Source organism: Amblyomma americanum, chromosome 10 (genome assembly GCF_052857255.1).
Source record: "Amblyomma americanum isolate KBUSLIRL-KWMA chromosome 10, ASM5285725v1, whole genome shotgun sequence".
Classification (NCBI taxonomy): domain Eukaryota; kingdom Metazoa; phylum Arthropoda; class Arachnida; order Ixodida; family Ixodidae; genus Amblyomma; species Amblyomma americanum.
The window spans coordinates 110060035-110270555 of record NC_135506.1 but is presented as its reverse complement, the minus strand read 5'-3'; the positions used below and the strand labels follow the sequence as shown (position 1 = coordinate 110270555).

General features: G+C 48.1%; 2 protein-coding genes across 2 annotated transcripts; both read left to right on the top strand.

Annotated features, from left to right (window-relative positions):
* The first annotated feature begins 7880 nt into the window (after nt 1–7880).
* Nucleotides 7881–138365, top strand: LOC144106766 (uncharacterized). The gene is made up of 20 exons (XM_077639613.1): nt 7881–7891; nt 32356–32373; nt 32562–32579; nt 32783–32800; nt 45736–45753; nt 45950–45967; nt 46166–46183; nt 46386–46403; nt 47079–47096; nt 47291–47308; nt 47618–47635; nt 48763–48780; nt 57607–57627; nt 57912–58131; nt 94895–95051; nt 95820–95938; nt 104437–104569; nt 114500–114700; nt 117894–118025; nt 138086–138365. The coding sequence occupies exons 14-20, from the start codon at nt 58028–58030 to the stop codon at nt 138284–138286; spliced, it is 1047 nt and encodes a 348-aa protein (XP_077495739.1). The 5' UTR covers nt 7881–7891; nt 32356–32373; nt 32562–32579; nt 32783–32800; nt 45736–45753; nt 45950–45967; nt 46166–46183; nt 46386–46403; nt 47079–47096; nt 47291–47308; nt 47618–47635; nt 48763–48780; nt 57607–57627; nt 57912–58027; the 3' UTR covers nt 138287–138365.
* A 19687-nt stretch (nt 138366–158052) lies between these two features.
* LOC144106325 (uncharacterized) lies at nt 158053–162116 on the top strand. Its single transcript, XM_077639102.1, has 2 exons — nt 158053–158246; nt 161268–162116. Exons 1-2 carry the CDS (start codon nt 158164–158166, stop codon nt 162049–162051), a joined length of 867 nt encoding a protein of 288 aa, XP_077495228.1. The 5' UTR covers nt 158053–158163; the 3' UTR covers nt 162052–162116.
* The last annotated feature ends 48405 nt before the right edge of the window (nt 162117–210521 follow it).

Sequence of the window (210521 nt, the reverse complement as noted above, 5' to 3'; positions counted from 1 at the left end):
TTTCTTACAATATCATAAGACACCAGATGCCTTTCCTTTAATTTTTTGCTCCCATTGTGACTTTATACACAAGCTTACGCGGCCGTGTAGGTCCGCAACAAAACCATTTTGTGGGTTATTGTTCTTTTGGATGACTCATGGATACCATCTTACTTCCATTTCAGCAACAACTACAACAAAAAGTAAGAACCGTAGTGAACTAACAGCTAATGTAAGTTTGCCAATTCTAAACGTGACTTGCCCTAGCTATCCGCGCCAAAGCCTTTCCTTAAGTTGTGGGCTCTGTCGGAAATTCATGAAAAGCTTGAGCTTCTGTTTTCTGTTCGCTGACACTCGATTAGTGATTTATGTCGCCCTAATATTCGTTTCAGCTATTACGACCACAAAACGTAAGAACTGCTAGGCATTTACCGTCACTATTGTTTCCCTTATTTATGAAAGTGATGTCGAGTTCAGCTTAGAGAACACACAAAAGTAACGTCCTACTCTCGCCTGTAAAAATATCTTTAATAGAAATGAGAATGGACCCTTGTTCTTTACTAGTTTACTACGGAGTATTAATTAATATTACCGTGATTCTTGTTGCAGCGACTACAACAACGAAAAGTAAGTACCGCTTTGCACTAAAGAGGGCAAGTACATCACTATTTCATGAATGCAGCCTCGACTGTCGTGGTGAAGGCAGCTGTAACAAACAACTAGTTTGTCTGGCTTAAAATCGTTTTGCAGAAAAGAAAAGAAAATTCAATCTTCCGCCTTTTGTGAAGAAACTTTGGGTACACTGACGAATGTTACCCACATTTCGTTTTCAGCAACTACAACAATAAGTAAGAACTGCTGGGCAGTAACCTAGACATTTTTCGCAATAAATGAGCATGGATGTGGGCTGGGCTACGGAGAACCGAAGAGGGGGTTGAGCAACGCAGTTCTCTGTCGTAAAATTGGCCGCAAAATAAAATTCAGCATCATGAGTCATTATTGAATATGCAGCTCTGATCTTCTTACCTGTGCAAATTTATTCCATTTTCAGAAACTACGACAACAACACGTAAGGATGGCTCAGCACTTACCACGAAAAATATTTCGCTATTTATGAATATCATCTAAGTGGCAAGGGCAACAGCACGAAAACTCATTTTATGTGTTCAAAACTCTGAAGGATCATTTATGTATAGAATGGTATGAAAGCCGTACGAAAATTCAGATATTTTTTTATTTCCAGAGATGCTAATGATTTATCTAAAGCATAAAAGACCGTATTTTTTCCTACAGTAATTTTTATTTGGCCAACAATACTAAAATCTGCCGGATACACTAAGAAATGGCGGAGCACTAGATTTAGTTGCGTTGAACCGGATACAGAGTGCCATAAAAGGCACGACGACCAGGGCGTGTCATAAGCGGAAAATCACCTTAGGCTTACGGCGAGCGTTGCTCATCAATGTCCGGTACGGGATACGAATTTTTTCGTCAGTAAGACAGCCGTGCCACCATGTTCTAGGTTAAATAAAACAGGTTAGTTATCTACGTTAGCGTGCTTTGAATTTCACGAACTATGAAACGTCAGCCCGCATTTTGTGCTGTAGGTAATCACAAGGAAAATAATGGCTGAGCTGACAAACAGCCAGTTTAACAATTGCCGTGAGCCGGTGAATGCTTTGCGCTGACGCTTCCTACGCTCCCTTTCCAGCGTGGTCCTCCTAGCAAAAACCTCGACCGAGATAGCATTTCCGTATGTTGAAAGTTCGCCCTGCACGCGTAGTCGCCGGAGCCGCTTTCGCTGCAGGGAAGTCTTCGTCCCCAGCCGTTTCTCGGTCTGGCTGCTTCGCATATCGGCTTCCCACTCGACGGCGAGCTCAACGGCATCCCGTCGACGGCGAGCCTCGCGAAGTCGAGAGCGACAAGCGTCCTTTTTATTTATTTTCCATTGACTCGAAGATTGGAAAAGCTCTGCTGGTACGGCCTCCCTTTCTTTGTCATTTGTTTATCTTTCTCTTGAGAAGTGTAATAAAATCGTGAGGAAAAGGCGAAGGCTGCTGCGACATCCGCGCGGGTTGGTTTTTCGGTTTGTTGTTTTGTAAAGAGAGAGAGGATAAGGTTTACATTAATATAAAGTAATTACGTCGGTCGTTGATCCAGGTCGGGGAAACCATTGGCAAATGCGGCCCTCCAGGCATGAACGATCAGCTGGCGCTGAAGGGGGAGCTCTGTGTGAGCTAGCTTCGCCTCCTACTGCTCATGGATGAGTTCCTGTAAACTGTACACTTTACGTTGCTGGTGGACTTTGAAACGATGCAAAGCACATCTGAAATCTCTCCGTAGGCGGGGCATTCTTTTGTTGGGTACTGCGTGCGGTGCCAAATCTTACTGTGTCGAGCTGGGTTTGGTAGCTTGCGGGCTAGCGTGTTTCGCCATTGAGTGGCTTTCTGACGAGTGAGGTCTTTGTGGGGGGCTGCGTATTTCCTGCAAATAAGTCGGAGGTAGTTTGTGATTTTGTAGAAGCAGAGCCAATAAGATCGGCTCTCGTGACCCATGGCCTTCGCGGCTCCAATGTCGAGACACGTGCGTCTTCACTGTGCGCGCTCAATTGACCTCCGAATCTTTGTTTCTCTCTGGCGAACAGCGTCTCTTCACTTTATCTCCTTCTTGTCTTCTTTATCCCTGGGTCACGCTTCTTGTTTTCTTGATTTTCTCCTCTTTCTCCTGGCTGACATTTTTTTTTACAACATCTTACAATATCTCCGACGGCAATAGCGCATCTCCATTTTCTGCCCTACTTCTTCCCTCTTTGCTCCCATCGCCGCCACTCACCTTTCTTTCCTGGCCGCTTCGATCGGTGACTTTGGACGGGCTTCATCCACGCGATGGCTGGGGGTGTTCTCTGTATAACTGCGGACGCTTGCAGCTTCTTAGCCCGGATGGTACCTTCACTGGTGCATACTCTGATGGGTGCACATGCGGGTACCTACCGCTCGATCTGCATCTCCGACCAACATCCTCCACCCACCTCTCACTCTCACCCTCTATCGGGATGCTCCACCTAACTACAATGTCCAGGAGCCTCCATTCATCAGGAAGGAAAAAGGAACTTGAAGTCGTTCACTGTACCAGTGAAATGTTGAAGCAATACATCTAATGAAGATTTTTCTTATGATCTCGTGTGTTTGTTCTCAGCAACGTATTCTCTAGCAGTTTGCTACTTCATCTGCCACTGATATTTCCACGTAACCTATTTTACGAGAACCCTTGGGCCTCACCGTTACTGCTCATGAAGACTTCTATATCTCAATGAATATTTTTACATGCTCACCGTACGCTTATTGCAATTCTTCGCTTCAAGCACACAGCGCGTAGTGCAATTCCTAAGCGTATTTTTTGTTTAATATTGTGCACTCTAGGATAACCTGTATTTCCTTTAACCTATCGGCCACTGCTTCTTGAATATCGCAAAAAGAACCACTGATTCTATTTCCTGACAATTTCATAAGGCACAAGATGCCTTTGCCTTAACTTTTTCTCCCGTTGTGATTTTATACACAAGCTTACGTGGCCGTGTAGATCCGCAACAAAACCTTTTTGTGTGTTATTGTTCTTTTGGATGACTCATGGATACCGTCTTACTTCCATTTCAGCAACAACTACAACAAAAAGTAAGAACCGTTGTGAACTAACAGCTACTGTGAGTTTGCCAATTCTAAATGTGACTTGCCCTAGCTATCCGCGCCAAAGCGTTAACTTCAGTTGTGGGCTCTGTCGGAAATTCATGAAAAGTTTGAGCTTCGGTTTTCTGTTCGCTGACACTCGATTAGTGATTTATGTCGCCCTAATATTCGTTTCAGCTATTACGACCACAAAGCGTAAGAACAGCTAGGCATTTACCGTCACTATTGTTTCCCTTATTTATGAAAGTGATGTCGAGTTCAGCTTAGAGAACACACAAAAGTAAAGTCCTACTCTCGCCTGTAAAGATATCTTTAAGAGAAATGAGAATGGAACCTCGTTCTTTACTAGTTTACTACGGAGTAGTAATCAATCCTACCGTGATTCGTGTTGTAGCGACTACAATTTCGAAAAGTAAGCACCGCTTTGCACTAAGGAGCGCATGTACATTGCTTTTTATTAGGCAAGCAGCCTCGACTGTCGTCGTGAAGGCAGCTGTAACAAACAACTAGTTTGTCTGGCTTAAAATAGTTTTGCAGAAAAGAAAAGAAAATTCAATCCCGTCTTTTGTGAAGAAAATTTGGGTACACTGACGAATGCTACCCACATTTCGTTTTCAGCAACTACAACAAAAAGTAAGAACTGCTGGGCAGGAACCTAGAAATTTTTCGCTATTAATGAGCATGGATGTGGGCTGGGCTACGGAGAACCGAAGAGGGGGTTGAGCAACGCAGTTGTCCGTCTTAAAATTGGCCGAAAAATAAAATGCAGCATCATGAGTCATTATTGAATATGCAGCTCTGATCTTCTTACCTGTGCAAATTTATTCCATTTTCAGAAACTACGACAACAACACGTAAGGATGGCTCAGCACTTACCACGAAAAATATTTGGCTATTTATGGATATCATCTAGGTGGCAAGGGCAACAGCACGAAAGCTCATTTTATGTGTTCAAAACTCTGAAGGATCATTTATGTATAGAATGGTATGAAAAACGTACCAAAATTCTGATATTTTTTTATTTCCAGAGATGCTAATGATTTATCTAAAGCATAAAAGACCGCATTTTTTCATACAGTAATTTTTATTTGGCCAACAAAACTAAAATCTGCCGGATACACTAAGAAATGGCGGAGCACTAGCTTTAGTTGCGTTGAACCGGATACAGAGTGCCATAAAAGGCACGACGACCAGGGCATGTCATAAGCGGAAAATCACCTTAGGCTTACGACGAGCGTGGCTCATCAATGTCCGGTACGGGATACGAATTTTTTCGTCAGTAAGACAGCCGTGCCACCATGTTCTAGGTTAAATAAAACAGGTTAGTTATCTACGTTAGCGTGCTTTGAATTTCACGAACTATGAAACGTCAGCCCGCATTTTGTGCTGTAGGTAATCACAAGGAAAATAATGGCTGAACTGACAAACAGCCAGTTTAACAATTGCCGTGAGCCGGTGAATGCTTTGCGCTGACGCTTCCTACGCTCCCTTTTCAGCGTGGTCCTCCTTGCAAGAACCTCATCCGAGATAGCATTTCCGTATGTTGAAAGTTCGCCCTGCACGCGTAGTCGCCGGAGCCGCTTTCGCTGCAGGGAAGTCTTCGTCCCCAGCCGTTTCTCGGTCTGGCTGCGTCGCAGATCGGCTTCCCACTCGACGGCGAGCTCAACGGCATCCCGTCGACGGCGAGCCTCGCGAAGTCGAGAGCGACAAGCGTCCTTTTTATTTATTTTCCATTGACTCGAAGATTGGAAAAGCTCTGCTGGTACGGCCTCCCTTTCTTTGTCATTTGTTTATCTTTCTCTTGAGAAGTGTAATAAAATCGTGAGGAAAAGGCGAAGGCTGCTGCGACATCCGCGCGCGTTGGTTTTTCGGTTTGCTGTTTTGTAAAGAGAGAGAGGATAAGGTTTACATTAATATAAAGTAATTACGTCGGTCGTTGATCCAGGTCGGGGAAACCATTGGCAAATGCGGCCCTCCAGGCATGAACGATCAGCTGGCGCTGAAGGGGGAGCTCTGTGTGAGCTAGCTCCGCCTCCAACTGCTCATGGATGAGTTCCTGTAAACTGTACACTTTACGTTGCTGGTGGACTTTGAAACGATGCAAAGCACATCTGAAATCTCTCCGTAGGCGGGGCATTCTTTTGTTGGGTACTGCGTGCTGTGCCAAATCTTACTGTGTCGAGCTGGGTTTGGTAGCTTGCGGGCTAGCGTGTTTCGCCATTGAGTGGCTTTCTGACGAGTGAGGTCTTTGTGGGGGGCTGCGTATTTCCTGCAAATAAGTCGGAGGTAGTTTGTGATTTTGTAGAAGCAGAGCCAATAAGATCGGCTCTCGTGACCCATGGCCTTCGCGGCTCCAATGTCGAGACACGTGCGTCTTCACTGTGCGCGCTCAATTGACCTCCGAATCTTTGTTTCTCTCTGGCGAACAGCGTCTCTTCACTTTATCTCCTTCTTGTCTTCTTTATCCCTGGGTCACGCTTCTTGTTTTCTTGATTTTCTCCTCTTTCTCCTGGCTGACATTTTTTTTTTACAACATCTTACAATATCTCCGACGGCAATAGCGCATCTCCATTTTCTGCTCTACTTCTTCCCTCTTTGCTCCCATCGCCGCCACTCACCTTTCTTTCCTGGCCGCTTCGATCGGTGACTTTGGACGGGCTTCATCCACGCGATGGCTGGGGGTGTTCTCTGTATAACTGCGGACGCTTGCAGCTTCTTAGCCCGGATGGTACCTTCACTGGTGCATACTCTGATGGGTGCACATGCGGGTACCTACCGCTCGATCTGCATCTCCGACCAACATCCTCCACCCACCTCTCACTCTCACCCTCTATCGGGATGCTCCACCTAACTACAATGTCCAGGAGCCTCCATTCATCAGGAAGGAAAAAGGAACTTGAAGTCGTTCACTGTACCAGTGAAATGTTGAAGCAATACATCTAATGAAGATTTTTCTTATGATCTCGTGTGTTTGTTCTCAGCAATGTATTCTCTAGCAGTTTGCTACTTCATCTGCCACTGATATTTCCACGTAACCTATTTTACGAGAACCCTTGGGCCTCACCGTTACTGCTCATGAAGACTTCTATATCTCAATGAATATTTTTACATGCTCACCGTACGCTTATTGCAATTCTTCGCTTCAAGCACACAGCGCGTAGTGCAATTCCTAAGCGTATTTTTTGTTTAATATTGTGCACTCTAGGATAACCTGTATTTCCTTTAACCTATCGGCCACTGCTTCTTGAATATCGCAAAAAGAACCACTGATTCTATTTCCTGACAATTTCATAAGGCACAAGATGCCTTTGCCTTAACTTTTTCTCCCGTTGTGATTTTATACACAAGCTTACGTGGCCGTGTAGATCCGCAACAAAACCTTTTTGTGTGTTATTGTTCTTTTGGATGACTCATGAATACCGTCTTACTTCCATTTCAGCAACAACTACAACAAAAAGTAAGAACCGTTGTGAACTAACAGCTACTGTGAGTTTGCCAATTCTAAATGTGACTTGCCCTAGCTATCCGCGCCAAAGCCTTACCTTCGCCGTGTAGGGGTTGTGACCAGTACAACGATTCGAAGATGCCGCTTCAAGCTTGGGTGCTTTGACAAACCGACTCGTCCTTCCGCTCCTTTCATCTACCGAACCCGGCAACCATATGAGAATGAACCCGTGTGTTTCAGTGAGGTCTGCTCCCCGTTTTTAACAGATGACATCTGTTCAAGAGACACGTACTTTGAAACACGTAAAAAAGTTTTTTTTTATGGCAGCAGAGAAGACAGTAAACGCAAGCCTGCATGGTATTAAACTATGCGCTTTTCTGATGTGTAGGCGAACCACGTGATTATTCCGACTTGTGAAAGGTCAGCCCGTTTACATGCTCACAGTACGTTTATTGCAATTCTTTACTTCAATCACACAGTGCATACTGCAATTCCTAAGTGTATTTTTTGTGTAATATTGAGCACTCTAGTATAACCTGGCTTTCCTTTAAGCAATAAGGCACAGCTTCTTGAATATCGCCAAAAGAACTATTGATTCAATTTTCCTACAATATCATAAGACACCAGATGCCTTTCCTTTAATTTTTTTCTCCCATTGTTACTTTATGCACAAGCTTACGTGGCCGTGTAGGTCCGCAACAAAACCTTTTTGTGTGTTATTTTTCTTTTGGATGAATCAATCTATACCATCTTACTTCCATTTCAGCAACAGCTACAACAAAAAGTAAGAAGCGCTCTGAACTAACTGCTGCTATGAGTTTGCTAATTTTAAACGTGACTTGCAATAGCTATCCGCGCCAAAGCCTTTCCTTCAGTTGTGGCTTGTGTCGGAAACTCATAAAATGCTTGAGTTTGTGTTTTGTGTTGGCTGACACTCGATTAGTTATTTATTCCACCTTAACATTCCTCTCAGCTACTACGACCACCAAACGTAAGCACTGCTATGCATTTACCGTCACTATTGTTTCCGTATTTATGTCTACTGTAGCTTAAAGACCACACGAAGTAAAGTCCTATTATCGCCTCTAAATATCTTTAAGAGGAATGAGAATGGAACCTCGTTCTTTACTACTTTACTATGGAGTACTAATCAATACTACCGTGATTCTTGTTGTAGCGACTACAACAACAAAAAGTAAGCACCGCTTTGCACTAACGAGCGCAAGTACATCGCTATATTGTGAAAGCAGCCTCGACGGTCGTGGTGAAGGCAGCTGTAACAAACAACTAGTTTGGCTTAAAATTGTTTTGCAAAAAAAAGGAAAATTCAATCTTTCGCCTTTCGTGAAGGAACTTTGGGTACACTGACGAATGCTACCGCCATTTTGTTTTCAGCAACTACAAGAAAAAGTAAGAACTGCTGGGAAGTAACCTACAAATTTTTCGCTATAAATGAGCATGGATGGGGGCTGGGCTACGGTGAACCGAAGAGGGGGTTAAACAACGCTGTTGTCCGTCGTAAAATTGGTCGCAATATAAAATGGAGCATCATGAGTCATTATTGAATATGCAGCTCTGATCTTCTTACCTGAGCAACATTATTCCATTTTCAGAAACTACGACAACAACACGTAAGGATGGATCAGCAGGAACCGCGGCAAATATTTCGCTACTTTCAGATATCATTTGGGTGGCAAAGTCAGCAGTACTACAGCTCATTTTATGTGTTCAAATCTATGAAGAATCATTTCTGTTTCGGAAACCGTACCAAAATTCTGATATTTTTTATTCCAAGAAATGCTAATGATTTATCAAATGTATAAAAAAGTCGTATTTGTTCATACAGTAATTTTTATTTGGCCAATAAAACTAAATTCTGCCGGCTAAACTAAGAAATGGCGGGGGAAAAGCTGTAATTGCGTTAAGCTGGACACAGAGTGCCATAAAAGGCACGACGAGCAGGACGTGTCATAAGCAGAAAATCACCTTAGTCTTACGGCGGGCGTGGCTCATCAAATTTCGATACTGAATTAGAAATTTTTCGTTAGTTAGACGGCCATGCCACCATATTCTGCGTTAAATAAAACAGGTTAGTTATCTACGTTCACGTACGTTAGATTTCACGATCTATGACCACGGAAAGATAGATACCGTTGTGCATTTACTTGTACTACTGCTTTATAATTGGTGAACGCGGTTTCAAAAGCAGTGCACTAATAATGGTGGGCCATAGGCATAATGAGGGCAAATATTGCCGTTAACAATGGTTCTACTCTTGCACTTGGGGAAATTACAACTTTTCCTAGCCTTGTCGTGACGTTCACTTTAAGGAACAGCCTTTGTTCAGTCAATCTGACGAACGGCACTGGCTATTGAAATTTAAATTGAATATGTGCGTCCAACATAATTCTTTGGCGTTTCAGATTTAATACACCATCCTTTCCGGCTAAGCTAGCGAGTAGGGTTTCGAATCTAAAGAACTAGCGTTGACAACGTAATCAACTGGAGTTTCTAACCTAATACACCAACAGCCCGCCGACTTTTCTAATTGCATTTCCATTGCAAGATAAGCAGCCTTTAGATGCACAATGTGTTTCAACTTACTATCATTTTGTTCCACTTATTTTGCATTATCCAGCGTTTTAATGCAATTATAAGCAATCAATAGACATTGGTAAAACGAAGCAGACAAAATACCGCAAGAAAAAATTTCATTTCACAGCGCGTGGCGACATGCAGGTTGCCGGGAGCCATGCTGGGGAAAGAGCTTGGGGCGGGTTCTCAGCCAGTGGCTAGGGCTGCGCGGGGAGGGGGTGTGTGTAGCAGCTCTTTGGAGGTTACTGACGCCGCGCGGGAAAGAGCTGAAAACAGGTGGTGCTAAGGCAGGGGAAGGGGCGACGTGTAGGGGTTTTCACCAGCACAACGATTCGAAGCTGCCGCCTCAAGCTTGAATGCTTGGACAAACCGACTCTTCCTTTCGCCCCTTTCATCTACCGAACCCGGCAACCATATGAGAGTGAACCCGTGTGTTTCAGTGAGGTCTGCTCCCCGTTTTTAACAGATGACATCTGTTCAAGAGAAGCGTACTTTCTAACCCGTAAAAAAGTTTTTTTTTATGGCAGCAGAGAAGGCAGTAAACGCTAGCCTGCATGCTATTAGACGATGCGGTCTTCTGACGTGTAGGCGAACCACGCGATTATTCCGACTTGTGAAAGGTCAGCCTACATTTTATGCTGTAGGTAAGCACAAGGAAAAAAATGGCTGAACTGAGCAACAGTCAGTTGAACAATTGTCGTGAGCCGGCGAATGCTTTTCCGTGACGCTTCCTACGTTCTTGCATCAGCGTGGTCCTCCAAGCAAGAATCTCGTCCGAGATCGCTTTTCCGTATGTTGAAAGTTCACCCTGCACGCGCACTCGCCGGAGCCGCTTTCGCTGCAGGGAAGTCTTCGTCCCCAGCCGTTTCTCGGTCTGGCTGCGTCGCAGATAGGCTTCCGACTCAACGGCGAGCTCAACGGCATCCCGTCGACGGCGAGCCTCGCGAAGTCGAGAGCGACAAGCGTCCATTTCATTTATTTTACACTGACTCGAAGATTAGAAAAGCTCTAATGGTCCGGCCTCCCTCTCTTTGTCATTTGCTTATCTTTGTCTTGAGAAGTGTAATGAAAGGGTGAGGAAAGGGCGAAGGCAGCTGAGACATCCACGCCCGTTTGTTCTTCGATTTCTTGTTTGGTAGAGAGAGAGAGATAGAGAGAGAGCCAACTTTATATTAATATAAAGTAACTACGTGGGTGGTTAACCCAGGTCCGCTGAACCGTTGGCAAATGCTGCCCTGCAGGCCTTTGCGATCAGCTGGCGCTGGAGGGAGAGCTCTGTGTGAGCTAGCTTTGCCTCCCACTCCTCATGGCTGAGTTCCTTTAAGCCGTATGCTTTACGTTGCTCGGGGGAGTTCCAAACCTTGTGGAGGATGTCTGAAATCTCTCCGCAGGCCGGGCATGTCTTTGTTGAGTAATGCGTGGACCAAATCATATTGTGTCGAGCTGGGTTTTTCAATGTGTGGGATTGCATGTTTCGCCATATAGTTAGCGGGTTCCTTACGATTGAGGTCTTTGTGTGGGGCTGCGTATTTTCTGCTGGTCTATGATTTTGTGTAACCAGAGCCAATAAGATCGGCACACGTGGCCCATGGCCTTCGTGGCTCCAGTGCCGAGACACGTGAGGCTTCGCTGTGCGTGCTTGGACTCCACACCTTTGTTTCTCTCTAGCCAACAGCGTCCCTTCACTTCTTCCCCTTCTTTTCTTATTCTTGATTCTTGGGTCACCCTTCTTGGTTTCAAGATTTTCTTTCTTCTCCTATCTGACATTATTGTTTAAATGACATCTTACAATATATGTGATGGCAATAGCGCGTCTGCATTTTCTCCTCTACCTCTTCCCTCCTTTCTGCCATCGCCGCAAGTCACCTATCTTTCCTGGCCGCTTCGATCGGTAACCTTGGGCGGGCTTCATCCACGCGACGGCTGGTGATGTGTTCTGTATATCGGCGGATGCCGTTGAAAAGGGAAATGACGGGCTTGCAGCTCTTGGCCCAGGAGGTTCCTTCACTGGAGCACACTCTGTTGTGTACATCCGGGCACCAAGTGCTAAATCTGCATCTCCGACCAATATCCTCCACCTATCACCCATACTTGTCCTCTATCCCGATACTCCGCCTACATCTGCTCTCCAGGAACCTTCACCCATCCGGAATGAAAAAGCGATGGCGAAAACGAATTCAAAGCCGGAACGGGAAGGCATTCATTGTACCAGCGAAATGTAGAATCAATACTTCTAAAAAAATTTGCTGCGTGATTTCGTATGATCGCCTGTGCATTTTCTCAGAAATTAATTCTGGAGCCGTTTATTACTTCATTTGTCATTGATATCTTCACGTAACCTGTTATTCCTGAACCCTTCGGTCATGATCATAATCATCGGATCATGAAGGCTTATATATTTCACTGAATATTTTTACATGCTCACAATACGTTTATTGCAATTCATTACTTCAAACACACTGCACTTACTTCAACTTCTTAAGAGTCTGTTTTCTTTCATATTGAGCACTCTAGGGTAACCTGACTTAGCTTGAAGCAATAGGGTACTGCTTGTTTAATATCGGAAAACGAATCGCTGATTAAAATTCCTGACAGTTTCATAAGGTACCAAAAGCCTTTCCCTTCATTTTTTTTCATCGTGCCTTTATACACAACCTTACATGGCCACGTACTACCTCGATGGAAAGAAACGCGAACAACCCGGCGCCAACACGCTCCGCTGTTTCATTGTCTTGTCACCGCGCTTTTACTTCTATGATATCAATTGAAAAGACCCTAGACTCGTTCATGATACACTCTAAGATGATTCTAACGTCTTTTTCGTACCGCCCAGGTTAAAGCGTGATGAAAATAAATTCCAACAGCGGGTTGTGTTGGTGTCGGGTTCGCGTTTCTTTCCATCGAGGCAGTACGTCCGCAACAAAGACCTTTTCGTGTGTTATTATTATTTTGGATTATTCATCAATAAATTCTTTCTCCCATTTCAGCAACAACTACAACAAAAAGTAAGAACAGCTGGGAACTAACTGCTAATGTTAAGTTGCCAATTATGAACGCGATTTGGCCTATGCGGGCCAAAGCCCTGACTTCAGTTGTGTGATCTGTAGGGAGTTATGAAAATCTTGCGGTCGTGTTATGTGTTGACAGACACTTGAGTAGTGATTTATGCAGCCCTAATATTCGTTCCAGCTACTACAACAAAACGTAAGAACTGCTATGCATTTACCGCAATTTTTATTTTCCTATTTATAATAGCGATGTGAACTATCACTCCGAAAATGCACGAAACTAAAGTCATAGCTTTTTTTTTAAATATCTTTTCAAGAAAGACGGTGACATCTCGTTATGTACCGTTTTATTCTGGAGTATTAATTAGTACTATAGTGATTTGCGTTATAGCGACCACGACAACGAAAATTAAGTACTACTATTAAAATGTGGAGGTCGCTCAGGAAGGCGACCGCGGCCACATTTATTGAGCGCTGATACTGTAGAAGCTTGGGAAACTTGGTGTGACATTGTTTTTTCAGCACCGCAGGCGACAATAGACGAGGCAAGTGCACAGACAAGGCGCTGAACTTACAACTGGTTTTTATTGTGGCGATTTCCACTAATGTACAGTGGCAACAAATCTCAAATGAAAAAGACAGATACACAAAATACAGATTGGCGATAATGACAATTCCTGAGCACAGGTATACAGTGGCACAAGACCAGCTGCGCACGTTTTTCTATTCTCATCAAGAAAACACAGTTATTTATCAGACAGAGCTATCGAGGCAACGCTTACGCATTCATCTTTGAATCTATGGATTTCATGGGCTTCAATGATTTCAGGAGCGATTTTTGTTTGATTATCTAACAGCACTCGGAACTGACTGAAAATAGGACAACATGGTGCTTTCTTGTTCTTTTTTCTTTCCTGTGTGCGGTCTCTGCCATGAATGCCAAGGTGACGGGATGCGGTGCCGCTCACGTTACTGTTGTGTTCCAGCAGCCGGTCGTTGACGCAACGACCAGTTTGTCCCGTGTAGTGCTTGCCACAAGGAAGAAAAAATAAAGTGTGTGGTTTTTCCTTATCTACCCCGCAATTCACATAATCTCAAAAGAGCGAGCGCTCGTGTCGATGTAAACGTTGTTTTTTCCCCGCCCGATAAGCCCTCCAAACTCTGCCACATTGTAAACAGCAGCAATTCAAGGATGGTAGGCTGCGATTAGAAACACCAAAAAGGCTCTGTCCCATGTACCAACAATGTTGTGTACAGGTTTCCGCTGTCATGTGGCAAGCACTACACGGGACAAACTGGTCGTTCCCTCAACGACCGGCTGCGGGAACACAACAGTAACGTGAACGGCACCGCATCCCGTCACCTTGGCATTCATTGCAGAGACTGCACAGAGGAAAGAAAAAAGAGCAAGAAAGCGCTGTGTTATCCTGTTTTCAGTCAGTGCCGGTTGCTGTCAGATAATAGAACAAAACTCACTCGTGAAATCATTGAAGCCCATGAAATCCATAGATTCAAAGAAAAATGCGTAGGCGTTGCCTCAATAGCTCTGTCTGATAAAGAACTACGTTTCCTTGATGAGAATAGAAAAACGTGCGCAGCTGGTCTTGTGACACTGTAGACCTGTGCTCAGGAATTGTCATTATCGGCAATCTGTATTTTGTGTATCTGCCTTTTTCATTTGAGATTGGTTGCCACTGTATTTAAGTAGTGGAAATCGCCTCCATAAAAACCATTTGTAAGTCCAGCGCCGTGTCTGTGCACTTGTGGCGTTCTTTGTCCCTTGCGCGGCTGAAAAAACAACAACATTTACTGAGAGCAGCCGGAGAGGAGGGCAGCAGCAGCGTCCGGCCCAGGCCAAGGTCCCGGGAGTTCTCACCAGCGCGTGCTGGGGACACTTCGTGCTTTTCGGCATCACGCGCACTGCCCGCACCGCGGGGCGCTACAGCCACCCCCCCTCCCACCCTCCCCCCTCTTCCCCTAGACGAGAGAGAGGAACCTCCAGGTGAATCTTCCTCTGAAGTGAGTTTGGACCGTCCAACCTCCTCGCGCTGGCGTTTCGCATGAGCTCCGAGGATTACGGCTACCACCCGCGGAATAGCCCTCGACCGGCTGCTGAAACCTTTACTAACGCCTTCAGGACCTCGTCCGGACCACGAGGACGACCGGTGTTTGCGTGCAAGTGCTCGTGTGCCTATTTTTCGGCGCATTTTGCGTCGACCACGTTTTTTCTGCCGCTAGGCCTAATAGGCCTAGCACGAGTACGGCCGCTTGGCGGTAACCACTCCCGACGACCTCGGCTCCCCGGAGGGAGCTGACACGCCTGCAACATGGAAGTCACCGTCGAGGGTGAACCGATCACAGAACATGATTTGAACGACGGACCATGGATTTCCATGGCACTCAAGAACCAGCAACGATTCCGCCGGCGCGGCGTCGACAAAGAAGACGGACGCTCGGCGCCGGGCCGAGCCGCCATCGGGACGCCCGGCGTTTGGGACGAGGCCGCCGCCATTACTGGCGCCCAAGGCTACGCGAAGAAAGGCAAGCCCCTTGACTCTACCCATAGGAAGCCTAGGCCTCCCCATAGAAGAAGAAGACCCCCGATCCCGAGGCTACCGGCAGAGCATTACAAAATTGTAATCAGACCGCAGTCTCCCCTTGACCTTCCCACCCATGGCGGAGCGCTACTGCTCGAAGCGTTTCGTCAAGCCGCCAAGATTACCGACGACAACACCCTTACCGAAGATATTCTTCAGAAACACCCAGTAAACCACACCTTCACGATAAGCACGCCCAACGAGAAACGTGCGAACGCTTACCTCAACCTGCAAGCGTTCGTCATGGGGGAAAAGCAGTACCCCATCAAAGCTTACGCGCCTTCCCCGGATCTCTCGGTAAAAGGCCTCATCCACAACGAGTATTGTGGCGAAACGGACGCGCAGCTTGTTCATAACTACAACACCTACAACCCCGACTGGACTATCCTATCAACAAGACGGTATGGGAGAACAAATCATATAATCGTTACGGTAGCCGGAACGGAGCTGCCCCGGCTACTCCGATACCCCGGCACAAGACATAAAGTGGTCCTCTTTCTCAACCGAGTAGAGGCCTGCTTCAACTGCCGCAAAACAGGGCACCGACAAGACGTCTGCCCACAAACAAAACGAACCCGCTGCGTCAGGTGCGGAGAAGAGCACCCCCACCACATGAGGGACAACCACCAACCTGCGTCCCCGTTTGCATCGTCTGCACGGGGGCGCACATAACCGGGAGCACCAGCTGCAAGTTCAAATTCGTCAAGCAGCAATCCACCCAGAAACCCGACCTGGCCAGGAACGCCGACCAAAACGCCGGGCAGAGCGACACCTTCGGACGCCAATCGAGGGACAGAACCCGACAAAAAGAGACGCTGACCCTAGGCGACGAGAGGGAGGAGTCCTTCCCGCCGCTGCCACGAAGTAAAAGCAAGCCTGCTACACGACGCAGCCAGTCGCAAGACCTTCGACAGGACCTACCATCGTCCAGCCGGAAGCGGGACCCCAAGAACCCCTGGACAAAGCCAGAAGAAAATGCTCTCAAGTGGCAGGAAGATCCGGAGAAGCAGGCACTTCGCAATCAGGTGAGGGAGCAAGCCATTTTAATAGAACGCATGCAGTCCCAGATCAGTGAGCTAGGCAGTAAACTCGCGAGCCTCACGCAAAACCAACGCCGCATTGAAAGCGCGACAACCGCTAATAACAGGTCTCAATCCCTCCCTCCTTCCGAAGGTGCGGGTATGGACATAGTACAACCGAATGCTCAAAAATGACAGGCCCCCAAAAAAACCAGCAAGTGGCCCAGAATCCCAAGAAGCGAATTGAAACAGACGCGGCGTCCCAACCGACGTCAACTTTCGCTGTTAAAGCCAAGCTAGCTCTCCAGCAGAATGAGAGCGTCAACAAACTGGAAGCCCGAGCAGATAGGTTAGACGCGACATGCACAGATATCGCCAAGAACCTACAACAGACCAGAGAAGAAATGATGGACGCCATCAAGGCATTACAAGCCCAAGTGAGCGCAATAGCGAGCGTCGTTACGCAGCTGACAGTGCCCCAACATGGCAGCTGTAATTAAGATATCATCATCTGGCAATGAAACTGTAGAGGTTTTCGAGGCAAAAAGTCCAATCTGCAGCTTTATATTCAAAACTTAGAAGTCAAACCGGACATTATTACGATCCAAGAACCGATGGAACCCGTTAGTTTACCAGGATACAAAACCATATCACAAAAAAGCATACCTCACAAAGCAGCAATGACAGCCACGCTTGTGGGTAACCAACTCACGGCCATTCAACATGAATTCGACGATTCTCAAGCAGACTACACGCTCACCGAAATTATTCCCGCCAGAAAGAGGCAGGGGAGCCTATACGTTCTTAACCTATACAGCTCCCCAAAAGATCAATCCAGAGAAATCCCGGCATTACTAGAGTCCACCACGAAATTAGCCAAGAATTGAAAGCTAGTGATTACGGCCGACTTCAACGCGCCACACGTAGAGTGGGGATACCAGAAGTCAAGCAAGAAAGGCAACATCCTCTGGAACAAAATCCAAGGATTAGGACTCTCGCTACTAAACGATCCTAGCACAGCGACCAGAACTGGCAACAGCGTTAGCCGACACACCACCCCGGACCTCACGCTAGCCAGGAATGTGCAGAACCCCGCCTGGCGAAACACAGGCACGGATCTAAACAGCGACCACTACATCCTGGCCATTACCCTTCGCACCGAGATTCGGAAGAAGGGCTGGAAGGTAACGAAATTTACAGACTGGGAAAAATTTCGGAAAGAACGGGATCAAACGGCCCCGACTGAAATCGAAGACATCCAAGATTGGGTTAAATCAATATGTAAGGATGTAGAGTCGCACACAAGCGAAATAACAACAGACGCCGCACAATCTAACCTCGATTCAAGATTGGCACACATGTGGGAGGCAAAAAATAGTCTTATGAAGAGGTGGAAGAGACAGCGACTCAACAAAAGGCTACGAAGTCGAATCGCCCAACTCGAAAGAGAAATTGAACAATATGCGATAGAACTTACTCGGCAACAATGGTATCAAACCTGTGACAGTCTGAACGGACAACTGGGTAGTAAGAGGGCGTGGCACCTGCTCCGCCACCTTCTCGACTCCACACAGTCCAAGTCGGCTGCGCAAGGACAGCTCGCTAAAGTCACCCATAACACCCCGGGGACGAACACTACTTCTTGGACCTCCTCAGGGACCAATACCTAAATACCGCATACGACGGAGAAACGAGCCCACAGTATTCGGGACAACCAAATCCGCAGCTGGACGAGCCGTTCAGTGATGCAGAAGTCTGGGCAGCGCTGGGCCAGCTTAGGACAACCTCAGCGGCAGGACCAGATCTGATTACGAATAAGGTCCTCCGTAACCTGGACCTGAAATCTGTCACTGCAGTCACAGATTACTTCAACGTATGCTGAGAGATAGGAATCATTCCCAGCAGCTGGAAACATGCCCGAGTGACATTTATTCCAAAACCCAACAAGAAACTCAACGTGGACAACCTAAGACCCATTTCCCTCACATCCTGTCTTGGGAAACTCATGGAGCACGTGGTTCTGAACAGACTACGGGACTACACCGAAGACCACAACCTCATGCCACACTCCATGGTGGGCTTCAGAAGAGGACTCTCCACCCAAGACGTCATGCTCCAACTATCACGTGACATACTTGACCCCTCCATTAAGAACACAAGAGCAATATTGAGCCTCGATCTCAAAAAGGCATTCGACAACGTGTCACACAATACCATTCTGAAACACCTAGCCGACCTCAACCCAGGCGAACGGGCGTACAATTATGTTAAAGCCTTCCTAGAAAATAGAACGGTGGAGATCACCGTTGGACCACTGAAATCCACCCCAATCAGGCTCGGAAACAGAGGGACACCACAAGGAGCAGTCTTGTCGCCCTTCCTCTTTAATCTGGCTTTAATCAAGCTTCCAGACAGGCTCAACGCAATTCAAAACATCCATCACACTCTGTACGCAGACGACATAACTATCTGGACGAACCGCGGCTCCGATGGACAAATTGAAGAAGCTCTCCAAGCAGCGGCTGAAACGGTTGAGTTGGAGGCAAGGAGAGCCGGCCTCGAGTGTTCCCAACCAAAATCAGAACTCCTAATCGTACGGCGGAGTAAGAAACCTGAAGACAGGATCCCCATCAACATTACGATCCAAGGCAAAAACATAGATGAAGTGGAGAACATACGGGTCTTAGGACTCCACATCTCCAACACCTCCCGCAACACTGTAGCACTGGGGAGACTCGAAAGCTCAGTGCACCGGGTGGCGCGCATGATCAGGCGCATCGCCAACAAGAGGCGAGGCATGAAGGAGCACGACCTATACAAACTCCTTCAAGCATTCGTCATCAGCAAAATTACATATGCCTTCCCATATCTCCATCTCAAGAAAGGAGAAGAACAAAAGATCGACACTCTAATACGGCATGCATACAAAATGGCGTTGGGCCTTCCTAAATTCACAGCCAACGAGATACTCCTCGCCCTGGGAGTACGCAATACCTTTTCTGAACTTAAGGAAGCCCACCTAACAACACAGACGGCTCGACTCTCCAGCACTGCAGCGGGCAGAATCATCCTGGACAGACTTGGCATCGAAGGGGAGCCTATGACGGACCATCCAGGCCCCGTTCCTAGCCATATCCGAAAAAAGATAAAAATATTACCTCTACCCAAGAACATGAAACCGCAAACCCAACAGGGTCGGCGGGAAGCAAGAGACAGAGCTCTGCATCGACGCTTGCAGAGTCTTCCAGACGTCATCTACGTCGATGCAGCCAACTACCAAGACAGCCCCCACAGATTCGCCATCTGTGGGGTATCTCATCCTCAGGACCCGGCCACTCCACTCATGGCCGCTACAGTATTTACTAAGAACGCGGAAACCGCGGAAGAAACTGCAATTGCAGCTGCTATCGCCTTTACGGACGCTACAACCATCGTTAGCGATTCCAAACATGCCATTGCGAACTTTGCCAAAGGCCGCATCTCACTCACTGCCAGAAATATCCTGGAAAATGTTAAAGACACATCCCCCCTCCGAGACATTGACCTGGTATGGGTCCCGGCGCACGCCGGAAACCCCGGAAACGAGGCCGCCAACGCACAAGCTCGAGTTAAAGCCGGCCGAGCAGTAGACGGTCCGAACCCGGAGGCAACCGGTGAAGCGCTAACCTCCTATCACGACCACACCACCCATTTTAGACTCGCACGTAGGCAGTTCCCGCCGCCGCACCCCTCCCTGTCAAGGGAGCAGCAGGTGGCGTGGAGAAGACTACAAACCGACTCTTTCCCCGACCCAAATGTGTACTCGCACATATTTATTACAACCTCCAGCCCTAACCGCCGCTTCTGCGGTGCAAAAGCTACTTTATACCACATAATCTGGGACTGTAAAGCACATCCCCCACCACCAGATCTCATGGCTGCTCCCTCACCTGACGCGTGGCTTTCAGTAAAGGTCAGCGACGACCGAGGCACTCAAGTCAAGGCTGTCGAATGGGCCTGTGCGGTACGAGACCTACATGGTCTGGACCTCCCTTACTGACCACGAATCTACACTTTCTTTCAATAAAGTTTTTACTCACTCACTCACTCCCCTGAAGTGCGAACTGTGTACAGTAGAAGAGAAAATGGTCTACAGATTCAACTTCCCCGCATGCGTCACATAGGTTTCTCGGTGTGAACCCACCCCTGCATAGATACAAATTCAAACTGGGAATCCTGTACCGCAACCGCGTCATTGATACCTCACAAAGCCTTGTTTTACATCAACAGACGTTATAGGCTAAGCGGTGATAATCAGTGGTATTTAGTAAGGAATCACGTAACCTGGCTGATATGTGTTGGAACCGCTGAAACCTGAAAGTCGCCAGGGGGCTGAAATTGGGAACAGGATGTGTCACTGACCCGTCAAGAGCCTGCCTTGCTAAGTAATCAGCTACCTCATTTGAATGAATACCTGCATGACCAGCGACACAGACAAAACGGACCTCCTTCAAAGTGCATGAACAAAAAATCGCAGGAAAACGGCTCAGAAAATCTTTTTGTGATGTCTCAAGAGAGACTAAAACTGACAAACTATCACCGAGAATAATAACGTGAGACACATGACATGGAAATTTGTGCAGGGTCAATCCAAGAGCTTGGAGAGAGCGCTTGCAAGGAACACTTCGTCCTTTTCGGTATCTGGCGCACTGCCAGCCGTGCGGGGTGGTACACACTAAAAGCCCCAAGTTCTTTGCTATACAATTAAAGCAGCCCTGACTGCCATGGCGAAGGCAGCTGCAACAAACGACCAGTCTGTCCGGCTTAGAATAGCCGAGCACAAAAAAAAATAGAGACCGTCTTCTGTTAAGGAACGTTTGGTTATTGACCTATGCTACCTTGATTTCGTCTTCAGCAACTACGACGACAAAAAGTAAGAACCTCTTCGCATTAACTGTTACAAATATTTCGGCACTTATATAAGTGATCTGCACTACTGTAGCGAACACAGCAGTAACAAAATATCTGCTGTCCGTCTTAAACCCTTGTAAGCGGCTAGCGCTGTGTTTCTTCAGGTGCATACAAACGGTGAAATTTTCCTCAAATAGGGCTTAGCAATTTAATGCCGTTCGTTTCAAGCCGTTTGGTCATTGTTTCTGTAGAAAATATGGATGCACAGTTGTGCCACTGACTCTGAAAAAGGACTTTAAATACGGTACGTATGTGTATCAGCCTTTTGGCGCATAAAAAAAACTTGCATTACAATTGAAAGCTGTTGCAAGAACCATTATGAGCAAGCTGACTCCTTTAAAAGGCCGAAAGCGGAAAAACTTTTATTTTTTCCTGGAAGAACTGGACTAGTCCAATAGCACACCCGCGCATGTAAAACCGTCCAAAACACCAAGAAGCCGGATTTGAAAAAAAGGTAGAAAAAGAAATCTGAATGGCTTCTTTTATAGTTTGGTAGTCATGAGCAATCAAAATTACGTTACTCGGTGCATCGTTTCCCGCCTACAGGCGCTTGAAGCAAGTGGGGCACTAGTGTCCTGTTGCCCCACTGAGGGTTAAAATTGGTGGGAAAATAAAAAGTATTAATGAGTTATTCGGTATGCTACTCTGACTGAATCTCTCACCTATGCAACCATGGCTCCGTTTTCAGCAGCTACAACAAAAAGTAAGGATGGCTAAGCAATAACAGCAAAAAAAATATTTCGCTTTTTATGAATGTTATCTATTCGCCCTGGCAAAGGCAACAGTAGAAAATTTATCTGTGTGTTTAGTTCCTAATGGACCATTTTTTTTAAACATCTATCAAAATGTTGATTTTTCATCTCAGAAAATTTTAACACGCTTGATCTGAAACATAAAGAATGCTATAATTTTCTTTAAAGATGAGATTCTTAATCTGGCCGGCACTACTGAAATGCAGTTTTGAGAGCTTTATTTCCCATTTAAAGTGCCTTAAAATCGATCGCGAGCGCCCAAAAAGGCTTGACGACGTTTGCCGTCGATGTTTGCCACGGCGTTAAAAATTTGTAAACAAAAAAGCCATGAAATTAGCCTTACTCTCTGTAAAATCAATATGGATTACTAATCTACGCTACCATAATTTGGATTTCAGAAACTACGACCACTAAAAGTAGGTACCGTTGTAAATGTGCCGTTACTACTATTTTGTTAACGAACGCGATTTCAAAAGCAGCACACTAACTTTGGAGCACGGCTAGCATAATGGTGGTAAGAATTGACGTTAACATCAGTCCTACATGGTCATTTCGGCAAATTACTACTTTTTCCAACCTTGGCCTAAACCGCCGCGGTGGCTTAGTGCTTATGGCGCTCGACTGCTGACCCAAAAGACGCAGGTTCGATCCCTGTCGGGCGGTCACATTTTGATGGGGGTGAAATGCTAGAGGCCCGTGTTCAGTGCGATGTCAGTGCATGTTAAAGAACCCCAGGTGGTCAAAATTTCCGCAGCCCTTCACTACGGCTTTTCTGAAAGCCTGAGTCTCTTTTGGACCAACCATAAACCAAATCAACCTTGCCCTAACGTCACGCCACGGCTTTTCTAGTTCTGACCGGATATTCGCATCCAACGGGATCCATTGGGGTTTCGGAGCTAATCAAATGGAGTTTATGACCTAATCTTCTCCAGTTCCGAGCCTAATCCACTGACAAGTCGCCAGCTTCTCAAATTGCAAGATAAGGAGCTTTTTGACGCACACTGTTTGCACTTACTGACAATAGTTATAGAGTCAGGACGTCGCGGTGGTGTTGCAGGAGGCTGGCAGGTGCAAGGCATTCACTGGAATTCTTTATTTAGCGCATAAATACTCCACAGGAAGGAAAGAACTTGACAGGACCGGTGCCTTTCTGCGCTAAAAAAGAATTACAGTAAAGCACCCGCTAGCCTGTAGAAACGTTCTCGCAAGGCATTTGACTGCAACACCTCGAGAACACGTATACACGATTGGTTTGTGGGGCTGCGTTCTGCATGAAGGGCGCCTTCAATTTCATTCTTGACTGTATGCAACTACAAGTACACCAAATGCATGTTAATCACCTGTTATTCCACTTGATGGAAGGTGGTCACAAAAGAATGACAGCAGAAGAACAATTTCCAGTATAAGCGACTGGATCTTGAAAAAATTAAATTTCTTCGTTAATTTATGTTCGCATTAAACGCTGCAACTATTAAAAACAAACATACCTGTTGTCACTGCCCACTGTTTCATGCCTATAAATGGCCTTTTCCTTTCGTCTTGTGTAGGCTATTAAAACCGTCTCGTGATGTTAGCAGCCACTTTCTTGAAATGTGACAGCGATTTGTTGTAATGGAGTCAAACCAAGCCGCGCAGTTATTCCGATTTGTCAAGGATTAGCTCGCATACTGAGCTGTAAGGAAGGACAAATAAACAACTGGTGGAGTTTTAACGTCGTTATACCGAGTAGACATGCTAAAGCATGTGTTTAGACTCATTGGTTCGTGGTTTTGCTTTGCTGGGTCGTCGGCGTGTTAAGCGACGATATCAGACTCAGCTTAATCTCTGATCGAGGTTAAGCTGATACGATCTGTTCGCGCCGAAGTTGATGAAGAAGATGATGTGCAATGCACAGCACGATGGGGCGTTTCAGTTTACCGCAAGACGTGATCGGCTGAGGCTGATTTCTTGGCTCTTTTTGGAGGACAGCGTTAGTAACACAGTGAGACGGGCCCAAAGCTTTTGTGATGTGGTTGCTTCTCGCATTAATATAGACAAATCTGTTGTGTCATGACATGGCGACTCGTGCTGCCTTCCTGAAGTTTACGAAAATGTCAAGTTTTCACGGACTCCGTGCACTTACCTAGGGATTCCCTTAGCTTAGTATCAGAATAATGCCCCGTACTGGAAGGCGGGATCCAGGGAACTACAAGAGCAGGCGAATAGATGGGGAAGTGGATATTTGCCGATATTTTCGCGGGCGCTCATTTGCGATGTGCTCTTATTTGCCAGATGGTTGTACACCCTGCAGGTTTTGTTTGGCAATCGAAACGAATGTAAGGAAAATTCGCCGACTGTTTGTTCGCGACTATTGTTTGGCAAATGACCTTTGAGAGAACAAGCCATGACAGCCTTTTCCGGCATTCAGCTGGTGGAGGCCCGGTGCTACCTGATCCCAATGTGAAACCCATTGGTGTCTAGGTTTTTGTTTCGCCTATACCAACGAGAGCTTTTTCTTCGAACATTCCTGCAGCTTCGCCTCTCAGCAGCTCCTCCAAACAATCATTTCAGATACTGTTTCGGACACTCTATCAGCGGGTATTTGAGGGAAGTCGTTTGACCTTGTAGATTTCTGAAAGCGCGATTTTCAGTGAAGTACCTCACCAATGTGAAAAGCCTATAGTTTTATAATTTATAGTTTATGGGTGTTTAACGTCCCAAAGCGACTCAGGCTTTGAGGGACGCCGTTCTGAAGGGCTCCGGGAATTTCGACCACCTGGGGTTTCTTAACGTGCACTAACATCGCAGCGTAGACGGGCCTCTAGAATTTAACCGCCATCCAAATTTGACCGCCGCGGCCGGGATCGAACTCCGGTCTTTTGGGTTAGCAGCCGAGCGCCATAACCACTCAGCCACCGCGGCGGCATACGAAAAGCAAACAGCTGAATTCAGATATAGTTGATATCATGTTTCCTGAACCAATGTATAGGTCCCTGTACAGCAAACGCCAAGGTATATATAAGGATATCCTAAAATGTGTTAAAAAAATAATGTCGCAGCGGGAGTTAAAACGATTTTCTTCAAACTGCATACCAATACGCTGCTTGTCAAAACATGACTACAAGAGAGAGGTGACTTTCTGGAAGGGGGTACTAATTGCCTGCTATATAGAAAACTGCAGTGTCGAACATGTATTTCTTGATTGCTGGGCCGCTGTATTTTTTTGGGACGTCCTGCAACGTACCCTTAAACAAGAACTCCCGCTCACGCCCCGAGGTATTGGGTTTCTCGCTGTTAACAAGGAGCTGGTTCCATATGATTTGCCGTTTCTTCTTGGCTTTAATGCGACCAGGCGGTTTAGAATGTCAGTCAGAAATTGTGATTCCGGTGTCTGCCCTGTGTGCGGTTTTTGTGTTCGGATATTATGTAAGCGGCGTGACATCCTCAGGAACTAAGGTTTCCGTGATGGATTCTTTGAAGCAATGCATGTTCTCGGTAAAATGAAAGTACATAAATTTTTATGCGGTACCAACCGACACGGCGTAAGTGGTGCTTCTGTACTTTTCGCAGCAGGCAATAAAAAAATGCGGCAGTGCCGTAGTGCTCACGTGCGGTGGCTATCGAAGCTGATGTCTTCGCGCCGTCGCGGGTTAGAATCGCACTCGCGGCAATATTTACTTTATTTGCAAAGAGGATTTATTTGCAAACAGGATGGCAGTGCGGCTACCGCCGCACTGCCATCCTCTTACGGCGAAGATGTGATTAGCATGCGAATAGCATTGTTAATTATGGTGTTAATGTGAAGGGACCAAGTAAGATCAGAAGAGATTTCGATGCCGAGATAACGATAGGAAGTGACGGATTCGAGCGCACTGTTATTTAGGTAATCGACGCTAGGACTGCAGGAATTTATAGATACACGTAAGGCTTTATATTTAGATCTATTAAGGTCAATTTTCCACAAGTCACACCAATTAGTACTAGCATTCATATCATGTTGCAAGGCACTAGTATCGTCCGAACTGTTAATTTCCCCAAAATCAACACAATCATCAGCAAATAGATGAATATTAGAACGTACACAGTCAGGTAGGTCATAAATGTATAATAGGAAAACAAAGAACCTAACACAGGGCCCTGGGTCACGCCAGAGCCAACGGAAAATAATGAGGAGTTGCGATTGTTAGCTGGTACAAACTGGGAACGGTTTAAAAGAAATTTTTCAAGCCCAAGTAGGATGTTAGGATCAAGGTTTAGTTTGGCTAGTTTGAAGAGGAGGAGTCGATGACAAACTTTTTCAAAAGCTTTCTTGAAATCAAGGAATACGCAGTCAGCTATTGAGCATTTATCAATGATAATGTGAAGATTTTGGGTGGATGATGCTAATTGCGTTTCACATGAAATTTTCGGAAACCGTGCTGGGCGCTGTTGAAGAAAGAGTTAGTTAAGTTAGCGATATTGGAGTACAGTATGTGCTCTAGTAATTTGCAGGGAACACTGGTTAGTGAAATTGGGCGGTAGTTGAAAGGAGAACCTTTGCTACCAGATTTGTGGACCGGAACCACCTTCCCGACTTTTCAGTCAGCAGGAAGAGTGCAGGAGTAGATAGGCTGCTTAAAAATCTTGCAAAGCATGAGTGATGAGTACGTTCAGCGCTTTTCAAAAATTTGCTCTTTATTAGATCAGTGCCGGGGCTAGATGATGTTTTAAGGTTGTCGACTAATTTCATGATGTCGGTACTGGCGCTGCTGTGCCTGTGGTGACTAATCAACTGTGGCACAAAATTGCCAAAGGGACGACGCCGCTGTCTGGGTTTTCGCTTCATTCCGCTAATGCGTAGCGAGTCTCGCCTTTGGCCGCCTGCACACCCAGGGTCATCATTCACTGTTCTTTATATACTGTCGTGTTCGTCGCTCTCTCATCGTGCTCGCATGACATCATTTTAGGTTGGGACTTTCCCTCTTACCATTAAGCTCCGATTGACTGCGCTCGTGCAGAGCTAGAACTTATCCCGTGCAGCGCTGCCTCACCTGATACATCTTCGTGGAGCAAACTGTCTGTGGCTGACGACATTGAGATTCCTCCGTGCTCATCTGTCCCCGTCCCTGTCTCCAGGTTCACTGCACTTGACGGCGCCGCCGTCTTTGCACCATCCGACATCTTCAACTCTCGTCCCGGTCTGCCTCTGCCATTCGCTGTGCTCACTCTCCAAGACGGCTGCAACATGACTGCTATCTTTTTCTGAACCCCTGCATATTTATCCGTGGCACAGGACAGCGCCCGTCCTGCGTATCGCGTTTCTTCTTCTCGTCCTTGTTCCGTGGAGCTGTGTCAATCTGTGTCGTAGAAAGTATGCACCAACTAGCCCCCACTATAATCCTCTTCGAATGCCTTGGCACTATTCAGCTAACCGACTCCTTGCTTAGAACCGACCGTTGCACCGACTCATGTTCTCTTCCTACGTACTCGCCGGGAAAACTAGGACTTGTTCACATCTGTTGACGCCCCGCCCAGGCAGAACAGCCGCGCCGCTGCTGTTTCTCGCTTTTCCACACACTTTCCGGTCACCACGTCACCGCTCTCGGCGTACACAGATATGGCTAAAAAAGAGCATAAATCGATTATGTATGGGTACCATAACCGTATGCATGCTTGCGTACGTAAACGCAGGCACATTCCCATTTTTAATTCATCGTGTGCAAAAAGACTCGCAAAAAAACGCCCAGCCTAGTGGCGCCAACTGCTTGTCAGGACGGGAACTATAGTACTGTCAACAAAACCGACGCTCCTCTTAAGCCTAGTGTGTGTTTGTGTCCTCCCTGTGTCCTTGTCTGCTAGCGCTGCGATTCCATGATGTTCGATGGCAGAATCGTAACTCTAAATAAAAAATTAAGCAAATTTGTCACTTAGACGTTTACTTCTAGGCGAGGTGAGACGAAGCGATGTACCGGTGTCCGATTTATGGCCAGTGAACGCGCTCAAAAGGCCGCAGCAACGACGAATTCTTTCCGAGGCGAGGGGTTGTGCGTCGAAGGGCGCCGCCATGTTTGTCGCGGCGGCGTACACGAAAAATTTGGCTCCAGCCCGATCGCCCTCGCCGCGCCGCTTCCCGCCTCGCTCGGCGTCAAAAGCGGCTGAATCCGCTTCGCTCGCTGGATTTTTCGACAAGTGTGAACGGGCCCTAAGCTTCATGTTTAACATGCAAGCGAACAGCTCGCGAATCCCGCCGCCGCGGCGCATACACACTCTCTCAAGCAGGCGGAGGAAGCTCCAGCGGCTGCAGCGGCGAGGTTCGGGCAAGTTGGAAATTTTCGCGGCGGCGACGCAGCAGCACCGGATCTCAACCAATTACGGCCCGGCGTTGCCACGTGACTAGTAGAGGCCTCGTGCAAGAAAGCGTGCGCATAGACAAGTGTTTGTGTTAGTACGCCGCACGTATGAAATTTTGTTTAAAAAGAAATTGTATACAGTCGTTTTGAATGCTTAGAACGCGGATTTTTATTTATTTAAATAAACTATGAAAATAAACGGTACAAAATAGTGCTTATATATTACACTTTTTGTGTTTGCAGGACACCGAAACCGGTTGCTAGCGCATATCTTTTGCCAGCAACATTGGTTTTCGCAGCGGTGTGAAACGCGCAGCGGCGACGTATGTGAAACGAAAGCTCGCGAAACGCTCCGCAGCGCCGCGCCGCTGTTCGCTCTATTCGTCGAATTGCTTGCATATGAACTGCCCTTGATGCATTCGGCGCCGGCAGCCGTCGGACCGCGCTGGAAGCCGCCGAACACGCCGGTGGTCAGGCGCCGCTGGAGTGTAGATGGTGGCGTTTTGCCGACGTGACGGCGCCGTGCCGTGTGCGCGCGCGTTACGTCGGAGTATAACCGCGCCTTAAGGACGGCTTGCTTCCTGTCCCGGCCAAACTTCATGCCGTCGCTGAGTTCCCCAAGCCGTCAACTCTGAAGGAAATTCGCAGCTTTCTCAATCGGTGCTCTTACTTCTGAAGTGTCGTCCGAAATTTTCCCCCTGTTATCACGAGACTGACGAACCTTCTTCGCGGCGCCAGCGACCTGTCCGGCTTGTCACCTGAGTGCGACGACGCGTTTATCACCTTACGCCGGCTGCTCACCGCACCTCTCATTTCACGACACGTCGACCCCACTGTTCCACCAAAATTCACACCGGTGCCTGTGGCGTTGGCCTCGGTGCTTTACTTACGCAACGTAAACCCGAATTTGACGAGTATGTCACAGCTTACGTGAGTCGGGCCCTGAAAAAAACCGGAATCCAGCTATTGCGTCAGTGAGAAAGAATGTTTGGCCATTTTTTGGCTGATCGGAAAGTTTCGCCCTTACGTTTACGACTGCCCTTCATTCCCACCTTTGTTGGCTGGCCTTCTTGAAAGACCCTACAGGCCACCTTGCTCGCTGGGCCCTACACATAAAATAATACGGTATCTGTGTCATGTATCGCTCCTGCCGTAAACAAAAAGACGTCGACACTTTGTCCCGCTCTCCAGTGCCGTGTTACGATGTCTGCCACTCGCAAGTCAGTAGCGCTTCGCTGTCGTTTACAATAGATAACATGGACAGCGAGAAACTAAAGGCCCCTGGATATCTTGTACGCTTTCTCTCTAATCCGTCGGCACCGTCACCAGGCTGCTCACTTCGCCATTCTAGATGGTCTCTGCACCGCCGCAACTACGTTTCTACCGGCCGGAAGTGGCTGCTTGTCATCCTTGCCCATTTGCGGTCGGCATTCTGCGCCCTGTTTCACCATGACCTGCAGTCTGCTCCTGCCGGCGTTTTCAAAGCGTACGCACGGCTCCGTGTCCGCTATTATTGCCGCCGTATGTGTACCTACGTCCGCAAGTACGTCAGGTCGTGCCCTCGTGCTCGCCTCGCATGCGGGAGGTGCAGTGTTCGATCCCCAGTGCCGCCGGGTACCCACCGGTGATACAATGGGTACAAGTTTCCCCCTGGCCTGGTGCTCGGCTGGTAAGGGGTGAAATACTTGGAAAGTGGCTCTTTGACCCCACCTCGAGTAATCGAAAAATACCTTGTTCCGTGGCGCTCTTTGGCCATAGATACCCTTGCGCCATAAAAAATCATAATCATCATCAGCTCGTGCACTGACTGTCGACGTCGCAAGCCCGGTGCTCGCCACTCAGTTGGCCTGTTGCAGCCTCTCACTTCCCCTTTTCGGCCTTTTGACCACGTTGGGATCGACCTCTACGGAACTCTTTCTTGCACTGTTGCTGGCAAACGCTCTGTTATTGTAGCCGTCGACCACCTCACGCGTTACGCCGAAACCGCATCAAACTGCTTGGTTGTGCCGGTGCTTCTTGCTTCTCTTCAAAGCGTTCTTCAAATGTTCTGCGCGGCAGTCAGGACTCGGTATTTTCTTTTACGTTCTGTCCTAGAGAGCGGTGAACCGAGGGTCAAGCTTTAAAGCCAGCAAGAAAGCCATTGACCTTAGTCCCTCTAGAACAACACAAGGTCACGTTTTGACCCGCGTGTGGCTCGCTACTAAAATGTTTCTCACTTTTAAAAGTTACATGCCAAAATTCCTAATCTTTGCATTAGATAAGACCAGTAGCCACCTGTTACAACTAAATAATTACGTTAGCTTAGGAAGGCAGGTCGATTGAGGGGCACAGTTTTAAAATATTTGGCGTGCAGATTTTGGGACCGTTTCAACCGTTTTTTCGACCATCCCGATTAACTTCACAATTTTTTGGTCAATATTATGCCACGTTGTAGTGTAAATTTTTGGTCAAAAGTCTTAAGGCCATAGCGTTCACCTGTAGCGATATGAATGTACCTAGAATATTCCGTGTAGCGGATTATTCAAAACACAACTCAAGCAGGAAGCTTCTCTAACGCAAGAAGAAACCTTCTGTTAGCATTTCAGTCATTTGGTCTTTAATAGCGCCGTAATGGCTCTGTTATGTGGCTGAAGGGAAAAACCTTTGGCAATACTGTATATGTGCAGGATCATACTGGGCAGTAACAAATAATATTATCGCACGCTTTAAAGCTACGGGGTGGTCCGCCGTTTTGCCCAACTCGCCCGTACTCCCAGAATTTGGAAAACAGTTGGAAGGCTGGTCCTCGTTAGGGCGTGATTCTTCTAACAGATTCCTAATATTGGACCGAATCAAAGGAAAAGATATACCGCCTTGCCAGAGAGCCTGTGCATTGACATTAATGTTAGGTCACTGAAAAGTTAACTCGTGCAATATTCTCTTCACGCCGCTTTCTTATTTTACTGCGTGAGTAGTGCAGTCCTCTTCCGGCGGAAAATACGCGGCCTCTGTGAGCCATCTACCCTCACCGTATCGGAGCGGGTCAGGGCAGCGTCAGTGCCTTCAGGTGCACGCCCGCGCCGGAGCACCCTCTGATGCTTGCACATCCGGGCACATGAACTACATCTCTCATGCAGGACCCTGCTCCCATTTCCCGTTCTTGCGCTCGATCCAGATGCTCCGCTCACTTCCCACCTACCCACGCATTTTTACCCTCCATTCACCCTCCCTCCCCCTCACCCCCTTCTAAACGGCGGAACGATAAAGCGACGGGAAATCCAACCCGAAGACAAAACTAGAATACGGTCATTGTAGAAGGGAAATGTACAACCATACCTGCTACCGCCGATTTGTCGCATCGCATCGTACGATCACCTGTGCATTTTTCAGTGGCGAATTCTGTAACCATTTTGTTACCTTCACCTGCCACTAATACTTTCTGGTAACCTCGGTTATTTCTTAACCCTTTGGGTCTCTCAGATAGTGTTCATGCCGGCATCGACATCTGAGTGGATATTTTGATATTCTTAGTATATAATTAATTTGCATTTTCATATTAACACATGTTTCATCTTGTGAAGCATAATTTTTCGTTTTTATTCGCGCACTCTGGGGTAACCTGACCTTGCTACAAACAATAGGGCATCGTTTCTTGAATACCGCAAAATGAATATTTGATTAAAATTTTTTCGATTCCCTTAAAACGTCAGAGGCTTCTTCGTAATTTTTTTTTCATGTCTCCATAAACGGTCTTATGGCGGCGAATTGGTACGCAACGACACTTTAATGTATGTTTTCTTACTCTGGATGACTGGTTAGTACTATCTAAACTCCAGCTTCAAAAACAAATACAAAGAAAAGCAAGAAACGCTTTGAACTAGCCACTGCTACTTAATCTGTCAATCATGAACGCGACCTGATCAATTGTGGCCAAAGCCATGTTGACCGTTGTAATCTCTATCAGATGTCTATGAAAAGCTTGATATGACTGTTGTTTTATTGTCGATTAGCGATATATACCACTGTAATTTTCATTTCAGCAATTACGACAACGACACGTAAGGGCCGCTATGTATTTACTGCCATTATTATTTTTCTATTTCTGAGAGTGATCCGTATAGCGGTGGAACAGACGCAGCTTAAGTCTTCTCCTGCGTTGGAAAAATGTCGCCAAATTCAGAAAGAGCATGAGACCTGGTTCTTTGATACTTTATTGTAATCGTTACTGCCATGATCCGCGTTGCAGCAACTACGACAACAAAAAGTAAGCATTACTACGCGGTAACTGGCGCAAGTGCTTCTCTATTTTATGAATGCAACCTGGACTACCACGGCATAGGCAGCTGTAACAAATGACGTGTTTGCCCGGCTTTGAAGGTTTCGGCAGAAAAAAAAAACAAATTCAAATTTGTTTTTCGGTACAGCATTTTCAATTACTCACTTATGCTACTTCATTTCTCTTTTCAGCCACTACGACTACCCCAAGTAATAATCGCTTTGCATTAATCGCTACTAATATTTCGCCGATTATGAATCTGGAATACAGTAGCGAAGTCAGAATTAACAGGCCTGCTTTCCATCTTCACCTTTTTTAAGACGCAAGCAGTGACTTTTCACATGAATACCAATTGTAAAATTGCTCTCAAAATGACCATAGGAGTTTATTCACGCCACTTTGAAGCAATTTCGATTAATGTTTCTGTAGAAGATAGGGTTCAGAGTTGCACTTGCTAAATCGAAAAAAGACCTCAATTTTGGTACGTATCAGTACCTCATTCTTTTGCACTCATGAAACAACTTGCACTAGAAATAAAAGTTGCTTCAAAAAGTATTATCAGAGAGCTCACTGACACAAAAGACCCGAAAGCTGAATATATTGCGATTTTTTTTCCCGCAAGGACAGGTGTCGAATTATACTCCCTCTCTTGTAAAAACATCTAAAATACCCAGGAGGCGCAATAGAGAAAGTTAAAAAATTTTTGCTAGTTATTTCATGCGAGATTTATTGCCTCAGGGCATCTATGATGGGCGAAGGTGTGATGAAAGATGTAGTAGACATTAAATTAATGGAAAAAGGCTAACTCATTTTATGAAGTCGAGTAGAGAGCGATGGTGTAGTCCCTGCGTCCAGGCAATCTATAAAGCAAGGTTCCTTGGTGAAAGACCCGCTACCTTCAGGTGCCGGATCCTTGTAGGCTTGAAAGCAGGGCAGTCCCACAGTAAGTGGTGAATGTCGGCTTCAATTTCCTCGCGTTTACATATCGGACACCCAGACGAGGAAAGAAATCTTGGTACTGAGGCCGCTTCCGAATGACGGCAGGTGTGAGGCCAACCCCGACCCGGATCGTTTTAAGCGCAACCTCCTCTGCACGGGTAAGATCGCGGGGGAGGGTTGAGAGCACGGAGGGATGAGAGCACGTGGGCGGCGCAGGAGGAGCTCCTTTCTCGATGAAAGGAGGGCAAAATTGTCCAAATGAAGGAGCCGCGGCAATGATGATCCTGGAGTCGCGAAGCGGGTCGCTAAATCTGTCTGGCTTTGATAGGTCAGCAGATCCAGTGGGACCCACTCAATACGTACTGGCTGCGGGATGCGTGCCGCGAGCCGGTGGATGTCCTGACATATCGTTGGACAGCGGCGAACACGTCGTAATAACCGGACTACTTGAAGGGCGTCAGTGCGGATGACAACGTGGGCCGCTGGGAGCATAGTAGTGGCGGCCACGGAGCAGAGCGCTTCTTGAACTGCAATCACCTCAGCACAAAAGGACGAAAGGGGTTCCGTAAGCTGGAACCTAGAGGTTTTATTCAGGGCAGGTCTGCATGGGCAGTAGATTGCTGTTGTTGCTTCGCAGGCTTGGATGCATGCGTCTACGTAGTCAAAAATGGATCCTTCAGGCAGACAAGCATCATGTTCTTCAAGTTTCTGGCGAAGCAACGATGCCGAGTTAGCAGATGTTGGTCAGCGATTATCTGTTGGCTTGTTGTCGCTGAGCTGTACCAAATTCCATGGAGGAAGAACTGGCATTGGCGGCTGAAGAATGTGGTGTGACATTGCATAAGTCCTCAGTGCATGCGTGGAGTGCTATAGACTGGCCTTAAGGCTGCGCGCAAAACGGCGCTGCGCACACCAGCTCATCAATGGTACGGAGCTGCGCATTCTCTATTAAAGCTATGTCCGGTGTAATGCATGGAAAGCATGTAATGGTCCTCATAGTGCCTCGGTTCACGGCTTCAAGGCGATCCCATTGGGCTCTTTTAAGATGTTGAAACTGGGCTTGATAAACAGTACGTGCCTGCAGAGCTGCCCTCACCAATTGCCGTGCAACGAACGAGCATGCGCCATCCGTTTTAGGAGCAATTCTTTTAATCAAACCCAAAGTCTGAATAGCTTGCCTTTTTTCCTGAGAAAGCCATGCAATCGCTGATCCTGATTTGGTGAATCGTTAAGCCAAGGATTTTTACACTCAGACTTTCCTGTAGTTGGGTGCCTGATAGACAAAGACGGATTGGACATGCAGGAAGTTTACGGCGTCCCCAGCGGTTGGCGACCGACGTGTATGTTGTTTTATGCACGGAAAGTTGAAGTCCGATGAATGATGCGTAATTAGAGGTATCATCCAAGGCAGACTGAAGGGCAGCCTCCTTGGCACGCAGATCTTGGTGAGTACTGAACTCTGTGATGTCATCAGCGTGCTGCAGAAATTTTATGTCACGGATGTCATGTAAGCGCCAAGCCAGCGGGATGAAAGGAATATTATTTTTAAATAACGTCGGCGACTATCCTGATCTCTGGAGCACGCCGCAGAGAGGAACAAATGATCCGACCGCTTCGCCGCTGAGGCGCATTGCAAATTTTCTGCTTTCTAAAAATGATTTGTCAAAACTACGCACTCTCAGAGGGAGATGAAGCATGTCAATGGAGTTCAGAATGGCTGCATGACTGATGTTGTCATATGCCTTTTCAACGTCCATTGCTAAAACGCTACGCACATTGCGACTGCGGGTAGATGACAAAACTGCAGATGCCAAGACAGCCAACCCGTCCGCTGTACCAATACATGGACGAAAGCCAATTTGTGTGGGACGATAAAAACCGTGCTGCTCTAGCCATCACGACAATCGTGTGGCTACCATTTTCGCCGCCAGGTTGCACAGCTTAGGAGTTTAGGAGGTCGTAAGTTTGCAAGGTCCGTTGAAAGTTATCCTGCTTTTGACATAGGAATCACGACAGTGGATTTCAAACTCTCGGGTACGAGGCCATCGAGCCATACTTTGTGGTGTCTAGTATTCGAGGGAGTGCAGCGCTACTCAGGTTCTTGTACACCTCGTACTGAATATGGTCCGGGCCGGGCGCTGCTTTGCGTTTCGCATCATCTATTGCAGCCAGTAACTCAGACATAGAGAACGGACACGCAATTCCATCTGCATCCACATCAGATGGCATTTGATATACATGCACTGGGATTCTTGCCATATTTAAACTAGCGGCTGAAGAAGGCACAGCATCATATTTTGGAAAAAAAAACTTTCGCGCTGCTTCTTTGGCGAAATAATGTGGCGACAAGTTAGCCGCGAAGCATGCGGTTGCTGCTGTGTCAGTGCAACGGCGATGTTCCATTGCACGGAACATTCGTCAGAAAGAGGCATTCAAGGATTTTGCAGAAAATTGTTCGTACCACGCATGCCACTGCCGTCGTGAGAAGTCGCGTTCATATTTGCGTGCCTTAGCTGTAACATAGTGAAATCGCGTACGTGGTTGTGACGAAGTAGGGTCTCGAGTAGCAGCCTGCAGCTCGGCTTGACGGCGTGGCGCCCACAAGTTAAGAAGGCCGTGGTCCGTCGCCGGTCGACCAACATCAGTCCAGGTAATAGTTGTAGCACTGTTGAACGCTGTTTGTATGTGCTCAACAAGCATTGGCGAATAATCTGGAGAGATTTTCCAGGCACGAGCGAAAACTATTCCGGTTGATCACAGAACAGTTGTAGCGTAAAGGTCGGAAATGTGAGGTGCGAAGACCGATGATAATAAGGTGCTGATAACTTCCCGAGCAGTCTGGCTCCATGTGCCAGGAGGGAGTACCCGGACACGACCACCACGTCAAGTCTGGAGCATATGAAGCACTGCGAGTCTGACACACTGGCCGCGTTGCTGTCCCAGTATGGTTGATCAGCACAAACTGGGAATCCGTGAAGGCGTCCCGCACACGCCTGCCACGAGGGCTCGAAGTGGGGTACCCCCAATTTTCGTGAGGGTCGTTAAAGTCGCCCCCGACAAAAATAGGACACCCGGGGTACTGCCGACGGACACTTAGTAACCAGCCAAGATTAATATGGGAAGAAGCGCCAACGGCTGGTCTAACGTAAAATGAAACGACCACAACAGTTCCCTTCTTCAATATCGCAGCCACTGCCACTACCTCTTGATATATGACGTGCACCAGTTTTCGAGAGCAAGGCCGCGGATCAAGTGTCGACTGCGTGACAGGTACTGCCACGAGAGACGCTGGCAGAGTTACCTCCGCCAGCGTGGCAGCGGAGGCACTAAGCCTAGCGTCAGTGCCCACCTCAGCTGCAATCATGCATGGTTTCCTGGAGGCCTCGGATGGTGAGAGGACGTCCGGAGCTTCTTCAGAAGCCGAGGATCCACTTCTCTTCAAATAGGGCGCGTATTTAAGTGGATGGTTCGGTTTTTCCGAAGTGCGGTGTGCAGCCGCCTTAGTAGGGACACACATGTTCTTTCCCCGAGTGGTTAAAATTCTGGTTCTGTAGTTCGGTAGCACTGAGCAATCAAAATTACGGCACATCGATGCATCGTTTCCCGCCTACCGGCACCTGAAAGATGGGACAGAAATGTCCTGCTGTGCCACTAAGCGTGAAAATCGGTAGAAAGATGAGAGGAATAACTGTGTTATTCTTCGGTATCATACTCTGACTCTGAACTTTTCACCTATGCAACATTTATTGCTTCTTCAGTAACTACGACAAGATGTAGGAATCGCTAAGCACTAACAGAAACAAATATTTCGGTATTTATGAAAGCTAGGTGTGTTTTCGTGGCGACAGCAACAATAGGAGAGCCATTTTTGTGTTTGACACGTAACAGACAGGAAATGGTAATGTATTTGATCTCAAACATAAAAATGGCATATTTTCTTCAATAGAAAAATCTTCATTTGGCAGACAAAGCTAAAATCTATAGGCGATATTAAGAATGGCGCTGGACAACTTCTACTCGCTTTAGACCAGACAGAGTGCCATAAAAGGCCTTGACGAGCTGAACTCTGCACTGGCCGAATATCACAACTGACTTAGGACGCGCAGACGCGTCAAAGTTCGCGACGGGGTCAAGAATTTGTAAACAGAAAAGCAATGAACCCATAATCCTCTTAAAACAGCCGGAATTACTGATCTCGACTACCACAATATAAAGTTCCGAAACTACGACCACTAAAAGTGGGCACCATTGTACAATGAGCGTAACTACTCTTCTGGTATTCATCAATGCGATTTCAAAAGCAGCGCATCAACATTGGAGCGCCACTGGTATAACGGTGGCAGAAAACTGGCGTTACCATCGGTCCTACATTGGCACTCGGTGCAATTTACAATTTTTTCTAGTTTTGGACTGACGTTCTCGACATGGTTTTTCTTGTTTCGAGCGAATATTCGGATCTAACGTGATGCACTGGGGTCTTCGAGCTAGTCTGCTGGCGTTTGCTTGCTAATAATATGCAATTTCTGGCATTATCTACTGAAGTTTTACACATGATTCACTGGCAGCCCGCCGGCTTTTGCAACATGGTCAAGCCACTGGCTGTCCATTCGAAAATAAGCAGCTTTTTGATGCACAATGTGTTTGCCCATACTGAAAGTACCCATTTTGTTCCGCTGTTCTTGAAGCAGCCAGCTTTTAATATAACTAAAGCAGCCATTAGACATGCACGCATTAAAGCAGCCAAAATATCCAAAGAAAACAGTTTATAACACACCATGGTGCACAGAGCCAGGATCCATGCTGGGGAAAGGGCGTGAGGTGGGTTCTCAGGCAGTGGCTCGGGCAGCGCTAGGGGGAGAGCTCTTTGGAGGTGGCTAAAGCTGCACATAAGAAGGGCTGTGTACAGGTGGTGGGAAGGGTGGTGACAGAACATGGAGAGAGATGGAGTGCTTCTGCAAAGTGCTTCTCCCTTCTGCCTCTTTCATCTGCGAGAGCAGGCAACGATTTGCGAATAAACCCCTGGGCTTCAATAACGTCAATTCCCGAGTTTCAAAATACTATAGAGTCTGCATAAGATTAGCGTACACTGAGACCACCGCGTCACTTTGCGAGATACGCGGAAGGCAGGAGACTGATTACGCCTGTTTGAAAAAAATTATAAGCGAACATTGTATCTGTGTCACCTTGCATGCACACAACTCGAGAGGCGTGGATCTTACTTTAAAACAAGACGAAAACACTAGATTGAGATTCCACTCATAGGATATTTTTTCACTGAAAGATAAGTTAGCAAAATTATTAGGAAAACATGAGAAATTCCTGCAGTAGTTTATGTCGTGTGGAAGTGTGCAAGACAAAGAAACAGTTCGAAAGTATTGCATATATACTGAGTGACCTGCTGCAGTGAAAGCGCGAGAGATTTTTATTGCCATCGTGCACAAGCGGTTGCTGAGCAACGTCTTCACAAATATATACAGATATCAGACCATATGAAATTTCACCCTGCTGACTGACAAGACGTATCAACCTTCGCTGCGTCCCACTCGTCAAAGACAAAAAAACAAAGTTTCTACCATTCGACTAGCATTGCTTTGCACGAAATGTGAAGCCAAACATTTCGCATTCTGAGTTCGTACACAGACGTAGTCTCTGTGCGAAAAAAAATTAAATGGCGTGAAATGAAAGCACCAGTTATTCTCAGAAACACATGCATTTCCTGACTATCTCAAGAAGAAACGTCGGTGATACAAATATGATGTTTCAGGCCAGACTGCTGAACTACGTCGGAGCTCTCATAACGCAACAGAGGTGTTTTGACATTTGTGTCGAACACGAATGGCGCAAGGTCAAGAATGCATGTTTTCTAATCGCGTAGCTGTGTGGCGAGTCCTCGCCTTGCCAGCCGCAGGCCAGACCCGCCAAGTCGAGGTTGAGGCATGGGAATGCATCGCTCAATGCCAAGGGGAGTGACCGGTAGACCAGCAAAGGGGAGGCTCGTTATCTTTTCTGTCATCATCGTCATCATCTTCATCATCAGCCTTACTACACCCACTGCAGGGCAAAGGCCTCTCCCATTTCTCTCCAATTAACTCTGTCCTTTTCCAGCTGCATCCACCCTTTGCCTGCAAACTTCTTAATCTCATGCGCCCACCTAACCTTCTGCTACCCCCTGCTACGCATACTTTCTCCTGGAATTCACTCCGCTACCCTTAAGGACCAGCGGTTGTCTTGCATTCGTATTGCAAGTCCTGCCCAAGCCCATTTCTTCCCCTTGATTTCGGCTAAGATGTCATAAAGCCGCGCTTGTTCCCTCACCCACTCTGCCCGCTTCCGATCTCTTAACGTCACGCCTATCATTTTTCTTTCCATGTCTCGCTGCGTTGTTCTTAACTTAAGCTGAACTCTTCTCGTTAGTCTCCACGCTTCTGCCCCGTAGGTGAGTACCGGTAAAATACAGCTGTTGTACACTTTTCTTTTGAGAGATATTGGTAAACTGCCACTCATGATCTGAGAGAACCTGCCATATGCGCTCCACCTCATTCTTATTCTTCTAGTTATCTCCCTCTCATGATCCGGACCTGCCGACACTACCTGCCTTAAGTAGACGTATTCCTATACCACTTCCAGGCTCTCGCTGCCAATTTTGAAATGCTGTTCCTTTGCTAGGCTTTTGAACATTACCTTGGTTTTCTGCATGTTAATTTTTACACCCAGCGTTCTGCTCTGTCTGTCTAACTCATTGATCATGATTTGCAGTTCACTTCCTGAGTAACTCAGCAAGGCAATGTCATCAGGAATTGCAGATTATTTAGGTATTCTCCATTTATTCTTATTCCCAACTGTTCCCAATTCATGCCTCGGAATACCTCCTGTAAACAGGCGGTGAACAGCATTGAGGAGATCGTGTCTCCTTGCCTGACGCCCTTCCTTATTGGAATTGGAATTTTATTGCTGTCTTTATGGAGGACTATAATAGCTGTGCAGCTGCTATATATATCTTCCAGTTATTTGGCATAAGGCTCTTTTACCCCCTGATTACGCAATGCCTGTATGACTGCTGAGGTTTCCACTCAGTCGAATGCTTTCTCGTAGTTAATGAAGGCTATATATTGAGGTTGGTTATATTCTGCGCATTTCTCTATCACCTGATTGATAGTGTGAATATGATCTATTGTGGAGTGTCCTTTACGAAAGCCTGCCTGATAATTTGGTTGATTAAAGTCTAAGATTGTCTTGACACTATTAGCGATCACCTTAGTAAATACTTTGTAGGCAACGGATAGTAAGCTAATCGGTCTGTAATTTTTCAAGTCCTTGGCGTCTCCCCTCTTATGAATTAAGGTAATGTTTGCATTCTTCCAAGCTTCTGGTACAGTCAAGGTCATAAGGCATTGCGTATACAGGGTGGCTAGTTTTTCTAGCATGATGTCCCCTCCATCCTTCAACAGATCGGCGGTTACCTGATACTCCCCAGCTGCTTTTCCCCTTTCTATTGCTCCTAAGGCTTTCTTTACTTCATCTTTTGTTACTGGCGGGATGACGCATTGCTGTGCACTACTGTCTTTCTCATTAACGCTCTGATTAGATTGGCTACTGTACAGGCCTGTATAGAACACTTCGGCTACGTTAACTATCTTATCCATATTGCTAATGACATTTATCTGCTTGTCTCTTCGCGCATACATCTGGTTTTTACCTATGCCTAGTTTCCTCTTCACCGCTTTTAGGCTACCTACGTTATTTAGAGCATGCTCAATTCTCTCCATATTAAACTTATGTCGGCTACTTTGCTCTTATTTATTAACTACGATAGCTCTGTCAGTTCTATTCTATCGGTAGGGTTAGACGCCCTCATGCTTTGGCGCTTCTTAATCGCTTCTTAATAGCTTTCCGGTATCCTGTCGAACTGTCCTACCGCCTACTTCTACCGCAAACCCCGCAATTTTGGCCGTTAGGTTATCCTTCATTGTATGAACATCAAGATCGTATTCCTCAGTTAAAGCCGAATATCTGTTTTGCAGCGCTATCCTAAACTCCAATTCTTTCCCTCTTGCGGCTAACTCATTAATGGACTTCCTATTCACTAGCTTCTTCCGTTCCCTCTTCAAGTCTAAGCTAATTCGAGACCTTCCCATTCTGGGGTCGCTACTACACACCTTTCCGAGGACGGCCACATCCTGAACGATGCCAGAATGAGCGCATAGTATGAAGTCGATTTCATTTTTAGTGTCACCATTGGTGCTCTTCCAGGTCCACTTCCTGTTTTCTGTAGTCGACTACAAATCAAGAATAGAGTTTGAATGCCACCAAAAGGAGGTCCTCCACCCAATTGCTTCGTCCAAAACACGGGTCTTTAACCTAAACCTCGTTTCAACTTCCCCCTTAACCCTTCTGCATCTCTAGATCGAACAAAGGCGCGTTATTCGGGGTAGGGCGGCAAAGGTGTTAAGGGGGAAGATGTAAACAATCCGGCGCACACCTCACCCATGGCGAAACTGAAAGAAAAACTGCCGACGTAGCATATGTTACACCATCTCCTTGTCACGCGGTATCACAGCGGTAAAGCCGGCTAGCGCGCCCAGGTGGGCCTCTGCTTTGCGAGTCACGTGGTTTGCCTGCGCTTCGGGGCCTCAAGATGAAACGCGCATCAAGATTGGCCTGGGGAGACATGTAGTAATAGAGCTTTCGCTCTAAGAGGGCTTGGCAGCAACATAGGATGGGAGGTGGGACTTGAATGACAGGGGCCGGGCAAAAGGAGTGAAAGGGGTTTAGGATTACTAGGAAAACGCGTCATGTGGAGTTCACAAGGCAACATGAGGCAAGGAAACGAAGACGCAAAAACCGTCAAAATATTCTCTTAGTGCGAAATGAAAAGCTAGAGGGAAGAACGAGCCTTACGGTCTGCGCCCGAATCTCTGAAGCGGAAAATAGGGAGCTTGGCCGTCTGTTCCGCCAGTACGGCTTCAAAAGTTCACGCTATGAGTGCTGCTGTATGCTGTGGTCTCTGTTGGGTGAAGCCGACGTACAAATGTGCAGAAATGTATAAACACTTACTTGCACGCATATTATTCATACAGAATGCGCGCTTTCAATGATACCAAAAAGAAGAAGGATAGCGCGCGTCCAACCGGCATATCTCGTTTAGAAGAATGCTGTACTTTTTTTTTTACAGAAGGGAGACAGGTCAGCCTGAACCGTGATCACGTGAACCACCCGTACGTGCGTAGGAGAGCTCATAATGGCGTGACGCGGTACTCAGGAAGGCACTAATTCTGACTGGCGGCTATTCGTTTCACGCGAAAAAGGCAAATGCAAACAAGAACGTGTGAAAATTCGATTGGTTACAGCTTACGCTGGTTTTATTCAATCAAAGCAGCGCCTAAAAGAAAAATCTCTATGGAAATAAGGAAATACGTAGAAGAAGGCCAGCAACACAACATCTGCGAGCACGTTAAAATGCGCAAAACTTGGGACACATAGGTTTCGTTAAAGGGGCTGTGAAGGGGGCTCTAATAAAGTTGCGGCATGCCTGGGATAATGAAGCACGCCGCTTTGCGAATAGTTTCCAGCAAGAATTTAAGTGTCCTTTGTAGAAGCTGAGTTATCTGTAGTTAACATTTGAATTTCAGCGTCTTCGCGCCTTTCCCTCTCCTCTCGTCACTTTTTGCACGCTGGAAAGTAGCCGCTCCTTCACCGACCCCTCTCTGCGAGTAGAGCTCCCTGACCCGCCGGAGCTAAACGGCTTATTTGCCGCGGCCACGGTAGCTGCCTGACGTCTGAACGAATCTAACCAATGGCCACCTCTAACCATGTCTACGCAGATGCGGGGGGCGGAGGAGGGTGCATGCATGAAAAAGCCGTCGGGAAGGGCTCGCCAACTTTGACGCTTGATTGTGGGTCGTCTGCTGCGTGTAAAAAGAGTATTATCTGGCTCTGGTTTTCATGGCAACGCAGTGCAGCGATTAAGTGAGTTAATGTGCTCTCCTCGGAAGGCGTTTCAGAGCCCCTTTAAGAGTGCTGCCCCATTGCGTTCTTTGGTGGCCTTGAGGTAGCACGCCCTGCTCGCGCCCCAAGGGGTGGCGGTTAGCTACTTAAGCCGTGTATAGTAATGACTCAATTCCTCTTGGTGGCGCCAGCACGTGTTTGTCATTCCGTGAATACGTGGAAGCTTTAGAATAATAATAATAATAATTGGTTTTAGGGCGAAAGGAAATGGCGCAGTATCTGTCTCATATATCGTTGGACACCTGAACCGCGCCGTAAGGGAAGGGATAAAGGAGGGAGTGAAAGAAGAAAGGAAGAGAGAGGTGCCGTAGTGGAGGGCTCCGGAATAATTTCGACCACCTGGGGATCTTTAACGTGCACTGACATCGCACAGCACACGGGCGCCTTAGCGTTTTTTCCTCCATAAAAACGCAGCCGCCACGGTCGGGTTCGAACCCGGGAAGCTTTAGAAAAAATTAAAATTTAGTGGTTATTTCGGCCCCTGCTGGTTGAATTTGTTTTATATATGTGCTTATGCCCAAATTAAATAATCATAATAGTGAAGAAACTTCTTATGGCTAATCATCAGCATAGAGCAATTAACCACAGCTGCACATGTCAAACTATTCATATAACACACGCTCACGCCGCCGTAGATGATCCTTTGTAGACATTGGTTTATAATGGAGCAACCTATTGTGAGGAAGCATTGCGTAACCGTGCTAAATACTGCCACTTTTTAGAAATGACGCAACCAATACTGGGGATACACTGTACAGTAAGAGCCATCGTCGGATGTGTCATAAATCGGCACTGCGAATATGGTGGAACAGCGCGCTATCACAGGCCAAGAAGTACATCGTTAGAAGTGTCACAGAGTGGCACTGGCAGTACTGAGAAAACAGTGGCAGCACTGGTCTTTTTATGGGGCTGGATATTGCCAACATATTTACAATATTGGACAGATGTCTTGTGCTGTTTTCAATACTGCCTTTTAAGTCAGCGAATGAATTGCCGTGAATCGTCGCTTTTCTCTTTCACTGCGTCAGCAGTATAGATAGTGCTCTTTCGGCAAAATATCCACGGTCCCTCCGTCTTAACAAAGCCTTCAACCTAAGCGCCCCTAGCCCACTGAAGCGGATCGGGCCAGCTTCCGGGCAACCTCCGGGCGCGTAGTACTCTCCACTGGAGTACGCTGTGAAATGTGCACATCCGGGCACCCACCCGTAAAACTGCACCTCCCACTCAGGCGCATCTATCACCTATTCTCTTCCTCCGCCCAAGTGCTCTACGCGGTTCCCTCGTGCACTTTCACTCTCCATCCACGTCCGCCCTCCTGAAGCCTGTACCCACGCAGAGCGAAACGAAAGAAGCGACGGCGAAATCCCATTCAAAGACGCTACTTGTGTCTTACATCACTTGACTGCCTGTGCAGTTTAATGTAAATAATTATTGAACCCTTTGTCACTTTTACATCTCGCCGATACCTTCACGTACAGCAAGGCGGAAATTTGGGCGAGTTGGTAAGTGTTCATTTTCGCTCTCAGCGCAACACGAACGGGACACAAGACGAAGGACTAGCACAAACAGGCGCTGTTTGTGCTAGTCCTTCGTCTTGTGTCCCGTTCGTGTTGCGCTGAGAGCGAAAATGAACCTTCACGTAACCTCTTTTTCCCCTCAACTCTTCGGTCTCAAAAATGAATGGATATTTTGACATTGTCATTAAGCGGTTAACTGCATTTTCACACTTAAAACGCATGGTTCACTCTTTTCGGCACATGTCTTGCTCTTAATTGCACGGTATACTTTGCTTCAAACAATTGGGAACTGGTGCTTGAATATCAGAAAACTAATGATTGGCTTAACTTCTTACATTTCCTATGATGTGAGAGGCCTTTCGTTTTTTTTCCCATGGCGTCTTCATACACTATTTTACGGAAAGATTAGGCCCGCCACGATGCGTTATTCTATGTTATGTTACTCTGTTGACTGACCAGAACTATCTTAACTCTGTTTTCATGAATAACTGAAAGAAATGTGAAAACTGCTGTGAACTACGTACCACTATTAGTTGGCATTTTCGATCGTGACCTGGCCAATTCTGGCCAAATCCATGTCATCCGTTCCGGGCTCTCGCAGTAGTTCATGGAAAGCTTGAGGCCTTATTGTGTGTTGTCTGACACTCGATTTTTTATATATGTCGCCCTAATTTTCATTTCAGCTACTACGACAACAAAACGTAAGTCACAGTGATGTATTTACCACTATTATTATAATCCTATGTATTAAAGCGATGTCGACTAGCGCGGCAAGAACAGACCCAACTTAGGTCCTACCCTCCGCTGTAAAATGGCGGTAATTGAAGAGCACGAGATCTCATTCTTTGCCATGTTACTGAAGCATAATAATCAATAATACTATGATTTGCGTTGTAGCAACTACGACAACCAAAAGTAAGTACCGCTGTGCAATAAACGGCGTAAGTATCTTTGCATTATATGAACGCAATCTGGAGTAGCGCGGCGAAGGCAGCTACTGCAAGTCACCTGTGTGTCCGGCTTAAAATCTCCTCGCGAAAATGACATTGACTCTTTGTGTTTTGTTAAGGCAGTTTGTATCATTTACCTATGCTATATTTATTTCGTTTTCAGCAACTACGACAACAAAAAGTAAAAAGTGCTACGCACTAACTCCGCAAATTTTTCCGTTTATGAATACGATCTAGACTTGACTAAGATAGCGATGCCTGGAGTAAGAAACTGCCTGCTATTCATCGTAAAATCTGCCGGATAATAAACTGAGGCATTATGAGTCATTCTTTGGCATGCCACTCTGAAGTTCTCACTTATGCCACTTTTATTGTGCTTTCAGCTACAACGACAACAAAAGGTAGGAATAGCTGTGCACTATCCTAAAAAAATATATCGCTATTTGTAAGGCAACAGGATGAAAGATAATTGTACGTGCTATCTCCCTAACAGTCCATTCTTTTCAGGAAAATATACGAAAGTCGCAATTTATTTCAGGAAGTCGTTATATGGTTATCTAAAGCTTAAGAAAATTTCCTTTTTTTTCTACTTAATTTGTCGACAAAACTAAAACCCGGCCGCAGAACTAAAAATCGGTGCTGGACGAGCCTTATTCACCTTAAACTATACAGAGATTACCATAAAAGGCACGATGAGCTGAAGTCGTCATAACCAAAAAAAAATAATCGCCGTAGGCCTATGGCGAGCATGGCGCGTCGTAGTCCGCTCAGGGGTTAATAGGCTTTCGTCAATAAAAGAGCTATGAAAACAGACTCTGCGTTAAATCAATATATTATCTAGGCTAACGTAATCTTGTACCTCAGAAACTACGACCACGAAACGTAGGCTCTGGTGTGCATTTCCCCTCACTACCATTTTGCCAATCTTGAACGAGATTTCAAGGTGCCAGAAAGGAAATAACAGACCTTTCAGCCTTTGTAAAGTTGATGGACAATTAACGCATATCGTGACACCCTACCCTTCTCTTTGTCAAAATGGGGATTACTGGTCTATGATACTACAATTTGTGTTTCAGAAACTACTACAACGAAGAGTAAGTACCATTGTGCACAAGCCGCTTCTACTAGTGTGAATGTCTTAAGCATAATCTGAAATCACGGTGTGAAGGCATCAAAAACAAAAGAACAATGACAGTTGTAAAATCTGTCGACAATTCAAGAAAAAGCACGAGACCCTTTCTTTGTTGCATTACTGTGGATTGTCTGAACTACGTGATTCCGCTTTCAGCAACTACCACAACGAAACGTAAGAAGTGCTATGCACGTAGCGCTACTGAAAGTGGGAGTTGGGCCTAGTAAGTTGCTTATCACGGTAGCAACGCACCAGACATTTTGTGGACAAAAGTTGTACGCAAAATGTTTAGCGCGTTCCTACTATGGTGGCACTACTATTGGTTTGCATTCTATGTTTGGGACCTCGACAAATGTAGCGAAGGCAGCCTTAAAAAAATACGCCCGTTGTAAATCTCGTCGGCAGTTAAAAAGGGCATGTGGACATTTTTTGATTTTCGTTAACATTGATCACTGATTCAAAATACTGCTATTTGCGTTTCAGCAACAACGACCACAAAAAGTAAGAGTCCCAATTGTTCTATCAGCTTGCAAGATTTGTTATTTTTAATCAAAATTTCCGATTGGGCGAGTTGGTGGGACATGATTCGAAATGACCAGCGCGGGAACGGACGAAGACAAGAGAAGAAAAAAGCAACGTCCAAAACAAAACAAAGGGAGGTCATTGATGCCTACTTTATTGCTAAGGCAGGGGACATTTGCTTAAGCACGCCCTCAATTTCACTGCACGAAAAAGATATGCGCTTCCTTGACCATGCCTAATAATTACTGTTTTTGCATGTTCGCCTGCTGCTTCCCGTCTACTCATGAAGTTTTCTTATGTTAGCCAGTGCGCATACTTCTTCTCAGGCTTTTGGCGCAGCTTAAAAGTTGTAATCGTCCAAATTGTGTTTTAGATGTGGACTGTTAGTTTTCTGTCAGTGTTTACCTCGTTGCCTTCCTAGCATTGACAAATTTCTGCTCCTTTTCAGGTTATATTCGTTTGTTTTTAGCCATTTTTTGTGGCATCCGTAGGATTGTATGAAGTTTTATGTTATTTTAAATTACTCACTCTGCTTTTGCTTTGCTTGCTTGGGCCCTTTTAGGCTCGGTCGTTGTTACTCTAAGTGTTCTTGACACCGCCCTTTGGCCACAATGTTGTTTGCACGCATTTTTATTTTTTCTTTGCAGTTTACAGTGCTTTTTTTGATTTGATCATTTCATAAAGTTTCCCGCACCCTTTTTCCATATTTAGTTTTTATTCTTCCGGTCCATGCATGTGTCGGCCGCCCTTTGATGACTGCTTTAGGCTGCAATCTTTGCCCTCTGACTGTCACGTGGTATTTTTTTGGCATCTGTTGTGCTGGAATTTGGCATATATTGTGCTGGGTGCTGGGTTTTCGTCTAAAATAAACAGTTGTTAATCAGCGCCCGTCCTGTCGCCAGTGTTTTTTCTTCTTTTGTCTTCGTTTATTTACGCGCTGGTCATTTCGAATTGGTTCTTTTTAAAGACGGTCTTACAATCTTGAAACAGGTCTAACAAAAGCTCTCTCCTCCTGTAAAATCTGGCGGCAGTTAAAGAAAAATACGGCACTGTTTCCGAGAGTTCGTCTATATCAATGATCTCTGCTACCATAATTTGTATTTCAGAAACTGCTACAACGAAAAGTAAGTAACTCTCTGTATAAATTCCTGATGCTCTTCGGCCACTCGCAAACACAGCCTCAAACACGATCTCTAAACAGCAACATCAGGATACCTGTCGTTCTTTGTAACTCTCCTCATTGATTCAAGGATAAGCGTGGTTTTTTTGCCAGTAACAAAATAAACCACGGCGCAAAACCCCACATCATCATAACCTTTAGAGCGCGTAGACTTTTAAAAATTAGGTACTATTAGTTCTATCTTATTAGTGAGACTACAACGACTATAAAAAGTCTGCATAATCTGCAAACTCCTGCAGGGATGGTAAAATTGGCATGAATCGAGGGTTATTTTACACATATTTTTATTTTTGTCCTTTCGATATCATATTTTTGGCGAAGTAGAGATGCAGGGTACAGGAAAAATATGTCAAAACAAATATCTCTTCAATGGCTTTATTTCCAGACCTTACCTTGTCATCCACTGGTCGCTATGAAATGCTCTGAAAAGAAACGACGCATTTGGTTGGTCTAACCCGATAGCTTTTGTTATAACTAGGCTGGTTATTGAAGGTCATGCGGATGCTTGCCGTCAGCCCCAGGGCGGCGATACTACGCCGGCCATGCACGATTCATTTGTGTACAGCAGTCGGAAAAACACTGCGTGACAATGCTTCCAAGTTTCTGAACACAGTTCCGCATAACATTCAAGGCGACAAAGTTGTAATAGGTGTTGAAACCAAGGTAAAAGGCGGTAGGCATGACAAGGCCTTGGCTCTTTTATACAGACAGCAGCACACACCTCTAGCGCACATACTACATAGACGGCATGAATTAAATATATCACGTGTTATCTACACACGCGAAAAAAGAGAATTTCTAGAAAGTAGTAATACATGCACTGGTTTTCACATAAAACAACAATCCATAAGCATCAATAACATAATTTTCATGTTAGACAATTTTTATACAAAGATAAGACCACATAATCTGAAAAGGAAAAGCCGAACTACCTAGAGCAGAATCGATGTAACTATACAGGATATTGATTTAAATATATTGTGAAGGAAGGCCAGGCAGAGACGGCAAGACGTCTGTGGAAGGCTAGACCACAGAGGTCAAAGCCGTAGCAAGGCCGGGGTGTGCGAGGCGGGGCTGCAAGCAGGAGGACTGCAGCTGATCGAGGCGTTGGCAGGTGGTAATGATTGAATCGACACTTGAAGGATTTTGAGCAATTAGGGTGTTAAAAGCCACAGAATTCATTCCTTTCAGAACATGGTGGACGCGGTCAGTTCCCGGCATGGTGGGACTAAAACGACGGCAAAGGGCAAGTACGTCCTCGATGTAAGACGCATATGATTCATCAGGACCTTGAAAGCGGGAAGCGAGCTTGGTCTTGGCGACCTCAGTCCGAACAGCCTGGTCGGCAAAGTACCGACGGAATTGCTGTTTGAAGGTAGACCAGTTAGTGGTATGGGGTTCGCGTTTGATGAACCAGTTTCTGGCGACCCCAATGAGGTAGAAAGAAACGTTGAGAAATTTTAAAGCGTCATCCCACCGGTTGTAGGCACTGCAGCGTTCATAGGTGTCGAGCCACTCATCCACGTCCTCGTCGCGACGACCAGCGAACATCGGTGGGTCGCGTTGTCGGAAGGGCGCGGTCGAAGGGGGCGTTGCAGGTGAGGCCGAGGTAGAGGGTCCGGCGGGGTCGGGGTTGTCTTTGGTTGGCATGACGATAGTGGGAGGTGCACAACGGCGACCGGACCGCAGCTCCAGCGAGAGGCAGGGTACAAGGCAGCAATGGGATCGAGTTTCACCTCCACCACTTGTTAAGGAAGGCCAGGCCGAGACGGCAAGACGTCTGTGGAAGGCTAGACCGAGACGGCAAGATGGCCGTGCCTGGTGTTTATTCCAAAATCGAACCCGGGCACGTGCCACCGGCGCGTGCCACAGGCGCAGCCACGGAAAAGCTCCCTGGAAGGCTCACAATATTTTAATAATTTTAACATCTTTGTTGACGTAGAAAATTCTCTGTGCAGTGAAGTTAGGTTGAAAAATTGGCTGTGGTTTATCTCTGGTTAAACCTGGAATGACGCGATAGCTACAGCTGGCCGAGTGGAACTCGCTCAGTCGAATTGCAATGTCAGCCTTTCGCCGCTCCGTTTCGCTGGGCGTTCCTTCTTCATCTTCGTCCCTGGACGGGGATTCACTATCTCCCCTGCCCCCTCTCCTCTCCTCCCCCACTCGGTTTCGCCGGCAGCTGCTCCGCAGCATGAGACAAACCACGTGACCTGCCACAGAGCTCAAGGGGTGCCACGCTGAAGGCTAGAAGTGCAAGCGTAGTGTAGCTCTCGCTAAAAAACAAGCAGTATGTGAAAAGTTGATTTGTTTCTCATAATAGGTCTGAGTCAGAGGAACAAGTGTTCCCGGATGCCATGTTACGGCAGGTCTGCCGGGTAGCGTGGCATACAGTCTTTTATGGTGGGTATGTGGTAGTAACCGAAAGTAACAAAATTTAATGTGCGGGCAGAATAGCATATTTAAAAAAAAGGGCTCTACGGGAAAATGAAATGAAAGTGAAAATTGGTTTTGGGGGCAAAGAAATGGCGCAGTGACTGTCTCACAAATCTCGGTGGACACCTTAACCTCGCCGTAAAGGAAGTGATAATGATAAAGGAGGGAGTGAAAGAAGAAAGGAAGAAAGAGGCGCCGTAGTGGAGGGCTTAGAATAATTTCGACCGTCTGGGGATCTTCAACGCGCACTGACATCGCACAGCACAAGGGCAAATTTTGCATATTCGACTACATCCAAGCATGGCCCCCGCGGACAGGTACGAACCTCAGAGCTCCGGCTCAGTGGCCGAGCGCGCTAACCTCAGAGTACCCGCGGCGGGTTGGGAAAATCTGGGTCTGGTATACCATAGCCTTCAGGGGCTCAAATGGCTTTTTATTTAGAGAACAAGCATCGTATTAAACTTCCCAGATGAGGTGGTTTCCGATACGAGAGTGCATTATACTTTATAAGAGCACCATACAATAACATTTTTAGCCAAATTGTTATTAAGCAGATTGTTTTAGAAAAAACGCTGTATAGCTTTGCTCAAATCCTTTACTAAGTTTAAAACATGCACATCTCAAGAAATGTTTTCATTAAACCAAACCAGAAGCCTGTGATTAGGAACAATCGCAAGTTAAGGATATCCAAGTCGAAACCAAGGAGAAGAAAGAGGCTTGTGCGGGGCATGTGATGCGAAAGCAAGATAACCGATGGTCCTTTAGAGTCGGGGCCTGGATTCCAAGAGAAGGGAAACATAGCAGGAGGCGGCAGAAAGTTAGGTGAGCGGATGAGATTAAGAAGTTCGCAGGGCTAATGTTGCCGCAACTTGCCCAACAAAGGGTTAAAACTGGACAGATATTGGAGAGTCTTTCCATGCAGTGGGTGTAGTCAGGCTGTCGATTATGGTGTTGATGATCAACTACATTGCATTGTTTAGTAATGTTTATACGTTTGAGCATTACATAACTACTTTTAAAACGTACGAGCTAAGTTAGTTTGCCATTACTTAGTCATATAACCTATTTAAATAACACTGACATTTATTTATAGTTTAGGCGAGGAGCGGTCAGCGAAAAATGTATTGGTGCCATCGGCGTACATGATCAGATCGGCTGAGCCAGGAATATTAAATATATCATTAATATGCACTTTGAATAACAGTGAATAACATGTCCTTGTGGTACATCTTGTTTTATGACTATGTTAGTAGAACAGCAGTGATTAACTCGCACAAACGGAAACCTGCTGCACATATAACTTCTTAGGTCCAAAGGTAGATGACAGCTCTGCATATCAAGCTAATTTATCTAATAAATTATCATGTTGGACCAAGTAAAATGCTTTCCGAAAGTCGAAGAATAAACGGAGGGTGCTTTTACGACGTTCAACACTATCAATCATTTTCACTTTCATCAATGCTTGTTTTGTAGACCTTCGCTTCACAAATCCATATTTAAAGCTAGTTATATTGTTGCATTTGTAGAAAGAAGTTTTCGAGTAGAATGTTTATTACATCCTCTGATACCTTAGGCAACACTGGCTATATTGAAATTGGGCGGTGATATGAGATTTAATTTTTATTTTCACCCTTGTACACTGGATACACACGAGCTATTTTTAAACCATATGGGAACGCTCCAGCTCTAAGTTCGAGGTTAATGGTGGAAGTCATGGCGTCACATATGGACGTCGATACATGCTTCAGGGAAGCTGCTTTTGTCATCATGACCTGCTGATGCCTTATCTTTAAAGTTTGTAATTAAATCCATGACTTAAGTTGTAGTCGCCGAACATTAGGTAACAAAGTTTGATAATGTGCTTATCAGGTTTGAGTGCGTTGCACACCAGACTGGGTCATTGCAATCTGCAGTGGCAGCGTTAACAAAACTCCCTCAATGCTGCTGCTATAGTTCAGAGCCAATCGTATATTTCTGATAGGTCAGGCTTCCTTTTCCTTTTCAACATATTATTTCATCATCATCGTCAGCATGACAGCGTCGCTGAAGAACAAAGGCCTCTCCCAAACTCTCCAATTAACCCGGTCCTGCGCCAGATGTGACCACCTTTTCCTGCAAACTGCTTTAGCTCAACCGCCGGCCCCTGCTATGCTTGCCTTCGCTTGGTATCCTAACGACCATCGGTTATCTTGCCTTCGCATTACATTCCCTGGCCAAGCCCATTTTTTTTTCTTGATTTCATGGTTATTTGCTTACTGCCACAGCTTCCACGGGGTCTTAACGTATTTGAGAAAAGTCCTTTGGCAGTTTTGATTTCTTTATTTTGTTTGTTGCCATATTTTTGTGTCCAGTAGAAAGACCAGGATTTTTATTTTCAATAAACGTGGCGTACTTTTTCGGTTGTTAATTTCTCATGCTGCGTTTTATTTACCTTTGGTCATCGAAACATTTTTTTTTTTAATTTTCCAGCTCCTCTCCTTCACGCGGAAAGCTACATCATGATACGCAAGAAGTTTTTAAATAAGGCTTCGAACGCAGATCTGTCATTCCATATTTAGTGTCACACGAGGCATCGTCTACCAGTGAACTGAATTTATCCAACAACTCATCATATATATCTTTTGTCTTACATATGGTGCGCCACTGGCTAGGCTTCTATAGTCTAATAGGAACAACACAAAAACAGGCAACTTGTCACTGATACCGTTTGTCAGAACACCAGACATGGTTTGGAAAAATTATCCATTTTGGCGCAAATATCTAGCAAAGTAGAAGTAGTTGGAGTTAATCTTCTGAGTAAAATTGTTTAGTTAGAACATCCATATGCGTTAATAACCATGTTTAGTTCCCGCGCTATATCATTATCAAAAATTTAGTTTACGTTGACATGACCTATAAAAACAAATGGAAGCTTGGTGTGAGTTAAGAATTCCATTACATTTTCTAAAAACTGTTAATAGTGTGAGCGACAGACTCACTGCTAGCGCCAGCACCTTCCATTAACAGCATCTCCTAAGGCCAAGCAGCCAAGCCTAATGCAGTGTGCGTCACGCAGCGAGTGCGGGGACCATTGCATGTGAGTAGAGTGAGCGAACATGTGCTCCTTGATCGAGCACGGAGCTTAATGTGTAGTGGGGCGCAATGCCTGATTAATGAGGTTACCATTACGTGGGCCTTGCTCAGCCTCCACCTAACTTCGGCCACGCCCTCACAATATACGCCGTAGTCACACAAAGTCCCTTCATTGTGGTTAGCACCAACAATCCCAGTGATAAATGTACTTGACAGCATCAGTGGCGGTTGCAAGTATGAAAGGCCCAGCGCAAGGCTCTTGGTTCTTGTGCATTAATGTTCCACTGAAGGTATTCATTAGCCAATATTGTGCAGAAAATACGTGCGCTCACGCCGAAATCGCTAAGTTCTCGTGGCTCACAACTGTACAAGAGCTGGAGAGCATGCCTGGTGACGAAAATTATTTCGCAAAATAGAATAGTATGCTTAGGAGACGGTGAGATTTGGAATAAAATACGAAAGAAAATTGTTCGGTGATCCCTACCGTAAGGCTTTCATATTCGAGACATTTGGAACAGGGTGACCCTGTCGGTTAGGGGCATAGCTGAAGAGCGGGACGTAAGTGCGCAGGCGCAGGAAATAACGCCCCACCGGTGGTGGTCCTGCGCATGCGCAGTGGCTACCCGCTATTCGCCTATGCCTCTAACCGATATAGTGACTCTATTCTAAAGGTTCCTATAGGTATGTTCCCGCCTAGAGTTACTATATAGGTACCTAGAGTTGCGCGTTTGTTTTCCCAGGGCCGCTTGCGCCTCTATTGGCCATACGCGATCACGTGGTTTAAAAGCATCCAACAGTTGCGTAGAAGCCAACTCCTTTGCGTCCTTTAGCCCCAGACCATTGCTAAGTGTAAAATCATGCACCCACTTTTTTGGTGCGTTGCGGCGTTTTTCCTTGTGTCCTAGAACGCATGTAAACTGAAAACGATGTTTTATTATCAATAACACGGAGCTTTTACACAAGTGCTCACAAATCATTGAACAGAAAACGTTCGTGATTTGTAAGGTTTAAAACCGATGACCCCGCACATTCACATGCCGGGTATTTTGTTCGTAACTCTTCGAGGTAGGCCTCGGTGCAGCATACGCAATATTAGCAAGCTGTGTCATTCTATGGAAGAGTAATTTACCTAAAATAAAGAAAATTCGGCAGCCAGGGTCAAGCAGATTGGGCCTGCACTCGCTCTAACCACTGCACCAAGTCCTCTTCCTGTATGCAAGAGTTGCGGCTTTCCCTCATAATTTAGATGTTTTCTGAGGCAAATCGGCAGACCTACGCGCAACTCAGGTACTTATACAGTGATTCGTTTCCGGCCGTTTGATCGCTCTGAGAACAACTCGCCTAATCGGCATGGTGGCGCCCTCCCCCGCTCAGATTCAGAGTTCGCACAGTCTGCCAGCTCTGAGCCATCGGATTGGAGTGACCCGAGCGACCAGTCGAAGACACCGATAGAGTAACAGCGTTCCGGTGTGTAGATTTTATCGTAGCACGCTCTCTCATCGCCGGAACGACTCATTGCAGTACGAGAAAGCTGAAAGGCGTCTTAGACACCGGAACTAAAATTAATGCCTGATTACCGTTCCCCTCATAGATTACAGTAGTATACGCACCTAATTTTAGTGGCATGTTTTTTTCTCTATAATGATGCAGAAGACTCTAATACGCATGAAGCACCACATGATATTCGCCTATAGCCGCTAAATAACTGATAATAAAATTTTTCTTTCAAACTATATCGGTTTCGGTTTCAACCGGCAAACATGACTGTGACGTCAGTGTGTGCATTTAGGTGATGTGAGGCAGGAAAAACTTCATTACAATTTTTGGTTCTGCATTAGTTGTCATTCCAGCTTTTGAAGCAGGCTGATTTTAGCATTGTAGTAAATAAAGACGACGATGTATCGGTTATATGATGTAACCTATAAGAACAGGCTAACGTCACTGTCATAGTTCGACTGTTCAAGCCTAAACCGACACAGTACAAGAAAGAAATTCGGTTGTAAATCGTTTATTCGTTGTGGGAGAATACCACGTGGTAATACATATATGATAATGCCTTATGCGTGATTACAAAGAAGAAAACACACACTTTCTGTCGTTATCTGCCGTGGTTCTAGACGCCATTTGCGCTGATCGACTCAGTGGGGCTACGCGACCGACATAAGAATTTAGCCTTGCGAGAGCTACGCGAATGCGAGAGAGTCTCGTGAGATGCGAAGAGGCTAATCGATGCGTAGGCACTGTGAATAGAGCACCCCGCATTGAGCAGTAGAGTTGTTATATTGTCGCCATTATCTTTGAACCATAAAACTAGCTGTCTAACGATGGGTGACACTCGTTGCTTCATATTTTGTTAACGCGCAGGAAAACTCGGGGCTACTCCTTCCAGTGCTAGTCTAGCAATAACTTAGTTCCCACAGCGTTTGGCTACCGACCCCAAGGACGCGGATTCAAATCCCCTGTCAAGGTTGCCACGCACATCGATGCACACCAATTGCAAAAATGTTCTTGTTCCGTGTGCTGTCCACGCACGCTAAAGAACCGCAAGTGGTGTGAGTTATCCCGGGGCCCTCCACTTCGGTGTCCCTCAGCGCCCTTAAGCAGCTTCCGGACGTTACACCTCACATACAATACCAGCACTGACCAAAACCTGAACGCTAACTTCCTTTAACCGACTACCGTTGGCTTTTTTCTGTCGTTATAATTTGCCTCCTGCTACGCATTTATCGCCCAAAAAGCCGGCGAATGCCTTTTTGCGCCTATCGGGGTAAAAGAAAATGCTAACGGGGTCTTGTAGTGTAACGACGCAAATTCTTTAGAATGTACCATATAAACGCACCAAGAACATGCATTCTGGCTGAAGCAAAGCAAACATTAACGCTTGGTGTTTGTTTGTAGGAATGGGAATACGACAAATTTATTTATTTATTTATGTCACAAATACTGCAGGCCCTAAGTGGGGCCTAACAGGAGGGGCGACAAAAAAATACCGCATTGTGAATATCAATTCATTGCGCGAAACATAAGTAAAATACACTGAGACATGTTAGATTCTTATAATAAAACATTCATAAATACGGAACACGTAAACATATATAAGGTTGTTTCTTGTACCTACACGCGGGTGCCACCCAGGGATTAATAAGAGCTAGTCCTTCAGGCAAAGATCTGGATAGAGCTTCCTAGGGTTTCTGCGTGAAGCCTGCTCGGGTCGACACAGCTCGAAATAAAACTAGCTGGCTGTATTTCCGCCTTCTATTTCCAGAAGCCCCTGTGATCACAACCCGTAAGTGTGTGCACCGGTTTCCTGTGCAATGACGCAATTTTTATATGTATCGCGGTGATCTTCTTTGGCGTGCAGATGCGAAAAGAGCTTTAGCCACTACTTGTGGCCACTTTTGCATACTTGAGGAATCTACCAGTGGTGAGAGAGGAAAGCTGTCAATAAAGCAGTCATCCTTAGATGTACACCTAACGGTATTTACAGAATGGAACTCACTCTAAGGTGCATTTCCGCAAAGTTGGTACTTGCCAGCGATAGGGGACCACGATGCTGTGCACTGTCCGCAGAGCGCCCGATACCACCATACACTTTGGTGTGCACGACGGCTAACTATACCAACGAAAAGACGTTGTTCCCGGATGACGGCCTGTGCGACTACACCCTGCTGGATGAGCTGCACGTGATGAAGCCAAAGGACCTGGGTGAGCCTCACCCGCCAAGTCTGCAGCGCATCACGCAAATGGCTGCCCTGCACAGGAAGACCGAGTACGGCGTCGGCTTCGAGGAGTGAGTGTGTTAGACTTCCACTATGAGTGTGACGCCAAACGTACGAGTTCCGTTTTAACGCGAGTGCGTTAATTACGCCCCGTTTACCAGGAAATCTGATGTCGACTTTTTCGGCGTCGGCATTGTGAGCGAAAAAATCACGGGCATAGCTCCGGCAGGTGGCCTACAGAGGCCACCTAGGTCACGTCAGCTTGCGACGTCATAACAACCCGCCCACCAGATAATGAGAATAGTTCCTACCCTGGCAGGTGGCTGTTAAATCAATGATTGGCCGCTCGGAAGAGCAACCTGGATCGCCCAGGGCCCACCGCTGGGAGCACCTGCCATCACAGGGCAGTGCGCATCGCTTAACCGCTGCACCACTGCTCCAGGAGGGCTGTGAAGACTCCCAGAGATCCATAATTGTGAAGACTCCCAGAGATCTATTGCTCCGGCAGGCCGACATGTCGACGGTGGGCGGTGCAACCACCGTCGACATGTCGGCCTGCCGGAGCAATGGGTCGTCGCGTCATGCCAGCAGCTGATTTCGTTCACTCAAGCCAGGATTGAGAGTAGCACAATCCTAGCGCGAGAATGCGCTAGTCACGTGATTCTCTTGTATTTCGTGGGCTTTTTTGGAGCTCGGAAAAAATATACACGTGAGGCTTTATTTATCGCAGGCAAATGGAATGGGTGTTTCTTAAGGTGCTCTCCAACTTTGCTAGTTGCACCGGCTGTCTTCGATATTTACGCCTTTTGAAAAATTATCTGAATTAATACTTAATATCAAAGCAAAAATTGCCTATGATCCACAAGCCGGTTGATAGGCGTATGTAAGTAGTGTCCCTGGCGTAACTCAAATATTTTATCTTTTAGCGTTTTCTAAAGTTAGCCTGGACACCCTGCATACTGTAATAAGGAATGTCTTGCAAAGCACTGCGTCGCGAACAACCAGCGGTACAGTCCAGGTACAGACCAGAGGCAGCGGTCAGTCCACAGCACGCACGAGGGACGGAACGTTCGGCGCTTTTCGTTGTCTTCTTCGTTAAGCGCCAGCCTCTGAAGATTCCGGAGCCGAAGGCCAGTATTACAATTTCGGCCGGGCGGAAAGGCGCCATCCTGGCGGCCCAGGGTGATGTGGCGACGGCGCGGTCGTAGTAAGGTTTGAGGCGGGCCGTGTGGACAATTTCGCGGTCTCGGCGACGATGATCAGGGGGGGGGGGATGGCGTAAGGGGTTCGATGAAGTAACTGACGGGGGATGTCTGCTTAAGAATATGGTAGGGTCCCTGGTACTTGCTAATAAGTTTTGATGAAAGGCCGGGACCTCAGGAGGGTACCCAGAGCCGGACCAAAGAGTGAGGAAGGTAAGCGGGAGGAAGTGCACGGCGATCACGGGTGCTTTTCTGCTGCTGCTGGGCGTGAGAAGTGAAGGATCGGGCCAGCTATCGGCATTCTTCGGCATAAGTTGCGGCTTGAGAAAGAGTCGTAAATTCGGAAGCATCAGGGCGGTAAGGTAGAATGGTGTCCATTGTGCAAGAAGGCTCACGGCCGTACAGTAGAAAGTACGGAAAGAATCCGGTGGTGGCTTAAGCAGCAGAATTATAAGCGTATGTGACAAAAGGGAGAACGCGGTCCCAGTTACAGTGATCGGAAGCAATATACATGGCCAGGATATCGCCGAGGGTGCGGTTAAAACGCTCAACCATGCCATTTGTCTGCGGATGGCAGGCGGAGGTGGTGCGATGAACGATTTTGCATTCCTGCGTAGCGTGTAAAGTGATCGATGGCGACGATGATCCAGACGTTGCCGGTTGATGCGCTGGGAAGAGGGCTGACAAGGTCAATGCCAACACGCTCGAAGGGCTGTGCTGCACAAAGCAGCGGCTGCATAGAAGCGGTGGGCATGCGGTGCAGGACTGAACAAACCGGAGGACATAACGGTACATCCCACGCCAGCAGTACCGATGTCGTAGACGGGTGAATGTATCCAAGAGGCCGGCATGGGCACACTGGGGATTATCGTGGTAGGAAGAGCAAATCAAAGAGCGCAGATGGGTCGGAATGACAAGAAGCCACTTGCGACCATCCGGAAGGTAGTTGCGGCTGTAAAGAAGCTCGTATCTGATGGCGAAATGGTGGGACTGACGACGGAGAGCGCGGGAAGGAGGTCGAGGCGGTTGGCCAGATAAGAGACCTAAGAGGCAAGTGATCCATGGGCCTTTGCGTTGCTCGGAAGCCATATCATCGGACTCAAACGTCAAAGAATGCAGGGCGGACATACAATGCGCTGCCTCAGATGGCACACGGGAACGTGATGGGGCGTCAGCATCGGCACGTTTACGGCCGGAACGATACACAATGCGAATGTCGTACTCTTGGAGTCGCAGAGCCCAGCGCGCCAGTCGACCAGAGGGATCTTTCAAAGAGGACAACCAGCAGAGGGCGTAGTGATCGGTGACAACGTGAAAAGGGTGCCCCTGCAAGTAGGGGCAAAATTTGACGACCGCACAAAGGATGGCTAAACACTCCTTCTCGGTGACAGAATAGTTGGCTTCAGCTTTTGTGAGTGTCCGGCTGGCGTAAGCGACAACATATTCGTCAAAGCCTTGCTTGCGCTGAACGAGTACTGCACCGAGGCCGACGCCGCTGGTATCGGTGTGGAGTTCCGTCGGAGAACGAGGGTCGAAGTGACGCAGAATTGGTGGAGTGCTCAGGAGGCGACGGAGTGTCGTAAAGGCTTCATCACAGGCTGGCGGCCAGACCGAAAGGTCGTGGCCGGAAAGGAGCTTGATAAGGGGTCGATGCTAGTGGCGAAATTGCGGAAAAAGCGGCAAAAGTAAGAGCAGAGGCTGAGGTTGCTGCGGAGGTCTCTTACAGGAATCGGCTTCGGAAATTCTGCCACTGCTCGCAACATGGCCGGTTGCGGAAGAACGCCACCCTTCGACACGATATGTCCGAGAATGGTGTAGCTGCTGAGCTTAAAAGCGGCACTTTTTTATATTGAGTTGGAGTCCAGCGTCGGACAGGCAGCGAAGAACAGTCTCAAGGCACTGGAGGTGAGAGGAAAAATCCGGGGAAAAGATTACTACGTCGTCTAGATAGCAAAGACATGTGTGCCATTTGAGCCCTCGGAGTAGGTTGTCCATCATGCGTTCGAAAGTGGCGGGCGCATTGCAGAAGCCGAAGGGCATGACATTAAATTTATAGAGCCCGTAGGATGTGACGAATGCAGTTTTTGGGCGATCGGCCTCTGCCATCTGCACCTGCCAGTAACCAGAGCGCAAGTCAAATGCAGAAAAGGACTCAGCGCCCTGCAGGCAGTCGAGGGCATCGTCGATACGAGGGAGAGGGTTAACGTCCTTGCGTGTAATCTTGTTCAGACGACGTTAGTCGACGCAGAACCTGATGGAACCGTCTTTTTTCTTGACCAGGACCACCGGGGATGACCACGGGCTGTGCGACGGCTGTATCACGTTGCGCTAGAGCATGTCGGTCACCTGCTCGTCAATGAGGCGGCGCTCAGCGGCTGGCACGCGCCACGGACGTTGGCGCAAAGGGGCATGGGTTCCAGTGTCAATACAGTGGGTAACGATAGTTGCGCGGCCTAAGAAAGGTTGCTGGTAGTCAAACGAAGCTTGAAAACGGTGCAAGACAGCGGCAGGCTGGTCTCGTTGGGAAGGCAGCAGGGCGGCGTCGACGGAACGGTGACTAAGATCGACAGAAGACTGATTGGTGATGGAAACGAGCCTAATGGCACTGACGTGAAGGCTGGCCGTGCTATCGACGAGGGGGAATGCATAGGCGGGATCGAGCAAGGCAACACCACCAAGCGATTGGCCACGGAGTAAAGTGGTAGGGCAGGAGAACGAGTTGTCCACATAAATAGCGCTTGAGCCACGAATAATTGTCAGCACGCCATGAGGCAGCAAAACAGACTTCTGTTCAGCGCATCGTAAAGAGGGCGAATAAGTGACAGTTTTGTCGGAGATAGCAGCACAAGAAAGAGGCACCAGCACTGAAGAGAAAGGCGGACCGTCTGTGTCCTCTGAAACGACCGCAGTAGCGGGAGGAGCACTGGGCACGTCCAATGGAGCGTCAGTGAAGGGTGATAATTCAAGCAGAAGACGGGCGCAGTCAATAACGGCGTGATGTGTGGAGAGGAGGTCCCAACCATGGATGGTGTCGTGAGAGGAGCGGGCGAAAACGATGAACTCTTTTGTGTAGGAAACGTTCTCGATGAGCAGGCGGGCGGTGCAGGCGGCTAACGGTCGAGTGTCCTGAGCGGTGGCGGTGCGGAGAAAAACGGCAGGAAGAGGCGTCGTCATTTTTCTGAGTCTATGACAGAGCGTGTGACTGAGAACGGAAACGGCTGCGCCAGTGTCAAAAAGTGCTTCGGCGGCGACTCCCTCAACGAAAACGGTAATATTGGCAGACACAGAAACAGGTCGTGAGTGAGTCGCTAGTGACGCAGTTCTTGCCTCCGGAACTGCGGTCGTTAGTTTTCCGCGTAGAGGGTGGGTTGGCGGCGGTGCATCGGAGAACGGGAACGGCGGCCAGGAGACGGCGAGCGGTGGGAGCGGGGATGGTAACTAGGAGAGGAAGAATCCGGAGGTGGCGCATGTGACGCAGGCGAGGACGACGGCGGAAGGTCGTACGACGACTCACGCGTATAATCGTAAGGTCGGTGGTCACGACTGCGACACAAATGAGCTACGTGGCCAGTGACGCCACAGGAGTAGCATACAGGGCGGTTGTCTTTTGTGCGCCAGAGATTGAGTGGCTGCGGCTGTGATCGGGGGCGGGCAACCGGACGGTAAGGTGGGGTTGCAGGTCGGTGGGGTTCTAACTGTCGGGTAGGTGGCCTGTAGACAGGGGCAGCAGATGAGGGCCGCGACCTCACTAAGGCATCGGCGTACGTCGGAGGAGCCGCGATCAGGGGTGGCTGAGGAGGGGGTGTAAGGATTTCTGTGACCTGTTCCTCGATGACACGCTGTAGGTTGGGAGTGAGCAACGGCGCAGGCGTAGACGGGCAGGTAGACAAACACAGCTGGCGTGCGACTTCCTCACGTACAAACTGCTGGATGCTCTTGAGGAGCGACTGTTGGTCTCGGTTCTGGCAGTCTTGATGCCACAGGTTGCTTAAAAGGGCTCTCGCACAGTTTCCGCCCTCGCCGTTAGATGACGTTCCACGTCACGCTCGCGGAATTACAGGACGTGCTACGTCCGCCGCTATGGACGAGGGTGGCGCTGGTGAACACTCTCAAGGTTCGCGTACACCAAGTAAACATAAATACCCACGAGAGCAACAGACTGGACAGCCGTCGCCGTAGTTCAGTTGGTAAGAGCACCGGACGCGATATTCGGAGGTGGTGGGTTCGGATCCCACCGGCGGCATGGTTGTTTTTTCTGCTGCTTTATAAGTAATTTTCTTTAAGCGATTTATTATAATGTTATCCCACCGAAAAGCACAACACATTAAAAATAAATAACGTTTCCCTATGCACCTTGGTTCCGGTGACTGTTGGCTCCCTTCATAAGTATATATATATATCGCGAGCCTCCCATGGACCATCTGCTTTCAATTGTGCATACCATCATCATCCCGCGGGTCCGCCTGTGGCAGGCGCCTCGGTTTCGCCATTAGAATAAACGCCACAGACGGCCATCTGGCCGTCTCGGCGTAGCCTTCTGCCACAAACGTCCTGCCGTCTCGGCCTGGGCTTCATTCATAATATATATATTAGAGAAGCCAACAGCCACAGAAACCAATGTTCATAGAGAATTATTTTTAATTGTGGTGTTGATAAATGGAAATTATTAATGAATATTTTATCACCTTAACATAGTTGATTAGAAAAGCAGCAGAAAAAACCACATCCCGCAAGTGGAACCGAACCCACGACCTCCGTTTTAAGCGTCTCGTGCTCTACCAACTGTACAACGGCAACGGCTCTCAGATATTTTGCTTTCGGGAAATTTAAATTTACGTCTGACCTACCCTTGAGAGTGTTCGCTAGCGCCACCCTCGTTCATAAGCGGAGGACGTAGTACGTCCTGTATTACCGCTGGTGTGACGTGGAATGTCAACGAACGGGGCGGGCGGCATCCATGTGAGAAGCCTCTTACACTTCCTAGAGCATCAAGGGGCTGCCAGAACCGAGGCCCTCGTTAAGATTATATATATTGCAACGGATATTCTTAGTGAAGATGAGGTGAACGAAGTGTCTCAGTGGTGCCCGTGTTCTGAGCTTGAGTGCGCTGTGCTCTGTGCGAGCCCTGTGCTCTCAACCTGTGCGCTGTGCCCGGGTCCTTCTTCCGGCGTCTTCGACAACCACGTAACATCTTTGGTGGAGGTGTTGATTTTAAGCTCAGCACACCACGCAGCTTCGGAGTGGTCGTCAGACCAAGTCAGCATCATGCCTCAACCCGGCAAGTCAAGGAGCCTGTCTACCGCTCTTTTCGTGGTCGTGGCTCCTCCTCGCGACCCCGGCACCTTTTCCGGCACTGATGGCACCACGGATGTAGAAGACTGGCTTAGCTTTTAAGGACGCATCAGCACCTGTAACAACTGGAACCCTACATTAATGCTCGCCAGTGTCATATTTTACCTAAAAGGCTTGGCACGAATCTGGTACGAAACACACGAGAACGACCTGACAATCTGGGACACCTTCAAGAAAAAGTTTAGGACGCTGTTAGGTAGGCCTGACGATCGGCAGCTCGCCGCCAAAAAACAGCTTGCGTCTCGAGCCCAGTCTTTGACAGAAAGCTATGTGGCCTACATCTATGACATCTTGGCTCTTTGCCACAAGGTTGACGCTGTCATGAGTAAGACAGACAAGGTGAGCCACGTGCTCAAAAACATTGCAGGCGAGGCTTTCAGTTTCATTCTTTGCAAAGACTGCACTACTGTTGACTCCATCATTAAAGAGTAGCGTCGCTTTGAACAAGTGAAAGGCCGCCGCATTCCACAGCCATTTTCACGCCTTCCTAACACGGCCGCGACATCTTCCTGTGAGGACCAGCGATCTCATTCCCGTGCGCCCTCGGACGCTCTTCCCGGCACTGATTGGGTTAAGTGGATCGTCCGACGTCAACTAGAGGCCTGAATGAAGTAAAAGGAACGCCGACCAAAAGGTTGTTGTTTAAAACGAAGACGTTTCGGCTTCCATATCCTTGATCAAGGCTTCCGTATGGAAGCCGAAACGTCTTCGTTTTAAACAACAACCTTTTGGTCGGCGTTCCTTTTACTTCATTCATGAATCTTCTTCCCGACCAGACGAGTTTTCGTCAGACTTCAGATTTAACTAGAGGCCCTTGCCACTGTAATATCCCCATCACACGTCCTTGATATGAAGCTGCCCATCGTGTCGCTAATTCAAGCCCTTCGTTAAGCAACAACTGGCCAACATAGATATTTCTCCGCAGGTGTGTTCCATTGGCCGCCCAGCCGTCCGCTAGCCTCCTTCCCTTGCTTTCCGCCCCACCTACTACTCCACTCCCCGTTACCGCAATCCGGTGGAATGGCGCACGACTGACGACAGACCCATCTGCTTTCACTGCTCCCGCGTTGGCCACATTTCTCGACATTGCCGCAGCCCATGTCTTTCGCCTGCCCGTGGTGGCTTCCCCAACTACCTACCTGACATTCAGCGCCGCTTCTCGCCGCGCTCCCAGCCAGACCAGACTGAGCCCTCCTTCCGCAATTCCCGCTCTCCGTCGCCCCAAGGCCGTCGCTCTCGCTCACCGCAGTCGCCCTGTCTTTCGGCGGCGGCCCCCTACGTCCATTCTACTATAGAAAATTGGCTGATGCAGCTCCCGGAGGTGACGTTGCATCAATGACCCCGACCAGAAATCCTCTACTGACCACCCGACCCAACTTACTGGACGTCAGAGTCGACGGTTTTCCTCTTCCCGCCCTCATTGACACCGATGCGCACGTATCTGAGATGAGTTCTGCCCCTCGCCGTCGCTTCCGCAAAGCGCTCACGCCTACAACGTCCCGTGCGTGCGTGGTGTATGGAGCCAAACCTGCTGTCGACGGACTGTGTACTGCTCACATCACTGTTGCCGGCAACAGTGTCCCGGTTCAGTTCACCGTTTTGTCCACCTGCGCCCACGACCTCATTCTCGGCATCAATTTGCTCTCCGACCATTCAGCTCTGATTGACTGCTCGCAGGGTGTCCTACAACTCGAGCTCCCCCAATTCGGCTCTGAGCACGTCGATCCCTCTCTCTGCTTGTTCAGTGCAGACGGTGCTCGCCTGCCCCCTCAAGCCGCCTCCTTCGATGCACTTACACCCTCTCCCCGTTGCCGATGGCGACTACCTAGCGGCGCCTAGTACCGATATCCTCCTGACTCGAAACGTTTTCCTACCCTACACCATCGCCTCCGCAAAGGCGAACGCACTGTCTGTCTCGGCCATTCCTCAACTTCAGCTTCTCTCTTCAAGTTCTCCCGTCCAGCATTTGCGTTGCTGCGATCTCTCCCCTCGCCCTGTGCCCAGTCGCTACATTCGACAGCACTCCTTCTCATGATCCCGTAGCTCATCCCCAGCCTACCTCTCTTTTTACGGACGCTTTCGCGACCATCATTCCCTCCGATCTGCGTCCCTCCCAAACTGCACAGCTTCGAGAACTTCTCGAATCTTTCTCGGACATTTTGGGTCTCAGTAATAGCTCGCCGGGCCAAGGTCTCGCTGTGAAGCACCGCATCGACACCAGGGATGCCTGTTATCCGTCGTCGACCATACCGAGTCTTCCACGATGAGCGCCAGGTCATTAACGCCGAGGTTACGAAGATGCTTGCTAAGAACATTATGGAACCCTCTTATAGCCCCTGGGCCTCGCCAGTTGTTCTTGTGAGAAAAATTGATGGCGCATGGCGTTTTTGCGTTTTACTATCGCCACCTGAACATTATAACCAAGAAGGACATGTACCTCCTCCCGCGCATCGACGACTCTTTTGATTGCCTTTGTAGTGCCAATTTCTTCTGTTTATAGATTTTTGTTCCGGCTATTGACAGATAGCAGTGGATGGCCAGGACCGTGAGAAGACCGCGTTTGTGACACTTTATGGGCTGTGTCAGTTTATATTTATGCCTTTTGGCTTATGTAACGCAACGGCCAGCTTCGAGCGTAAGATGGACGATCTTCTGCACAGATTCAAATGGTCCACGTGCTCTGGTACCTCAACGACCTCATTGACTACTTCCCCAGCTTCTCCTCTTACCTCGATGGCCTTTCTAAGATTCACTTTTCTGTCATACTGGCCTGCTGCTCTACTCCTTCAAATTACGTTTCGCGCGTCGTCAGATCACGATCTTGGGCCCGGTCGTCGATGCCACAGGTTTTCACCCTGATCCAGCTAAGATCCCAGCGATGAAAGACTTCCCGGTGCCACGCTCCTGCAAATACGTGCGGGGCTGTGCTACTTCCGTCGATTCGTACCAGGCTTTGCTGACATCACCCGCCCCCTCAGTGATCTGCTCAAAAAGTACATGATTTTCACCTGGGGATACCTGCAAGAAAACGCCTTTGCCAAGCTAATATCGAAGCTTACCACCTCGCCAGTCTTGGCACACTTCGATGTGGCCGCTCCCACTAAGTACGCACTGACTCCAGCTGTCATAGAATCGGCGCTGTCCTTTCTTAACGGCAATCTGGGTGTGAGGGCGTCATCACCTGCGCCAGCCGCTTCCTCACTACATCAGAGTACGATTACTCCATTACGGAATGCGAGTGCTTAGCCCTCGTGTGGGCTGTTGGAAAATTTCTTCCGTATTTATACGGCTGCCCTTTTATGGTTGTCACAGACCACCATGCATACTGCTGATTCGCCTCCCTGAAAGATCCTACTGGCCGGCTAGTTGGCTGAGCTTTACGCGTGCAAGACTACGACTACACAGGGGTCGATAAGTCCGGTCGGCTACTCAAAGATGCTGATTGCCTCTCCCTATATCCCGTGGACCCTTCTGACCATCCTGGCACTGCTTGCGCCGCCGACCAGTTCTCGCTCTCTAATATTGCTCACATTGGCGATGAGCATCAACGGCATCCCGAGCTGGGCTCTTTTATTGACCGCCTCAACTCCTCCCCACCTGACCCTGCTCTGCGCCGGTTTGTGCTGCATCATGACACTCTATACAGCAGAAGCCTCAACCCCGCCGGCCCCGACCACTTGCTAGTTGTGCCAAAGCACCTGCGCACCGATGTTCTCCACAAGCTAGATGACCTCCCACTGCTGGACAACTGGGTGTCTCGCGTACTTACGCCCGCGTGCGTCGTCGCTTCTTTTGGCCTCGCCTCTACCAGTCCGTACGCCGCTATGTTCGTGGCCGTGACCAGTACCAGCGCCGGAAACGTCCTGCCATTCGCTCAGCGGGCATGCTCCAACCTGTTGACGTGTCTCCTTACCTTTCTATCGTTTGTACTTGGATCTTTTGGGCCCGTTTCCTGAGTTCACCTCCGGGAACAAATGAGTTGCAGTAGCTACGGACTATGTCACTCGCTATGCAATCATAGTACTGCTACTCATGTTGATTTTATCCCGCACGACCTCATACTCCGTCATGCTGCACCTCGCACACCTCTCACCGACAGCAGCCGCTGCTTTCCGCCTAAAGTTGACATTCTTCGTTCCTGCTCGAATAAAAAAAAAACGACCACCGCCTATCATTTCCGAAAAAACTCTGCTCTGTGCGGGCCCTATGCTCTCAGCCTGTGCGCTCTGCCCGGTTCGTTGTTGCAGTGCCCTTGCCTTGAACCACGTATATATACACCACGTATATATATATATATATATATATATATATATATATATATATATATATATATATATATATATATATATATATATATATATATATATATATATATATATATACACTTATTAAGGGAGCCAACATTCAAGGAAACCAAGGTGCATAGGGGAATGTTTGATTTTTTAAATGTGTAGTGCTGATTAGTGGGATATCATTACTGAGATTAATCTATCGCCTAAAGAAAATTGCTTCTACTGCAGCAGAATAAAACAACCATGCCGCCGATGCGATCCGAACCCACGACCACCGAATACCGCGTCCGGTGCTCTACCAACTGAGCTACAGCAACGGCTGTCCAATCTGCTGCTCTCGTGGGTATTTATGTTTATCGGGTGTAAGCGAATCTTGAGAGTGTTCACCAGCGCCACTCCCCTCCATAGCGGCGGACGTAGCACGTCCTGTATTATCACGAGTGTGACGTGGAACGCCATCGTGGAACGTCATCTATTGGCGAGGGCGGAAACGGTGCGAGAGCCCTTTTATGCTACCTATGGCATCAAGACTGCCAGAACCGAGACCCTCGTTAAGCTATTAGCAGACAAGGTAAAGGAAATGAGGGGCTCGTTTGACAAACTTATGAAGAGAGCCAACATACACCGAAACCGAGGTGCATAGGTGAATGTTAATTTTTTTAAATGCGTAGTGCTGATCAGTTGGATAATAATACTGAGATTAATATATCGCTTAAAGAAAATTACTTATAGACCAGCAGAAAAAACAACCGGGCCGCCGGTGGGATCCGAACCCACGACCTCCCAATATCGCGTCCGGTGCTCTACCAACTGAGCTACGGCGACGGCTGTCCAATCTGCTGCTCTCGTGGGTATTTGTTTATTGGGTGTAAGCGAACCTTGAGAGTGTTCACCAGCGCCACCCTCGTCCATAGCGGCGGACGTAGCACGTCCTGTATTACTGCGAGTGTAACGTTGAATGCCATCGTGCAACGTCATCTAAAGGCGAGGGCGGAAACTGCCGGAGAGCCCTTTTATGCTACCTATGACATCAAGACTGCCAGAACCGAGACTCTCGTGAAGCTGTTAGCAGATAAGGTAAAGGAAAGAGGGGCTCATTTGTTTGACAAACTTATGAAGGGAGCCAACATTCACCGAAACCAAGGTGCATAGGGGAATGTTTAATTTTTTTTAAATGTGTAGTGCTGATCAATGGGATAATAATACTTAGATTAATCTATCGCTTAAAGAAAATTACTTATACACCAGCAGAAAAAAACATACTATGTATAACGTGGGTAGATTGCACACCAATCGGTGAGCAGATGAGCAGCCTGCCCTGCCCAGGTAAATATTGTCACGTATATAGGTGATGGCAGTTCAGCATGCAGGAAGACAGTGAAAAGTGTATTCAAACAAAACTCTCTATTTGGGACCGCAGCCGTGGCCATGTGGTTGGGCATCCGCCTCGCATGCGAGAAGGGCGGCGCTCGATCCCCAGTGCCGCCTGGTACCCACCGCTGATGCAACGCGTGCAAGCTTTCCGGTGCCTGGTGCTCGGCTTATTTAGGGTGAAATGCTTAGGAAATGGGTCTTTGACCACATTTTGAGAAAAATAAAATACCTTGTGTCATGGCAATCTTTGGCCATACATGCCCTTGCGCCATAAAAATCCACATTCTTCATCATCTTTATTTGGGCTGACTTGCGCACGCAAAGAACTGAATGATTCTGCGGCGGCATAGGAGTAAGCGTGGTCGGCGGTCGTCGAACAGAATGCCTGTCGCTCTCAGCAGCACTCAGTTTAGAGCTGATGGCGAACTTTCGAGATACGTGTGCAAAGTTGCCACAACATTCTGGAACAACGTGGAATTGGCTGCGCCTTGATGCGATCAGTCGAGGTAAATCTGGACGTGTCTTGAATCACAAACAAAGCGATAAAACGGCGTGCAGACAGCTTTGAGCATTGATCAAGAAAACGCTAGAAATATTCGCGGCATTACTCCCCTCTGAAGGAAGCATCATAAGGACATAAGGAAGTTTAATATGGAGGGAATCGAGCATGCTGTCATGAACACAGGTAGCCTCAAAGCGGTGAACAGCAAACTAGACATAGGGCAAAACCAGGTGTATGCGTTAAGAGAAGAATAGGGCAATGTCATTAGCAATATTGATAAGATAGTTAAAGTAGCCGAAGAGTTCTACACAAATCTATACGTTAATGATAGAGATAGTAGCGCACACGAATGCGTCATCCCGCCAGTAACGGAAGAGGAAATAAAGAAGCCTTAGGGTCAATGCAAAGAGGAAAAACAGCTGTTGAGGATCAGGTAACAGCAGATCTCCTGAAAGACGGAGGGGAGATTCTGCTAGAAAAACTGCCACCCTGTATACGCAATGCTTTATGACCTTGACCGTACCAGAAGCTTGGAAGCACGCCAACATTACCTTAATTCATAAGAAAGGAGACGCCAAGGACTTGAAAACTTACGATCAGCTTACTGTCCGTTGCCTACAAGATATTTACTAAGGTAATCGCTAATAGAGTCGGGGGAACATTAGACTTCAATGAACAAAATGATCAGGCAGGCTTTCGTAAAGGGTATACCACACTGCATCATATTCACACTAGCAATCAGATTTTAGAGAAATTCGCAGAATATAACCAACCCCTTGTATAGCTTTCATTGATTACGAGAAAGCATTTGACTCAATGGAAACCGCAGCAGTCATACAGACATTGCGGAGTCAGGGGGTAGATAAGCCTTATGTCATAATACTGGAAGATATATATATATATATATATATATATATATATATATATATATATATATATATATATATATATATATATATATATATATATATATATATATATATATATATATATAGAAACTGTAAAGCTACCGTAATCCTCCGTAAATAAAGTCAGCTATAAAATTCCAGTAATGAAGGGCGTCAGGCAAGGAGACACGATCTCGCGAATGCTCTTCATCGTCTGTTTACAGGAGGTATTCTAAGGCCTGAATTGGGAGCTAATGAAGAATACCCAAACAATCTGCGATTGGCTGATGACATTCCCTTGCTGAGCCAATCAGGAGATGAACTGCAACTCATGATCAATGAGTTACACATACAGAGCAGTACTGTGGGTCTAAAAATTAACATGCAGAAAACCAAAGTAATGTTCAGCAGTCTAGCAAGGTAGCAGCACTTCACAATCGGCTGCACGGTGCTGGAAGTCGTAAAGGAATACTTAGGGCAGGTAGTGACAGCTTATCCAGATCATGAAAGGGTAATAACTAGAAGGATAAGAATGGGGTGGAGTGCATATGGCAGGTTCTCTCCCAGCATGAATAGCAGGCTACCAATATCATTCAAGAGGAAAGTGTACAACAGCTGTATCTTACCGGTTCTCACCTACGGGGCAGAAACGTGGAGGCTAACGAAAAGGGTTCAGCTTAAGTTAAGGACAGCACAGTGAGCCATGGAAAGGAAAATGATAGGTGTATCGTTAAGAGAACAGAAGCGGCCAGAGAGGGCGAGAGAACAAACACGTGTTATTGACACCCTAGTCGAAATCAAGAGGAAGAAATGGGCTTTGGCAGGGCATTTACTGAGAAGGCAAGATAACGGCTGGTCCTTAAGGGTAACGGAGTTGATTCCAAGAGAAGGCAAGAGTAGCAGGGGGCGGCAGAAGGTAAGGTGGGCGTATGAGACTAGGAAGTTTGCAGGCATAGGGTGGGCGCAGCTGGCAAAGAATAGGGCTAGTTGGAGAGACATGGGAGTGGGTGCAGTGGGTGCAGTCAGGCTGATGATGATGATGATTGAACGTGCGCCTTTTATATATAAACTCGTCCGAACCAGATGTCGCTGCGCTTACGCTATGTATATTGTGACATTCCTTGTGTGCTACGAGGTACATTGTTCGACGGCGCGGCGTAGACGGAAACCCAGGTATTTCTTTGTGTGTGCTACGAGGATCCACGTTCGACGGCGCGGCGTAGACGAAGGGACCCGCCGCCGTGACAGCGGCATCATCAATTACCCAGCCATGCTCTTTGAGTGACGACCAGAACAACCGGACCCGCCGCCGCCGCCGCGGGGAAACAGGCTTTATCCTCCCCAATTTCCGTGCACATTCCAGAACAAGGGAGCTGTCAGCGGGCCAGAGCGCGCCGTACCACAGCCGACGCTATGCGCTACCGCGAAGACAACATTCTTTCCCTCCTTCCCCTTTCGACGTGGGCTATCGCCGGGAAGGCACCCACAGCTTCCCGCCGTGCCTCGTGAACAAAAGCGCATTCCCAGAAGGGCCGTGACGGACACCTGTCATGGCGGACAGGCAGTACTCGCCAAGAATGTGGAAAGACAGGCGCTAGTGAATTAGCTCCGAAGAGAGAGCCTGTGTATACTCTCACTTGAGAGAGAGTGGTGGCGTTTTTGTTGTTTATTTAGTTTGTATTGTTAACAGACTCTGGGTTCGAGGCTAAGCCCAACCCAAGGGGTGGTCCCCATCTCGCATGTTATTTTGGATTGGAGAATTGATGCTTTGGGCGGGCCACTGGAAATGACCGCCCTTAGTCCTTTGTTAATCAAGTGCTTAAAAGCACATGTAAACGGATGCAGTCTAGTCTGAGCTGGGGCTCCATGCTGAGCATGTAATGTGATGGTACTTAGGCACTAACCTGCCCGGTCGATGAGTAAAGTAGTGCAAAGTTTGTTCTTTTGTAAATTCAGTTCTGCTTTTCCAGTTTAACTCTCTGTATATGTATGTTGTAAAATTATGCTCTGCTGTCATCATCTACAAGCTCGCCTCCTGTTCATCTTCCAAGCCGAACGACACTAGAAGAAGGGTTTGTGAACCATCCTCGAAGAAACGGACGACTATTGAAATTCTACTGCATACACGCTCAGGACGACATCGTTCGCCAAGAGGGCCTTCAGCGCCGAAGCCCGTCGGCGTGCAGCTTCTGCCAGCAACCGCTCGAGCCCAACTCCGGAGCCACTCCATCGCCCCCATGAAGTCGTCGGCACGTAAGCTCGGACGCCCCAGCCTCTGATGTATAATCTTAATCATGTGTAATTATTGAATATACCTGTTTTTTTAAACTGAGCCATACGGTGTCTCTTTGCCTCTCCGTCCCGTGTGGACCTGCGCATTATGGGGGTCATCACAATATCCTGGTCTTGCAGGACTATAGGCCACCATCGATTTTTTTTCACTCAGTCCGCGGTGGTGTTTGAGCGTTCAGATCCAGACTTGGCCTTCTGGCTTGTATTCCACGTTGCGTCTTCGTAAGTTGTAGCGTCTAGCGTCAGTCCACTGTTGATGTTTGAACCGTAGTCGGTCATGTCACCGGTGTTCTGCGAGCTGAAGGTAGGCGGCGATATTGACGTTATCTTCTTTGGTAACGCTGAGTAGCATGGAATCTAGCGTGGTCGTGGCATCCCCGCCATGGACGATCTTAAAAGGCGTCATCTGAGTGGTCTCCTGCACTGCGGTATTGTGTGCAAAGACAATGAGAGGCAGGATGACGTCCGAAGTCTTCTGTTTGGCATCGACATAGATGAAGAGCATGTCGGCGATGGGTTTCTTCAGGCGCTGCGTCAGCCCATTGGTCTGTCGATGATATGCAGTTGTCCTCCTGTGGCTGGTTTCGCTGTAACGCAGGATGGCTTGCGTCAGTACCGCCGTGAATGCTGTTCTGTCCATGATGAGCACTTCGGGGGCGCCGTGTCGCAGAACAATGCCCTCCACGAAAAATTTGGCAACTTCTGCACCAGTTCTGTTCTGTAGGGCTGTTGCCTCACCGCGGCAGGTCGGGTAGTCGGCCGCTATGATGATACACTTATTTTCGGACACTGACTTCAGGAACGCGCCAAGCAGGTCCATGTCGATCGGCTGGAAGAGCGCTGAGGGAGGTTCAATGTGGGTCCGGAATCCTGCTGGTCACGTAGAAGGGCTCTTTCGTCGTTGACAATCTCGGCAGGTTTTCACATAATGTGGTTCATCGGCAGACAATCAGGGCAAGTAAGACTTGTCTTCGACGCGGCACAGGGTGCGAGGAATCTCTACATGTCCAGCTGTCGGCTCGTTGTGTGAAGCCTTTAGAACTTTGCCGCGGACATTTGCAGGTACAATAAGGAGGTAGGCTGTTTTGTTTGCTGCGAAGTTCTTCTCGAGGACATCATTTCGTACGCAGAACGAAGACAATCCTCGCTTGAGCGAGGCGATAGGTGAAGAAACCTTGCAGGCGTTTTAAGTTGGGGTGCGAGCGTTGCGGCTGGGCAAACGAGCTGGAGCTGATCGGTCCCAGGAAGGCGTCCTCATCGTCGTCCGGCGACAGTTCATCTACGGGGGCGGTGACAAGTAGTCAGTGTCAGAGTGCTTGCGTACGGACTTATATGCGACGGTGACGTCAAACTCCTGGAGGCGCAGACTTCATCGAGCGAGGCGGCCGGAAGTGTTCTTCAAACTTGCAATCAAGCACTGCACGGGGGGATTGCTGACCACCTTAAATGGTCGTCCGTACAGGCACGGGCTGAATTTGTACGTACCCCAGATGACTGCAAGACACTCCTTTCTCAGTCGTCGAATAGTTAGCCTTAGCCTTGAGACAGGGAACGGCTAGCGTATGCGATTACTTTCTGCAGTCAATCGGTTGGCTTCACAAGGGCGGCGCCTATGCTCTCGCTGCTTGAGTCGATATGAACTTCAGTCTCGGTGTTTTCATCAAACTGCGCTTGGATCGGTGCGGACTGTAAACGACGTTGAAGTTCCTTGAAGGCTTCTGCGTACGGCGATTCCCATTTAAATGGCACGTGTGCACTTGTCAGTTCGGGCACAGGTTCTGTGCCCAGCTTTCCTATCGGCCGGCATTGGAAACACTGCGGTAAGAGCTGTTATTTACGGATATGGGCGTGCTCCCGTCTTGCTAACGAGGTGGCCTATAGAAACAGCAGCTCTTCATACGCAAAACTGCTCTTCTCTGCGTTCAGCTTTAGGCCGGACGACTTGATTGCTTCTAATACCGTTCGAAGCCTTTTTAGATTGTTTGCAAAGTTTGAGGCGAAGATAACGACGTCATCTAAATATACCACACAAATTTGCCACTTGAGGCCTGCCAGAACCGTACATATTACTCGCTGAAACGTCGCTGGTGCGGAACACAGGCCGAATGGCATCACCTTGAACTCAAAAAGGCCCCCAGGAGGGAAGAATGAGGTCTTCTCGCGGTCTCTTTCATCGACTTCAATTTGCCAGTAGTCGCTCTTGAAGTCCATCGATGAGAAATCCTTGGCGTTGCAGAGCCGGTCCTGTGTCGTCGATGCGGGGGATGGGGTAGACGTCCTTCTTCGTTATGTTGTTTAAGCGCCGGCTATCAACGCAGAATCTAAGTGCGCCGTCTATATTCCTCACTAGAACAACCGGTGCCACACAGCGGCTCTTTGGTGGTTGGATGACTTCGTCTTGAAGCATTTTTTCCACTTGGTCCCGGATGGCTTTTCGTACTCGCGACGACACACGGTAGTCGTATTGGCGGAGAGGTCGGTCGGGCTGGACGGTTATAATGCGATGCTGGACAATCGGCGTTTTTTGAACCATCGAGGATGACGAGAAACACTCGCTGTAGCTTCGAAGCAGATTGCGGATCTGGTCTCGTCTTTTCCGAGGCAGACCAGGGTTGATGTCGAAAACTGCTTGGGGTCTTCCTTAGGTGAACATTCTACAACTCTATCGGAGCGGGCACAGGCGTCATGAACGTCAAGTAGTTCGTCCGAGAAACGAATAGTCTTTCCTTTGCGAATGTGTAGATGTCGATTCCTCGCTCTAGAAACAACTCCGTGTTCCCCTCGTTGAGAACTTCCAGGTGCTTGGCATCCGTGGCACCTACGGTGGTCATGACGCTTGATAGTGGAGGGACGCTCACTTGTTAGTCCAGGACTCTCAGGGAAAGATGCTGCTCCATGGCTGTCATCAAATAGATGGCTTCGTCCGTCGAAAGTGTGATGAGCTTGGAACGCAGGCCGATGATCGCTTCATGCTTATTAAGGAAATCTATGCCCAGTATCGCGTCGCAGGAACATTGCTGTAGCACTACGAAGGTCGCAGTATAGGTATGTTCCTTGACGGTCACTCACGTTGTGCTTCGTCCCGATGGCGTAACTAGGTGGCCTCTGGCGGTGCAAATTTGTGGGTCGTCCCAGCCGGCCGTGACGCTCGGAAATTGCGCGGCGAATGTTACATTCATCACCAAATAATCGGCGCCCGTGCCGACTAGAGCGGTAGCTTTCCACCGTCGATATCCACTTCTAAGTCAGATGTCCTGGCTCATGCGTTGCACGTCGTCCTCGGCATCGGATGACAACTTTGGCCAGTGTGTAGATCGTGGGCAGTTCGCTTCGTCAGGGTTTTTCTGGTTGGCGTAGTCATTCTGAAGCCCGATCGCGTCGTGGTCGAGCTCGTATTTGTGTGCAGCGTCGGCGCAGCGGTGTAGCGCCTTAATTCTACTTGGTCGGTGGATGATCTTCATCGATTCTCTGGTGAACAACCTCACCTTCAAAGGTTGCTGTCTTTAGTTTCCCTTGCGAGGGCTGGGTTACCTTCCGCGAACAGCCGATGCACAGCTGCACCCGGCGACGCAAAACATGGTGCTGACAGTGATGGTGAGCAGGGCAGACGGCTCGATGACACCTAGTCTTCTCGACGCACGTACTCATCAATCTCTCGGGGTCGTTGCTCGTGGTGGGGTCGTGGGGCACCAATTGAATATCCACATGGGCCCATTCTTCTGTAGGGGCAGTGCCGAAGAACATGGCCGGCCTCACCGCAATGGAAGCACAGTGGTTGGTTGTCAGTAGCCCTCCAGGTGTCGCATTTCCTGGGACTTGAGCATTGCTGGTAGGCCAGGCGGGCTGGGGCAGGTTGACGGCGTTCTGGAGCAAGTGACTCATGTCGGAGGGGACGTAGGGGTTGTCGTTGGGGCTGAGGAGTGCGTACTGCAGCGGCGTAGTTCATGGCCTGTGGTTGTGCGGCCGTCAGATTCGGGGTGCCAAGTGCCTGTTGCACTTCTTGCCGCATCGGATGCATGAGATTCGCTGCTTGCGTCTGTGGGGAGAGTGGCAGCAGTCGTCGGAGCTCCTCGCCGATGATTTCGTTGATAACTTCCCGCAAGTTGTCGCTGGTGGTGATCATCGTGTCCTGACGAGCTCCACAGGCGTAATTAGGGCGGTTGTACTGACGAGTCCGGACATTCAGACTCTTCTAATGGTGCAGGCTTCTAATGGTGCAGGCGTACGGGCTCATTAGGAAGCCGCATCTTGGATTTTCAAGAGTCATTCAGATCTTTCTTTTCTGACGACACTGATGAATGCCTTCAAAAGTTCTCTCTTGAATATCCCCGAAGTCGTTAGAAATGACTCGTGGTTCTCATACCACGTGAATGCTGAGCCCCCGTGAGGGAAAAAGACGCGACCTCTTTTAGTCGCATCATCCCAGCTATTGAACGATGCCACGCACTCAAATTGGTCTGAACATGCTTGAGGGTCCTCGCCTGAGGAGACATTGAATTTTAGCGGCATCTGCGGCTGCTGCAGGGCGATCGTTCTTTACGCCTGCAACGAGGCCATGGTTTACGTTGCGGCGTGTTTTCGTTGTCAGGTGCCGTCCGGCAGGGTCCCGAGCTCAGGTTGCGCTCATTGGAGACGTCGGCTGGCTCAACGAGCTGGTGACACGTCCTCCGGGATGAAGCGCAGAGGGCTGGCGTCACGGCTTGCAGGGGGTGTCCGGAACATGGACGGCACCCAGAAGCTCTATCAGGTGGCACGTAGTGGTCACGGCAGTTCTGTGAGCAGGAAGACAGAGAAAAGGGCTTTCAAACTAAACTCATTACTTTGGGTGACTTGCGACCGCAAAGCACTGAATGACTCGGCGGCGGCATAGCAACAAGCATCCTCGGTGGTAGTCGAACAGAATACTGCCATTCTCAGCAGTACTCAATTTAAACTTGGTAGCGAACGTGCGATATACGAGTGCAAAGTTATCACATTCTGGAACAACGTAGAATCTGCTCCGCCTTGGTGCGATCAATCGAGATAAATTTGGGCGCGTCTTACATCACAACCAAAGTGAGCGTGCCGGAGGGTTTGAACTTATATATATATATATATATATATATATATATATATATATATATATATATATATATATATATATATATATATATATATATATATATATATATATATATATATATATATATATATATATATATATATATACCTGGGCAGGTGAGCCGTCTGCAATAAAGCCGGTTTCAGATAGACATACACATTCATTCATTCATATTTTATTCATACATCGGAGTGTACAGGAGGCCAAGGTAACAGCCGTTCTACGACGGCTTGATGACTAAACATGATGACATGATGACAAGATGACTAAATGCGGGGAATGTCGACTATAAGTTTGGCATGGTTTGTTTTATGGGGTTTAACATCCCAAAGCGACTCGGGCTTTGAGGACCGCTGTAGTGAAGGGCTCCGGAAATTTCGACCACCATGGGTTCTTTGACGTGCACTGACATCGTACTGTGCACGGGCCGCTAAAATTTCGCCTCCATCGAAATTCGACCGCCGCGGCCAGGACCGACTGTAAGTGCCAGCGAACTAAACTAATTTAATCGGATGAATCAAACAATACAGCGAGCTTCTCGATATTACCTTCTTTCGACAAATTGATCGCTGCGATCAGAGTTTAAAAGTATTTAGACAGTGCGCCGAGCATGGTGGCACCTGCCACCACCTCGTTTGATACGGGGTGCTCCAAACATACATGCTTCGTTACGAACCCATACATACATACATACATACATACATACATACATACACACATACATACATACATACATACATACATACATACATACATACATACATACATACATACATACTGTAAAGAGGAAGATGATCGGCAGCTGCAGCAGAAGAGCTGACAAGCGCCGCGAGACTAGTGTCAGCTGTTGAAGCTGAGACCTGTCTTTGCCTGCGCTATACGGCTTTCGTACATGATCTTCACCTACGAATAAAGCCCATTTCAACTTGGGAAAGATTGCGGAATTATGCTGAAGCTGTACACCCGTACCCTAGCTACCATCATGCCATCCGGGACCAACCAGCCCTCCAGCTCTTCCGGCGCCCGTTGTCTGCCATGATGCGCCCCGCCAGCGCGACCCTACCGCCTTCCGCGGCGCGGACGACTTCGACGTGGAGGACTGGCTGGCCTCCTACGAACTGTTGAGCGCTCATATCCAGTGGAACGACAGCATGAAGTCACGAATGTTATATTCTACTTGGCTGGTGTAGGCAGCCTCTGGTACAAGAACCACGAATCTGACTTCATGACCTGGTGTGCCTTCAAAATTAACTTCGACATTTCCGGCCGCCCGGTCATGCGCAAACTTTGGCCAACCAGCGTCGTCGCGTTCGCGCCCAGCGGAGTGGTGACACCTTCACCAGCTATATCGAAGATGTCCTGTACCTCTGCAAGCGCGTCAATGTGTCCATGACAGAGGCCGAAAAAAATCAAGCATGTGCTGAAAGGCATCGAGGGCGATGTTTTTATAATATGCCTGTGGCAAAGAACCCCACCTCCGTAACCGATATCTTCAACCTCTGCGAAAGCTACGATGAGCTCCGCGACAGCGCGTTTTCACTCGGCAACCCTCTGCGCAGCCGGACATACTAGCCTCGACGAGATGACAGAGGACAGCTCCGCTCCAGATGAACCAGTTTAAAGGAGATATTCCGGGAAGCGTTGCTTCTTCCCGCTGTCCCGAGCCCGTCTAACTTGGCAACGGCACTCCAGCACGAGATCCGGGAGCAAGTGTCCGAGGCACTGTCATCGATTTGCTCCCAGCCGCCCGTTGCGCCACTTACCTACGCAGAAGCCGTCAGACAAACTCGCCAAGAACCTCCTGCTTCGTTTCGCCTTTTACCACTGTCGACACTGATTCCTCCTGCTCGATCATATGCCCAGCCGCCACCTCAACGTTTTCATCAATGGCGTGCAACAGATAACCTGTCTATTTCTTATGCCTGCGGAATGACCGGCCACTGCCTCCGCCGATTCCTGCCCCCTGCTGCCCGCGCCGACCATCAAGCCTACGCCTATCCCCAGCGTTTTCACCGTAATTCGCCTTTCCAGAACGTCGACTCCTCAGATCCAGCACCTCGGTTCGCCGCTGTTACCCATCTGCGCGTTGCCTCTCGCTTTGTTCGATGCGCCGTCGTCCCACTTCGCCATCTGAAAACTAGAGACCGCACTTACGGAGGCAACACCTTCGTGTTCTTCGACAAGTTTGAGGCCTCAGCTTTCTCCCTTCAATATGATCAAGGTTTCTGTGGAAGGCACCGATGCTTTAACCCTCGTTTGCACCGGCGTTGCTATATCTGTGCCGCCAACTGCGCAAAGCGACGATTGGGCTACCTGGGTATTATCTTCGCGCCGCTTATTCGCAGCTTATCACGCCTTTGGGCCAATGTACGGCCCGGGTTCCTATTCCGGGCGTTTTGTACATCACTGAATTCATCGTCTATTCATCGCCTTCTCGCGACGTCACTTTCACTATCATTATCAGCCTGACTACACCAACTGCAGGGCAAAGGCCTCTCCCATGTTTCTCCAAAAAACCCAGTCCTTTGCCAGCTCCGCCAACCCTATGCATTCGAACGTCTTAATCTCATCGACCCAACTAGCCTTCTGCCGCCATCTGTGGCGCTTGCCTTCTCTTGGAATCCACTCCGTCACCCTTAAGCACCAGCGGTTATCTTTCATGCGCATTACACGCCCTGCCCAAACCCACTTCTTCCTCTTTATTTCGACTAGGATATCATTAACACGCGTTTGTTCCCTCACCCACTCTGCCCGCTTCCGGTCTTTTAACATTACACCTATCATTTTCATTTCCATGGCTCGTTGCGTTGTTCTTAACTTAACCTGAACCCTTTTCGCTAGCCTCCACGTTTCTGCTCCGTAGGTGAGTACCGATAAGATACTGCGGTTGTACACTTTTCTCATGAGAGATATTAGTAAACTGCCATTCATGGCCTGAGAGAACCTGCCATATGCGCTCCATCCCATCCCTATCCTTCTAGTTATTTCCCTCTCATGATCCGGATCAGCTGTCACTACCTGCCCTAAGAAGATTCTTTACCGCTTCCAGTACCTCGCTGCCAATTGTGAAGAGCTGTTCCCTTGCTAGACTGTTGAACATATTCTTTTCTACATATTAATTTTAGATCCACCGTTCTGCTCTGCCTGTCTAACTTATTGATCATGATTTGCCGTTTACCTGCTGTGTGCCTCAGCAAGGCAATGTCGTCAGCAATATATATTTAGGTATTCTCCATTACCCTTATCCCCAACATTTCCCAATTCAGGCCTCGGAATGCCTCCTGTAAACAGGTGGTGAACTGCATTGGCGAGATCATGTCTCCTTGCCTTATTGGAATATTATATCTGACTTTATGGAGAACTATGGCAGCTGTGCAGTTGCTATATATATCTTCCAGTATTTTGACATAAGGCTCTTCTAGACGCTGATTCCGCAATATATGTTCGACTGCTCAGGTTTCCAGTGAGTCAAATGCTTTCTCGCAATCAGTGAAGGCTATATATAGGGGTTCGTTATATTCTGCACTTTTCTATATCACCTGATTGATGGTGTGAATATGGAGTATTGTGGAATATCCCTTACGAAAGACTGATCATTTAGTTGATTAAAGTCTAGGGTTGCTCTGACTCTATTAGCGATTACCTTAGTAAATACTTTGTATGCGACGGACAGTAAGCTGATCGGTCTGTAGTTTTTCAAGTCCTTGGCGTCTCTTTTCTGATAAATTAAGATAATGTTTGCGTTCTTCCAAGCTTTCGGTACGGTCAACGTCATAAGGCACTCTGTTTACAGGGTGGCTATTTTTTCTAGCCCAATCTCTCCGGCGTTCTTCAAAAGATCTACTGTTACCTGATCCTCACCAGCTGATTTTTCCTTTTGCATTGCTACTAAGGCTTTCTTTGCTTACTTTTTCGTTATTGCGTGATGACGCATTGCTGTGCGTTACTGTCTCTCTCATTAACGTTCGGATTACATTCGCTAGTGTATAGATTTGTGTAGAACCCTTCGGCTATTTTAACTATCTTATCCATATTGCTAACGACATTGCCCTCCTTGTCTCTTTACGCATACATCTGGTTTTTAGTTATGCCTAGTTTCCTCTGCACCGCTTTTAGGCTACCTCCATGCTTAAGCGAATGCTCGGTTCTCTCCATTCTAAACTGCTTATATCGGCTTTTCTTGCGCTTTTTTGTTGATTTCGATAGCTTTGCTAGTTGTATTCTGTCTGTAGGGTTAGATGCCCTCCTGCTTTGACGTTTCTTAATTAGATCTTTCGTCTCCTGCGATAGCTTGCCGGTATCCTGTCGAACCGTCCTACCGCCTACTTCCACTGCGCAATCCGTAAGGATAGCTGTCAAATTATCGTTATTGTATGAACATTTAGATGGTATTCCTCATGTAAAGCTTAATATCTGTTCTGCAGCGATATCCTGAATTCGTCTGTTTTCCTACTTGCCGCTAATTCGTTAATGGACTTCCTCTTCACAATGTTCGTCCGTTACCTCTTCAAGTCTAAGCTAATTCGAGACCTTACCATTCTGTGGTCACTACAACGCACCTTTCCAATGACGTCCACATCCGGAACGATGCCATGTTGAGCGCATGGTATGAATTATTTCATTTTTCATTTCATCATTAGGGCTCCTCAAGGTCCACTTCCTGTTCTCTCGTTTGCGTCTATCTGCGAACTTTACTAATAGCTCTCACATGCTATTCCTAGAACCTTTCCTATATTCGCCTACAGCCTTGTCGCCAGCCTGGTTCACGCCCACCTTCGCATTGAAGTCGCCCATAAGTACAGTGTACTGTGATTTTACTTTGTTCACTGCCGATTCCACGTCCTCATAGAAGCTTTCAACGGTCTGGTCATCATGGCTGGATGCAGGCGCGTAGGTCTGCACCACTTTCAGCTTGTACATCCTACTGAGCCTAATGACGATAGCTGCCACCCTCTCGTTAATACTATAGAGCTTTTCTATGTTGCCAGCTGAATCCTGATTAATGAGGAATCCAATACCTAGGTCTCGTCTATCCGTTCATCCGCGATAGCGCAGTAGGTGCCCCCGGCCTTTTAGTTCTCAGTGCCAGCCAGGCATACGTGGCCTGGGCGTCCCTCCTGGAAGGGTTAACATCCAACATTACGGGGTACAAAGACACATGCATGGCCTCAATTGTCAGCCTTTTCAGGCTGCTGTTCTAAACGAAATGGGTGCTCTCCAGAGCGCAGCGGGATATACGGAGCTGTATACGCCTCCCCAGTCCTCCTAACTTCACTAAGCCCGATGACATCCCATTTAAATCCCTCTAGTTCCTCGGCCAGCACTAATAGGCTAGCCTCACCAGATAAAGTTCTAGCCTTAAAGGTTGCCAGGTTCAGATTTCAAAGGCGGCTTGTGGGGAGCCAGAAATTCTGAGCACCCTCCGCTGCGTCATACGTCTGACCGCCGACTTGGTCAGTTTCTCCGCAGCCGCCGGGGACTGACGGCCCAGGGTTAATTGGTTTCTTCACAGAAGGTTGTGGCCAACTACTACACCAAGGAGGCCAAATCCTATTTTGGTGAGGGAGTGCGGTGTCAGTTCTGGTCACCGAGATCAGGCTACGCCCCAGGCCTGGTTATGCAATTCCATCGACACGCGGACTTTTCTTTTTTTTCTCAAACCCGGTGGTCGAATTGCGTGGCACCGGTGTTCGAACCCCGGTCCTCTTGCACGCGAGGAAGACGCTCTAATTCTAGGCCATCGCTGCATCGCTCGATGTTACCTTAGGATGGGTAGTCTCCCAACATCAAGCCGTAATCGACTGCGCTCGTGTCAAAGTCCAACTTGTGTTCCTCGGCGACGGCTCTGTGGGCGCTACCATAGCAGCGTGCAGCAAACTGACTGTGGATGATGACGCCATGATCCCGCCGGGGTCTGCTGTGCTCGTCTCTGTTAACTGCGCCTCTGCTACCAACCGCTCTGTCATCTTCATCCCGTCCGACACCTTTGCTTCACTCAACCGTCTACCTCTGCCGTTCGCTGTGCTCACCGTCGCAGCTGGCTGCAGAGAATTGTCCATTATGAATACATTCCTGTGCCCCTTTTCTTCGCGGCGAATACCTGGGATGCTTCAGCCCTTCGCCTCTGTCGTCGTCTGCAACACTTACGAGGATGACTCCAGCCCTCTCCCGATGGCATCACTTACTCCTTGCCCTCTTTCTACTGATCCTGCTCCTGTGGACGTCTTCTCTCACTCCGTCGTCACCACTGTTGCGCAGCCGGAGAAGACATAGCTCTTGACTCTGCCATATAAGTTCCATTCCTCATTTGACTTTTCCCACCACTGTTTGGGCCGCACAACGACTGTCACTCATCGAATCGACACCGGAACCCATTCGTCGTTGCGCGAAATACCATCAACACAAATGCCAGTGGCGCTGGTATCAGTGTTCCTCTTGAGCAACGCAAACTCGGGTTTGTCGAGTATGTTGTTGCCTACGCGAGCCACACCCTGGCGAAACCTGAGCTGAACTGTTCAGTTACTGAAAAGGAGTGCTTGGCCAAGATATGGGCTGTCGGCAAATTTCGGCCTTACATCTACGGCCGACCTTTCGCGGTCATTACGCACCCCGATTCCCTTTGTTGGTCGTCTCGCTCACCTCCATGGCCACTGAATATGCTTCCACTTCGCCATCGACTGCGCCGCCGTGTCACTGCACGATATGGCCACCGAGCAGTGTAAGTATCCCTGGAGTATTTCTCTTCTCAGCTACGTTTCGAACATTTCATTTGTTTCGGTCACGCGCGCAGTCCGCCATCAGGCTGCCTACTTTGCAATTCGCGATGGACTCCTGTAGCACCGAAAATACCGCTCTGACGGCCGCAAATGGTTACTTGCGATGCCCGAACATTTCCGCTCGGAAATATGCACTTCATTTCACAGTGACCCCCAAGCCGGTCACGCTGGTGCCTTCAAGACCTATATTCGGCTTCACCTCCGATATTACTGGCATGGTATGTGCACCTATGTTCGCGAGTTCGTCCGCTCCTGCCCGTATTGTCAACGTCGCAAGCCGGGTCACCATCCGACCAGCCTAATGCAGCCTTTGCCTTGCCTATCCAAGCCTTCCGACCACGTTGGCATTGACCTGCACGGCCCGGTTCCATACACTGCTTCCAGAAACGGTTGGGTCATCGTCGCTGTAGACCACTTGACCCGGTGCGCCGAAACTGCCGCCCCCCTTGATGCTACGGCGCAGGCTGTTGCAGCCTTCCTCTTGCACCACTTCATCCTTCGTCACTGCGCCTCGCGTGAACTGCTGAGCGACTGTGAGCGAGTGTGTATGTCGTTTCGTCCGTTCACCGGCAGTGCAATCTTAATCATCCAACCACTACGGCCTGACTTAACGTTTTAATCGGACATCAGGTGACATGTTAATATACGTGGCTACGGATCATTCTAACTGGGACGCAGCACTCCCATTCGTCACCTACGCCTACAATACTGCTACGCTGAGCACCATTGGATTCTCGCCATTTTTCTTTCGGTACGGCCGCGAACCATCCTCCCACTTGACACCATTCTTCCTTACCGTTCTGATTCGTCGGAGTCTACAGCCGTCTCTGAAGTCTCCAAATATGCTGAAGAGTGCCGGCAGCTCGCCCAGTCGCTCACGACCGACGACCAGGGGCACAAGAAATACTGCTTCGACAACTCGCATAGCACCGGCAGTTTTTTCCGCAATCTCCTGTTTGGCAGTGTGTCCCTTCTGCCTCACCCGGTCTCTAAAAAGTTGCTTCCGAAGTACCACGGAACCTGCCGCATCCTAAAGCGCACTTATCCGGTTAATTACATCGTCGAGCACATTACACCCTCGTCCGATCTCCGTCGCCGTGGGCGCGAGACTGTCCACACGTCTCGTTTGAAGCCGCACTACGACCCCTGCGTCCCGCTGTCCCCCTATATCGCCAGGATGGCTCTTTCCCCCGGGGCCAGTTGTAAAGAGGAAGATCATCGGCAGCTGCAGCGGAGGAGCTGGCACGCGCCGCGAGACTGGAGCGCCAACTTTTACAAATATACATACGTACATACATACATACGTACATACATACATGCGCGCACACACACACACACACACACACACACACACACACACACACACACACACACACACACACACACACACACACACACACACACACACACACACACACACACACACACACACACACACACACACACACACACACACACACACACACACACACACACACACACACACACACACACACACACACACACACACACACACACACACACACACACACACATACGTGTGCCAGGCCAATTAAAATGCTTGTCAGCGCCTTGTCACGGCGCGGAGCAGCGAAGCCAGCGAGAATAACCACGTGTGCGCAAGTTCACTCACACGATTGCCGTCTGCCAGGCTCTTCCGACTATCGCGACACAACCCCTGCCGTGTTCTCCTCTCCCCCGGCTGATGACAGCGTCGTCATGAGGAATAAAAAGAGCAGCGAACCGTATGGTGAGCAAACCTTTGATAAAGTTTTAGGCTTGTCGCCAGCTTTTACTCGGCCGAAAAATTGACTACGAATGCATCATTGGTGACAACGTAGTTTTGGTTGTGTGTAAATTGCGGTCGCCCCGTCGAGTTTTTTTCACTAGCTGTCTAGAAGCAAGAATGCCCCCATGCATCCAGGAAGAAACGCGGCTGTGTATTGCTTCGCTGGCCACATCGGAAGAATCTAAACTGAAATGGTTATGGAAGTTGGTGCGGACAAGGCAACCGTTAATACGGACTATTCAGGCCTTCCGTGATGAAGGCCGCTTTGGAGACGCATTCAGATGTTTAAAGCACAAGGCGACACCAGAACAAGGTATGGCCATTGTTGCTGTAGCTGCTGCGGATCCCTTCATGACTGCGGGACAAGTAAAATACATTGTTGGCCAACCCGAGATAGCAGAGGCACGTGAGATAGATTACATTTTTCCCACCATTTATCCCATGATTGCGCATACACCGGAAAACTATGAACAGAACAAGTAAAGCGGGAGAGGTGCTGCGTTTTACGAAAACAAAGAAGCAAGACACCTCGTTGACTGTTGATTCGGTTCGTTCCAGCGCACATGCGTGCATGTGAGCAATCGTGCGTAATCAGTAAGGCAGTAAATGTCCATCCGATTGACCCGCCGCGGTGGCTTAGTGGTTAAGGCGCGCCGCACTGGGCCGGAGTACCCGTGTTCGAACACTACCCCGGCGGCCACGTTTCTATTGAGGCGAAACGCAAAAGGCGCCCGTGTGCTGTGCGATATCAGGGCACGTTAAAGATCCTCAGGTGGTCAAAATTATTCCGGAGGCCTCCAATACGCCCCCCCCCCCCTTGTTCCATTCTTCATTCACTTCTTCCTTTATCCCTCCCCTTGAGGCGCGGTTCAGGTGTCCATCGAGATACGTGAGACAGTTACTGTGCCATTTCCTTTCCTGAAACTCAATTTTCATACTTCAATTTATCCGACTGAAGAACCCCAGCCATGCGTCGGAGTCATGAATGATATAGAGCTCATACAGATCGAGGTGCGGGTCGGCTTTTAGCAATTCCCACTCCCCCTTGACCGCTTACTAGAGTTCGTCAGAAGTCGCGTGGTTGCAAGCCCATTATTGACAGGTTTTTCTTCATTATTCCCCACACATTCTCATTTATGCTGAGGTCGGCTCCTTGCGGCAGCCATGGCAGTGTCATGACGCCGGCTTGCTCTAGGTGAGCCTTCACAGATCGGGAAGTGTGGATAGGGGAAAGGTCTTGCTGAACATAAAATAAACCGTCCTTGAAAGAGCCATCAAGCAAGTCAGGAGGGAGCTTGTTCTCAGTAATATTAATGTATGCGTCTGAGCAGAAACAATCGGGAATCCGATAGATGGGCCCGAGTCCCTCCTTGATGACGACTCCCCAGACATTGACACTACGGCGACGGCTGTACTTTGCGGCCTTGGTGTATCAAAGATCATATCAGTAAAAGTGGAAACAGCCGGTTTTATTTGCACGTTATCAGTTAAATTTCAAGGAATAATTTAAGGGCTACACAGGGGAACAAAAGCTGCTGAGCATATTTGTTGCGAAGACAGTAAGTGTTTTTAGCGCATTTGTAGGTAAATTAAACTGAGCGGAAAGTTCTTCATTGGCACCTTCTAGAATCGCGCGCAAATCGTGCCCGGCATATCTCGAGTGAGCTGGACGGTAGACGCTTTGCTTTTGGTCCCACTAGGTGCATAACGTCGACTCGTCGGTGAGTGCTACTTGACTCCAGTCGTCCACTGTCCACTGCCGATGCTCGTGAGCAAACTGAAGCATTTCGGCCTTGCTGGCGGCCGAAAGCACTGGTTTTTGGGCCGCACATCTGTTTATGAGGACTGTTTCACGTACCAGCTTTGGCACAAGCTCGTTAATTGTTCCCAAGCCGACAATGTACTTTACCTGGCCCGCAGTCATGACGGTTACGCAGGAACTACAGTAATTATGGCCATAACTTGTTCTCGTGTTGCCTTGTGCTTTGAACATCTGGCTGCGTTCCAAATGCGGCTTTCGTCACGGAAGACCTGGATAATCGTATTAATCGTTGCCTTTCTCACACCAACTTCGATAGCTATCTCCGTTTGAAATTTTTCCGCTGTCACCAGTGCCACAATACGCAGCCGCGTTTCTTCCTGCGTGGGGGCATTCTTCTTGCTTCTAGGAAGATAATTTTATGGTTTATGGGGGTTTAACGTCCCGAAGCGACTCAGACTATGAGGTACGCCCTAGTGAAGACTCCTAAATTTCGACAACCTGGGATTCTTTAACGTGCACTGACATCGCACAGTACACAGGCCTCTAGAATTTCGCGTTCATAGAAATTATGCCGCCGCGGCCGGGATCGAACCCGCGCCTTTCGGGCCAGCAGCCGAGCGCCGTAACTACTGAGCCACCGTGGAGGGTACTAGAAAGATAGTGAAAAAAAATGGCCAGGCTTAGCTTGGTTAAGCCAAGAATGCGTTGCATATTGCGCGGTCTTTTTTTTTTTTGAGGTCGAGGTATTGCTTGGCGGCACTCCATTTTCTAGACCCGCTGAAGCTTTCGCTTTGCGATCTGTCGAACTGCTTTACCCTTGGGCGGCATCTGGCTGTAAGACCAAGGTAGATGTATACTGGTAGCGAAGGCTCCATAGACGCCCATTGGTCCAAAAAATGGCGGCTCATGGGCACTCCAGCGCCCCTGGATTTTGGGGGGCAAACTACGCAAACGTGACGTAGAATGACGTCACGCATACGTATGCTTTTGGCGCGAATTATAAAGCGGTCTTTCTGTAGAAACCGCGTTTTCGAGCCCGTATCTCTCGAAGGTTGCTGCCTTTCAGCGCGCCCCAACCTTTGCCAGTCAAATGTGCTCGAGTTCCTGCTAGTTATGGCCTTGTTAATGTGCAATTGGGAACGCAATGAAAGTGACTGGTAAAGGAGGGGCAGCATAGAAAGGCAGCAACACTTCCAGACACTGGCGAAGCATGCATGATTCGTAGTGCAAATACTGGTGCTAGTACTTTTGAGAGCTTTTGAGTACAGCAAGGTATGATGCACAAAACACTGACTCAAGTGCACAGTTCGCAATAGAGTGTACGGCAAGTATGGTTTTCATAGTTTCATATTCATTGTTTATTGCAGCAACCAAACAAATACAGTCACAAAGCACACCCTTGGCACACAAACAAAAAAACATGTCACAGGCAGCACAAGCAGTATTGTTTAAGTTGGCTAGTCATCTCAATAGTCACAGTGCAGATAGGAAAAAGCCCTGAAGTGCCACGAACGTTGTCAGGAAATTGAAAAGTATAGAAAACAATGCTACGACAGCTTCAATTGAAGCAAACATAACATGACATAAGTAGGCGCATCAACACAGACCATAGAGCACACTGGGATTTTTCTTCACATTTAATTTCTCCAGCTGAAAGAATATAGCAGGTGCGTTTACATCTGCAAGGCAATGTTAAAGCCAGCTTTAGCACCCTCAAACGTGCTCAACGTATGAGCAAATACCATACATTGAGCCGGCGTACCATCTCCAGAGTACTTCTACTCGTTAGCCGGATCAATTTGAAGTAATTTTACGTCAAGAAAAGTACACATGTAGTACAGCGTACAGTGAAGTGCAAGGACATTCGCGGGGCAAGGACATTCGCACACCTCAGCACTGAAAGTGTGTGCCCTGCAGTGTAGTACATAAATATCCCCGAAAACATGAAGCCAAGTACGCACGAACGGGTTACAGCTATGAAACACGAGCGAACAGCCCGGCGAAACCATATCGAAGCTATCGCGCATACCTAGAGCAGACGACACACCTGTGAAAGTCCAGCGGGAATCGGTGTAGCGTGACACCAATGGTACTATCCACGCTGTCGCAGTGTACCACGGAGCATCGTTTCTTCACATGCCGCAAGCTCATATTGAAATAAAGCGCTAAGCGCTTCAAAAGAAGAGCGCGAAGCGTGCAAAGACGGAAAAAGGCTTCGCACTGGCCGCACGCCGAAGGAAACGACAAAACCGAGAAAACTGCCGCAGCGGTGCAGCGGGGTGCAAATCTTACCGAACGGTGACAAAGAAGCGACGTGCAAGGACGACGAAAACTTCGCAAAAGGAGCATTTTGAGACCGGCGAGCTAAATTTATACGCTTTACCAGGCGCGCCATCGCAGACAGCTGGCGATAAGAAATCGCTTCGTGAGCTCCCGCCACTGTGGCCGGGTTAGCCGGGTATCGAAACAAGGCCTGCAAAGACGCGCTGTAATGCACCGCACACTCATGAATAGGGGGCAGGTCAAGAGTGTTGCAAAAATACAAAATTTGCCAGGTTTTAATAAAATGACTTACCTCTTTCATAAAACAAGGTGCTAATATATTTTTTCTTTTCTATTGGCAGATTACATTCCAATTTTGTAGTTTTATCATTTATTTATATGAGTGTTTTGCCCCCCCCCCATCCTCTGGTTGTGCTGCAGTCGCGCTAAACCACTTTTCGGCCCAGCCTTCGCCACCACTATAAATCCGCCTTGGTAAGACTGTCCCGACGATGGAGCGCAGCTCTCTTATGCATATGCCGTGACGTCAATCATAGCGCAGCGCCCCTAGCGGGAGGAGCGGGAGTCAGGTGGTGGCTGCTGCCGCGCGCGACCGCGCCAGTTGGGGCCCAGCTTTTCCTCCTTGACGTCACGCGCCGGCGCAGCGCCCCTAGCGGGGAGGAGTGGGAGTCAGGTGGTGGCTGCGGCCGCGCGCGACCGCGCGAGTTGGGGCCCAGCTTTTCCTCCGTGACGTCACGCGCCGGCGCAGCGCCCCTAGCAGGAGGAGCGGGAGTCAGGTGGTGGCTGCGGCCGCGCGCGACCGCGCGAGTTGGGGCCCAGCTTTTCCTCCGGCTGTCGTGACGTCACGTCACGTGGTTGGTGGCTGCCCGGCCGCGCCCAAGGGCTGAACTGAGTGATTTCAATATGTAACGCATAAAAGCACTCGACTGGGCGACCGAAATTTTTACACAACCGTAGCTACGTTCTCACCAATGATGCCTTCGTAGCGAATTTTTCGGCCGATTAAAAGCTGGCGAAAAGTTTTATGCATGCATATGCATAAAACATTCACATGCAGTTTTATGCATTCGCTGCTCTTTTTATTCCCCACGACAGCGCTGTCATCAGCCGGGGGAGAGAACAACACTGCCGTTGTTGTGTCGCGGACCTAGAAGTATAACAGGCTGCTCGGAAGGCTGCACCGATGCCTAGTGCTCTGAAGCAGCAGCTAATGAAGCGCTTTGAATCCCGCTGGAGGTCTTAAGTGCCGCAAATATTTTTTCTTGCTTTCTCAGTGGCCGGTCATCGACAGACTGCACCCAGAGAGCTTTTAGTTCGCACAAGCGTTCTAATTGTAACTAATTAATAAAATACCTCCCTACGACTTCACTTGTGCGGCCCTGCGCCGGACATGAGCAAGCACACACCTATGTATTAACGCGATAGCGGTAACGGCCCCGTTACGCACAAAATCCGGAGTGGGTGTTGTGAGCGAAAAATCACGAGCATGACTCTGGCAGGTGGTGCCCAGAGAGAAGCCTAGGAGGCAGGTGGGCTATCTCGGTCACGTGACGTTGCGGCGTCATGACAACCCTCAATTTATTGGTCTCTCTGGAAGAGCAACCTGGGCCGCAGAAGGCCCACCGCTGGTAGCACCTGCCATATAGCAGTGTAGCGGCGCATCGCTTAACCGCTGCGCCAGGAGGGGTATGAGCTGTCCTAGAGACACATGAATGAAAAGTAGAGAATGACGTCTGTTTTCCAGTGGGGTCATGATTGGAGTATGGTCATTAACAAAGACAACACTGTTTCTATGTCCGTCACAAAGAAAAAAAATTCCGCTTAAGTTCACTTATGGTTCTGATAACACTGCGCTACTAGCTGTTACAGAATACCGATATCTGGGCATCCTTATCTCATCCGACCTGAACTGGACAACGCACGTTCAGCATGTAGCAAATAAGGCAATGAGCAAGCTGTTTTTCCTCAAACGTGCCTTGAAAAACACGCCTCCCGAAATAAAGCTTCTGCCATACACTACACTTATACGCCCGGTTTTAGAATATGCTAACATTACATGGTTCCCTTATACAGGCACTAGCGTAGCCGCACTGGAAAGTGTGCAGCTAAATGCTGGCGATTTATCTATAGCCAGTACAGACGCACATATTCACCTACTGAACTTTTGCATCGCCCAGGACTTCAGCCTTTATCTATCCGATCGAAACTGCACCACTTGAAATTCCTATACTTCTGCACAATTCATTTAAGCTTAACTCTGAAGACTTCGTCAATATAAGCCGCTCCAGGATCACACCGCCGCAAACATCCTCTAACACTTGAAGAATTTTTTTGTTGCAATAACACATTGTATTTTTTTCTTTTTTCCGCGAGCAGTGCGCAAATGGAATGCCCTTGACGCTTCGATTGTAATGCAGCCAACAGTCCTCCAAGTTTTGGAGCTTGCCGAGCTGAGTATATTGCCACAAAACTGACTTAATATTGTTAAAATGTTGGTGATATATACTTTGTTCTGTATAACTGATTACCTCAAATTTGTTCTTGTCTTGCTTTAACTAGACCCATCCTTTTCATTGTACAACTGCTTACTGTTCTATAACTGTTTTATCTGGAAGTTGTGTATTTTTTGAAGTGCGCCCACCCCTGTAAAAACCCCGGGGGGGTTGACAGTATATCGAAATAAAAAATATATTGAAAGTACTCATTACGCTACCGCGTCATACCCTTACAGCGGAGATAAGAGCCCCCCCCCCCCCCCCCCATTTTTTTAACACTCTAAATAAAGACATGGCGCTGGCTCCTAATACTAGCAGCAGACACCACAAAATATTTATGCTATCTTGGAGGGAAGCACCACTCTACGCGCTGCAACTTTCAAGGGCATGGGCATTGCCGTTTAACCTTGAGCCAGGGTTCACATGTTTGATGTCACACCAAGTGACTAGCCAGAGCGGAAGCCGAGCTGCGCCACTGCCGTGCCGACCCCCTGGTTAGCGCGCCGAACCGCCACCGTATGACGCAGCAATGACATCACACATTATTGGCTATAAATACCGCCGTCTCTGTTTACCGTCGTCTACAAGATTTAGCCGTGTTGAACCTCGGCCAATTTTCTATTAGTGGCAACTTGAGAAATACAGCATATATTTTAACGTCTTTTAGTCGCGCTTACATTTTACATGATCAAGTGCGTCTGACAAATTTTTTTTCCCATTCGTTTAGCAACACAGGACCATTGGATGAGGTCTTGAATGATCCTAGTACAAAGGGGTATTTTCATAATTTATTCAACAAGAGGATATTCCATTTTGCCTACATAAATATCAATTTCTTCTACTTTAAAAGAGCCGACATCTACAATCGCCTCAAAGTGCTCAAGGTAAGGATCTCCACTACTGTTTAGAAGCTCGTTTGAAAACTCAGATCACTTGGCTGACGATTGGCTGGCTCACTAACGTCCTAAGGCCAAATTTTAGGTCAGCCAACGATTTGCTGACGTGGGGTTAGGTATTAGCCGAAGATTTTTCATGCAATGATCAAAGACGCTGCAAATCTCGAACAAGCAAAATTTACGAATAGCTTTTATTGCACAGCACTTGCGAGGCTACAGCGACAAGGTAGAGAATATTATGTAATCTCAGGAACAAAAATGAACCTGGGCTTCCTTGGAAGGGCCTGCACGAAAAGTGTCGGCTTAAGAGCGAAAGCTCTACTACTCAAAAGTACAACTCAGAGTTTCGCCTGGCTTCGCGCCTTTGACCTTTAAGACCGACCAACGTCAAACCAGGCACATAACCCCAAAAATAACGTATGGCCATGTGCCTTGCTGCGCATAACCATGATTTGCCTGTCCGTCATAGCTAATAACCAGGAACCCCGTGACCGATGACTACTGGTCACTTGACTTTTGACCTTCACCTTTGATCTTAAGATCTGAGCTTAAATTTTAGAGCAGAGTTTCGCAACGCCTTATGTGGCATCATGCGATTACATTGCAATGACGTTACACCTTTCTTCGCTGTAAATACTGCCGGCGTTGCTTTCGCTCGTCTACTAGGTTAAGCTGGGTTCAACCTCAGCCAATTGTTTCCATTTTCTGAAAACATTAGTACACAGTCTCGCCGCTTGGGGGGGTGATTCTTTTCAGCGCATCGCACATCTATTCGAAGACAAGAAGACCCCTGAGCGACCGGTGTACACCATATTGGCCGGTATATTGAGACGCAGCAGTGACATGCATCCTGCAGCCGTGGCGTCCAGCTTTAAGTATGACTGGCTTATCGTATTTTTTTTCATCTCTCACATTTTCCGTGCCTTGCATCACGCGTAGTCTCAATTAATAAATGGTGTTGTGTGCTCATCACCGCACTAGCAGAACGGTACACGTTAGAATGGTAAAACTCAAGGATTTTCTTCGATACAGACGAACCAATCAAGCGGCTTCTTACGTCTGCTGACGGTCGGCCACAGGAGACTATTATATGATGATGTCATTATTTACCCCTGTAACTTAAGAAATTATTATTTGGCTCTCAACTTTGTTTTCCTCCCGCTTGCTTCGTATATCATGGGACAGGTCTGCGTTCATGCAGAGTATTCTTGCCAGCGCCTCTCAAAACCGACAGAATTTGTAGTGTGGAACAATCATTCACCCCAGGCCGACAAAAGCCGCATAAAAGGCGTTAATAATGCCAAACCTTTTAAGGCTAATGCGAAGATATTTATCCATAACGGAATAAATTTTAACCTTCCCAGATGCTGCGAGGAAGTCAGCCCAAAAAACAGTCAAGGGACAGAAGAGAGGACACACAAGACGTTCACGAGCGCTCTTTCGTCCCTCGTTTGTTTGTAAGAGCGTTATCTCTCACTACTTGCATTTTTCAAGGACGCGTCTGTCGGCAATGAAGGTCAAATTGACCGAAACAGTTACTATGCGACGACACTGCATCACACAGCAACAATGGGCGCGTAGCGCCTCAATAGGCACCTCCATTTTTTATTCGTTAGAGCAGGCGTTACAAGGAAGACATTTTTAAAAATAGGCACATTGGGGTAAAAATATCGTTTTTTTAGCATAGTGATACCAGTGTTGGCGAACACCAGAAATCCGGTGAATCTTTCAAAGTAGTAAGGTGGTTAAAATATTTTAACAATTTTCTTTTTAACTATTAGAGTTAAACACCTAGTTGCAATTACAGACTTGTAGCCGATCGTTAGCAATAGCCATATTATTTTTTATAATTTAGAAAAGGCGATTACCCTTGGCGTTGTGGCTCAACCAAATTTGGCTTTTATGACTAGTTACGTGCACTGGAAAGGTTGCTTTGCGCGCATGCTTTTTGAAGCGCATGCATTTTGTCACGATGTAGCCAAATTTTGTCGGGCCACAGCACCGATGATAATGGCGTTTTCGAAATTCTAAAAACTGATATGACGTTTACAAAAGACTGGATAAAAATTTCCAATTGCAAATAAGTGCCCAACTCTAATGGTTATAGAGTTAATTATCAGAAATTAGTTAACCAGCTTACTTGTTAAGGCATTTCACTACCTGTCTGGTGGTGTCCGCCAACACTGGTAATACTTCGCCGCAAAAGCAGTATTTTTACCCCGAAAATGCTATTTTTGAAAATTACTGCCTTGCCTGTAACACCCCGTATATATACGTACACACGATGTTTCACGTAACTTGAACCAATGATTTCAAAAAAGCACTACACCGCAGCCCGCTGAAACCAACGCTACATTGCCATCCTGTGGCGCTCCTCAGAATATTCTTCATATTCAGCTTATGTAGTTAAGTAAGGAGAATAATGCGAATTTTCATGTATTAATTTCAGGGCCAATCGCGTTACGTTAGGTTGTGGAACAGGTTTAGAAACAACCGATCTAGTTTATTGTAGCATCATATCTCCTACGGGGTCTTTTTTTCCGGCATCTAAAGAAAGCCAGCGAAATATGAAAAAAAAAAATACCACGTCACTGCGCTCGTGCGCTACCATATTGCAGCGCTCTCAACGGCGTTTCGAGCAAACGAAGCGTGCTCGCTGACCGTGGCGAAGTGAACGGCTGCCGCTCTTAGCAGCGGCTTGACAGTGCGTTAGCACTTTCCGCAGCGGCGCCTGGAAACGTCGCGCCGCAGTATCTGGTAAGCGACAGACAGGCCACTGACAGCCGGTTGAAGCGAAGTTCTATTCCCAGGTAGCAATGAAAAGCTGCGATGATTCATTGCTATAATTCACCGGAACCGCCGGACTCTCGCAGAGACCTCAGTGCCCTCGAGTTAATTATGTGTTCGAACAATCCGCCATCGACAGCAGTGCAGTTCTGACACCTCGTTATCACACTTGCGGACGCAGCCTTCAGCATGCTTCGAGGAATCTGACGACAAACTGAGTTATCTTCATCTTCAGCGCTTCAGACGTTGTCGTCTTTGTGTCGTACGCCCGGTCCTTGATGTATCCTAATAAAACAAATATCCATAGGTCTGGGGATCGAGCAGGACACGGTTGGAAAAGAAGCGAAAAAGCCACGCTCTGGCTTGACTGCAGCTGTGCGGAGGAGCTCCGTCGTGTTGGTACCACAAGTCAGGCAGTCGTGCTAGGGGCAGGCTGCAGGATGGTTTGTCCACTGCTCCTTCGAAGATCCCAGAAACATGTCGCATCCTGTAAGCGATCCATCAAAAAATACAGGCCGATTAGGGTTCCATCACAAATCCCACGCCACACATTAAAACACCACTGGTAGTGGTTGTGGGACCAAATCAGCCAACGGGGATTTGCTTGACTCCAATAGTGCGCGTTGTGAAGGTTTACCTGCGCATTGCTCGATAAATTTGCCTCGACAGACCAAGTGGCATAATTCACAAGATGCGCGTTTTGCAGGTTTCGTGCGTTCTCCGCCGCCTTTCTTCCGATTAGAGGCGCCTCATTGTCGTTGCACGTCGCGGCCTTTCTTCTCCCAATTACAGCTGCCTCGCACATTCTGCACCACGCGGCAAGAAGTCATGTTTTGTCCACCAGACCACAAGCGCTTGGACTAGGCCAAGGACAAGAATGTTTAAAGGCGGATGACAAAACTTGCCAGGCTACATCAAAATTTGCCGAGTGGCTTCTTCACAACCTGATCAAAGGCGTTTCCCGATAAGGCAGCCGTATTATTTAGGCGCTCTTGTGGGTAAGCAAGTGTGTGACGCTCTCGTCGCAGCATTTTGTTCAGTTTATTATTTGTTTTATCTTAATGCCACGAAGACAATATTACCTCTCTCCTATCTCTACTTCTTTGCGTCAGCTCACTACGAACATCACGGCGCCAAACCTATCTTCTGTGCATCAGTAAGAAAAGGAGCCACGGCTGCGTGACGCGAACTAAAGATGGCTTCTTCGCCAGTAATAGTTCATTTTCCTCTCTTTTCGTATCGCTTTTGAAGAAACCACAACTGGGGGAAAAGGCTCTTTTTATTGCCGTCACGCAGCCACGTCAGTAAAATTCGTCGCTCGTTTTTCTATGCGACCATATCCTATAGATTACTTTTTTTGCTTCTTTCGATGACAGCAGCAGCAGGGATGAAAGCTTGTCGCTCGTGTTCACTAGCCGACGTCATCCAGCGTGCTTTACTTCAAACGTGGTTTTACAACTAGCGCAGACTCATTCCTTAATGAGAGATCGATTGCCTTGCCCGACGACTATCGAGTGAGACAGCAAGCAAGCGTCTCTTACCAACTGGAGCAGACGGTTCCGCAGAAAAGAGTAAAGGGTTCGATCCCGACCGAGGTGGCCGCGTTTAAATGGAGGTGAAACGCAAAGGCACCCGTGTGCTGTACGATGTCAGTGTACGTTAAAGATCCCTAGATGGTCGAATTTATTCCGGAGCCCTCCACTACGCACCTCTATTTCTTTCCTCCTTCACTCCAACCTTCCTTTCTCCTCTTACTGTGAGGTTCGAGTGTCCATCGAGACATGGGAGATATTACTGCGCCATTTCATTTCCTCGAAATCAAATTCTCAATTTTTTTTCTATGTTGCTCCGGCTCCTGTTTCTTAGTTTACCTTGGCAGGGACAATGGGATTGAAAATGAGCAGTTATCAGTGGCTGATTTTGTGAGGTCTCTTTGTGGATGAGTCGCTTTTGACGATTTTTCTTAATGTTCTGAAAAGAAAAATAAATTGTTAGCTTAAATTTGTGCCCGAATGAAGCGATCTTAGTCACTACGAATTAGGAAGACGTCGTCGCATCGCAACGTCAGTTTACGTGTAGTCAACACCATTCAAAAGGAAACGCAAACAACTGAATTATTTTGTTGCAACACAAGCCATTTAGGGAAGCAGTTATAAAAATATGACCATTTAGTTTCAGGCGTGTCCTCAGCTTTTTATTCGAGAGCAGTGAGGCGACAGATTGCTTGGAAGAGAAATTTGACATTATTACGTGGAGTTTTTCACATACGGTGCAGCAAGCGCAGCAAAAAGAAAAACGCACTTTAGAAAATTAAAAAAAAGTAAATGTTGACTACGCAAAATTATATTTGGTAGGTCATATATGCTCCGCGCTGCTTGTATAGGAGATAAACTTGGGGCCTTGTGAACAGCTAGTCTTTACGCCCAAAACAACAAGGTGTAATTCTATGGAATTCGGTGACCCTAATTTAGTCCATATTATCACTATCAAAACAAACAAATTACTGCTGTATTTTTTAAGTGCAGCCGTTGATTGGGCAACACAGCAGTCCATCATAACTTTTCCGTTATCGTGTAGTCGGAGCGAGTGGATCATGCATAAAATACGCCCAAAACTGCAACAACACTACTGCCACGAGTGAAACAAGTAGGCGTTGTCTATTTCCGGATCAGTAGCATTATTACAGCCGCCACGCGATTGCGCAGAAACCGTAACAGACGCATAGCGCACTGCACGCAACTGACGCGTGGGACTCAACATGCCGCTGCGAGCGGGAAACGACGGAGCGGGGTAGTAGAAAGGGTGTCTCCACCCTGAAAATGAAGGCGAGCGGGTATCCAGGCGCCCTAGTAGCGCACGAGTGCAGTCACGTTGTATTTTTTCATATCTCACGGACTTTCTTTAAGCTGCAAAAAAGGACCCCGTGGGAGATACGACGCTGCAATAAACTAGATCGGTTCTTTCTAAGCCTTCTCTACAGCATAACGTAACGCTCTTGGCACAAAGATGAATATTTGTAAAGTTGCATAAGTCTGCTTTGTTAAAGCGGCTGCGAAACACCGCTTGAACGGATACCGGTTACGCTTCCGATGGATTCTTTATGTCACACTGATGCTAACTCAAAAAGAATTACGAGAATCGATGCATAGGAACGGGAGTTATTCAATGAAGAAATTTCAAAATACAAGCAAACAAAATGCTGCCCTCAACTTGATTTTCGCGCAGCTTCCCATTCCCATTACACTCTCCCAATGACGACACCCAGGGCGACCTATCAAAACAGCCTATCTTAGCACGTGGCGGAAGTTTGCACTCCATGGTTGCCCGTTCTCTTTAACTCGTTCATTTCAAGGCTGGCAGCGCCGTTTGCATGGTTACAACAGCCATGTGAACGCCCAGCTGACCCAGCGATGCTTCACCGTCACGTCGACGGCGCAGAAGGGAACACTGATCAGTGACGTTCCCTTACTTACGGATCCGAACTCGAGCGCGAGATACTGCGCCGGTGTGACAGCCTGCGCACGATATCAGACATATTTAGCATACCGCGTACCGCTACTGCTTACCGCCAACCATCGCCCGTCGCTCCTAGCGCGCTGGTTGGCCACGGCGAGCAAGAAGCGCGCGCTGTTGACGGGAACGTGGCGCCATCTGGCGCCACCGCCCGGTGATTCTCCACAAACTGACGATGCGCACTGCCTGCTAAACGTGAAACGAACGCATCCTTCTTGGGACCGAAACGAACGCTTATAAAGTACAATGGTTTGATCGGATCGATTACGCGAAGCCGCTCTCAGTTACATAGAGAGTAGCCATAAGTGTTTAGTGCTAGGTCGTAAGATGTTTACAGAGAGGCGCAAAGTCCTTCGATGCAAGAAGTAGCCAGTGCATCTGGTGGCGTGTTTTTTTTTTTACTTGATTTACAGTGCATTTATATAGGGCAAACAAACTGGTTTTGTTAATGTAATATAAAACACAAAAACTTGACAAAACGCATCTCTAGTTATTCACCCAATTCGCAGTATATTTTCTCTTTGTCCAATCATTAAGCTCGCGCAAAGTGATGTCATATCCGCTGCTAAAAACTGCCATTGTATGGTGACACCGTCAGCGCCACGAATTTGTTTTTGCGAGCTTATTAAAATATTTAAAACCACAGTATACGCGGTACGACCGATGCTAATAGCATCACTATAACTCATTCTGTGCAACCAACAGGCAAAAGAATGCACTGAAAATGTGTTTCGGGGCCCCTTTAACTAAGGGGAATATAAAAAGTGTTCTGAAGAGCGCCAGAGGATGGCAAACAATGTGTCGTTGGTTTCAGCGGGCTGCGGTTTACTGCTTTTTTTTCAGATCCTTGGTTCCAGTTGCGTAAAACACTGTATACATGTTACGTATGTACTCATGTGCCAGTGCATTGGCCGTCGAAGTGGGACCCCCCCCCCCCCTCCCCCCACTCCCGGGACCACCATTTGCATGAAATCTGGGGGCCACCCGTTAGACGCAGACTGTTCCAAGTGGTGTCATATGACTTAGCATGTTCCTGAGGATAAAATTAATAATTGAGATGAAGCCCAACACATGTGCAGAATTCGCAATTACTTTTACGGCCTCACATCGTGCATTCCCACGACCCACGACCTTCAGACGGCCATTACGGCCGAACCGTTTGTCCCAAGGTTTTCCGGATGGTGTAAAACGACTCGACGTGTTGTGATGCACACGTTTAAAGCATTCATTAACTGATATAACGAGGAATTATACCGGATATAAGGAAGGCTGCTGTAAATCGCGATAGTAGTGCAATATCCATGAGCTATATGGCGTTGCTGGCCTCTTCGAGGGTTATCTGATTGGTGGCTAAAATTGAGACAAGAGTAAAATTTCACAAGTCATGGCTAGCTGGCTTGAACCACCGCCCGATTTAAAGGGTTCAGCCTTCATCCATCCATCCATTCGTCCGTCCGTCCGTCCGTCCGTCCGTCCGTCCGTCCGTCCGTCCGTCCGTCCGTCCGTCCATCCATCCATCCATCCATCCATCCATCCATCCATCCATCCATCCATCCATCCATCCATACATACATACATACATACATACATACATACATACATCCAAGGTATATTTCGGGGCAGGAGACGTCCGCGGATGTTTGGCTTAGGTATTCTCCGTGTTTGCTGAGCACGCCGAAGTAAACACTCGAAGCTCCCGTCGCTAACGCTCTAAGTAGAACACAGAGGCAGTGTTAGCGGACAATTTTTTGAGCTTGCTTCTTCACAACCTGCAATACCTATTTGCCAAGCACTTGCTCTTTTCAGAAAAAATGGGTATCACTTTTTGACAAAACGTAATTTTACATAATTTTTTTCTCTGCCTCATTTCACGACTGCATCTATTTCAGTACGCCGGGCTTCGAATATGCCAATTACTGCGCCTCTCCTTTCCTCATAAACACTTACCGTAGTAATTTAGGTGTTTCGAATCGAAAAAGTAACGTTGCTGCAAGGCAATATTCGCCCCAAACGCGATAAGAGCCATAAGGTCATAGATAATGAGTAGCAACTACGTGGCTAATGACCAGTGGTCACATGACCTTTCACCTTGACCTTAAGAGCCGAGATTCACATTGCCTGATGTGACGTCATGCGATAACGTAGCAATGACATCACGCCATTCTTACTGTAGCGAGAGCTACACTGGGCTACCAGTCGAGCATTTCGCGGTGGCTGCGAGAGGCCAGTTGTTCGCATGCGCCGTTACCATGGCAACCGGAGAAGGAGGAGCAGGTGCGGCTTGCGCTTCGTCCTCGCCGCCGCCGCGCGCCCGCTCCACCATCGGAACTAAGTTAGTCGCGCGCTTCGTCGCCGCCTCGCCGCACGCAGTTCTATCAAGCCGAACCGCGCATCGCATGCGCAGCGTTGCCTATAAAAGGCGGATATGTAATGGGCGGCTGCATCACAAAATTTGATATGCATGCAGAGAAGGAAAGTCCCGCCGCTGCTCCACGGCGGTATAGAAAAAAAGATTAACTCTGCCGATCCTAAGGTTGTCGCCTGGAACTTGGCTGCTCAAAAAAGAGAACGAGCTTAAGAATGCGAAGAGAGCAGTGGAGACGCACGAACAGAGAGAGAAATGGCTTGGCAAACGGAGCCGAGCGTAATATACGGCGCATAGCCACCGACATGGAGCCCAATGTCTGTCATTGCTAAACATACAGTGACCACAACAAGCTCAGCCAGGCAAACGTGCCTCTCGCTACGTATATCCTGGCATAGCCGAGATAAGCCACTGCCAAATTTCTTTTTCTTCAACCCTCATCATTTCCGTGGGTTGCATCGCGCATAGTCCCAAGCGGAATTCAAATGACACACAAATGGTTTCTGCTTCAGTTTCCAATCTAGGTAACAACATGTAGCTCTGTGAGATAACAAAGCGTAAGTGTTATCGCGATGTCGTCAATGGCAACGCCCGAGGGTGCTTTGATTTCGCGCCTAAGTGGCAGTGTGTGCGATGAATGCTTCAGGTAGGAATTTATGGAGGCATGTGTTTCTCTTTTAACTCTCTCTCTTTCTCTCGTGATTACAGAACCATCCACAGGCCGGATTTGTTCATTTCTAGGGCTGACCGAGCCGGCCAAGACATTAATATGAAGAAATGCAGAATTTTGCCCCCGACGTTGCTGAAACCACCCCAGTTTGAATACTACAACTTTAGCTTGGTAAGCTGAGCGAAGCCGCCCCTCCGCTCTTGCATCATCGCAGGCCCATGAACTAGCGTTGAACTTCAGCACCGATTCGACGGCGGTCCAGTGATCCAAAGCGGAGCGCTCGGCCGTGGCTTAGAAGCATAGCTAAAATTTGCAACTGGAATGCTGTCGATGCCATATATATAATCCCGGATATATCAAAATATTTTTTCACTTCAAACCGTCGAAACATCGTCTTGAATATTCTGTGCAAATGTACGATAAATATTTTTGGCGTTTATCACACTGCTCTTCGCCGATGGATTAGAAACATCGAACGGCACGCGTGTCTATGAAAGCACTAATCTCGCAAAGGCGCTGGCACTGTCGTTTTAGAGCGAAAGCGGTACTTCTCTCGTACAAAGCCGTAGGTCATGTGGCTATCAAATTTAACCTTCAAACTAGGAGAACAGGAGCCTTGGCTCTGACGTCATAACACGTGACGCGCCTCGTCACAGCTGCGCGCGTTGAGCCGGCGGGGCTCGATCGCCCCTCAACTATCGAATCATGTGACTCGCTGCGGCTCGCCAAAGCTGCGTATGCGGAGCCAACGGCAATCCCAGAACTGCCGGAAATCGCGTGAGGCGCCGCTCTCTATATAGCGTGTGGCGTGTGCTTACTTTCATGGTACGTACACACAGGCGGAAAAACGCGCGCGGCGCCCCGCCGAGCTTGCCGCGAAACCTATGCGCGGAACCTGCCGCGGCCATTGCCGCGTGCCGCGGAGCGGGGAGACCAATGAGCGGCGCCCGACTTAGTCACGTGGGCAGCTTCAGTGCCGCTGCCTCTTGGCTCCTACCGAAGTTACATTTCAGCATCAGCAGGAGAGCAGCGTGCGCTCCTCCAGAAGCACGCACCTCGGCGGTTTTTGCGCGAAAAGAAATTTTGCGTTGTGGCGCACTCCTCAGCGCCGGTGTGGCCGTCCCTTTCGCGTCGCAAATTGTGCGGCCAGAGGCAGCACAATTTGCGGCTCATCCGACTCACTATTTCATATTCATGTGTATGGATAGTATGGATCCGTTACTAACTTTTTGGCTATGGATCCGCTCAGCTTTGACTATTAGAGATATTCCTGGAATGGCAATAAATACATAATACTAATATTAATAACAATAATAAGAACAACAATAATGATAACAATAACAAGTCTAACCTAGATTAGTGATGTTTAATAATAAGGCTATCGGCATAATTCGTGAAAAACGCAGGGCTGGCAGACAACGGGCGAGAACAAGGAGGGCACACAACTGCACTAACAACCTAATTGCGGAAGGCAGCCGATCCACTCCTTTTTATACAGACAGAAAACCGGAGGGAGTGATAAGCACGCGCGAAGATCATCAAAGTTAGAACACGGAAAGACCCAACGGATGTGCCACCTATTCATTATTGGCACCTGCAACCAATTAACGCAGTCCAAACAAGCGAACAGATGCTGGGAAATACAGAATCAGATACCTTAATCAATCAAACCTTAAATAATGTCAATGAAGCCAACAAGGAGTGATAGTGACAGACAAAGAGGTGTAAAAACAACGTAACGACAGCCATGCGAATAAGGTAGCGGAGATAACAGCAAAAAATTCAGGGCGGCTACTTGCTGACCTAAAGTGCGGTGAGGCGAGAGCTTTTAGCGCGGTGTTGCTGCTTGTGTTACTGGTGGGTGATTGAGATGTTAAATTATTACTTGCGTTTGCCCGCATTCTCAGACTACTGAAGCGAGTGCTAGGAGGGAGGTTGCGCGGCACCCGACTCGGTCGACAGCTGCGAGGCGCCTGGCGCGGGTGCGGCGCCACCTCACGCATGCGCAGTGAACTACCAATAGCGCAACATGGCCTTTGAGATCATCCGACAGATAGCGTTCTTGGGTGATCTCGGAGGCCATAAGCGCAAGAATTTGACGGACGCAAAGCTAACACAGGGACCAGTTGGTTGATCATTATGCGAACGTATGCGCTAAAAGCGACACAAAAAGACAACACGCACACGACGCAAGCGCAAACTAACAACTGGTAATATCTTACCGAAGATGCGTTTATATACGCAACGTCAGTTTTTTAGGAAATGCTCCGGAGTTCCCTGGTTCGAACCCGACCGCGGCGGCTGCGTTTTTATGGGGGAAAAACGCTAAGGCGCCCGTGTGCTGTGCGATGTCAGTACACGTTAAAGATCCCCAGGTGGTCGAAATTATTCCGGAGCCCTCCACTACGGCACCTCTTCTTCCTTTCTTCTTTAACTCCCTCCTTTATCCCTTACGGCGCGGTTCAGGTGTCCAAAGATATATGAGACAGATACTGCGCCATTTCCTTTCCCCAAAAACCAATTATATTAGGAAATGCAACCCTTCCGTTATCAAACAAGTGACCATCACCACGACCCATCATCTGCTTTTATCATATCGATTTCGTTTTTAGTAAGTGCAATATATGGCCCGCTTAGACACGTTCCATTTTCCGCCTTTTCGAATAAAAACGCTTCAACTATTTCTCTTTCAATCCTTTCTTTCTCGTTACCTACAATTGTGGTCCTGTGGAATAGTGGTTCGCATTTCTTATTACACCTGCTGCAATGTAGCGCTGGATTCCCCGGGTGGTTAATTTTTCGCAGTCATTATTGGGCTCTAGAAGCCTTGAGTACGCATCTTCCCGATTGCCCAAAGTATTGTTTCCCGCATGATACTGATATCTTATAAATAATGTTTCCCTGGCATGGTATCACTTAACTATTTATTTAATAATACTGGAAGCCTTGACAGGCTCATACAGGAGTCGGAACAAAAAACACACATTTCTAGTAGTACTATATATACATTCAAACAATACGTCTGAATGTAAATAAAATACAAAAATAAGAACAGTACAGACTAACAGAAAAAGGTGCACGTTATAGTTAACAATACGAACTACGAGCGGCATTCACAGGAAAAGGTACACCGCTTTTTGGCCACAATAAATGTTTTTTACAAAGACGCATCCTGTTCCTGAAAAAAAGCGTTCCATCTTACCGACAAATGCATCACCAGATATCGAGGTCCCAAAGTAGCGTGGCAGTTTATTCCATAATTCTATGCCTGATGGAAAGAAGAAATACTTCAATGTGTTACAGTGGGAAATTATTGTCCTGATACTATTGTCGTGGTTTGTTCTGGCTGAGTGCTAGTATAGTGGTTTTAGGTACTCGTGTTTGTTGGTATGAATGCAGTCGTGATAAAAGAGGAAAAGAAACTTTAAGGCAGCAACGCGTCGCCGGATCGCCAAAGTTGTAATCTTAGCTCTGTTGCGTAGTGCGGTTATGCTGACATTACGTGAATACTGTAAATGTACAAACCGAAGTGCCTTATAACTTGCAAGCCTAGCCTTGGCACGTGCCTGTGCAAGTTTCCTACGATGGTATCCAAACTGTCTATATGCCTTTGTACAGGTCTTTTCAATATGAACGTACCATTTTATTGTGTTTGTGGTGGTTACCCCCAAGTATTTAACTGCGTCGGCTTCTGTTACATGCAATCCCATTAGATGATACGAAAATATTAAAGGCATACTTTTTGTGTTATGCACATGAATGAGGTTTTTGCCACGTTAATTTCTATAACCCATTCTTGACACCATTTGGCAATATTTGGTAGAGAGAATTGAGTCTTATCTGGTCATTACTAGTGCGCACTGTCGTGTAGATGACGCAAACAGCCTTACCGATACGTCAGGTTCAACTTGAGAGTGAATGTCATTATGAATATGAGAAAAAGAATTGGGCCCAACACAGACTCTTGTGGAACACCGGAACACACATTTAATACTTCAGATTCAGTATCATTTATTTTAACATACTGACTGCGGTTTGAGAGGTAAGCGGTTATCCAATTTACTATGTTATTGCGAATTCCAATGTTTTTCAGCCTGTCAATTAATTTGGGATGGGGCATTCTGTGAAATGTTTTCGCGAAGTCTATGAAATTGCGTCAACTTGAAGTCTAGCGTTAATTACTGCGACAAAGTCATGCGTTGTTTCCAGAAGTTGAGTTACGGTAGAAAGCCCTTTACGAAATCCATGTTGTTTGGGGTAAAGTAGGTTGTAATTTCCTTGGTGACGATATGCTCCATTATTTTACGCCAGCAACTCGTGAGTGAAATCGGCCTGCAAGTGTTTGCCAGTAACTTGCTACCTCCCTTGTGGATCAGAAGTACCTTTGCACAGAGGCGGTCGGTCGGCAGGGTGGCTGCTTAAATCGAAGATATAAATATTACATGCAGGGAAGTTATCTGCCCTGCGTAACGCCGAAGGAAGACATTTGAAATATTGTCAGGATCCGAAGACTTTTAACGTCAATTTGTAGCAATAAGTTCAGTATACCTTCTTGAATTATGATCATATCAGACATTGATAATGCACAATCCATAGCAGTTGCACTTCCTGTAAGCGCCGGTGTACGCGTAAAAACGGACTGAAAGAATCTGTTACATGTGTCGGCGACAGTGCGAGCTTCCTTAATTACAGTTACAACTACTTCTACATGAGTCACGCGGGTCGCCGGCCTGGAAAGGTAGCGCCAGACCTTTTGGGGTTGCTGTGTCATGAAATTTATGAGTGTTTTTGAAAAGAAAGCACTTTTTGCGTTCTGAATAGCGGTTTTCAGCTCGTCACTATGTAAACGGATATCTTCTGCATTGCGTTTATTCTTTCGCATCCTTTGTAGATTTCACACTGCGCGTAATGCACGGGCTTCGTCGTTCTGCACGTTTCAGACGCCTGGGAACGAACTTTTCCTCACAATGTGCTATTATGTGTTTTAGCTTCATCCATAGATCATTAACTGTGCCATAATTTTCAAAAAAAACTGTTTCTAAACCTACGTCGAGCTAGTCAGTAATGCTGACGACGTCAGCTCTATTGAAGTCTTGAACAGTTAAACGTGATTCAGTTACTGGACCACTGACATCGATGTTCCCAGTAGTAACTGTTAGCAGCAGTAGTCTGTGGTCTGATATGCCCCCTCCTTTTGTGATATCTGCTTCTAGGTGCATAGAAACAAACGCAAGGTCTAGTATTGAATATGCTTGCCCCTGAATGCGCGTTGCTTCTGTGACAAGCTGAGATAAGGAATTTGCTTAGTGCGATCTTTCAACCTGCCGCAAAGGAAATCATGAATCTTCACCTTGTAGTCGTGAGACGGGTTTGGCTTCCTACATATACAGCCCATTAGTACAGGTGACTTATGGGCATACACTATGTACCACACGCTTTCATGGTCTGGAATGCCTGCTTCTTTTCGAAAAGATAAACCCTGCCGTATTGCGATAGCAACACCGCCCCCGCAGCCTTCACGGTCGCAGCGAAGAGAACAAGGGGAGGGATTATTTCTGAGTCATGAATATCAGGGTGTAGCCACGTTTCTGTTATAACGACAATGTAAGCAGAGTGGATTAACAACATATCTCCTAATTTTTCCGCTTTGTTCACAATACTCCTGGCATTTAAACATATTAAAGAAAGCGAATTTACAATTGCTGCCTGTCATGCGTTGTTAGCACTGGACTTCCCGGCGTCGTCGCGACGTACGTCGTTCAATGGTAGCCTGCATTTCTGCACGTCATCCCATATATGCAGTTGGTCGTTGACTTTAAGATAGTAAAAAAAAATGTGCTACGTTATCTGCTGTATCTCGTTCTGCTTTAGAGGAATGCCAAAGTTTACTATGTAATTCACGTACTAGTGCCGAGAAGTGTTCTGATATAGATAAAGAGCTATTTTTGATATTCTTGGCGTTACGAAAAAGAGTAATTTTTTCGGCAAAGTCGTAAAATGTTATAATTACGGGCTTTGTACTGTTATCATTTTTCTTTCCGATACTGTGTACACGCTCGACTGATCTGGTTTCTACACCTTCCTTGAACACACCTACCGCTTGCTCTAGATCTCTGCCACTTTCATCGCTTTTTTCTTCCAGCCCGTAAACAATGTTATTCCTGCGGCTTCTGCCTTCCATGTCATCTAGTTTTTGGCTCAACCTATCGATATCTTCGCCCACTGCGGTTACTTGCTGTTCACATTGTTCTAGTTTTTCGTGCTGTTGTTTAAGGTATGCAAGAGTAACTTCTATTTCTGTCAGTCTGGATTGAACGCCCTGCACTCCTTCTGCTAGAGTGCGCTGCGAGGCCGTTAACTCCTTTTAAGATCTCATCGAGCGTGACTGGGCCTGGAGTTTCCTCAATATCGCCACTTAGTAACATCATCAAGCGGGCAATTCGAAAAGCCTCACAAACACAATACAAAACACACTCGGGGCTTGGTAACGCCACCACACAAATAGCGTAACTTTTGGAACACTTAGTAAATGAAGAGTTCTTTCTAACCTGTGCAAAAAAGGGGTTTTCCATAGTGTCCTGACGATGAACATTTCCCTATGGCCAATGTCACATTCCTTGCGCTTGTCACGCTTTCCTTTCCTATTCACCTTGTTGCAGAGGCTTGTCAGCTTTTTTGGTGCTCTAAATACAACTTTCACTTGGGGTTTGTTTGCCACTTTCTTCAATCCGTGCGATACCTTCAAACACAAATTGACGAAGAGCATCAGCATGAAAATCAGTCGGCTGATCGATAGTTGGTTCCCTGACAGCATGATCGCGTCAGCGGCCGAAAAAGTGCTAAAATTCTTGAAGAGGAAAGAAAACAAGTACAAATAGCAAGGGCATAGAGGAAGATTGGTTGTCATACAGCATACACATTTTTTGTGTAGCCATTTTTTGTGCAGAAGCACTGGTACGCTCACAAACACCGACCAAGAATCTTGTCATCTTTTGCGCTTGTGCCATTGTGTGTAACGACAGCGATGCCATGTTACGTTAGAAATGAAGTCAAATCCACGATTGTGGGTCTAGCCCGTGGCGGCGCGAACAGATCAGCTTCGCTGGCCAATGCGCAGGAGCACCGGGCTATTGCCGCAACCAAACGATCGGGCTGTGCATTGCACATCGCCTTCTTCCTCCACTAATCCTTCTATAAAACTAATATTGGCGCTTATAGCTATGTGGCGCTCGTGACAGAGAGATGTGCGCTGTCTGCGTTGGCGCGGACAACACTGTGGCAGAAACAGGGCACTAGAGCAGTACGCGCCGTCAACACTGCTGCAGAAACGCGGCACGGAAACACAGGCCGCCGGCGTGCATTGACGATGATACAGATGAGAACGCGCGTGAGTCTGACGGGAAACCCTTGCTTTCGCACTATAATCGGTTTGAAGTTAAAACCTTGGCACTTTTTAAAACATTGCGATAAGTGCGCATGGAATCGCCCGCGTCTAGTTGTATAGGAGGTGACAGGGCGACCCATAGAAACACATGTAAACAATGCTTTCCAAAATATTTCTTTTCTTTCGCAGAGTACCCATGGAGGCGGCAGTACGTTAACAGTTGGCAAGTGCTTTAATGAGTCTGGCAAATTGCGCAGGGATATTTCATAGCTCTCGCTTTAAAATTCCGCAATCAATTCTGATAATCATTATCAGCTTGACTACGTCCACTGCAGGGAATAGGGCTCTCGCATATCTTTCCAGTTAACCCTGTCCTGTGGAATCTGCGGCCGCCTTATCTCCGCAAACTTCTTCACCTCGTCCGCCCAGCTAACTTTCTGCCGCTCCCTGCTACGATTGCCTTCTCTTGAAATCCACCCCGTTACACTTAAGGACCACTTGTTATCTCGCCTTCGCATTGCACGGCCCTGTCACGCTCATTTCTTCCTCACGATTTCGGCTAGGATGTCGCAAACCCGTGTTTGATCCCTAACCCACTGTGCCCCCTTCGTGTCTCATAACTTTACACCCATCATTTGCTTTTGCACAGCAGCCCTTTTCGTTAGCCTCCACGTTTCTGCCCCATTCGTAAGTATATACCGGTAACATACAGCTGTTATATGCTGTTATTTTATTTGTTCATATAGGAGGTTGAGGCCAAGTACTACACCAGGGTGGCCAAATCCTGTTCTGGTGAGGGAGTGCCTTCACGGTTCTGGGCACCGATGTCAGGCCACATTATGCAGTTGTGCATTATGCAGTTATGCATTATACAAGCTCAGTTTATCCAGAACCACACCTGGACGTTGGGAGCGCGGCTAAAAAGCGAAGAAAAAGTGTTGGCTTTAAGTGAACCGTGGCGCCGTTATGGGACATCACTATCAGCGGCGCCGCATTTTATGAAACTGAACAGAACTGCAAAGGTCAAGACAAGGATAAAAAAGAAGAAAATCAATACCGTACGAAATAAAGAATCTAACATAATGTAGGTATACAGGCTACGGAGAAATTTGCCTCTGATATGCTTGGTTTCCAACAAACATTCTGATTCCGTATAGTGATTCGTGTAAGTGCAGAATACAAAGAAAGCTACATATACACACAGAAAACGAACATACAAGAAAATGTAAAGAAAATACACTAAAAATCAGGGAAAATACCAAGTCTAGTATTCCTGGGGAAAAATTAACATTGGAGGTGATGACCCATTTTTTTTATATGTAGCAAAATTTAGTGTTTTTATCGATCGCGTCGAACATTTAAGAATGGCATAGAAAACCAATGGGGAGCGCTTTTGACGATAGCAAAAACGTGAACAGAAAACATAATACAAGGCTGCCGATGGGTGATCTGCGCATATATTGATTGTTAAAGTGAAATCTTATAGGAAAAAATGCGTTCATAACCGGTTTACCGCTCCGAAATGCTTTTGTCCAGAATTCCTGGGTATGTTTTTGGTAAAGTAATAACAGAGCACATTTATGCGAGGCATTTGCGTTCCCGATTTTTCAATGAAAACGGGATGAACGTTTCATGAATGTATTTTTTTAGTAAGTTTGGTAGCTGATGTTCAATTTCTTATGGTCCGTAATTCGTCCAGCTGGCAGGGACGCATACGAGGGCGTGTTTTGTAAAGCTGGACATACCCCGAAAAGGCACTCTTAACCACTGGGTGTCTCCCCGAATAGCGCGCGCTTCTCGCGTAATCCGACATGCTGCGGCATGTGCTGCCTTTTGTCGCTAACACTGCCGTTAAAATTAGCCTAGGCAGTATTGACAGGAGAAAGAGTTATCAAACGCTATGACAAGTGAACGATAGAGAAGCACGCACTGTAGCGGACGTCCTGCGCAGAAGGCTTGCGCAGCAGACCACCGACGAGAGTAAACACTCCGTGGGTCGTCTCTAATTACTGTGCGAGGCCCGTGTATCGTGCTTTGTGAGGACTGCCTTAAATGTGAAACTATATACAAAGTGCCTAACTTATTCGCGAGAATAACGCAGCCTACAGGGCAGCACGTTGGACTACACGTTATGCTAGCGCGATTCGGAGAAACACCCAGCAGATAGCAGCGCGTTTTAGGCTATGTGCGGATTCACAACCTGTATTCCTCGTTGCTTTATAAAGTGATAGCTTCGAAATGACGCAGCATACTTAATGATGTAGATCGTGGCGTTTTAAATATGTTCCGACTCCTTCAAAATGACTCGTACTTGCACAATCTGATCTGGGATGTGCACTTCCGTTATTCTTCACGAAGAAAGGATGCCGTGCGTTCGCTGTGAAATAAAAAACTGCCCCATGAACTTTTGTTTATATTTCTATAGGCACTAACTTACCTTACACCCCAAGTTGAGTCTGGCGTCCGCAAGCGCCCCCTATGCTCGTAGACACGCTGCTCGTCTCAGTCGAGAAGCATATGAGCAATTTTTCCGAATGTTTGCTGTGTTTTTTCATCGATTCCACTGCACACTGATCCAAGTTACATTAGAAAACGCGTATTGCCTGTCGAAAGGGCCATTTTGAAAGTTGTTCACAGTTGACGCACCAGACGTGTAAGCCTACGTCAGAGTTTCAGCCAAGCATCGTGCACCTCTCGTCCCCAATCCTGTGACGCAGGAGACGGGGGTGGCGTACGTCTCTGGCCTGGACGAGAAACGGAGCGACGGCATCGGACAGACCGCACTGTCTGTGTCGGCTGCGGTGTTCGGACGCTGGTACTACTACAACTTCCTCGATGACGACCACTCGCCGGGCTTTCCCGTGGGCTACAAATGCTACATAGCCCATGAAATGCAACAGGAGGGCAGTATGGCCGAGGTAAGTGCACAAAAAGCTTTCACCACTCACGGGCGCACGTCATCTCGTGCCATAGCTGCAGAGCTCTCTCGACGCGCCAGCGCGCGCTTCACGAGTATTGCCACCTCAGGTGGCGCATTATAGCGAAGGCATTCAAGTTCCCGCGTTCTCCAGCTGCTGGAACGCTGCCTGTTGCAGAACTGTGTCCCTGCCTTCGGTGACAATATTATCATGATGGCGCATTCCAGTACAGCGCTCCACGTCACTGCGAAAAGCGGTATCGCGACCACGGACGCCTTCCAGTGGGCGAGCGGGCGCTGGAGCACTTTCGAACATTGGCAGAACAGGAGCAGTTCAGCTGCGCCGAGAGCAGTGGAGAGCAGTACAGGCTGCTCCATTGTAAGAAGGGGAGCTCGAGGAAGTCACGTGATATTCAAAGCTAATATTCTTAACATTTTTCCTTATTTTGGTCCAGCGTTCTGCGCATGCGCGCATATCTTTTCCTTCTCCTAAGCCAGTAGCGAACTAGGCACCTTAGCCCCACTGGGTGTAAAAAAAAAAAACTGCCCGCGCATCCTCCGTGCGTGTTGGCAACGAGTGCAAGCTGCACCTGCAAGCCTATACCTGCTGCTTCGCTCGCGCTGTTGACGCCTAGCAAAAGCTGACTGGATCACGCTGGTGGTGTTTGCGGACCTTATTTTTATTTCGTTGTGTATTCCCGAGAGGGCACGCATTCTAACGAAAAAAGATCGAGATGTATCGCCAATCAAGCTCAAGAGGATCCCCAGATCATGTACGCAGAGATTAGTGACCAAGCGCGGGTCGTCGCCTGGCATACTGCTCTCGGAGCACACTGACCGTTCCAGTGGCAGAACAAGTATACATACTGCTCCATTCGACGAGCATTGCTCTACTCCCTTGGGCTAAGCGGTTCTACTCCTGTTTGCCCACTGGAATACGCCGTTAGTGCATAGACACACATGCTTTTAGCTCAAGTTGCATTAGCGCAGAATGTGTGGACACGCTTTGAGCCCTCGTTAGCAGGAATTCGAGAGAGGGGCTTACTCCACGGTGTATCATCAGACCACTCGGCTACGGCCCTACGCATACGTACGCGTCGAAGCATTGGCTCATAGCCCTGCAGCGTGAGATGGGAGCAAACGCCTTGTGAAAACGTAAATTTTTGGCAATTTTCTTTTTTATTTCCTCAAGCACGGCTTTGGGTAATGGAAATATCGGCTTTATTCGTTCACCTAGCCGCTGAAGAAAAGCTTTTGCAGCAGCAGATTTTTAAAGAAAAGGCCGTTTTTGTCACCAAAAGACGCTGATCGTTAAAAATTTCAATTGTTTTTAAACAGGCATTAAGGCGAAGCATCAAGACGCAGCTGCTTTCGATATGTGCGGATTTTCACCTAGAACATAAATGCCGGAGGAAAAATTCGGGCCGTTCTCTGTGCGATTAGTAACAAAAAGAGAATGCTTACCGGCGTTAGCTAACAGCTCTCCGAGATTACTGATAACGTGACTTTGCTGCATGATAGCTGTTCATGACGCGAGCACGAGCCGCAGGCTATTATGCGCGTTATATTTGTGGGGTAAAAAACATTAGAGCATAAACTGCACTGATGCGAAAAATATCGAGAGCATATTTCCTTCACTCTTCGATTTATTCCAATCCTGAGTTGATTGCCTTTCATTAATGTATTTCAATTCTGAGACAATTGCATTTCACACCTTAATCTATTCCAATTATGACTACGCAAAATACGTCACAGTGTCAGATCTCGGCGGGTACTCATACCACAACAGGTAGAATGGCTGTTTCAAACAAACCAACCGGTGGGGCTTGTAAGATTCGGCTTGCTCTTTCCGAGAAATGTGAGGAGGCATAGCTCCCGCAAGCCTTTTTTTTTTACGGGAGGCTGTCTAAATTGCACGTAGGCTTGCTGTTGTCTCAGTCAGTTTATTCTCAGCCATTTTCACTTTTGCTGAGTCTTTCTTCGTCTGGTGTCTCCTTGCACTCCCCTACTAGACGAGGAAGAGAGGGAGGGAACAGTAGGTAGATGGAGAGGGAGTAATTCCTGTGAACACAACCTGGCGGGTGTCGGCTCCACACAGATGCGGACGCCGCCTACGCCGCCCAATGCTTTTTGCCTTCACGAGCCCCCCATAGTGCTATCGCATCAATGGCACAAACAACGAAGATGCTTGTCAGCCAGTCTCGATAGTTTAGTAGATCAGCTCAGTGGTACACCAACAATTTGTTGCTTATGTCCGACCTGGATAACAGTGTATCTTTCGAACAGTGTTAATTTCGAGAACTGTGTGGAAACGCTGTTCGTACCAGGAAAGTGAACAAGGATATAATTCGCTTCTTGACGATGGGTACCATTTTTGCTCAGACATAACTACTCGGTGCTCAAAATCTTATAAGCAAGCATTTCCCAAATGTATTGTTATAGTCATCTCGCATAGGTTTTTGGGACAAAGACCTGCTGCTGTTCTTGCCTTCCACACGCAGAAATTCTGGACAAGTACATTTTCAAGCAGGACGTTGTTTACGAACGCGATTTTTTGCACATAACGTAAGATTCGACTATAAGAGTCAAAATATCCGCAGGTCTCTACAAAGTAGGCTTGCATATTTTTTTTGCTATCGTCGAAAACTTTCCCCGTTGGTTTTAAATGCCGTCTTAACTACACGATGCAAGCGACGCACAAAATTTATAGGAAATATTGTGCTAAGCGTTGGAAGACTGGACCATTGAATTCGATACTTCCATAGTAGTACCTTACAATATTCGAAATCTGCCCCATAGTTAAGATGCATGTCGAGGTATCTTGCACTTGAAAAAAAATTAATGCACATAAGAGTTGATGCTCCCAAAGTGATTTCGCTGCGTTTCCCATACGACGTGTAGTAACACTGCGACAGAAATAAACAAACTCTGTGGATGTTTTCTTAATGTCAGATTGAAAGTCCTGCACCCAACCAGCACGTAATTCGCAGTCGCTGGACTATATTATTCTGTGAGAACGCCACAGAGGTGGGTAGCCCGACCAACCGATCATTGAAATGCACGTGGTATACCAAATCACCTGCTTTTCAGGTGCCACTAAAAACATACATTGATGGCATTCTCTTGCACTGCGTGTGAAAAAAGACACGCAGAAAGCGAACTTCCTGTTTTTTAACAGAAGACCAAATACGCAGGTTTGCAAGCAGAGCGAGTTCGAAGTGAAGTACCACAAGGCGTTTAATATCAAATACATCCTAAACAAAACAGTACAACTCGCCGAATTCAGGATCTTCCTCTACGACTCCCCTGAAACTCTTCTATACAAGGTGAGCAACCTGGTGGTTTGGATTTTTAGAGCGAGAGCTCTACTAATACATGTCTTCCAAGGTCAATCTTGATGCGCGTTTCACCTTGAGGCCCCTGAGCGCAGGCGAAAACGTAACTCGCCAAGGAGAGGCGCGCCTGGGCGCGCTAGCCGGCCACGGCGCTGTGATATCACATGACTTGGAGAGGGTGTAACAGTTGCTACGTCGGCAGTTTTTCCTACAGTTTCGCCATGGAGGAGGCGTGCGCCGGACCGAGTGTGCAACTCTTCGGCGTCGCCATCAAGCCGCGTCCGATCATCCAGTGGATTACGGTTTATGGGGGTTTCCCCTCCCAAGCGACTCAAGCTTTAAGGGACGCCGTAGTGAAGGACTCCGGAAATTTCAACTTCCCGGGGTTCTTTAATGTGCAATGATATTGCACAGTACGCGGGCATCTAGAATTTCAACTACATGGATAATTGATCGCTGCGGCCGGGATTGAACCCGCGTCTTCGGTCCAGGAGCCGAAAGCGATAACCACTGAGCCACCGCGGCGGCCGATCATTCAGTGGTATAGCTCGTCGCCAAGGTGTACTGCAGAGGACGCGAGCTAAATGAGCCACTTAAACCGAGCACGACGAGAAGCTAGAATTGAGAAACAAGGAAACAGTGCTTTCGCTCTGTATAACTAGGTTTAGAAGATTAAACCTTACCAAATTTTTTGAGTGGTCAAGGACCGCCCCCACATCGCTGTCGCTGACCGCCTGGTGCGTCCGTCCTACGCCTTACGATATCCCTGCCTGCACCATTTTCACAGCTGTTTTTGGCGTAAGTCTACAGGTAAGGTTATAAAAATTAACCACCACAGTTATGGGTGAAGGTACGACCAAAATGCAAGTGCTGTTTGTACCTTCGGATGACAAACCACATCGAGGCTCGCACAGGCCGGGCGCACTATGCATAGCGTGATCACAGAGGGCACATTACGTGAACGCCCAGCGTAGTAATGTTCTCGTTTTCGAACGTTTTCGGTTGTGAAATATAATATCGATGCCGCCGTTGTTTGCCTTAGGGAAATTCTTCCGTGCAGCTGGTAAGCAAAAAACTTAATGGGGACATTTAAGCGCCACCTTAAGGGCATGACGCGACAGCGTAATGCGATTATTCCCATATATGTAGAAGGAAGAGCATTCTCTACTTTGCCTTCATAGATCCCTGGGAGCCCTCGTACCCTTCCTGGCGCAGTGGTTCAGCGGTTAAGAGATGCGCCACTGCCCTGCGATGGCAGATGCTCCCAGCGGTGGACCTTGTCCGGCCCAGGTGGCTCTTCCCGAGCGACCAATCATTAGTTTAACTCCCGCCTGCCATGGTGGGCAGTTTGCTCACTATACGGTCGACAGGTGGTGGTGACGCCGCACGGTCGCGTGACTTAGACAGCACACCTACCGCCTAGGTTTCTCTCTGGTGACCGCCTACTAGTGCCATGCACTTGATTTTTCGCTCACAACGATGACAACGGATTTTCTTCGTAACGGGGCCTTTTGCGCTACCGCGTTAACATGATCAGCATGCGCATGTATTGGAAGGAGAGAGCACTGCCGTGTAAAAACCATGTGCACAGGATTACCAGCAAAGGAGAACATCGTTATCACGTATTCATTTAAGCAACTTTGGGGGAGCTCATTGCAAAAAGGGTTGCATTCTTCGACAAATTTGGAGGCAATGTCCCAACCATCATGCCTGTTCTGTGCCCGTCTTTCATGGCGCTTCATTGTTCCCCTTTTTTCCTAAGCCCTTTTGCCGTGCCATGTGTGTCGCTTTATATCTGAACTGGAACGCATCATGCACGCATCGCTGTTGAAGTCTCACACTGGAACTCTGCCGCAGAACGCCATCTCTTTCAGAAAGTTCCTACAGAGTCCTAGAAGTTCTATAGAACAGAGTTTTTTTATTATTCGAGAAGTGTGCCATGAGGCATAAGTTAAAAAGGAAAAGGGGAAGGAGTGCTCGGTATAGAAAGTTAAAAGAAGGAGTGAAGACCCGTTGCGCTGAGGTAGTCGCAGAGGTTGCTAATGAAACGATTGTCTATAGTCCACTTCACGTAGTCATTTTGACGGTTCCACCGCAGGCCCACCTCCCTAAGTAGCCGTTTTCTTATAGCAGCCGTCGCTGGGCACGTCCACAATAAGTGCCGCACATCACAAATGTCCGGTGCAGCGCTACCGTGAGGGCACCTGTCAGGTGCTCGCAGATATTTTGCGCGCCACCGATGACGGACAGATGGTGTCAGAGCCGCCACTGCCCGAATCCGGCGCACGGATACCTCCTCCTGCCGAGTAAAACTACGGGGGACAGGGTGCGAACACGGAGGAATTAGAGCGCGTGTTGGCTCGCGCAGAACATCGGAATCGGAAACATGGAACAGGAACGGATCTGGAGGTAGAGGGGAAGGTGGCAGATCGTCTGATGTATGAAGATGAGTCATAGCATCCGCTAGAATGTTATGTGGATCCTGGGCATGGCCGCGAATCCAGTGTATGCGCACAGGACATGGATACTTTGCGCAGAGCACATGAATTGATTGTGAAATCTGGAATGTCCGTCGAACAGCCGTAAGATGTTTAAGGGCGGCGCGAGAGTCGGTGTAATTATGAACTGTATTGAATGTTGGAACGAGCGGAAGGGAAGCAATTGCCTTATAAATGGCTTGAAGTTCCAATACCAGGGGAGTGCACGTATTAGCAGAATACGTCGCGCGAGAGTTGAGATGCGGATGAGATGGACTATACACAGCACTAACTCCCCTCTCTGCAGAATGTGATGCATCCGTAGGCAGTGCCGATACAGGTGACCTGATTCGCCGCAGTGAAGGCATAGGGGGCGTCGGTCGGATGTGCGCCACACGTCGGCTTTGCGCGCGGGTGGTCGGGGAGCTTCCACGTACTGCAGCACGGGTGCCGGCGGCCCCGGCACTTCAGCAGGAGTCGGAACGAAGGACGCTGAAGCCGGAGCAGGGCACCGCAGGGCTTCCTCGTAGGTGAGACGACGGTCAGGCGAGGCAGAAGAAGGGGATAGACGAGGCTCATCGGCAGGAAAGGACGGCCGGAGCGCTTGCTGCACCTCCTCGCGGACAACGGTCGCTATGGAGCTTGGAGCTGTGGGAGGCGCCCCGTAAGCTGGCGGAGTTCGTCGCGCACAATCGAACGTATGAGATCGCGTAGTGGGGAGGCGTCGGTGCCCTGGAATGATAACTCGCCGGAAACGGAGGCGGCGGACACGGGTCGATCTTACGCGGACGCTCTTTGCTGAAGAACCCTTTCAATCGTGGGGGACTCAGTGAGAAACTCGGAGACAGTCTTCGGAGGGCTGCGGACAAGGCCAGCAAAAAGTTGCTCCTTGACACCACGCATGAGATGGCGTACCTTCTTGTCCTCGGGCATTGCAAGGTCCGCGCGCCTGAGGAGGCGCGTCATGTCCTCTACATACGCTGCAACATTTTCATTTGAAAGCTGAACGCGAGATTGCAAAGCGCGTTCTGCCCGTTCGCGACGATCCGAGCTGCCGTCTGTTTCTAGGAGACGACGCCGGAACTAACTCCAAGAGTACAATTGATTTTCACGGTTTTCAAACCAGGTCCGAGTGCCGTCGTCTAGACTGAAGTAGACGTTTCTGAGGTGGGCGGCGTCGTCCCACTGGTTGAATCCGGCAACTCGCTCGTAGTGCTGCAACCAGTCTTCCACGTCCTCAAAGATATCACCGTGGAAGGACTTCGGGATGCGGGGGTTCTAGAGCGTGAAGTAGGGTGTGGGCGGCCCAGACATTGGAGTGGTCGCGCCAGGCATTGAGGCGGCGCCAAGTTGCTCCGAGGACATACCCGATGGTTCAGGCTCTGGATGTGAGCCTTGAATCCGGCGGCGAGCACGGTGGACGGGCGTATTGACGGGTATAGGACTGGAGCGCCGGCTAACCATTGGGGTACGGAACATGAGATCGATCCCACCTCCACCAGATTTGTCACGGTGGGTGCCACAAGACAGGGACCCGGCAAGAGAGGGCTCGGCAGAATGTCCTTCGGTGGGAGAAACGGCGAACTTCAACTCCCTTCAATCCGCGCGCCAGCACCGTCAACGTCTTTTTTGCTTTAGCGCCACCTGGCAATATGCCCCCTTCAGGCAGATACGCAGCTGATACCGACGGAGAAACAGTGCGGCGATTGTCATGAGATGGCAATATGACCACGGAGGAAGTGTCTTTAAACGACGAAGTTGGAGAGACTGTTTTAGAGCTCTATTTGCCACCCGTTGGTCGATGAGTTCACTGAGTGTATTAAGTTGGGCGAACTCCTGTAGCAGAGGTATGGATGTTAAACGAGGCAGATATGTTATGACGCGCATAGCCTCACGATTGATAGCTTCAAGGGAGTCCCACTGTCTGCGGGTGAGACGTTGAAATTGTGCCGGATATACTATCCGTGGCTGAAGGATAGAGCGCACAAGCTGGCGGGCCGTATGAGCACGTGCGCCACCAGAGCGCATAGCTATGCGACGAATCAGACCTAGAATAGCGTGAGCCGTTTTACGGTTGGCTGTCAGCCACGGGGTGCCAGTCCCAGATTGTGGAGAAGACCAAGAATACGAACAGTTTCTACCTGAGGAATCAGAGAATTATGTAGCGTAAAATTGAAAGGGGGAGCTTTCCGTAAGTCGGCTTTATTTCCAATGCGAATGAAACATGATTTAGTAAGAGACAGTGTTAAACCCAGAGGTGGGAGGCGAGATGTCAGTACATCCAGCGCGTGCTGAAAGACCGACTGATGAATAGACGCACCTGGATGACAGCACCACAAGGTTATATCATCGGCATACGCAAGCACGCGGAAAGAAGGGATTGTCTCTAGGGCCCCAACAAAGGGAATTAGAGCTACATTAAATGTTGTGGGGGCGAGAGCGGAGCCCTGCAGCACTCCTCTATTGGAAGTGAAGTTACCAAAGGGCTTTCCGTGGACACGCACGCTGAAGGTTCGGTTTGTTAAAAAGGCGTGAATAGAGAGGAGGAACCGGTGAGGGAGACCAAGAGTTTGAAGGGAGGCAAGAATGGCAGAGTGAAGGATGCTATCATATGCCTTTGTTATGCCTGTAGCGATTATGGTTCGTACAAAGTGACTCTGCGGAGAGTGGTCAAGCACGTCAGCAGCCAAAGTATCAAGGCCGTTCTCCGTTGCAATTTGTGGGCGGAAACCAATTTGGGAATCTGTGTAACAATGATGGGATTCCAGCCACCACGACAAGCATGCGGCTAGAATGTTTTCATAAAGCTTGCAGATGGTAGGCGTAAGGGAAATTGGACGAAGGGCCGAGAGAGAGACTGGAGGCTGACCTGACTTGGGTATTGGAACCACAATAGAACGCTTCCAGTCTCCCGGCATGACGCCAGAAAGCCACACTTCGTGAAAAGTATCAAGAGCGTTTGCAAAGCCCTCCCTTCCAAGTTACGGAATAAGGAGTTAGGTATGCCGTCGTGCCCTGGAGTAGTAGTAGTTTTTAAACGTTCAATGGAGGCCAGCAGCTCTGCCACGGTGAGGTCAGAAGTAATCCCATCGGAGGGCTCTGTAACCGATAAGTCAGGTGGAGACGTTGCTGTGCAGTCACGGCTTGGAAAAAATTGACGGGCCGCTTGTTGTGCAAATGTGTCCTCATTCACATCTAGCGCGAGGCGAATGCTCTCTGTGCAATCTGCAACCGTGCAATACTCTCGTGCGTGACATACTTTCCAAAGATGTCGATTGCACTGCGTAGAGGACAGGCGAGCACACTATGCAGCCCAGCGTTGCCTGCCTAGCCGCTTTGCATAGCGCCGCGCCCGTGCGGTAGCGCGGTGAAGAGTAGGAAGAGCCGATGGGTCGTCGGGGTGACGAGCAACGTAAATATCCGCCTGGGGACGAAGAGCCCACAGATTCAAGAGGTGCATGTCCGGGTTTGGGCCGTCTTCTTTTACAGTAGTGGTAATAGTGTGAGTAGCGAGAACAGCAGAGAGAGTAGACAATGGTGAAGAGGGGTTGAATGTAGATAAATGATTGTCTGCGCGTACAGAGTCCCATGATGTTATTCGCACAGTGCGGCGTATTTTCCGTAGACGCGTAGGTGTGAGGGAGATAAAAAGAGGGCTGTGATCGCTACCACAAGTATCAGAATAAACAGCCCAACGAGGGTTACCGGGGCCTAACAACCAAGTCAAACCAGGTGAGTACGGGCCACCTCGTGGGCGGGTAGAAGTATTCGGGTTTTTAAAAGTTGAAAGGAATGATCCGAAAAGCTCCCTTGGATGTGTGCACCCCTTGAGGAATCCGACGGGTAACCCCACGCAGTGTGTGCGCCGTTGAAGTCACCACCAACTAGATAGGGATACCCGAGTTGGTAGAACGTAGAAAACGAACCCATCCCAGATTGGGAGATGCGGAGCCAGGACGACTATAAAAAGAAACAAGGACAAGGGGAGTGCGTGCAGGTTTTACGAGAAGGGCGACAACCTCTTGACGTGTGTTGCACCACCGTGCAAGGTCGAGCGGTGTGTGCGGAATTTAACTGTGAATAAAAATTGCAGATTTACCTGGGCTGAGGGAGGAGGCGATGCAACGGCGATCAGGAATAGAGGGTGAATGGTATGCGCAGAAACCTGGAAGGCGTGGAAGTGCATTATGTTATTGCAGTTGGAACGCCCGTGCCTCAGCTTTCCGTAGCGAAGGCGGATTTTCACTTCAGAGGCCTTATTAGCGAATCCTCGACAGTTCCACTGCACCACCATAGATGATGATGCGCTATCCATGGCGAGGCCGAAGAGCTTGCACGATGAGGGATGTCACCTGCTTCATCAGCGCTAATATCTTATCCACTGTCGGGGTAGTCACGGCTAACAGGTGGCCGGCACCTTGTTGTGGGCCAGTGCTTACCCTAGGGGATTCCTCTGATGATTTCTCCCGAGCTATCAGAATTCTTCGAGAGGATTGAGAACGACGCTGTTCCCGGCGCTGGGTGAGTTCGTCTAGTCGGCAGCGAGCCTCCGCGATTGCATTGCCTAAAGTTGTCTTCGTCTGTGGTATCCACATGTGATGGATGCATTGGACGATTTGGCGTACCATTTGATCCGAGAAAGTGAGCCGCTTGTGCATATGTACGATGGTGTGGAGACCTATGGTTAGCAGCGGGCTCAGATAAAGGAAGTTCAGGGAAGTCGTTGTCGTCACATGCGAGAGCTGCAAAGCGATTACTTGTAGGAACATCCATTTTTGCAGACGACTTGTGAAACTTCTTCGCTTGCTTCTTCTTTGGACAAACGGGGGAGCGAATGTCATGGTCCAGCGATTTGCACAGGGCACAAGGAACTGTTGGTTCATTCATGTCGGCCACAGCTGCTGGAATAGGGCAGGTATTTTGCATATGCCCTTCTTTGTGGCCGTGATAAGAAAAAATACGACGAGGTCGGAAGGGCTGTGGTTTGACGATCACACCGTAGTAGGTAAGGTACTTCGGGTGAGTCAACGGGCCTTGCATGATGAGCAGGTACGAACCCCGGCGTCCCATATGCCGTGCTTGCAGTACTACGTTAGTTGAGCAGCGAATATTTGCGCGCACCTCCCCGGGAGGGCTCGTGCTGTCGACATGATAAACGATGCAGCAGAGGGTGTCAGGACCAGATGCGAAATATATTTGCACCGGGACATGCTTGCTGTCATCCAGGGGGATCCGCGTAACTGCGCACATTTTCTGGGCGTCCATCAAGGATGGCAAGTTTACCGTGATGGTGTTCGATGGGTGATGGACGACAAACCCGCCGTAGTTAGAAGAGCCAAGAGCGTGGTCAATTAATAATATTAATAATTGGTTTTGGGGGGAAAGGAAATGACGCAGTATCTGTCTCATATATCGTTGGACACCTGAACCGCGCCCTAAGGGAAGGGTAAAGGAGGGAGTGAAAGAAGAAAGGAAGAGAGAGGTGCCGTAGTGGAGTGCTCCGGAATAATTTCGACCACCTGGGGATCTTTAACGTGCACTGACATCGCACAGTACACGGGCGCCTTAGCGTTTTTCCTCTATAAAAACGCAGCTGCCGCGGTCGGGTTCGAACCCGGGAACTCCGGATCAGTAGTTGAGCGCCCTAACCACTGAGCCACCACGGCGGTGTAATTGTGGCTTGAACATTCCGGACAGGGATGACCGTCATATCAAAGCGCAATGTAGGCTTGATGGTAACGCGGAACGAGTTCGCCGCAGGCGGAAGAGAGCCTTGACTCACGGGAGGCATCTGTGGAGGAGGCTTAGACGCCGGTGACGGCCCTTGGTGGGAATACTGAACCGGAGCGACGGGCACAGTTTCTTGAGGGAGTGTCACGGGCACGGAGGCGTTGTAGCAGTCCATGTCACAGGTCAAAGTCGTAGCATCGGAAGACGGCGCAGGCTGGAGGCCCGGAGGCGCTGACGACTGCGTAGACGTAGAGGCTGCGTCAGGTGGCAACACAGCGGGCGCCCGCGTAGCTGTCGTCGACAACGCAGAATCCATGCAGACGCGTAGCGCGGCCTCGCAGGACTGCGCGAGCTAAGCCTAGCTTTCCCCTGAGGGTTCCGGTTGGGTTTTCTCACTTGAAAATGCGCAAACCTTGTCGGGAATTTCTCCGCAGGGGCGTCGTCAGCATTCGGTCGCATGGAGGGAACTGTCCGATCCACGCCACACGAGAGAAGACAGCGAAAAGCGAAAACACAGAGCTAGAAGCAGACACGTAGCCACGCAGACACGTAGGTCTTCGTCATAGAACAGAGTTCATAGACTGTGTGTTGAAACGGTTTTGATGAGTGACCACCCAGCCATGCCGGCGACTATGTTCACCTCGCCGGCGCGGACACCCAAATTCAGAGTGCTAACTGTGTCGATGATTTTTTTTTGGAAACGCTAAGTACGAGTTAACGTTCTGTTGGATGCCAAATTATTGAAATGTAGGCTGCCCAGTTTCAAACATTGGGCTGAGTGATGAAATGTGCCCGTAAAATGAAAATTATGAAATTATTGAATTTTATTAATTTAATAAAGCTGCGGTATTCGCTGTAGAAGTTGTATGGGCCTAAAAGCGCTTCATACTCTGCTGAAGGCAAGTCTAATCATTTCATCTTGTTAACTGCTTCTTATAACTTTTGCGCACTGACTTCCGGCGGTTTGATTGCTCTTAACAAGCACAGAAAGGATACAAATTTGATCGTAATAATAATCACTAAACGCGCACGTTTTCACAACAGCTGAGATGGAACTTTCTACGACAGTAAACCTGATCCATGGCTGCCGCGCTAGTGATTTCGTTGTCCAATATATTGGCAAACATTTCCATTGCTGGATGTCAGGTGGAGATGGCGGCATGCTCCTTAAATTAAGGTCCAGGTACCTACACGAGTATTGGTAACGATATCCATCCACCGCCAGAGTGAGGATTGATTGATTGCTTGATTGATTGATTGAACAAATTTCATATTGATACGTGTCACTGTAGAAGTAGAAGTGCCTGTATTCGTGGAAAAAGATGGTTCTATCTCGCTCGCGCGACCGGACCGCTTAGGGACTGCCGCAGTTTTACGTCTCTACTTCGAAGGTTTTCCTTCGAGTTGCTCGTAACATTTGGTGGAGCAGTGCTCGGTACCGAACTCCGCACATCATTACGGACTTCACTGAAACTTGTCCACCAGCGACCCAGCTGCCGTACCCGCGGAGAGTCGCCTGAATTTGGGCCCCTTCCCAAATTCACCCCATATTATGCAACTGCACCGGCTACAGCTGAGCCACGTCCTCGCAAGTCGGATTTGTGGTGTGCACCGGACCGTAGGCCTCTGTGCTTCCACTGTGGGTAGCCCGGTCATCTCTATCGAGCCTGTCCGTACCGACAACCTCGGCCGCCGATTCCAACCGGCATGGCCACCGACACCAGGTCCCCGGCGCCGATCCATCCTAGCCCGTTGAGTCCAACTGCTATGTCCACTGACACCCGGCCCCTGGCGCCGATCCTTTGCACCCACCGCGAACACCGCCATCTTTTCACGGTGATGTGTTCGAAGACGCTGAGGATTGGCTGGAGACCTTCGAGCGGGTCACCCGCAACAACGGCTGGAGCGACGAGCGCAAGCACCACAATGTATATTTTGCTCTGGAAGAGTATTGCCGGACGTGGTTTGAAAACACGAGACTACCGTTCCCACCTGGAAGATGTTTTGACGGAATCTCCTGGCTACATCCCCAACGCCGACCGCCGTGAGAAGGCTGGAGCTGCACTGCACTCCCGAACAGCGCACGAACGAAAGTGTGTGCATGTACATCGAGGCCATGGCCCGTCTATTCAAGTGTGCGGACCCCAAAATGACGGAGGAGAAGCTTTGCCATCTTATGCGAGGGGTTAAACAGGAGCTCTTCGCAGGCCTCGTGCCCAGCCCACACCGCATTGTAGCGGAATTCCTCACCGAGGCGACCACCATGGAGACGACGCTCCAACAACGAGCCCGCCAGTACAATCGGGACATCAACAGCATTGTGCCCAAAACCTTTTCATCGTGCTTCGGCGGCAGGCCAGACATCTTGCGCGAACTGATTCGGTCAGTTGTCCGGGAGGAACTCCAACGGTTCCGTCTGCCCCAGGTTGCGCCTGTGCCGCTGGCAGCGCTGAAAGAAGTCGTCAGGGATGAAGTGCGGCAGGTTGCGCAGGCACCTTTTGTTCCCGAAGCGCTGCCCCAGTTCGTTGTCAGACCCACATACGCATCCGTTGTACGTCGCACGGCTAGCTACGGTCCCGCTACTCCGACGCCTGCCATGAGCATTATCGGCACATGTCACGCAACCGAGCCTGGCTACGGTATCACCTCGTCGTTTCCAGTCAGTAACACCACGCCATATTATGCCACTGCACCGGCTACAGCTGAGCCACGTCCTCGGAAGTCGGATTTATGGCGTACACCGGACCGTAGGCCTCTGTGCTACTACTGTGGAGAGCCCGGTCATCTCTGTCGAGGCCGTCTGTACCGCCAAGTTTGTTTTCGCGGTTAACGTCCCGATGCACCTTGTGCTCAGAATGGTGAAAGACCGAAAGAGATTGCGGAGCATCTCGGGGCGCTCCAGTACCGTGTTTACTCTGGAAGGCGTTAGTCCCGTTCGCCTTCGCCTCTCCGCTATCGTGCTTCCAACCCCAGTCGCCAGAGTAGCTCTGCTGGCCGTCGCTCACCCAGTCCGTGTCGGGAAAACAAACACCAGCAACCTCTGCAGGCAAGGCCGCTGCCGTCGAGACGTGTCAAGATCCTGCATCGCGTAACCATCGAGCCGACAATACCTGGACAGAGAGCGGCAGCAACAGTACCCGATACGCTGCATCCGATTTGCGGGTGACAATTGATGTCACTGTGCTTACCGCGCTGCTCGAGACCGGTGCTGATTATTCTTTTATGAACCTTGTCTGTGCTGGAGACCATAAAAAAGTTCTGACACCGTGGACGGGGACCCACATGCGCACACGCTAGTGACCACTTAATTTCCCCTCTTGGCAAGTGCACGGCTAGGGTTGGAATTCGTGGTTTCGCGTACGTTGGTGAATTTGACGTGTTCTCCGCGTGTTCAAGAGACTTGATTCTGGGGATCGACGACCTGTAGGCGAACGGCGCTCTGATTGCGTTTAAGGCCGCACGTGTCAACTGCTCAATCACACAGGCCGTGGCCCACTATCGCTCCCGAGATCCTTGCAGCAACGCTATGCGCATTGTTGAGAATGACGTCACGGTGCCGCCGCGGTGCAGTGTCCTGCTGCTCGTGCGGAATGACCTATTTCACGACTACGAGGGCCTGGCGGACGGCCATACTCCACAGCTGCTTCAGAGGGGCCTTGTCGTTGCCCGAGGTCTCGTCCGACTACGTGACAGCCATACCCACGTCCTCCTGACCAACTTTTCCAACGAATATCAGCACCTCGTCAAAGGCACGGCTATTGCCTTCCTCCACGAAGTTGCTGAAGTCCCAGGTTTGTGCACCGTGAGAGGACCCACTCCAGACAATGCTGGCCCACACCACGTTCTTCAGTCAGTCAAAATAAATCCGGCCCTGCCATCGGTTCAAAACGATCTTCGGTCGGACCTCTTGGCAGACTTTGCGGACTGTTTTGCTACAAGCTCGAAGGTCGACCGCACTCCACTCGCCAAGCACCGCATCATCACCGATGAGACTACGCGACCCGTCTGCCAGCGCCCCTACCGTGTTTCTCCGATGGAGCGAGAAGCCATTCAAAATCAAGTTGCCGAAATGCTTGCGGACGATGTCATTCAGCCGTCCACCAGCCCATGGGCATAGACGGTGGTTCTTGTCAAAAAAAGGCAACTCTCTGCGTTTCTGTGTTGAATATTGGAAACTTAATAACGTGACCAAAAAGGACGTTTACCCACTGCCCAGGATAGACGACGCAATCGACCGACTGCGGGAAGCCCGATACTTCTTGTCTTCAGATCTTAGAAGTGGGTACTGGCAGATCGAAGTGGACGAGAGAGACTGGGAGAAGACGGCTTTCGTGACGCCCGACGGCCTTCATGAGTTTAAGGTGCTCCCATTTGGTGTGTGCTCAGCACAGGCCACGTTCTAACGCATGATGGACACCGTTCTCTCCGGCTTGAAGTGGCAGACCTGCCTGGTGTACCTGGACGATGTTGTTATATTTTTGACCACGTTTGACCAACACTTGGAGCGGTTGCGCATAGCGCTACAAGCACTCAAATCCGCACAACTCACCATCAAAGCCGAGAAATGCAATTTTGGTTTTGAGGAACTTCGCTTTCTTTGTCACGTTGCCAGCGCACAAGGTGTTCGCCCGGACTCTGACGAGACCGCTGCCGTCTCAGGGTTTCCACGCCCAAGTGACAAAAAGGCCGTTCGCCGGTTTTTGGACCTGTGCTCCTATTATCGGCGCTTTGTTGAAAATTTCCCGCGAATCGCGGAGCCGTTAAACTCACTGACTCGCGACGACACTCCCTTCGTGTGGGGAAGCGGCCAAGAGACTGCATTTGTCGAGCTTAGCCGTCCGCAACGTACTCCGATACTCGTCCATTTCGATGAACACGCTGCCAGAGACATCCACACTGATGTATGTAATGTTGGCGTTGGTGCGGTACTGATCCAGTGGAAAGACGGTGCCGAACGGGTCATCAGTTCTGCCAGCCGAGAACTTATGCGCTCCGAGACCAATTATTCTACGACGGAGAAAGAGTGCCTTGAGGTGATATGGGCCATCAGCAAGTTCCGACCGTACCTCTACGGGCGACCCTTCCGTGTGGTAAGCGACCACCACTCCTTATACTGGCTGGCAAGCCTCAAAGACCCCTCAGGACGCTTGGCTAGACGGAGCTTACACTTGCAAGAATACGGCTTAACAGTCGTCTACAAGTCGGGCTGTAAGCATCAAGATGCGCACTGTTTGTAGCGTGCGCCTATCACAATCAATCCCGAGGAACCCGCCGATGACTTTCCTTTCCTGGGCGCTATTAGTACCACCCAAATGGCACAGCTTCAGAGGCGGACTCGGAGTTCGTGCCGCTCATCGATTACCTCGAAGGCGTCGACACTCGCATCCCACATGTTTTTCGCCGTGGGCTCAACACCTTCACTTTACAATCTGGTGTTCTCTACAAGCGCAACTTTGCCATCAACAAAGAAGCGTTCCTTCCTGTCGTACCATCACAGTTGCGGCCAGAGATTTTAAGTGCCTGTCATGATGCACCCTCCACCGGCCATTACAAAAGTATTATTGGCCCAGGTTACTCCCATCGGTGCGGGCCTACGTAAAAACATGCCGTGACTTCCAACGTCGAAAGCCTTCTCCGTTGAAACCAGCCGGATTTCCTCACCCCGTCGATCCACCTAAGACCCCTTTTCACCCAAGTGGGCATCGGCCTCTTTCGCCCTTTTCCGAAGTCTTCATCTGGAAAGCATTGGATCGTCGTTGCCATTGCGTACCTGACATGGTACGCTGAGACCACGTCTCTTGTCAAAGGCACTGCTGCTGAAGTGGCGCAGTTCTTCGTACACAACATTGTCCTGCGTCATGGAGCCTCCGCCATTGTTGTTGTTACTGACCGGGGAACTATTCACTGCCCGCTTAACAGTTCGTGATGACTCTGACGCACACCAGCCATCGAAGTGCTACGGCCTATCACCCTCAGACAAACGGGTTGGTATAGCGACTCATCCGCACACTAGCCAACATGTTTTCTATGTATGTTGACGTCGAGCCCCGAACTTGGGACACCATTCTGCCGTAAGTAACGATTGCGTACAACACCACCCTGCAGGAGAGAACCCGACTGACCCCCTTTCAGATTGTCCTCGGTAAGCAAGTGATCACTCCATTGGATGCTATGTTGCCCGTGGGCCCCTACTGCGACTCTGACGCTGACCTCGACGCAGACACCTTCGTTCAGCGTGCTGAGGAAGCGCGTCAATTGGCATGCGGGCGAATTAACCGTCAACAGGAGACTGACGCCGCTAGGTACATCCTCGGAGGCCGCTTCGTCAGTTACGCGCCTGGCGACGGTGTAGGTTTATATACCTGTTCATCGCCGCGGCCTTTCTGAAAAGTTGCTGCGCAGATACTTCGGCCCTTACGAAGTAGAGCGCCGCATCAGTGATGCGACGTGTGCAGTTGCTCCCGCATAAGCGGCTTGTTTATCGCGTCGGTCTCCCCGTACTGAAGCAATGCACATTATTCGCATGAAGCCTTACCACAAGAGACTACCTGACTGAACAGCGGTTCACTGTTGCTGTGTTTTCACGGACATTTCCCTCCTAGCCGCATCGTGGCGATGCTGCAGAAAAAGAAGATTGTTCTCTCTCACCCGCGCGTTCGGACCGCTTAGGGACATGTAGTAGTTCGAGTCAATAAAATGAATGAAAAATAATAGCCTCCCCCGCACCCATACTCTATCGCGGGTGTAATCCCTATAGTAATATAAAAAGATGTGGCCCAAAGGCAACATGAATTTCGCCAGTGGAAAGAAATCAATAGGGAATGCTACTATAGCGACCCATAGCCGGGGGACGGGCCCGGGGAGACTCCCCTGATCTCCCCTAGGAAGTAGCGGAAGCGGCGGGTTGACGGGTAAAGGAAATGGGATATAGTATGGGTTATGGGAATCAGGATGGGAATGGGGACAGCGAGTTTTTTGGCTCTCATCCTTCATTTCAATCTACTCCATTTGTGGCCCGTCTGGCCACAACAGGGAGAGCGTCGAGACTGTCCAATGGTGCGGCTCCACTCACGGCATGCCCGGCCACCCACAAACGCAGGGGGTTCCGACCGCCGGAGACAGGGAAAACCTTACTCGGGGTCAGCTACCTCGGGCTTCTCCACGATTTTAGGGTTCGTTTCGGATAAGCCAGCGCTTTCCGAACGAGTGATTTTCCCAGTTTGCAGACTCCGGAAGTATGTGTGGTGTGATCCGCCTCACGCGCTAACAGGTCAGCGCCATCGCCGCCTTCAGGCGACAGTTGACCTGCGCCCCCACGGGGATCCACCTGTGCTTCCAACCAACCAACCGTGCACTTATTTTCTCCCCTAGCTTGCTCCACGCCTACTTAGGAGAGAATGTTCAAGGCCGGGCTGACCGGGCCACAAGCCAAGAACGTGGCTCAGGGTGAGATGACCGGGCCTCCTTTGCCGGTACTCCACTACTCGCCGGGTTGCACTGGTCGTAACCTACTACGCTCCCCTAACTCGGCGTCCCGCGCTCTAGCCTACGGCCCCGCGGACAACCTTCTAGGCTGCTTCCCTGAGGACATCGATTCCGAGGAGCCCTTCTGCTGTAAACCCACGCGCGGACCTCGCCTCTCCGTGGCCAGAAACCGTCGCGCCGGTCGCCAGTCACGCACGCCCCCGAGTGCAGAGGCTATTTAACCGTCTTGTGACCTTTTGACTTTTGACATGTCTTCCATGCCGGATTCCGTGGGTCCAACCTGATGATAAAAACAGGCCTGCCAGTCAGCCGCAGTTTTACGTGTCTTCTCCGGAGGTTCTCCTTCGAATTGCTCGTAACAATATCTCTCAGAAAAGACATTTCTCTCCGCCCTCGGCACGCAGGCCGGGGAGACGGGCGCAGCACACACACACGGAAAGCGGCCGATGCGGTATTACGGTGGGCCTATTCTTGTCTCCCGAGCCCGATGCATCAGTAAGAAAAATAGATACTCTTCCAGTCATAGCAAAAGAGAGTTCCTGAATGGTTCTTTTATTTTTTACATTTCGTAAGCCTCCCATTAATGATGTTGTGCTGCCTTCCGAAAAATGAATCCAGGATATTCTTCAAGACAGCGCTTGTGCATGAAATTGTCTCGAGTTCTGCGGAGTTGGAATAAGGGAAGCGTTTCTAATAGACTGGGCATTGACAGGACCAAAGCTTCAGTTGAAACAAACCGCCTGTTCGAACTATGCGAATTCCCATGACCGAGAGAATAACCACAGGATTAGCTCTCCGTCAGCATTTTGCTGAAATGCTAAGCACCGCTGCTACTGCTGAAGGTACACTCCTGCGCTAAAGTGCCGAGACCACGCCAACTGACAGAACTGCGTGCCAACGCTTTAACCCGATGCAGCGCCTGTTTTCAGTAGATGCATAGGATGCCTGTCAGCCACACACTTCTGCCACATGCGCGTTTGTAAGCGCGTGGTGTCTCCACTTTTGCTCACGACTGTACTCATCAGGGCGACATTTAAAAGGTGAAAAGCTCAAAACTAAATATTGCTCGGTTTTTTAAACTGCACTTTAAAACTCTGCTGTCAAAGTCGCCATTTCAAACACTTTGCCCATCCTGAGTACCTTTACCAAGCTTTACGCCAAGCTCACGGAGCAAGAAAACGCGTGCGTTGTCCCTGTCACTGGTGCACCGACACTGACAGCGACTGCGCGTAGTAGCGCCCGCAAATGGCAGCCGCCAGTCAGCGGGCGTCGCAGGCCATCCAATGACAGCGTTCGTGCCGCTCATATCGAGATTTTAACGCGAAAACGTTAGTAAGCTTGTGTAGCAGAAAATCCGGCATCGTCGCCGGCGGTGTTGTTGATCGTGAGCAAAGAATCCACGAAAAATTACAAGAAAAGTAACCTTAGAGGCAGGAGTGAGTGAGTGAGTAAGAACTTTATTTTCCACCGATGTAGGAGACCCCCTACTCCCCATCCCCGGCACGCAGGCCTGGGGAACGGGGGCCGGGGTCTCCGCGACTAAAGACAGGCGAAGCGACAGTGTTTCTTCGCGGCTTTAGCCGCCAGGCGGATGGCTTGCTGCTGGTGGGCGAGGGACTCGCTTCGCAGCATCAGTTCCCAGGCTTCTCTACTTCTTATGTTCTCCTTGGCGCCCGGGGAACCCAAGATCACTGATTGGGACATGTTCAGGCAAATTAGAGAAAATGGTGAATCGGAAGGCGATATCCAAAACATAGAGCAATGGGCGGAGGAACTTAAGCAACAAGTCGAGAGGGCGACCACGACCCTGCGAGAAGACGATGCGCCAGCGACGGTTGATAGCAAACTCCTTCACATGTGGGAAGCGAAATGCGGCATGGAGAAACGCCTCCGGTCACAAAGATGGAACAGGAACCTTAGAAGAAGGATAGCAAGGCACAACAAAGAGATTGAGGATTACGCAGCAAAACTCTGCGAACAAAATTGGTGCAATAGATGTGACGAGATGGAAGGGAACATGAGTCTAGCTAATACGTGGAGTTTACTCAGACACCTGCTTGACCCTGATAATTCGAAAACCCAATCGGGCATAAGACTTACGAAAGCCAGGCACACGTTTGAGGGCTCGGACAGAGAACTCATGGCAAAATTAATTAATATGTACATAGGAGATACAAAAACCTCACTCCTGCCGGAGTACGAAGGACCCCCAAACGAGGCCCTAGACGCGCCGATCACGGAAGCGGAGGTTCGCGCCGAAATATTAGGCCTAAAAACAAAGTCGGCCCCTGGTCCAGATGGCATTACAAACAAGGTCCTCCGAAACTTGGACGATAATTCCATCCGCATGCTCACCAAATACATGAACATCGTATGGGACAGAGGCCGCCTCCCACAACAGTGGAAGACGGCTAACGTGATTTTAATACCGAAGCCGGGCAAACCCCCTAAGCTAGAAAACTTACGGCCAATCTCTCTAACATCCTGTATTGGGAAATTGATGGAACGGGTAGTCCAAACGCGCCTAACGCGTTTCATGGAGCTCAACGATCTGTGGCCGCACGAAATGGTAGGGTTCCGACCCGGCCTGTGCACACAAGATGTAATGCTCCGTTAGAGGCAGGAGGACCACCTAGGTCGCGTAACCTTGTGACGTCATCACAACCATCCTTCCGCATTGTGAGAACACTGTGCACAGTGGCACGTGGGAGTTAAATGAACCATTTGTAGATAATGGTAGCCCTGTGCATCAAGTCGAGGAGCGGGGAGCGTTCATCAGGAGAAAGGGTGTTGTCGACGGCGGGGATGAACGCAGCTGGTAGCGAGGAGGCGGACAAGGAACGAGGTGGGCTGATGGCATTGAGGCTTTCCGGGACTGCGCCGGCACTGGGGGATAAAGGCAGCACAAGTAAGATATGATACGGACGAACATGCTCGGCGTGTCCAACGCATTCAGCACAGTGAAAAGTGAGTGGGCAGAAAGAGTCGTTGCTGATGGCTAGGTCGGCGCAGCCGCTTTGTACTGTATGGAGGGCGAAGGGCAGAGCAAGGCACTTTCGCGCGACGAAAACAGAAGACGGTGTGAAGACGACTCTACTTTAAGAAAAATAATCACAAGTGACAGAAACAAGAGCACAAGACGAAGACGGGATAACGGCAGCGTGCGCAACGTGACATCTGGCCTCTGGGAGAACTCGCCGCGGTGGCTCAGTGGTTAGGGCGCTGGGATACTGATCCGGAGTTCCCGGGTTGGAACCCGACCGCGGCGGCTGTTTTTTACAGAGGCAAAACGCTAAGGCGCCCGTGTGCTGTGCGTTGTCAGTGCACGTAAAGATCCCCAAGTGGTCGAAATTATTCCGGAGCCCTCCACTACGGCTCCTCTTTCTTCTTTTCTTCTTTCACTCTCTCATTTATCCCTTCCCTTACGGCGCGGTTCTGGTGTCCAACGATACATGAGACAGATACTGCGCCATTTCCTTTCCCGTAAAACCAATTATTATTATTATTATTATTATTATTATTATTATTATTATTATTATTATTATTATTAGCAACCTGGATCACAGTTCATGGTTAAAGAATGCAGCGCAAAAAGACAAGGACAAACGAAGAAGTGTACAGGACGTTTTTTCTTGTCTTTTCGCGTGTCTATCTTTAACCATGATCACTGACCAACAAGCCCAAACAGGCACTTTAGTTCGCTGGATCACAGGCTTGTTACGTGAGTGATACGAAGGAAGCCATCAGTCAATAAACACGAGAAAAGCACACGGGGATGTTTTTTTGTGTGTGTGGTAATCAGCAAGTAGTTTAATCATTTTTACCTAGAAGATAAGTGATAATCATTTATGTAGTCGAAGAAAACGCTCCCATGGGCAAACATACAATAGTGTCAAATTGATGTAAGTACATGTTTTGTTGTGTTCTTAATTGCTAATTGGCAGTGGTAATTTACGTTGTTGTATGTACCCACTCCTGCTTGGGCCCGAATAGGGCCTGCAGTATTTGTAAAGAAATAAAATAAATAAAAGGCAGACCGACAACACCAATGTTGTAGGTTCGGATCCCATCGGTGGCATATTGCTGTCTTTCCTTCTACTTTATCTTTCAGGTAAAACTTTTACTTTCAGGTGAAATTAATTATCTTTGCGGTAAAACTGATTGCACATATAATTAGCCGTTGATCATCGGTGAAAAAAAATATTTTACGCTTTGCATAATTTCGATGACTGTTGCCTTCGCTCATACACTACATTATCCTATAATGTGTTACAGCTACTGCCATTTGCAGCTTTCCACAAATATAGAAATTAATGCAAAAATGCAGAAATGAACTCGTATTCTGTTCTCTTCTTCCAGCTGTGCATGAGTAAGAAGGCTGCGGCGGGCGTCAAGTATGGACTAACCGCTTACGACATAAATCACGATGACCCAGATGGAGTGTGCGGGAATGGCCAGTTCCCGCTACTGAATGCAATGAAGAAGGCCGTCGAGTTCTACAAGAACAGCTACAAGACTGCAGCGGACAGTCAAAAATGCCTATCGGCAACAAAGGACTAATTTCTTTTTAAAGCGAATGATTCAAAAGCGGATAATATTTTGCATATATTTAGATTCGAAGAACGCTAATCACTACTTGATACGGTTTAATTGATTCATTCAATGTTATACTCTCCGTGCCTTTTCAGCCCAAACTCTCTAGGGCGTCTTGGTGTACACAAAAGTAAAGTGCGGCGCTTGTGGCCGATTAAGAGTGTCTGCATATCCTACACGAGGGTACGGTATTGCGTGGGTCGTTTTGGTCTGAAGGAATTAATCGGCGGAAAGTTGGCAAGTGCGCTCGTTTACTGCAGTCAAAGCAAAATCTTATACTTTAGCAAAACTGTTGCTAGCAATCAGTTTCTGACTCTTGAGGTGTCTGATCCCGCAGAAACCTGCCTTGAAAGCGGCGGCTCTTGTATGTAATGTTTCGACTTTCGCCGTAATGCCTATCTTGTCTCTCAAACGAAATTAAACGGCCAGCATGTGGACAGAGGCCCGTGTCCGTGGAATAACCGCCTACTCACCGCAAAGTCGCCGTCTGCTCCAAGCGCTGGCAATCATTGGAACTGTATTTTAAGTAAATAGCAAAGATGTAGTTGAAAAACCGCATTTTTATTAAACGCTCAGCTATAAGAGAAAAACTGAACACACCGCCGGGGCGCCTGGAACATTGCAGATGTTGGTAAATCGCAGAACCGCAGGTTACCGATCATACACAGGGGAATCAACGCAGGGGCTAATGGTGAGCAGTGCGTCACCACGGATCCGAACACCCGAGCTTAGCCGTGCGTGGCTCAGTCGTGTCCTGGGAAAATAAGAACCTGGTGGTTGAGCCGATGCCGAGGGATTGGACCTTTAAAGCCCCTCGCCGGAGAAACACACCACTTTGGTCCCAGCATCCTGTAAACTGCGCCTGTGGCGAAAGAGGGGGGACACAAAAGAACAGCACCCCCACGTCAGAACTACATTCTTCAAAACAGCACAGCGACAAATCAGCAGAGCAAAAAAAAAACGGCCCAGCGAGGAAACAGCAAACGGAAAAAGACAGCATACGTCAATACAGCGCACAGAAAACAGCAGAGCGACAAAACAGCACATTGAAAAAACGGCACAGCGACAGAACCGCACAGAGAAAAGTAGCATGACGAATGAAGAGCGCGGGGAAAAACAGAACGACGACAAAACATTACATCTGAGTATGGTGCAGCGCTGCTAGAGTGGTGAACTATCGTAGCCTTAACCGTACACGCTAAATCACAACACATGCGGCAGCGACCTTTGGAGTTTGCGAGTGCTCATTTCGCTGGTCCATTAAGAAACAGGGCAAGCTCATTCATGGAGGAACTGCGTTGCTTGAGCGGTGCATAGGAGAGAACTAGTTGTTATGTATGTAGTCTTTACTTTCAAGTTGCTTGGCTTCAATGGTTTAGTTTCTTTCTGTATCATGTACTAAGAATCTGGGCAACGGAGTGATAAAATGGCCCGGGAATCGACTCTGCGGGCAAATGTCCCGGGTAATTTATCTTGTCTTATTTGCTATGTTTCGTTTCCTTGGGTGCTTTTGATGCATTAGATGCCGCCGCACGCAGCCGCTTCCTTTTTCAACTGCTAAGCAGCATGCAAGACGTCCATCTTGATTTCGCTGTTTGACGTGTCATAGCCCTCGGCCTCTCCTCAGCAGCCATAGCTAACATTCACGGCGATGACGACTTCCAAAGCATAGGCAGAAAGGCTACCACTTAGAATAGAGAGAGCGAAAGGCTGCCGCGATCGCTGAGTGTTCCAAGGCATCGAGAACCTTAGCGCGTCTCTGGTTCTAGATAAATTGATGTGCTACCAATTTTTTGTGCTTCGTACAGTTCTGACGCAAAAGTTCTGAGATTCGGAAGCATCAAAATGGCACCTAACAGCTGCAACAAAGAAAACAAATTACGAACGAAAGTGAGCAAAAGAACAAAAGACATCAAACTTAATTTCATGCCTTAGAATTCGGATATTCGAACGAAACTTCGCTTTTTGAAACGATCGCTACTACACAAAATAAACCTATTCTCTAGTTTGGTCACGAAACACAGAGCGGTTGCAGACAGTCTACGGTATATTTGGTATAAGGCAAAAAGTATATTGGATACGGTTGTATTGTGTTTTCATGGATAAATCATTATTTTAATTTGAATTTCATTATTAAACCTTACAGCAGCTTAACACGACCCGAGCAAGTTGAATGGAGTTTGAATCTAGCTAGCGTGCTCGCTGTTTTTTTCGCCCACGTGTTCAGTGCATATCAGGGCTGCGCTAATTGCTTTACAACCAAGGGGGCCCTATGGCAGCACAGCTAAATTTCACTGATGAATACAGTACGTATTTTACAGGACTTAGGGAGTGCAGCTGCTATTGCTGCGAGGTTTTATGACGCAGGACATATAATGCTTAAGGAGACTATATTAAGAAACAAAGCACACGCGTTTGCGCAAGCTTTCAAATTACTATCTCGATGGTTTAATAAAATTGACTCCTAAGTGGAAAAAGCATTTTTGGTCAAATATTTCGAAAACCTCTGTTTCGAATAATTTTCTTAAAACTGAAAATGGCTGACTCCAATAGAAGTTTCTGAAGGTTCAATTGCTGAGAGCGAGAGTTTTGTGGAATAAGAACTTTTGATACACCCGGAGCCCTACGTCTGGCGTATTTTCCAGAAATCATCATTGTCTGGCCGCAGAGTCAATGCTTCCAGAACAGCTTCTTAGCGTTACTAATTCCATTACCCGCCAGAAAAAAGTGGATATTTGAGATCGCAAGTATTACGCAACCCTGTTTCTTATTGAGTCTATGAAATGAGCACTCACTCCAAAGGTCGCTGTAGTATGTGTTGTGATGTACCGTTCTTTTGGGGCTATGATTGTTCAACCTTCCAGCAGCGCTGCACAGTACTCGATGTGCTGTTTTGTCGTCGTGCTGTTTTCCCCTGCGCTCTTATTTCGTCGTGCTGTCTTGTCGCTGTGCCGTTTTGTCCGGCGTTCTCTTTTGAGGCGTGCTGTTCTTTCCCTGTGCTGTTTTTTCGCTTGCTCTTTTTTGTGCGCTCCTTTTCTCCTTTTTCTATCCTCCCCTGTTTCATTTTCCGGTTCTTTTCTCACTACTCTCCTTTCTCTTACTCACTTCTTGGTTTTTCTTTTCTTCCTTGCGGCGAGGGTTAACCTTGTGTGACCAATTGCCCTGAGCTGCGTGATATTTGGATATAGTTAGGCTGTACAGCTGGTATGGCAGGGCTTGCTTGCAAGTTATCGTCCCCTCGTTGGGCTCCATGGTGGGTGGCTGCACCGTGGCGGAAAAACATCAGTATTCTATAGCTTCCCTTCTTTAATTAAATGATCGCCCTCTAAAAAGAGGGGGGACCTGTGTGACTAAACAGTTCTTGCAGATAAACAAGCAGTTTTCAAAAGTATCTTGTGATACACAGTGTTCAGAGAGAAAGATCTGCTAGAATAATCTGCCCAATCATTGTCGAGAAGTGCCTGACGGGTGCTTTGGGCTTAGGCTACAAGGTTACAAAAATGGCCAGTGGAGACCTTTTGATCGAACTACGAGATAACGTCCAACACTCAATACTCTCTAACATTGTGTCCATAGTCCCCGTGTTTTCATTACTGCCCATCGATCCTTTAACAGAGTCCGTGGTGTAATTTCAGGAAATCGTTTCATCTAACACACTTAAGAGACCAAAGGAGGGCTTGCTGAAGAAAGAAATCCCGACAAAAGACGTATCTCTAACATTTGCGCATAGTACTCTCCCAGGCTCAATAGAAGTGGCTTATCTGATAATCAATGCGGAACCCGACACACCTAACCCTTTACGATACTTCAACTGCCAGAGGTTCGTCTATGTCTTTCAGAGCAGTCGCGGCCAAAAAACATGTGTAAAATGCGCCTTTAAAGATCAACCATCCGAAAAATTAAGCTAAAATTCACTGTGATAACTGCTTCGGAGAACACCCTCCATATTCAGGGTCTTGTCCAACATAGAAAACAAAGAAAGAAATAATTCTGGAGGTAAAAAAGGCGAATCATTATAAGAGGCACGAAGACAGTTATTGTGTACAAAGGACACTCTTTTATTCACAGTGAAAACGAACTTCGCTGATGTGGTGTGTGAGGGCGTTGCACCGCACCGGGCTCCGGCCACTGCCCAGGCAAAGCCTGTGGCTGGGCCATCCACGCCCCTGGAAGTGACAGCGAGGACTGCGCTGTCATCTCCCAAAAAGGGTCCTCCGTCCCTTGGGGCGGCGGACAACCAGGCTTCTCCTCCTCGTCGGAGGAGGCCTCAGTTCCTGAAACTCTTCGCGGGTACAACCAGAAACTCCTCGCGTGCCTCAAGCGCTTCGAGCGAGATTATGGATGCAAGCCCCAGAACACCCATGCTGCAGGGGCGGCACAGGTCCAAGGAGCGTGCAAAGAAGGATAACGCTTGATGACAGGCCAAGAAGATAAATGTTTTTCATTAGAATCCTAAGAAAAACAAAAAATGACTTTTCTAGTTCAATGGAACTGTAGAGGTATCTTCAGAAACTACACCCAGAAAACAGATATATTAGGATCAATGCTACCCGTAGCTCTGTGTCTCCAAGAAACCAATCTAGGTGCACAACACAAGAAAATACTCAAGAAATACAAATCGTTCCGTCGTACCCGGGAAGAAGCTGATAGACTTTCAGGCGGCGGCACAATCATTACGCAAAGCGATGTCCCAGCACAAGAAATGCCATTGAAAACTAACTTTGAAGCCGTGGGTCAAGGTCATCAGCCACAAAACAATAACAATAAGCTCTATGTACATCCCGCCAAACCTCACAATATCAATCCAAAAACTGGAAGACTCTTTCTAACAACTACCAGAACCACGCCTTGTTGTCGGGGACTTTAATGCTCACACTTCTTTTTGGGGAAGCGAACGGACTGACAGCAGATGACAAATAATTGAAGTTTTTATACTTGCCAACAATACATGTATATTGAACGCAGGAAAGGCCACTCGCTGTAGCCCAAGCTCGAGTAAAATGAGCTCTCTTCATTTAGCTTTCACGGCACCTTCAGGTTTTAATGATTTCATGTGCGATATTTCAGACGTCCCAGAGGAAGTGATCATCTGTCTTGAGTCAGTTATCATCGTCAGCACCCATCGTCCCAACCAGACCATAACGCTGGAAGTTCCATCTAGCCAACTGGTCGCTCTTTTCAACCCAAGCCACATTAGTCAGTGTTTTGTGAAGAGTTCAGGACAGATGAAATAGATGAAACGTTTAGTACTTGCTTGATCTCGGGTGCAATAATATCTATCCCTCAAACCTCAAGTCTTGTACGGAAAAAATAGAAGGTTCAGTGGAGTCAAGAATGCACAGCCGCAAACAATTAAAGCAAAGGGTGTATTTCGAAGATATCCCACGGCAGAGAAACTAGTTATTTTCTAAAAACCTAGAACCAAGTGCGCTACATCCGTCGAAGCGCTGAGAAAAGCTCTTGGCAAAAACATAATTATTTTACCAATAGTTCGATCTCATCAAAAAAGTTATGGCTGCATGTCCTGTGAATATTCACCGTTCACATTTCCTCTGTTGTCTGCACCAGATACTCTGACAACGCCAGAAAAACAAAGCAATATATTAAGTGGAAATTCACCGCCGTTTCCAGTTCCACAAACTACACAGACGCAATCCAGAAATGCAAAACCATAGCAGAAAAGGAAACCTTCCACAAGTGCAGTCATGAACGAAGATTATAACAGGCAAATCCAAATACAACAACTAAATACAGTACTATATCGGCAGGTAAACAGAGAGGACCAGGCCAAGTTATCATAGACTGCTTTGCGCATCTCTCTGAGGCCGCAATATGTGGCTATCAGGGGAGGTACCTGAAGCATAGAAGAAAGCCTCGTATTGCCTTTATTGAAACCTGGAAAGCCATCACCGAGTCCCAGTGGTTGTATACCTATTGCACTTACCAGCTGCCGAGCGAAATTATTTTAAAGTGTGTTGAACATTCGTCTTACCTTCGTTCTTGAATCTCGCCAGTTTCTAGCATAGCAATGTGTGGTTTCTAAAAAGCATGCTCCGTTATGTCCGTGTTGGAAACAATACACGGGAGGCAACAGAAACAACATTGTCGTGCGGTTTTCTTGGGCATGGAGAAGGCGTACGACAGCACCTCGATGTTCGGCATATTCTGCGACCTAGCAGACCTATGCATCCGCGCTGGATGTTGAACTGCTTGAGTGACTTTCTAACAGACGGTTCATTCCAAGTGCGTCTTGGTACAACCCTTTCAGTAACTTTCATCCGGGATAAAGGTGTCCCTCAGGGATGTATTCTAAGCAGTAAGGTTTTCACGGTAAATATGAACTCTATTGCAAAAGTAATCACCACGTTGATTATATATTCAGTATATGTAGATGACCTGCAAATTGCATCTACGTCCTCCAGCCTATCAACATGTGAGCGACAGATACAGACGACTGTAAATAAATTGTCTAATTGGGCAGATAAAAATGGATTCGGGTTTTATCCACAAAATAAGAACTGTGCTGTTCTGGCTCAAACGAGGCTTACAGACTGACCCCACATTATATTGGTCTACCGGTAAAAAAGGAAAACAAGTTCTTGAACATAACATTTGACATAAAGTTCACGTTCCTACATCCCATAAACAACTTAAAGAAGAAAGTATCTCGAATCCTAAACGTATTCAGGGTTCTTTCACGAATACGCTGGGGTTCAGATAGAACTTGCCTTTTAGAGATTTATCGCTCTCTAGTGCGCTCCTGTTTAAAGCATGGGTGCACAGTATATGGTTCAGCCGGGCCGTTATATTTGAAACGGCTAGGAGTAGTTCACAGCTTAAATCTTCTTTCAATCGGGGCGCAGAGAACAACTCCCATAAATCCACTTATGCAGAAAGAAATGAACCTTTCCTAACAGACAGAAGAGCAGCGCTCACAAACGCATACGTGCTAAAAATAAGGTCTCCACCGAAACATATTCGTTATATGATAGTTGCAATGTGCCTCTCCAGAACACTGTTCCACAATAAATCATAATCAATTAGACCGCTCGTCCTCCGATTTCAGAATATTTTCCAGAACTCTAAAATCCTAGACTACCTTCCTGATGTCGCATCAAAGCACGACCCTCTGTCCCCATGGTAGAGCCTTCCCACTGTGTGTGGCTACACGTTAACACACTTTCGAAAAAAGCAAAAACCACACGAAAATATGTTACAGGAATACCGGGCACTACCAGAATGATATGTGGACTACACCGAACTTTTCACTGACGGCTCAAGAACAGCAGACTATATCGGAAGCGCAGTTGTACAAGGAAACTAGCAAAAAAGTGGGGCCACGGATTTACTTAGCCCGCTCACGGTCCTGCATTCCAGAAATGCAGTCGAACCAATAATAGGAAACTTAACACAAAACATAGAAAACGTCACACCTGGGGGATGCATGTTAAAGTTAAGTTGGGTGTCGAGCATTGTTAGAACAGATGGTAATGAAAGAGGCAACAAATGTGCTGCACAAGCTCGCAGTCGTGAAATCTAGAGAGTCAGCGTGACCCTTAGAACGAGTATGAAAATAATACACAGTAATCTAAAGGCTAAATGGCAGACAACTTCGGATAAGGAAATAAACAAGCTGCATATAGTAACGCCAGTCCTGGGAGAATGGAAGACCTGCACACAACAGGAACGTTTTATGGAAGTAACTTTTATGTCGTGTCTGTATAGGCCACGCACACCTTGCACACATCTTCCAACTGAGGAAAAAATAGAAAGCAGTTTGCAAAAAATGTAGTCGTGAACTTCAAATAAGTCACGTTTTATCCTCATGTTCACAACTCTAATAATGAGAAAAAAGTGCTCTACTCAATTTTATAATGAATGCATTCCTTTTCACCAGGCACTCCTCTTAGGTGATGATGCGATTGTTGATATGCCTTGTGTTTTTTATCTCCTTTTTATGAGAAGCAGATTCACGAAAATTATTTATGCACTGCTCTGCCTGAACGTTATTCACGTCATCCACTTTCTCACTCCTGAGAAAAAGACTGATGTCTTTGTTTTCACTTGTTGGGAGCCTCTAGATCGTTGCCACGTCAAGGACGGATGCTGAGGTTACCCGAGCTCCTTTAAAGCTCTTAGCCGTTTAAAGATTTTCTTTCCTCTCTCAATACTAGGTCGAAGGAACTAACTTTTTAAACTCTGCACCACCAAGCTTTTTTCTCATATTTGTAAAAATAAGCATAAAACAATTTTCCTATATTTTGAGCTTGGCGCATGATAGCCTTAGCTCCTTTTATGCCATCAACCCCAAAGCAACACAACAGAACAAAACTACAACACAAAAAGTAGTATTATAGAGTACAGCGCTGCATATGGAAGTTCTATCCTGCGTGATGATATTTTTGCCGGTCATTTCTTCCTCAGTGGGCAAATTTCTTTGCGTACGTTTTTCTGGATGCCAAGCTTTCATGTCTAGTTTGTCTTGCGTGAATTATTTTTGTTCTGTTTACGTTCTCTTCGTTGGTTACTTTACGTTTGAAGGCAACTGATTTTGTGAATCGTTTTGTTACCGTTCCCAGGGTTGGCGCAAGTGCTTCTGAAAAGCCAAGGCTTAATAAGTTGGGCGGTCATAGACTGAAAGAAAAAGTATTCAGCCCCGGGGCAAAATTTAAGGGATCGGAGGTAACGGTATCTGAGGGCTTCTACCTAGCTACCACGCATGCGCGTAAAAGGCTAATCCAGTTCGCCAAAGTAACTGCACCCAACGAAAAGTTTAGTCTGCGCTATAACAAGATGGTTTTTAAAAAATGTTTCCTGAACTACGCAACCACTGAGGGTCTTGAGTGCGCATGGTCCTACGAGCGAAGGGAAATCAAGGTCCTCTCCATAGCTGACCGGCATTACGAGGCTAAAATATCTCAGTCTTAATTGCTAATGCACGCAGTCTCATACGTCGCCGTTATTTATTGTCATGTACAGCTTAGACTACATCATCTGACCTCTTGGCTTCATAGTTCTGTATGCGACAACGAACTTTTTTCGCTGCAAAAGAACTGCGATGCGTTTGGATGTGATCGCTCTTCAAGCCTCGTTGGCGGCTTATTAATAGCAGTATTCGAACACATATCTTTCCATGTTAAACTTGTCGCTTCATTAGAATTTATTTGCCTGCAGGTAACAATTATTCATCAAAAACTTTTATTCTGCTTCTGATATCACACAGTATGTCCTCTCTTTGGATTCTGCCGTCATCGTCATGACATTTTAAATATATTTTATACTAGTTTTCTCGTTATTCAAGTTTTTTGGTTGGTGATTCAATTCTCCTCTTATCGACTGGTCGTGCCCCAGTATTGAAAGTAGCAAGTCATCTGAGTCAACAGAGTTTTCCAAGCTTTGTTTAATTTTTCATCATCTCAAGTAATAAAAGAACCAACGGGAGTGACATCTTCTACTTCCAACTTATTGGATCTGTTACTAATATATGTTATTATATACCTGGAACAAGTGACCACTTACTGTCTCACGTTACACGGAACTTAGCAGCCCATATCACGTGAAGAAAAACTATCTACAATTACTCCAGAACTGTTTTTTCTTGCTATTAATCTCTGGAAATTTTTTGACAATTTTATTCGTAGATTTCAAGAGCGATTGGTAAAAAATAGGGAGTTGTTCAGAATCAAGCTTCATGAGATAATTGATTTGTACATTTACTCTTAAAATTATTGTGACGAACCGATAAGCTCCGTGGTAAAACGAGAAGCATAAAACTCTTTGCGAACAAAAACAGCATTCTGTTTTGCAAAATGGTTTCTAAATGCAGGAGCTTTCCTCAACGCTAAAAGCAACTGTCAGGACTTAAAAACTGATCTGAAAGCAGCGAAACATTCTTTTTCAATTTCGCAGTTCCACCGCTTTCATCAAATAATCCAAAACATTTCTGGAGCATTATACACCAACCAGACCAGTCTGTAATATCACTGGTTTTTATGAGTGTAATAATATTCCTACCAGTAAATGCGCTAACACTCTGAATCAAACCTACGATAAAGCGTATTCACACGACCATATTTCCTTCTTCCTAACAAAAAGAGGAAAACTTCTAAATTTCTCCTGGATCCCGTCAGATTTCACTATGATGGATTATTGCGTTTAACTGACCGATTAAAGCTCTCCTCTTCTTGCGGCCAACTTAATATCACTAACAGTGTGCTAAAAAACACAAACTCACTCCCTGATCATGCTACCTAGGATAGCCGAACATTCACTACAGCTTGGGATATTGCCTGACGACTGGAAGATGGCAGCGTAGTTCCACTCCATAAATTAAGTGACAAGCATATGGCAAAGAACAATCGCCTGGTATTTAATTTCTATATCTTGCAAATTCATGGAACGTGTCGTTTTTTTCTCACTTAGCAAGCTTTCTGGAATCTATGGTAATTTTGTCGCCTTTAAATCATGCATTTAGAAAACAATTTTCCTGTCAAACACTGCGGAATTCGCAAATGATACTGCCAGGAATTTTTTTTCATTCACGGTCGATGCCACTGACACGCGGCTTTATCATTCTGTTTGTGTCACGAGATGTGACCAGGCTTATCTCGATTGAACGTGGACACACGCAAAGGCTTCCACATTCTTCTAAGTGGTTGGTGTTCTTTATCTCAAAAGTTCTTTTCCAGCTTTAAATTGAGCGCTGCCAAGAGCTACTGGGGTTCTACTCAACGACCTCCATGCAGGTTTATTGCTACGCTGCCGCCAATCGGAGGGCATAAGTCAGCCCAATAAAGATCCGTTTCGAAGCCTTTTCGCTGTCTTCGTGCTCGCCGGGCTGCCGTCATCGCTATTTTATTTCATTTCATTTATTGAACCTTCAGGGCCAAAGGCATTAAAGAGGAGAGTGGTTACAAGACAAAAAATACATAAACAAGTGCAAGTATATTACAAAACAAAGTATTTTCATCCTCCTGTTATACAATGTTAGCTAGTGCAGCACGAAAACTCTGGTAATCACTAATAACGACAACTGCGGGAGGGCGGTTCCATTCGTGTGATGTACGAGGCAAGGAAACTTAAATTCCGTAATAGTGTTATATGTTTAAATGCCAACTTGGTGATAGTCAATGCGGTTTGACGCGTATCTGGGGGACGAAATGAGGGCATCGCGTAGCATAGAATGATGACACTGTTTATGTAAAAGGCTCAGGCGAATTATCTGGTGGCGGGATGCTATAAGAGGTGAAGATTAGTTTCGTGCTTTTTACACACTCGGTATGGTTAAAGGTGAACAAGGTAAAGCAAGCAGCGTTATCTTGAACCAGCTCAATCAGAGTAATTAGTTTTTTCCTGGTGGGGATTCCATATGGCGGCGTCGTATTCCAGTTTAGAATGTCAGTGTTTTGTAAAATAATTTCAGGGAAGATGGGGCGTTGCAAAAGTTACGGCGCACGTAGCCCATCATGCGGTTCACTTTGTTAGTAATGTACTCAATATGGCGCATCCATTTAAGGTAAGCCGAAATACGAACACCCAGGTATTTATATGAGGTCGCCGCTTCTAAAGAAATGGTATTTGGGCAGTACACAAGCGGAGTCATGGCACCTCTTGATATTCGCATAATTTTACACTTATCAATGTTCAGTTTCATAAGCCATTCATTACACTAACGAGAAATGTTTGAGAGATCACGGTGGAGAAGGTTATCATCGTCTGGGGATTTATCCTGAGCAAAACAATGTATTCGTCAGCAAACAAAAGAATGTTAGATGGCACAGTGAAAGGGAGATCATTGGTATAATTAAGAAATAAAAAGGTTCAAGCACGGACCATTGCGGCACGCCCGAGTAAACTTCGCTGAATGGTGAGTTGAAAGTGTTACCTGAAACGAACTGCGATCGGTTAAGAATTCATTTCAGAACGTTGTAGTCGATATTCAGTTGGATTAGCTTTAAAAATATTCTGTCACATACTTTGTCAAATGCTTTAGAGAAATAAAGGTAAACCCATACAAAAACATCCTATGGGCGTCTGTGGGAAAAGCTATGTCCGTCTATGGCCTTTTATGAACGTCTATAAGCACCACAAAGGTGCTTATTGCGCGCTATTGAAAAATCTATGCCACTAAAGCTATAGCTTTGGAACCATACAACTGTTTTAAGCTCTCTATTGAAAAATATATCAGCCTCTATAAACCGCTAAAGACAGAAATAGGAAAGGTTTATAGCTATTTGGGCCAAAATCCTATAGCCGGCCATAGGACATTTTTGTATGGGAATACAGCCAGGCTTCTGATGCCCGATCTGAGATATGGTGTAGTTTGACTTAGAAGCTCGAAAGTTGGGTTTCGGAAGAAAATGACCGCTGAAAGTAATGATGCGCGGATGTAAAAAGCGAATTAAATTGGAGAAAATTCGCAAAGTTCCTGAAAATTACATGTTCTAATGGTTTGCAAGAAGTACTAGCGAGCGAGATAGGGCGATAATTTGTAGGAGAGGCTCTATTTCCTTATTTGATTAGTCGGCCACCTTCCCGACCTCCCACTGTGTTGGCAGAATGGAACTATCGAGAGTCTGTTGAAAAATCTCGGTAAGTATTAAAGAACTTCAGATAATTGTTTTTTTTTTATTTAGCATCAATACAGTCAAAACCGGGTGTTGAAATTTTAGGTCGTCAATAACTTTAGCAACGCCAGATGAATCGATGAAAAATTGAAGCATAGATGGGTAATTAAGTCCGAATGGAACGGGATGTGTGCTGTTTGATGTGAACGAGTTGTGAACAAAGGTTTCGTCAAATGCTGCTCCTCATAAATGAGCCGGAATAGGGTCCCATGACGCTTCGTATATGTTAATATATTCTTCTGTTTGTGTGTTGATGACGCGCCAAAATTTTTTTAATGTTGGTAGATAGCATAGGTGGGAAGTGTTACGAACTTATCTTTCGCTTGTTTAAGCGCAGTTCTATAGGCCTCAGAGCCGGGATTGTACGCGTCCCAATGAGCCTTACATTATAGCCTAGCTGTAGAATATCAGCGCTTTTTTCTGTCAGATAGGCGTCTTATATGGAGTTGAGTTGAGTGGTTGTAAACTACCGGTGGGATTAGCCTCGCAGTTGCTGCCGGCAATTGCTCCACCGTAGCGACACTTAAATAGAAATCACAGAAACACAGTCCGCAAAAACCCAAATAGACACTCCTGAGGTCACCATGTGGAGGCCAAATCCGTGTCCTGCAGGTAAAGTAGAAGAAGGCGAGAAGCATCCCTTCTACTCGACTGGCTCCCGCGCGGGAAAACAATGTCCTGAAGAGAACTGTGAGGAACTCCTGCCTTCTTGAGGGATCCGAATAACACAGCCCGTTCAGCGTTGTACAAAGCACAGCACAAGAGGTAATGTTCTATGTCACCACACACACCACACGTTGAACACAATGGTGACAACGCTAGGCCAGTCTTATACATCCACGCCGGCGTACGAGCAGAATCCGTGCGAACGCGGTGCAGCAAAGTGGCTTGGTACCTTTTAAGACCCTTGGTCACACATGGCTGACGAGGAGAGCTCCACAAAGAAGTGAAGTGGCACAACCCCACATCTCTGAACATTTGCTTGACTTCATGAGGGACTCCATGTACTGGAATCCCGGAGAGAGCTGTATGGGCGAGGTTGTCTGCTATCTCGTCACCTAAGTCACCTATGTGCGAGGGCACCCATTGAAAACGTATAGAGAAGCCTTTGCTATGGAGATTCTGCACCAAACGTAGGGATCTAAGACTCAAGGCATCAGTGGGGAACCCGTACTCTAACCTTCGAAGGGCAGATTTTGAATCCGTAATTATGACAGTAGGTTGAGGCGTACAACACCGTAGCTTCTTTAGAGCTGTCTCAATGGCAACGCTTTCGGCCATTGTGGAGGACACGACTTTAATAAAACGAACAGACCAATCATACTTCCTAAGACGGAATATGAAAAGCAGCTGCACTAGATCCTCTGACCTTGTCCACAGAGCCGTGTGTAAAAATTTGAAGATGACTGGCATATTCGGTCTCAAGATGTTCCAGTACGAGCGAACGCATTGCCGCTAAACGAGAATTCCGCTTAGCGCGAGCGTGGGGAATTGTCAAGGAACAATCGAGGCTCGGAAAGGACCAAGGTGGCTTCAACGTCTTAGGTCGATCTCGAAAGTCGAGACCCAGAGAACGAAGAGTATTTAAAGCCAAGTATGCCCGGGACTCAGATCTCGTTCGAAGGCGCTGTAGAAGCGCTCTCCCGGCAACAGTCTCTCTGAGGCGGCATATTTGCAGCAAAATTCTTTGTGAAGGGGCTAGCCGAAGAGGTTTCGATTGAGACTCATACTGTACTGCATTGTTTGGAGCAGCCTGCGGAACGCCGAGAGCCCTCCTTAGTCCCATTCTGTGCAAAACCTCAAGGCATTCCAGCTGCGATACCGAGGGGGAAATTAAAGGGAGCTGGTACATTATGCGACTTGTCACCAGGGCATCGTGAAGCCTGATCATTGAAGCAGGATGGTTTCCCCATTGCTCACTAGCAACTCTACGAAGCACATTGAGACGCGAAGATAGTGAAGCCACAATCGAGTCCACAGCTCGTCGCCACTGTAGACGTGAGTCAATAGTGACGCCCAAAAAACGTATGTGGTTAACCTGACGAAGGCAAGACTGATCAAGGTCTATGCTCAGCCGCGCATACCGTCGTCCCCTACCTGGAAACAGGACGAAGCCAGATTTTTCCACCGAGAGAGTGAACCCAACACCTTGAAGGTAACTTTTAACTGAAAGCGCGGCCTGTCGCGCTAATAGAGCTAAGCGTTTGTGTTGATATCCGGTTAACCAAAGACAAATGTCGTCTGCATATATCGACATATGGACATGCCTACAATGTTTTCGAACTTTTGCGGGAAGACCAGCCATGACAACATTAAAGAGCGTTGGGGACAGGACACTACCCTGAGGTACCCCTCACGATACCGCCCTTTCGGAGCTCATTGTACTGCCTAACCGCACTCGAAATTTACGATCACTGAGAAATGAGTGAACGAATCGCAGAAGATAGCCCTGTACGCCTATGACCTGCAGACTATTCAGTATTGAGCTCGGGAGGACGCTATAATAAGCCTTTGACACGTCTAGGAAAATAGCTAGTGTTGGAAGTCCAAAAGCACTCTGATGTTCAATGTGGCTTATCAAGTCCAGGACGCTATCTTGCGCGCTTAAACCTGTGCGGAATCCAGTCATGCATGTTGGTAGTGCCCTTCAATCCTCAAGCCACCAAGACAAACGCTTACTTGCCATCTTCTCCATGAGCTTAGCCACACACGACGTCAGCGATACAGGACGATACGAGGCCGCGTCTGTCATCTCTTTGCTGGCCTTCAGCAGTGGGACTACACAAGCCGCCTTCCATGAAGGGGGAACGCCACCAGACTCCCACACTCGATTGAGATAGGTTAGGAGCATCTTCCGGTGTTCAAGAGGCAGGTTCTGTAACATTTGATTGGTAATGCCGTCAGGACCTGGTGCACAGCGACGCCGCAGGCTGCGGAGCGCTGTCTGTAGTTCTCGAAGTGTGAACGGGGCGTCCATAACAGACGGAGACGTAGCAGGTAGAGCGCAGGGATGAATGCCTGGTCTGGAATTTACAAATGCATCCGCAAATTCCTCTGCCAAGCACACGAGATGTTTCTGCGTGCGCAATGCAAGCGCCTCGAAAGGTTTACTCGGACAAGTGCCACCAGCAAGACTGCCAACGACACGCCAAATTCTCGTTATCGGTGAGAAAACAGTCAAAATAGCGCAAAAGGATGCCCACTGGGACCTACAGAGCTTGTTCGCATAACGTGTAATGGCAGAGTTGAGCCTGTTGAAAGTTGTCTTCAAGGCTCTGTCGTCCTTTTTCCGCAACAGTTGTCGCTCCGCCCTTCTGCGCGCTGCGCAGAGGTTCCTGAGTTTTAAATCCGGAGTCGGAAAATGATCAGGTAGCTTGAGCGCCGTGGTAGCAGCTATCTTAGCATAAATCATTTTGTCTGTCACATCACCGGAAACACAGGCTAAGTGCTCCCTGTATTGGTCCCAATTAACAACATGGCAAATTTTAGGACCACGCAGATGGAAGTCGGCAGTAAACACAAATATCGGGTAGTGATCACTTCCCATTGGGTAAGCTCTAGTTGACCACTGCACACGGACGTCAGGTGAATGTAAGGTTAGGTCTATAGATGTGGGTGAGGTTGGAGGCCGAAAGAAAGTGGGACTTCCGTCATTGGCCACGCACAGGTCCAAACTGTCGATGACTTCTACAAGTTGGCGTCCGCGAGGATCTGTGTTCCTGTCGCCTCAGGCAGAGTGGTGGGCGTTGAAGTCACCGCAGATGATTTTGGGTGCCGGGCAGCGGTCACAAAGTTGCTGGAGGAACAAAGCCATATCGATCTTCTTCCGCGGGGACACGTATACTGATGCAATGGACAGAGTTCGGAAGGCGAGCCGAATCCTCACAGCCACTACCTCAATACTGTCGGTGCAAAGATCGGTGACGTTCAAAGCCACATGAGGAATCTCCCTTCGTATGTAAAGGGCGGCACTTCCTGCGGGAAAAGACTTTATGCTGCAATTCTTGTGGGCGACGTATCCCGTCAAAGACCTCCCACTTGGCAAGCCAGCCTCCGAGAGGGCCAGTACTGGAACACAGTTCTCTTTCAAGAACAATTTTAGGTCTGCTAATCGACTTATAATCCCAGCGCAGTTCCATTGCATAATAAACGGCACTTTTCTAGGGTTTTTAGTTGCAACAGGTTGAAGAAAACTAGCCATCTAGGAGTTGAAATTCTCTGCGAAGGCGGTGATCAAGGTCTCAATGGAAAGCACCAGCTGTATAAAGTTCTTCAAAGTGCCAGGCTGCATCGCTTGGCTATATGAACGCAGGACATCAAACAAAACGCGTAGAAGGTCGGAGATATTCCGGCTTTTGAGCTCCTTATTTTGATGCACGCACTGGCGCACCACTTCGACAAAAGACGACGACTGGGACCCACTCTTGGCCACGGTAGCTGGTGTCTGCATCTCTTTTAAGGCAAGGGTATGTCCTCCATGTTGTCGAGTCTTGCTGTGATCTGTTCGCTGAGGAACATGGACACTTCTAGCAGAAGCAGATCGAACAGCCAGCTCACCCTCGGAGGCTGTTGCCGACTTGCTCGGATCAGGTCGTGCAGCGACGTCGCTTGCTACCACGTCCCGAGCTTCCGACTCGAGCGCAGGGAACTCTTCACTTCCATGTATCGGCTTCTCAGTAGGTTGTGGTTTGGGGCCACTAATGAACGACTTGCGACGGTGTAAGGCGCTTACACGGACTGTGCAGCCACTGAAACTCGCTGGATGGTCACCTCCACAATTAGCCCAAGCAAAATCTGCCTTGCACTTTTTGTAATCATGGCCACCACCACACCGCTTGCAACGTTGATCTTTGTTGCAAACTCTCGCTACATGTCCAAAGCGTTGGCACCTGAAGCACCGGGGAGGAGTTTCAACGAACTCGTGGACTGCATGTTTGGTGAAACCAAGGTCAATTATTCCAGGGCGCTCGGTGTTGGGAGCAAACGTTAGCACAATAGAGTTTGTAGGCTTCCCTGCCATTGTTGTTCTCCAGGCTCCACCCGGCGCATTAACCGTCGCACGTGCAGAACTCCTTGCGGTTTCAAGTAGTCAAGAAGGGCGCTTTCCGAATACCACACTGGTACTCCCCTTATAACACATGTGTTAGTCATGTAGGAGTGTGGCAACCGGGCTTGAACTCGTATGCCACCGATCTGAGAGCACCGCAGAAGAATGTCTACTTGCTCTTCCGTTGAGATATCTAGATGAAGAGCCCCTAGCGTTGTGAAGCGACTGCGAATCGGAGCAGATCCCAGTAGTACTTTAATATCATCGAACAGCCTGATAGGGTTCCACTCTCTCAAGTCAACACCTTTCTCTTTTGGCTGAACTATCACTGGGATGCCGACTGTCCGCTGCTTCCGATGACTCACCACTTTGAAGCCATCGTTGTCCATTTCCGCCATGTCAGCCACTTCCTCGTCAGAGGCGACGATAGTTGAGTCGTCCCCACTGAGCGATGATGACGCACTCCACTGCTGGACGTCCCTGATGACTGGCAGATCCCCGCCTGTGATGCCATGGCCGCCTCCGCCCCACTGGGCTCCTTCGGATGACGCTGTCCCTTTAAGGATACCGGCGCCGGAGCTGCCGTACCCTTCCCGTGGGGACAGTACCGCCTTAAAGACGCGGCCGTCTTCCAAGGATGGAAATAACCTAGTTAAGAACTAGAAAACAAGGCAAAATTACTGAGCTGAGGTGACAACAGATCGAGCAGCGTCGTCTTCCTCGTCTTCCTCTCTTATATGGACTGTCTACCTCGGAGCTAGAGAATTATTTATTTATTTATTTATTTGGTACCTGCATCGCCTTTCAGCATTACAGCAGGGGGGCACTTTCACATTCAAAAAACAAAAAATCGTGCACTTAACGCGTGAAAAAAGGCATCATTAGGTAGAACATTAACAATATGTGGCGGCAAAGCATTCCATTCGCGAACTGTTCGCAGAAAAAACGAATAACGGAGTACGTCACCTTTAAAAGGAAATTCATGAAGCTTTAAATTGTGGTCCCTTCGCTTCGAGACATAGAAAGGCGGCTTCAAATATTTTGATCCGTCTATGCCAGTCTTGGAATAGAAAATGTTATGCAAAAATTTTAATCTCAGGTTTCTTCTTCGAGTTTTAAGTTCTGGCCACTGAAGATTCCTTTTGCTTTCCGAGACACTGAGTGTCCTGGAATAGTTTCCAAGTACAAAGCGGACTGCCCTATTTTGAATTTTTCCTAATTTGTCAATAAGTTCTTGTGTGTGCGGGTCCCAGCACACTGATGCATATTCGAGTACTGTGCGGACGCGAGTAAAATATAGCTGTTCTTTGAGATGCTGTGGAAGGTGGCTGAAATTTCTTCTCAACAAACCTAATATACCAGCAGCTTTCTTTACGACGTAATTAACATGCTTTGACCACCTCAGGTCAGCAGTAAGATAAACGCCTAAGTATTTAAAATTCTGTTCTTTTTTCAAGGCCGCATGGTTTATAGTGTAGATATAAGCAGGGTAGGAACGCTTCCTCGAAAAGGTGACGTGTACACACTTTTTAGTATTCAAAGTCATGTCCCAATCATTACACCACATGGCTATCTTATCTAAGTCGTTTTGCAGGCTTTGCACAACAAGTGAACTATCTATAATTCTATAAATCACGCAGTCGTCTGCGAACATTCTGAACGAAGAAGTAACATCAGCATTAATATCATTTATATACAACAAAAAAAGAAGTGGCCCCAGAACAGAGCCCTGGGGGAGGCCTGAAGTGACAGAACCATAGTTTGAGGAGCGACCACCAACAACTACACACTGCTGCCGTAGGGATAGGTATTCAGAGATCCATACAATGACTCATGTGACGTAGTGCAAGTCATGCACACGCGCCTAGCCGGACAGAAGCAGCCCCCATTTCTGTTATCTAACCGCTTGCCTATATAACCGCTCGCCTTCTTCAATAAAGCGTCATTCATGCACCATGCTTCGTCGTGTCCACATGGTGTCAGAAGTGGCCGGTTAGCGATCGCGCAACGCAACCGGGCAACGTAACCGACGGCAGAAGCACGGCAATCCGGGCGGCCCGGGTAATTTCATCGGACCAGAGCCATGACAGACGCCAAGCAGCACCGCGCCCAGCCTGCCGCCCCCGTCACTTCGCTGCTGCCACCACCGAAGGCCCTGGATACAACGGGAGATGTCTGGCATAGCTGGGAAGCATGGAAGCAAGAGTTCGAGCTCTTCTCAACTGCAACCTACCTGGACCAACAACCGAAAGAGGTACAGGCAGCCACTTTTCTCATCAGTATTGGAGAAGACGCACGCAAAACGTACAGCACTTTCGTATTTGATGCTGGAGAGGATAAAAGCGACATTGCTGTACTGAAGCGAAAGTTTGAAGCGTTCTACAAACCAGCACTAAACCTAGCTTATCACGAGTTTCGATTTGGAAAGCGTGACCAGAAGGAAGACGAACATTTTAACGATTGGTTAACGGAGCTGCGTGTACTAGCAAAAAGCTGTGAATTCAGTGAGCTGGAAGAACGCATGCTAAGAAGCAGAATCATTCTGGGAATGAGAGACAAGAAGCTTCAAGAAACACTTCTTTCTGAAAATGCTTCCTTGGCCAAAACTGTTGAAATGTGTCGAGCTCGGGAACACGGCAAAGAGCAAAGTGAAGAAATACACTCCAGCAAGAACTGCCAAGTGGACGTCAATGCGGTCCTCCAAATGAAAAGTCGCTGTAACAAATGTGCTCGTGTTCACAACAGTGAAACATGCCCTGCAAAGGGACGCACGTGCTTAAAATGTGGCAAAAGAAATCATTTTGCAGCTGCGTGCAAAACGAAGAGCGCTAACCTCTGCGTGAAAGAGCAAAAAGTGGCGTCACTGGAAGCGAATTCAGACGGACAGGCAGATAATTTCTGGTTGCAAACTTTATCGCCAAGCAGCAAGAAAGACGACCGCTGGACTGCAATCGTGAAAATAGAAGAAACGCCCGTTGCCTGCAAGCTTGATACAGGAGCCAATTGCTCGGTCATATCACGCAGCCAGCTGCAGAAGATAACTCAAAAGCAACCCGAAAACTGCGCTGTCGTGCTGAACACATTTTTTGGCTTTCAGAAAAAAGCAACGAAACGTAGTCACCTTCATGTGACCGGACCCGAGGGAACATTTGAAACGACATTCTTCGTAATGGAAGACGACATACCCGTGACTCTTAGCGGCTCAGTTGCCGAGAAGCTAGGCTTGATTCGCCGAATTGCTTCACTGGAGCACCAAGAGCTGTACGACGTAGTCAAGCCGTATGAAGACGTCTTCTCCGGATTAGGCGAGCTCAAGGGTGTCGTCTACCACTTGAAGCTCAAGCCAGGTTCCCAAGGAGTGGTCAAAGCAGCACGCCGGATTCCGTTCGCACTCGAGGACAGAGTAAAAGCGGAACTGGACCGCATGGAAGCAGCCGGAGTAGTTTCCAAGGTGACCGAGCCAACCGAGTGGTCCAGCCACATGGTTACCGTCATAAAGAACGACAAGGTACGCATATGTCTCGATCCATCTGATTTGAACAAAGCGCTGCTGAGGGAACATTATCCTATGCCAACGCTAGAAGACATTGCACCGTCTCTGTGTGGAGCACAATACTTTTCGACTTTGGATGCCGCTACGGGATTTTGGCAGATAAAACTGGATGAGGAAAGCTCCAGAATTTGCACAATGAGCACTCCGTACGGTCGTTACAGGTTCCTACGTATGCCTTTCGGCATTTCTTCGGCTCCCGAAATATTTCAGCGCGCCATGCACAAAGTATTAGAAGGTCTCACTGGCACAGCAGTCGTAATGGACGACATTCTAGTCTGGGGTCGCACTAAAGAAGAGCATGACGCAAATCTTGTCAATGTGCTGACAAGATGTCAGGAGCACAACTTGAAATTGAACAAAACAAAGTGTAACTTCTTGCAGAAATCCGTCGAGTACCTAGGCCACGTGTTGACGCGCGACGGGTTGAGCCTGGATCCAGGGAGACTGGAAGATATTTTCCACGTGCAGGCCCCTTGCAACCGGAAAGAGCTACAGACATTCTTGGGTATGGTGAACTTCGTTTCCCGCTTCATTCCTAATATGTCAACGCTCACAGCATCGCTCCGAGAACTTTTAAAAAAGAATGCTGCATGGGTTTGGGAAGACAGACATCAAAAAAGCTTTGAAGCACTGCGCGAAGCACTAGCAACGGCTCCCATATTGGTATATTACCAGAAGGGCAAACCAATCACCCTATCTGTAGACGCCAGCCAAAACGGAATTGGCGCTGTGATAATGCAGGATGGACACCCCTTAGCTTACTCATCTCGCTCGCTGACAGAAGCACAGCAAAGGTACGCGCAGATAGAGAAAGAGATGCTAGCAATCGTCCACGGCTGTGAAAAATTCAAGGACTACATTTTCGGGCAGCCAGAAGTCATTGTGGAATCTGATCACAAGCCGCTCGAAATGATTTTCAGGAAGCCATTATGCCAGTGCCTTCTCCGCCTGCAGCGTATGCGTCTAAACCTACAAAAATACCATATAAACGTCAAGTATACTCCGGGAAAACAACTGTTCATCGCTGACGCGTTATCACGTTTTCCTAATAAAGCACAGCTCGTAGAACATTGCGCGCATTTCCACGTTAACACTATCGCTTGTCTTCAAGCTTCAGACAGGCGCCTGGAGCAAGTTCTGCGGGAGACGGACCGTGACCCAAGCATGGTGAAACTTCGCCAGTATGCAAGCACAGCGTGGCCCATTGACAAGGCTGACGTCCCTACCGAGCTACGCAGCTACTGGAGCTTCCGCGACGAGCTGCATACTGATTCCGGCCTTGTGTTCCGGAGCAATCGCCTTATCATTCCTGCCAGACTGCGCAGTGAGGTACTGGCTTCTCTTCATGCCGCGCACACAGGAGCAGAAAAAATGAAGGCACGCGCCCGAACCGTTGTCTTCTGGCCAAGTATAAACAGCGATATTGAGGAAGTCGCTCAACGCTGTCAAACATGCCAAAAGTACAAATCAAGAAATGCGCGACTACCGCTGTTAAGTCACGAGTTGTTAGTAGCGCTTGTCCTTGTCTTCCTTCTCTGTTCTTGTTCCTAGTCGCAGCGCTAGTGAAATTGTGAATATGTACCAACTAGCTCAAACCACGATTTTGCTAAGTCACGAGATACCAACTCTGCCCTGGGAGTCAGTAGGAGCTGATATTTGTCATCACAACGGTGCCGAGTACTTAGTCGTTGTTGACTTCTACTCTTTCTTTTTTGAAATCAGGCTTGTGCAAGCGCCGTCAGCCAACAAGGTTATTGCAGCATGCAATGACATCTTCGCAACACATGGCTTCCCAAGGCGACTTTGCACAGACAACGGACCACCCTTCAGTAGCCAACAGTTCAAGGATTACGCCGATAAGATTGGCCTGCAACACGTCCGGTCTAGTCCGTACTATCCCCGCTCGAATGGAATGGCAGAAAGAGCAGTACAGGAAGCTAAGAAGCTGTTAAGGCGGTTCCGTTTCGGTAGCACTGAGTTTTGTGCCGCATTGCTTGAGTGTCGAAATTCACCTCGGGACTCTTCTCTGAAGTCCCCTGTGCAGAGGCTCATGGGCCGACAGACAAGAACGCTGCTTCCTGTACCAACTAGCCACCTACAGCCACAAACAGTGCCACCCAAGACCGTGCGACGAAGGCTAGAAGACATCAGGAGCAAGCAACGCTGCTTCTACAACAGAGGTACACGGCCTCTTCCAGAGCTTCGCACTGGCTCGACCGCAACTATGTACAATGTGCCCTCAAGATCATGGTCCCCTGTCACGGTCGTACAGCGGGCTGAGACTCCTCGTGCCTACATCGTCAAAACGGAAGAGGGTCAACAGTTTCAGCGCACAAGAGAACACCTCAATCCGGCTCCTCCTCCCTCGTCTCCAGACCACAAGACTCCCGCGCCGCTGCCAGCTGTGGGAGTCCCAGACACTACAGGGACATCCGAATCTACACAACTCCGCAGGAGTGAACGGAAGCGCCAACCACCACGAAGATACCCGGCGCCTGAGTTCTGAAACTCTACTTGATTCGACGATTAAAAAAAAGAGAGAGGGGAGATGTGACGTAGTGCAAGTCATGCACACGCGCCTAGCCGGACAGAAGCAGCCCCCATTTCTGTTATCTAACCGCTTGCCTATATAACCGCTCGCCTTCTTCAATAAAGCGTCATTCATGCACCATGCTTCGTCGTGTCCACAACTCTTTCATTCAAATTGTAGCTGCGTAATTTAGAAATAAGGAGATCATGCGCAACAATATCAAATGCCTTCTGGAAGTCCAAAAAAATGCAATCAATAACTTTCTGTTTATCAATAGCAACTGCGATATCATAAGTAAACTCAACCAACTTTGTAGAGCAAGACAAACCTTGGCGAAATCCGTGCTGAGCAGGGTTAAGCAAATTGTGATTAACGAGGTGCGACATGATAGAACTGTAAATTACATGCTCCATTGTCTTGCAAGCTATACTTGTTAGAGACACTGGCCTATAGTTTTCTACCAAATTTCTCGGACCCCTTTTATGGATAGGCACAACGCGAGCCAATTTCCAGTCTTTTGGCAGAGTGCCTTCTTGCAAACTCTTTTCAAATAATCGTGTAAAATACAATGACAATGTATCAGCGCAATTTTTGATAACTGCTGCTGGTAAATCATCTGGGCCGCTTGCAACCGACGGGTTCACATTGCGCAATAACTTGCGAATTCCTGCTGTACTAAAGATAACTTCTGGCATCAGATCAGCACTTGCTGGAATCTGTAAAGCTCGCGAGTGGGATGAAGTAAATACCGACAAGAAATATTTACTAAAGGTGTCAGCCTTACATGCGTCGTTTTCAATGAGCGTATCACCACTTTTTATCGTTGGTACCGAGCAGTCATCTTTGCCGCGACTGCGAACATGTTTCCAGAATTGCTTCGAATCCTGTGCCAGCCTGTCTCCAAGTGAAGAAAAGTAAGAAAGTCTCGCTGTTCCTGCTAGCGATTTAAACTGAAATTTCAACCTTTTTAGTTCAGCTAGATTCCCAGGGCAACGCCTTTTTCCAAGTTTCAGATAAACTTGCTTTATTCTTTTCGTGAGAGCGCGTAACTGACTGTTGAACCATGGTTTGTTTTTAGCTCTTCTAGGAGATATAGTTTGCGTGGGGATGAAGATGTCTTGTAGCTGTAAGAGTTTTTCTTTTAGAATGGTCCATAACTGCTCAGTACTAAGTTCATCAGCCAAAGTATCGAAAACCAAAAAATATGATTCTAACTCTATGTTAATGCTCTCATAATTTCCCTTACTAAATACATAGACCTTTCGCGCGAGTTTCTTTGCGACTGACACATTTCCAATTGAAATGTCGGCTATCACTATATTGTGATCACTTATTCCCGGCAGTACTCTAACATCTGTTATAACGTTCGGGGTATTGCACAGCAATAGATCAAGAATATTCCCAGAGCCATCATTGCGAGACGCATCATGAATGTACTGATTGAACCTGAATGAACCAATTAAATCGAAAAATGTCGAGTACAAGGAACCTTGAGCACTGTCCCTCGGGGAACTGGCTGACCAATCTATGCCAGGGAGGTTGAAGTCCCCGCCCAACAAGATAGGATCACCGTCAACAGTGTCGAGAATACTTGATAGGTGTTCAAATTCTGCTCGCGATGAACCAGGTGGGCGGTAGAATACCCCAATTTTCAGGCTTTTTCCATTCGATAATCTTAATTTACAAAACACAGACTCCGTAACAGTAGAAGAGTCTAACATTACACATGGTATTCCCGAAGCAACGAGAATGAACACACCCCCGCCTCTTGTGCAACGGTCGCGACGAAAACACTGATATCCGGAAGGGAAAACCTCAGAATTCAAGACAGACAAATCGAGCCATGACTCAGTACCAAGAACAATTGATGGATTTGTAGATTGAACGAGAAGACAGAATTCATCAATTTTATTTTTAATGCTCTGGCAGTTTATGAGCAGCAAACTCAGCGGCCTTGTTTTCAGGGACGAGCCCAGTGGTCACAGCTCGACCACACCCCCTGAATCGCTATCATACTGATAACGTTTTCCGTTTAAGTGCAGCGTATCGAACTTTAGCACTGGCTTCTTTCCATCCTGTTTGTTTCTTTTTGCGTAGTCCCACAAAATCTTTCTTTTTTCGCGCACACCACGTGAAAAATCTTCAGATATGCTGTAAGAAGTGTCCTTCAGCTTATGCGCACTTGAGAGCACCGACTGCCGTACTTTGAAAGAGGAAAATTTTACAATGACAGGCCGATCTTTTCCAGCTTCGAATTTACCTAGCCTGTGAGCGCGTTCAATTGCCAATGAGGGAAGTGAAAGTTCGGAGGCGCATAGACTAAGAACAAGTTCTTCTGACTTGGCAGCGGTTTCGTTCTCAGAGTCCTCGAAACCAAAAATGATCAGGTTATTCCGCCTTCCTCTGTTTTCTAAATCTTCAATTTTGGCATTGAGAAACTTCAGCGCTTCATGGTCCTGGCGCTGTTCTACTGAAATAGAATCTATTGCTTTGCTCATGTCATCCATTTTTGTAAGCTGCTTTTCAAGAGAGCATAGACGCTCTTTCAAATCATTCATTTCCGTTGTAATCTGGGTTTGTTTTGCTTCTATTGATGTTAATTTCGACATCATATTTTTTTGGCCTTCGAGTAATTGAGTCAGCTGTTCAGAGGGACCTGGGTTCAATTCAACATCTCCGCAACACACCAGCAATAGGAAAAAATAAAATGCAGGATTACGAATCAGCGCCCCCAAGATTCATCGTCCTTCTTCGCCCGACCCAGCGGTGGACTGTGACTGCACAGGCGCCACAGCAGAACGAGCAGCAGATAAACCCCGTCGCTTGCAAGGCGGATTTAAAGTGGTGGCGAAGGCTGGGTCGAAAAGTGGTTTAGCGCGACTGCAGCACAACCAGAGGATGGGGAGCAAAACACTCATATAAAGAAATGATAAAGCTACAAAATTGGAATGTAATTTTCCAATAGAAAAGAAAAATATATTAGCACCTTGTTTTATGAAAGAGGTAAGTCATTTTATTAAAACCTGGCAAATTTTGTATTTTTGCAACACTCTTGACCTGCACCCTATTCATGAGTGTGCGGTGCATTACAGCGCGTCTTTGCAGGCCTTGTTTCGATACCCGGCTAACCCGGCCACGCCAGTGTCTGGAAGTGTTGCTGCCTTTCTATGCTGCCCCTCCTTTACCAGTCACTTTCATTGCGTTCCCAATTGCACATTAACAAGGCCATAACTAGCAGGAACTCTAGCACACAAGGCGAGCACATTTGACTGGCAAAGGTTGGAGCGCGCTGAAAGGCAGCAACCTTCGAGAGGTACGGGCTCGAAAACGCGGATTCTACAGAAACACCGCTTTATAATTCGCGCCAAAGCATACGTATGCGTGACGTCATTCTACGTCACGTTTGCATAGTTTGCCCCCCAAAATCCAGGGGGCGCTGGAGTGCCCACGAGCCGCCATTTTTTAGACCAATGGGCGTCTATGGAGCCTTCGCTACCAGTGTACATCTACCTTGTCGCTTGTCCAGGAAGCCATTTGGCAGCAGCGGCAGCACCGTGTACACATCGTAACCGTACCGCTACGTATTTGCAGTTGCTGCTCAGCCCCACGGCTGCCCTCCCGCTCGGATTCCCGTTCCTGCTCGTGGCGAACGTCTGCAACTGCCGAACTACAGCCGTGCTGCTATCAAGCGCCCCCAAGATTCATCGTCCTTCTTCGCCCGACCCAGCGGTGGACTGTTACTGCGCAGGCGCCACAGCAGAACGAACAGCAGATAAACCCCGTCGCTTGTCCAGGAAGCCATTTGGCAGCAGCAGCAGCGCCGTGTACACTTCGTAACCGTACCGCTACGTATTTGCTGGTAAATGCTCTAATTCATTTCCCCTAATTATTCTTGATTTACATGGTTTCCGCTGCTGCTGCTGCCCCAGATGCAATTGTTCATACTAGTTCCATATGTGCTTTGCGAACCTGTAATGTGAAACCAAGACGCTGCTAGTGCAATGTCTGACAAATGCCCTTCGTGTGAAAAGGACATTGCCGCTAAAGAAGCGAATGTGAAGTGCGCTGAATGTGAACACAGATACCACTTCGGTAAATGCGCCGGATTAACAGAAAAATCCTACAAAGGCAAAAATGATGCTGCTAGAAAAGCTTGGCGTTGTCAGGCGTGCCGCGCTGAGCAGCGTTCTGGTTCCGGTTCTGGTGAAGAAGGTGCTTCTGACACTGATATGAGGGTTATCCTTATGTCCATCAAACAAAGTCTTGAATGCCTACCTGCCCTGAAAGAAACGATTCAGAAAATGGAACAAGCCATCACTTTTATGTCTGATAAGTTTGATGAATTTGAAAAGAAAATAGACCAGCAAGACACCGAGATAAAGGCCCTGAAATCGAGAGTCGCAGAGCTAGAACAGGTGGATGATAGTAATGGAGTCGTACAAGCGCAACTCCAGCAAGAACTGCGTGAGCTCGAGTTCAGAAGTCGACGTCAAAACCTGGAAGTGCATGGAATTGCAGCGGTACCGAATGAGGATCTAATTGCTTCATTAAATACCGTTGCAGATAAACTTGAGCTCCCACACATCACGCCATGTGATGTTGTTTCCGTCCACCGGCTGCCTTTTAAACCAGATAGTGTTCCCGGTATAATAGCTCGATTTGCAAGGCAGACGACGAGGGACGCGTGGTTGGCAACTAAAAGTAAGCTGAAGGACAGTACACCACGTGTGTACATTCAAGAAAACATGACTCGACACGATAGGGAACTACTTCGATCGATAAAGCCTGCGGCGAAAGAAAAGGACTATCGCTATGTCTGGCATGTGAATGGCAAGATTCTGGTGCGAAAAACTGGTGGTGCCGGAGCCATACATGTCAAGAGTACCGAGGACTTTGATCGGCTGAAATGACCATGCAATTTTACTTGCCACATGAGCTAAACACGGTTGTGTCACGGTTATTACCTACTTCTGTAAAATGCATACATCTGAATGCCAGGTCGGTTAAGAACAAGGTGTTTTCCTTAGAAGAGATGTTTGCTGAGTTTAATTTGTTATTTTCGACAATCATGCTGACCGAAACCTGGTGCACAAATGATCAAGATGTTTTCAGGCTGCAACATTACAACACATTTTACCTGAATAGAATTGATGCCCGAGGGGGTGGTGTTTCTATACTGGTTCAGGACAGTTTTGAATGCCAGCTTGTTGATCGTTATTGTGTGATGACTGTAGACTTTGAAGTGCTTACACTCTATACGGACAAAACATTACTTTCTGTCTGGTACCGCCCACCGAACGGCAGCTTTTCTAAGTTCTTAGAATTCTATGACTCTTTTCTAGCTTTTGCCATTGAAAATACTTTTTTTCTAATTGCTGGTGGAGACTTCAATATTGATATGGGCTCTAATACGCAACATGCAAGAGATTTTAGTACAGTTATCACTTCAAATGGTTTCGTAAATGTAATCACTGAACCGAGTAGAGTCACTACTGAATCAAGTTCTGTTTTGGATCTTTTTATTACAAACGCGCAAGTACACGCTGCAAAAGCTGGTGTAATATCGTATGACATCAGCGACCACCTGCCTGTTTTCCTCTGTCTCAACGGTAGTCGACTAGAGAGGGAAAAAAATGAGGAAATATACCACCAGATAATAACAGACGCTACGCTTGAGGGGTTCCGCGAGGAGGTGCAAAAATTTGACTGGACAAATGAATGCCAATTGAGTGATGCAAATGAAGCGTACAATTTATTTCTTGATCAATTTAAGAACTTGTATTCAGCTCATTTTCCGTTGAAGTCTCGTCGAAGAAGTCGTAAAATACGGAAGCCATGGATAACACACGAATTAAAACATGAAATGAAAATTAGGGACCAACTGTATCAACGGTTTCTAAGTACACGAGCCCAAGTTGACTTGGTCACTTTTAAACAACACAGAAATAAATTGACCAAAAAACTGAGGTTCGCAAGAAGGGAATACCTCCTTTCTTATCTGAACGTTGATCGTGACAGACATGATTTACTTTGGTCTCGGCTAAACACGCTTCTACACCGTCGCAAGATTCATGCCGCACCCTCGGAACTACAAGTCAATGGTCCAGAGTTATCTGGAAACGATTTAGCCGATGCATTTAATACTTTCTTTTGTAGGACTGCCACGAGCAGCGGCTCGTCCGACGCTTTAGAGTACATGAGTACTCCGAACAGTGACTCTATATTTATGCAACCTGCAACTGACCAGGAAATAATATCTGTAATCCAGAACCTAAAATATAGTACATCCCAAGATATCGATGACCTTCAGGTGCGGCCTGTGAAACACGTAGCCGACATCATTGCTCCAGGTCTTGCCAACATATTTAATACATGTTTAACAACAGCAGTCTTTCCGGCCAAAATGCAGATAGGGAAAGTAACTGTAATATATAAAAAAGGTGACCGAAATGATCTGAGCAACTATAGACCGGTGTCCATATTACCTGTGTTTTCGAAGGTCTTTGAAAAACTTTTGCACATACGCTTATCCAAATTCATTGACAAATACAATCTTCTTACTTCACATCAGTATGGCTTTACTAAAAACAAATCAACCGAACTGGCACTTCTTGCACAAAAAGAATTTATTCTTGAACAGTTTGAACAAAACTTTCTGGCACTTGGTGTATTTGTCGATTTTTTAAAGGCCTTCGATTTGGTGGATTACAATATTGTGTTGCTAAAACTAGAGCGATATGGCATCCGCGGAACTGCCTTACAACTAATAAGGTCGTATTTATCTCAGAGAAAGCAAGTGGTTCAGCTAAATAATGCCCGTTCTGCAATTAAATTTATCCACGCTGGTGTACCACAAGGTAGTATACTAGGACCACTGCTGTTTTTTTTATTTATTTATTGATACTGTCAGCCGTAGGCCGTTACAGGGTGAAAACAGATACATATGTAAGTTATGTCACACAGCCATAAGTATGAACAGTGCACAATTCAAAATAGTCAATTTGAAAACGACAGTCATCGCAACACAGCTGTCCTGCACTGCAGATACAGACCTAAAGCACAAACGCTAGCGGGTAAATATTTTAGCTTACAACCATAAAATAGCAGTAGGGAAACAAAACGTATGAAAAGAAAAACAAAATTACAAGGATGTCTATTCAGGTAAGTGACGGTACAAGCAATTTTCAAATTGGGGGAGATTGTCTATTTGCAGAAAGGTCTGAGGCAGGGAATTCCACTCTGTTATTGTTCTGGGGAAAAAGGAGTATTTAAAACAGTTAATACGGGCCATCATGGGTGTAATCTGGTAACTGTGGGAGCTTCTTACAGGGCGACACGAACGCTGTTGCAAATAGCAGCTTGTGTTTAAGTTGAAGTGATTATTGCGCAAAAGATAAAGAAATTTTAGCCTGGCGATCTTCCTTCGTTTCGACAGTGAAGGAAGTTGTAATTCTTGCAGCATGTCAGTCACGGAATCAGTATATCTATATTTTGACAGAATGAACCTGGCGGCCCTTCTTTGAACTTTTTCAATCTTATACGTTTGATTTGACTGATACGGATCCCATATGACGCTTGCATATTCCAGTGTCGGACGTACCAGCGCGAGATAGGCAGTTAGTTTTGCTTTTGTGGATGCAAGTTTCAGTTTTCTTCTAAGGTACCACAACTTAGTTTCAGCTTTTGAACATATGTTGTCAATATGTAAATTCCAACTTAGATTAGATGATATAGTGACACCTAAATACTTAAAGGAGTTGACACATGTTATATTCCGCCCATCTATTTCATAACCAAATGAAAAAATATTTTTGGTTTTGTTTGTCAGTGTAATATATGATGTTTTCGTATAATTAATTTTCATTCTAGAAGCTGCGCACCATTGATTAATGGAGTTCAACGCCAAATTTAATGTGAGCTGGTCTTCTGGCTTTGATATGATTGAGTATATTAAACAGTCATCCGCAAATAGCCGGACTGTTATTTGAGGAGGAAGTGAGACTGCGATGTTGTTAACATAGCATAAAAATAATATGGGCCCCAGCACAGACCCCTGAGGGACAGCTGAGGGTACACCCAGGACGTCAGATTTCGCACCGTCTACCTCCACATACTGGGTTCTATTAGTAAGGTAAGCTTTAATCCAGTACACAATATCTGTGTTTATGCCTAAGTCAATGAGCCTGTTAAGAAGTTCATCATGGGGTACACGGTCGAATGCTTTAGACATGTCTAGGCAAACTGCATCCACTTGGTCTCTGTTGTTTAAGGCTTTTGAAAAATCATGCAGTGTTTCAACAAGTTGGGTAACAGTAGAGAGCTTCCGCCTGAAACCATGTTGATTGGGATTTAGTTTGTTCGTGTCCTCAAGATATTTGGATAAGCAGTTTGCCACGACGTGCTCAAGCATCTTGCAACAGGAGCAGGTGATAGAAATAGGTCTGTAATTGTCGGGAACGTGCTTGCTTCCAGATTTGTGTACTGGAACTATCCTAGCCTGCAGCCAGTCATTTGGCAAGGAATGTTGCTTCAGTGATGCATTGAATATGATAATTAAATATTTTGCGATTTATTCCGCGTATCTTCTTAGGAACTCATTAGGAATAGAATCAGGACCGGAAGACTTTTTTGTATCTATACCTTAATATTATTATAAACATAAACCATGAAGTAACATTTATTATGTACGCGGATGATGCGAGCATCTTTTTCTCCGGAAAAAATATCTCAGAAATAATATCCGCATGTAACGACACAATGATAGCGTTGGGAAAATGGGCAACAAATAATTCCATGCGTATAAATGAACAGAAAACCAAAGCAATCTTTTTTCGGCCAATAAACAAAATCATCCCGCCACATCAAGCCATAGTACTAAACTTCCGTAACGTAGAAATTATGGAGAGTTTCAAGTGTCTTGGAGTAATTTTCTCCTCCCATATGTCTTGGAATGATCACATAAACTATCTCATAACAAAGTTAGCTCAAATCACCGGCTTGGTAGGCAGTTTAAAATATCAGCTATCAACGAGAACCAAATTGCTTTTATATAACTCACTTTTTTACTCGCACCCTAACTATTGTCAACTCGTATGGGGAACCGCAGCACCGTCTATTTTACAGCGCATACATCTTTTACAGAAAAAATACATACGTCATGTTTATAATACATCACACCGATCCCACACTGCAGACCTTTTTCACAATGAATGTAATTAGTATATACAACTTATATAAATACCGACTTAGCGTGAAGATCAAAACAGAATTAAGACACAATCTGAATAGCTTACAGGGTCTTGCAAACTTGCAAACCAATTTGCCACGATACCCCACTAGATATGCAGAACGGTGGTTAGTTCCTACTCCTCGTCTGAACACCGGGAAACAGCGCCTATCTTACACGTTACCCTCTCTTTTGAACACCTACAAATTAGATGGGTTTGATTTATTTTCATGTCCTTACAGAAATCTCCGCCTTATGTATAGTTCATGATTTCGGATACTTTCATTTTCTGTGATTTCATGTTATTCTGTTGTTTGTACTGTGACTAGAATTTTTTTTTCAAGACGCGATTACTGTAGCGAATGTTAATTTACTGTGCCAAATTGTGTACAGATTTGTTGTATTGTTGTGCTGCTTCTGCCAAAAAAAAAGAAAAAAAAAACAGGGGCTGTGGGCTGGTCAAGCTGCCTGCGAGCAGCTTTTTTCCCGCCGTCCTCCCATCCAAATGTACGATGGCAAAATAAAGATTATTAAGATAGTTGCCGTCTAACATGAACATTCCGCGACCGCACATAATTTCGCTGTGATGACACAATCAAAAACAACGTGTGGGGTGGAACCGGCAGCAAAAAAGCTTGGCGGGTAAGAGAACGATGATGAAAACCAACCTGCATTAACAGCAGAACAGTTGAGATGGGCATTGCCATGTCGCCGGTTCCACGCCCCGCTGGTGAAGTGCCGCTTCGCAGCATTTGTAGCCGAAGATCGTTTACGCCCAGTGCACACTGTTGCAAACACAACGTTGAAAAAAGTTCGGCTTTGTCGGTAGCTGGGCACACTTGATTTTCGGGCTTGAAAAAAGAACGGTGATTTTCGTCCTTGAGCCGGCACACGTCGTCCATGAAGGTAGGCTCCGAAGACGTTCCTCCAGCAGTCTGGCACGCAGATAAAACCTGCATTAACAGCAGAACAGTTGAGATGGGCATTGCCATGTCGCCGGTTCCACGCCCCGCTGGTGAAGTGCCGCTTCGCAGCATTTGTAGCCGAAGATCGTTTACGCCCAGTGCACACTGTTGCAAACACAACGTTGAAAAAAGTTCGGCTTTGTCGGTAGCTGGGCACACTTGATTTTCGGGCTTGAAAAAAGAACGGTGATTTTCGTCCTTGAGCCGGCACACGTCGTCCATGAAGGTAGGCTCCGAAGACGTTCCTCCAGCAGTCTGGCACGCAGATAAAACCTGCAATAACAGCAGAACAGTTGAGATGGGCATTGCCATGTCGCCGGTTCCACGCCCCGCTGGTGAAGTGCCGCTTTGCAGCATTTGTAGCCGAAGATCGTTTACGCCCAGTGCACACTGTTGCAAACACAACGTTGAAAAAAGTTCGGCTTTGTCGGTAGCTGGGCACACTTGATTTTCGGGCTTGAAAAAAGAACGGTGATTTTCGTCCTTGAGCCGGCACACGTCGTCCATGAAGGTAGGCTCCGAAGACGTTCCTCCAGCAGTCTGGCACGCAGATAAAACCTGCATTAACAGCAGAGCAGTTGAGATGGGCATTGCCATGTCGCCGGTTCCACGCCCCGCTGGTGAAGTGCCGCTTCGCGGCATTTGTAGCCGAAGATCGTTTACGCCCAGTGCACACTGTGCAAACACAACGTTGAAAAAAGTTCGGCTTTGTCGGTAGCTGGGCACACTTGATTTTCGGGCTTGAAAAAAGGACGGTGATTTTCGTCCTTGAGCCGGCACACGTCGTCCATGAAGGTAGGCTCCGAAGACGTTCCTCCAGCAGTCTGGCACGCATATAAAACCTGCATTAACAGCAGAACAGTTGAGATGGGCATTGCCATGTCGCCGGTTCCACGCCCCCTAGGAGTGCGTCTAGGAGCTTTGTGATGAAGGAAAGTTTGTGAAGAAGTTTTCAGTAAATACTGATAATTCATTGTTCATTGCATCGAAGTCTGCTTTAATGTAATCAAGCACGGTATTTTTCTTTTTTGCAAGTTTAGGTCAGGCAGTGTTAATTTTGAAAATTAGCAAAGAGTGATCGCTTGCGTTAGGCAAATAGGTGATGGCGGGAGGAAAGTCGGCTCGATTGGTTAGGATCAAATCTAAAGTGTTCGCTGTCCAGACAGATTTTGGTAGCGTTAGTGAGTAACTGGGCAAGTGAAAAAAAAGTGGGAGATAAGCTGGAAGGCTGCGTATCCCAAGAAATAGTGGGCAAATTAAAACAACTTAGTGAAAACATTGAAGCCGATGGATATCCGGTGTTTATTAGATTTAGCTTGTCATGAAGGTCGTTAATGAAGGAGCGTAGAGAAGTACGGCGATAGGATACAAATTTTCTGGTGGTCGAGAGTAACTGATGCCAAAACAGTTTGCAAGACGCTATTAGTGCAGACGCATGGTGACGGGATGTCTTTCGAAATAACAAGGAGAACGCCGCATTCCCGCTGATTGGTTCGGTCATGGTGATATGTTTAGAAGCGGTGTGCGTTGTGAAAGATATCGTTATCGTGAATTTGAGACGAGAGCCAAGTTTAAGTAAGTGCGATGATATCTGCAGAACAGGTGTCGATCACCGATGAAAGAAATTTTTTCTTATTCAAAACACTTCTGATGTTGGTATACAGAATCGTAACATCATATGGTGATGAACGACCACTGCCCCTCTCGCGCCCCTAGGACGCAACATGTGGCGAAGCGTCTCGTTCTTGGGGCGCGTGTTCGGATGACAGCTCGATCTCATAGTCTGTGTCGTTATATGGACCGTACATGAAGCATTTGCCGCATAAGAATAGCTTATTGTAGCGAAGGTGAAATTTGGGTTATCCCGGGTGCTTGATTCCAAATTCAGCGACTTTTGTTCTCGCAATTCGAGTGGAGCATGAAAAATATTCGCGTATTGAAATTTTGCGTTCGTTAAAATCATTACGATGTGATAGGATTAATTCCTTTATTTTTTGATTGATAAGCTTGGCAATTACGGGTGTGCATTTATTAGCGAAAAAGATGCCTAAACGATGAACACGCTGAAATAGGTCGTTTGGTATCTAGTCAAGAACTTTCGTTACTGCATTGGTGAGTACGTATGATCTCTGTTAGTTGCCAGGTTTCAGATGAATCTGTAAGTCCATGAAAAATCAAATTATCGCAGCGTGACCTGTCCTCCATATAATCTAGGCGTTTTTTTTAACAAGTTATGTGAATTTGAGGTTTCAATAGATTCTTGCATGCATGAAAACTCATGGCGGCGGCAAAATCCGTTCTTCACTTGGCAGGGGGTTCGAAATTGTTTGCATGTATTTAGATTTTTGTCGTGCTTTCGAGAAAGCGTCTCATGGGTTTCTTCTTTACAGACTGAGTGACTGAGTGAGCTTAATATTAAACAAAACGTACTGAAACATATTGGATGCATTTTAACCGACTGCTCTCACTTCGTTTGCGCTAATAGCTACCTGTCCTCATCAGGAGATGTAACTTCAGGTGTTCGACAAAAATCTGTGCTTCGCCCTCCTATTTCTCATCTACATCAAGACCTGCCTAACATCCTCAAATAATCACACTTTTTTCGGTTAATTGTGCCTAGTATCCTAACGATATCACTGTGCTTCAGGCTAACCTTAATGCTTCTTCCGACTGGTGCTGTGCATGAAATATGACACTCAGCAGTACTAAATATAAAGCAATGCGCTTTTCTCGTCGCTGAATATCTGTCCTTCTTCATATAGCCTTCAAGGAGCCTCGTTCACTTAAAAAAAAATCATAAGTGCCTTGGCGTTACTGTGCATCAAACCTGACTAGGAATAAGCGCATTATCTCTGTACGCAAACGCTAACCGTATTCTAGGCTATATTAAGAACATAATTTTTCTATGGCACCGTCATGTATCAAAGTACTGCTTTATAAGTCACGCGTCTGTTCTAAACTGGAATATGCTACGTCACTGTGAAACCCTGACACGTAGTTGTTAATCGATGCCCTAGAATAAGTTCAAAATCGCGCTGCGTGCTTTATTCTAGGTGATTGGGCGTTTATTGAGCGCAACAATCATGAAAGACATCATGACTAGCCCCTTTGTCGTTGCGCAGGAAAATCTCCTGCTTACGTCTTTTCTTCTAAATTTATCACAATAATGCAACCCTGAAAAAAGCTTTTATCACGCCACCGGCATCTGCCTCATTGCGTGTGAATAACCCTTTTAAAGTAGGAATACCCCATTTTCGAACTGCTTCTTGTTAGTATTTCCTTACGCATAAAACAATATATCAGTGGAACCACCTACCTAGAACACTAGTGGTTACCAGCAATGTCGACGAAATTCAGAAGAAGCCTACGCGTACAATGCAACGCCGGTTGATTCTGAATTGATTTTAGCCACATGTTCTTACAAGTCAAGTTGTGTACCTTTGCCCACCAGTGATCATGCTGTGCTTTGAATGAGACTTCATATCGGCTTCCTTTTTGCTTAAATCAGCGAAAAAATATCTAATGTTACTGCCTGTATGCTATATCTTGAGTTTCACTCCAGGAGGTGCGAGTCGCCATCGCCAAAGCGTCGCCGGAAGCCGCTGGAGTCCTGGACTGAGGACCCCACCCACAACCTGCTGTGGTCTTCTTTTGCGCAACTTATGTTTATTCGTTTATTCTCTCTTGCTTTTCATACTTTCCTGATTCTGCCTTGACCTATGCTTCTTGCATGAAGTAAATTGCTACTTACACATGCAATCTTTGTTGTGCCCACTACTGCTATGATTTATTCAAGAGGGCAACAAAATAAGTGTGTTTGTGCGTGTTTGTGCGCGCGCGCGCATGGGTTTGTGATGATTATGATGATTATAGATTTTTATGGCGCAATGGCACAAGGTATCTTCCATTTCTTAAGGTGGGGTCAAAGATCCATTCCCCAAGCATTTCATCCTAAAGAAGCCGAGCACCAGACCAGGGGACAGCTTGTACCCATTGTATCACCGGTGGGTACCGGGCGGCACTGGGGATCGAACCCCGCACCTCCCGCATGCGAGGCGGTGTGCGTGCGTGTGTGTGCGTGTGTGTGTGTGTGTTGAAACACTTTTTAATGCTCAAAAAGAGAGTTTGGGAGGGAGAAAACCCTGCTACATGGTCGGTATCGTTAGTCCGGGACACCGCACGACGAGACCCCGTCTCGCGCCCGCTTTACCAGAGCCCTTTGGGACTACAGTGTGGAACAGTTGAGGAGGGCAGTCTCCTATGCCTCTCAGGCAGGAGTAGGGAAAGGGGAAGTTGAGGATTATGAGTACATGCCCACACCATGTGAAAGATATCACAGATCTCTCCGCAGTGCAGGCAACGCCCATCCAAGTTGGGGTCAAAGTGTTTCAATATCGCAGGACAGCAGAGTTCCTGTCTGCAAGTGCCGCAGAGTTCTATCCTACGCCCTACTCAGCCTCTTGGCAGGGGCCGAATAGAGGCGGTGGCAGTCGCAATAATGATTTAAAATTTCTCTCTACCGCTAAAGCGGTTGATGAGCTTCAAAGCATGGAGAGCAAAGATGAAGAGCCCGGTGTGTAGGCGCTCGGGCGGCCGCATCAGCGACCTCATTGCCTCGTAGACCGTAGTGGCCAGGAGACCAAATTATGTTTGAGTTGGATCGGCGGCAGCTCGTCTTAGAATTTGGGATGCAATATGTGATATTTGCCCTGCTGTATATTGTTCACAAGACGGGCGAGAGTCTGCGATAACAGTTTATAGATATTGAATCCGCTTCAGCGTGAGCTATTGCGACTTCCTCTGCTCGCGTTGAATTTGGGGTCCGAAAGGTTAGCCCATCGATATTCATTCCCAGGTAGACTACGGCAGCCGTGTAGAATACCGTGAGCGACGGCCCGGTGATGTCCACCTAGTAGACGCCCTCTTTATATCCATATTGCCTCTCAAGCGCGCGAGCCCGTGCTTGTCGTCTGCCTTCATGTGAAGTCGTATCCATGTTAGGCGGGAGCGGAGCGCCTCAGAGCATATGGCGCCACAGCACCGGGATGTTATCGGTCCCCTCTGGTGCGCATATGTGTTCGATGTGTAAGCGGTCTAGCAGACGGCGCCCAGGAGCCGTCTGTGACAGCCGCGTATATTGGTTCACGAGGTGGGCTTCCCACAATTCCTGACAGTAGTTTAGTACCCCCAGCGCCTTAATTTTGGCATTGGAAGTAGCCACAGTGAGGTCCAGTTCTCGCTTTATCGCCTTCCTGATGATGGCGTCAATGTGTTCACTTCCTGTTTGGTGGTGGGAAGGTATGGCAGGGCGTAGAAGATCCGGCTGGTCACGAAGACATGGGCGCGCCGTAGCGCGTCCCTGCCCCGCAGACCACACAGCTTGTTGGAAACGCGCGGTGGACAATGTACCCTACCTGTTCGCCTACGCGCTCAAGTTTTGAATACAGTAGAGTCCGGCCTAAGCCCGTTATTGACGAACAGACTTTGGTTCCGGAGAACCACCACTTCTCTGACGGGACCGCCCGACAGTACGATGTGTAGAGATGTGTTGTCCTTGTGATTTGCCGACTTTAAGAAGCTCTGATTTTGCGGAAGCACATTGGAGACGACAGTCGGCAGGACGCGCATCGACTATGGAGTCGGCCTGCTGAAGGCGGGACTTCATCTCCCCAAGGCTCCCCTCTGTGGTCCAGATTGTAATATCGTCTGCGTAGAGCGCGTGTTTCATGCTCTCCACCTGAGCCAGTTGGAACGGAGGTGCATCATGGCGACGTAGGAAAGGAGTGGCGATAACACCGCCCCCTGTGGCGTACCCCGTGTATCCATAGTGTATGAGCCGTATTCCTCGTCCTCTACCCGGGGGACTGCGTGGCGCGCAGAGAGAAAGTCTCTGACATAGTCTCTGACTTTCGCCCCGCAGTCAGTGGTGTTCAGGTTAGGCAGTATTTTACTGAGTTTAACATTGTAAAAGACCCCCTTAAGATCGAGGGCGAAGATGGCCCCGTAATTTTGTTCCATGACTGTAGGTCGTATTTTCTCCCTGTGTAATTGGAGGAGGACGTCCGGTTCAGACAGGTGCGGGTGGAACCCGAACATAGTGTCTGCAAAGAAGCCCTTACTCTCCTAATATGGAGACAGGCGATCCCATACCATCGCCTTCATGAGCTTTCCCATACACGAGGTCTGTGAGATGGGTCTCAGGTTGTCTGTAGTAACGACTTTTGCTCTTTTTGGGATGAAAGTTACAAGCGAAATTTTCCATTAGAGAGGGAGTGGACGCCCATACCGGATCTGATTTATGTATTGTAGCAAATGGAGGCAGTCAGAGTCCGAGAGGTTCGCGAACAGTTTCACTGTTGTGTTTTTGGCTGCATTTTGTTGTGTGAACGGTTGTGCTTAAAAGCCTGTGTAAAACCGCAGCCAAAAATTTGTGTTCGCTATTAAGCCTGGATCGGCTGTTTTATTAATATATCAGTAACAGCAGCATGATATCCCTTAGTAGAACTCTATATGAGCTAGTTCGTAATACATAAGATCTACAAAAGAAGACGGCGCAACAGACGAATACAACAGAGGCACATCGGTGTTTTTTAAAAGTAGATGCCCCCGAGCGTATAGTTTACAGCTAAAATGCCTAAACATGAATGCCCGCTCCGGCTTATAGTCGCCGTAAAAGGGACTTTGTAATAGTGCAGTGAAAGCTTTCTTCCAGCCAAACTGAGCCAGCTAGCAGAAGACGGTCTGTGGCTAGAGAAAACCAGAGCAGAGTGTTCCTAGGGCTTTCCGTGGACGTCATAGATTTGTGCTATTCAATCCCTCATAGTGAACTGCTTCGTCGTGTTAATGATTGTATTGACCAGCATGGTGGCGTGACCTTCCAAAATGGCTGCGGTATTCCTGTTAATAGTTTTTTTCGGATTGTTATCCACTTATCTTCGTCCCACGTGTAGGCTGAGTGAAACGTCTTGCTTTTCGTTTATAAACATGGCGTCTACAACGGGTGATGCATCGCTCCCATCTTGAGCACTCAACGCGAAGCGAGATAATTCACAGATTCTAATTTCTTTTATATATGAAGACGGTTATCTAATCCTCATAGACAATTTTTCCCGCATGTTCACAGGGCGCTATTCGACTATCGCCCCTTATTTCAAGGCACGAGTTACCGGTGAATAGCTTCATCTGATTTTTATTGATTTATTTAATTTATTTAGTCATTTATATAACCTCAGGGCCGGAAGGCATTACAGAGGGGACTGGGAGAACGTACAATTGGTAACAAACGGTGCACCAAGAAAAGTAACTGGTGTAAAGTGGTAAAAAAGAGAGAAAAGAAAGCAGTAAACAATTAACGAGGCCAACAAAAAGAAAACTTTTTAGGCAAAAAAAAAATGACAGCGAGAACAAACACAAGCGAAATTAACAGAATTTTTACAGAGAGATTACATACAGTAGTCTTAAAAGTATTAAAGTCAATTATGTCGGCTGCATAACTAGGTAGGTGGTTCTAGATGCGATCAGCGTTATCTAGAAGGAATGCAGCCAGGCGCAACTGTTTCGACATTATTCTGGGTTGTTTTAGTTGTTTTTAGCACCTTATATTGACGGTTCCTCTTCGATGACCACCGAGCACGTTTGTTGCTATCGACGTCGCCGAAGTCTTCAGTTTATTTATGGGCGACAGTCACTTCAGTAACTAAATTACTGCTGAAATCTTCGTTTCATGTGTCCTTCACTGCTCATAATTTCACCACGGAACAAATCAGACTTGGGTAAAAGGGTGAGATGTGTGGTTTGCAAAGGCACTGAGATCGTCCTGTTGCTATTCGTGGTGACTTTGAACGCGAATTTCGTCATTGCACAAGCGACTAACAACTGTTCTGGACAAAGTTGCTAGTAGTCGTTTATTGTTAAAAAGAACAAAAATTACAATTTAACACAAATGGCCACTGCAGCTACGTCAACCGCGTGTGGTCTTTCTGAACATAAAAACGGCAGCGCACCTAAATTGTCATCACGTCCGGAGTTTGAAAGCGAAAATTCCACACCTACTAAGGTTTCCGAAAAAGTCTCACGATGAGGTCTGCTTTTTATGTTTTTTATATATTTTATATATTATATACGTTATTTATTATTAATTTTATATATGTATTTATATAGTGCCCCTTCCGAGCGTTTTTCTGACAGAAATGTGCGACTTTTGGCAGCGTAGTGCAGGAGGTGCGACTAGTGTTGAATTCCAATGGAAGATCCGGATCAAGTTTTCCTGCTCTGTTGGGAGCAATCGTATTCCAATTGCAAAATGGGAGTGCGGGTTTTCTGTTCCAATGGCAGATCGGGATCAGACGTCGATCCCGTCGATCAGACGTCGGAATCGGCAGATTTGACCGGAACCTCGCGAGAAGTTTTACTTTCTCGCGTCTGCTTCCGGTCATGACCGGCTGCATCCGTCCTGTCGCATACGCGAACTTCCTGTCGTCGCTACGCGGTGATCCGGGAAACGTACAAGCAGTATTTTTTAGTGTTTTTTTAAATTGAACTCTCCCAAATGTAATTATTTTTCGCTTTGGTCGCGTCCGCACAAGTTAAAACAAAAAATTTTCTTAACGGGATGTCAATTCCATCGCGGTCAATTCTTTGTGACCGCTTTTCAGACCAAAATCGTTGACTTGTTTGAACCTCCCGCGCTTTCTGACGTCAGACGACGCGTACTCTCTAAGCCTAGCAGGTCTGTAAATAAGGAAGCAATCTGAAAATTTGGCGCGTTTCATCACTGGAATTTTGTGTTGCGGGCATCATCCCACAAAGCTAAATCTTCGTGCGCCTTTCGTTTGCCGTGAACGTGAGAGACAGTGTGGCGGCAAGGACGAATCGCTGGTGAAGCGAGAGGCCGTGCTTCGAAGGGCGCCGCCATGTTGCCTGAACTTGGAGCTATTCTTGCGCTGAAGTGCCCCCGCGGGAGCGCATGAATTCTATTGGCAAAATGGGAGGGAGTGATCTCCGCCTGAACTACGCGCCCCGTTCGTGATCCGGCGGAGCGCTCTCGATCTGCCATTGGAATTCAGCATAGGTGTGGCGCATACCGAGGCGTATATAATTGGGAGAATAAAGACGGTCTGGGAACGGTTGACACATGCGAAACCAGTTCAGAAGCAAAACTCCATGATTTTGCAAGCCAGGCCATGGACGTTTGACACCATGTTATTTACACCGCTATTATGGAGCATGGCAGGGCTAAAGAGGAGCGGCGCGCGCTCTCTCTTACGGCCTGCTTTTCGGGGAAAGTTCCCACCTTTCACCGCCGCTAGTTTGTGTCGCTGTAACCCAACCCTGGCCAGTTCAGTTGACTGAACCGGACGCCCCTCAAATTTACATTCCCTTTACCATGGGCGTCCTGAAAATGGGTTATTTCCTTCGCACTTCTCCTCGAATTCTTGGCTTATGTGCGGAACAGCACTAAATTATCTGACAAGCTTCGAATCATAAAAATTTGGAAGAAACGCTCCACGCAAAGAGGATGAAGCAAATGATGCGAATTACTCTTCAGTGTACTTTTTATTGAATCGCACTTGCTTCATTTCGAACATCATGATTTCAGAAAAGTTGGGTACAGACTTCGATTAAAAATAGTCACTCAGAAGAGGCAGTAAAGACTGCGTAAATAAGCAGCTTGTAGTTGGACCTTTTCTTCTTCATCAAAGATCCTGAGTTCATATATGTCATGGTCATAATCTGATTAACTTCCTTGATGGCTTGTGCACATATTTGGAAGGCTTATCTTGTGCGTCTGTTATTTTGTTTGCATGGTTGATGAGAAGTATTCTCACGAACTTTTCGGCAATTAAAGCCGCTGATCGCTTTGCGTGGCTGTTGTCAACACACTCTGGACAGCTTAGTACTGGCGAACTTTCAAGTCGACGCTCCACGAGAAATTGGAGAACTTAAAGCGTATTCGTTCGTGGCAAGTCCTTTGCCACGCGCTCAAAAAAAAATCACTACTTTGTTCAAAAGAGCAAGAAACTCTGGCCTTGGGTAGCATAGCCCACTCCTGTCTTGGCCTTGTAACAGTGCGTACAGAGGATCATCTTTGTTGCATGTTGTTACAGGCATTTCACAGGACCCGCAACCAAAATCAGTTATCAACTTAGCAATGTAGCCACCAACATATGACAAGCCCGAGTAAGTTACAAACCTTGGTGCAGCGTCTTGACTTTCCCTTAGGTTTTCCAGCTCGTCGTGAAACTTTTCAGACAGTGCTACAGCCACTTGTTCAGCATCAATAGCGGGCGTCTCGGCTTCCTTCGGGCTTAACGACTTGGCCTTCACAATTCTATCAAGGGCAGCCGTAACGGCATCCAGTTGATCGTTGCCGCCGCACATCTGTCGAATTCTTCCAAAAAAGTGCCTCAATTGGATCGCTGTTTAACTTTTTCGTCAGCACATAACTGACGCCTTTCTGCAGCAAGAAGCGTGTTGTTTCCACAGTAGACTGCGTTGTGAAGGGCAAGGCTTGAAATGTCTCTTCTGTGAGAGCGCCGTTGCCTGAGGCGAGTAAACATGACTGCACATGCTTTATGCATACACTGAACTCGTTTTGGAGCCACAGCAAACGATGATCGTCCGTATTGCGGATCGGCGCCTTGTAGCCCCTTCCTGCGCACGAAGTGTCATGTATATCGAACCATTCCTTCAACGTTTTCAGGAAACGAATGGTAGCACCCGCTTCTTTAAAATCATACAAGGCTCTGTCTCCTCTGTAGTTCTCCTGTGGGTGTTGTAGCGCCGCACAAACCTGCGGTGAAAACACTTGAACAGCACGTAGCACATTTTGCTTCTCCAGATTCGATGGATACACATGTTTCCTTGTTAGGTTTCGAGCGAGTATTACAGTCATCGGCTTCTGATACTCGTAGGCCTTCTGAACGTATGTGCCAGTTATAAGGTCGCTGCCATCCATGAGCTGCCTTTCGAGGAACAGACTTCGGACATTTTTTATCACATGACACGGGTCAAAGCTAAGGAAGATGACCTGCTCGGGGTCATGCGGATGCGTCACAACTGTACGCAAGCAACCATTTCCAATGTGCTTGAACATTGTGGTGTTCGCTGAGTAGTTATCGGTCACAATTCGAACTATGACAAATCCACACGACTCGACAGCAGCAATCGCTTCCTTCGTCCATTTAAAAAGGTATTTTCCACTCAGCTGCTTTGTGAAATAATAAGAGCAGGGTATTTTATATTGGCTGTTAGTGCCGCACAGAACAAAGCATGGAACCCTTTGCTAACATCCCCTGCGTGTTCGATGTGCTGCTGCCGGGTCTGTCCTTAAGACGGAAAACAGCATCTCCTTTCCGGTCATAAATGCATTTCGGCTTTATGCTGGCTTCATCAATAATTAATGATGACATGTGCTGCCTGCTGCTCAGAAGTGAAGCCTCGTGAACCAGTCTTGTTCGCATCACAGCACTCATTCCGGACGTGGTCGGACTTGGGACCATGTATTTCTGGAGGGCGCATTTTGCTGGTAAATTCAGGAGCCTTGACCTTCGAGCATGATCACAACCCTTCGGTGAGAGAAATCGCCATATGATGCATTCTCGAAAAACCTCTTCAGGATATGTCTGATGTTGCTTTCCGTATCGCTCTATTTGGCGGAGCAGAAATATGGCCTTTTTGTCTCCATTCTGTGAGTCCGCGACGATTCTCCCGACCGAAGCATGATGTTTTTTTTTTATGATAGAATGCAGTGCGTTGTTTTTCCCTCGCGAGTTTTTCCACTAGCTTCTGGCCTTTGGATCGGAGATAGGAAACTTGAGAGCGAAGCTTTGAGATCAGAGAGAGGTAACGGCTTGCTCGCTGGCCATCGTTGTTTGTGGCTTGCGTACTGACGCTTTTAGTATGTTCATCGACGCAACTGCATGCATTCTGCCAATGCGGGCTTGTCGGCAACGAAATGTGCTCCGTGTATTCCTCGTTCTTGTCCGCAACCGTAGCACAGGCCCTCAGATGTGCTACAAAGGTGAAAATGTGCCACTGGGGGCTTGCCGGTAACGTAATGTGCTCCGTGTGTTCCTCGTTCTAATCCGCAACCCTGTCACAGGCCCCCGAATGAGCTACAACGGTCAAGATGTGCCACTGGGGGCTTGTCGGCAACGCAATGTGCTTCGTGTATTCATCGCTCTTGTCTGCAAACCTAGCACAGGTCCTCGGATGCGCTACAAAGGTCAAGATGTGCCGCTGGGGGCTTGTCGGCAACGTAATGTGCTCCGTGTATTCATCGTTCTTGTCCGCAAACCTAGCACAGGACCTCGGATGCGCTACAAAGGTGAAGATGTGCAACAGGGGGCTTCTCGGCAATGTAGTGTGCTTCGTTTATTCATCGTTCTTGTCCGCAATCCTAGCACAGGCCCTCGGATGCGCTACAAAGATGAAGATGTGCCACTGGGGGCTTGTCGGCAACGTAATGTGCTTCGTGTATTCATCGTTCTTGTCCGCAAACCTAGCACATGTCCTCGGATGCGCTACAAAGGTGAAGATGTGCCACTGGGGGCTTGTCGGCAATGTAATGTGCTTCGTGTATTCATCGTTCTTGTCCGCAAACCTAGCACAGGTCCTCGGATGCGCTACAAAGATGAAGATGTGCCACTGGGGGCTTGTCGGCAACGTAATGTGCTCCGCGTATTCATCGTTCTTGTCCGCAAACCTAGCACAGGTCCTCGGATGCGCTACAAAGGTCAAGATGTGCCACTGGGGTCTTGTCGGCAACGTAATGTGCTCTGTGTATTTATCGTTCTTGTCCGCAAACCTAGAACAGCTCCTCAGATGCGCTACAAAGGTGAAGATGTACAACTGGGGGCTTGTCGGCAACTTAATGTGCTTCGTGTATTCATCGTTCTTGTCCGCAAACCTAGCACAGGTCCTCAGATGCGCTGCAAAGATGAAGATATGCCACTGGGGGCTTGTCGGCAACGTGATGTGCTCCGTATATTCATCGTTCTTGTCCGCAAACCTAGCACAGGTCCTCTGATGCGCTACAAAGGTGAAGATGTGCCACTGGGGGCTTGTCGGCAACGTAATGTGCTTCGTGTGTTCATCGTTCTTGTCCGCAAACCTAGCACAGGTCCTCGAATGCGCTACAAAGGTGAAGATGTGCCACTGGGGCTTGTCGGCAACGCAATTTGCTCCGTGTATTCATCGTTCCTGTCCGCAAACCTAGCACATGTCCTCGGATGCGCTACAAAGGTCGAGATGTGCCACTGGGGGCTTGTCGGCAACGTAATGTGCTTCGTGTTTTCATCGTTCTTGTCCGCAAACCTAGCACAGGTCCTCGGATGCGCTACAAAGATGAAGATATGCCACTGGGGGCTTGTCGGCAACGTAATGTGCTCCGTGTATTCATCGTTCTTGTCCGCAAACCTAGCACAGGTCCTCGGATGCGCTACAACGGTCGAGATGTGCCACTGGGGGCTTGTCGGCAACGTAATGTGCTTCGTGTATTCATTGTTCTTGTCCGCAAACCTAGCACAGGTCCTCGGATGCGCTACAAAGGTCAAGATGTGCCACTGGGGGCTTGTCGGCAACGTAATGTGCTTCGTGTATTCATTGTTCTTGTCCGCAAACCTAGCACAGGTCCTCGGATGCGCTACAGGGGTGAAGATGTGCCACTGGGGGCTTGTCGGCAACGTAATGTGCTTCGTGTATTCATCGTTCTTGTCCACAAACCTAGCACAGGTCCTCGGATGCGCTACAAAGGTCAAGATGTGCCACTGGGGCTTGTCGGCAACGTAATGTGCTTCGTGTATTCATCGTTCTTGTCCGCAAACCTAGCACAGGTCCTCGGATGCGCTACAAAGATGAAGATGTGCCACTGGGGGCTTGTTGGCAACGTAATGTGCTCCGTGTATTCATCGTTCTTGTCCGCAAACCTAGCACAGGTCCTCGGATGCGCTACAAAGATGAAGATGTGCCACTGGGGGCTTGTCGGCAACGTAATGTGCTCCGTGTATTCATCGTTCTTGTCCGCAAACCTCGCACAGGTCCTCGGATGCGCTAGAAAGATGAAGATGTGCCACTGGGGGCTTGTCGGCAACGTAATGTGCTCCGTGTATTCATCGTTCTTGTCCGCAAACCTAGCACAGGCCCTCGGATGCGCTACAAAGGTGAAGATGTGCCACTGGTGGCTTGTCGGCAACGTAATGTACTTCGTGTATTCATCGTTCTTGTCCGCAAACCTAGCACAGGTCCTCGGATGCGCTACAAAGGTCAAGATGTGCCACTGGGGCTTGTCGGCAACGTAATGTGCTTCGTGTATTCATCGTTCTTTTCCGCAAACCTAGCTCAGGTCCTCGGATGCGCTACAAAGATGAAGATGTGCCATTGGTGGCTTGTCGGCAACCTAATGTGATTCGTGTATTTATCGTTCTTGTCCGCAAACCTAGCACAGGCCCTCGGATGCGCTACAAAGGTGAAGATCTGACACTAGGGGCTGGGGGCTTGTCGGACGCGTAGTGTGCTCTGTGTATTCCTGTTCTTGTCCGCAACCCTAGCACAGGCCCTCGGATGCGCTACAAAGGTGAAGATCTGCCAATGCGGGCTTGTCGGCAACGTAATTTGCTTCGTGTATTCATCGTTCTTGTCCGGAAACCTAGCACAGGTCCTCGGATGCGCTACAAAGGTGAAGATCTGCCAATGCGGGCTTGTCGGAAACGTAATGTGCTCCGTGTATTCCTCGTTCTTGTCTGCAACCCTAGCGCAGGCCCTCGGATGCGCTACAAAGGTGAAGATGTGCCACTGGGGGCTTGACGCCAACGTAATGTGCTTCGTGTATTCATCGTTCTTGTCCGCAAACCTAGGAGAGGTCCTCTGATGCGCTACAAAGGTGAAGATCTGCCACTGGGGGCTTGTCGGCAACGTAATGTGCTCCGTATATTCCTTGCTCTTGTGCGCAACCCTAGCACAGGCCCTCACATGCGCTACAAACGTGAAGATGTGCCACTGGGGTCTTGTCGTCAACATAATGTGCTCCGTGTATTCCTCGTCCTTGTCAGGCAACCCCAGCAGAGGCCCTCGGATGCGCTACAAAGGTGAATATCTGCCAATGCGGGCTTGTCGGCAATGTAATGTGCTCCGTGTATTCCTCGCTCCTGTCCGAAACCCTAGCACAGGCCCTCGGATGCGCAACAAGGGTGAATATGTGCCACTGGGGGCTTGTCGGCAACGTAATGTGCTCCGTGTATTCCTTGTTCTTGTCCGCAAACCTAGCACAGGCGCTCGGAGGCGCTACAAAGGTGAATATGTGCCACTGGGGGCTTGTCGGCAACGTAATGTGCTCCGTGTATTCCTTGTTCTTGTCCGCAACCCTAGCACAGGCCCTCGGATGCGCTACAAGTGTGAAGATCTGACAATGCGGGCTTGTCGGCAGCGTAATGTGCTCCGTGTATTCCTCGCTCTTGTCTGCAACCCCAGCACAGGCCCTCCTACAAAGGTGAAGATCTGCCAATGCGGGCTTGTCGGCAACGTAATGTGCTCCGTGTATTCCTGGCTCTTTTCCGCAACCCAGGAACAGGCCCTGAGATGCGCTACAAAGGTGAATATGTACCACTGGGGGCTTGTCGGCAACGTGATGTGCTCCGTGTATTCCTCGCTCTTGTCCGCAACCCTAGCACAGGCCCTCCTACAAAGGTGAATATCTGCCAATGTGGGCTTGTCGGCAACGTAATTTGCTCCGTGTATTCCTGGCTCTTTTCCGCAACAATGAAACAGGCCCTGAGATGCGTTACAAAGGTTAATATGTGCCACTGGGGGCTTGTCGGCAACGTAATGTGCTCCGTGTATTCCTTGTTCTTGTCCGCAACCCTAGCACAGGCCCTCGGATGGGCTACAAGGGTGAAGACCTGACAATGCGGGCTTGTCGGCAACGTAATGTGCTCCTTGTATTGCTCGCTCTTGTCCGCCACCCTAGCACAGGCCCTCCTACAAAGGTGAAGATCTGCCAATGCGGGCTTGTCGGCAGCGTAATGTGCTCCGTGTATTCCTCGCTCTTGTCCGCAACTCTAGCACAGGCCCTTGGATGCGCTACAAATGTGAAGATGTGCCACTGCGGGCTTGTCGGCAACGTAATGTGCTCCGTGTATTCTTCGTTCTTGTTCGCAAACCTAGCACAGGCGCTCGGATGCGCTAGAAAGGTGAAGATCTGCCATTGCGGGCTTGTCAGCAACGTAATGTGTTCCGTGTATTCCTCGCTCTTGTCCGCAACACTAGCACAGGCCCTCGGACGCGCTACAAAGGTGAAGATCTGCCACTGGGGGCTTGTGGCAGCGTAGTGTGCTCCGTGTATTCCTGTTCTTGTCCGCAACCCTAGCACAGGCCCTCGGATGCGCTACAAAGGTGAAGATCTGCCACTGGGGGCTTGTCGGCAACGTAATGTGCTCCATGTATTCCTCGTTCTTGTCCGCAACCCTAGCACAGGAGCTTGGATGCGCTACAAATGTGACGATTTGCCACTGGGGGCTTGCCGGCAACGTAATGTGCTCCGTGTATTCCTCGTTCTTGTCCGCAACCATAGCACAGGCCCTGGGATACGCTACAAATGTGAAGATCTGCAAATGCGGGCTTGTCGGCAACGTAATGTGCTCCTTGTATTCCTCGTTCTTGTCCGCAACCGTAGCACAGGCAATGGGATACGCTACAAATGTGAAGATCTGCCACTGGGGGCTTGTCGGCAACTTAATGTGCTCCGTGTATTCCTCGCTCTTGTCCGCAACTCTAGCACAGGCCCTTGGATGCGCTACAAATGTGAAGATGTGCCACTGCGGGCTTGTCGGCAACGTAATGTGCTCCGTGTGTTCTTCGTTCACTTTCGCAAACCAAGCACAGGCCCTCGGATGCGCTAGGAAGGTGAAGATCTGCCATTGCGGGCTTGTCAGCAACGTAATATGCTACGTGTATTCCTCGCTCTTGTCCGCAACACTAGCACAGGCCCTCGGATGCGCTACAAATGTGAAGATCTGCCGCTGGGGGCTTGTCGGCAACGTATTGTGCTCCATGTATTCCTCGTTCTTGTCCGCCACCCTAGCACAGGCCCTTGGATGCGCTACAAATGTGACGATTTGCCACTGGGGGCTTGCCGGCAATGTAATGTGCTCCGTGTATTCCTCGTTCTTGTCCGCAACCCTAGCACAGGCCCTCGGATGCGCTACAAAGTTGAAGAACTGCCACTGGGGGCTTGTCGGAAACGTGATGTGCTCCGTGTATTCCTCGTTCTTGTCCGCAACCCTAGCACAGGCCCTCGGACGCGCTACAAAGGTGAAGATCTGCCACTGGGGGCTTGTGGCAGCGTAGTGTGCTCCGTGTATTCCTGTTCTTGTCCGCAACCCTAGCACAGGCCCTCGGATGCGCTACAAAGGTGAAGATCTGCCAATGCGGGCTTGCCGGCAACGTAATGTGCTCCGTGTATTCCTCGTTCTTGTCCACAACCCTAGCACAGGCCCTCGGATGCGCTAGAAAGGTGAAGTTCTGCCAATGCGGGCTTGTCGGCAACGTAATGATCTCCGTGTATTCCTTGTTCTTGTCCGCAACCCTAGCACAGGCCCTGGGATACGCTACAAATGTGAAGATCTGCCAATGCGGGCTTCTCGGCAACGTAATGTGCTCCGTGTATTCCTCGTTCTTGTCCGCAACCGTAGCACAGGCCTTCAGATGTGCTACAAAGGTGAAAATGTGCCACTGGGGGCTTGCCGGCAACGTAATGTACTCCGTGTGTTCCTCGTTCTAATCCGCAACCCTGTCACAGGTCCTCGGATGCGCTACAAAGATGAAGATGTGCCACTGGGGGCTTGTCGGCAACGTAATGTGCTCCGTGTATTCATCGTTCTTGTCCGCAAACCTAGCACAGGTCCTCGGATGCGCTACAAAGGTGAAGACGGGCCACTGGGGGCTTGTCGGCAATGTAATGTGCTTCGTGTATTCATCGTTCTTGTCCGCAAACCTAGCACAGGTCCTCGGATGCGCTACAAAGATGAAGATGTGCCACTGGGGCTTGTCGGCAACGTAATGTGCTCCGCGTATTCATCGTTCTTGTCCGCAAACCTAGCACAGGTCCTCGGATGCGCTACAAAGGTGAAGATGTGCCACTGGGGGCTTGTCGGCAACTTAATGTGCTTCGTGTATTCATCGTTCTTGTCCGCAAACCTAGCACAGGTCCTCGGATGCGCTGCAAAGATGAAGATGTGCCACTGGGGGCTTGTCGGCAACGTAATGTGCTCCGTGTATTCATCGTTCTTGTCCGCAAACCTAGCACAGGTCCTCGAATGGGCTACAAAGGTGAAGATGTGCCACTGGGGCTTGTCGGCAACGCAATTTGCTCCGTGTATTCATCGTTCCTGTCCGCAAACCTAGCACATGTCCTCGGATGCGCTACAAAGATGAAGATGTGCCACTGGGGGCTTGTCGGCAACGTAATGTGCTCCGTGTATTCATCGTTCTTGTCCGCAAACCTAGCACAGGTCCTCGGATGCGCTACAAAGGTCGAGATGTGCCACTGGGGGCTTGTCGGCAACGTAATGTGCTTCGTGTATTCATCGTTCTTGTCCGCAAACCTAGCACAGGTCCTCGGATGCGCTACAAAGATGAAGATGTGCCACTGGGGGCTTGTCGGCAACGTAATGTGCTCCGTGTATTCATCGTTCTTGTCCGCAAACCTAGCACAGGTCCTCGGATGCGCTACAAAGGTCAAGATGTGCCACTGGGGGCTTGTCGGCAACGTAATGTGCTTCGTGTATTTATTGTTCTTGTCCGCAAACCTAGCACAGGTCCTCGGATGCGCTACAGGGGTGAAGATGTGCCACTGGGGGCTTGTCGTTAACGTAATGTGCCTCGTGTATTCATCGTTCTTGTCCGCAAACCGAGCACAGGTCCTCGGATGCGCTACAAAGGTGAAGATGTGCCACTGGGGGCTTGTCGGCAACGTATTGTGCTCCGTGTATTCATCGTTCTAGTCCGCAAACCTAGCACAGGTCCTCGGATGCGCTACAAAGGTGAAGATGTGCACTGGGGGCTTGTCGGCAACGTAATGTGCTTCGTGTATTCATCGTTCTTGTCCGCAAACCTAGCACAGGTCCTCGGATGCGCTACAGTGGTCGAGATGTGCCACTGGTGGCTTGTCGGCAACGTAATGTGCTTCGTGTATTCATCGTTCTTGTCCGCAAACCTAGCACAGGTCCTCGGATGCGCTACAAAGATGAAGATGTGCCACTGGGGGCTTGTCGGCAACGTAATGTGCTCCGTGTATTCATCGTTCTTGTCCGCAAACCTAGCACAGGTCCTCGGATGCGCTACAAAGGTCAAGATGTGCCACTGGGGGCTTGTCGGCAACGTAATGTGCTTCGTGTATTTATTGTTCTTGTCCGCAAACCTAGCACAGGTCCTCGGATGCGCTACAGGGGTGAAGATGTGCCACTGGGGGCTTGTCGTTAACGTAATGTGCCTCGTGTATTCATCGTTCTTGTCCGCAAACCGAGCACAGGTCCTCGGATGCGCTACAAAGGTGAAGATGTGCCACTGGGGGCTTGTCGGCAACGTATTGTGCTCCGTGTATTCATCGTTCTAGTCCGCAAACCTAGCACAGGTCCTCGGATGCGCTACAAAGGTGAAGATATGCACTGGGGGCTTGTCGGCAACGTAATGTGCTTCGTGTATTCATCGTTCTTGTCCGCAAACCTAGCACAGGTCCTCGGATGCGCTACAGTGGTCGAGATGTGCCACTGGTGGCTTGTCGGCAACGTAATGTGCTTCGTGTATTCATCGTTCTTGTCCGCAAACCTAGCACAGGTCCTCGGATGCGCTACAGGGGTGAAGATGTGCCACTGGGGGCTTGTCGGCAACGTAATGTGCCTCGTATATTCATCGTTCTTGTCCGCAAACCGAGAACAGGTCCTCGGATGCGCTACAAAGGTGAAGATGTGCCACTGAGGGCTTGTCGGCAACGTATTGTGCTCCGTGTATTCATCGTTCTTGTCCGCAAACCTAGCACAGGTCCTCGGATGCGCTACAAAGGTGAAGATGTGCACTGGGGGCTTGTCGGCAACGTAATGTGCTTCGTGTATTCATCGTTCTTGTCCGCAAACCTAGCACAGGTCCTCGGATGCGCTACAAAGATGATGTGCCACTGGGGGCTTGTCGGCAACGTAATATGCTCCGTGTATTCATCGTTCTTGTCCGCAAACCTAGCACAGGTCCTCGGATGCGCTACAAAGGTCGAGATGTGCCACTGGGGGCTTGTCGGCAACGTAATGTGCTTCGTGTATTCATCGTTCTTATCCGCAAACCTAGCACAGGTCCACGGATGCGCTACAAAGATGAAGATGTGCCACTGGGGGCTTGTCGGCAACGTAATGTGCTCCATGTATTCATCGTTCTTGTCCGCAAACTTAGCACAGGCCCTCGGATACGCTACAAAGGCGAAGATGTGCCACTGGTGGCTTGTCGGAAACGTAATGTGCTTCGTGTATTCATCGTTCTTGTCCGCAAACCTAGCACAGGTCCTCGGATGCGCTACAGGGGTGAGGATGTGCCACTGGGGGCGTGTCGGCAACGTAATGTGCGCCGTGTATTCATCGTTCTTGTCCACAAACCTAGCACAGGTCCTCGGATGCGCTACAAAGGTCAAGATGTGCCACTGGGGGCTGGTCGGCAACGTAATGTGCTTCGTGTATTCATCGTTCTTGTCCGCAAACCTAGCACAGGTCCTCGGATGCGCTACAGGGCTGAAGATGTGCCACTGGGGGCTTGTCGGCAACGTAATGTGCCTCGTGTATTCATCGTTCTTGTGCGCAAACCTAGCACAGGTCCTCGGATGCGCTACAAAGGTGAAGATGTGCCACTGGGGGCTTGTCGGCAACGTAATGTGCTTCGTGTAATCATCGTTCTTGTCCGCAAACCTAGCACAGGTCCTCGGATGCGCTACAAAGGTGAAGATGTGCCACTGGGGGCTTGTCGGCAACGTCAGCGCGGCGAAAGGGCCGAGAAAAGGACGCTCACCATGCGTTTTGCTTTCACCCTTCAGGCGTTGCTGCTGTCAATCGGCGGTGTGCTCCTTCCTGCTACGGCCCCGGCTTCGCCGGCACCAGCGTCAACGGCTACAAGAATCAATGCGGATCATGGCCAGAACTACATCGTCACCGAGGCACCAATGATATTTACATCAAGCCATGGTTCTGTGACGTCATCAGGATGCCTGGCTATAAAGACTGCACCACTACCGGACAACTTCAGTGGGCGCGGCGAAAGGGCCGAGCAAAGGACGCTCACCATGCGTTTTGCTTTCACCCTTCAGGTTAGTTATAGTTCTTGTCTACGGAGCAATAACCGATTTCTCGTTGTTGTGCCGCGCCCACAGAAGTGCTTGAGTATTGCATATGACTGTTTTTGTGTTTTGAAATTACTTGTTTGCGGAGACGTGGAAGAAAATCCTGGACCAGCAATAGAGGAAATGCTTCAGACTCTTGTAGATGGTCAGCAGTCTATTAGGTCAGACATTGCTGACTTGAAAGCACGACTGGAGAACACAGAGACACTAATACACAGCTTTGGTGTGCGTTTGACAGACCTCGAGAGCAAAGTAAACGCGATGCAGGGAAAGATTATCTCGAACGAGGGAGTTAACTCAGCTTTAACAGACATACAGGTGACTCTCCAATCGCAGCATGCAAAATTAGTCGATCTGGAAGATAGAAGTCGCAGATCGAACTTAATTGTTTTCGGAATCGCAGATATACCTGACGAAACAGAAACCGACTTAAGAAATAAAGTTAAAACAGAAACATTCGAGCATAAACTGGGCGTTACTTGTTCGTCTGTCGCTCGTATTCATAGACTTGGAAAGCCTAAACCAAATCGACCAATTATTCTTTCTTTCCAAGATTTCCGAGAGAAGCAAGCCGTCTTGTTAAACGCAAAAAAACTGAAGGGAACAAACACTTATATTCAGCAGGATTATTGCGCAGACACGTTAAGGAAACGCAAGTTGCTTTGGGACAGCTCTAAACGTGAAAGAGACGCTAAGGAAAAGGTGTCACTTGCATATGATAAACTTAGAATCGGCGACAAGACCTTTCTTTGGGATGACGCGTTGAACACCAGAAAAGAGCTGCCGAAACCGAAAAGGTTATCTTCTTCTAGCTAGCAGTCCGAGCCTTGCCAGCTACCCTTGCTGTCTCTAAATGCTCGCAGTATCGTAAATAAAGCAGATAAGCTTGAAAATCTTTTGTTGCTGTATGCCCCCCATCTTTGTGTTATCACTGAAACTTGGTTGAACGAGTGGATTCATAACGATGAAATAGTTCCACCAGCTTATCAGTTGTATAGAAGAGATAGAGGCTCTCGGGGCGGCGGTGTAGCAGTCATCGCGAAAAAGGGAATTAACATAGACGTTCTTGATCAAATCCACAATCACGAAAGTTTATTCTTAAGAGTGGTGTGGTCGGGAGTGACTTTTGTTCTTGTCACGGTTTACCGCTGTCCTGATTCAAAAGACGATTACATGATTCAGTTATATGATGATGTTGTAAAGCTGCAAGGTAAAAATTTAATAATCACTGGAGACTTCAATTTGCCAAGTATTAATTGGAACGACCTTAATTATGGATGCTCCACTTCTTCGGACGCGCTACTGGACATTATGCTTTCTCTTAACCTGGATCAAGTAGTAAAAGTAAACACAAGAGAGAATTCAATCCTTGACCTTCTGTTCGTTAGTGAAATTTTTTGCAGGGGAAATGTATCCGTTGAGACTGGAATTTCAGATCATGAACTAATTTTTTTCACGTGGGCTAGGGCTCTTGATAAGCAGAAAAACACTTCTGCAGAAAACTTAGTTAAGGATTTTAATCGAGCCAATGATGTGGAAATAACAGACTATTTGGATACTCACCTTTGCGTTCCGGTGACTAACGTTGAAAGCGCATGGAAGTTGTTTCGTAATACTGTCACATACTGTGTAGAAAATTTTATTCCATTAAAAAGAGTGCGTAAACGTCGCTCAAACCCATGGATTACGAGAGAGATAATTCACTGTGGTCGCAAAATAAAACGAATGCGGAAGAAAGCTAAGACAGGAAGTGAGCGGCTAAAACTTCTGAAGAATAATTTATTGACAATGATTAAGAAAGCCAGAAATAATTTTTTCAGTTACAGGTTGGAGGAGTTCATTAAAAGTGACCCTTCAAAATTCTGGCGATTTCTTGGGCAAACTAAAACAGACGTTTCGAAAATAAAAGTCGCTGGCAGAACACTGACTGACCCCTGTAGTATAGCAGAAAGTTTTAATCGCTACTTTCAAAGTGTATTCTCGGAACCGGATGAATTTGTGCATAGATCACCCGCATCTGTTTCTTCACAAGAAATTGTAATCACGCGCGAGGGTGTTCTGGCGATGGTTTTGAATGTCAATACCAGGAAATCTGGTGGACCTGATGGCATTCCTAATTTATTTCTGAGACGCTATGCAGAGCAGGTTTCTGGATTCCTTACGGATCTTTTTAACTTATCAATGAGTTCATGTGATATACCAGATGACTGGCGAAAGGCACGCATTGTTCCTATACATAAAAAAGGGAGTCGCCTATTAGTAACGAACTATCGCCCAGTTTCTATCACTAGTCAATGTTGTAAGATGTTGGAGCATGTTATAGCAAGTTACCTTCAGAAATTCCTTGCTGAACAAAACACACTTTCCCCTTACCAGCATGGTTTCAGAAAAGGCCTGTCTACTGTCACACAGTTGGTCTCAACAGTTCATGAATTTTTGAGTATTCTTGACACTTCTGGACAGTTAGATGTGTTGTTTTTAGATTTCTGTAAGGCCTTTGACAAAGTGCCTCATAGTAAATTATTGTTGAAGTTGCAGCGCCTTGGTCTTCCATCTGACATAATAGGATGGATTTATGCTTATCTTAAAGACAGACAACAATTTGTTCAAATTAAAAATTACTCATCCGGCATGCTTTCTGTCACCTCCGGAGTTCCCCAGGGAAGTGTTCTCGGACCATTGTTATTTTTACTTTATATAAATGACTTAGTAGATGTTTTACCAGGTGATGTTTCAATCAGGTTATTCGCAGACGATTGTGTTGTTTTTAAAAAGATCTTGAGCACGGAAGACCACACTTCTCTACAGGCTGCCTTGAATGCTATTGATCTTTGGTGTCAAGAGTGGGGCATGGAATTAAACGGGGAAAAAACTGTTCTGCTCCGCGTTACAAGAAAGAAACACCCCAGCATATTCACATACGAAATAGGCAAGGCTGTGATCTCTGTAGTTGATAAATATAAGTATCTAGGAATAACCCTCACAAATAATCTATCATGGTCCATTCATATCACAGATATTTGTGCTTCCGCTTTTCAAAAATTATGCTTTTTGAAACGAAAGCTTGAAAATGCTCCCGTTAGAACAAAACTTTTAGCCTATAACACATGCATAAGATCGAGACTGGAATACGCGTCGGTGCTGTGGGATCCCTACACCAAAAAGGACATAGAAAAATTGGAACGCATTCAAAGAAAAGCAGTGAGGTTTATATTTGGAAAATATAGAAGACTAGATTCTCCTTCACTACTCATGCAACAACATAAAATTCCAACATTAGCAATACGCCGGAAAATAAATCGACTTCTGCTCCTTCATAAATTTTTGTCAAGTAAAGTCCCGTTTAAACTTCCAGACTGCATTCAGAAAGCTACCACCAGGCGAACAAGGCACACTACTGAATACACACTGGCTCCGATTTTTGCGAAAACCAATTCTTACCAGAACAGTTTTTTCCCCAAAACAGTGAATGAATGGAACAAACTACCACCGAGCATTTTTGAATCGAATAACTTTCTATCAGAACTGGAAAGTCTTTTTTTTTCCAGGTAAAGGCGCCTTGATTGCACTGTATTCTTGTACTGTACCATGTCATTTTCTCACTCTTTCTATATTAATGCCTCTTTACGTTGTACTTTTGCATCTTGGACTGATGTCCTTTTTCTTGTATAGTTTTGTTCCAAATTTTATTGTGGTCAAGTATTCATTTGTTGCCAGACTTACTGGTGTTGAATTTCTGGACATTTTTCTTTTGTTTGTGTAGCCTTTTTACTTTGCATTCTTTGTAAAATGCCCCTCCTGCTAGGGCCAAAGCATTGGCCTGCAATATGGTTAAATAAATAAATAAATAAATAATGTGCTTCGTGCATTCATCGTTCTTGTCCGCAAACCTAGCACAGGTCCTCGGATGAGCTACAAAGGTGAAGATGTGCCACTGGGGGCTTGTCGGCAACGTAATGTGCTTCGTGTATTCATCGTTTTTGTCTGCAAACCTAGCACAGGTCCTCGGATGCGCTACAAAGGTGAAGATGTGCCACTTGGGGCTTGTCGGCAACGTAATGTGCTTCTGGTATTCATCGTTCTTGTCCGCAAACCTGGCACAGGTCCTCAATTGCGCTACAAAGGTGAAGATGTGCCACTGGGGGCTTGTCGGCAACGTAATGTGCTCCGTGTATTCATCGTTCTTGTCCGCAAACCCAGCACAGGCCCTCGGATGCGCTACAAAGGTTAAGATGTGCCACTGGTGGCTTGTCGGCAACGTAATGTGCTCTGTGTATTCCTCGCTCTTGTCCGCAACCCTAGCACAGGGCCTCAGATGCGCTACAAAGGTGAAGATGTGCCACTGGGGGCTTGTCGGCAACGTAATGTGCTCCGTGTATTCCTCGTTCTTTTCAGGCAACCCCAGCACAGGCCCTCGGACGCGCTACAAAGGTCAATATGTGCGACTGGGGGCTTGTCGGCAACGTAATGTGCTCCGTGTATTCAATGTTCTTGTCCGCCACCCTAGCACAGGCCCTCGGATGCGCTACAAAGGTGAAGATGTGCCACTGGGGGCTTCTCGGCAACGTAATGAGCTCCGTGTATTCCTCGCTCTTGTCCGCAACCCTTGCACAGGTCCTCAGATGCGCTGCAAAGGTGAAGATGTGCCACTGGGGGCGTGTCGGCAACGTAATGTGCTCCGTGTATTCCTCGTTCTTGTCCGAAACCCTAGCACAGGCCCTCGGATGAGCTACAAATGTGAAGATCTGCCACTGGGGGCTTGTCGGCAACGTAATGTGCTCCGTGTATTCCTCGTTCTTGTCCGCAACCCTAGCACAGGCCCTCGAATGCGCTACAAATGTGAAATCTGCCAATGCGGTCTTGTCGACAACGTAATGTGCTCCGTGTATTCCTCGTTCCTGTCCGCAACCCTAGCACAGGCCCTGGGATGCGCTACAAAGGTGAAGAACTGCCACTGGGGGCTTGTAGGCAATGTAATGTGTTCCGTGTATTCCTCGTTCTTGTCCGCAACCCTAGCGCAGGCCCTCGGATGCTCTACAAAGGTGAAGATGTGCCACTGGGGGCTTGTCGCCAACGTAATGTGCTTCGTGTATTCATTGTTCTTGTCCGCAAACCTAGCAGAGGTCCTCTGATGCGCTACAAAGGTGAAGATCTGCCAATGCGGGCTTGTCGGCAACGTAATGTACTCCGTGTATTCCTCGCTCTTGTCCGCAACCCTAGCACAGGCCCTCGGATGCGCTATAAGGGTGAAGATCTGCCAATGCGGGCTTGTCGGCAACGTAATGTGCTCTGTGTATTCCTCGCTCTTGTCCGCAACCCTAGCAGAGGCCCTCAGATGCGCTACAAAGGTGAAGATGAGCCACCGGGGGCTTGTCGGCAACGTAATGTGCTCCGTGTATTCCTCGCTCTTGTCCGCAACCCTAGCACAGGCCCTCGGATGCGCTCCAAAGGTGAACATGTGCCAATGGGTGCTTGTCGGCAACGTAATGTGCTCCGTGTATTCCTCGCTCTTGCCCGCAACCCTAGCACAGGCCCTCCTACAAAGGTGAAGATCTGCCAATGCGGGCTTGTCGGCAACGTAATGTGCTTCGTGTATTCATCGTTCTTGTCCGCAAACCTAGCACAGGTCCTCGGATGCGCTACAAAGGTGAAGGTTTGCTAATGCGGGCTTGTCGGCAACGTAATGTGCTCCGTGTATTCCTCGCTCTTATCCGCAACCCTAGCACAGGCACTCGGATACATTCATTCATTCATTCATTTTTTATTTGTTCTTCACAACATGACGTACACATTGTGAAATGGGCCAAGAAGAAAAGCTACAAGGGTGAAGATCTGCCAATGCGGGCTTATCGGCAACGTAATGTGCCCCGTGTATTCCTCGCTCTCGTCCGCCACCCTAGCACAGGCCCTCGGATGCGCTACAAAGGTGAAGATGTGCCACTGGGGGCTTGTCGGCAACGTAATGTGCTCCGTGTATTCCTCGTTCTTGTCAGGCAACCCCAGCACATGCCCTCGGATGCGCTACAAAGGTGAATATCTGCCAATGTGGGCTTGTCGGCAACGTAATGTGCTCCGTGTATTCCTGGCTCTTTTCCGCAACCAAGGAACAGGCCCTGAGATGCGCTACAAAGGTGAATATGTGCCACTGGGGGATAGTCGGCAACGTAATGTGCTCCGTGTATTCCTTGTTCTTGTCCGCAACCCTAGCACAGGCCTTCGGATGCGCTACAAGAGTGAATATGTACCACTGGGGGCTTGTCGGCAACGTAATGTGCTCCGTGTCTTCCTCGCTCTTGTCCGCAACCCTAGCACAGGCCCTCCTACAAAGGTGAATATCTGCCAATGTGGGCTTGTCGGCAACGTAATGTGCTCCGTGTATTCCTGGCTCTTTTCCGCAACCCTGGCACAGGCCCTGAGACGCGCTACAAAGGTGAATATGTGCCACTGGGGGCTTGTCGGCAACGTAATGTGCTCCGTGTATTCCTTGTTCTTTTCCGCAACCCTAGCACAGGCCCTCGGATGGGCTACAAGGGTGAAGACCTGACAATGTGGGGTTGTCGGCAACGTAATGTGCTCCGTGTATTCCTCGCTCTTGTCCGCAACCCTAGCACAGGCCCTCCTACAAAGGTGAAGATCTGCCAATGCGGGCTTGTCGGCAGCGTAATGTGCTCCGTGTATTCCTCGCTCTTGTCCGTAACTCTAGCACAGGCCCTTGAATGCGATAGAAATGTGAGGATATGCCACTGCGGGCTTGTCGGCAACGTAATGTGCTCCGTGTATTCTTCGTTCTTGTCGGCAAACCTAGCACAGGCCCTTGGATGCGCTACAAATGTTAAGATCTGCCACTGGGGGCTTGTCGGCAACGTAATGTGCTCCGTGTATTCCTCGCTCTTGTCCGCAACCCTAGCACAGGCCCTCCTACAAAGGTGAAGATCTGCCAATGCGGGCTTGTCGGCAGCGTAATGTGCTCCGTGTATTCCTCGCTCTTGTCCGTAACTCTAGCACAGGCCCTTGGATGCGCTAGAAATGTGAAGATATGCCACTGCGGGCTTGTCGGCAACGTAATGTGCTCCGTGTATTCTTCGTTCTTGTCGGCAAACCTAGCACAGGCCCTCGGATGCGCTAGAACGGAGAAGATCTGCCATTGCGGGCTTGTCAGCAACGTAATGTGCTCCGTGTATTCCTCGCTCTTGTCCGCAACCCTAGCACAGGCCCTCGGATGCGCTACAAAGGTGAAGATCTGCCACTGGGGGCTTGTCGGCAACGTAATGTGCTCCGTGTATTCCTCGTTCTTGTCCGCAACCCTAGCACAGGCCCTTGGATGCGCTACAAATGTTAAGATCTGCCACTGGGGGCTTGTCGGCAACGTAATGTGCTCCGTGTATTCCTCGTTGTTGTCAACAACCCTAGCACAGGCCCTCGGATGCGCTAGAGAGGTGAAGATCTGCCAATGCGGGCTTGTCGGCAACGTAATGTGCTCCGTGTATTCCTGGCTCTTTTCCGCAACCCAGGAACAGGCCCTGAGATGCGCTACAAAGGTGAATATGTGCCACTGGGGGATGGTCGGCAACGTATTGTGCTCCGTGTATTCCTCGTTCTTGTCCGCAACCCTAGCACAGGCCCTGGGATACGCTACAAATGTGAAGATCTGCCACTGGGGGCTTGTCGGCAACGTAATGTGCACCGTGTATTCCTCGTTCTTGTCCGCAACCCTAGCACAGGCCCTGGGATACGCTACAAATGTGAAGATCTGCCACTGGGGGCTTGTCGGCAACGTAATGTGCTCCGTGTATTCCTCGTTCTTGTCCGCAACCCTAGCACAGGCCCTGGGATACGCTACAAATGTAAAGATCTGCCAATGCGGGCTTGTCGGCAACGTAATGTGCTGCGTGTATTCCTCGTTCTTGTCCGCAAACCTAGCACAGGTCCTCGGATGCGCTACAAAGGTCAAGATGTGCCACTGGGGGCTTGTCGGCAACGTAATGTGCTTCGTGTATTCATCGTTCTTGTCCGGAAACCTAGCACAGGTCCTCGGATGCGGTACAGGGGTGAAGATGTGCCACTGGGGGCTTGTCGGCAACGTAATGTGCCTCGTGTATTCATCGTTCTTGTCCGCAAACCTAGCACAGGTTCTCGGATGCGCTACAAAGGTGAAGATGTGCCACTGGGGGCTTGTCGGCAACGTAATGTGCTTCGTGTAATCATCGTTCTTGTCCGGAAACCTAGCACAGGTCCTCGGATGCGCTACAAAGGTGAAGATGTGCCACTGGGGGCTTGTCGGCAACGTAATGTGCTTCGTGCATTCATCGTTCTTGTCCGCAAACCTAGCACAGGTCCTCGGATGCGCTACAAAGGTCAAGATGTGCCACTGGGGGCTTGTCGGCAACGTAATGTGCTTCGTGTATTCATTGTTTTTGTCTGCAAACCTAGCACAGGTCCTCGGATGCGCTAGAAAGGTGAAGATGTGCCACTGGGGGCTTGTCGGCAACGTAATGTGCTTCTGGTATTCATCGTTCTTGTCCGCAAACCTAGCACAGGTCCTCAATTGCGCTGCAAAGGTGAAGATGTGCCACTGGGGGCCTGTCGGCAACGTAATGTGCTCCGTGTATTCATCGTTCTTGTCCGCAAACCTAGCACAGGCCCTCGGATGCGCTACAAAGGTTAAGATGTGCCACTGGTGGCTTGTCGGCAACGTAATGTGCTCTGTGTATTCCTCGCTCTTGTCCGCAACCCTAGCACAGGGCCTCAGATGCGCTACAAGGGTGAAGATCTGCCAATGCGGGCTTGTCGGCAACGTAATGTGCCCCGTGTATTCCTCGCTCTCGTCCGCCACCCTAGCACAGGCCCTCGGATGCGCTACAAAGGTGAAGATGTGCCACTGGGGGCTTGTCGGCAACGTAATGTGCTCCGTGTATTCCTCGTTCTTGTCAGGCAACCCCAGCACATGCCCTCGGATGCGCTACAAAGGTGAATATCTGCCAATGTGGGCTTGTCGGCAACGTAATGTGCTCCGTGTATTCCTGGCTCTTTTCCGCAACCAAGGAACAGGCCCTGAGATGCGCTACAAAGGTGAATATGTGCCACTGGGGGATTGTCGGCAACGTAATGTGCTCCGTGTATTCCTTGTTCTTGTCCGCAACCCTAGCACAGGCCTTCGGATGCGCTACAAGAGTGAATATGTACCACTGGGGGCTTGTCGGCAACGTAATGTGCTCCGTGTCTTCCTCGCTCTTGTCCGCAACCCTAGCACAGGCCCTCCTACAAAGGTGAATATCTGCCAATGTGGGCTTGTCGGCAACGTAATGTGCTCCGTGTATTCCTGGCTCTTTTCCGCAACCCTGGCACAGGCCCAGAGACGCGCTACAAAGGTGAATATGTGCCACTGGGGGCTTGTCGGCAACGTAATGTGCTCCGTGTATTCCTTGTTCTTTTCCGCAACCCTAGCACAGGCCCTCGGATGGGCTACAAGGGTGAAGACCTGACAATGTGGGCTTGTCGGCAACGTAATGTGATCCGTGTATTCCTCGCTCTTGTCCGCAACCCTAGCACAGGCCCTCCTACAAAGGTGAAGATCTGCCAATGCGGGCTTGTCGGCAGCGTAATGTGCTCCGTGTATTCCTCGCTCTTGTCCGTAACTCTAGCACAGGCCCTTGGATGCGCTAGAAATGTGAAGATATGCCACTGCGGGCTTGTCGGCAACGTAATGTGCTCCGTGTATTCTTCGTTCTTGTCGGCAAATCTAGCACAGGCCCTTGGATGCGCTACAAATGTTAAGATCTGCCACTGGGGGCTTGTCGGCAACGTAATGTGCTCCGTGTATTCCTCGCTCTTGTCCGCAACCCTAGCACAGGCCCTCCTACAAAGGTGAAGATCTGCCAATGCGGGCTTGTCGGCAGCGTAATGTGCTCCGTGTATTCCTCGCTCTTGTCCGTAACTCTAGCACAGGCCCTTGGATGCGCTAGAAATGGGAAGATATGCCACTGCGGGCTTGTCGGCAACGTAATGTGCTCCGTGTATTCTTCGTTCTTGTCGGCAAACCTAGCACAGGCCCTCGGATGCGCTAGAACGGAGAAGATCTGCCATTGCGGGCTTGTCAGCAACGTAATGTGCTCCGTGTATTCCTCGCTCTTGTCCGCAACCCTAGCACAGGGCCTCAGATGCGCTACAAAGGTGAAGATGTGCCACTGGGGGCTTGTCGGCAACGTAATGTGCTCCGTGTATTCCTCGTTCTTTTCAGGCAACCCCAGCACAGGCCCTCGGACGCGCTACAAAGGTCAATATGTGCGACTGGGGGCTTGTCGGCAACGTAATGTGCTCCGTGTATTCAATGTTCTTGTCCGCCACCCTAGCACAGGCCCTCGGATGCGCTACAAAGGTGAAGATGTGCCACTGGGGGCTTCTCGGCAACGTAATGAGCTCCGTGTATTCCTCGCTCTTGTCCGCAACCCTTGCACAGGTCCTCAGATGCGCTGCAAAGGTGAAGATGTGCCACTGGGGGCGTGTCGGCAACGTAATGTGCTCCGTGTATTCCTCGTTCTTGTCCGAAACCCTAGCACAGGCCCTCGGATGCGCTACAAATGTGAAGATCTGCCACTGGGGGCTTGTCGGCAACGTAATGTGCTCCGTGTATTCCTCGTTCTTGTCCGCAACCCTAGCACAGGCCCTCGAATGCGCTACAAATGTGAAATCTGCCAATGCGGTCTTGTCGACAACGTAATGTGCTCCGTGTATTCCTCGTTCCTGTCCGCAACCCTAGCACAGGCCCTGGGATGCGCTACAAAGGTGAAGAACTGCCACTGGGGGCTTGTAGGCAATGTAATGTGTTCCGTGTATTCCTCGTTCTTGTCCGCTACCCTAGCGCAGGCCCTCGGATGCTCTACAAAGGTGAAGATGTGCCACTGGGGGCTTGTCGCCAACGTAATGTGCTTCGTGTATTCATTGTTCTTGTCCGCAAACCTAGCAGAGGTCCTCTGATGCGCTACAAAGGTGAAGATCTGCCAATGCGGGCTTGTCGGCAACGTAATGTACTCCGTGTATTCCTCGCTCTTGTCCGCAACCCTAGCACAGGCCTTCGGATGCGCTATAAGGGTGAAGATCTGCCAATGCGGGCTTGTCGGCAACGTAATGTGCTCTGTGTATTCCTCGCTCTTGTCCGCAACCCTAGCAGAGGCCCTCAGATGCGCTACATAGGTGAAGATGAGCCACCGGGGGCTTGTCGGCAACGTAATGTGCTCCGTGTATTCCTCGCTCTTGTCCGCAACCCTAGCACAGGCCCTCGGATGCGCTCCAAAGGTGAACATGTGCCAATGGGTGCTTGTCGGCAACGTAATGTGCTCCGTGTATTCCTCGCTCTTGCCCGCAACCCTAGCACAGGCCCTCCTACAAAGGTGAAGATCTGCCAATGCGGGCTTGTCGGCAACGTAATGTGCTTCGTGTATTCATCGTTCTTGTCCGCAAACCTAGCACAGGTCCTCGGATGCGCTACAAAGGTGAAGGTTTGCTAATGCGGGCTTGTCGGCAACGTAATGTGCTCCGTGTATTCCTCGCTCTTATCCGCAACCCTAGCACAGGCACTCGGATACATTCATTCATTCATTCATTTTTATTTGTTCTTCACAACATGACGTACACATTGTGAAATGGGCCAAGAAGAAAAGCTACAAGGGTGAAGATCTGCCAATGCGGGCTTATCGGCAACGTAATGTGCCCCGTGTATTCCTCGCTCTCGTCCGCCACCCTAGCACAGGCCCTCGGATGCGCTACAAAGGTGAAGATGTGCCACTGGGGGCTTGTCGGCAACGTAATGTGCTCCGTGTATTCCTCGTTCTTGTCAGGCAACCCCAGCACATGCCCTCGGATGCGCTACAAAGGTGAATATCTGCCAATGTGGGCTTGTCGGCAACGTAATGTGCTCCGTGTATTCCTGGCTCTTTTCCGCAACCAAGGAACAGGCCCTGAGATGCGCTACAAAGGTGAATATGTGCCACTGGGGGATTGTCGGCAACGTAATGTGCTCCGTGTATTCCTTGTTCTTGTCCGCAACCCTAGCACAGGCCTTCGGATGCGCTACAAGAGTGAATATGTACCACTGGGGGCTTGTCGGCAACGTAATGTGCTCCGTGTCTTCCTCGCTCTTGTCCGCAACCCTAGCACAGGCCCTCCTACAAAGGTGAATATCTGCCAATGTGGGCTTGTCGGCAACGTAATGTGCTCCGTGTATTCCTGGCTCTTTTCCGCAACCCTGGCACAGGCCCTGAGACGCGCTACAAAGGTGAATATGTGCCACTGGGGGCTTGTCGGCAACGTAATGTGCTCCGTGTATTCCTTGTTCTTTTCCGCAACCCTAGCACAGGCCCTCGGATGGGCTACAAGGGTGAAGACCTGACAATGTGGGCTTGTCGGCAACGTAATGTGATCCGTGTATTCCTCGCTCTTGTCCGCAACCCTAGCACAGGCCCTCCTACAAAGGTGAAGATCTGCCAATGCGGGCTTGTCGGCAGCGTAATGTGCTCCGTGTATTCCTCGCTCTTGTCCGTAACTCTAGCACAGGCCCTTGGATGCGCTAGAAATGTGAAGATATGCCACTGCGGGCTTGTCGGCAACGTAATGTGCTCCGTGTATTCTTCGTTCTTGTCGGCAAACCTAGCACAGGCCCTTGGATGCGCTACAAATGTTAAGATCTGCCACTGGGGGCTTGTCGGCAACGTAATGTGCTCCGTGTATTCCTCGTTCTTGTCCGCAACCCTAGCACAGGCCCTCCTACAAAGGTGAAGATCTGCCAATGCGGGCTTGTCGGCAGCGTAATGTGCTCCGTGTATTCCTCGCTCTTGTCCGTAACTCTAGCACAGGCCCTTGGATGCGCTAGAAATGGGAAGATATGCCACTGCGGGCTTGTCGGCAACGTAATGTGCTCCGTGTATTCTTCGTTCTTGTCGGCAAACCTAGCACAGGCCCTCGGATGCGCTAGAACAGAGAAGATCTGCCATTGCGGGCTTGTCAGCAACGTAATGTGCTCCGTGTATTCCTCGCTCTTGTCCGCAACCCTAGCACAGGCCTTCGGATGCGCTACAAAGGTGAAGATCTGCCACTGGGGGCTTGTCGGCAACGTAATGTGCTCCGTGTATTCCTCGTTCTTGTCCGCAACCCTAGCACAGGCCCTTGGATGCGCTACAAATGTTAAGATCTGCCACTGGGGGCTTGTCGGCAACGTAATGTGCTCCGTGTATTCCTCGTTGTTGTCAACAACCCTAGCACAGGCCCTCGGATGCGCTAGAGAGGTGAAGATCTGCCAATGCGGGCTTGTCGGCAACGTAATGTGCTCCGTGTATTCCTGGCTCTTTTCCGCAACCCAGGAACAGGCCCTGAGATGCGCTACAAAGGTGAATATGTGCCACTGGGGGATGGTCGGCAACGTAATGTGCTCCGTGTATTCCTCGTTCTTGTCCGCAACCCTAGCACAGGCCCTGGGATACGCTACAAATGTGAAGATCTGCCACTGGGGGCTTGTCGGCAACGTAATGTGCACCGTGTATTCCTCGTTCTTGTCCGCAACCCTAGCACAGGCCCTGGGATACGCTACAAATGTGAAGATCTGCCACTGGGGGCTTGTCGGCAACGTAATGTGCTCCGTGTATTCCTCGTTCTTGTCCACAACCCTAGCACAGGCCCTGGGATACGCTACAAATGTAAAGATCTGCCAATGCGGGCTTGTCGGCAACGTAATGTGCTGCGTGTATTCCTCGTTCTTGTCCGCAAACCTAGCACAGGTCCTCGGATGCGCTACAAAGGTCAAGATGTGCCACTGGGGGCTTGTCGGCAACGTAACGTGCTTCGTGTATTCATCGTTCTTGTCCGGAAACCTAGCACAGGTCCTCGGATGCGGTACAGGGGTGAAGATGTGCCACTGGGGGCTTGTCGGCAACGTAATGTGCCTCGTGTATTCATCGTTCTTGTCCGCAAACCTAGCACAGGTTCTCGGATGCGCTACAAAGGTGAAGATGTGCCACTGGGGGCTTGTCGGCAACGTAATGTGCTTCGTGTAATCATCGTTCTTGTCCGCAAACCTAGCACAGGTCCTCGGATGCGCTACAAAGGTGAAGATGTGCCACTGGGGGCTTGTCGGCAACGTAATGTGCTTCGTGCATTCATCGTTCTTGTCCGCAAACCTAGCACAGGTCCTCGGATGCGCTACAAAGGTCAAGATGTGCCACTGGGGGCTTGTCGGCAACGTAATGTGCTTCGTGTATTCATCGTTTTTGTCTGCAAACCTAGCACAGGTCCTCGGATGCGCTACAAAGGTGAAGATGTGCCACTGGGGGCTTGTCGGCAACGTAATGTGCTTCTGGTATTCATCGTTCTTGTCCGCAAACCTAGCACAGGTCCTCAATTGCGCTACAAAGGTGAAGATGTGCCACTGGGGGCTTGTCGGCAACGTAATGTGCTCCGTGTATTCATCGTTCTTGTCCGCAAACCTAGCACAGGCCCTCGGATGCGCTACAAAGGTTAAGATGTGCCACTGGTGGCTTGTCGGCAACGTAATGTGCTCTGTGTATTCCTCGCTCTTGTCCGCAACCCTAGCACAGGGCTTCAGATGCGCTACAAAGGTGAAGATGTGCCACTAAGGGCTTGTCGGCAACGTAATGTGCTCCGTGTATTCCTCGTTCTTTTCAGTCAACCCCAGCACAGGCCCTCGGATGCGCTACAAAGGTCAATATGTGCGACTGGGGGCTTGTCGGCAACGTAATGTGCTCCGTGTATTCAATGTTCTTGTCCGCCACCCTAGCACAGGCCCTCGGATGCGCTACAAAGGTGAAGATGTGCCACTGGGGGCTTCTCGGCAACGTAATGTGCTCCGTGTATTCCTCGCTCTTGTCCGCAACCCTAGCACAGGTCCTCAGATGCGCTGCAAAGGTGAAGATGTGCCACTGGGGGCTTGTCGGCAACGTAATGTGCTCCGTGTATTCCTCGTTCTTGTCCGAAACCCTAGCACAGGCCCTCGGATGCGCTACAAATGTGAAGATCTGCCACTGCGGGCTTGTCGGCAACGTAATGTGCTCCGTGTATTCCTCGTTCTTGTCCGCAACCCTAGCACAGGCCCTCGAATGCGCTACAAATGTGAAATCTGCCAATGAGGGCTTGTCGGCAACGTAATGTGCTCCGTGTATTCCTCGTTCTTGTCCGCAACCCTAGCACAGGCCCTCGGATGCGCTACAAAGGTGAAGAACTGCCACTGGGGGCTTGTAGGCAATGTAATGTGTTCCGTGTATTCCTCGTTCTTGTCCGCAACCCTAGCGCAGGCCCTCGGATGCGCTACAAAGGTGAAGATGTGCCACTGGGGGCTTGTCGCCAACGTAATGTGCTTCGTGTATTCATTGTTCTTGTCCGCAAACCTAGCAGAGGTCCTCTGATGCGCTACAAAGGTGAAGATCTGCCAATGCGGGCTTGTCGGCAACGTAATGTACTCCGTGTATTCCTCGCTCTTGTCCGCAACCCTAGCACAGGCCCTCGGATGCGCTATAAGGGTGAAGATCTGCCAATGCGGGCTTGTCGGCAACGTAATGTGCTCCGTGTATTCCTCGCTCTTGTCCGCCACCCTAGCACAGTCTCTCGGACGCGCTACAAAGGTGAAGATGTGCCACTGGGGGCTTGTCGGCAACGTAATGTGCTCTGTGTATTCCTCGCTCTTGTCCGCAACCCTAGCAGAGGCCCTCAGATGCGCTACAAAGGTGAAGATGAGCCACTGGGGGCTTGTCGGCAACGTAATGTGCTCCGTGTATTCCTCGTTCTTGTCAGGCAACCCCAGCACAGCCCCTCGGATGCGCTACAAAGGTGAATATCTGCCAATGTGGGCTTGTCAACAACGTAATGTGCTCCGTGTATTCCTGGCTCTTTTCCGCAACCCTGGAACAGGCTCTGAGATGCGCTACAAAGGAGAATATGTGCCACTGGGGGCTTCCGCAACGTAATGTGCTCCGTGTATTCCATTTTCTTGTCCGCAACCCTAGCACAGGCCCTGGGATACGCTACAAATGTGAAGATCTGCCACTGGGGGCTTGTCGGCAACGTAATGTGCTCCGTGTATTCCTCGTTCTTGTCCACAACCCTAGCACAGGCCCTGGGATACGCTACAAATGTAAAGATCTGCCAATGCGGGCTTGTCGGCAACGTAATGTGCTGCGTGTATTCCTCGTTCTTGTCCGCAAACCTAGCACAGGTCCTCGGATGCGCTACAAAGGTCAAGATGTGCCACTGGGGGCTTGTCGGCAACGTAACGTGCTTCGTGTATTCATCGTTCTTGTCCGGAAACCTAGCACAGGTCCTCGGATGCGGTACAGGGGTGAAGATGTGCCACTGGGGGCTTGTCGGCAACGTAATGTGCCTCGTGTATTCATCGTTCTTGTCCGCAAACCTAGCACAGGTTCTCGGATGCGCTACAAAGGTGAAGATGTGCCACTGGGGGCTTGTCGGCAACGTAATGTGCTTCGTGTAATCATCGTTCTTGTCCGCAAACCTAGCACAGGTCCTCGGATGCGCTACAAAGGTGAAGATGTGCCACTGGGGGCTTGTCGGCAACGTAATGTGCTTCGTGCATTCATCGTTCTTGTCCGCAAACCTAGCACAGGTCCTCGGATGCGCTACAAAGGTCAAGATGTGCCACTGGGGGCTTGTCGGCAACGTAATGTGCTTCGTGTATTCATCGTTTTTGTCTGCAAACCTAGCACAGGTCCTCGGATGCGCTACAAAGGTGAAGATGTGCCACTGGGGGCTTGTCGGCAACGTAATGTGCTTCTGGTATTCATCGTTCTTGTCCGCAAACCTAGCACAGGTCCTCAATTGCGCTACAAAGGTGAAGATGTGCCACTGGGGGCTTGTCGGCAACGTAATGTGC

Coding starts and splice junctions, on each gene's coding strand:
- LOC144106766 (XM_077639613.1), top strand. CDS start 58,028: ATGAAGCCAAAGGACCTGGGTGAGCCTCACCCGCCAAGTCTGCAGCGC. Junction 95,052..95,819: donor ATCGCCTCAAAGTGCTCAAG/GTAAGGATCTCC, acceptor GATTCTTTTCAG/CGCATCGCACATCTATTCGA. Junction 104,570..114,499: donor AATACTACAACTTTAGCTTG/GTAAGCTGAGCG, acceptor CCTGTGACGCAG/GAGACGGGGGTGGCGTACGT.
- LOC144106325 (XM_077639102.1), top strand. CDS start 158,164: ATGTCTGGCATAGCTGGGAAGCATGGAAGCAAGAGTTCGAGCTCTTCT. Junction 158,247..161,267: donor TGGACCAACAACCGAAAGAG/GTACAGGCAGCC, acceptor TTTTGAAATCAG/GCTTGTGCAAGCGCCGTCAG.